We start from the raw sequence: 288,358 nt of genomic DNA on the forward strand, positions 1-288,358 counted from the left end.
CATATTTACTCACTTTCTAATTTTTTTCTGGCCTTCCACGAATATTTCAAGACTAAAATGAACCAGATCGGTTTGGCCGTTCTCGTTTTTTTGCGGGACAAATGAACAGCAATTAATTTTTATATTATATTATTATCAAGCGATAATTTTTTTAATTCCACACACGGCCATTCAGTAAGGAGCCGACCGCGCGAGTGATCTTAACCCCCTCCCGTGCCAACGTGCCCGAGTGACGAATACAACTCTACAACGCATAGTTAGCCGCCGAGCGGATATTTTTTTAACTCGTGATATCTTTTCAATGGAATGTCAGAATCTAATAATTCAAAGGGTTATATAAAGGTTTTGAAGCGATCTTAAATAATAAATCATTTATCGATAAGGATTAATACTAAGGTACAAATAAAGAGCCTTTTCAAGTAGTGGTATTTTAATTAATTTTTTTAAATATAAAATCGCTTATTGTGACAAAACTATAATAGTTAGAGATATGATTTCGACGTTTTTTGTAGATAATGATAAGTTCTACAAAATTTTAGTGCATCACTTCGTTATATCTTCAATCGTTTTCGCAGCATTCGCGATTAAAGAAAGTTTTTTGGTATTTTTTTACATTACCGGAGTTTTGGTAAGGAACCCTATTTTTTTAACTAAATATAGCCTATGTCACTCAGGGATAGTATAGCTTTCCAACGGTGAAAGAATTTTTCAAATCGGTACAGTAGTTTCGGAGCCTATTCGAGACAAACAAACAAAAAATCAAACCTTTCCTCTTTATAATATTAGTATAGAAGTATATATAACCCCATATCTAACTCTTTTATTTCTGGGTGATACAAACAACCGTTATGTGAACAAAACTATAATACTCTTGTGCCTTCATGCTGCGAGAGTATAAAAATATTTATATAGTACTTTTCGCTTAATTGCACATCAAACTTTCGTTCAATTAACCGGAGAATCAATTAACAGATACTCGCTTAATTGAACAATTTGTTCAATCAAAAGAATCTCGTTTAAATGAACAGTTTGTTCAATTACAGGAATCACGCTTATTTGAACCACCTCGTGAATTAAGGGATTAGGGATTCAAAATTTGAAATTTTCTTGTCTTATTAAATAGTACAATATTTAAATATTATCCAAAATTATGAAATATATACGATTAAAATTTCAAGAGATAGAAGGAAAATCCTACCATCAGACCACGTCAGTATGAATGTTAAACTTTAATCGGGTTTATCTCAAATTTTGAAGTCAGTGGACATGGTTTCTTGAAAAGTTAAGAAGCGATTCTGTTGAAAAATTTCCAAACATCTTTATTACAACTATTTTTTGAGTCAGTATATGGCTCCCCCCCCGCAAAACTAATACGGCTGTGTAAGTTGACGTTGAGCAACACCAAAAGCTCCGTCAGGATCGGGAAGGACCTCTCCGAGCCGTTCGATACCAAACGAGGTTTCAGACAAGGTGACTCGCTATCGTGCGACTTCTTTAACTTGATGCTGGAGAAAATTATAAGAGCTGCAGAGCTAAATAGAGAAGGTACAATCTTCTACAAGAGTGTACAGCTCCTGGCGTACGCCGATGATATTGATATCATCGGAAACAACATCCGCGCCGTTAGTTCTGCTTTTTCCCGCCTGGATAAGGAAGCGAAGCGAATGGGTCTGGTGGTGAACGAGGACAAGACGAAATATCTCCTGTCATCAAACAAACAGTCAGCGCATTCGCGTCTTGGCTCCTACGTCACTGTTGACAGTCATAACTTTGAAGTTGTAGATAATTTCGTATACCTAGGAACCAACATTAACACCGATAATAATGTCAGCCTTGAAATCCAACGCAGAATCACTCTTGCCAACAGGTGCTACTATGGACTGAGTAGGCAATTGAAAAGTAAAGTCCTCTCTCGACGAACAAAAACTAAACTCTACAAGTCCCTCATCATTCCCGTCCTACTTTATGGTGCAGAAGCGTGGACGGTGTCAACATCCGATGAGACGGCACTAGGAGTTTTCGAGAGAAAGGTTTTGCGGAAGATTTACGGTCCCTTAAACATTGGCAACGGCGAATACCGCAGAAGATGGAATGATGAGCTGTATGTGTTGTTCGACGACATAGACATAGTCCAGCGAATAAAAAGACAGCGGCTACGCTGGCTGGGTCATGTTGTTCGAATGGATGAAAGTGCCCCAGCTCTGAAAGTTTTCGATGCAGTACCCGCTGGTGGAAGCCGAGGAAGAGGGAGACCTCCACTCCGGTGGAAGGACCAGGTGGAGAAGGACCTGTCTTCACTTGGTATTACAAATTGGCGCCAAACCGCCAAAAGGAGAGATGCGTGGCGCACTGTTGTGGACTCGGCTATAACCGCGTAAGCGGTTTCTAAGCCAGTTAAGAAGAAGATATGGCTCAAATTTGGCCACAAAAGTTAAATCTATCAAATTAAAAAGAAATATTTTTGGTTTGTTGATTTGGAGGAATTGAATGAGTTATGATGTCCACGGCAAGACCCTATTTTTGGCCACTTCATGGAAGATGAGGTACCAACGGCTGAGCTTTCGGAATTTGTAAATATAAATTTCACAACATGTACATATGTATCTTTAATAAGCTGAATAAAATATTAGGTTGCATCTCCCTGTATTTGACAACCTAATATATGATATATACATTAAAATTTACAAAAAATTGTAAATATACTCATGTTTTCAACCTCTGAAGCCCACCTAACCCCTTAAAGTTTTTCAAATATTTCAATATTTTTTATCCTTAAAGGAAAAAATTCAATAACTATATTATGTACTATGTAATCAATTATCTATTAATGTACATGCATATATACATATATTCGTTTTTCAAATTTATTATTAAATAATTATACAGCCTTGTTAGAAGATTAATTTTTCAACAATATTATTTGTTTATTTATTTACATGTGCTTTCATATGCTATATTTTTTGCCCGATAACACCGTTCTATTACACGGGGAAACCAATTAACCATAGGATCAATTAAACGAAAAGTACTGTATAAAGAATTGACATATTATTTTGAGTAATCTTTAATATATCCAAATAATTTTAATTCTTTTTCAAAGTTAAAATGTCAATATTTTTAAACAAAAGCTTTCACACACTTCAGGCGCTGCAACACTTTTATCGCAGTCACACTTTACTTTTTATAAATTAATTCAAAAGCAAAGCTATAATAAAAGCTGTCATCGATTGGCTATGCGTTATAGAGAAGCCAATAGAACGCACTATTCCGTAATTCAAGCAGACAGGCAGCATTAATGGTGCAAGCCTGCGCTAAATGTCCTTTTATTCATGCGCAATAATGCTGAAGCATTTTCTTAAGTGAAGAAATACTTAAGTCTGCGTAAAAATATTTTTTCCCTTTGCTAAATAATCAATTAAATTTAATTTATTTCAAAGTAAAAAGAACAAAAATATATACATATGTATTTATACAAGCATTTAGTTGAATTGATTGTTAACTGATTGCATTAAATTATTATTAACAGGTCATACAAGTTTAAAATTTATTAATTCAAAAATAATTAAACTAAATTATATGAAAAATATGTAAATACATAATAAAAAGAGAAAGTTTTCGAGTTGGTGAGGAAAAATTCCAGAAAGCGTTTAAAAATATGAAAACTAGTGTATAAGACTAAATATTAAATTAAAACAAGTAAGGAAAGGCTAAGTTCGGGTGCAACCGATGATTTTATACTCTCGCAATTTATTGCTATATTTTTATTAAGATAACACACAATTTGACCCATATATTCGGTATAAAGTCCAATAGAAAAACGAAAATCATCATACAAGGTATATGGACTGAAGTAATTCCTGAGCAGATTAAACTCATTTTCAGCACCAACATACATTATATCAAAGATTATATGCTCATTTAATTTGGCTAAGAAATTTCATATATTACCCGATTTATAAGCTATTAAGCTCATCGTATTTTTGAAAATCCTATAATTAGCTATATGAGAGCTAGGGGAAGTTATGACCTGATTTTAACCATTTCTGGTACAGAGACACAATATTAGAAGAAAAAGATTTCCTCTGAATTAAATTAAGATATCTGAGAGATTTGCCAATATTTTCGGTGAAAAATTACCTTAAGGCATTGAAAAGTTATAGTCCGATTTCGACAATTTTTAACAAGTGATGCCACGGATCATATACAGTATTTGTGTAAACTTTTATTTCGCTATCTTCATTGGTTCCTAATGTATATCTTATAAAGTGAAGGAATCAGATGTAATTCAAAATTGAGTTATATGGGAAGTTGTCGTAGTGCCAAGAAAATATTATATACCGAATTTCATTGAAATCGGTCGAGTAGTTCCTGAGATATGTTTTTTGACCCATAAATGGGCGATGCCACACCCATTTTCCATTTTGTAAAATTATCTGAGTGCAGCTTCCTTCTGTAATTTCTCCTGTAAAACTTAGTATTTCTGACGTGTTTCGTTAGTGAGTTAACGCACTTTTCAAAATAACCTTTGTATGGGAAGTGGGCGTGGTTATTGTCCGATTTCTTTCATTTTTGGACTGTATTAAGAAGTGGCTGCTGAAAATTTGGTTTATATAGCTTTATTGGTTTGCGCGATATGTACAAAAAACCTATTTGGGGGCGGCGCCACGCCCACATGAAAAAAATTCACTCCTAAATATGCCCCTCCCTAATGTGACCCTCTGTTCCAAATTTTACTTCCGTGACTTTATTTATGGTTTAGTTATGACACTTTATGTGTTTTCGGTTTTCGCCATTTTGTGGGCGTGGCAGTGGTCCGATTTTGCCCAACCTTCCAATGGTGCCAAGAAATAAGTGTGCCAAGTTTCATCAAGATATCTTAATTTTTACTAAAGTTACAGCTTGCACAGACGGACGAATATTTATTGTTGCGTAGTACGCTATTCAAGTCATATGTATGTGATTGGGTTGAAACCAGTTGGGTCCTAAGTGTAAGGTCGCTCTCCATCTGGTCCCTCCAACAGAGTGGAGACCTTCCCCTTCCTCGGCTACCTCCGGCGGGTACTGCATCGAACACTTTCAGAGCTGGACTATATGACCTAGCCAGCGTAGCCGCTGTCTTTTTATTCAATGCACTATGTCAATGTAGTCGTATAACTCGTCCAGCAGTTTCTAAGTGACTTATAGAGTTTGATTTTGGTTCGTCGAGAAAGGATTTTTCTTCTCAATTGACTGTTTGCTTGATGACAGGAGATATTTCGTCTTGTCCTCATTCACCTCCAGACCAATTCGCTTCGCTTCCTTATCCAGGCGGGAAAAAGCGGAACTAACGGCGCGGTTGTTGCTTCCGATAATATCAAAATCATCGGCGTACGCCAGGAGCTGAACACTCTTATAGAAGATTGTACCTTCTCTGTTTAGCTCTGCAGCTCGTATCATTTTTACCAGCATCAAGTTAAAGAAGTCACATCATAGTGAGTCTCCTTGTCTGAAACCTCGTTTGGTATCAGACGGCTCGGAGAGTTCCTTCCCAACCATGACGGAGCTTTTGGTTTTGCTCAACGTCAACTTACACAGCCGTATTAGTTTTGCGGGGATACCAAATTCAGACATCGCGGCATAAAGGCAGCTCCTTTTCGTGCTGTCGAAAGCAGTTTTAAAATCGATAAAAAGGTGGTGTGTGTCGATTCTCTTTTCACGGGTCTTCTCCACGATTTGGCGCATGGTGAATATCTGGTCAGTTGGGTCCAATAGGTAGGCTTTAGTCATTCTCACAGTACGCTCGATAGAACTTTAAATGCGATATTTAGGAGGCTTATTTTTATGGATTGGGCAGAGCACACTGAGATTCCAACCGTCAGGCATGCTTTCCGAAGATATTCTGCAAAGAAGCTGATGCATGCACCTTATCAGTTCTACGCCGCCGTATTTGAATAGCTCGGCCGGTAATCTATCGACACCCGCCGCTTTGTTGTTCTTCAAGCGGGTAATTGCTATTCGAATTTCTTCATGGTCGGATGATGGAACATCTGTTCCATCGTCATCTCCTGGTGTTTTACTTTCACGGCCATTCAGCATGTCGGAGAAGTGTTCCCTCCACAATCCCAGTATGCCCTGGACATCGGTTACCAGATTAGCACCTTGGTCTCTACATGCGGATGCTCCGGTCTTGAAACCTTCGTTAAGTCGCTTCATTTTTTTTCATAAAATTTTCGAGATATACCTCTGTCTGCCATCTTGTCAAGCTCTTCATACTCACGCATTTCGGCCTCTTTCTTTTTTGTCTGCAAATGCGGCAGCGCTCGTAGGTGCGTACAAGGCGCTCATAGAAAGTATCTTTGGTCACATCGTCCTTCTCTTCCGTTGGGGCGTGGACGCAAATAAGCGATATGTTGAGGAACCTCGCTTTTATGCGGATTGTGGCTAGACGTTCAACCACCGGGTTGAATGCCAGGACTCGGCGACGGAGTCTCTCTCCCACCACAAATCCAACACCAAATTTGCGCTTCTTTATATGGCCGCTGTAGTAGATGTCACAAGGACCCACCTTCTTCCGTTCTCTTCCCGTCCATCGCACTTCTTGGATGGCGGTTATGTCAGCCTTTCGTCATATGATGACATCAACCAGCTGGGCAGTGGCACTTTCCCAATTAAGGGTCCGGACATTCCAAGTGCATGCCCTTAAATCATTATCCTTAAAACGTTTGCAGGGGTCGTCATCAAAAGGGGGGTTTCTCATCCGTGGCTTTCGTCGATTTTTCATTAGTACTTCGTTTTTATGAGGTGGGTTCCAAACCCTACGAAAACGGCTTTATTTAGAACACACTATTGTTTATTCAACGCATACCACTTGTGTGGTAAGAGTACAGTACGATTGTTTTTTTTTGTTTTTTTTCTCAGCCACGTGAAAAAACAAATAACAACAAAAGCTTGCTATTAATTGCATGGCTTGCTTTTATTTTTAAAACTATAGGTTTTTGAGTACAATTTAATAAGAATGACCTCAAAATCTAAAGTCGCTCTGCGTGAACTGGGAATTAATTTTAGTCCCATGGTTTCTTGGCAAAACTTTCTTAGAATTTTCTGTACTTTTCGATTTTGCTATTATTGTTGGTTTTTTTTCACCCATATAAATCGACCCGGCCTACTACTCATTCTTTTCTTATATACCGCGGATAAACGGTGAGTTCTATATTGTTCCAGAAACAAAAGGAATTACCCAACCGTGACCGGGAGCATCCACTCCACATTTCTAAAAGAGATCTGCCAACATATGCAGTAAAATTGTACACCATAGTAATATTAAAAGTAAATTTAATTCTCAATTATATAGCCCAGCAGCTCTTTAAAGGGAGTTTCCTATATCCTATCCTCATACACGAAACCAACCAAACTCTATGAATGCAAATGCAAATAATAATTAAATATAAATTGTTAAATGAAACGCACATTGTGTGCAAAGGAAAATAACCGAAACACGGCAATATAAAACAAGTAAGGAGGGGCTAAGTTCGGGTGTAACCGAACATTTTATACTCTCGCAATTTATTGATGTAATTTTATAAAGACAACACAATTCGACCCATATATTCGGCATAAAGTTCAATAGAATAACGAAAATCATCATAAATAGTATATGGGGACTGAGGTAATTCCTAAACCGATTTCACTCGTTTTCACCACCAAGATACAATGTATCGAAGACTATACGATCACTTAATTTAATATTACTTATAATTAGGTATATAGGATCTGGGGGAAGTTATGACCCGATTTTTACCATTTCAGGTACAGAGAGAAACTGTTATAAGAAAAAAATTCAGAAGGAATGAATTACATTAAAATATCTGATTGATTTACCTATATTTTCGGTGAAAAATTAACCTTAGGCACTGAGTTCTTCATGTTTGATATCAGGGGCCTTGAAAAGTCATGGTCCGATTTTGACAATTTTTACACTAGTGATGTCACAGCTCAAATACAGTATTTGTGTAAAGTTTTATTCCGCTAGCTTCATTGGTTCCTTATGAATACATTATAAAGTGAACGAATCAGATGGAATTCAAAATTGGGTTATATGGGAAGTAGACGTAGTTGTGAACCGATTTCGCCCATATTCCACCCGTGTCATCAGGGTGTCAAGAAAGTGTTATATATTTCATTGAAATCGGTCGAATAGTTCTTGAGATATGGTTTTTGACCCATAAGTGGGCGACGCCACGCCCATTTTCCATTTTGTAAAAAAATCTCAGTGCAGCTTTCTTCTGCCATTTCTTATGTAAAATTTGGTGTTTCTGGCGTTTTTCGTTAGGGAGTTAACCCACTTTTCGTAATTTTCAACCTAACTTTTGTATGGGAGGTGGGCGTGGTTATTATCCGATTTCTTTCATTTTTGGACTGTATAAGGAAATGGCTAAAAGAAACGACTGCAGAAAGTTTGGCTTATATAGCTTTATTGATTTGCGAGTTATATACAAAAAAACTTATTTGAGGGCGGGGTCACGCCCACTTTTCCAAAAAAATTACATCCAAATGTGCCCCTCCCTAATGGGATTCTATGTTCCAAATTTCATTTTCATAACTTTATTTATGGCTTAGTTATGACACTGTATAGGTTTTCGGTTTCCTCCATTTTGTGGGCGTTGCAGTGGACCGATTTTGCCCATTTTCGAAAGCAACCTCCTCAGGGTGCCAAGGAACATGTGTTCCAAGTTTCATTAAGATATCTTAATTTTTACTCAAGTTATCGCTTGCACGGACAGACAGACAGACGGACGGACAGACATCCGGATTTCAAATATACTCGTCATCCTGATCATTTATGTATATATAACCCCATATCTAACTCTTATATTTCTTGGTGACACAAACAACCGTTATGTGAACAAAACTATGATACTCTGTGCAACAGGTTGCGAGAGTATAAAAAGAGTAAAACAAGTAAGGAAGGGCTAAGTTCGGGTGTAACCGAACATTCTATACTCTCCCAAGTTATTTAGTTAATTTTATTAAAATAACACACAATTCGACCCATATATTCGGGATATTTATGGTAAAATCCATTGACATTTTGAAAACCTTAATATTAGGTATATTTGGCGGAAGTTATGGCTCGATTTAACACATCTTTGGCACAGGGACATATTATTAAAATAAAAATCTTTCATCCGAATCCGCTGTACAAAATATTTATATTAGGTCCTCATTATCGATATATGGGGCCTTGAAAACTTATGGTTCGATTTCGGCGATTTTTAGAAGTGCAATGCCACACTATAAATGCAGCATTTGTGCAAAATTCTGTTCCGATATCTGCACTAGTGCTAACTTTATATATTGTAAATTAAACGATTCAGATCAACTTCAAAGTTCTTTTATATGGGAAGTAAGCGTTGTTGTAAACCGATTTGGCATATTTTCATGACATGTCATTAAGATGCTACGAAAATATTACGAACCGAATTTCATTGAAATTGGTCGAGTAGTTTCGGAGATATGGTTTTTGACCCATAAATGGGCAGAACTATGCCATTTAAAATTTGGTATACCAATTTGAGTGCAGGCCTTCTGTACAATCTTTATAATGAAATTTAAGGTTTCTGGTGTTTTTCCTTACTGAATTAAAGCATTTTTAGTAAATTTCAACATAACCTTTGTATGGGAGGTGGGCGTGGTTATAATCCGATTTCCTACATTTTTGGACTGTATAAGGAAGTACCTAAAAGAAACGACTCTAGAAAGCTTGGTTGATATAGCTTACAAAATACTTTGTAGGGAGCGGGACCACGCCCACTTTCCCAAAATGCTTACATCCAAATATGCCCTTTTCTAGTGCGAACATTCTTACCAAATTTTTCTTTTGTTGCGTTATTTATAGATAAAATTCAGCAAAAAATAGTACATTGCTAAGTACTTACTAAATTCGCATACATTCAATATTTAATGTGTCAAGAAAGTGTTTTGTGAAACAAAGCCAGTGCAAACTGTATTTCATTGGAACTAGTATACCGTATGAAACGCTCAGGCGTACAATTCAACGAATTTTACAACTTCTTTTCTATTTATTTTTTATTAATATGCTATCAGTTACAGACGAAATTGTGATTCGAACCGGTGTGTGTTGAAAAATTAAAATGGCAATCAGTTAGTGTAATATAATTACCAGATCGGTAAAAATTTCGAAAAGTTATCATTCATGTTTTGTTTAAGTATACAAACAATTTATTATATTTTCAAAAGTGCAAACAAGGAAGGTTTGCTAGTAGTTGCCGGCCGCGTAAAATATCTGATCGGGCGGAGGCAATGCTTTTAAGAAAAATAAAAAATTGGAAAATTCAACTAGAGCCCTTGCAACACATCTCCAGAATGAATGTGTTGTCACAGTTTCCCATGATACTGTAAGACAGCTTCTTAACCGGAATGAGTTTACATCATGAGTTGCAAGGAAGAAGCCACTGCTATCCGTTAAGAATATTGGAAGTCGGTTATCCTTCGATACGCTATATTTTGAAAGGCCAGTTACCTTTTGGGATGATGTCATATTCTCTGACGAGATGATGCTATACTATAATGAAGGACCAAATAAAGTATGCAAAAAGCCTTTAAAAGGGTTGGAAAATCGAAACATTACTCCAACTGTTAAGTGTGGTCATGGTAAGGGGTTGTATTTCACGCAAAAGGGTTTGCGATTTGGCTTTCATCCACGATACCATGGATGCAATTAAATGCTTAAGGGTCTATACCAGTGTAACCCATTAAAAATTAGGACATTTTCGTGAATTTTTTAAAAGAAAGTACCTGACCGAATGTTTCGAAAGTTTTTGGACATAATAAGGTAGATTTTGAGCTATATTTTAAGTTTCTTTTTAACAAAAATATTGAAAAATAACGGAGTTATGAGTTGCCTTCGGAGGTGCCAAAAAAAAAGTTCCTCAATTGCTGACATGATTCCGGCCAAATGAGTAGCTGAATCAAAATGGTTATTAAAGTTGAATATATTTCCGATACAATAACCTAAGATTATTGAAAAATATCAAAAATTAACAAAATGGCGTAGTTTTCAAACAAAATACCGTTTTTTCGTATCGAAAATCAAATTTCAAATTTGAAGTCGATCGGTCAATTTTTCCTTGAGTTTTGATGTCAGCAGTTTTGTGAAATGTCCTTTCGAGAAAAACGCATTAAAATTTTCGACTATAGCGGCTTATACGTGCGTGCGGTCACTCTTTAGAACGCTGCCATTCCAAAACTATTGAAGATACAACTTTACCGTTTTCAGGGGATATTTTGGAAAGTATTAACTATCGAATTAGCAAAAAATAAAAAAATCGATTTTTGAAAATGTCACACCGGTATAGCCCCTTAAGGATTTTAAAAACCTATTTGTTAAGCAGTGCTCACAAGTTTAGTTTAACTGAAGACAACAAGCCGAAATTTCAATTTTGCTAGGATAATGACCCAAAACATAACGCTCATTCTGTGAAGATTTAGATGCTCTATAATTGTGGGAAAGTTATGGAAACTCCAGCCCAGAGTCCAGACATGAAAATTTATGAGTTTTTTTTAAGAAAAAAGTATCTAAACGGAGTCCGAAACATCGAAGAGAGCTGAAAACCATAATATCGGAAGAGGGGCACAGAATACTCAGAAACTACGACGCATAAAATCTAATTTACTCTGGAATCTCGACTATAGGCTGTTTATGCTGTAAAGGGAAACCATACAAAACATTAATTTGAAGTTTTTGTTTCTTGTTCCACTATTTATTTTGTTTAAGTGCAATGTCAAAACACTTTTTTGACACATTAAATATTGAATGTTTTTGAATTTTGTGTTTAAAATGCGCTATTTATGCTGAATTTTACCAATTTCTTTTTGCATATCCTTTTAAAAATCCTATATAACTATACAAAAAAACTTAAAAATATTAAAAATATTCGAATCAGAATATGGCATTTACTTGCAAAAGAATTGCGAAAACTATAAATTTCTCTTGTTAAAACACTTTCTTGACATAATGTAAATAACATTGTAATAAATATTGAATTTGATGAAATTTTGGTAATTAATAATGTAATACTACGTTCGGGCCGACATTGAAAAAATGGTTTTTCGTTCGAAAACTTGTGTTTTCATCCATGCAAAATCTGTCAAACGAAATCACAGTTTTCGCTGAAAACTTACATTCCACTTATTATAATCGATGTCTGCTCTAGTTTAGTCGATATTATTGGAAGACATATTTTGCCAGCTCTAAATTGTCATTTGATATTGTAAACAAATTCCACTACTTTCTCAAAATAATGGAGAAACAGAAATAAAAATAAGAAAGGAAGGGCTAAGTTCGCGTGAGTTAATACTTTAACCTTTAACCACAACCTTATGTTTCAGTAAACATTAAAGAAAAATCATAAAAACAACTTAATCGTAGAACAATAGAAGCGCACTATCAGTACAACAAAAAATAACAACTCAAATAGTTTTTTACTAGTAAACAACCAGCATACAATAGCCTCCACGTCACTTTACCATTATCGACTGCCGAGTAACAAGTTACCACTTGTACAGTTAAGTGTAATATATACAATATTGAAGTACATGTGTATGCGGTGAAATATTATACAAATTAAGGATTAGTCAGAAAAAATCTCATTGGCTGACTTAAAAGGATATATTTATTTTATTCCTAACGGGTAAATAATTTAACTGGCGCCCAACGTGGGGCAGCAACAAAAAAGGATCATCAATAATATCCCTTGTCAGTCTGCCTGAAAGGGAAGAACCTAGTCCCTGGAAACAAAAAAATATTCATTTAAACCATCCAAGAAGTTAACCAGTGCATCATCCCACACAACGTCAATCCAAAGGGATTCACTTAAAAATCCTAATATGACAACAAATTCAAAGTAAATTATCAATATACCATCCTTGGCAAACAACACGATTTCATAGCAGCGCTCCAAGAATACAACTGGAGACCGAATTTTAGTAAAATAAATCAACAAATACACCAGCAAGATTACAGAATAAGCTAATTTAATTGCATTAACCAACGCAGTCGCCGATCTGCAACGACAGTTATCCGAACTACAATTAGGAAGAAGTGCAACTATTCCACAACGAACAGAACATAATCTGAATATGTTTAAATCACCAACACAATTTCATAGTGATTACAACGAATACAGGAATTGGAGGAAAGTAGCAACCACATTAATGGAAGACATACGACAATTCGAAGGTCATAATATACATATATGTCCAAGCATTAATAATGATCAGAGGAAAAATTACTGGCAAAGCAGCACATATCTTGATCAACCACAACGTAAAGAGAAACTTTCAAGTCATCATCGATTGGCTAGACGATTCCTATACCGACAAACGACCAATATAAGTTCTGGACGAAATGTACAACGTACGAAAATACAACAAAAAGAACTACTACTGCATGTATATTATGACAATCTGAACCAAGCAATGAATATAGTGCTATCTGACCACCTTCGGTCGAATACGCCGAGTTCAATCGAACCCGCTAGTTTAGCGATTTCACTAAAAGATGGAGCTACGCCCGTTCGCGTCCTTTTTCCGAGAGAGGATTCTCCCTCCTGCGATCTTTGCCGCTTGACGGTTTTCGCTCCTGTGGAAGCTCCCATGAGTCTAGCAGAGGTTCCTTTGCTTGTGCTGGCGATTTCGACAGACAACTCAGCCATGTTGTGGTCAGTAATCGGCAGGACACCGCCGACACCCCCCGTCCGTCCGTCAGTTGTTTTTCCGGAGACAGAGGTCGCGCTATTCTTGTTGGGCAATCTTCGGGAGGGACGATTTCGGCACCCCAGGTGCCAAGGTCCCACCCGAGACCGGGATGGATCCAGGTGTCGGTTCCGACGAGGCCCTTATGAGGCTATGCGTTCAGAGCCGACCAGCGTAAAGAGGGAGTCTTCTCAACCAACACCTACCACACCAACTGAATGGTGACGAGGGGGAACGTACTCCGAGGCCTTCCATGGTTTTAACGGGATGGAGACGGTTCCTGTCATCAAACAAACAGTCAGCGCATTTGCGTCTTGGCTCCCACGTCACTGTTGACAGTCATAACTTTGAAGTTGTAGATAATTTCGTATACCCAGGCACCAGCATCAACACCGATAATAATGTCAGAGTTGAAATCCAGCGCAGAATCCCTCTTGCCAACAGTTGCTAATATGGACTGAGTAAACTCTACAAGTCCCTCATCATTCCCGTCCTACTTTATGGTGCAGAAGCGTGGACGGTGTCAACATCCGATTGGCGCCAAACTGCCAACAGGAGAGATGCGTGGGGTGCTGTTGTGGACGATGCTGTAACCGCGTAAGCGGTGTCTACGCCAGTCAAGAAGAAGAAGATACCTTACAAGATTTCGATTTCTTGATAGGAATTAAAGGATTAAAGCAAATGAAAGCAATGATAGATACAGAAAGAAATGTATTAATTATGAAAAAGAATAAAGTACATGATAGGAGAAGAAATGAATGAAAAATAAATAAATGAAATGCAAATGAATGAAATAAAAAATTATTAGATAATGAAATAATGAAGTAATACAGCCAAGCAAAATCCCGTACAATTCACCCATATGGACAGTTTCTAAAAAAGGGAATGACGAGCAAGGCAACCCAAAAAGACGCATGGTTATTGTCTTCCAGAAGTTAAATGCGCAAACAATCGCTGATAGATTTCCCATTCCGGACATCACCATGATGCTCCAAAACTTAGGAGATGCACATTACTTCACGACGTTAGATTTGGAATCAGGGTTTCATCAAATTAAAATAAAAAAGAAGACAGGGAAACAACAACATTTTCAATAAATAATACCAAATATGAATTTCTACTACTACCATTTGGACTGAAAAACGCACCGTCGGTCCTTCAAAGATGCGTTGACGACATCCTTAGACCATTCATAGCAGTATATGCATACGTGTATATAGATAATGTCCTAATATATTCAGCTAACCCTGAACAACATAGGAAAGATATCACCAATATAATACACACTTTACACGCAGCCAACATGAAAATCTCGGATGAAAAATCAAATTTTTTTCAAAGACAGACACAATTTTTAGAACATATAATTAAAAACGGTAGAATTACAGTAGATCCTGGAAAAATAGAAGCTATAGATAGGTGCAAAACCCCTACAAAATTGAAAGACTTAAGATCTTTCTTGGGAATGACCTCATATTATAGAAAATTTATAAAAGGATTTGCATCCATAACGAAACCACTTAAAGCAGTTGAACCACTAAAAAATAAACTAAAAGAACAAATAGAATTATTCCAGATTTTGGAAAAGGATTTGATTTAACTACAGACGCAAGTAATCATGCCATTGGAGAAGTATTGTTACAAGGCAAGAAACCTATAGCATTCATTTCACGTACATTAACGCGAACTAAACAAAATTACTCAACAAACGAAAAAGAAATGTTAGCAATCGTTTGGGCACTCAAGAAACTTAGGAATTATCTGTATGGTCTCACTAGTAATACTACTATTTACACTGATCATCAATCCCTAATATAATAAATATCACAGGACAACCCAAATTCAAAATTAAAACGATGGAAAAATTTTATAGAAGAATACGGAGCAAAAATTAAATATATTATAGGAGATTTAAATGTAGTAGCCGACGCTCTCAGCCGTCAAGTAAACGTAACTACGAACGACTCAATACACTCGCAGGAATCATCCTCGTCAATCAGCGCTCCACTGAACCAAATTGTGATAAAAAAAAATTTGAACAAAATGCATTAGAAAGAGCAAGAATTTTTCAAACCACGAGAGATTTTATGTTAATTACGTCACACCACAAGACTTGATAGATACACTAACGAAAATTATCAAACCTAATATCACGACCGGTCGACAAAAATCCTCTTAGCTATATCCTCCGCGCGGGTGTCGACTGGGCAATGGGTGGCGCTGCTTGCACTGTCGTGGACTCAAGCTGCCGCTTGGTTGGCTAAGGCATGACAGTGGTGGCAGGCGCCATCCAGCGAAGGCTGGATTCATTTCCCTGAGGTGGACTGCTTTTAACGCTTCCCCGGAGGGAGATGGATGGGGGAAGATGCCGGCCATTGCTATTGAGGTGCCTGGCGGTAGGTATAAAACGCTAGGGGTAGGGGACCCCGAACTCAAAAAACTCACAATGGAGAGCAAAATAAAGGATGAGAAGCGGGCTGGGATATCAGCCCAAACGTCGGTGGGAGATGAGGCTGCTACCACCGGCGGGCACAGCGAGAGCTGTGTCGCCAGCGGCCACACCTCCACTGCAACGGGATCAGGTTGCAGTGGTTGTAGTACTAATGCCAAACCAACTTTACAGCGCACTGGTGCCACAGTCCTCGAAGACTCGGACCAAGAAAGCGCTGTAAGCATCAACGCGGAAAAGGAGGAAGAGCTTCTTCGTTCTCCTGAGCTGTCGACCGTGGGTACCAACTCTGGTAACAAGAGAGGGCCGCGGAAGAAGCCTAACAAGAAGGGGATGAAAGCTAAGGCCAGATACAAGGCGGCGGTCGGAATATGTAACCGACTCGAGGGCGAGTCCAACCTGAAGGAAGATGAGGTGCAACGGTTGGCTTGGGCCAGGTAGGAGGTGAATACCGGCCGTGCTCATTTCGCAACACGGAACTGGTGCAATGCCTCGGATCCAGTATTTGCTAATCGGATTGAGGAGAAAATAGCTGAAAAGAGGCAGCGTTCGACGGAGAGCGAACCAAAGGCACCAGCGAAAAAGAGGAAGTGCAAGGACGCTGCTGAAAAGCAGCAAGTCAGGCACGCAGATGACAGACCAACGACATCCAAAGCAGTGGCGGCGGCCAGTGAGATTGCGAAACGACATCTGATCGTGGCACTCATTGACCGTAGTAACCCGCTGGGGCAGATGTCACAGGAGCGGTGGAAAATAGTGGAAATGAAGCTATTGGAAGCCCTCTTCGCGAGGATGGATGCTCAGCCAAGCGCCTCCATGCCCACATTTGATGGAGCTGGGTGGCTAAGCGGATATAAATTCCTGAAGTGTAAGGATGACCCGTCGCTTACATGGGTAAAGGAAGCCGTAAGAACGCTTCCTAGCCTATGGGAGAATGGGAGACTGGAGGTGGTGGACCGCAATGATATTCCATCGGTTCCCAAGGCGTAGGTAATTATACCTCGCGTGGTGGACCCGGAATATGCTTTGCGGCTGCTACAACTGCAGAATCCGGACGTGCCGACTAGCGACTGGAGGGTGTTGAGCGTGGCAAAATCTTCAAATGAAGATGGAGGCCAAAGCTACATCCTCCAGATCAATAAGGCGGCGGACGATATTTTGTACGCAAGGTTCGGGAAGATGGCGTGGGGCGTTGGGAGCGTGTTCCTTCGCCTCAAGAAGCGCCACCCCGCAGACAGCAACGTAAACACGCTCGAGAAAGGTGAAATGGAGAAGGATCTCGGTCTAGAAGAGATCCTGGCGACTTCACTGAACCTACAGGAGGTGGAGAAGGCACCGACCCAGCACTCTGGATATGCAGAACCGAGAGCTGAGGGTAATACAGGTGAACCTCCACAAAAGTAGGATCGCCTCCGGCGAGCTGCTTCTCAACTTAGAGAAGGGCGGCTACGATGTGGCTTTAGTCCAAGAACCATGGATTGCATCGGGTAACGTGGTCGCTGGACTAAAGTCACAAAACTTCACCACATACACCCCGAGCGTTATTAACAAGGTAAGAACAACCATATTAGTGAACAAAAATTTGTATTCCCATATTGATCTTAACCTCTCCACAGACGATCTGACTGTTGTGACGGTAAAGGATGTCAAGGATGAGCCTATACTCCTTGCATCCTGTTACCTGCCACATGATGACGAGGCACCCACGGCGGAGGTCCATAGGCTTGTAGCGGCATCCAGAGGAAGGATGCAGGCGCTAGTAGTAGGAGCCGATGCCAACGCCCATCACACGATCTGGGGCAGCACCGACATTAACCAAAGAGGTGAGTCCCTACTCAACTTCATTTTACAAAGTAGTCTAGTGATAGCTAACCGAGGAGAGGAGCCTACATATATAGGACCCACCTCAAAAAACGTCTTAGACATAACACTCAATACCGGTAGATGTGCAATGGTAGAGAATTGGAGAGTGCTAAGTACACGGTCCTTCTCTGACCACAGGTACATCTACTTCTCTATAACATCTGAACCGAAAATTAAGGTAGATGTTAGGAGAAATCCCAGAAATACAAACTGGGATCTCTATGTTCAAATACTAGAGCACAAAAGACTAAGACCTTGCGTGTTCAATTCTAATGAAGAAGTAGAGGCAGGCGTGAATCTATTCACAAATGCTCTTAATAAAGCATTTAATTCCGCGTGTCCGACTATACGAGTAAAGCGCAAAATGAAGCCTCCTTGGTGGGACCTCTCCACAGACGATCTGACTGTTGTGACGGTAAAGGATGTCAAGGATGAGCCTATACTCCTTGCATCCTGTTACCTGCCACATGATGACGAGGCACCCACGGCGGAGGTCCATAGGCTGGTAGCGGCATCCAGAGGAAGGATGCAGGCGCTAGTAGTAGGAGCCGATGCCAACGCCCATCACACGATCTGGGGCAGCACCGACATTAACCAAAGAGGTGAGTCCCTACTCAACTTCATTTTACAAAGTAGTCTAGTGATAGCTAACCGAGGAGAGGAGCCTACATATATAGGACCCACCTCAAAAAACGTCTTAGACATAACACTCAATACCGGTAGATGTGCAATGGTAGAGAATTGAAGAGTGCTAAGTACACGGTCCTTCTCTGACCACAGGTACATCTACTTCTCTATAACATCTGAACCGAAAATTAAGGTAGATGTTAGGAGAAATCCCAGAAATACAAACTGGGATCTCTATGTTCAAATACTAGAGCACAAAAGACTAAGACCTTGCGTGTTCAATTCTAATGAAGAAGTAGAGGCAGGCGTGAATCTATTCACAAATGCTCTCAATAAAGCATTTAATTCCGCGTGTCCGACTATACGAGTAAAGCGCAAAATGAAGCCTCCTTGGTGGGACAATGGGCTCGGATTGCATAGACGAATGGTACGTGATATGTTCCACTGGGCCAAACTAGCAGAAAGTGAGGACTGTTGGAACGAGTACAAGGATCTTTAAGGGACTAAAAGGATAAACTTCCTGGATAAACTTTTGTAGCAGCTTGGAAAAGACCAACGAGGTAGCGAGGCTCAGGAAGCTACTATCCAAAAGCCCTGCCCCGTTTGGTCTAATTCGCAAAGAGGACGGAGAGTGGACGGATAACTGTAAGGATTCATTAGAAGACCTGTTCAATGTGCACTTCCGGGCTGCAAGAACACGGCTAGTCCCATTAACGAAGGGAACAGGGCTGTAAGTGTACCCGAAAATATTATAACAGAACGGAGGGTAGAATGGGCAATCCAGTCCTTCGACGCATTTAAATCACCCGGTACGGATGGAATTATTCCTGCCATGCTGCAAAAGCTCAATGGTTGGTTGTGCCGTGGTTAAAAACGATTTTTAGAGGATGCCTAAGGTTCGGGTATGCACCGCACTCGTGGAGAGAGGCTAGGGTAGTGTTCATTCCAAAGGCAGGTAAGAACAACCCAACCTACTCAAAGGAGTTTAGGCCCATAAACTTAACCTCTTTCCTTCTGAAAACATCAGAGAAAATCATATAAGGGCGCCCCCTGGCAGCCTGTCCAAGGCACAGCATGCGTATAATAAAGGCAGATCTGTAGAGACTGCACTCCTTTCACTAGTATTTAACATCGAAAAGGCCCTGGGATATAAAGAGTATGCTCTCGGAGCTTTTCTGGACATTTCCGGTGCATTAAACAACGTTTCAACGGAAGCCATTCTGAATGGTATCGAGTCTATAGGGGTTGAACCGCTCCTTTGGACACTGGTCGTGAATAATCTGTAAAGCTCCCAAGATAATAGCATATGCGGACGACATAGCCATAGTAATAACAGGAAAGTGTCTGCATACTATTAGCAACATTATGACCAGCACACTCAATACTGTCCAAAATTGGGCAACACAACAGGCCTAGTGTTGAATGCGAAAAACCCGATTTGCTTGTGTTTACAAGGAAATACAAAATCCCTCAATGGAGGTTCCCCTCGCTAAACGGAACAGAACTATCACCAAAGGATCGCACTAAGTACCTAGGAGTCGTCTTGGACAGTAAGTTACTGTGGAAGCATAATGTGAAAGAAAGGGTAAGAAAGGCTAGTAATGCTCTTTATGCATGCAGGCAGCTGCTCGGCACTACCTGGGGGCTTTCTCCCTCTCTCATGCACTGGTGCTATACAGCGATAGTGAGACCAATCCTGCTCTATGGGGCTATTGTGTGGTGGACAGGCTTAAAGAAGTCAACTTACCGAAAGCCAATGGAAAGGGTTCAGCGACTTGCAGCGCTCTGTATAACGGGAGCTCTAAGAACCACCCCTACGGCAGCTCTTGAACGGATACTTAACCTGCCGCCGGTAGATCTCCTTGCCGAAACTTATGCGGCAAAATCTGCGGGGCGACTACTGGCGGGAGGAGAATTTACGCATAGAACTTTTGAGCACAGCTCGGTGGGTTGGGGCGGTTTGGCAAGTACCGACTACTTGACCCCACTCATGAACTGGGAAAGAAGATTCCGGGTGAACCTGGAAAAAGACGGCTGGCGTAAGGGAATGATAACCTCACGCAGCACATTGAATATTTACACGGAACGCTCGAAAATGGAGGACGGGGTAGGTGCTGGAATATACTGTCAGGTGTTAGGCGTAAAGCAGCCTTTTAAACTTCCGAACCACTGCAGTATTTTTCAAGCGGAGGTATTTGCTATTGGGAAAGCCACAGAGCTAGCCCTCAATTCAGCAGCCGGCTACTCCAAAGTCAATAGCTACGTAGACAGTCAAGCAGCAATCAAGGCAACAACCTCGGTTTGCATTTCGGCCAAAAATGTTTTGGATACCAGGATGGCAGTGGTGAGAGTTGCTAGGAACACGTGTCTTCACTTCTACTGGGTGCCAGGACATAAAGGCATTGAAGGCAACGATATTGTGGACGAAATAGCCAAGAATGGTGTAAAACTGTCTTCCGGAAACGCGACTAACATTGGCAAACCCATGCACTGTCTGTTCGATCATCTGGACAGGGGCATGAAAAGAAAAATCCTAACACGTTGGACAAATATACCGGGGTGTAAAACCGTAGACCAGAAGTACACCAAACTCATTCTGTCACTCGATAGAAGGGACTGTAGGAGTTTGGTGGGAATACTCACAAGTCACTGTCTGGTGGCGGCAATTGCTTACAAAATGCGACTTACAAATCGAGATAACTGCAGGAAATGTCAAGAGCAAGGTGCAATAGGAACATTGAAGCATCTTCTGTGCACCTGCCCTGCATTGTCAAGGCAGCGACTTCGCTACTTGGGGGCCTCACAATATGAGAATCTGGAAGAGGTATCGAAAGTGAAGCCACAAATGCTTTTAAAATTCGCGTCAAGCGCAGGCATCCTAAAGGATGACTACTCCTCGTGGACAACGTGACGGCACTCCATCTGGTATCGCAAAGGACATAAATAGGTCTATGTGTGGCGTATTGGCCTACCAGTTTAACCTAACCTAACTCGCAACTTTTTGTGTGCTAAATTATAAGGGAACATCGAAAACTCGCCACTTCGAAAGAAAAATAGTACACCACAGCATGAGAGAACTGAGAACACCACAGCATGAGAGCACATTCAAAAAGGTAATGCTGCATGTGTATAATGTTGAAGTATAAAAAGTCACCATTCCAGAAAAGAAAAGAAAACGCGCTTAATAACATTAAACAAATAAATTGCGAGAGTATAAAATGTTCGGTCACACGCGAACTTAGCCCTTCCTTACTTATTATACTCTCGCAACAAAAGTTGCTAAGAAAGTATTATAGTTTTGTTCACATAACGGTTGTTTGTAACACCTAAAACTAAAAGAGTGAGATATAGAGTCATATATACCAAAGTGATCAGGGTGACCCTTAATTGGGAAGGTGCCTCTGCCCAGCTGGTTGATGTCCTCGTAAGAGTAAAGGCTGACATCACCGCAATCCAAGAAATGCGATGGACGGGACAAGGACGGAAGAAGGTGGGTCCTTGAGCGCAAATTCGGTGTGGGATTCGTGGTGGGAGAGAGACTTCATCGTCGAGCCCAGGCATTCACTCCGGTGGATGAACGTCTAGCCATAATCCGCATCAAAGCGAGGTTCTTCAACATATCGCTGATTTGCGCCCACGCCCCGACGGAAGAGAAGGACGAAGTGATCAAAGATACCTTCTATGAGCGCCTAGAACGTACCTATGAGCGCTGCCCCCGCCACGATGTCAAAATCGTGCTTGGCGATTTCAACGCTAGAGAGGGTAAAGAAGGTGTCTTTGGCACAACAGTCGGAAAATTCAGCCTCCATGACGAAACATCACCAAACGGTCTGAGGCTGATCGACTTCGCCGGGGCCCGAAATATGGTCGTCTGTAGTACTAGATTCCAGCATAAGAAAATCCATCAAGCTACTTGGCTGTCCCCGGATCGAATCACTCGCAACCAGATCGATTATGTTGTGATAGATGGACGACATGTCTCCAGTGTTTTTGATGTGCGTACGCTTCGTGGTACCAACATCGACTCGGACCACTACCTTGTAGCTAAAATACGCACCCGCCTCTGTGTAGAAAAGCGCACACGTCAACAAACACAAGGAAGGTTCGACATCGAGAAGCTGCAATCACAACCGACAGCCGAACGATTTTCTACTCGACTTGCACTCCTGCTCTCTGAGAGCACTCATCAGCATCTCGGTATAAGGAAGCTGTGGGACAGCATATCAAACTCCTTACGTACAGCTGCAACCGAAACCATTGGTTTTCGGAAAAGTCAAAAAAACAGCTGGTATGATAAGGATTGTCGTCTCGCAGTGGAGAGAAAACAGACTGCCTACCTCGCAATGTTGCGATCGACCGCAACACGAGCGGGATGGGAAAGATACCGAGTGCTGAAGAGGGAAGCGAGACGCATTTGCAGACAAAAAAAGAAAGAGGCCGAAATGCGTGAAAAATGAAGAGCTTGACAAGCTGGCCGACAGGGGTAATGCTCGAAAATTTTACGAAAAGATCCGGCGACTAACTGAAGGTTTCAAGACCGGAGCACACTCCTGTAGGACCTCCAGAGGTGATCTAGTTATTGATGACCAGAGTATACTGAGTTTGTGGAGGGAACACTTCTCTTGCCTGCTGAATGGCAGTGAAAGTACAACACCAGGAGATGGCGAACCCGATTCCCCGATCGACGACGATGGAGCAGATGTTCCATTGCCCGACCGTGAAGAAATTCGAATAGCAATTACCCGCTTGAAGAACAATAAGGCGGCGGGGGCCGATGGATTACCGGCCGAGCTATTCAAATACGGCGGCGAAGAGCTGATAAGGTGCTTGCATCAGCTTCTTTGCAGAATATGGTCGGAAGAAAGCATGCCTGACGATTGGAATCTCAGTGTACTCTGCCCAATACACAAAAAGGGAGACCCCACAATTTGCGCCAATTACCGTGGGATAAGCCTCCTCAACATCGCGTATAAGGTTCTGTCGAGCATATTGTGTGAAAGACTAAAGCCCACCGTCAACAAACTGATTGGACCTTATCAGTGTGGCTTTAGACCTGGAAAATCAACAACAGACCAGATATTCACCATGCGCCAAATTTTGGAGAAGACCCGTGAAAATAGGATCGACACACACCATCTCTTTGTCGACTTTAAAGCTGCTTTCGACAGCACGAAAAGGAGTTGCCTTTATGCCGCGATGTCTGAATTTGGTACCCCCGCAAAACTAATACGGCTGTGTAAGCTGACGTTGAGCAACACCAACACGTCAGGATCGGGAAGGACCTCTCCGAGCCGTTCGATACCAGACGAGGTTTCAGACAAGGTGACCATCGTGCGACTTCTTTAACTTGATGCTGGAGAAAATTATAAGAGCTGCAGAGCTAAATAGAGAAGGTACAATCTTCCATAAGAGTGTACAGCTACTGGCGTACGCCGATGATATCGATATCATTGGAAACAACACCCGCGCCGTTAGTCCTGCTTTCTCCAGACTGGATAAGGAAGCGAAGCGTATGGGTCTGGTGGTGAACGACAAGACGAAATATCTCCTGTCGTCAAACAAACAGTCAGCGCATTCGCGTCTTGGCTCCCACGTCACTGTTGACAGTCATAACTTTGAAGTTGCAGATAATTTCGTCTACCTGGAACCAGCATTAACAGCAATAACAATGTCAGCCTGGAAATCCAACGCAGAATCACTCTTGCCAACAGGTGCTACTATGGACTAAGTAGGCAATTGAAAAGTAAAGTCCTCTCTCGACGAACAAAAACCAAACTCTACAAGTCTCTCATCATTCCCGTCCTACTTTACGGTGCAGAAGCGTGGACGATGTCAACATCCGATGAGACGGCACTAGGAGTTTTCGAGAGAAACTATTGGGCACAAAGTCCACTGGAAAACAAAAATCATTATATGAAAGATGGTGTATTTCCTGAAGTTTCATTAATATATCACAAGTTTTACTCAAGTAAAAGCTTGCACGGACAGACGGATTTTAACTCTTCTCGTCATCCTGATCATTTTGGTTTTTATAACCCCATATCGTTTAGTTTTATGACTTACAAACAACATGAGAACAAAATTTTGATACTTTCTTAGCAACACGTTGCGGGAGAATTGTCAATGAAAACGCATCGTAAACACAGAATGTCGGTCAGAACGACTTTGGTTCCACAATCCAAAAATTTTGTTTTCAAGAGGTTTTCAATGTCGGTCTGAACGTAGTATAAAATATGACATTCGAAAACCATGTACAAGTTTATAACGAAATGTTTATATGCAGTCGCCCAAGTCTACATACCCTCCCGAAAATTGCAATTGTGAGTCATCTATGCACAATGGAAAAACAAAATACATACCAAACGAACTCTTATTAAGAGCAATAAGATATTTTGACATTTTTTTTTTAATTTTTCTATATATTAAAAAAATATTTCATAAAAATTGTTTTCCAAACACAGAAAAGTCTACATACGGCAACACGAAAATGTGGATAAAATGCAACCCTGTATACCAGCAGTGCTGCGAATTATCTCAAGCGTCTTTATAGTGTACCGTTATTTGTAAATAAGCAAATTTCCATACTTTTAATATTTTCAAGGTGGTATTATTTCAAAATGAATAAAGAAATTAGTGTTGAAGTACGACAACTAGTTATAAATTATCATAAAGACAAAAAATCTTTACGTGAGATAGGAAAACTAGTAGGACGTCCAAAGTCAACCATTCAAACAATAATTCAGAATTATAATATAACGAAAAGTGTACAAAGCAAGCCGAGGAGTGGTCGCCCGCCTTAGCTTTCAAAGCAAAGCAAAGCGTAAAATTGTGGTAGAAGTTCAAGAAAATCCGAGAATTTCGGCAATAGAAATTGCGAAAACCTTGGAAAACTCGGCTATTGCTTCAGTGCATCCCGAAACTGTACGAAAGTGTTTAAGAGTTAGCGGATTTCATAGTCGTGTACCCAGGAAAAAACCGTTTATTAGTACAATTAATAAACAAAATCGTGTTTATTTTGCTACAAAATATATTGAAGCAGATGAATGTTTTTGGGCCAATGTCTTATTTAGCGATGAAAGCAAGTTCAACTTGTTTGGTTGTGATAGGAAACAAAAAATTTGGCCCAAAAACAAAGAAGCGTTATTATCCAAAAATTTGCTTCCTACAGTCAAATACGGAGGCGGTTCCGTAATGGTGTGGGGTTGCTTGTCAGCGGCTGGGGTGGGTAATTTAGTGTTTATTGAAACAACAATGGATCGTATGGTGTATCTGAACTTATTAAAAGATAATCTGAGGCAATCCGCAGATAAAATTGGTCTTGAAGAGGGTTGGTACTTCCAGCAAGATAATGACTCAAAGCATACTGCACGTATTGTTAAAGAATGGCTGCTATATAATGTACCTCATCAACTTCATTCTTCTCCCCAGTCGCCTGATTTGAACCCCATAGAGCATTTATGGGATGAATTAGAACGTCGTATCAGAAAAAGAATGATAAAAAACAAACAGGACCTAAAAAACGCACTACTAGAGGAATGGGATCTTATTTCAACAGACTATACAAAAAAAATTGTTTTTTCAATGAAAAACCGATTAAACGCTGTTCTGCAGATCCGACTAAATATTGAATTAAATATTATTATTACTCTTTTTTTTGTTGAAAATACGTTTTGGTTAGGAGTATGTAGACTTTTCTGTGTTTGGAAAACAATTTTTATGAAATATTTTTTTAAAATATAGAAAAATTAAAAAAATGTTTGTCAAAATATATTATTGCTTAATAAGTGGTATGTATTTTGTTTTTCCATTGTGCATAGATGACTCAGAATTGCAATTTTCGGGGGGGGGGGGGGGGGGGGGGTATGTATGTCGGCTATAACCGCGTAAGCGGTTTCTACGCCAGTTAAGAAGGGGGGTATGTAGACTTTATTGGGCGACTGTATAATATAACAGGATTAACTCGATAAACTCAAGAAACGATAAATTTACACCTAGACTACACATATCCAACATGTAAGGAATACAACCAAGAGTAACCGTCCTAAACAACTAAAATGTTACAATGCAACAATAATGACCGTTTGAAGCCATACCTCCAGCTCAGCAGTTAAAACCAGAAGGGGAAAAACAAACAGAATTGTTATCCTAAAGGTTTAACAAGAACTTATTTCCAAGTTGAAATTTTCAACAATACCAAGCGATGAGATTTCCTGGAAAACAACACATTCCATTGGAGCACGTCTTACTGATAAAAGGATTACACAGGCCAACACTCAATTTGCTTCTATGAATTTAACTGATTCTAGTTAATTTTCAAATCTGTAATCAGTTTGTCTCTATCAGCTCTAGTTTTCATGATATAGCTTTTTTATACCCTCCACTTAACTTATGACCTGACTTAAGAAAGAACGACATATTTTAGTTAGAACGATATTTGTGAAAAGGGAATTAAATTTTTCATGTTGACTTATGACACTGAAATTTATTTATATTTTTCACAAATAACGACACAATTCAAAAGGGGTCATGTTTATGCCACTCTTTTAAGCCCACTTATGCTCAGCATTCTATTTAATATATTACATGCCACTAGTTTATTCATTAAACATATGACGTTTTTCTATGTTTGCTAAATAAGAGTCATTTGAAAACTTAAACCCCTCTCCGAAAAAATCGAATTTTTTGAGTTGTGACACTATTGATGTAAATGAGCGATATGCCCTGCCAGCCAAGCCGAACCACTTTCCCCATAGGTTTCAACACATTTACACATTTTTTTTGAAGTACCAACACCAAGGCACATATATACGGAATTTTTTTAAACTTATTTTGAATTTCCCAAACACAACTAAACTAGTTATCTCATTTCTTGTTCTTATTGAATGAGTACGAATGAGAAAACACGTTTGTCATTAGTGACAAAAGAAAATCCCAAAATAGGAAATAAAAAAACTATTTAAAAAATGTCATTTGCGGTTATAAAACAAAAAAAGGTAAGTCGAATTTTTTTAATTATGATTTATATTTAAATAATCCTTTTATTAACATTATTCTGCAGCATTGGTACAGAATCAATTTCGAGCAATTTGCAGTCGAAAATAATCAGGTTTCCGATGAACTATTGGAAGGTTTGTGGGCGAAAGGCGAATACGGTGAGGCTGTGCGTTTGGCGACGCAACTACATCAACACATCTGTGAATTCAGCTCATTCGCGAAATTCAACAAACGCACGTTAGATAGTGGGCCGACCTTCGCGTGAAGCTTTGAAGACCATCGCTTCAAAGCTCACTTATGGCGTCAGTATCGGATCGTCATTGTCATGGTCTATCGAGGTGCAATGTATTTACTAAAAAGTTTTGACCCACGCACGAAAGATACATCGGTGTCGTTGCAAAGTGCTTCCGAAAGAGATTGCATACAGCGGTTGTTGGTTGTGATCACTCAACGCATATGATACCGAGGTTTTTTCAAGTCTTACTAATATTTTTATTTTTTTATATATTATTACTATTTTTTATTTCTATTAAATTTATAACTAAAATTCATTTTATTATTTATAATAGTCTTCAAATATATATCAAATATTATTTTTTGAAGTGAAAACTTCTTATGGCGCGTTAGGCACTTTTGTGGGTGAGCATTTTCAGCCGTTTTCGCGACAGTGTATATTTTACACAGATATACACCAGATTGAGTACTAATGAAATTAGTGCACTAACTCATGAGCCAAACAAATTGGTTCAAATGAGTACTAATATTAATATCAGAAATGACTAAGACTCATTTCCACGAAACCAAAAAAACTCATAGTATTTCTACACTTATATGTGCCGTCAATTTAAGACTCAAACGAGTGTATAGTAACAATTTGATTTTACTCATTTATTCATCGGTCACGATGAAAATGAACTTGCACTGATCGGAACGAATGGAATTGTGACTTCGTAGCTGAGCACGAAAGTTAAGATACCCAGTTAGAATTTTTTCAAATTAAATTTTTCATTATTTCATTGAATATGCATTTTAGTGCATCTTTATTCATTTTCAATATATTAATATTAAAATAAATATATTAGAACCTAAAAGTATTAACTTTACTGTCATTAAATAACTTAAAACATTAAATGTAATACACAATATCAACGAACAAAACACATCGTTAGTCAATTCACACTGGCCACATTTGCCTAGCGGCGGCACAGACTTCGTCAGTTTTTTGGTGTTTGGCTCATTTTGGTTTAGCTTGACTGAATTATTGTCTCATGAGACAATTGAGCACTTCAACGAAACGTATCAAGAGAAACTTACTCATTATCCATACTCTCGCTTTGTGTGCTGTGCGTAAATGTGTTTTAGTGGATATTAGTTTTTGATGAGTTTTGACTTATATGCACTAATACTAATTTTTATGTTACTCAACCAATGACTCAAAAAATGGAATAAATGCAGTTCTCTGATCTACACCGCGTGTATTCTTATAATATATGTATACTATACGCAGTCTTTGCATGGGAATTCGTTCGGGCCCTCGCGACAGACAAGATTGAGAGTTTTTTATATTTATTTTGTAAATGAATATTAAATGGAAAATTTATTTATTTAAATATTTCATTTGACATTTATTGATTTAATTTCTACAAAAAAGGGTTATCTATTTTTTCATTCAATTGTCAAAGCTTACGACGACATGTACATGACCTATCAGTTGATGAAATGAGTTGAGAAAATGAGTGTGTTAATATTAATATCAGAAACTCATGTGAGTAACGAAGAAACCATTGTCATTCCAAATTTCAACTTTATAGGAAGTTTCAAAAGAGACAATCGTCCAGCAGGTGGGGTGGCTATTTATCATCGGTCCGATGGTACTATGGCCACATTTTCTACAAGTCATATAGAAGTGCATGCGAGATATACCAGTATGTTTAGCACTAATGTTTCGAATATTGGTTATATATGTACAAACAATAATAATGGCTGCCGTTTATCTTTCACCAAAACAGTCTTTACAATCAATACGAGAGTTCTTGTATTCAAATTTATTCATTTATTCTAAAGCTGCTTCCGCACTATTTATGATGAAAATTAATAGAAGATTTGATCATTATCCTATGATTTTGAGTGGAGATTCCAACATAAACTTTGCAGATGTCAAAAATCAATCATTAATTGAATTTTTATATGAAGAATTTGATTTAACGATGTCCAATGATAGCAATCTTAGCCCAACAAAATACAAAACTACTATTGATGCAGTATTAACAAGATATATAAATAGATTTAAATCAAAATTGTTCATTTCATACTTTAGTTACCATAGACCTATTGTTTCAGTTTTAGAATTTGATGAAAATCCTGATAATAATGATGAAAATGCTGATAATGATGATGTAAGAGTTGTTGAAATTATGGATGAGAATTGATAAATTTTGTATTTACTATTTACTAATATTTAATCATTTAAATAAAACCACTTCCTTCGAATATAGTTTATACATTATTATACTTCATGTCCATTCAAAAAGTGCCCACATTGCTTTGATAAACTTGATTTTTTATGTACGATTTCTCATGTCGCGTGCGCACCTAAAAATGCTCACCCAAAAAAGTCCCCAACGTGCCATAAGTTCAAGTTTTCACTTCTGCCTGCACTCCCGGAATGCAACCCCACTCGGTTTATTTAATTAATATATTTTTCACGTATTATTAATCTATTTTTTTTTTCAGATATATAACATATTTTACGTGATCTATTAATATTTATATATTAAATATACATTTTTTATAAAAGAATTGTAAATATGTATATGAATGTATAAATAAATTAAGTTTAAATAAATAATTTTAAAACCAAAATTTTTTTTTTAATTTTAAGAAAATTTAAAAATAGGGATAAAAAATACAAACCTGCATCAGCTGACGATTAGGGATATTAGAGCAGTTCAGCTATTTTTGTCTGTATATAATATAACACTGATGAGCGCAACAGAGACATCACATGTATACGTACGTGTGAGGGGAATAGTGGTTAAAAAATGCACAAGCAGCTATGTTGCCCTATGGCAAACTCATCACTTTTTTACGACTTAAGTGGGTTTGAAAAGCTTCGGTTGAACCAGTTTTTCAGCACCTTTTTTCTGGCAGGGATTTTTAAAATAATATGTAGAATGTTTTGTATATATGGGAGTGTGTTTTCACAATATGTGGTGTTTATTTGTTTTGCTTTGTGTTGTGTTGGGTTCTTGTTCTTTGGTTGGATTTTGCGGTATATGTTAATTCCTCCTTTGGTTGGTATTTGAAGCAGCGTTTGAAAAACTACGCTACTCTCGTAGCATTTCATTTTACTCTTGCTACCGCTCTCACTTTGTCGAGAGCCACAGCATAGCCTTAGCATAACAATGTAAAAGTATGTGCTCTACTCTGGTCCGAGTTTTGTTAGGTAAAAAACTATAGCTATATGCTCTGGCGTAGCGGTAGCAAAAAATTGAGAGCGGTAGCACAGCAGAGCTAATGAAAATGTTCATGTGCTACAATGAACAGTAAAGTCCTCTCTCGACGAACCAAAATCAAGCTCTACAAGTCACTTATCATTCCCATCCTACTTTACGGTGCAGAAGCGTGGACGATGTCAACATCCGATGAGACGGCACTAGGAGTTTTCGAGAGAAAGGTTTTGCAGAAGATTTATGGTCCCTTAAGAATTGGCAACGGCGAATACCGCAGACGATGGAACGATTAGCTGTATGTGTTATTCGACGACATAGACATAGTCCAGCGAATAAAAAAACAGCGGCTACGATGGCTAGGTCATGTTGTTCGAATGGATGAAGGTGCTCCAGCTCTGAAAGTATTCGATGCAGTACCCGCTGGTGGAAGCAGAGGAAGAGGGAGACCTCCACTGCGATGGAAGGACCAGGTGGAGAGGGACCTGGCTTCGCTTGGAATAACCAATTGGCGCCAAACTGCCAGAAGGAGAGATGCGTGGCGCGCTGTTTTGGACTCGGCTATAACCGCGTAAGCGGTGTCTACGCCAGTCAAGAAGAAGAAGAATGTTATTAAGCGCGTTTAAAGAACAAAAAAAATGTCACCCTATTATGCTGGTCATCTCTCACTACAATTTGATAACTAGAGTACAGGGCAGAATAAATTCAAAAATTTTTTGAGAAAAAAGCGCTTTAAAATTACATGCAACTCGACTCATGTATTGGGCACAAAGTCCACTGGAAAACAAAAATCATTATATGAAAGATGGTGTATTTCCTGAAGTTTCATTAATATATCACAAGTTTTACTCAAGTAAAAGCTTGCACGGACAGACGGATTTTAACTCTTCTCGTCATCCTGATCATTTTGGTTTTTATAACCCCATATCGTTTATTTTTATGACTTACAAACAACATGAGAACAAAATTTTGATACTTTCTTAGCAACACGTTGCGGGAGAATTGTCAATGAAAACGCATCGAAAACACAGAATGTCGGTCAGAACGACTTTGGTTCCACAATCCAAAAATTTTGTTTTCAAGAGGTTTTCAATGTCGGTCCGAACGTAGTATAATATATGACATTCGAAAACCATGTACAAGTTTATAACGAAATGTTTATATACAGTCGCCCAAGTCTACATACCCCCCCCGAAAATTGCAATTGTGAGTCATCTATGCACAATGGAAAAACAAAAACAATAAGATATTTTGACATTTTTTTTTTAATTTTTCTATATATTAAAAAAATATTTCATAAAAATTGTTTTCCAAACACAGAGAAGTCTACATACGGCAACACGAAAATGTGGATAAAATGCAACCCTGTATACCAGCAGTGCTGCGAATTATCTCAATCGTCTTTATAGTGTACCGTTATTTGTAAATAAGCAAATTTCCATACTTTTAATATTTTCAAGGTGGTATTATTTCAAAATGAATAAAGAAATTAGTGTTGAAGTACGACAACTAGTTATAAATTATCATAAAGACAAAAAATCTTTACGTGAGATAGGAAAACTAGTAGGACGTCCAAAGTCAACCATTCAAACAATAATTCAGAATTATAATATAACGAAAAGTGTACAAAGCAAGCCGAGGAGTGGTCGCCCGCCTTAGCTTTCATCACGAGCAAAGCGTAAAATTGTGGTAGAAGTTCAAGAAAATCCGAGAATTTCGGCAATAGCGAAAACCTTGGAAAACTCGGCTATTGCTTCAGTGCATCCCGAAACTGTACGAAAGTGTTTAAGAGATAGCGGATTTCATAGTCGTGTACCCAGGAAAAAACCGTTTATTAGTGCAATTAATAAACAAAATCGTGTTGATTTTGCTACAAAATATATTGAAGCAGATGAATGTTTTTGGGCCAATGTCTTATTTAGCGATGAAAGCAAGTTCAACTTGTTTGGTTGTGATAGGAAACAAAAAATTTGGCGCAAAAACAAAGAAGCGTTATTATCCAAAAATTTGCTTCCTACAGTCAAATACGGAGGCGGTTCCGTAATGGTGTGGGGTTGCTTGTCAGCGGCTGGGGTGGGTAATTTAGTGTTTATTGAAACAACAATGGATCGTATGGTGTATCTGAACTTATTAAAAGATAATCTGAGGCAATCCGCAGATAAAATTGGTCTTGAAGAGGGTTGGTACTTCCAGCAAGATAATGACTCAAAGCATACTGCACGTATTGTTAAAGAATGGCTGCTATATAATGTACCTCATCAACTTCATTCTTCTCCCCAGTCGCCTGATTTGAACCCCATAGAGCATTTATGGGATGAATTAGAACGTCGTATCAGAAAAAGAATGATAAAAAACAAACAGGACCTAAAAAACGCACTACTAGAGGAATGGGATCTTATTTCAACAGACTATACAAAAAAAATTGTTTTTTCAATGAAAAACCGATTAAACGCTGTTCTGCAGATCCGACTAAATATTGAATTAAATATTATTATTACTCTTTTTTTTGTTGAAAATACGTTTTGGTTAGGAGTATGTAGACTTTTCTGTGTTTGGAAAACAATTTTTATGAAATATTTTTTTAAAATATAGAAAAATTAAAAAAATATTTGTCAAAATATATTATTGCTTAATAAGTGGTATGTATTTTGTTTTTCCATTGTGCATAGATGACTCAGAATTGCAATTTTCGGGGGGGGTATGTAGACTTTATTGGGCGACTGTATAATATAACAGGATTAACTCGATAAACTCAAGAAACGATAAATTTACACCTAGACTACACAAATCCAACATGTAAGGAATACAACCAAGAGTAACCGTCCTAAACAACTAAAATGTTACAATGCAACAATAATGACCGTTTGAAGCCATACCTCCAGCTCAGCAGTTAAAACCAGAAGGGGAAAAACAAACAGAATTGTTATCCTAAAGGTTTAACAAGAACTTATTTCCAAGTTGAAATTTTCAACAATACCAAGCGATGAGATTTCCTGGAAAACAACACATTCCATTGGAGCACGTCTTACTGATAAAAGGATTACACAGGCCAACACTCAATTTGCTTCTATGAATTTAACTGATTCTAGTTAATTTTCAAATCTGTAATCAGTTTGTCTCTATCAGCTCTAGTTTTCATGATATAGCTTTTTTATACCCTCCACTTAACTTATGACCTGACTTAAGAAAGAACGACATATTTTAGTTAGAACGATATTTGTGAAAAGGGAATTAAATTTTTCATGTTGACTTATGACACTGAAATTTATTTATATTTTTCACAAATAACGACACAATTCAAAAGGGGTCATGTTTATGCCACTCTTTTAAGCCCACTTATGCTCAGCATTCTATTTAATATATTACATGCCACTAGTTTATTCATTAAACATATGACGTTTTTCTATGTTTGCTAAATAAGAGTCATTTGAAAACTTAAACCCCTCTCCGAAAAAATCGAATTTTTTGAGTTGTGACACTATTGATGTAAATGAGCGATATGCCCTGCCAGCCAAGCCGAACCACTTTCCCCATAGGTTTCAACACATTTACACATTTTTTTTGAAGTACCAACACCAAGGCACATATATACGGAATTTTTTTAAACTTATTTTGAATTTCCCAAACACAACTAAACTAGTTATCTCATTTCTTGTTCTTATTGAATGAGTACGAATGAGAAAACACGTTTGTCATTAGTGACAAAAGAAAATCCCAAAATAGGAAATAAAAAAACTATTTAAAAAATGTCATTTGCGGTTATAAAACAAAAAAAGGTAAGTCGAATTTTTTTAATTATGATTTATATTTAAATAATCCTTTTATTAACATTATTCTGCAGCATTGGTACAGAATCAATTTCGAGCAATTTGCAGTCGAAAATAATCAGGTTTCCGATGAACTATTGGAAGGTTTGTGGGCGAAAGGCGAATACGGTGAGGCTGTGCGTTTGGCGACGCAACTACATCAACACATCTGTGAATTCAGCTCATTCGCGAAATTCAACAAACGCACGTTAGATAGTGGGCCGACCTTCGCGTGAAGCTTTGAAGACCATCGCTTCAAAGCTCACTTATGGCGTCAGTATCGGATCGCCATTGTCATGGTCTATCGAGGTGCAATGTATTTACTAAAAAGTTTTGACCCACGCACGAAAGATACATCGGTGTCGTTGCAAAGTGCTTCCGAAAGAGATTGCATACAGCGGTTGTTGGTTGTGATCACTCAACGCATATGATACCGAGGTTTTTTCAAGTCTTACTAATATTTTTATTTTTTATATATTATTACTATTTTTTATTTCTATTAAATTAATAACTAAAATTCATTTTATTATTTATAATAGTCTTCAAATATATATCAAATATTATTTTTTGAAGTGAAAACTTCTTATGGCGCGTTAGGCACTTTTGTGGGTGAGCATTTTCAGCCGTTTTCGCGACAGTGTATATTTTACACAGATATACACCAGATTGAGTACTAATGAAATTAGTGCACTAACTCATGAGCCAAACAAATTAGTTCAAATGAGTACTAATATTAATATCAAAAATGACTAAGACTCATTTCCACGAAACCAAAAAAACTCATAGTATTTCTACACTTATATGTGCCGTCAATTTAAGACTCAAACGAGTGTAAAGTAACAATTTGATTTTACTCATTTATTCATTGGTCACGATGAAAATGAACTTGAATGAGTTCGGTGCACTGATCGGAACGAATGGAATTGTGACTTCGTAGCTGAGCACGAAAGTTAAGATACCCAGTTAGAATTTTTTTAAATTAAATTTTTCATTATTTCATTGAATATGCATTTTAGTGCATCTTTATTAATTTTCAATATATTAATATTAAAATAAATATATTAGAACCTAAAAGTATTAACTTTACTGTCATTAAATAACTTAAAACATTAAATGTAATACACAATATCAACGAACAAAACACATCGTTAGTCAATTCACACTGGCCACATTTGCCTAGCGGCGGCACAGACTTCGTCAGTTTTTTGGTGTTTGGCTCATTTTGGTTTAGCTTGACTGAATTATTGTCTCATGAGACAATTGAGCACTTCAACGAAACGTATCAAGAGAAACTTACTCATTATTCATACTCTCGCTTTGTGTGCTGTGCGTAAATGTGTTTTAGTGGATATTAGTTTTTGATGAGTTTTGACTTATATGCACTAATACTAATTTTTATGTTACTCAACCAATGACTCAAAAAATGGAATAAATGCAGTTCTCTGATATACACCGCGTGTATTCTTATAATATATGTATACTACACGTAGTCTTTGCATGGGAATTCGTTCGGGCCCTCGCGACAGACAAGATTGAGAGTTTTTTTATATATATTTTGTAAATGAATATTAAATGGAAAATTTATTTATTTAAATATTTCATTTGACATTTATTGATTTAATTTCTACAAAAAAGGGTTATCTATTTTTTCATTCAATTGTCAAAGCTTACGACGACATGTACATGACCTATCAGTTGATGAAATGAGTTGAGAAAATGAGTGTGTTAATATTAATATCAGAAACTCATGTGAGTAACGAAGAAACCATTGTCATTCCAAATTTCAACTTTATAGGAAGTTTCAAAAGAGACAATCGTTCAGCAGGTGGGGTGGCTATTTATCATCGGTCCGATGGTACTATGGCCACATTTTCTACAAGTCATATAGAAGTGCATGCGAGATATACCAGTATGTTTAGCACTAATGTTTCGAATATTGGTTATATATGTACAAACAATAATAATGGCTGCCGTTTATCTTTCACCAAAACAGTCTTTACAATCAATACGAGAGTTCTTGTATTCAAATTTATTCATTTATTCTCAAGCTGCTTCCGCACTATTTATGATGAAAATTAATAGAAGATTTGATCATTATCCTATGATTTTGAGTGGAGATTCCAACATAAACTTTGCAGATGTCAAAAATCAATAATTAATTGAATTTTTATATGAAGAATTTGATTTAACGATGTCCAATGATAGCAATCTTAGCACAACAAAATACAAAACTACTATTGATGCAGTATGAACAAGATATATAAATAGATTTAAATCAAAATTGTTCATTTCATACTTTAGTTACCATAGACCTATTGTTTCAGTTTTAGAATTTGATGAAAATCCTGATAATAATGATGAAAATGCTGATAATGATGATGTAAGAGTTGTTGAAATTATGGATGAGAATTGATAAATTTTGTATTTACTATTTACTAATATTTAATCATTTAAATAAAACCACTTCCTTCGAATATAGTTTATATATTATTATACTTCATGTCCATTCAAAAAGTGCCCACATTGCTTTGATAAACTTGATTTTTTATGTACGATTTCTCATGTCGCGTGCGCACCTAAAAATGCTCACCCAAAAAAGTCCCCAACGTGCCATAAGTTCAAGTTTTCACTTCTGCCTGCACTCCCGGAATGCAACCCCACTCGGTTTATTTAATTAATATATTTTTCAGGTATTATTAATCTTTTTTTTTCAGATATATAACATATTTTACGTGATCTATTAATATTTATATATTAAATATACATTTTTTATAAAAGAATTGTAAATATGTACATGAATGTATAAATAAATTAAGTTTAAATAAATAATTTTAAAACCAAATTTTTTTTTTTAATTTTAAGAAAATTTAAAAATAGGGATAAAAAAATACAAACCTGCATCAGCTGACGATTAGGGATATTAGAGCAGTTCAGCTATTTTTGTCTGTATATAATATAACACTGATGAGCGCAACAGAGACATCACATGTATACGTACGTGTGAGGGGAATAGTGGTTAAAAAATGCACAAGCAGCTATGTTGGCCTATGGCAAACTCATCACTTTTTTACGACTTTTGTGGGTTTGAAAAGCTTCGGTTGAACCAGTTTTTTCAGCACCTTTTTTCTGGCAGGGATTTTTAAAATGATATGTAGAATGTTTTGTATATATGGGAGTGTGTTTTCACAATATGTGGTGTTTATTTGTTTTGCTTTGTGTTGTGTTGGGTTCTTGTTCTTTGGTTGGATTTTGCGGTATATGTTAATTCCTCCTTTGGTTGGTATTTGAAGCAGCGTTTGAAAAACTACGCTACTCTCGTAGCATTTCATTTTACTCTTGCTACCGCTCTCACTTTGTCGAGAGCCACAGCATAGCCTTAGCATAACAATGTAAAAGTATGTGCTCTACTCTGGTCCGAGTTTTGTTAGGTAAAAAACTATAGCTATATGCTCTGGCGTAGCGGTAGCAAAAAATTGAGAGCGGTAGCACAGCAGAGCTAATGAAAATATTCATGTGCTACAATGAACAGTAAAGTCCTCTCTCGACGAACCAAAATCAAGCTCTACAAGTCGCTTATCATTCCCGTCCTGCTTTACGGTGCAGAAGCTTGGACGATGTCAACATCCGAGACGACACTAGGAGTTTTCGAGAGGAAAATTTTGCGTAAGATTTATGGTCCTCAGAACATTGGCAACGGCGAATACCGCAGACGATGGAACGATGAGCTGTACGAGTTATACGACGTCATTGACATAGTTCAGCGAATAAAAAGACAGCGGCTACGCTGGCTAGGTCATGTTGTCCGAATTCCCCGTGAGGCCTGGAAGTATAGGAGGACGCATATCATGTCAGGACTTTTTGGTTGCTTTGGGAGTGTTTGTAGGATCTGTTCTTTCATTAATTTCACTAGTACATAATTCATCCAATTTCTGGGAGGAGAGTTTCTATAAAATATAAAGTAAAATTTAAATTTTTACAACATAAATGCTCATAATAATTACCTTATACTTCAGGAATCCTAAATCTAGCACATGCAATGTTCTAGTCTTAACATCATGCTCTTGCTGTAGTATTTCGATAAAACAACGTTACGATTCTTCAATACAAGATAAAAATGAATCCAAAACGACCTCCTAATTAAACATACAAGAAGTTTTTAAATTTTCACGATCACAAACATTCACTTAAATTTACCCTCTGATTTCTGTGTTTTAGTTGCTAATGGTACGGCTAACTGAGGTGCCGGTAAGTCCAAAAATACTGCATCTGCTTTGCCCTCTAGCTCATTGACAAAACCCAGTTGACACACGTAGCGATGATAAACGGTTATAAAATCACCTAAACCATGTCGTTCCAATTCTGCACGTGCTTGTTGCAGTCGCGCTTCGTGGAAGTCAAATGTATGTAAATGGCCAAATGGTTTAATTTCACATAAAATATGTGACAACTCGGTTCAACTACATATAACTGAACCAGGACGAATTTCAAGTTGAAAGAGTATCATACTAATATCTGGTGTGTAAATGATTTTTGTCCGATTTACCAGCGTTTGCGTCCATAATTCTGGATTTGCTTGCAGCACATATTTCCATCGCTTCGAGAATTCTACGCGGCTACCATAAGTGCCACCACTTAGGTTGTGTACTTTTAACGCGCCGTAAGATGTTTGAAATATCTGTATGGAAAATTAATTAGAATTTAAGGCAAGATAATATTATTCTATTCAACAATCACAATTACATATTACAACGTATTCAATGGCTTCGCTCTTTTTGTTGACCATTGTTGGTGTAGCTTCTATATTTTGCGTTTTACTTATTTAAAAATGCGTGGTTCAATAATTTAAACTTTAATTAGGCAGCAGATCACTGATTTAATTAAAACACTCAAAATAATGCTCTACAAGCAGTATATCATGGCTGCTCAAAACTAAACTTGTTCAAACTCACGAGAACTTTGATTGTTTCCCTCATTCAGGGTGCTGTACGAGAGAAGAGTTGAGGAAAATGTGTATGCACTTTTTGCCCTTTTTTATAGTAGGGGGAAGCATCGAAAGCCGGAGTGCGGAACTTTAATCCGCTAAACCTAACCTACTCCCAACACAGGACTCTCCCACGGAACCACCGGATTAAGAATTACTTCGTGGGAGTGACTAGACTTTTAAGTCTCCTCTATAGCACGGACTGCCTAATCTGTTGCCAATGTCTCAATTCTGTCATAATAAAAGCTGTCGCTTCGCTAACAGCTTTCCAATTATCGGAGGACTGACACATAAGTACAGTCAAATTTTCCACCGTCAAACTCCCACCCATGGTTGTTTTCAACTTTTCCCTTATGTCTAAGAAGCGAGGGCAATAGAATAATACGTGCTCAGGGTCTTCTACGAACTCTGCACACACCGGACAATACGGACTAACGTCATGACGGGATTTATATAGGTAACTTCAAGGTCCCCATGATTTCTCAGGTATCAGTCTGTCACCGTCCTTTGGTAGAGTTTTCCCACCGTTGCTGCCACATTGTGAAGCCCACTTTTCTCTTCTCTAGCTTTTCTGTATTTGTATGAGGCGCTGGTAATTTATGCAGTCGCGAAAATTCACTTCCCTGGATGTCTATGGGCGGCATACCAGCTAGTACTTCGGCTGCTTCGCTAGATATAGTTCGGAAAGCACTTATTACTCTTATAGCTGTGAGTCTATGTATAGTGATATCGGCCTGGCATGCGCTTTTATGTCTAGCGCCTGGATCTATATTAGCACCACATACATGATTACGGAGCTCATTGCCTTTGCAATTAACAATCTCCTACTGGAACGAACGCAGCCTCTATTTGCCATCATTCTCGATAAGGAGCTGTACACCTTGTTTGCTTTACTTGAAGTGTACGATAGGTGCTGTTTAAATTTTAGTTTGGAATCCAATATTACCCCTAGGTACGTCAGCTGTGGCTGTGAGGTAATCTCACACTCCCCTATAGTGAGGGTTATTTTTTCTTAAATTTTTCTAGTTCTTATGAACAATACCTCTGTTTTGTGCTCTGCCAGTTCCAAACTCATGGAAGAGAACCATTGGCGTAGACCACTTATGCATTCATTGCATTTGATTCAGAGGCCATCTAGGTGCTTAGCCACTGCTACTACTATTAGTCTGCATATGCTATTAATTTGACAGTATTATGTTGAGGTATTTTTAGTACCCCGTCATACATAAGGTTCCAAAGTAGGGGGCCTAACACTGATCCTTGTGGTACTCCACTTGAAATATAGTGGCTCTTTGTGCCTTCGTCCGTGTCGAATATTAGCTTTCTGTTTTCAAAGTAACTCATTAAAATCTTTATGAGGTATTGAGGGACTCGTAAATCGTAAAGGGCTGTGATTATGTTTGCCCATTTCGCTGAGTTAAAGGCATTCTTCACATCCAGGGTTATCAGCGCGCAGTACTATTTTGTGCCACCTTTCCATCGTTTTCCACTTACTGCGCTCCTTGCAGTGTCAACGACTTCCTTTAGTGCGTCGATAGTGGATCTCCGTTTTATGAAGCCGCTTCTCTGAGGCTGTTTTCGTGATCGCCACCCTGGTTGCGCTGTAGGCGACGCCTGGATGATTGGCAAAGCTTTCTGAGCGTGGCTATTTCCTCAGTCCACCAATATACTGGCCTTCGTTTGGTGTGGTGTGTTGTCCTGCGCATAGTTGCGTCGCATGCTGCGACCAATTCTTTACGAACCGCGTATACCAGTTTGGCTGCGTCTTCGTATGCCCTTGGTTGCATATGTATGTATGTTGGTGGTGTTATTAAAACTTCTTTGAATGTGTTGCGAGTTTCAGTACCCATGACTTCCTGCGTAACGTTCTCTAACTCTAGCACTCTTTCTTAAATTGAGGTTTCGATAACTTTTCTGGTGTCTTGAACACGCATAAATAATAATCGCCGCTTTTCCAGAGCTGTAATAAAGAATGCGGTGTTTTGAGAGGCACCGGAATCGTGACCTCAAAACACCAAAGGCTCTCTCAATGGTATTGCGTGCTTTGACGTGCAACTTATTGTAATGCACTTTCCTTGCATTTGAAGATTCATCGACTGGCGTTAACAGCCATGGCTACATGATCTCGGTCACCTTGGTCGCAGACCCTTCAGAATTTTCCTCCTGCTCCTCAATAATAGGCGCACATACAAAGGACAGTTCCTCCATGCTAGTTATAACACTCAAATGTTTGTAAACTTATTTTCAAATACGGATGTAAAAAAAACACAGATGTTTTTGTATTGTGATGGCTGCTTTCACACCTCACAGACGTTTGAGGAAATTGTGAGCATTCTAGCTTTTCAATTTTCGCCAGCATAAGGTAATCATCAAAAATCGCAATAGTGTGGTTATTTGAAATTTTGTACTGATTTATAAATGTTGTTCTGCACCTCAATGCAGATTGTGAGGGCATGTGAAATTTGAATTCCTCTGCGCAGAGCCAATGCTATCAACATTAAAATATTTTTATTTTTGAACAATATCTGACAGCATATTTAAGTGCGCTCCGCTGTTCAGAAACAAAAGTTCTGTATCTCTATTGCTAGCTAGTGACAGTTGGGTAAGTTTCTGATTTTTTTAACCCAATACTATATTGATTAATTTTTAAGATGCAATAGTATGTCCCAAAATAGCACTCGGATGTTTCCTTGCTAAGTGCTACTATTTTTCCATTTCTTCGTAAAAGTAACTTGTCAATGGCACTCTTCCTCTTTCTGACTCTTACTGATAACCAGCAGTTAAGAAACACTCTTATAACCAAATCAAGTGCTGAACCCAAAGACGACGACACGACACGACGTAGCGACTGCTGCTCACAAATGTCGCTTTGAAGCCAGCGTCTTGAACATTTTGAAGTCGGCAGCGACATATCAAACAGCAATTTCATTGTTGCCGTACTAAAATCTTTCACTTCAATAAAATTTACATATTTAGTTGAAAGTGAATTTATTTGTGCAATTTGGTTTATTTGTTTCAAATAATCGATTGTTTTTATAAAATATATATCAAAGTTGTTGTATAGATATTGAATTAACAAGCAGTGAGCAGATAACTATTTACATGAGTTCCAAAAAAGTAAAACCTCTGGTTGCAGAGATAATTTAAAAATTTTTCCTTATGAATAAAATTACTGTGTTGACAGCATGAGGAAAACCCGAAGACCCTATTCAGCAAATGATTTTATTCAACTACAATGACAATTGATTAACACTATTACGGCGTATCTAGAAAAATATTTTATCGTATCAAATTGTTATACACATTTGTTCACATAACGGTTGTTTGTAACACCCAAAACTAAACGAGTTAGATATAGAGTTATATATACCAAAGTGATCAGGGTGACGATCAGGGAAGTATTTGGAAGTAATATTTGTTTGTAAGTGGGATCTGAATCGTTTACTTTACAATAGCTGCCATCGATTGGTCACTTCTCTACTCGCTATCTTTGGGCGCTGCTCGCCTGTAAAAAATTTTACATGTGAAAGCAAAAACAAAGTTATCTAGTTGAATTCGTGCAGGAGAGTATGCGAATACCTCATTAAACATTATTTCGGCGATTGCTGAGTGCTACCAAGTTTTGTTTTACACATTTTTGAACCATTTTACTATTGTGAACGGCTCAAAGGACAAATTACTGACAAAATAATAAAAATTGTTGTACACAAATTTGAAATTGAAAATGGCAGGCGAAGATAAATCGTAAGTATTTTTGTATTGAATTTATTGAATAAAAAACTTTAATAAAAATTAAATTTGTTGTAGAAAACGTAAGACACTGACGGTGATAGAAGAGTTCAGTGAGTCCGAGTATAGACAATTCGATTTCAGTGCTGCCAGTTCGTATGAAAATTTGGAAAGTTTGTTCGATTGGCTTGTCTATAACAGTTAGCCAATCGATGACAGCTAATATATAAAATAAGCACTAGTGAAGATACCGGAGCAAAACTTTGCAGAAATACTGCATTTATAGTGTGGCATCTGCCTTCTAAGTTTCTAAGGCCTCTAACATGAGGACCTCAGTGCTTCTAATACATTTTTTATGGAAATATAAGTAAGTCGCTTAGATATTTTGAAGAAATCAATAGGAAATATTTTTCTTTTAATAATAGTGGTACTCATTTATCAGACATCCTAAATGATGATTACTCGTTATTAACTACATGACGGCACTCCATCTGGTATCGCAAAGGACCAAAATAGGTATATGTGTGGTTTTCTGGCCTATCAGATTAACCTAACTTAGGATGCAATGAATTATCAAATATTGGGATCGGTAACAATTGTAACAATGTCGGTAACATATGCACGATACCGTCGGCTGATGCGTTCGTTTAATGTTTTCATGTTTGTTTTTGGAAATTTGTATTTTAGCGAAGCTAGATTCTAAATAAAAATTCTAACAATTTGTAGAGGACTGGTTAATAGTAATAGTAATATAATTTCGTATATATGTTCATAGTTAATATTTTAATTAAAATTTGGAATTTTTCCGAAAAATGTATGTTTTAAAATAGTAGTCGTTGGAATAATTAATAATTATTATGCAGATTTTTTATTCTCTTTGATTGTTTGAACGATTCAAGATCATGAAGAACGTCATTTCGCTATTGATTTTTATCAAGATAACAAAGTCATACATTTAATTCTAGATGTTCCGAACTGTAATTGTAATAGATTGACAGTTCGTATTCAATATTTTTTCATTGGCCTACCACCCATCTTTGATGTATTCTGACCATATTTGTTATCGATTTTCCTATTTAAGAGAAATGTTGTATTATCACCAACAATTTATATATTAGTTTATGTTGTGGTTTATTGATCGTGTTAATTGCTCCAATAGTTGTTTATATATATTACCTGAATAAATCGTACTGATAGTGATGTTGTCTTTATTACAAGAAAAGAGACCTTTAAAGAGGGCACGATTGGGTCCTCCTGATGTATATCCTCAAGAAGCAAAACAAAGGGAAGATGAATTAACGCCGACCAATGTGAAACATGGCTTTGCTACTACGCCCCCATTGGCCGATGAGTTTGGAACTGCTCATAACTCAAATATGAACGCTAGCAAAGTTGGTTCGTTTATTAATTCTATTTTATCTAAAAAGGAAGAACTTATGACCCTTCAAGATACTATGCGAAAGAAGCAACAAATTAATTGCAAAGACAATTTCTGGCCTGTGTCGCCGAGAACAAAAACAGCGTTGGATGCCTGGTTTAAAGACCTTGCTGGCAATAAACCCCTTTTAAGTTTAGCGAAAAAGGCACCCTCATTTAATAAAAAGGAAGAAATTTTAATAGTTCTCTGTGATAATCAAGTAAATATGCAACGCGCCGTATGGTTTATTAAATTAAGTGCAGCATACACATTGAGTTTCTCTGAATCAAAAAATAAGAAACGTAGTATTTATGACCCTGCTGTAGAATGGACGGGCAATATAATAAAATTTATGAGAGAACTCTTGCCAAAACTTCATGATTATTTTCAACGTAAGTATATTGGTATATACACAAATTGAAAATAAATTAATATTTACATTTACAGTTGGAACTGATAAAAATATGCAGGGATGTAATAATTTTGGTTCGGGAATGAATTTAGCTCATATGATCTCAACTCCTTCCGTCAGTAGTCCTGCAACTGCTCATAGTCCCTTAACATCGAATACATTGTCATCATCAAGTTGTCCCACGTACACAACAAATGCTACAGCAAACACATCTGGAAGTATAGTGTGTAGTGGATCAGGATCACCAATATCCGGCATTGGTAGCAACTTCGAGGATTGCCGAAACGCTTTGAAATATTGGAAGTACTGTACACGTCTTTGTAAATATATGCACGAAGAATCTCTGCTTGATCGTCAAGAGTTCCTCAACTGGATTTTGGAATTAATCGAAAAAATACGTTCACAAATATCCTTTGATATGTCTTTAAAAAAGTTAATACTTGTATTTGCTTTGCAATACATGCCCGACTTTATACAATCAGAACGATTAAGTAGAAAACTGGCAGTTTTGGCTGCAAAAAATTTGGCCTTACTTTTGGAATTAGGGCCGGAAACTAATTCACCAACAAAGCTTCCAGACGTAAGCGCATCAAACATGGAAGTATCGAATTCAGAGGAAAAAACTTCAACAAATAGTTTAGAACTACCCCTAAGTGACTGTAATAATTGCCCTCATCATCGTGATATAATAGTATACTTCAGTACTATACTTCAAACTATTACTTTAGAATGTCCCACCTCTTTAATATGGAATGGAATCAATGAAAGTCGGGCATTATCTTCATTTTGTGGTAGTCCACTCGATTTCATTTCTCTCGTTCCTTCTCAACTTCCGATGCCGTTCAAGTGCAAAAATTCGAATGAAAATATAAAGCGGCAACTACAAATCGCAGAAGCAGAAATTGCATTGCGGTCTAAACATGCCGAAAATCGTTGGTTTGCTGAAAAATGGCGTAGTTCTAAAGTAAATTGTTTTACACACATACTGGATATTCTTGACTATTTGGATACTCACTGTTTTGATCGCAGAGATAAGGATAATAATATAGACTTTCTCTACTCAAAAATATTTCCGCCGTATGATTTAAAGTATGAAGACACTGAATATAGACGAAAAAAAAATACATATAATCCTGACAAAGACGCTGCCACTGTTAAAATACTATGTGAATGGGCAGTTTCTAATCAGAGGTAAATTGTATAAATATTGCTAACATATAATAAAGTTAAAATAATTTTAGATGGGGTGAACATCGGGCAATAGCCGTTGCTCTGTTGCTGGATAAACGACAAATTGAAGTTACTTCAGTTGTAGATACTGATAACCAACAAAATTCAAATGGGCCAGATGAAAAGGATTCTATAAGTTCAGGAATTGGATTGATTAGTGGACTTCCAGTATTTCAAACCATTTTAATGGATTTTCTTGATCACGATGCTCCAGTTCTGGAAGAGAATGGAACAATTCAAAACCGCATCCAATTTATAAATCTTGTACATCTTTTCTGCTCACTAATTCGTTATGACGTGTTTTCACATAATGCATATATGCATACTTTGATATCACGAGGCGATCTTCTAAGAGAAAATTGCATTCCAGAATTAGAGCATGTAAATAGAAATGAAACATCTTCGGTATGTGGGTTAGAGTCGGTTGACAATAAAGCTTCTCCTTCTCATCATTTCGATGATGAATTTAGTTCTGCAATTGATTTTAAACATAGCGAATTTGATGACTCGAATGTCGATGATGATTTGGGCAAACTATTACAAAATATTAAAGAGAAAGGACAACAGAGTGCATTAGAAACACCAGATAGTCCGAAAATAGCTGATCACTCCCACATGACTTTAAATGGATACCTTATTTCACGTCACTACATCTATACCAAACATTTTCCCATACCTCAGGAGGAAGCGTGTATTTCTTATAGCAATGAATGTAATCAGAGATATATATTACTATTTGGTGTAGGAAAGGAACGTGATGAAAAAAAGCACGCAGTGAAGAAAATGTCAAAGGAGATTTGTAAGCTCTTCTCAAAAAAGTTCAGTATAGACATTTCCGAAGGTGGCAAAGTTAAGAAGCATTCTCGAAATGAATTTAATTTCGAGTCGACCACCAGCAAATGTAAAAGTATGTCCTATTTTGAACAACATGTTGTTACATCTCAGTGTGCGATTGCTGTTTTGGAACAACTCAATGGCTTTGCAACTGGTAATAATAATTATTTGCCGGTTCAAGAGCACGTTGCTTTTTTGTTTGATCTTATGGAAATGGCTCTGAATATACATAGCTTGCTAGATTTTTGTGATCACATTCTAAAGGAATTGACTGAGATTGAAAATCAGTTACAAGCTAAGAAGTCTATTTTAGTTAGAATATATACAACTTCTTTAGCTCTTTATATCGTTGGTATACTACGTCGATATCATTCATGCCTCTTGCTCAGTACAGAGGAAACTGTATCAGTATTCGAAGGGTTATGCAAAACAATTAAACACGTAAACAATCCAAAAGAATGTAGCTCAGCGGAACGATGTATTCTCGCGTATTTGTCCGATTTGTATGAGATGTGCGATTTACTTAAATCTGATGAAAATGAGACGGAATATTTTGCAATAATTGGAATAATGAAAGCATTTAAAGAAATCTACAATTCCCCAGAACAATTAAGGTAAAACAATATTCATAATAATTTGAAAAAAATCTAATGAAATACAAATAATAAAAAATATTTTCAGTGCCGCACCTCAGTCATATAATCCGCATTTTTTACAAGAATTGTTTATTTCTCCAAAACGTGGTGGTAGAATAGAATATCACTGTATTCGTCAATTGCAAGAGTCAACAGCCAACGTTTACAGTTTTGTATCAAACGCTATTCTGGCTGTTTGTCAAGAAACTGATAATGACCATTTAAATGAAATTGCCATTTTATGTGCAGAGTTAACGGCATCATGTAACAGCCTTTCAGAAGAATGGATTGCTGCTCTTCAAAGTATTTGCAATGCCTCGAAAAAACTTCGATATCCTCACCTTTTTGAACAAGTGGACATACATGACAATAAAATTCACAACTCATTAGCTGTTTTCATTTGCATTTTGGTAGCAAGACACTGCTTCTCATTGGCCGATTTTGTGCTTAAATTCGCACTTCCAACATTAGCATATGCATATCCAGAAGCCGGTGAATTCACCACTGATGCTGAAGCTGGCGCACGTCTTACTTGTCATTTGGTCTTGAAATTATTTAAAACAATCGAGATACCACAACCAAGAATGTATTCAGTGAGTACTTCTCCGAATCCTGTAAATGTTGAAGATTCTTTCAGCATAAAGCTAAGCTGTGATCGTCACTTATTAGTGGGCGCACACAAAAACATACCAATACAAGCAGTTTTGGCTGTCATTAAGGCTATATTAATTATTGTTGATCTGAAAATACCAACAATATCAAGCAATAATTCTGTTGCTACAAGTAATGGAAAGCGGAGTGGTGTTAATACACCTGTGCATCCAGGGAGCACTCCAAAGAATACCGACAGGCCAGCGGATTTGAGCCAAATACTTGGTACTAGTGACTTGTCTAATGTTAGTAATGGAGCTGATCAGGATGTTAATAAACCAAGTTCTGGAAGTAGTAGTGCAAAATCTTTGGAGCAAATATCTCTGCTTGAATTTGCGAATCACGTTTTGAAACAAATATGCTCACAAGAACATGTATTGGAACGCTGTTTGAAACACGCTGATAATTTATGTGAAATGATTATAGACGATATGCTCTCTACAAAACAAGTTCAGCGCGTATTATATATGATTTGTTATCCTGAAGCTGAGTATAATATTATTTCCGAAATGGATCAGAGGTCAATGATTATTCGGATTTTGGAAAATCTTGAACAATGGACTCTTCGAATATCATGGTTAGATTTAGAATTAATGCACCGACAAATTATGAACAACCAAACTGAACTTAATAATTGGTTAGACACTGTTGCTAAGGCTGCAATTGACGTTTTTCAAAAAGATGCTCTATCTTCTGAAGGCAAAGAAACATATAGTGAAAACCAATCTACGTGGTTAATAGTTCCTTTAATTTCAAAACTTACTCCAGCAGTAAAAGGGCGAATTCTACGAGTTGCGGGCCGTGCACTCGAAAGTATGAATTTTTGTGCAAAAATACTGAAATCTGATAATAATTGCAATAGCAATGGAGAAGAAAGAGATCGAATTAGTAGCTCAATAAATTGCTCTCTAAGTGGATTCAACACTTCTACTGGTTTCAAAAAGTTCTCGTTAAACTATCAACCTTTCTTAGGATTAATTTTGTCTTGTTTAAATGGTCAGGACGAATACAAGGAAAACCTATTGAGCTCATTATACTCACAACTTTCTCATTGCCTGCAGTCTTTTACTGAGGTATGTACATATATATATATTTTTATTCTTTAAAAGATGAACTTGATATACACAATTTTAAGATATGACATCTAAAACTAATTAAACATAACTTGGCGCGCGATAACTAAAAGATCGTAGAATAGGCCAGACAAAAGTAAAAAATTGGTAATACTTGTAAAATTATATTCAGAAATGTCATTATGTTTCATTTGTCGAAGTCTTGGGCAAATTTGAGCAATTCTTGCAAGTACTTCAAACAGTGTTAATTTAAATAACCTATCGTAATATAAATTCTTGTTTGAGTAGTCTGGGTAATTATACTATATAATATTTTAGTATCCTTACAAAATTGGGGTGTAAATAAATAAATGGAGAGTATGAAATGTTCGGTTATACATGTACTTATCCCTTCCTTATTTGTTTATTGAAACTTTTTAAAACTAAATTTTCACACTCATTTTATATCCATTGAAATAGTATAATCAATAACATAAATCTTATCAATGTGTAAAACATGATGTAAAATTTTTACAAATATGATAATTTAAATTTCGAGTACTATTAATTAACTTTAATAATTTGTTTTCCCCTAATGTTAGTATGATTCATCAAACGGATTTAACGATCTTCAGGAACGAGAAGAAATGTTAGATGCTCTTCAATTACGTTTTTCCTTGGTAGGTGGAATGTTTGATACAATACAGAAAAATGGAAACTCGACTACGGACTGGGCTATTTTACTAGCGCAGTTGGTCTGTCAGGGTGTAATAGACGCAAGTTCGAATCGGTGAGTAAATATACATTCTATGTACATAAACTAATTCGCATTAATACACATATGTATCGTATAGAGCAAATAAGATCCATTAATTAAAACAACAAATTGTTATTTTATTTCATTTTCATATAAACACTTTGAGTAGTTCTGTTGTAGTTCTGTTTATGTGATATATTATTTAATTTCAACATTAGTTTACCATACTTTTTAATTTGATGATCTGGATAAGAGCTATTCTAAGTGCTATTTGCAATTCTAGCTTATAGTATTCACGTTAGATACTTACTGTTTTGCCGGGTATATATTAATAAACATTGGTTTGACTAAAAACTACTAGAGTGTACATATATAGAAATTGAAATTGAAATGTACATATCGCTCATTTACATGAATAGTGTCACAACTCAAAAAAGTCGATTTTTCAGGAGAGCGATTTAAAGTTTTTAATTGTCTCTTATTTAGCAAATATAGAAAAATGCCATCAGTTTATTGACAAATCTAGTGGCGTGTAATATATTAAATACAACATTAAGCATAAATGGACCAAATAGAGTGTACTAATGGCTTTTCTTGGGCATAAACGTGACCCATTTTGAATTATGTCGTTATTTGTGAAAAATATAAATCAATTTCGCCGTCATAAGTCAAATGTGTCGTTTTTGCTGAAAAAATTAATAAGAAAGATTTAATTAATTTGCCACCAATATCGTTGTAATACAAAATGTGTCGTTTTTTCTGAAAAGAAAATCAAATTCACCTTTTCACAATATGTGTTGAAACACAAAATATGTCGTTATTTCGTAAAAAAAAATTATAACTAATTCTGGCACAACTGAGAAGTGTCATTATTGCGGTTAAAAACTAATGCAACATAACAAGTTTAAGAACGGCACATTCTTATATCACGGTTTATTTTCCTACACATCGGAATGAAATTTTTATGCAATATGGACTATGAAATTGCGCACATTTCTGCATTCTCAACTCAAAAATCGTGTTTTTTGAGTTATGACACTATTCAAGTAAATGAGCGATATTTAAGTTATTTATTTCAAATTATTAAATTGTCATATCTAAATATCATTTCAGAGAACTATTTACTACGGTGGTGGATATGTTAGTTACTCTTGTTCATTCGACATTATTAACTGACAACCATTCTGAACGAGATGAAAATAAAAAACTGTACCTTAACCTAATGAAAAAGTTGAAAAAAGAAATTGGTGAGAAAAATAATGCTTCAATAAAAGTTATTCGTCAGTTATTGCCACTTTACAAGCAAACAACCGAGGTATGTTAGTAGATTTAATCACATAAATATATGTTATAAATAAAAACAATAATTGATATCCTTAAATGAAATTGATATCCTTGTAAAAAAACTTTCGATGTGTAAATAATTTTGAATACCTCTGTATATTGACGAAACTAGGTACACATGTTCCTTGTAACTCTGGACCCACAAAAACATACAACGCACATATCTATTCTTAATGTCTAGAAACATCCATAAAAAATTCGCGGCTGCTATAAATCATTTAAATTCGATAAACCCAACTCAAAAGCATTTTCAGCTTGTAAAACTTAAAATAGAAGTTGCTGATGAGCTTTTGCATTGTACTAGCAATGTTTCCTTCGAAAACAATATAGGCCAACCATCCCTTTAGAAAGGGACCCCTCTAACAGGTATTCATATCAATCAAAAGTGTATGAATGTCCGAATGTGTTAAATGACGCACTTGTCAATAACAACAAAAATTTTTCTTCATCTCAAAATCAATGAAAATACATTTTTGTATACCACTATGGCCCAAGATTGCTCACAATCAACTTCCGCTAGCGTCCAAAACGGGTGGGCGTGGCGTCTCAAAATTGTGTATAATACTTCTTAAATAAATTAAAAAAATGTATACGTTAAAAAAATACATTCCAATGGAATAGTTGGGGTCGAAGGGGTTAAAAAAAATACATCATATTTCAAGAGATTGAATTTAGTCATAAAATAATAAATTAAAATGAACAAATTTGAGTTTATATAGGCCATGTAGAATATAACCGAGTATAAATGAAGCATAAACGTAGTAATATACTGGGTGAATGATGCATCAACGAAATTAAAAAGCGGTTATGTAAAAATTATGTTTATATTACGAAATTAAAATTTTTTACTAATTTTTATACTCTCGCAACAAAAGTTGCTAAGAGAGTATTGTAGTTTTGTTTACATAACGGTGTCATAAAACTAAACGAGTTAGATGTAAGGTTATATATATCAAAATGATCAGGGTGACGAGACGAGTCAAAATCCGAATGTCTGTCTGTCCGTCCGTCTTATCTTAATGAAACACATGTTCCTTGGGACTGTGAGAGGGTTGCTTTCGAAAATGACACATAAAGTGTCATAACTAAGCCATAAATAAAGGCATAAAATAAGGGACATATTTGGATGTAATTTTTCTGGGAAGTGGGCGTGGCACGCCCCCAAATAGTTTTTTTGTATATTTCTCGTAAAGCAATAAAGCTATATAAAATTTCTGCAGTTTTTCACCATGAAAATTGCTGAAATCGGATAATAACCAAGGTTAGGTTGAAAATTACTAGAAGTGCGTTAACTCACTAATGAAAAACATCAGAAACACTAAATTTTACAGAAGGAATAGCAGAAAGAAGCTGCACTGAGATTTTTTACAAAATGGGCTTGGCATCGCCCACTTATGGGTCAAAAACCATATCTCAGGAAGTATTCGACAGATTTCAATGAAATTCGGTATATAATATTTTCTTGACACCCTGATGACACCTATGGAAAATGTATGAAATCGGTTCACAACCACGACAACTTTCCATATAACTATTTTTTTAATTCCATCTTATTCCTTCACTTTATAATATATACATAAGGAACCAATGAAGATAGCGAAACAAAACTTTAGACAAATACTGTATATGATCTGTGGCATCACTTGTGAAAAAAATTGTCGAAATCGGACTATAACTTTTCAATGCCCCGGATATCGAATATGAAGAACTCACTGCCCCATGGTAATTTTTCACCGAAAATTTCGGTAAATCTCTCAGGTATCTTAATTTAATTCAGAGGGAATATTTTTCTTCTAATAGTGTGTCTCTGTGCCAGAAATGGTTAAAATCGGGTTATAATTTCCCTTATATATGAATATATTAGAATACCTAATATAGTATTTTCAAAAATACGATGAGCTTAATAGCCTTTAAATCGGTTAATATGTGAAATATCTTATAATCTTAGATATAATGTATGTTGGTGATTTTCATGTGAAATCGGTTAAAGAATTACCTCAGCCTATATACTAAATGTGATGATTTTCGTTTTCCTATTGAACTTTATGTCGAATATTTGGGTCAAATGGTGTGTTAACTTAATAAAAATATATCAATAAATTGCGAGAGTATAAAATGTTCAGTTTCACCCGAACTTAGCCTTTCCTTACTGGTTTGATTTGGTACATATGAATGTGTTAAATCTTGCAAATAAAAAAAATTACAAAATTATTTCTTGTTTGCAAATGTAAAGTAAAAACATATTCATGTACCGAAATACAAGCTCACAGCCAATATGATGCACAAATGTTTACCATTAGCGTCGACAGCTTAGTGGCGATTTTCGAATGCACAATAAATAACGTTATAAATATGAGCTTTTCTGGGATAATATTTGATAGTTTTGAAATTTTAATATTGTCATTTGTGAAGTTTAGTTCAAAATGGTTTGCCAAACAAGTATTGAATCTTAAAGAATTATAAATATGGATAAAGTCAACGTAAAATCGCGGAAAGCGTGAAACTGAATCAAGGAACTGTTCAGTATATCATTGAACGTTATGTCCGTGAAAATCGTGTCGCAAATAAAAAGAAATCGGCTCATAATAAAATATTTAATGAAAGTGATTCTCGTTGGATTGTACGGAAAATACGGGAAGATCCCCATTTAAGTGCTCCAGTTTAATGCAGCGAAGTGGAAAAATATTTGGGGAAAAAAAGTCATAAGAAGAGTGCTCAGAGAAGCTGATTTCAATAAATAAGCCATCCATCAATGCTAAAAATCGAAGTGCTATATTGAGTTTCAAAAGAACATATGTATATAATATTAGAGTGAAAGCTTCTGAGATACCGTAATTTTTGCAGATGAAAGTAAATTCAACCTATTTAGATAGGATGGAAAGAGTTATGCATGGAGAAAAGCAAAAGGAGAGCTACAACCGCACAATCTACGTAGCACCGTAAAACATGTAAAAAATTGAAAATTTATTCAGATTTTTATCAAGATTTTGGTATTATGTGACAAGTTTGATAAAATAAAAAGCTTCAGTACGCATAGATTTTCCCCGCACGTATGGGAAACAAAATAATGTAAACAGAAACAGCTGATTTCTGATCAAATTATATTCGAATTGCATTGAAAAATTTTATTAAATACTAAATAACATAAGTTTTCAAATAGTTAATAATTTAGCTTTAATCCTTTGCTCCTGTTCTAGACGTAGGTTTTCTGAAAGTGCGCAAATATTCCATGCTCCGAATCTGGCCTTATTTTTCATGATAAAAATCGTTGAGTGTTTGTTTTCACCGAGCCTTTTTTTATTGTGTCTTCGTAGATAAGTTTGGTTTAAGATTGATCGGTTATCAGTTTATCTAACCAATTCTTATTATCTACCCGCCTTTACTCGTTCGCCAGAGCCTCGTTTGCTAACCACACAGAAGGTGCCGGCCATAGATGAGGTTGATAATCGGATGGCAGAGGCTATGTATTCGCTTTTCGATCTCACATCCCCTGGAGTCTTTTGCTCCACCGCGGAGCCATAGTGTATATAATATAATACTTATACATAAGACCTACCTATACATAATCCTTGAGTCTTTAGATTTCAAAATAATTGGAATGCAATTTTATTTTAGTTGGTTGTTATGCTTAGCTTCAGAAAAGTTCCTTGGGAACTTGCCAAAATTTGCTAAATTGTAATAGTATGCAATATATGGAAAACTATTTCGACAAAGTTACCTTCATTTATTTTATACAAAAAAGGAAAAAGAAATATCTTAATATAAAATCTTCTGAATAACGCGGACCATCACCGTGTTCACAATTTTAACAACAATTAACAACAAAAGTAAAATATCCATTGCAAAAAATCACACATCCAGATATTTTATTTGTAAAGAACACTGTTAAGAGCATTTCTTAACAATTTATCAAGAAAAGAGCTTTTTATTTTAGATACAGATTTTGTGGTATTTCACTAAACACAGCTAAAAATAGCTAAGAAACCTAGGAAAGAGCTTATATACAAAAGCTTTGCAAAATATTTTGCCAAAAAATAAGAAAATAAGACATTTTTCACAATTTTTTTTTGAAAAACGCCAGGGACATGTATCGCGTATTTCTATGGTCGTACGTGACTGGCTTTTAAGATAAATTTAAATTACCTCTGTTTGTTATGGCGAAAATACATATTGTTGCCTTTTTTTTATAAATTTAAAAATTACTTTCTCATTACATATATGTAAATATTTATTGTTTCCATTTTTTTCTGATGTCTATGAAAAAATCTGGTATTTGAGTTTACTACAATTCAATGTGTGTCATAGTACGTAGTAAACACAATACCATAATACTTTTATCATGGTATTTTACCACATATGTGTTTCGAGTATATTTACATATATTTTTGGAAAATTTATTTAGTTTTCAGGTAACACTTGCTTTAATATTTCTTATACGGTTGCATCACTTCGGCTGTGAGCCACTGTATGTACATAAATATAATGTATCAATGCATTAAAGCCTTAATAGCGTCGTCACATAAGCCCATTATATTTCCAACGTTGTTCCAACCCTGAGTTCTTATGGTAGTATACATATTATATAAAGAGAAGCATTGTAATTTAGTTTATGGATAAAAAAATGAACATTTTTGACGACTTATAAACATAAAACCACAAAAATTTTTGCTTGTTGCACTGGTTACAATTCCATATTTATAAATCGTATTCAGTATACATACATACATGCATACATATGTGCAGATCAAAAGTAAAAAGTCAAACATATGCAAATCTATTCAGACCACGACATTTAAAACAGTGGTCGGCACGAGAGGAATTGTGACTGTATAGGTGAGCATGAAGTAATGAATACCCAGTGAGAACTCTGTAGCCTAACATTTTAAGAATGTTTTTAATTTTTTCATAAAACATGAATTTTTGTGATCATTTATTCATTTTGGTTATTTTATTATTTAAACAAATATATTAGAACACAAAAGCATTAACTTTTCTGTCTTTAAATAGCTTAAAACCATAAATATAATACATAACATAAAACGACATTCATCAAAGTAGGCATTTCGCGCAGGGCACTTATGCAAAGTGCCATAGCTATGCGCGATGTTTACTCGTTGCTGGTTCGACAACGACTGAATGATAGAGCGTAAGCGTACGTGTGACTTGAGTCGGCACAATTGTGGTATGGAGTGCCGACCACTGATTTAAAACAACACAAATGATGTATGTACATTAGGGTGGCCCTTATTTTCCAAAGTATTCCGATTCTTGATCGCACCCCCTAGAAATATGCGAATAGCCCAAAAACTAGTATATACAAAGTTTTGGGTCAATCAAAAAAGGTTTAGAGGTTGCGCAAGGAGCTTGAAATCCTGAAAAATTAAGAATTTTTGCCATTTTTATGTCTCCATATTTCAAAGCCACACTATCTGGTTTCCATACCGTAATAAGATCTGCATTTTATTATCTTTCCAAAATTACCACAACCTTAAAATCGGTCGATTGATGATAGAGTTACAGAAATACAAATATGAAAGTAAATTTAATGTGGTGCATTCTCAAGCGTCGCATGCTCGTGATATACCGTTATAACGGTTCTAATGTTATTCTTATTATCTTATTACGGTATGGAAAACCAGTAAGGGATAGTGTGACTTTGCAATATGCAAGTCTGAGACATAAAAATGGCAAAAATTCTTATTTTTTCAGGATTTCAAGCTCCTTGCGCAACCTCTAAACCTTTTTTGATTGACCCAAAACTTTGTATATACTAGTTTTTGGGCTATTCGCATATTTCTAGGGGGTGAGATCGAGAATCCTAAAACTTTTTTTATCCTCCATACAACTAAGGGTCACCCTAATGTACATATGTAGATTTATGCTCTTATTGCTCCATTTTTAGTGAACTAATCAAAATCAGAAGTCTCGCTAAGTTTCATTTCGTTATATTGAATTGGCTATATCAGATCAGAATTTATGTATATATGTATTCTCTAGATATGCCTTTCGATTTATAATTTTTATTTTATAAAATTTGTTCATGATTCAATTATAAAAGGTTTGGTAAGTAAACAGAGTGTATTCAACTAAGTGAAGTAAGTATATGACATTTCAGTTTTCTTTACCCGAATTTGACATGTGTGTTGCCATTGATTTAACCCTCACATTGATTCAAAAATTCAAATTTTGAAATTCAAAAGTAAACAAACCAAAGAAAATATTTTTTAAATGAATAAAAGAAAATGACGAATACTTTCTGCTTGTGCAAAACAACTCATGTAAGCAATTTACTAATGTTTTGTGCTTCAACTGACAAATTGCAAAAAATTTTATCAATGTGTATTATATTGTTCAAGATAAAAAAGATGGGTTAATGTAAACAAATACATGAATTGTTTACTATTTTATTGTCAAACAAGGGTATGTCAAATACTTAGTTCACTTTGTTGAATATACTCACGCAACCAAGTTGCTAAAGAGAGAATTATAGTTTTGTTCACATAAAGGTTGTTTGTAACACCCAAAACTAAATGAGTTAGATATAGGGTTATATATACCAAAGTGACCAAGATGAAGTGCTGAACACAAAGACGACGACACGACACGACGTAGCGACGGCTGACCACAAATGTCGCTTCGAAGCCAGCGTCTTGAACATTTTGAAGACGGCAGCGACATATCACACAGCATTTTCATTGTTGCCGTACTAACATCTTTCACTTCAATAAAATTTACATATTTAGTTTAAAGTGAAATTATTTACGCAAAAAAATTTTAAAATGGTCGATTTATTTGTTTTAAATAATCGATTGTTATTATAAATGATATATCAAAGTTATTTTACGTTTCTGCAGACAAAATAACGTCATACTTGTTAGAACTTTGAATAATTTTACATTTCACATATTAGTGGCAGCTTTACAGCGGCCATTGTCGTCGGCAAAATTAGAAACATTTCTAATTTGGCGACAGCGAAGACTTCAACCCTTTTGTCGTGAAGTCGTGCTGTTGTCAAAAAATCTGTGCCCATATGAACGCGTGTATTTTAATATTTGACAGATGTCGCTCGTCGCTTGTCGTCTTCTATGTGTTCAACACATGAAAAGTGAAGTTCAAATCCGGATGTCAAGCTGTAACTTGAGTAAAAATTGAGATATCTTGATGAAACTTGGTGCACGTGTTTCTTGGCACCATAGGAAGGTAGCTTTCGGACCACTGTCACGCCCACAAAATGGCGAAATCCGAAAACACGAAGTGCCATAACTAAGCTATAAATAATAAAATATAAATATAAATAAAGCTATTGAAGTAAAATTTGGTATGAAGGATCGCACTATGAAGGGGGATGTAATCTTTTTTGGGAAGTGGGCGTGGCCCCGCCACTTACTAAGTTTTTTGTACATATCTCGTAAACTACTCAAGCTATATCAACGAAATTTTCAGGAGTCGTTTTTTACAGGCATTTCCTTATACAGTCCAAAAATGGTGGAAATCGGATTATAACCACGCCCACCTCCTATACAAAGGTTATGTTGAAAACTCCTAAAAATGCTTTAATTCAGTAAGGGAAAACACGAGGAACTTTAAATTTCACTATAAAGAACGTACAGAAGGGCTCCGCCCACTTATGGGTCAAGAACCATATCTCCGAAACTACTCGACCAATTTAAATGAATATTGGTTTCACAACCACGCCTACTTCCTATATTCCAGAACTTTGAAGTCGACCTGAATAGTTTACAATGTATAAAGTAAGCACTAGTGAACATATTGGAACAGAACTTTGCATAAATACTGCATTTATAGTGTGGCTGCCCCTTTCTAAAGATCGCCGAAATCGGACCATAGGTTTTCAAGTCCCCATATATCGAACATGAGAACTTCGATGCTTCTAACCTAATATTAGGGTTTCCAACTTTCAATGGACTTTATACCATATATATGACGAATATGTGGGTCAAATAGTCTATTATATAATATAAATAAATAAATTGCGAGAGTATAAACTTAGCCCTTCCTTACTTGTTAATATTAAAACCATAGCTGCTTTGTTTATTTACATAAACGGTAACTGTGGATAAGGTACATGTATGTTAAATTCTATTCTGGTTAACTATTAGATAAAGTGAAATTATTCAGGGAGCAACTAATTATTTAAAAATATAGACAAAAATGGTATAACAGTTGCTGTATTTTGAAGTTAATGTTGTCAACATTGAACTCAAGCTGCCAATGTATCTTTTTGTACTTTAATCTCAATTAATTGATTTTTGTCGTGAACAATAGGTCATAAATTGTCTGGTTTGTCTGGCATTTGGAAATATATATATTAGTATTTGGTTGCAGTTCTATTCCACCGCTCCCAATAATAATATTTGTGTTGAGGAATCAATTTGAAGTTGTATCATGCGTTATTCTCATTGTTAAAAGTACATAAGGATGTCAAAATAATATGCATAGAATTTATATCAAAACGGTCAAAGAGTAATGTAGGTAGTGTATACTTTACTTTTACTTTTTGGATATTGCTAATTGTAACGTGTATGAACTTTTATTAATATATCTAGATTTCACTTCAAATTATCGCTGGATGGACGGATGGACATTGCGACTAAAATTTTAAATATAAACTATTATGTATATCTTTCAAGTTGGACCAAACTGCAGACTTGTGCAAAATTTCCTTAAAATCGGTTCAGTAGTTTAGACGCCAATTCCGGACAAACAACGTGATATGAAATTATAAATTAAATATATATAGATGTATATAGTGAAAATAAAATTAAATGTTTGTTTCATGGAGAAAAATTTTAAATATGACTATTAATATTGACTGACCATATTTCCATGCTATTTATTAATTTTGGTTCGAGAATAGTAATATATTTTATACTACTTAGAATATATTTTTAACTGCGTTCACAAGAAAAGCGAATACATTTTTCGCTTTTTTCTTTCCTTCACAAATACAACCAACATTACATACCAAACCTTTTATAACTGAATCATTGAATTTGTTGATGTAATTGACATATTTTTTAGATATGCAATTCTATTTTGGACTCTTCTGAAATATTTACAATGTAATAGAATTTTTTTATTCGTACATAAGTATATGTACAGTGGAGTCTGGATATAGTGAACTAATTTCTGCAAGGCCTGTTCGCAGTATCGAGGTTGTTCACTATATTAAGGTTAACTTTTTTTTTTTAACTTTGTTTATTAGCTTTAAATTCATGTTTGTTTATGTAAACAAAACAGGTTATATGTATAAAGTAATTTTTTGAAAAATACATACATATTATTGAAAGAATTTACGAATAGATGTTTGCTTTTGGATTTCGGAAATTGACTTTTGGACCGCTTTTTCGCGTAGACTTTTCAGTACTAGTATGCCAGCATAGTCAGTGGTGTTAGCTTCAGCCCATGCGATAGCTATATCGAAGCTTTCAATATCTTGTTCAGTGTAGATTTCCTAAAACAAATAATGTTCACATAAAAACTTAATTAACAGGTGCTTGTCAAGAGGGTGAATAAAATTACCTCGGGTAATACAACTTGCAGCAGGCTCTGTATATCATGAACTTCTTTCCATTTTTCCTGCAATATTTTTTGACGAAGTAAGCTCAAAGGAATATCATCGTATTCATCCTCGCTTTCATTTGCTTCTGTAGTATTAAGCATTCTAATAAAGGCTTCCAACATTTTACTATTACATTTGCCTGCAGCTGATTCCAAGCAAGCATTAAAAATGATACAGCATCCTTTAAAGTTAAATGTTTTACAAATTGTGTGATGTCATCCTTTCCTACAGTTAAGCGAATCACATTTTGATCCATAGGCTGAATTAAAGGCGTTACATTTGGAGGCATATAAATCACGAATATGGATCCATCAGCAGTTTTAAGTTCATCTTCTGGAGGATGGCAAGGGGGGTAACTGGACAATTTTTGTTTCGTTGAGCTATAAACCACTTGTATAACATCTTCTCCATGCGGGGATACTCGACTTTTCTAAGAGTCTTCCGCTTAGATGCTCCGACTGCCTGGTGGGATATAATACTACGAGCATTTTTTTTTATTCCCGAAACTGTTGATTTGGCCACACCATAAATCTTTGCTAAGGATGAAACACTAGCACCTTTCTCGAGTTTTTGAGCAATTTCAAGTTTTTGCTTTAATGGAAGGAATTTCCTCACAGGCATGATAACATTTAATTTATTAGCACATAAACACTTTTAAAAATACATACAACAGTACACATTCACTCAGAAGCGCTTTGCACCCGACAAGAGACAAATAAAGACTGGCACCAAATACATAGCAGCAGCTTTTCCAATAAAAAACATAAAATGAGCAATTTCGGGGAATACCCGACTTAATTTCTGTTTAAGTTTTTTTTAACAGTTTATGCTTGCCATTGCGTTTAAAACTCTGTTCACTATTTCGAGTTTTCGATAGTTCACTATTTAGAGTACTCAATGTAAATTTTTAGGCGTTCACTATATCGAGGTGTTCATTACACCGGGGGTTCACTATACACAGACTCCACTGTATTTGTATAAACATTGTAACATAATAACACATTCATGTATATTGCAGGTAATATCATGCGAGCCGGCCGGTATCGACATGAAAGGAAACAAAATATGTGATATGGACAAGAAACAACTTCGTATTTCAGACAAACAACGTATAAGTGTTTGGGATATATTGGAAGGTCATAAGAACCCAGCGCCATTATCATGGGTTTGGTTTGGTGCAGTCAAATCTGAAAGAAAATGTTTAGCGTATGAAGAAACTCATCGCAGTCTTAAATATCACGCACATAGTTTAGTTAAACCTATTAGTTATTTTTATGAATCCCTACCGCTACCTCCAGAAGACATAGAGCCTGTACCGGAAAAGATCTGCATTGTAACGAAAATTTAATTTGTATAGTTGTTGCAGTTGTTAATTTTCTATGCATCATAGAAAGACGAGATGAAACCGGATACTCCTTCATCAATAGATCAATCACCTAGTGCAGTAACTACTGGAAGAACACGAGGAAAGGGTACTACCCGCAAGCGTAAGCCGAAAGTTTCGAAAACTTCTCCCACAAATATCCCAACGCATACCCAGGTGGCTCAGCAATCCCAACAACCTCAAGTTCAATCGCAGACACCACAGCAGATGAACGCTCAAGGTCAAATTAATCACATGCAAATGAATACACAGGTAAGAGTCCTCTTTCTTAAATATACTTAGATATATTTTGATTGTTACTGTAGATTTCTATCTTCAATTCATCGGTACTCATATTTATATCTTATATTATAACAAATATTAAAATATAAATTTGTACTTTTTGAATAATAATAATCGGTTTGCATTATTCGGATAGTCGTCAGTCATCGATATCGACTCATGCATGCACCTTATCAGTTCTTCGCCGCCGTATTTGAATAGCTCAGCCGGTAATCTATCGGCCCCTGCCGCTTTGTTGTTCTTCAGGCGGGTAATTGCTATTCGAATTTCTTCATGGTCGGGTAATGGAACATCTATTCCATCGTCATCGATTGGGGAATCGGGTTCGCCAACTCCTGGTGTTGTACTTTCACTGCCATTCAGCAGGTCGGAGAAGTGTTCCCTCCATAATCCCAGTATGCCCTGGACATCGGTTACTAGATTACCATCTTGGTCTCTACATAAGGATGCTCCGGTTTTGAAACCTTCGTCAAGTCGCTTCATTTTTTCATAAAATTTTCGAGCATTCCCTCTGTCTGCCAGCTTCTCAAGCCCTTCGTACTCACGCATTTCGGCCTCTTTCTTTTTTTGTCTGCAGATGCGTCTCGCTTCCCTCTTCAGCTCTCGGTATCTATCCCATCCCGCACGTGTTGTGGTCGTATTCAACGTGGCGAGGTAGGCAGTCTGTTTTCTCTCCGCTGCGAGACGGCATTCCTCATCGTACCAGCTGTTTTTTTGTCCGCCTTACCGGACATTAATATAACAGAAAATGTGTGGATATCATAGATGGAGATAGTTTACGAGTCTCGCATTCAGTATTCCACAATAATAACACATTCAAAGCAATAAAATCCATTGGGCCTTAATTTCCTAAAATTATATTTGAAAATTGTACCAATCGGTACAAGAACTTTTTTAGATCCAATAATATGATCGTTTATAAAACATTTAAACGTGAAATATATCAATATTTGTCTAATAATTTTTAAATGCATTTTAGGCTAATGTTCCACAATTTAATTCCAATCAACTTCTACAACAAAATTCTGCTGTAATGATGCCACAACAAATGCAAGGTAATTTGCAGCAACTCGGCACCTCGCAAAATACACAAATTGGTTTTATGGGAAACGTGCCCCAGGGAGTAACACAATTAACTGGTCAAAATCAACAACAATGGATAGGACAAAATCAATACCACCAGATCCAGCAACAACCACAATTTTATCCGCACCAAGGTATATAAACATTTTTAACTTATATTGTTATTATTTCTTAAATAATAAACATTATTATTGAACAGCAAACCGTTTTGAGCGTCCGCAACATAATCAATCTAAGCAGGCTTTATGTAATATGCTTCGGCAGCGTCAGCCAAACTTTAATCAAAATAATTCAACATCATTTAACGCTCTCCAGCAGCACCAACAAATACGACAAACACAAGGCCTACAAACGCAAAGTGCTGGTAGTTCCGTTCAACAACAATTCGTTAGAGGTGGAATGCGTGGAATAACAGCAAATCAGAACCAGCTAACGAGTAATATATCTCAGGGATTGAATGCAAACGGTATTCTGGCTGGACAACAGAGCACCCAGAATGTAAACTCTCAAGCTAGTAATCAAACAATGCCAATGGCTGCAAATACAGGTATCATAAATACCACTTCAAATAATCAAAACAGCTTGATGAATGTTCAATCTGCATCTGGATTGGTAGGGTCAGGAAATGTTTTACAGCAAAACGTTAACATAGGTGCTGGAAATTCGAATCAAAACGTCATTAATCAACCAACGTTTCACAATTTTAATCAATATCAGCAATCTGGAATTATGAATAATGGCGCAAATGGTCAGGTTCCACCCTCTAACATGGTAGGCTCCTATAATCAATTGAACCAGAGGGGTTCCTCCTCAGATTATCTCCAACAACGCGGAAATAATTCTGTAACTAATAATCGTGGTCAGTTTGTCAATCCGACTCCTAATGTAACTATGGGAAATATTATAGTACAGAATACTATGCAGCCTTATTCAAGGCAACAATGTACGGGTGGGAAACCGAGTGTAGTTTCGACGCAGCAACAATTTCAGCAGCAGAGATTACATCACCAAATGATGCAAATTCAAGGTAAGCTAAACTTATTGTACTACATTTTATTTCCTACCACTCTATTCTTGTTAACTTAAAAAAAAAAGTTCCCCAACGATCCGTAAAATGAGAGTATAGGTAGGAAGGTAAAGTGGATATAGTACGGCGCATTGTGACACCACTCCTTTGAACCATCATATGGCGTTGATAAAGTTATCCAATTCAACATGTTTTATATAAGGAACTTCAGGCCAGTCTGCTTGTTGAGCAAGTCAAGTATATTTCCTTTTTATCAGAATTTAGTTGTAAGGCGGAGCCTAGTCGCCTTCGCTGCTAGTTGCTTACATGCCTTACGTGGCGTTGTTATGTAAGCTTCACTAATTTATATTGCGTCTGCCCCCATTTACGTCCCTTCATCCTTTACAGGTATAAAGGTATAAAACAAGGGTGTCTGGGAATTTACCTTTCACCGAAATAGACACATCATCAGCGTAGGCCACAACATGTACTCCCCTTTTTCTAGATCTAACAACATCTTAATCATTGCTGGGATCCAGAGAAGTGTGAAATTATGTCCCTGCTCAGAAACATCTGGTCTATAAATTCAACAAGAGAATAAGTGCATTCACTATGACTGTGGGTTGAATATTCTTGAAAGCTCCTTCTATGTCCAGGAAAGCTATGATAGCGTACTCCTTTACTTCCAGGGATTTCAGAGCTGTTTCCACGGATTTTCTTATATAATACGAGGGTTGCGAAACCACCATTTTTTCTAGTGACAATTTGTTTCTTATGTGTATTTCTATGATTCTTTCTTGTGTCTTCAGAATAAATGGAGATATGCTAATTGGTCTATAATCATTTGGTTTGATATGAGTGCTTTATCCCGTTTTTGAGACATATGATACCTTGATATTTCTCCATAATATCCATAATATTTTAATTGCAACGAACTTTAAAAACGATAATCAATTAGTCCAATATGTGGTTCAAGGTCCCGGAGATTTGTAAGGTTTGAAACTATTTATTGCCCTACATACCTTGTTTCCTGATGCTATATCTGCCCTCGCTTCTTTATATAGTGCATACTCAACAGCATGGTTCTATGAGCTGCCTGGGAAGTAAGTATCCCTTAGTAGACCAAAGTATTAATCACTGGATACTGATGATTTGGCTGCTGAAGCTACCCAATGTTATGTGTAGACTTTCACAGTATTTTAACGTAGTTTCGATATCATTTCAAAAAGATTTCCAAGAATTCCTTTTGAATTTTCTTATCTCTATTTTTTATATGACCTATCACAGTCTCACTCAATTCCCATTCCATTTCGACATTTCGAAAGTCCATAACGGATAGTAACATGAAAGTAACTTCACAATAGTTGTGCATTTCATTTAATACATTTTTGTGGTAATTCTGCGTTAACCATAGTAGAAAAGACATCTGACTCTGCCATCTGGATTTATTTTATTCTGGATAGATCTACTACGAGTTTGGGGAATTTAGGTCCGTGACAACATTTTGAAATTTGTACAAAATGTTTTTTAGAAGTTATATATATTTGCTGAAAAATATCCAATCGGATATTTTATTTTTTCTGTATTACTCTACGATAAACTAGGCCAGGTTTGTTTTTTTCGAATTTTCATTTCTGATGCAGATGCTACTTTTGTTTTTTTCGAACAGGTTGCATTAATCATACTGTGCAGTTTGCATTACCGCAACGTGTTGCTAAGAAAGTATCAAAGTTTTATTTTCATGTTGTTTGTAAGTCATAAAACTAAACGATATAGGGATATATGAATCGAGTTGCATGTAATTTTAAAGCGATTTTTCTCTCAAAAAATTTTTGAATTTATTCTGCCCTGTAGTCTAGTTATCAAATTATCAGTGAGAGATGACCAGCATAATAGGGTGACATTTTTTTTGTTCTTTAATCATATAAAAAATGGAGCACATTCAAAAAGGTAATGCAGCATGTGTATAATGTTGAAATATAAAAAGTCATATAAAATATTCGGTCACACGCGAACTTAGCCCTTCCTTTCTTATTATACTCACGCAACAAAAGTTGCTAAGAGAGTATTATAGTTTTGTTCACATAACGGTTGTTTGGGTGTATTTTTTTTTTTTTTTTTTGGAAGTGGGCGTAGCCCCGCCCACAAATATGTTATTTGTATTTAACTCGCAAACCACTAAAGCTATTTAAACCAAACTTTCTGCAGTCGGTTCTCTTACGTACACCACCACACACCATGAAAATAGTTGAAATCGGATAATAACCACGCCCACCTTCCATACAAAGGTTAGGTTGAAAATGACTAAAAGTGGGTTAACTAACGAAAAACGTCAGAAACATAAAATTTTACAGAACGAATAGCAGAAGGATGCTGCACTCAGATTTTTTTTTTTTTTTTTGTGATCATTCAAAGAGTACGGACGTGTTTTAATGCGCTCCGTGATTTAATTGAATTCATTAAAAGCAAATAAAATTAAATAACAAAACAACAACAACAAAGTACTGTGGAAAGTCAAAAGCTAAACATAAAAAAAAATAATACTAAAATAAAAAAGTTTACAAACAATAAAAATAAATAATAATACAATTCGAGTGAGCAAAACAAACAAAGAAGAACAAACATTAGCGCTCTGAATGCCTACTTCAGCTTTATTGAGCCTATACAATCTGCTCCAACAAATAAACGATCCAACGGTGAGAAAGATGAGTCATCGAAGCGCTCTGCCGATCAGCAGAAGGCATCAACAAAAACTAAGTGAAATTGTAGGTACTAACAATTTTCATATAGTGCCTTTGAAAAAAGGCAATATAGATGAAACTAAAATACAGTCATACACTGAGAAAAGTTTTATGGATATAGTGAAATTTTTGTCAAATAACAATAAAAACTATTATTCTTATTCTGAAGAGCTCAAAAGGCTTAGTTGTTGTTGTAAAAGGCATAGAGTCTTCGGTAGAATCTAATGATGTCAAAGAAGCCCTTGAAGAATGCGGCTTTGGAATTAAAAATGTGGTAAATATCTTCAATAGAAATAAGGTACCATAACCAATGTTTAAAATCGAATTGTTGCCAAACTCTAACAAAATTAAAATGAATGAAACCCATCAATTATACAACTTAAAATATTTGTTACATCGTAGAATTACCGTTGAAGAACCTCATAAAAGAAATGGTCCGGTACAATGTACCAACTGCTAAGAGTATGGGCACACCAAGTCTTATTGCACTCTACGCAGTGTTTGTGTGCTATGTGGTGATTTACACCCAACATCAAAATGTGCTCTTAAAAAAGAGGATACAAATAAAAAATGCAGTAATTGTGGAGGAAATCACACTGCTAACTACAGAGGCTGTCCAGTATATAAAGACTTGAAATCAAAATTGTCACTGGGAATTCAATCTCGTCGTAACCAAATTATGAATATCCCCCGTAATGAAAATGTAGAAATTGCAGACCAGAGTTCGAAACCTGGTAATTCTAAGAACATCCTTGTTCAGGGAAGCTATGCAACTGTGGTAGAAGGCAACACTGTGCAAATGCAACAACAGCAAAGTCCACCAAATTTAGGTATTGAAAATATGATTCTAAATCTTACTCAATGTATGACACAATTTATGTCTACCATGAAAAACATGATCCAAGATTTGATCAAATCTCAAAACGAAGTTTTACAAACCTTATTATCTAAAAAATGAGTATGCTAAATATTTGCATATGGAATGCCAACGGTGTAAATCAACACAAACTGGAGTTATTACGATCTCTGACTGAAAAAAGCATAGATGTTATGCTACTGTCAGAAACTCATTTAACAAATAAAAACAATTTCTTTATACCGGGATATAGACTTTATGTTACAAATCATCCAGATGGAAAGGAGCACGGTGTAACGGCAGTATTGGTTAGAAATCGGCTAAACCACCATGCTTTAGAACGGCATGCTACAGCGCAGTTACAAGCTACAACAATATTTTTGAAAAATCGGTGTTCTGACCTCAATCTAACTGCTATATATTGTGCACCTCGCTTTAAAATTACAGATTGCGAATTTAAAGACTTTTTTGGAACGCTAGGTCCAAGATTTCTAGCAAGTGGAGATTACAATGCAAAACACATGTACTGGGGCTCACGTCTTATTAATCCGAAAGGACGGCAGCTGTACTACACTATTATAAATAAGCACAATAACCTTGATATAATATCTCCTGGTAATCCGACATACTGGCCCAGTGATAGAAACAAAATACCAGACTTAATAGATTTAGTTGTAGTCAAAAATATAGATAGATCGCTAATAACAGCAGATACATGTACTGACTTATCTTCTGATCATTCTCCTGTACTAATAAAGTTATGCGAACAGCCCATGATAGTTGAGCCGAAAGTTTCTCTAACAACTCATAAAACAAACTGGTTGAAATATAGAAAATATATCAGCAGCCAAATTAACATAGATTTAAAAATAAATACAGGAAGAGATATTGATAACAGTATAGAAGAATTTAATGATGTAGTAACTAATGCAGCTGTCTTGGCAACACCAAAAAGAAACATTAAGGTTTTTAGAAAAATCACTAATAATGAAATAGAAAAGCTTGTGAACGAAAAAAGGCGAGCTAGACGCGAATGGCAGATACATCGCTCTCCTTCTACTCAGCTTCAACTGAAATCTGCTGTACGTAAGTTAAAATAAGCGCTTAAACGCGAGGAAGAATACAGCACTGAAAATTATATAAAGAAACTGTGTTTGGTTTCTAGCAAGCAAAACTCTCATTGGAAAGCCCAAAAGTCTTTTAAGCCACCGGTAGATTCCAACAAACCTATAAGACAGTCAAATGGAAATTGGGCACGAAGTGACGAAGATAAGACAAATTGTTTTGCAAATCACCTAGAAAAGGTATTTCAATCTAATTGCCCAAAGAACAATTTTAAGTTGCCAATCATCCACAATACCGCAAACGAGTCGCTTGGGTCTATTAAGACTTCAACTACTGAAATTGTTAGTATCATAAAAGACCTTAACCCCAAAAAATCGTCAGGCCATATATAATAATAATATTACTCCAAAAATGCTAATTGAGTTACCAAATATTGCTTTAACAGTGCTCTCCTTGCTCGTTAATGCAATTTTTATTTTCGGATACTATCCTATTTCATGGAAAAAGTAGCAGATAATCATGATAGATAAACCTGGGAAAGACTAGACACAGCCTTCTTACAGACCAATCAGTCTTCTACCCTGTCTTTCTAAAATATTTGAAAAAGTGTTACTATCAAAGATGTCTCCTTGCATGGCACTGTAGAGCAAGTAAATAGAATTACTAACGAAATTAGGAAGGCATTCGAACATAGAGAGTACTGTTCTGCTATATTTCTAGATGTGGCTCAGGTGTTTGATAAAGTGTGGCTTGAAGGACTTTTGTATAAGATTAAAAAACGTTTACCTTTCCAATTGCATAAAACCTTGTCCTATTTAAAAAATAGAAAATTTGCAGTAAAAGTATGTGATTTAATATCTGATGAACGTTCAATAAAGGCTGGAGTGTTTTAGACCCAACTCTATATATCATATAAACAGCTGATCTTCCAACTGCTAATAATGCTAACAATATTCTAGTGCCTCAAGGGAATGAAGTTACCTATCTTGGTATTCACCTAGATAGAAGGCTTACGTGGAGAAAACATATATCCAGTAAAATAACGTGCATGAAGATAAGAGCTGCAAATTTAAATTGGCTTTTAAATAAAAACTCTAAACTTAGCTTAGACAACAAAGTGCTTTATACTATGCGGTCATAAAGCCGATTTGGATGTATGGCATTCAACTGAGGGGTACGACCTGTGCAACTAATATTGATATAATACAAAGGTTCCAATCGAAATTGCTTAGATCAGTCACGTGCTCACCATGGTACATGCGCAATGAAAATATCCATAAAGATCTTGGTATCCATATGGTAAAGAAAGAAGTAGAGGACAGCAGATTGAAATATATATCTAAACTCCGTGATCACCCAAACCCATTGGCTACTGCTTTAGTACATTCCAGCGATCAAACACGCCTAAAAAGAAGGGATATGCCTGCGTACTAAAGAGCAACGTTTCACCAATACAGCTCAATCACTTGGTTGAGCTTGTCTAGTTTTTAAATATATTTAAGATTTTATAACATGTTGTTAGGCTTAAAAACAAGCATATTCAATAAATAAGGAAATATTGAAAAAAATTTACAAAATGGAAAATGGGCCCACTTATGGGTCAAAAACCATATCTCAGGAACTACTCGACAGATTTCAATGAAATTCGGTATATAATATTTTCTTAACACCCTGATAACACGGTTCACAACCACGACTACATTCCTTACAACTCAATTTTTAATTCAATCTTATTCCTTCACTTTATAATATAAACATGAGGAATCAATGAAGATAGCGAACATGTTGAAATCAGCACCTAAGGATAAATTTTAACCGAAAATATGGGTAAATCTCTCAGATAATTTAATGTAATTCAGAAGAAAATGTTTTCTTTTAAAAGTGTGTCTCTGTCCCAAAAATTATTAAAATTGGGTCATAACATATCCTAGCTCCCATATACCTAATTATAGGTTTTTCAAAAATACGGAGGGCTTTATTCCGCATATATGTATTGGTTAATATGTGAGATATTTTAGCCAAATTAATTGAGCTTATAGTCTTGGACATAGTGTACCTTGCTGGTGAAAATGAATGAAATCGGTTCAGGAATTACCTCAGCCCTCATATACTCTATATGACGATTTTCGTTATTATATTAAACTTTATGCCGAATTTATGGGTTAATTTGTATGTTATCTTAATAAAATTTCTTCAATAAATTGCGAGAGTATAAAATGTTCGGTTGCACCCGAACTTAGCCTTTCCTTACTTGATTTTATTTCTGTTTCTCCATTACTTTGACAAAGTAGTGGAATTTGTTTACAATATCAAATGACAATTTAGAGCTGGCAAAATATGTCTTCCAATAATATCGACTAAACTAGAGCAGACATCGATTATAATGAGTGGAATGTAAGTTTTCAAGAACTTTTCAGCGAAACTGTGATTTCGTTTGACAGATTTTGCATGGATGAAAAACACAAGTCTTCGAAAGAAAACCCATTATTTCAATGAAAACACGTTTTCAATGTCGGCCCGAACGTAGTATTAGTAGTTTTCACCGTAACCTTAGGGGAAGGCGTGGCTATAATCCGATTTCATCCATTTCCATTTTAATGCTGTATAATAGGTGCTTAAAGGAACGTTTGATTGATTTAGCTTTAGTATTTTATGTGATATACAGCTATGGACAGAAATTTAGCTCAGCTTATGATAGTGAAATGTTATTATTTCACTAAAACTGTAAACTGTTGATTATTTCACTAAATATAGATAATATAGATAATATAGATTCATCGTATTCCTTTTTATATTAAGATATGAAAAATTATCAGTATTCCATTCTGTCTTAGTAGTCCAATACCACACCTTGAAAATGACACCTTTGGTATATCTCGAATTGACTATTGGATTTTCTCTCGATGTAAATATGTTCTTCCAAAATCAGGATCAATGCGAATTTATTTATTTTCATCCATAAAAATCCATAAAATGTGTACTATTTCATTTAGACGTACTAATTAAAACCAAAGCAGTTCGCATTTGCGATATGTTCATGTTTTCGAAAACCCAAAAATATAAGGTAATTACAAATTTAAATGCAGGGTTTCTTTCAACAATAAAGTACTCTTATTTCCCACACGAATAAACAAACGATAAATATATTTTTAAATTTTGAGCAGCTATGTTTTTCATTACTGGCTTACTTCATCATACAGCTTATCATTTATTTGTTTAGTATTGAAATTGTGCAACTATTTCACTGGCTTTCAAACCTAAAATTTTTATTTTTTCGTTAAAACATAATTTGGAATTCATTTAAATATATTAACAGCAATGTATTTTTAGTAGGTAGGATTGAGTTTCAATTATTTGAATATTTAGTCGAATATATGTACATACAGTGACTCACACAAAAATTGTCCACCTGAAATCAAACATTTTTAACTGCGAAAATATGTGTAAAAGTAATATTAATGCAAAAAATGAGTTCATAAATGAGTTTCATAAGTTCACTTTATTCACAATATAAATATAAAAAAATGTATTTAATTCAATTGAATTTTTCTTAAAAATAAGCATTTATCAAAATAGGCGAAAAATTTATGTCACAGTAAAAATGGTCCACTGCAAAAACTATTAAATTAAGTAATAATACTTATTATACTCTCGCAACAAAAGTTGCTAAGTCGTCTGTCCGTGCAACGGATAACTTGAGTAAAAATTATGATACCTTAAAGAAACTTGGTTGGGCGAAATCGGACTATTGCCACGCGCACAAAATGGCGAAAAACAAAAACCTATAATGTGTCATAATTAAGCCATAAATAAAGCTATAAAAGTCAAATTTGGTACAATGGATCGCACCAGGAAGGGGCATATTTGGATCTAATGTTTTGTGGAAAGTGGGCGTGGCTCCGCCCCCAAATATGTTTTTTATTATATATCAGTCGTTTTTCATTTAATAGTTGAATTTCCCCATAATAGTTGAAATCGGATAATAACCACGCCCACCTCCTATGCAAAAGTTAGGTTGAATTACTTAAAGTGAGTTAACTCACTAATGGAAAACGACGAAACACTTAATTTTACAGAAGAATGAAAATGGACGTGGCGTCGTCCACTTATTGGTTGCGAAAACATGCGAAAGATATGTAGCTCATCTCATAAGAACATGTGTATTCAACTCAACTGTCAAACGTTCGCATTCGTATTCGCGAGTTATGTAGTTTCATAAAACTAAAGGAATTAGATATAGGGTTATATATACATATCTATATGATCAGGTTGACGAGACGAGTTGAAATCCGGTTGTTTGCTGTCCGTCTCTCCATGCAACGGAAAACTTGAGTAAAAATTATGATACCTTGACGAAACTTGGTTGGTCGAAATCGGATTGCCACGCGCACAAAATGGCGAAAACCGAAAACCTATAAAGTGTCACAATTAACCCATAAATAAAGCTATAAAATTTGGTACAATGGATCGCGCTAGGAATGGGCATATTTGGATCTACTTTTTTGTGAAAGTGGGCGTGGCCTCGCTCCCAAATATGTTTTTTGTAGATGTTGGTCGTTTCTCTTACGTACCCCGTACTAGTTGAAATCGGATAATAACCACGCCAACCTCCCTTACAAAGCTTAGGTTGAAAATTACTAAAAGTGAGATAACTAACTGATGGAAAATATCAGAAAGGCTTAATTTTACAGAAGAAATGGCAGAGATAGCTGCACTCAGATTAAAAAAATGGAAAATGGGCCTGCCGTCGCCCACTTATGGGTCAAAAACCAACTCAGTGCCTAAGGGTAATTTTTCACCAATAATGGCAATTTTTTTCTTCTAATAGTGTGTCTCTGTTCCTAAAATTATTAAACTCGGGTCATAACTTCCCCTAGCATCCATATAACCATATATAATTAAACATAGGTTTTTCGAAAACACTGTGGTCTTTATACATTATCAATCGGTTAATATGTGAAATATCTTTGCCTAATTAAGTTAGCGTATAGTCTGAGATATAGTGTACATTGGTGGTGAAAATGAGTGAAATCGGTTCAGGAATTACTTGGGCTCTCATACACTATATATGATGATTTCTATCGTTATTCTACTGGACTTTATGCCAAATTGTGTTTTCTTAATAAAATTACGTATATAAATAAATTGCGAGATTATAAAAAAGGTCGACTACACTCGAATTTAGCCGTTCCTTACTTGTTGATATTATTTTGGGAAAATAGCCTCCCTTAGACAGGATAAATTCCACTAAATTTTTTGTATATTTCGGACTTATTTTATCCTATTCATACGAAAAACCTTTTTAAGCTATTTGTTTCTTCAATTTTCGATTTATGCAACAAATTTTTAATTATGTTCATATCTGGTGATTGGAGAGGCATTTTGGTCATCCTGGGGAAATGATATAGCAGCCATTCTCCCACGATTCCAGTCTTATGCTTGAGATAATTATCTTGGTAGGAATGATAAGTATCCTTACCAATTTGTACAATATTATTTTTAAAAATATTTGAATATTGATATTTCAGCATAATTCCATCGACAAAGTGCAATTTGGTTATACTAGCAAACAACTACATATATTTTCGCAGTTCAAAGTATTCGATTTCAGGTGGACCATTTTCACTGTGAGCCACTGTATGTATAAACGTATTACGATAATATGTTTTAAAATGAAACATACCTGTATTGACGTATGGAGTTTTGAACCAAACCGTTTAAAATGATAATTATGAGGTGTACAAAAACGTCGTGTACATACATAACCCTATATCTAAACTTTATGTGAACCGAACTATAATATCTTAGCAACTTTGTTGCGAGAGTTTAAATATCAGAATGGAGATGATAACGTTTTTTTTTTTTTGTTATTCTATTTTATATATAATATATACATAATTTCCTTTAACTCCTGTTGGAGCGTAGGGCCAGATTATTCTATTAAAGAGGTGTTGTTGTAGTAATGATGTAATAAAAAAAATATTAATGTGAATATAGCTCTTTTAAAAGTAACAGCAATATTTCTCATTGCAAAAGCAAGTGCGCTAAATCCTTGTTCATAGCTGTATACAAAACACTCAATAATAATTATGTTTTCATAATTTTATATATGGCTTGATTTTCGGTTATCCCCAATTTATAAGCGTTTTAGTAGTTCGATTTTGCCATCTATAATACTAACCTTCTTATGGTGCCAAGGAAAACGTACACCAAGTTTCGTCTATTATGTGCGTGGGCACCGTTGCCTCCGTTGTCCACCTGGACAATCGTCTTCTATACGTGACCCAATCAGCACATTCATTGGAATTTTATGCGCCATGAAGCGTAGAGCTCATATAGTTCATGGTTTCATGTTCTTCGATATACCTCGCTCAGGCGGACGACTCCAAAGGTCTTGTGGAGAATAGTTCTGTGGAATTCTTTCTCATCGCTGTTTGTCATCGTCCATATTTCTGAGCCGTATAATAGATCGGGAATCATGAAAAACTTAAAAAGCTTTATACTAAAGTAACACCTGTTGACAGGAGATATTCTGCGTTTCATCTCCAGACTTAGATTATTGGTGGTAATTATGTTGTTTCCGATATAGACCAAATTCCTTCACTTTTTCCAATTTATAGTTGCCAAACAGTGACGTCGTTCCCAAGACTGTGGAATATTTGTGCGTGCCCTTCAAGAACTTTGTTTTGCCCTCGATCACCACAATACCAACTTCTTTCGCTTCTTTTCCCTACAAATTTCGAGCATACTCTGGGTATTTGTTACGAAGTTTCAATTTCTGTCTTTGCAGAAGCTGGGTCGGGTTTGAAATCATTTGTTTGGTGCCTTAATTTCTGATAAAAATTTTCAGGCCGAGTTCCTGCTAACCATCTTCTCAAGTCCTCTCACGCCTTTATTCTCTCTTTTCATTTTTTGAAAAAAAAAAAGCTAGACCTTATCAACCCTTTTCTCATTGTTTCGTTGTTTCAAGGTCCACATAACAATCGCAGTAGTGATGAATTAACTAATACAAGAAAATATCATTATTTACCTACATAGACAGTGCTTAAGCGATTATAGCAGAGTTATCAACAGCGCCAACTGGAGATATTAGGTGCAGACAGGTCCTTCTCCCCCTGGCCTTTACAACGGAGTGGAAACATTCCCCTGCTTCCACCAGCGGATACTGCATCGAACACTCATCGATTTTAACCCCTTTTCCCCTTACACGTGCGTATACATCTCTGTTGATTACATTCAACAGTGTCATATAGAGAAATATAACTGAACTGCTCTAATTTCCTAATCGTCAGCTGATGCATGTTGGCATTATTTTATTCCTATTTTAAAATATTCATAGCGCTTTTTATACTCTCGCAACCTGTTGCACAGAGTATAATAGTTTTGTTCACATAACGGTTGTTTGTGTCACCAAGAAATATAAGTGTTAGATATGGGGTTATGTATATATAAACGATCAGGATGACGAGTGGATTTGAAATTCGGATGTCTGTCCGTCCGTCTGTCCGTGCAAGCGATAACTTGAGTAAAAATTAAGATATCTTAATGAAACTTGGAAAAGTGGGCGTGACCCCGCCCCCAAATAGGTTTTTTGTATATAATTCGCAAACCAATAAAGCTATATAAACCAAACTTTCTGCAGTCGTTTATTTTAGCCATTTCCTTATACAGTCCAAAAATGAAAGAAATCGGATAATAACCACGCCCACCTCCCATACAAAGGTTAGGTTGAAAATTACTAAAAGTGTGTTAACTCACTAACGAAAAACGTCAGAAACACCAAATTTTACATAAGAAATGGCGGAAGGAAGCTGCACTGAGATTTTTTTACAAAATGGAAAATGGGCGTGGCGTCGCCCACTTATGGGTCAAAAACCATATCTCAAGAACTATTCGATTGATTTCAATGAAATTCGATATAACACTTTCTTGACACCCTGATGACACGGGTGGAATATGGGCGAAATCGGTTCACAACTACGTCTACTTCCCATATAACTCAATTTTAAATTCTTTTGATTCGTTCACTTTATAATACATATATACATTAGGAACAAATAAAGATAGCGGAATAAAACATTACACAAATGCTGTATTTGAGGTGTGACATCACTTGTGAGAAATTTGTCAAAATCGAACCATGACTTTTCAAGGCCCCTGATATCGAACATGAAGAACTCAGTGCCTAAAGGTAATTTTTCACCGAAAATATAGGTAAATGCCTCAGATATTTTAATGTAATTCATTCCCTCTGAATTTTTTTTATAACAGTTTCTCTCTGTACCTGAAATGGTAAAAATCGGGTCATAACTTCACCCAGATCCCATATACCTTATTATAAGTAATATTAAATTAAGTGAGCGTATAGTCTTCGATACATTGTATCTTGGTGGTGAAAACTAGTGAAATCGGTTTAGGAATTACCTCAGTCCCCATATACTATTTATGATGATTTTCGTTATTCTATTGAACTTTATACCGAATATATGGGTCGAATTGTGTTATCTTTATAAAATTACATCAATAAATTGCGAGAGTAAAAAATGTTCGGTTACACCCGAACTTAGCCCTTCCTTACTTGTTTATTATTAATATATAACTAATTTGAGGATGGGGTTATATGTTCACCCTAGTGAGGAAAGTTTCTGACTGCCATTCACTTGGGAGTGGCCAGGAACGATTTTTTTGCATATGACTCAAGCAGCTCACGAGTTCAGGTTTTTGACCAATTATCCTCTTTGTAGCCAACAAACATCCGTTTGGAGGCGAGCGAAAGTGAGAAGGCGAAGCACGCTTCTGCGGTTGTTCGTAGAGTTTTGGACCCACCACATAAAAAAAATTCCCCAATGAAAGACCAAACAGAGCCTCGGATGAGAAACCCCACTATTGATGACGACCCCTGCAAATGTTTTAACGATCACGATTTAAGGGCATGCACCTGGAATATCCGGACCCTTAACTGGGAAGGTGCCTCTGCCCAGCTGGTTGATGTCCTCATACAACTAAAGTCTGACGTCAACGCTGTGTGACATCTACTACAGCGGCCATATAAAGGAGCGCAAATTTGGTGCCGCCGAGTCCCCCGATCATGAATGTCTAGCCACAATCCGCATCAAAGCGAGGTTCATCAACATATCGCTGATTTGCGCCAACGCCTCAACCCTAGAGAAGGCGATGTGACCAAAGATGCTTTCTATGAGCGCCTAGAACGCACCTATGAGCGCTGCCCTCATCACGATGTCAAAATCGTGCTTGGCGATTTTACAGTCGGAAAATTCGGCCTCCATGACGAAACATCGCCAAACGGCCTGAGGCTGATCGACTTCGTTGGGGCCCGAAATATGGTTTTCTGTAGCACCAGATTCCAGCACAAGAAAATTAATCAAGCTACGTGGCTGTCTCCTGATCGAAACACGCGCAATCAAATCGATCATGTTATGATAGACGGAAGACATGTTTTCTGTGTTTTAGACGTGCGTACGCTCCGAGGACCAAATATTGACCGGACCATTATCTGGTATCAGCGAAGAAACGCACTCGCCTCTGTGTAGGAAATAACGCCCGCCAACAAACACAAGGATCAGCATCTTGATATAAGGGAACTGTGGAACGGCATCTCAAACTCACTGCGTTCCGCTGCAGCCGAAACAATTGGAAACGGCTGTTTTTTGCCTACCCAGAGGATACTTGGTCTAATACCGGAACTCGTGAGCTGCATGAACCATGTTCATTTTTCTGAAAATTTGTGATAATTTACAACCAACTTGAGCAAAGATAAAATAATTTTCAATTTCCTCTATTAGTCCTCCAAGTGTTTCTCAATTTTCTGTCGTCGCCGTTGAAAAATGCAAATGATTGGCATAAAAATATGAAATACAATTTTTTCTGAATAATTATTTTAATTAAATTGTTTGGTATTTTCTTTTGGCACAAATGACAAGCATGTTTTCCATTCCCGTTCAAGCAATAAGAACAATAGATAGATAGTTAGTTTAGATAAATAGATATTTTTTTTTGTTTGGAAATTCGAATTCAGGTTTAAAAAATAACGTATACAGTGGCGAGCAATAATGGATGAATGTTTGTCACTTTTACACTTAACTTTTCATAAGTTTATAGCAATAGAATTGTTCCATTTAATTTTTTATTTCTATTTTTTCTATTAGTTGAATAAATAATGCATTAAATAAAAAAAGTTTGGTTCAAATTGCTTCATTAGAACGGATTTTATGAGCAGTTAAGTGTAAAAGTGACAAACATTCATCCATTATTGCTCGGCACTGTACGTGTGCGTTGGCGCTGGCAGTCGTGTTTTTCGTAAACATTAAGTGTACGTGTATCAGATCAGATACCGAATTTATATAGATAAATTTAATTATTTTTAATTAAATACAATTTAACGTATAATCTTTCTCAGTATATGAAATTTAAAAATGTCGTAACTGTTTTATGAAATCTACCTCATTTTAGGTGGTATGGTGCAATCTCAGAATCAAACTATAAACCAACAACAAACACCAAATTTGGTCGCTCAACTCCAAAGGCAATTACCAAATCAACAAAATATGCCTGTACAACAATATCAACATCACCAAGCTCCATATTAAGCTAATATTGAATTAAACTTCAAAAAGTCCTGTATAGAGCATCTATCTATGGAACTATATTTTCCATAACGTTTTTTTGTATAACTCACTACATTTTAAACCGCAAAAAATAAATTTGTGCTAAATAAATATGTGTTTGCTGGACTTCTTACTTTATATCGAAAAAGTAAGTATTTTTTATTTAATAAAACAGTACCAAATCGACACAAAAATATAGTTATTAAGACGTTCCAAACGATAAATAAGTTTTCTCAGAAATATTTAATGTTTTCATTTATGTTTACTATATTTTGCATATTTATACTCTCGCAACATGTTGCACAGAGTATTATTATAGTTTTGTTCACATAACGGTTGTTTGTGTCACCAAGAAAAAAAAGAGTTAGATATGGGGTTATATATATATAAATGATCAGGATGACGAGTAGATTAGAAATCCGGATGTCTGTCCGTCTTGGAACACATATTCCTTGGCACCCTGAGGAGGTTGCTTTCGAAAATGGACAACATCGGTCCACTGCCACGCCCACAAAATGGCGAAAACCAAAAACACAAAAAGTGTCATAACAAGGAGGGGCACATTCGGATGTAGTTTTTTTTAAGTGGGCGTGACCCCGCCCCCAAAAAAGTTGTTTGTATATATCTCGCAAACCAATAAAGCTATATAAACCAAACTTTCTGCAGTCGGTTCTCCTTAGTACCCCACCACACACCATGAAATTAGTTGAAATCGGATAATAACCACGCCCACCTCCCATACAAAGGTTAGGTTGAAAATTACTAAAAGTGGGTTATCTCACTAACGAAAAACGTCAGAAATACTAAATTTTACAGAAGAAATACCATTGGGAAGCTGCACTCTGATTTTTTTACAAAATGGAAAATGGGCGTGCATCGCCCACTTATGGGTCAAAAACCATATCTCAGGAACTACCCGACCGATTCGAAAGAAATTCGGGATATAATATTTTCTTGACACCTACACCTCGGTTCACAACCACGGCAACTTCCCATGTAAATCCATCTAATTCCTTCACTTAATAATATATACATAAGGAAACAATGAAGATAGCGAAATAAAACTTTACACAAATACTGTATATGATCTGTGGCATCACTTGTGAAACAAATTGTCGAAATCGGACTATAACTTTTCAAAGCCTCGAATATCGAATATGAAGAATTCAGTGCCCCATGATAATTTTTCATGTTGTTGTTGTTGTAACGGTTATCCGTCCCTGCCTGAAAAGAGAAGCTTAAGTCTAGTTGTCGTCGAAATCATCTAACGGGAGGCCCAGGAAACGTGCTGTTTCGACAGGGTTGGACCAAAGGGAGAGGGGTGTTAGATGAGTAGGGTTCATTGGGCATACAAAGAGGTGGTTAGAGTCATGCGGGGACTTGTTGCATGCGGGACATGTATTTTGAATGTCGGGGTTCAGTCTGGATAAGTAGGAGTTTAACCTGCTACAATATCCAGATCGAAGCTGCGCAAGGGTCACTCTGGTTTCACGTGGCAACTCGAGCTCTTCGTCTGCTATAGGTGGTAGCTCCACTGTGAATGGCGTTTAGGGCGTGTCTAAAACTGTTTGCGTCCGCCGTTTGGTCGGTATAGGGGTTGAGTTCGTCGACGTATTGAAGGAGCGATCTCTTGATGCACCTGGGGGGCGGTTCTGCTTCCAGCAAGTGACTACAAGGGTGATTTCTACGAAAACACCCGAGTAGGAACTGCTTGGTAAGCAGTTCATTATGCTCCTTAATAGGCAGCATAATGGCCTCACTATGTAAGTGTGTCATTGGTGACATCAAGAGACATCCTGTTGCTGTTTGTTTGCTGTTGCGGAGTGCAGTGTTCTGGCACGCCTGTAGCTTCTTCTGCTGCGTGTCACTGCATCCAGGCGACCATACCGGTGCTGCGAGATTTACGACCGGCCGGCCGATAGCCTTGTAAGTGGCCAGCAACGTTTCTTTGTCTTTTCCCCAAGTGCTACCGGCTAGCGGATTGAGGGTATTGTTGCGGCTCTGTACTTTAGTGACTATCGAAATTTTCGGTTTTTTTTTTCATCGAAAATTTCGGTTAATCTCTCAGGTATCTTAATTTAATTTAGAAGACATATTTTTCTTTTAATAGTGTAACTTCCTCTAGCTATCATATACCTAATTATAGGATTTTCAAATTGGGTCAAATTGTGTGTTATCTTAATAAAAATATATCAATAAATTGCGAGAGTATAAAATGTTCGGTTGCACCCGAACTTAGCCTTTTCTTACTTGTTTAAAATAGTTTTGAAAGATATTTGGGTATATGAAACAAAGCATTTTCAAACTTGGTGGCCGTATTTTAAATACATCAACCGATCAACTGTTGCCTTTTCAATTTTGAAGAATTGCGCAGCACTACGATTCTTTGCGGAAGGTGCCTATCAGAAAGACCAAGGGAATGACTACGGAATTGCACAACTTAAATACAATGTTAGCGATTCTTATAGAAGTGTCCACATTTATGCAACAGAAAATAAGCACAAAACATATAAAATTGAACATAAGTGTATATACTACTAAAATAATAAATAATAAGCAAACAAACAGAATTTCCTGTTGTAATCCAATGTACATATGAATGGAACACATGTGCACATTTCAGCACCTAAAAATTAACTGCAACATCTAAAAATATAGTATTATTAAAATATTAACCTCTGCAATTCTTTTCCAGTCCTATGTGGTGACCTGTATCTATTTATTTCGGTTGTAAAGCCATTTCATTGTACCACCGGATGGTTTTGCATTTATTTTAAACACATTTAAAAATTATATATTAATGTATATCCGTTTTTTATTTGTATTTACAATTTCTTCGCCATCTCAATACATATACTGCTTTATTCAAAACTACAATCAATAATGAAGAAAGTGTTCTGGATCCTTTTTTTACATGTTTGGATATTATAAGGGTTGATAGTAATGGATCATATGCAAAAAAATGGCGACTGACGATTCGCCAGTAGCTTCTCTTAATGTATTTTTCGGGCTACGGAAGCCTGAAGACGATTGGACTCAGGCTATTATAGATACATAATATGGGTAAATATTTAGTGTGTCCAACTTAGTATTTTATCAATTTGGTTCTTTTAAAAAATTGTTAAAAGATGTTTTGCTATATACTTTACCCAATTTGATATAAATCTGTAAATACAGTAGAACTTCTCTAACTCGAATCACCATAATCTGCTAAAAAACTTCGAGTTAGAGAGATTTTGAGATATAGAAGGTTTCATTAAAACATACAATTTTTCAAAAAGCTGTAAAATATAGATTTATACCCAGTTTTATTTATTTACTTCGCATAATGTTTTATGTACATACGTTAAAACAATTTTGTTTTATGCATTTTGCTATTGTTTGGTTTCGTTCCTAAATTCGTTTTCTTGAAGTATATCGGAATGTCATACCAAAGAACGTATAAAAAGAAGGAGCATCAGGGAACTGAACAATGATACAAACAGACGCAAATGATCTCAATAAAACACTGACTAAGGCGCGCGCTTTTCCATTTTCCCTATAGCGCAGATTGTAAGCGCGAAGAAGTTAACGAAATGCGGTCCCTAGCATTTACGTTCGAATTCTGTAATGCTGAAACTTTTTTAATAATCTTTTTTTAAAAGAGTTTTTGCAGATTTACGTTCTTATAGTCATTTCAATAGTATAATTTCTTTATTTTAATAATTGCATACAATGCAATAATGCACACATTTAACGGGTGATTTTTTTGAGGTTAGGATTTTCATGCATTAGTATTTGACAGATCACGTGGGATTTCAGACATGGTGTCAAAGAGAAAGATGCTCAGTATGCTTTGACATTTCATCATGAATAGACTTACTAACGAGCAACGCTTGCAAATCATTGAATTTTATTACCAAAATCAGTGTTCGGTTCGAAATGTGAAATCCGCTTTTTTATCGACAAATTTTGTTCAGCGATGAGGCTCATTTCTGGTTGAATGGCTACGTAAATAAGCAAAATTGCCGCATTTGGGGTGAAGAGCAACCAGAAGCCGTTCAAGAACTACCCATGCATCCCGAAAAATGCACTGTTTGGTGTGGTTTGTACGCTGGTGGAATCATTGGACCGTATTTTTTCAAAGATGCTGTTGGACGCAACGTTACGGTGAATGGCGATCGCTATCGTTCGATGCTAACAAACTTTTTGTTGCCAAAAATGGAAGAACTGAACTTGGTTGACATGTGGTTTCAACAAGATGGCGCTACATGCCACACAGCTCGCGATTCTATGGCCATTTTGAGGGAAAACTTCGGAGAACAATTCATCTCAAGAAATGGACCCGTAAGTTGGCCACCAAGATCATGCGATTTAACGCCTTTAGACTATTTTTTGTGGGGCTACGTCAAGTCTAAAGTCTACAGAAATAAGCCAGCAACTATTCCAGCTTTGGAAGACAACATTTCCGAAGAAATTCGGGCTATTCCGGCCGAAATGCTCGAAAAAGTTGCCCAAAATTGGACTTTCCGAATGGACCACCTAAGACGCAGCCGCGGTCAACATTTAAAGCTCTTAAAAAATCACCCTTTATTAATACACATACGCTAGTCGACACTTTTGCTTTTACGCGAGTACAATTGAAAGAAGTAGGATTGAGTAAAATAGGCTAAATCGAAAACAATGGATAAGGGACATGCATTCATCTGAACATTGATTTGCAAGCCTCTACAAAATTGACTGAAGAATCTTTTGTCCTTATGCATGAAATTGTTTTTGTTGTAGCATGAAACATTTAAATGTTTTAATTAGAATACATATGTAGCGCAAGCGCAAATAATGACCAATCAGGAAGCTCTTGCGCATACGATTGGTTGTTGTTTGTGTATCGTTAGAAGGAATTGTGAGGAATATATGTGTTTTTTTTATGGATACACCAAAGGTGGGTGTAAATCTTCAAAAGATATTGATGGCCCGTAACATCAATTATGCACGATTCACTGTACAAAGCTTTTACAGCGCATACGTACTAAAGCACCCCTAGATCACGTGCCTGTACTTCCCCGCGGAACTACCTTTCGGCTTTGCTTCGCAGGGCAAGTATTATAAATGATAATGCACAGTAAAGGATTACGACGTCATAAACTTGTCTTGCAGTTTATCGGGGCTGCACTCTCGGTCTTACATGCAATCTGGGACGATAACATAAAACTTTCAATGTCCGCGTCATATATAGGTAAGGGATTTCCTAATTTCTCGGACAGAATTCGCCTTTCATTTCGAAAACGGACACAGTCCACCACCAGATGATTCGCTGTTGTCCTCGGAAGCAACCGTGGCCGGATAAAAACTGGGTATGGTAATAATTCACATCGCCATGATCTCGCATTATAAACTCTCTACTATTGGGTACCAGAGGTATTCCCTTAATTGAGGTATTCCACATTTGCTGCCATTGACAGAGGCATTTCTCATCGACTTTTGTCATTTCTTTTTGCTCCTTTGTTTTTGCCTTGAGTTTAAGCAGGAGTTCACCCTTAGCTGTTCTCCTTGTTTTACCCAAGCTATCGCCATGATCTTGGAGTCTTGGGTCGGATTTCATTTTTTTAAGCATGTCCCCATATGACGTGTTCCTGGTTTTTGAGATTACCAGCGCTTCCGTGCGCTTCAGCGTCCATTTTGGAATATTTTGTTTTTTTTTTGGTAGTGAATTCGTCACTTACCACTTGGTCCTCTTTCCCACAACACTAATGTATTTTATTTTCAATGTATAACAATTTTTATATTTTATTTTCAATTTATAACAATTTTTATTTTAAATAATTTTGAGTTTCACAATATAATGGAATTTCGATATTAAAAGGGTAATCACGACGAAGTCTGCGACGATGCTGCCTTGTACGATCTCGATAGCAAAAGCTGTTTTTTTCTAATGGTTGATCCCTTGTGTTAACGTTCTTGTGTAAAAAGTCTCCAGTGTGATGTTCTCTTGGTGTGCGTTTGTGTGTGTTGAGGTGTGAAGTTCTCGTGAGAGATTTTTGCGTGTGTGTTAATGTGGATGGTAGGTGATGCTATGGTGAGTATGGTGATGGTGAAGTGTCAGTGATGCGTATTGGAGCGTGTTAAATGATGTGTGTGTGGTATGTATTGCTGAATGGTATGTATTGCTGAATGGTATGTGTCCGGGGTAACCAGTAGTGTGGTGTGTGGGAGACGAGGCCGATGCTCATTTATACATCCTGCCCCCCTAGGCGAATATTTAGCCTAGTAGTCGTTGAAGTTGTTGCAACGTGGCAACTACGCTGCTGAGGCCGGTTGAACGGCGGGAATTAGATCGCGCCTGGCGGTGTCGGGGTGATGATCGCCTGGACTCTGGGGTTGTTGATCGACGTGACCGTGGCGTTTTGTTTGTCCGCGGTCGTTGGCGTGCATTGCGACTGCGTTGGGCAGGTAGTCGCCTGACGATGGATCGCATACATTCCATGCACCTATTGTTAGATGTACAGTCCTGCGTTGCATGGGTGCGCGTAAGGCAGTTTAGGCAATGGCCATGGGCCTGGGCGACCTGCTGACGTTGCTGAGGCGGCATCCCCTTAAAGATGGTACGATGTTGCAACCGGTGCGGGCGGCAACATAGGGGACATCGCATGCGATGAGGTCCAATCGGCGGTGTTGGCGACGTCGATGGTGGCAGCGTGTCAGTTCGAGGGACCATTGGTGTGGTTAGTGCCCGTGTTCGGGCTGCTGCAGCTGCAACGGTGGTTCGTGGCGTTGCGACTGGGGTAATCCCAGATCGTGGTACAGCAACTGTCGAACGCACGGTTGGCGTTGGTGGGGATATCATATCCGCGTCCATATTGCTGTGTATGGAAAACAATTACATTATATTCAATTTAATGATTATAGATCTATCTGAACATGGCGCCACGTGGGGTGGCAAGAGTGTTTCGTCATTTAGTCGTTCTTAGATAGGCAGGTTTTGGGTTTTTTTAGTTTTCTTATTTACGGTTCTTTATCGCTTCGTTGGTAGGTATATTTTTTATTTTATATATATATTCGATAGGCTGGTTTACGTTTCGGTATTATCAGCGGTTGGTAAAAAACATAGTTTAACGAGCGGTCTGGTTAGAATTCCGGCTTGCGTACGGAGATCGACTACGCGTATATAACCGTCGGAGCCGTAATAAAGTTTCTTTATGCGACCAAGTCGCCATTCCGTAGGGGGTAGACAGTTATCGTGAATAAGGACACAGTCTCCAAGCTTTGGCGCCTTTTGTGGTGTTTTCCAGCGGTACCTCTTGTGGGGGTCCTTTATATAATCTTCTTTCCATCGGCGGCTGAAATTGTGATGGATAATTTTAATTCTTTCCCATCAATTTAGTAAAGATAGCGACGCCACGCTTGGCTCAGGTGTGGCCAAGAGGGGTGCTCCTTTAAGAAAATGCCCTGGAGTTAGGGCTGTGAGATCGGAGGGATCTTGCGAGAGTGCAGTAAGAGGCCGTGAATTGAGAACGGCTTCAATTTTAGTTAGTAATGTTGCAAATTCTTCATAGTTTAAATTATAGTTGCCAGCTATTGTTTTGAAGTGGGATTTAAAGCTTTTTACAGCGGATTCCCATAAACCTCCCATGTGTGGAGCGCTTGGGGGAATGACTGAATTGATGCCTTGGGGAGCATACTTCTGTACAATTTCAGGTGAGACTTGTTGTATAAATTCCACAAATTGTCTTTCAGTGGCTCTTTGAGCCCCAATAAACGTTTTGCCATTATCGCTCATGATTTTGGAGGGATAACTCTACGTCCGACAAAGCGAGCAAATGACGCGAGAAAAGCCTCTGTCGTCAGATTCTTGCATAGCTCAAGGTGTACTGCTTTCGTCGTAAAACAGACAAAATGTGCAAATCTTGCACATGAAAATGCATTTCTTTATTTTTGGCTTAAGACGGGGAATATAGTACCCTTGACGGACTATCTGTTGCATGAGGCGGTGTTCGGCGTGTAGCATTAGTATGTGGATATAATGAAGAAAGAGTGTGGTAAATGGAGACCTCTCTGGTATGATTATCGGGTGGCGTTCATTGTATGTTAGGCTTGAGTTTGCAAGCCGACCATTCGCTCTAAGAAGACCTTTCGTGTCTAGGAATGGATTTAGAACTAAGAGTGATCTTTCTCGATCAATGGGATTTGATTCTCTCAATAGTGTTATTTCGCGGTTGAAGTAGCGCATTTGAGTCAATGCGATAAGAGCAACCTTTGCTTTTTGTAAGTCAAAGTGCGTCAATGTTCCGCATTGAGGGTATGTTGCTCCTTTAGTTCTAAGTTTGAGCCGTTCTACGAATTTGAACATATAGGCGACTACTCTGAGTGCCCTTGGGAACGATGAGAACCGTTCAAGGATGTCATTATCATCCAGTGTGGTATGATAAGTGGCGATTTTGCGACCTTCTGGGGCAAGTATGTTGCGCATAGGCGATTGTGGCCAAGAATCGGAAGATTCTGTTAACCATCGGGGGCCATTCCACCAGAGGGTGGTGGTGGCGAGATGCAGAGGTTTGCATCCTCTTGTCCCTAGATCAGCAGGATTGTCAGCACTAGCTACGTGTCGCCAAGTGGCTGATCCTACTAGGTCAAGTATTTGAGACGTTCTGTTAGAAATATACGTTTTCCACGCATAGGGTGGTTTTTCTAACCAAGCTAGAACTATTTCGGAATCGGACCAGAGATATAATTTATTTATTGCCATGTTTAAATGGGTATGTACCACGGATACTAGTTTGGCTAGTAGCAGTGCGCCACAGAGTTCTAGTCGTGGTAGACTTAGTGTTTTTAGAGGAGCAACTTTCGCTTTTGCTACTAGTAGGTGACTTGTAGTTGCTATATCGCTTTGTGTGCGCACATAGATAGTGGCACAATATGCCTTTTCAGAGGCGTCGCAAAAACCGTGTAGTTCTACTTTGTATTCGGGGGAATAGTTTACCCACCGAGGAATTTTTATCTGAGAAATGTCGTTCAGATTAGTAGCAAACTGGGACTATTTTTCTAAACGAAGAGGCTTTACTTGTTCGTCCCAATCTGTTCCGTCTAGCCACAATTCTTGGATTAGGATTTTCGCTTGTATCATAATTGGCGAAAGCCATCCTGCGGGGTCGAAAAGTTTTGCCACAGAGGACAAAATTTGTCTTTTTGTTATGGCGGATAATGCGGAAATTGACTCTGTAGTATATGAAAACTTATCAGATATCGCATTCCATTGGATGCCTAGTGTTTTTCTTGTACTTTCCTTTTCGAATACAAGGAAATTAGTATCCAACAAATGATCTTTTGGAATATTGTTTACTATATTTGGGTGATTAGCTGTGATCTTTTTTAGAGGAAACCCTGCGGTGCTGAGAGCACTTCTTACTTGTGATAAGGACTCGTATGCCTGTGGAATGCTGTGGCTTCCAGACAGGATATCGTCCACATATGTCTGAGTTTTTAACACTTGTGTTGCCAGAGGAAATTCTGACTTTGTGTCTTCTGCCAATTCGTGTAGTGTACGAATGGCTAGGTATGGGGCACAGTTAACGCCAAAGGTAACTGTTTTTAATTTAAAATCGCGTAGTGGACTATTGGGAGATTTTCGGAAAATAATTCGCTGAAAATCTTGATCATCTTTATGTATGACTATTTCTCGATACATTTTTCCGACATCCCCATTGAATACGTATTTGAATATATGCCAATTTAGTATGAGGAGCATTAAATCTGGTTGGAGTGTGGGTCCCGTAAATAGAATATCATTTTGGGAATTCCCCGAGCTAGTGGTTCTTGAGGCATTGAAAACAACTCTGACTTTTGTGGTTTTTTCTCAGGCTTTACTACTGCATGATGTGGCAAGTAGAATGAGTAATACTTGCCTTTTATGATTTTTTCGCATGGGCTTATTTCCTCCATGTGGTCTAAATGGAAGTATTCTTCTAAGACCCCATCATATTCTTGTTTAAGCTCACCTTTTCTAAGTAGGGTTTTTTTCATGCTTAGAAACTGCTGTATGGCAGAGGTGCGGGAGTGACCCAAGGCGAGTGTGTCAGGAAATTGTTGTTTTAGTGGTAGTCGTACGACGTACCGACCATTTTCTGATCTAGTGGTTGTGGCTTTGTAAAAGTCTTCACAATACTGATCTTCTGGTGTTGTAATCGATATGGGAGGGAGTTCTTCTAACTCCCAAAATTTCCTTAATTGTGTATTAAGGGATTCATTGGATATTTCCTCAACTTCAGGTGTCAAAGTGTTAACTGTTTCAGTAACTGGTCCACTTAGTATCCAACCGAATATAGTATTTTGAGCTAGAATGGTGTTTGATATTTTTTCAACACCTTCTAGTATAATTTGTAGTAGAAGGTCGCTGCCTAATAAAATATCTATTGGAGCTGGGGTGTTGCAGTTGGGATCTGCTAGATTCAGTTGTGAAACCTTGTCCAAATGCTTGCTATTTATTTGGTAGCTAGGAAGCATGTTTGTCAGTTGTGGTAAGACTATAGCTTCTGCTAGAATGCGCTTATTCGCTTGGGTGGATATTGGGGTAATGGGGCAGATTTTATTAGAGTTCTGTATAACTCTTCCACCCATTCCCGTAATTTCAAATTTTGCTTTTTTCGTTGGCAGTTTAAGTTTATTTTGTGCTTTAGACGCTAGGAAGGATCGTTGTAATCCTTGGTCTATTAAGGCCCTAAGTTTGAACAGTTCTCCTCGGTGTTCGATGGAGACGACTGCTGTGGGTAGTAATACCATACTTTGAATTTCGCTATCTAATGCATGGGTCTTTGATGCCTTTGAGCAACATGGTGCCTCTTGGCCATTTTCGGGGTATTGTGTTTCGGGAGTTGCTGTTGCAACTAATCCCGTTGTTCTTTTTGTGCTAATGTAAGCATTATTTTGGGGTGGCATAAGAGGTTGTCATCAAAAGGGGGGTTTCTCTTCCGAGGCTCTGATTGTTTTTTCATTGGGGACGTTTTTTATGTGGTGGGTCCCAAACCCTACGCACAACCGCAGAAGCGGGCTTCGCCTTCTCACTTTAGCTCGCCTTCAAACGGATGTCGGTTGGCTACCCAGGGGATACTTGGTCTAAAACCGGAAGTCGTGAGCTGCTTGAGTCATATGTAAAAGAATCGTTCCTGGCCACTCCCAAGTGAATGGCAATCAGAAACTTTCCTCACTTGCGTGAACTTCTACATATGACCCCATTCCGTCTGAATTTGGTATCCCTGCAAAACTAATACGGCTATGTAAACTGAAGTTGAGCAACACCAATAGCTCCGTCAGGATCGGGAAGGACCTCTCCGAGCCGTTCGATACCAAACGAGGCTTCAGACAGGGTGACTCACTATCGTGCGACTTCTTCAATCTATTACTGGAAAAAATAATATGAGCTGCAGAGCTAAATAGAGAAGGTACTATCTTCTACAAGAGTGTACAGCTGCTGGCGTATGCCGATGATATTGATATCATCGGAAGCAACAACCGCGCCGTTTGTTCAGCTTTTTCCAGACTAGATAAAGAAGCGAAGCGTATGGGTCTGGTGGTGAATGAGGTGTCTTGGCTCCCACGTCACTGTTGACAGTCATAACTTTGAAGTTGTAGATAATTTCGTTTATCTGGGAACCAGCATTAACAACACCAACAATGTCAGCCTTAAAATCCAATGCAGAATCACTCTTGCCAACAGGTGCTTCTTTGGACTGAGTAGGCAATTGAAAAGTAAAGTCCTCTCTCGACGAACCAAAATCAAACTCTATAAGTCGCTCATTATTCCCGTCCTGATGTATGGCGCTGAAGCGTGGACGATGACAACATCCGTTGAGACGACTCTTGGGGTTTTCGAGAGAAAGGTTTTGCGCAAGATTTATGGTCCTCTAAACATTGGCAACGGCGAATACCGCAGACGATAGTTCAGCGAATAAAAAGACAGCGGCTATGCTGGCTAGGTCATGTTGTACGGATGGAAGAAAACTCTCCAGCTCTGAAAGTATTCGATGCAGTACCCGCTGGAGGAAGCCGCGGAAGAGGACGACCTCCACTCCGGTGGAAAGACCAAGTGCAAAGTGACCTGGCTTCACTTGGTGTTTCCAGTTGGCGCCAAAAAGCAAAAAGGAGAAACGAGTGGCGCGCTCTGGTGGATTCGGCTACTATCGCTTAAGCGGTTTCTGCGCCAAATATATATATATATATAAGAGGTTTGTTAAAATGCAACATTGAGTGGTGTCTTTTTTGACAATAAACGCAGTTGAATTTGCTTTCGCAATATGACCCCCCTTACACATTTCACATACTGATTGCCATTTGTTGGCTTGGTTTGACACGAAGGAGTGACTTTTATTAACGTGTGTATTGTATCGGATATGTTTGCTGGCTTGAGGTTTAAGCAAGTTTTTACTTGACTCATTTTTATGACTTGATAGATTTATATTTTGGTTGTCCATTCGGCTATCTCGTACTGAGCAGCGAGGAATGTTTTCATTTGCTCCCATGTGGGCATTACTCTTCTATCGTCTAGTGACTGTTCCCATCGTAGTAACGCAGCCTCAGGGAGTTTTTCTGCGCAAATAGTTACTATCATATGGTCCCAATATTCTACGGGAGCATTTTGTGTTTGTAATACTGACAGGCAATTAGTCACTGTCGAGTAAAACTTTTGAAATTCATGGCTGGTTTCTTGTTTAATTTTAGGGTAATGTAGTATAGTTTTAATCGGATTTTCTATCATTACTCTTTTATTTTCATATCTTTGGACTTGTACTTGCCAAGCCAGCTTAAAACTTTCGCCATTTAAGCCGAATTGCTTGACGATCATGCCTGCTTCCCCTTGTGTTTTGTACCTTAGGTGGTATAGCTTTTGTGCATCTGCGAGTTTAGGATGATTTATAAAAAGGGCTGTGAACATGTCCCGGAAGGCCGGCCATTGATCATAACATCCGTGAAATATTTCTGTATCGCATGCTGGCACTTGGAGATAAATGTCTGAATTATTTTCTTGGGGTTTTATTTGTGCCAGCTCTACTCTCGATTGGGGAGTAGGCGCGATTGACTTCAAAAGTTTTAATTGATCTGAGATCATAAATTGTGTGTCTACATACTCGTCTAAACAGTTTTCAAATTTGGCGTAATCCGAAGATTTAAAATTTTCTGGTAGATCTGAATCATCAGTGTCTACTATTAAGTCATACACAGCTTGGAGACATGTCCAAACATTTTCAATTGTTTGACCTTTTATTTCAAGTCCCGATTCAGAGTTGTTTTGCATCGGCGAAGATGTAAATCGAGTGCAGTATCTTATTAGACAGTCACTCTCAGAAATGAATTTAGAGTACAACATGTCTTTCCCCCTTTTCGGTTTTGTAGCACCTTGCTTTGAGCGTGTAGCTTCTGCAGGTGTGCATGGACTCTTATCGTCTGTAATCATCTTAGGAATTTTTAAACTCTGAGTTGATTTAGAGTCTTTTGAATCTATGTTCATTTAGACTTTTAAATTGATTAATTGTTTAAGATTAATAACTTTCTATATTAAAATTAGCGAACCGAAAACTCTTTTTACGCAAATAAGAGTTTTTTTTCGTCTTTTGAATCTATGTTCATTTAGACTTTTAAATTGATTAATTGTTTAAGATTAATAACTTTCTATATTAAAATTAGCGAACCGAAAACTCTTTTTACGCAAATAAGAGTTTTTTTTCGTCTTTTGAATCTATGTTCATTTAGACTTTTAAATTGATTAATTGTTTAAGATTAATAACTTTCTATATTAAAATTAGCGAACCGAAAACTCTTTTTACGTAAATAAGAGTTTTTTTTCGTTATAATTATAAAATAAGCTTTTTTCGTTTTTATTGATTATGCGTTTGTATTTAAATGCGTTTGGAATCTTGTTATATTATTAGCTACGGACTTATTCGAATGTCCTTGTTTATATGATCGCGCGTAAGAGGTAAATATCCTTTGTACATATGAGTGCACGTTATGTGCTTGTTTGTGTGCATGTAATATTCGTTAACTATGTTGGCTACAAACCAGCTTGTTTTTGTTGTACAAAGAACAAGGGGTATGTAAGAGAATAATTGCCTTTGCGGGCCGTGATTATAAGTAAATGTACAAATTGTATAATATAAACCGATCGTGTTTTTATGATACTTTAATTGTTCAAATTTACCCTAGTTAGTTGGATATCTAATCATTGGCAGCACAATTACAATACGTATGCGTATGTACGTTTGTTTGCGCGGTAAGAATACTGTGGTAAGAGAGAATTGGATGATGTGCGGGTCTTTGACCTCAGCACTTATAATTTTGTATGCGTGTAGATGTATTATAATAATGTAATGTACCAACATGCAAATGTGGGACGTATGATTTTGGAAGTGGAAGGAACGAGAGAATTGAATTGTTCAAGAACCGGTTTTTAAATAGAAATATGTTGTATATGTATGTAAGTATGTAATATGTTAAATACAAATATATTATATCGAGCCTTTACCGCCATTTTAGGGTAAGCGACAAAAACCAAACTTTACAGGAGAAGGTTTTTTTTAAATCCTTTTAACCATTAATGTGGTAGTAATTTAATTTTTTTTTTTCAATTATGTATGTAAATGTCTGAAAAGCATTAATGTATGAGAAATTTTAAATTACTACCACATTAATGGTTAAAAGTATTTAAAAAAAACCTTCTCCTGTAAAGTTTGGTTTTTGTCGCTTACGATAAAATGGCGGTAAAGGCCCGATATGTTGTAAATCAATATGCAAATATGTATGTTCTTTTAAATCTTTTTTTCTTTATTTGATTTCTTTATGTCGTATGCTTATTTATTTAATGCAATCCTGCTTGCTGTTTCTTGAAACAGAGGGGGAACTGCCGGAAATTTTTGCAAGTAGATGCTTGAATATTTTTTTTTTTATACATATTTCTTTATTTATTGAATCTGCTTTGTTTAAAGCCTAACAATAAGTAATAAAATCTTAAATCTATTTACAACTAAAAAAGCTCAGGAATGTGGTTGAGCTGTTTTGGTAGAACGGTGCTCTCTAATAGGCTGGTAGATCTCTCCTTTTTAAACGTGTTTGATTGCAGGAATGTACCAAAGCATTAGCCAAAGAGTTTGGATGTTCACGAAGTTTAGAAATATATTTCTTTCTACTGCCCTCTATTTCCTTCTTTACCATAGGAATATCAAGATCTTTATGAATATTTTCGTTACGCATGTACCATGGTGAACCCAAGGTTGGTTGCACAGGTCGTACCCCACAGTTGAATACCATACATCTAAATCGGTTTTATGATTACATTGTATAACAGGACTTTGTTGTCTAGGCTAAGTTTAGAATTTTTGTTTAAAAGCCAATTTAAATTGGCTGCTCTTAACTTTATGTATGTTATTTTACTCGCTATATGTTTCCTCCACGTGAGCCTTCGATCCAGGTGAATCCCAAGATAAGTTACTTCAAACGCTTGGGGAACTAACACATTGTTTATTTTAACTGTCCGGCATGTTTCCGATCTTAGCGAGAATGTAACATGCTTTATTTATTATTCTTTTGCTAGCCATTCTTCGACACAAGTTAAGTGCTCCTCTAATACTCTTCAAGCTCTTATGGGGCATTTGTTACGGCTTATTAGGGCTGTGTCATCCGCAAAAGTTGATGTTATTAGCTATTGGAATGTCTGCTGTATATATTATGTACAGAGTAGGGCCTAATACTCAGGTACACCGGCCCTTATTTCTCGTTCTTCCGATATGAAATCTACTACTTTAACTGTAAATTTCCTATTTCTTAAATAAGACTCCAATGTTTTAAGCAAATCGTGAGGTAAAACGTTTTTTATTTTCCATAAAAGGCCTTCATGCCAGACCTTATCGAACGCCTGAGCTACATCGAGAAAAATAGCTGAACAGTACTCTCTGTGCTCGAATGCCTTCTTGATTTCGTTTGTAATTCTATTCACTTGCTCTACTGTGCCATGTTTAGCACGAAACCCGAATTGGTGGGTTGGTATTACAATATTTTCATGAAGGAAAGGAGACATCTTTGATAGTAACACTTTTTCAAATATTTTAGAAAGACAGGGTAGAAGACTGATTGGTCTGTATGAAGGCTGTGTCTAGTCTTTCCCAGGTTTATCTATTATAATGATCTGCGACTTTTTCCACGAAATATAGCAATACTTGGCAACTCAATTAACATTTTTGGAGTAATGTTATCGTGTCCTGAAGACTTTTTCGGATTTAGCTCTTTTAGGATCTTGGCAATTTCATAAGTAGACGTCCTAATAGACACGCTTGACTCGTTTGCGATATTGGGCAAAGTTGGCAACTTAAAATCGTTTTTTGGACCATTGGGTTGAAATACCTTTTCTAGGTGATTTGCAAAGCAATTTGCCTTTTCCTCATTACTACGCGCCCAATTACCATTCAAATGTCTTATAGGCATGTTGGAATCTACTGGTGGCTTAAAAGACTTTTGGGCTTTCCAAAGAAAGTTTTTCTTGCTTGAATTTGGACACAGGTGCTTTACATAATTTGCAGTATTGTATTCTTAATCGTGTTTAAGTGCTTTTTTTAACTTACGTACAGCCGATTTCAGTTGACGCAGAGTTGAAGGGGAACGACTTAACTGCCATTCACGTCTCGCTTGCCTTTTCTCATTTACAAGCTTTTCTACTTCAATATTAGAGATGTTTCTAAAAACCTTAACGTTTCTTTTAGGTGTTACCAAGACAGCTGCATTAGTTATTACTTCATTGAATTCCATTATGCTTTCATCAATATCTCTTCCTGTACTTATTTTTAAATTGATATTAATGTGGCTACTGATATATTTTCTATATTTCAACCAGTTAGTTTTAAAAGATGTTAGAGATACTTTTGGCTCAAATATCATGGGCTGTTCGCATAACTTTATAAGTACAGGAGAATGATCGGAACTTTGCTACTTTTATTAGCGATCTATCTATATTTTTGACTACAGCAAAATCTATTAAGTCTGGTATTTTGTTTCTATCACTGGGCCAGTATGTCGGCTTACCAGGAGATATTATATCAAGGTTATTGTGCTTATTTATAATAGTGTAGTACAGCTGCCGTCCTTTCGGATTAATAAGACGTGAGCCCCAGTACATGTGTTTTGCATTGTAATCTCCACTTGCTAGAAATCTTGGACCTAGCGTTCCAAAAAAGTCTTTAAATTCGCAATCTGTAATTTTAAAGCGAGGTGCACAATATATAGCAGTTAGATTGAGGTCAGAACACCGATTTTTCAAAGATATTGTTGTAGCTTGTAACTGCGCTGTAGCATGCCGTTCTAAAGCATGGTGGTTTAGCCGATTTCTAACCAATACTGCCGTTACACCGTGCTCCTTTCCATCTGGATGATTTGTAACATAAAGTCTATATCCCGGTATAAAGAAATTGTTTTTATTTGTTAAATGAGTTTCTGACAGTAGCATAACATCTATGCTTTTTTCAGTCAGAAATCGTAATAACTCCAGTTTGTGTTGATTTACACCGTTGGCATTCCATATGCAAATATTTAGCATACTCATTTTTTAGATAATAAGGTTTGTAAAACTTCGTTTTGAGATTTGATCAAATCTTGGATCATGTTTTTCATGGTAGACATAAATTGTGTCATACATTGAGTAAGATTTAGAATCATATTTTCAATACCTCCATTTGGTGGACTTTGCTGTTGTTGCATTTGCACAGTGTTGCCTTCTACCACAGTTGCATAGCTTCCCTGAACAAGGATGTTCTTAGAATTACCAGGTTTCGAACTCTGGTCTGCAATTTCTACATTTTCATTACGGGGGATATTCATCATTTGGTTACGACGAGATTGAATTCCCAGTGACAATTTTGATTTCAAGACTTTATATACAGGCAGCCCCTATAGTTAGCAGTGTGATTTCCTCCACAATTACTGCATTTTTTATTTGTATCCTCTTTTTTAAGAGCACATTTTGAAGTTGGGTGTAAATCACCACATACCACACAAACACTGCGTAGAGTGCAATAAGATTTGGTATGCCCATATGCAGTTAGTGGATTGTACCGGACCATTTCTTTTATGAGTTTCTTCAACGGTAATTCTACGATGGAGTAAATATTTTAAGTTATATATTGGGTGTGTTTCATTCTTTTTTAATGGATTAGAGTTTGGCAACAATTCGATTTTAAACATTGGTTGTGGTACTTTATTTCTATTGAAGATATTTACATTTTTAATGCCAAAGCCGCATTCTTCAAGGGCTTCTTTGATATCATGAGATTCTACCGAAGGCTCAATGCCTTTTACAACAACAACTAGGTCGTTAGAGCTCTTCAGTTGATAAGAATAATAATTTTTGTTGTTATTTGATAAAAATCTCACTAAATCCATAAAACTTTTCTCAGTGTATGACTATATTTTAGTTTCATCTATATTGCCTTTTTTCAAAGGCACTATATGAAAATTATTAGTACCTACAACTTCACTTAATTTAGCAACAAGTGCATTCGAGCTGCTCTCACGCAAATATATTGGCGGCGGTTTGGCATTCACGACTGTGGTTGTACCCTTCGCATCGTCTTCCAAACCATTGCTTAGTAACGCAAATCTGTTGCCATTTAAATTTCCAGGCTTGTTTGTATTAAGCGAGGCGGGTTGAAATTTTTTGGAATTTACCGCTGTCTTGATAGGACTTAATTTTCTTTTTATGTTGACGTAGCGGTCAATTCCAATCTGGACAGATGGTCCTTTTCTTTGTAGTACATGCTCACCTCGCTTTGTGTTTTCCTTCGGTGTAACATTTGCTGGTACCTGCTTGCTAGTTGGTGTTTGCAGATTTGTTGTTGTGCACTTGTTTGTTTTTTCTCCTTCTGCTGTTCGGCTGAGCGCTTCGATGACTCATCAGCATAACCGTTGGCTCGTTTATTTGTTGGAGCAGATTTCGCAGGCTCAACAAAGCTGAAGTAGGCATTCAAAGAATGCCTACGACCTTGTTGTTGAGGCTGCGCAGCGCTCATGTTTGTTTTGCTAACTTTTTTAGTAATTTGTTTATTGTTTTTAAACTCTTGTTTTAATTTTTTGTTTATGTTTTGATTTTGATTTTCCGCGAAAGTTTTTTAGTTGTTTTGCTTATTTAATGTTATTTGTTTTAGTTTAGATAAATCAAATAAATTATAATAAATAAACAAATTGATTATGTGTGTTTGTTTACACAAATAAAAGCTCGATTAGGCATGAGACAATGTAATTATGTGATGTATATATCTATATATATGTATATACATACATAACAAAAAATTTTTATTTTTATTTTGTTTTCTCTACCGTTTTAAAAAGGATACATGTGTACATTCGAACTAATAATATGGATGGATACACTCACTCTAGTCCGCCTCAAGGGGTATTAGGGTGATACTTAAAAATGTGCGTGTATGTAGTTTGTAATTCCTGATTTGACGTCCAGCAGATTGTAGGTAGATTCCTGTTGTCCTGTCGTGTCCTCTCATGTATGTTGGTGTAGATTTTTTTATACTCTCGCAACAAAAGTTGCTAAAGAGAGTATTATAGTTAGATATAGGGTTATATATACCAAAGTGATCAGGGTGACGAGTAAAGTTCAAATCCGGATGTCTGTCTGTCCGTCCGTGCAAGCTGTAACTTGAGTAAAAATTGAGATATCTTAATGAAACTTGGAACACGTATTCCTTGGCACCATAAGAAGATTAAGTTCGAAAATGGGCGGAATCGGACCACTGTCACGCCCACAAAATGGAGATAACCAAAAACACATAAAGAGCTATAACTAAGCCATAAATAAAGTTATGAAAATAAAATTTGGAACATAGGATCGCATTCGAGAGGGGCACAGCTTAATGTAATATTTCTGGGGAGGTGGGCGTGGCCCCGCCCTCAAATAGGTTTTTTGTATATATCTTGCAAACCAAGAAAGCTATATAAACCAAACTTTCTGCAGTCGTTTCTTTTAGCCGTTTCCTTATACAGTCCAAAAATGAAAGAAATCGGACAATAACTACGCCCACCTCCCATACAAATGTTAGGTTGAAAATTACTAAAAGTGCGTTAACTCACTAACGAGAAACGTCAGAATCACCAAATTTTACATAAGAAATGGCACAAGGATGCTGCACTGAGATTTTTTTACAAAATGGAAAATGGGCGTGGCGTCGCCCACTTATGAGTCAAAAACCATATCTCAAGAACTACTCTACCGATTTCAATGAAATTCGGTATATAACACGTTCTTGACACCCTGATGCCACAGGTGGTCCCATATAACTCAATTTTAAATCTTTCTGATTCTTTCACTTTATAATGTATACATAAGGAGCCGATAAATATAGCGAAATAAAACTTTACACAAATATTGTATTTGAGCTGTGACATCACTTGTGGAAAAATTGTCAAAATCGGACCATGACTTTTCAAGGCCCTTGATATAAAACATGAAGAACTCAGTGCCTAAGGGAAATTTTTCACCGAAAATATAGGTAAATATCTAAATAAATTGCGAGAGTATAAAATGTTCGGTTGCACCCGAACTTAGCCTTTCCTTACTTTTTTTTTTAACTGAACAAGTGCCTTTCTAAAGGCTCGAAGGACCATATAAAGAATTCGTCACTTACCACTTGGTCCTCTTTTCCACAACACTAATGTATTTTATTTTCAATTTATAACAATTTTTATATTTTATTTTCAATTTATAACAATTTTTATTTTAAATAATTTTGAGTTTCACAATATAATGGAATTTCGATATTAAAAGGGTAATCACGACGAAGTCTGCGACGATGCTGCCTTGTACGATCTCGATAGCAAAAAGCTGTTTTTTTTCTAATGGTTGATCCCTTTTGTTAACGTTATTGTGTAAAAAGTCTCCAGTGTGATGTCCTCTTGGTGTGCGTTTGTGTGTTGAGGTGTGAAATTCTCGTGAGAGATTTATGCATGTGTGTTAATGTGGATGGTAGGTGATGCAATGGTGAGTATGGTGATGGTGAAGTGTCAGTGATGCGTATTGGAGCGTGTTAAATGATGTGTGTGTGGTATGTATTGCTGAATGGTATGTGTCCGGGGTAACTAGTAGTGTGGTTTGTGGGAGACAGGGCGGATGCTCATTTATACACTTTGTTTTTATTGATTAACAGTATCCATTCGGGTGGCTGTCCTTTCAGGCGAGTGTTTTCTTCTGCTTCTCGAAGTACTCCGCTTTAGGAACACAAATTGGGTTCTATATTGCAGGAAGCTTCGTTCAGCTCTTCCGGCCGCGCCCCCCACGAGACTCAGTTCTCTCGGCCAACGCGATTGATGAGTGTGTCGAAGTTATCAGCTCTGGGTGCAGGATTCCTCTTGAAAGTTCCTGTCCTCTGAGATCTCAGAAATGCAAAGGGAAACCTCTTTGGTGGACGTCGGAGCTTTCGGAGCTCAGATCTTCAAGTCGAAGGTTTTTCAATAATGCCCGTAGAAGTGGTCTAGTTAACGACTGGGCTTTGTATAAGGTCGGACTTGCCATTTTTAAGTCCGAAATAAAGAAGGCCAAACGGTCTTCTTGGAGAGCCTACTGCGAAAGCGTGGAGGGCTGCCAGGAGTCCTCGAGATTTAGGCGTATTCTGTCCAAGAGCCCAATATCTGTGGGTTACTTGAGGAATGGTGCTGGTGAGTGGACTTCGAGGTGTGAGGAGTCACTAAAGCTACTTTTGGATGCTCATTTCCTAAAAAACCAACCAGCGGAAAGAGCTTCCCTCGGAGAGCTTCAAGGGGGGCCTTCGAAAACCTTCTGGATGATCGCCACCTAACCTGGTCGTTGCGCGGCCAAGGTATCATGCAGCTGGCTGCCCCCGATCTACGCGAACTGCGTTAGACTGGGTCATATTCCGGAGGCTTGGAGGCAGGTGTCCCAAAAGCTGGTAAAAGCTCTCATGTTACTGCAAAAGATTTCAGGACTATTAGCCTCTCCTCGTTCCTCTTGAAGACGAAGCCCTCTTAAATAATGATTACGCGGTAGGTACCTTCCTCGATATCGAGGGGGCCTTTCACAATGTAAGACCGGAAGCGGTCATTGGTGCATTAGACGATTTTGGGGTAGAAGCGAACCTTAAGCATCTCATCTACAGTCTGCTCAGCGACAGAATTGTCTTTGCAGATGCGCTTCGGGCTGTTAATAGGGGTACCCCGCAAGGTGGCGTTCTTTCCCCTTTGCTCTGACATTGTTGGTGTTGTTGATACTGGTTCCCAAGTATACGAAATTATCTACGACTTCGAAGTTATGACTGTCAACAGTGACGTGGGAGCCAAGACGCGAGTGCGCCGACTGTTTGCTTGATGACAGGAGATATTTCGTCTTGTCCTCATTCACCTCCAGACCCATTCGCTTCGCCTCCTTATCCATGCGGGAAAAGGCAGAACAAACGGAACGGTTGTAGCTTCCGATGATATCAATATCATCGGCGTACGCCAGGAGCTGTACACTCTTGTAGAAGATTGTACCTTCTCTATTTAGCTCTGCAGCTTGTATTATTTTTTCCAACATTAAGTTAAAGAAGTCGCACGATGGTGAGTCACCTTGTCTGAAACCTCGTTTGGTATCGAACGGCTCGAAGAGGTCCTTCCCAATCATGACGGAGCTTTTGGTGTTGCTCAACATCAACTTACACAGATGTATTAGTTTTGCGGGGATACCAAATTCAGACATCCCGGCATAAAGGCAGCTCCTATTCGTGCTGTCGAAAGCAGCTTTAAAATCGACAAAAAGGTGGTGTGTGTCGATCCTATTTTCACGGGTCTTCTCCAAGATTTGGCGCATGGTGAATATCTGGTCCATGGTGGATTTTCCAGGTCTAAAGCCACACTGATAAGGTCCAATCAGTTTGTTGACGGTGGGCTTAAGTCTTTCACACAGTACGCTCGATAGAACCTTATAGGCGATATTTAGGAGGCTTATCCCACGGTAATTGGCACAGTTTGTGGGATCTCCCTTTTTATGGATTGGGCAGCGCACACTGAGATTCCAATCGTCAGTATTTCCGACCGTATTCTACAAAGAAGCTGATGCATCCACCTTATCAGTTCTTCGGCGTCGTATTTGAATAGTATTGATCATGTAAAATATAATATCAGAGAATTGCACTACACTTTTCAATAATCATAATCACTTGCTTGTCCAAGCCAATTGTTTAATTACAAAAGCAAAGCGAACCAAATGTTGAAACTGCGTTATTTTGAATTATTTATTATTTATTTTTAGTGAAATAATCAACAGTTTTGTATAACATAACGGGTCCACTTATATATCGCATAAAATACTAAAGCTAAATCAATCAAGCACCTATTATACAGCATTAAAATGGAATTGGATGAAATCGGATTATAGCCACGCCTTCCCCTAAGGTTAAGTTGAAAACTACTAATACTACGTTCGGACCGACATTGAAAACGTGTTTTCATTGAAAAAATGGGGGTTCGTTCGAAAACTTGTGTTTTTCATCCATGCAAAATCTGTCAAACGAAATCACAGTTTTCGCTGAAAACTTCTTGAAAACTTACATTCCACTCATTATAATCGATGTCTGCTCTAGTTTAGTCGATATTATTGGAAGACATATTTTGCCAGCTCTAAATTGTCATTTGATATTGTAAACAAATTCCACTACTTTGTCAAAGTAATGGAGAAACAGAAATAAAAACAAGTAAGAAAAGGCAAAGTGCGGGTGCAACCGAACATTTTATACTTTTGCAATTTATTGAAGAAATTTTATTAACATACAAATTTAAATTCGGCATAAAGTTTAATAGAATAACGAAAATCGTCATATAGAGTATATGAGAGCTGAGGTAATTCCTGAACCGATTTCATTCATTTTCACCAGCAAGGTACACTATGTCCAAGACTATAAGCTCAATTAATTTGGCTAAAATATCTCACATATTAACCAATACAAATATGCGTTATAAAGCCCACCGTATTTTTGAAAAACTTATAATTAGGTATATGGAAGCTGGGAAAGTTATGACCCGATTTTAATAATTTTTGGAACAGAGACACACTTTTAGAAGAAAACATTTTCCTCTGAATTACATTAAATTATCTGGGAGATTTTCCCATAGTTTCGGTTAAAATTTATCCTTAGGTGCTGATTTCAACATGGGCCTTGAAAAGTTATAGTCCGCTTTCGACAATTTTTTCACAAGTGAAGCCAGAGATGATATGCACTATTTGTGTAAAGTTTTATTCCGCTATCTTCATTGGTTCCTTATGTTTATATTATAAAGTGAAGGAATAAGTTTGAATTAAAAATTGAGTTATAAAGAATGTAGTCGTGGTTGTGGACCGATTTCGCCCATTTTTTATCCGCGTTATCAGGGTGTCAAAAAAATATTATATACCGAATTTCATTGAAATCTGTCGAGTAGTTCCTGGGATATGGTTTTTGACCCATAAATGGGCGATGCCACGCCCATTTTCCATTTTGTGATCAATGTTTCTGACGTTTTTCGTTAGTGAGTTAACCCACTTTTAGTCATTTTCAACCTAACCTTTGTATGGGAGGTGGGCGTGGTTATTATCCGATTTCAACTATTTTCATGGTGTGTGGTGGTGTACATAAGAGAACCGACTGCAGAAAGTTTGGTTTATATAGCTTTAGTGGTTTGCGAGTTAAATACAAATAACTTATTTGTGGGCGGGGCTACACCCAAATATGCCCCTTCCTAGTGCGATCCTTTATTCAAAATTTTACTTTTATAACTTTATTTATGACTTAATTATGACACTTTATGTGTTTTTGGTTTTCGCCATTTTGTGGGCGTGGCAATGGTGTGATTCCGTTCATTTTCGAAAGCAACCCTCTCTCGGTCCCAAGGAATATTTGTGAAGAGTCTCGTCAAGATATCTTAATTTTTACTCATGTTACAGCTTGCACAGACGGACAGACGGACGACCGGACAGACATCCGGATTTCAAATCTACTCGTCACCCTGATCTTCTTCTTCTTCTTGACTGGCGTAGACACCGCTTACGCGGTTATAGCCGAGTCTAAAACAGCGCGCCACGTATCCCTCCTTCTGGCAGTTTGGCGCCAATTGGTTATTCCAAGCGAAGCCAGGTCCCTCTCCACCTGGTCCTTCCATCTGAGTGGAGGTCTCCCTCTTCCTCGGCTTCCACCAGCGGGTACTGCATCGAATACTTTCAGAGCTGGAGCACTTTCATCCATTCGAACAACATGACCTAGCCATCGTAGCCGCTGTTTTTTTATTCGCTGGACTATGTCTATGTCGTCGAATAACACATACAGCTAATCGTTCCATCGTCTGCGGTATTCGCCGTTGCCAATTCTTAAGGGACCATAAATCTTCTGCAAAACCTTTCTCTCGAAAACTCCTAGTGCCGTCTCATCGGATGTTGACATCGTCCACGCTTCTGCACCGTTAAGTAGGACGGGAATGATGAGAGACTTGTAGAGTTTGGTTTTTGTTCGTCGAGAGAGGACTTTACTTTTCAATTGCCTACTTAGTCCATAGTAGCATCTGTTGGCAAGAGTGATTCTGCGTTGGATTTCCAGGCTGACATTGTTATTGCTGTTAATGCTGGTTCCCAGGTAGACGAAATTATCTACAACTTCAAAGTTATGACTGTCAACAGTGACGTGGGAGCCAAGACGCGAATGCGCTGACTGTTTGTTTGACGACAGGAGATATTTCGTCTTGTCCTCGTTCACCACCAGACCCATACGCTTCGCTTCCTTATCCAGTCTGGAGAAAGCAGGACTAACGGCGCGGGTGTTGTTTCCAATGATATCGATATCATCGGCGTACGCCAGTAGCTGTACACTCTTATAGAAGATTGTATCTTCTCTATTTAGCTCTGCAGCTCTTATAATTTTCTCCAGCATCAAGTTAAAGAAGTCGCACGATGGTCACCTTGTCTGAAACCTCGTCTGGTATCGAACGGCTCGGAGAGGTTCTTCCCGATCCTGACGTGTTGGTGTTGCTCAACGTCAGCTTACACAGCCGTATTAGTTTTGTGGGGATACCAAATTCAGACATCGCGGCATAAAGGCAACTCCTTTTCGTGCTGTCGAAAGCAGCTTTAAAGTCGACAAAGAGATGGTGTGTGTCGATCCTATTTTCACGGGTCTTCTCCAAAATTTGGCGCATGGTGAATATCTGGTCTGTTGTTGATTTTCCAGGTCTAAAGCCACACTGATAAGGTCCAATCAGTTTGTTGACGGTGGGCTTTAGTCTTTCACACAATACGCTCGACAGAACCTTATACGCGATGTTGAGGAGGCTTATCCCACGGTAATTGGCGCAAATTGTGGGGTCTCCCTGAGTACACTGAGATTCCAATCGTCAGGCATGCTTTCTACCGACCATATTCTGCAAAGAAGCTGATGCAAGCACCTTATCAGCTCTTCGCCGCCGTATTTGAATAGCTCGGCCGGTAATCCATCGGCCCCCGCCGCCTTATTGTTCTTCAAGCGGGTAATTGCTATTCGAATTTCTTCACGGTCGGGCAATGGAACATCTGCTCCATCGTCGTCGATCGGGGAATCGGGTTCGCCATCTCCTGGTGTTGTACTTTCACTGCCATTCAGCAGGCAAGAGAACTGTTCCCTCCACAAACTCAGTATACTCTGGTCATCAATAACTAGATCACCTCTGGGGGTCCTACAGGAGTGTGCTCCGGTCTTGAAACCTTCAGTTAGTCGCCGAATCTTTTCGTAAAATTTTCGAGCATTACCCCTGTCGGCCAGCTTGTCAAGCTCTTCATACTCACGCATTTCGGCCTCTTTCTTTTTTTGTCTGCAAATGCGTCTCGCTTCCCTCTTCAGCACTCGGTATCTTTCCCATCCCGCTCGTGTTGCGGTCGATCGCAACATTGCGAGGTAGGCAGTCTGTTTTCTATCCACTGCGAGACGACAATCCTCATCATACCAGCTGTTTTTTTGACTTTTCCGAAAACCAATGGTTTCGGTTGCAGCTGTACGTAAGGAGTTTGATATGCTGTCCCACAGCTTCCTTATACCGAGATGCTGATGAGTGCTCTCAGAGAGCAGGAGTGCAAGTCGAGTAGAAAATCGTTCGGCTGTCGGTTGTGATTGCAGCTTCTCGATGTCGAACCTTCCTTGTGTTAGTTGACGTGTGCGCTTTTCTACACAGAGGCGGGTGCGTATCTTAGCTGCTACAAGATAGTGGTCCGAGTCGATGTTGGGACCACGAAGCGTACGCACATCAAAAACACTGGAGACATGTCGTCCATCTATCACAACATAATCGATCTGGTTGCGAGTGATTCGATCCGGGGACAGCCAAGTAGCTTGATGGATTTTCTTATGCTGGAATCTAGTACTACAGACGACCATATTTCGGGCCCCGGCGAAGTCGATCAGCCTCAGACCGTTTGGTGATGTTTCGTCATGGAGGCTGAATTTTCCGACTGTTGTGCCAAAGACACCTTCTTTACCCTCTCTAGCGTTGAAATCGCCAAGCACGATTTTGACATCGTGGCGGGGGCAGCGCTCATAGGTACGTTCTAGGCGCTCATAGAAGGTATCTTTGATCACTTCGTCCTTCTCTTCCGTCGGGGCGTGGGCGCAAATCAGCGATATGTTGAAGAACCTCGCTTTGATGCGGATTATGGCTAGACGTTCATCCACCGGAGTGAATGCCTGGGCTCGACGATGAAGTCTCTCTCCCACCACGAATCCCACACCGAATTTGCGCTCAAGGACCCACCTTCTTCCGTCCTTGTCCCGTCCATCGCATTTCTTGGATTGCGGTGATGTCAGCCTTTACTCTTACGAGGACATCAACCAGCTGGGCAGAGGCACCTTCCCAATTAAGGGTCACCCTGATCACTTTGGTATATATGACTCTATATCTCACTCTTTTAGTTTTAGGTGTTACAAACAACCGTTATGTGAACAAAACTATAATACTTTCTTAGCAACTTTTGTTGCGAGAGTATAATAAGTAAGGAAGGGCTAAGTTCGCGTGTGACCGAACATTTTATACTCTCGCAATTTATTTGTTTAATGTTATTAAGCGCGTTTTCTTTTCTTTTCTGGAATGGTGACTTTTTATACTTCAACATTATACACATGCAGCATTACCTTTTTGAATGTGCTCTCATGCTGTGGTGTTCTCAGTTCTCTCATGCTGTGGTGTACTATTTTTCTTTCGAAGTGGCGAGTTTTCGATGTTCCCTTATAATTTAGCACACAAAAAGTTGCGAGTTAGGTTAGGTTAAACTGGTAGGCCAATACGCCACACATAGACCTATTTATGTCCTTTGCGATACCAGATGGAGTGCCGTCACGTTGTCCACGAGGAGTAGTCATCCTTTAGGATGCCTGCGCTTGACGCGAATTTTAAAAGCATTTGTGGCTTCACTTTCGATACCTCTTCCAGATTCTCATATTGTGAGGCCCCCAAGTAGCGAAGTCGCTGCCTTGACAATGCAGGGCAGGTGCACAGAAGATGCTTCAATGTTCCTATTGCACCTTGCTCTTGACATTTCCTGCAGTTATCTCGATTTGTAAGTCGCATTTTGTAAGCAATTGCCGCCACCAGACAGTGACTTGTGAGTATTCCCACCAAACTCCTACAGTCCCTTCTATCGAGTGACAGAATGAGTTTGGTGTACTTCTGGTCTACGGTTTTACACCCCGGTATATTTGTCCAACGTGTTAGGATTTTTCTTTTCATGCCCCTGTCCAGATGATCGAACAGACAGTGCATGGGTTTGCCAATGTTAGTCGCGTTTCCGGAAGACAGTTTTACACCATTCTTGGCTATTTCGTCCACAATATCGTTGCCTTCAATGCCTTTATGTCCTGGCACCCAGTAGAAGTGAAGACACGTGTTCCTAGCAACTCTCACCACTGCCATCCTGGTATCCAAAACATTTTTGGCCGAAATGCAAACCGAGGTTGTTGCCTTGATTGCTGCTTGACTGTCTACGTAGCTATTGACTTTGGAGTAGCCGGCTGCTGAATTGAGGGCTAGCTCTGTGGCTTTCCCAATAGCAAATACCTCCGCTTGAAAAATACTGCAGTGGTTCGGAAGTTTAAAAGGCTGCTTTACGCCTAACACCTGACAGTATATTCCAGCACCTACCCCGTCCTCCATTTTCGAGCGTTCCGTGTAAATATTCAATGTGCTGCGTGAGGTTATCATTCCCTTACGCCAGCCGTCTTTTTCCAGGTTCACCCGGAATCTTCTTTCCCAGTTCATGAGTGGGGTCAAGTAGTCGGTACTTGCCAAACCGCCCCAACCCACCGAGCTGTGCTCAAAAGTTCTATGCGTAAATTCTCCTCCCGCCAGTAGTCGCCCCGCAGATTTTGCCGCATAAGTTTCGGCAAGGAGATCTACCGGCGGCAGGTTAAGTATCCGTTCAAGAGCTGCCGTAGGGGTGGTTCTTAGAGCTCCCGTTATACAGAGCGCTGCAAGTCGCTGAACCCTTTCCATTGGCTTTCGGTAAGTTGACTTCTTTAAGCCTGTCCACCACACAATAGCCCCATAGAGCAGGATTGGTCTCACTATCGCTGTGTAGCACCAGTGCATGAGAGAGGGAGAAAGCCCCCAGGTAGTGCCGAGCAGCTGCCTGCATGCATAAAGAGCATTACTAGCCTTTCTTACCCTTTCTTTCACATTATGCTTCCACAGTAACTTACTGTCCAAGACGACTCCTAGGTACTTAGTGCGATCCTTTGGTGATAGTTCTGTTCCGTTTAGCGAGGGGAACCTCCATTGAGGGATTTTGTATTTCCTTGTAAACACAAGCAAATCGGGTTTTTCGCATTCAACACTAGGCCTGTTGTGTTGCCCAATTTTGGACAGTATTGAGTGTGCTGGTCATAATGTTGCTAATAGTATGCAGACACTTTCCTGTTATTACTATGGCTATGTCGTCCGCATATGCTATTATCTCGATACCATTCAGAATGGCTTCCGTTGAAACGTTGTTTAATGCACCGGAAATGTCCAGAAAAGCTCCGAGAGCATACTCTTTATATCCCAGGGCCTTTTCGATGTTAAATACTAGTGAAAGGAGTGCAGTCTCTACAGATCTGCCTTTATTATACGCATGCTGTGCCTTGGACAGGCTGCCAGGGGGCGCCCTTATATGATTTTCTCTGATGTTTTCAGAAGGAAAGAGGTTAAGTTTATGGGCCTAAACTCCTTTGAGTAGGTTGGGTTGTTCTTACCTGCCTTTGGAATGAACACTACCCTAGCCTCTCTCCACGAGTGCGGTGCATACCCGAACCTTAGGCATCCTCTAAAAATCGTTTTTAACCACGGCACAACCAACCGTGGTATATTTTGTAGCATGGCTGGGATGATTCTATCCTTACCTGGGGATTTGAATGGGCTAAACGAGCGAATTGCCCATTCAATCTTGTCATCCGTGATAATTTGTTCAAGAAAGTTCCTAGGACATTCCTCTACACACTCAGGAGTGACCGTATTCTTACAGCCTGGGAAGTGCACGCTGACAAGGTCCTCTAATGAGTCCTCACAGTTGTGCGTCCATTCCCCGTCAATTTTGCGAATCAGACCAGGTGGAGCGGGACTCTTGGATAACAGCTTCCTGAGCCTTGCCACCTCATTGATCTTTTCAAACTTGCCGCAAAAGCTTTTCCAGGACTGACGTTTGGTCCTACGCAATAGCTTTTTGTAGTCTCGTAGAAGATCTTTATATTCGCCCCAGTGTTCACCATTCTCTGCTATTTTGGCCCAGTTGAACATCGTACCTTGCGTCTGCAGAACCCGAGTTCCTTGTTCCACAAGGGGGGCTTTGTGTTTTGCCTCAGCTGTAATTGAGGACACGCGGATTGGAATGACTTGTTGAGGGCATTTGTAAATAGGTTTACGCCCTCCTCTAGTTCTTTGTAAGAATTAGGTCTGTAAGGTCTGAGTCTCTTACACAATAATATCCGTCTGTAGAGGTCCCAATTTGCCCTTCTGGGATCCCTTCTACCTATACCTCTTATTTTAGCTTTCGATCGAATGGAGAAGTAGATGTACCTATGATCAGAGAATGATGGTGTACCTAACACCTTCGAGTTCTCCACCAATACACTTCTACTTGTAAATAGAGTAATGTCTAAACCGTTTTTTGATGTGGGTCCTATATAAGTAGGTTCCTCACCTCGATTGGCGAGCGCTAAACTACTTTGAATGATAAAGTTGAATAGTGACTCACCTCTTTGGTTTGTGTCTGGGCTTCCCCAGATCGTATGATGGGCGTTGGCTTCGGCGCCCACCACCAGCGCCTGCCTCCTATTACTGGCTGTAGCTCCGCCGTTGGTGCCTCGCTATCATGTGGCATATAGCAGGATGCAAGGAGTATGAGCTTATCCTTGACACCCTTTACACTCACCACCGTTAGGTCATCTGTGGAAAGATTGAGATCAACATGAGAATACAGTTTTTTGCTCACCAGTATTGCCGTTGAGAAGGAGCTCGGCTGAGGCGATTTACTCTTGTGGAGGTTCACCTGAAGTACCCTCAGCTCCTGATTTTGCGCCATCAGATTGCTGGGTAGGTGCCCTCTCCACCTTCTGTGAGACCGGTGAAGTCGCCATGATCTCTTCAATGCCGAGATCCTTCTCCACTTCACCTTTTTCGAGAGTGTTCTCGTTGCCGTCCGCGGGGTGGCGCTTTTTGAGGCGAAGGTACACGCTACCAACGACCCATGTCATCTTCCCGAACCTCGCATAGAGTATGTCATCCGCCGTTTTATTAATCTGGAGGATATAGCTTTGGCCTCCGTCTTCGTTTGAAGATTTCGTTACGCTTAGTACCCTCCAGTCGCTAGTCGGCAGTTTTTGTCCTTGCAGCAACCGCAGAGCATGATTCGGGTCTACCACTCTAGGTATAATAACCTTCGCTTTGGGCACCAAAGGAATGCTGCTACGGTCCACCACCTCCAATTTGGCGTTTTCCCATAGGTTCGGAAGCGTTTTTACAGCCTCTTTCACCCATGTCAACGACGGGTCGTCCTTACATTTCAGGATCTTGACCCCCCCAAGCCACCCCGCTCCATCGAAAGTTGGCATGGGTGCGCTTGAATCGGAGTCCATCCGTGCGAAGAGGGCTTCCAACAGCTTCATCTCCACTGCTTTCCACCGCTCTTGTGTCCCAACGGGTTGCTGCGATCGATGAGCGCAACGATCAGGTGTCGCTTCGCAATCTCATTGACCGCCGCCGCTGCTTGGACGTTGTCGGTTTCTCGTCCGTATGCCTGACGTCTAGCTTCTCGGTTGCGTTTTTGCATCTCCTCCTTTTCGTTGGTGCCTTCGTTTCACCTTCCATAGAGCGCTGCCTCTTCTTCGCAATATGCTCCTCAATACGATTCGCAAACGCTGGGTTTGAAACATTGCACCAAGTACGAGTGGCGAAGTGAGCTCGGCCGTTCTTCACCTCCTCTCTGGCCCAAGCCAACCTTTTCTCTTCATCCTCCTTCAGGTTAGGCCTGCCTTCGAGTCGGTTGCAAATCCCGACCGCCGCTTTATAACGCGCCTTTGCCTTCTACCCCTCCTTGCTTGGCTTCTTCCGGGGCCCTCTTTTGTTGCCAGAGTTGGAACCCTCGGTCGATAGCTCCGGAGAGCGAAGAAGTTCATCCTCCTTTTATGTGCATATACTTACGGCGCTTTCCTGGTCCGAGTCTTCATGGACTGCGGCACCGGTGCGACGTAGAATTGGTTTGGCAGTAACAGTACAACCACTGCAACCTGCTCCCGCTGCAGTTGAGGTGCGGCCGCTGGCGACACAGCTCGAAATCTCGCTGTGCCCGCCGGTGGTAGCAGCCACTCCTCCCACCGACGTTTGGGCTAATATCCTAGCCCGCTCTTTCTCGTTTGCTTTGTCCTTCATGTTGAGTTTTAGAAATTCGGGGGACTCTACCCCTAGCGTTTTATACCTATCGTCAGGTACCTCATTAGCAAGGGCCAATGTAGACCCTCATCCACCCCCTCATGAGGTTGCATGTGGAGCTGACCACCATGACGAGGTGGATGAGGGATTACACCAGCCTTAGCTAGGTGACGCCTGCCTGCAACGCAGCGGCTTAGCCTGTCCACAGACAGCTTGAGACCACCACCGTGCAAGCAACGCCACCCATTGCCCAGTCGACACCCGCGCGGAGAGTATAGCTAAGAGGAATTCCGTTGCGAGTTAACATTTGCTCCTTCTTATTATTATATGTTCTTTGGCAATAGCAGTTCGAAAAGTAGCAATCACTGTTCAGTAGCTATCACAGTTCAGGATCACAGTAACAATTTTGAAATACTAGAAATTGCGGTGATAGGTGTGATGTCGATAATTTTGAGTGCGGAGATTACAAAAGCAGTTAAATGTACCCAAAATGTAGTAATTAGTTAATTGTAATTACAAAAGCAGATAAATTGTTGATATTGTTAAAATTAATAATTATCAAAATGTAAATCATTAAAAAAAATGTGAAGTACAAATTCTCATAAAATCACAGTGATTTAAAAATAGTGTAACGGAAATGGCACCAGAACAAACTAGAATTGACTATCGAAATCGATAACTTGCCAGATGTATCTAGACATCGATACTCGTAGTTGCCAGAATGTTCGAGTGGCGATGTATCGCCAACAATCGACTATATAAGGGCTGTCGGACTGGCAGCAAGAGACAGTTCTAAGGAGAGAGTTGTCGAGTAAAGTGTAAACAAGCTTTAAGTTAGAGTTGTAAAGTAGAGTAATAAGTGATAAAGTGTTACGTTATAAGGTATTATAAATAAAGTTTAGTGTATAGCCATTAAAGTGTGACTTTTATTTGACAATCCAGTGATCGAACTCAGGGAAGAGCTTTAGAGTAAGCGACAGATTTTGGAAATCCGTTACAATTGGTGTCAGAAGTGGGATTGACAAATAAAACAACGTCGGAGATAATGGCTAAGTTAAACGAATTAAGGATACCACAACTCAGAAGGGAGTTGGAACAACGAGGGTTAGCAATGAATGGGTTGAAAGCTGAGTTACAAGCCCGGTTGCGGGAGGCCTTGAATGAAGAAAACATCAACGTTGAGGAATATGATTTCGAATCGGTGTTGGAGTCATCAACAACGAAGATAGAAGAGAGGGAAGAAACCCAATGTTCATCAAAGAATACGGACATAAGCACAATGATAGCACAAATTTTAGCAGAGCAGTCGCAGTTGTCAACACAATTGTCCTTACAAACAACAGAGCTGTCATCACTGATATCAGCTCAGGTGTCATCACAGTTAAAAGAACAGGAAGCACGCATATCGACGAAGGTGACCTCAAATACCGCTCAGGTGCCAACACAGCTGGAAACGCAAGAGGAGAATTTGTCTTCACAGTTCGAAGAGGAGGAGGAGGAGCCAATGGATGTGACTTCAAAAGGAGCAGACGTGTTAACACAGCTGGAAGCGCACGAGGAAGCGAATGAGGCGCGTATGTCAAGACCTTTGGAAGCTCATGGGGAGATTTTGTTATCACAATTGGTAGTGAATGGGGTGTCCTCACAGCTGAAAGAGGAGGAGTCGATGTAGGTGACCTTTGAGAACAACAGTACAGTTTGAGAAAAATGTGCTAACCGAGAACCACTGAACAAATCAGGGGTCGGCTTTTTTTCCGCTGTCGGTGAGGGCATTTAAGATTCTATAAGTTTTGGGGTAGAGAGTTAGTGAATCGGAAGAAGAACGTCCCAAGACAGGCAGCGAAGCTGTAGTTACCACAAGAGCAGAAAACCCACTACATGTTTCCGGAACTAAAGAAAAAGATAGAAAGGTGTTTAGAAACAAAATAAGAAATAACACATATCATCGTCGCATTTATGCTGAAAAAATCTTTTCTGTAAAAAAATGTTTGTTTACAAATCATTTTACTGTAACTTCATCCTATCACTCCTGGTATTCCAAATTTTTGACCAAAACGAAATTGACGTTGTGCTTTTCTGGAATCCAGTTCAGAGATTTGAAGCTTAATCTACTTCGGACACAAAATATTTTCTATTGATTAATGTTTAAATTAATCATATCGGCTACAATTTTAGAAATTGTGTTTCTTCCTATAGCAATATCGATACTTTCCAATTGAACGTTGAACCTTCAGCGAAACCCTAAGACTTGCCACCAATTTCATTAAATTAGGTATGGATAATTCTCTTCCAAAAAAGTATTTCTGAAAATGCATCTGGAAACTAACCTGAAACAAAAAGAAATCATTGGAATCTGGTGCCGGTAGCGGATTAGAATGGTCTCTCAAATGCCGTCTTTCGATTCTACCTAGATAATATCGTTCACAACAAATTAATGGCCATAAAAACATTGTTTCTTTAATAAAAACTGTTTAATTTCAAAATATTTAAAAGAAATCAACGTATATATCGAGCAACTCCATAAATGCGCTTTTGAATGCGTTGACAGCTGTATACAAGGTGATACACATACACACTTTTTATTTGCGAGTTTGAAATCGACCTAAATAATATGGACGGCGATTTTAAATTTTTATTGATTTTTATAATCAGTGTACATAGAAAACCTCGAATTAAGCAACGGAAGGAAAATTTAAACTGTCTACCTTGTTTATTAAAACTTTATCACCCCTAATCTTTAAAAATTAATTTAAATATTTGATAAATTTATTATTAATAAATTAATAAATATTATATTTTCCAAAATACTTATATTGTGTCGAAGAAAACGAGCTTAAATAATTAAAACATACAAGATTGTAAGTAACATAATGTTGGTTGCTATTCTTAAGAATGTGAATGTTGCTGTGTTAGCGCATGAAAGTTGAAAATTTTCAACTTCTGTGCGTCTTCGAATCCAAGTACGAATTTCGGAGCGTTGGTTGCGAAAAAATGCGAAAGCTATGTAGCTCATCTCATAAGAACATGTGTATTCAACTCAACTGTCAAACGTTCGCATTCGCATTCGCGAGCATTGTAGTAGCTGCTTAAAACCAAATCGTACGAATTGTAATTTCGGTTCTGAATTGAAATCGCGCGGTTTCCAGAACATGAGTGGAAAACACACAAAAAAGAAATAGTGAAATCGGTCCAGCCGTTTAGGAGGAGTTCAATGACTACAACACGTAGAGAAGATTTATATATATGTAATAAAGATAAATTTATATTTTTCAATCTTTCTGAGAGATTTTCTTAATATTTTTTTCCGTAAGAACCTTGTACAGAGTATTAGAAAACTACAAAAAATAAATCAGCCAAATCGGTCAAGCCGTTTTCATGCTATGTCGTGACAACGGAAAACGGGTTTCATTTTTATATATATAGATTCTGTAAAAAAAAAGAGTATTTCGCACCAAAATCGAACTAAATATGGTTTAAAAAATATTCGATTTCATAAAGCCTTTTCGCCTTTTTGAAATTTCTGGATATTATAAGGGTTGAAAGTGCTAAATCAGTCATATTCGTAGATAATTTCTCGTAATGTATTTTTTGGCCTACGATTGTTTGCCTACGAGTATATAATATGCAGATATAAGGAATAACAAAGATAAAAAATATACGCCTACACTTTCAATAATACGCATTCTGAACATACTACATATGTTTAAATGGTGGATAATTTGGCTTGTTGAATTTTTATTCTATACAAATAGTTTAGGTTTTTTGCATCGAAAAATCACTTTACTTTTACACTTTTACAATATTTTTACGACATTGTCGAAGGATAAGTTGTAAATACTAAATATTGCTATTACTAAATATTGTATTACCGCACACTGTTATTAAAAACGGATGTTATTTGTTTCCAAATACAATTTAAATTATTTAGAAGCATATCCATTAGGGTTATTGCTCTGCCAACGCCAAGTATCTTCACACATTTCTACAATGCCGCGTTTAGCTTTCCATCCGAGAGAAACTTCAGCTAGCGTAGCATTAGCAAAACAAGTTGCTACATCTCCAGATCGTCGATCAGTTATGTCATAATTAATTTTTCGATTACTAGCCTTTTCAAAGGCATGCACCATTTCTAGAACAGAATACCCAACGCCAGTTCCAAGATTATAAGCAAAAAATCCTGTTTCCGCTACATTTCTTAATTTTTCCAAAGCTTTTAGGTGCCCTTCTGCGAGATCTACAATATGTATATAATCGCGAACGCCTGTTCCATCTTTGGTTGGAAAATCAGAACCATAAATTTTCAAAACATCCCGACGACCGACGGCCACTTGAGCAATAAATGGCATTAAGTTATTAGGTTCTCCGTTGGGATCTTCGCCAATGCATCCACTTGGATGAGCACCAACTGGATTAAAGTATCGCAACGACACAACTGCCCAGCGCTAAAAAACATATGACTTAGTAAAGATATTCAAAATAAAAGTATCACCTACCTTATCTGATTTACATAGATCCTTTAATATTTCTTCCGTAAAGTACTTTGTTTTTCCATAGGGACTTGTACAATTACCGGTTGGATGATCTTCAGGTACAGGCAAGAATTTGGGTTCACCATAAACGGTGGCACTGGAGCTATACACAAATTTAAACACATTGTTATCCGCCATGGCTTCCAAGAGAACATTGGTGCCCGTCAAATTGTTATGATAGTATTGAAGAGGTATACGACAGGATTCTCCAACTGCTTTAAGAGCAGCAAAATGAGCCACCATATCAATTTTATGCTGAAAGTCAATACATAAACATATATTGCACAAAGAAAAAGCAGAAAACAAAAGAGAAAATATATCTATGATAATTCATCTATTAAATTATGATGATAAAAATTGACTTGGATATGCTGTCTATACGCTGCGGAAAACCGAAAACATTCTTAACCCTTAAACGCCTGGCGGTTCCTCCAGAAACCATTCCCTGTTTCTGTGAATTTTTCAAGTATAAACATACATTTTTATATATTACATTAATGACCTTTTGCTTTGATATATCCGTTATCTTTTAGGTAAATGTGACTTGAGTAAGAGTGCATCAAAAAAATAATTTCATGAACAATTTTGTATTTTCTAGTGACTAACAATGATGGCGAATGTCATGGTTTTAGTAGATCGAGCACGATGACCACATATCAATAAAATGTGGATTTTTGTAAAAATATATATTTACAATGTATTTCTGCAATGAGCACCTAGTGGTTCCTCAAATGATTTCCCAATAAAATACCCTGTAAAATCTAAAATAATAATTTTTAAGAAAAATCGTAGAACAAATGTTGCTTGTAACCGATAAATATGTTTTCTTAAATTATATAAGTGGTCTGTTAAAAAATTAATGAAATTTTCCTTCTATGAAAAAAATATTTATTCATTCGTCCATATTATTGTTGTCGCCTTTAAAAAATTCATGATTTGATATTATGCACTTATGCCAGCGCTTCTTCCGATCGTCGAAACACTTTCCAAACTCGATTTTTGGGATAACCTTTGGCTCTTTCAGCGATTTCTCATTTGCTTATAAAACGACGCCTACTTTATTTTTGGAAATAAAAAAATGTCACCCGGAGTTATGTCTGGCGAATATGGAGAATCGCTACAGTATTATTTTTGGTCAAAAATTCACGAAAAATCAACAAAGTGTTTAACCTTTTCATATTTATTAATTTTAACAATATACAAAATTTACTTGCTTTTGTAATCACAATTAACTAATTAAAAAATTTTAGACTGCTTTCACCGTACCCAAAATTATCGAAATCGCAACTGAAATTGCTACTGAAGTGCTTACTATTGCTACTGTGATCGAATTAGAATCACTGAACTGCTATTGCTATAGTGATCGAACTAGACTTACCGAAAATTGATCACAGTTTCTATATGCGATTTTTCAATCACTGTGAAAAATTCACCGGTAGTGAAATATCGCTCATCACTACAATGAACATAGCTGAATGTAATCGTACTTCAGGGGAATGAAGTTCAACAAAATAAAAAAAAACGTTTAACACATAGACTCTAAAAACTTGGGTTCGCCAACAACTGGTAGCACTCTCAACAATCGTTCAGCAGGTTGGAGAAATGTTCTATCTCTAAACCCAGTATGCCCTGGACATCAGTGACCAGATTACCACCTGTGGAGAATGCTCCGGTAAGCCACCTTTTTTTCATAACATTTTCGAGCATTACCCATGTGGGCCAGCTTCTCAAGCTCTTCATATTTGCGGACTCTTTCTTTTTAGGTCCCTTTCCACGTGTTTGGTCGACCGCAACATTGCGTGGTAGGCAGTCTGCTTTCACTCCACTGCGAAACTCAATCCTCCTCGTACCTGCTCGTTTGTTTTGGCCTTGCCGAAGTCCAAATGTTTTGTCTGCAGCGGTAGGCAGTGAGTTTTGGATGTCGTTCCACAGTTCCCATATATCGAGATGGAATCTTCCTTACGTTTGTTGACCGGCGTTCTTTGCTGCACAGAGGCAAGTGTGAACCTTTGCGTACTCCTCGGAGCGTACGCAAACATGTATTATAGAATAACAACATGATCGATTTGGTTGCTAAATTTTTGATCAGAGGACAGCCATTTAGCTTGATGAATTTTCTTGTGCCGCATTCTGTTATTACAAAAAATTATGTTTTGGACCACAGCGAACTCCTTAACGAAAAAAAAATAACTCGCGATGATCGAAATGCATCCTAAACATGCTTTCATGCCAAGGATTGGAACTAACACTTTTAATTTTCATATATTGTAAATAGTTTACCAATTATCTTAATAATAATATAAAAAATTAAACTTGCCTCTTGAAAAACAGAACGCACTTGATCTCGATCAGTAATATCAATGCAATAGTAAATTAATGTTTTCCCAGTTAGCTTTTGAACTCTATTCAATGATTCAGGTAACTTAGACGATCCTGAACTGTACGCATTACTCAAGTTATCTATGCAAACCACGTTGTAACCTGCATTCATCATTTCCAAGACTGTATGGGAGCCTATATATCCCGCTCCTCCGGTTACTAATACATTTGGAGGAGACATTGTAGATTCTATAAAGGGATAAATATGCAAATAGGTTAGTTAACAAAGTGGGGAAAAAAATAATGACAGTAGTGATATATTAATGTAAACACCACAAAACATAAATTTTCTTAGATTTCCAAAGTCTTTTGGGATGCAATCACAAATCCAACAATATTTTGAAAAATGTTATTGTACGTGTATTGTCTTAAATAAACGTGGAAATTTTGAATAAAAACATCGTACGAATATATAACCAGAAGCTGTCAGATTTGGCCAATAATACAGTAATCCCCGCTTAAGTGCCCGTTCTTAACATGCAAGACTTTTAGGACACTTAAGCAGGAAAGGCACTTAAATAAATTCGGCTTAAGTGCCTCAGGGTACTTACCAAGCTTTTTCTCAAATACTTCGATCTAATATTTTTTCTTTTATAATGAAAGTCGCATTTATTTCTTATTAAGAACAAAAATGATTCACGTAGCGGGGATCACTGTATTTGCATCGTGTGATGCTCTGGGAGCAAATAAATCGACCTATTTAGCAATTTTTTGAAAAAATAATTCACTTTGAACAAAATATGTAAATTTTGTTGAAGTGAAAGGTGTCAACGGCAAAAATAAAATTGTTGGGGAGATTTTAGTTAGTAGGGTGCCAAAATTTGAGGACTGTTTCATGTTAATTATACGAAAATAAAACCTTTTTAAGGAATAAAAAAATTATATCTTGCATTGTTCGCGAGATATTCGCACATGAATATCAGATTATATAGGTTACTTATTTGAAGCACGATCGAAGGCCGCCAATGCAGAAAATAGTTCTACGCGAAAGAACTTTCCATTACCACCAGGTATTGGATAGACCAGGGTTATTTTTTTTTTAGCCCGGCCGAAAGCCGCTAATGTAGAAAGTAGTTCTACGCGAAAGAAATTTTCATTTAAATCTCTTTGATGACCCCCGGTTATGACACGACTAGGGTTATTTTTTTGAAGCGCGGCCGAAGACCGCCAATGCAGAAAGTAGTTCTTCGCGAAAGAACTTGTCAGTTCCAATCACATAACACATGCATCAATTCATAAGTGCACGCATCGGCTGCTGTTAACACACAACTTTATATTTTTTCCTCAAAGTGTTTATTTTGGGCTAATTTACATGAAAATGATGTCTTCAAAATGTTCAAGACGCTGGTTTCAAAGCGAAATTTGTAGCCAGCCGTCGCTACGTCGTGTCGTGTAGTCATCTTTGTGTTCAGAGCATTAAGCAGCCATCTTACCCGGATGTTACACGTTGAAGAAATTGCTTTCAAGTTGTCACACACTCCAATCAGGATCTACAATACCGTTTAGATGCTCCATCTTCCTATTCGTTTAGCTTTTGTCATATTTATATATAAATCTCAAGGCCAAACAACGGTCATTTGCTTTTTAGAGTTTAGAAAATCTTAATTTGCTCAAATGCTCACATGTGGGAAGCCCCATGAATCTATTGGTGTTAACTGGATATATTTTCGTAATTTGCAAGGCTCATTGGTGGGAAATTATTCTTAGTTGTGGTAAAGCTTTGTATTTTAACAGTTTGGAAAGGATTTCAATTCGTTTCGACGAAAATGTGAATGAATTGCATTTATATCAGATATTCACACATCTAACTAACACAAATCATACATTTCTTCTCTGGTTGGAGTGTAACATTTTGAGAAACGAACAATCGAACGTAAGAAATGTTGAGAGAAGAACATGTGAATTTGATTTAAGCCCGATAATAAGCAAATATAAAAGTAAATTTTTTTTGTGAAAAAAGAAAAGGATATTATTCTCACTTAATTATATGGAGATATTTTCTTCTCAGATAAATGTTTATTTAATGCTCCTTGGTACGTAAGATTTGCACACCTCCAACTCTTCTTGGCGTGAACTCAGTGCTAAATGAATGTCCAAAATTGCAAAGTCTCATGAGCTGAAGCTCAGACAGCATGTTAATCAGGAGTTTCCCAAACTCATCGAACAAACCGGCTGAAACGCAAAACCCTTCCAAACTAGTAATAGAACAGTAGTACCAAATGTATATTTCTGACATTTACCTTTTACATATTTTTGAATTTCATTGTTAGTATTTTGTCTTTGTATGCTGAATTAGAAAATATTATATGTAGTATATGCAAAGGGGACAAAATTTAGTATGGAAATATGCAACCAGATGTCCGAGTATCATTATACAAGCTTCATTCATATATGGTTATACAGTTTATATAATATTAGTTAGCCAATAACTTAAAATATTTCTGCTACACTGTTCCTCTCAAATTATAAGCATCAAAATATATAATAATACCTTCTATTTTTTTAATATATTTATATCGGCCCTATTCCCGTTGTCGTTGTCGTTCCTAAATTCATATCAGGGATAAAGGGATGTCCAACTTATTCCAGTGTGAGAGCACCTCAAAATTTGCGTTTTTTATAACATTTTGCAATATTGCCAGATCAGACAAAATACTAATTTTTGGGCATTTAAATAAAAATACAAACATTTATTATGGTTAAAAATTATTATATACTGAATGTTTAATATAAAATAACTTATTTCAATTTCATTTAGCGATAAAATGGTATATTAAAATAGCCGGTTTTCGAAGTTTCAGTAATAAATATGGTCAATTATTAAGTGTCAACTGAAAATAAATCAATTTCTTTTATAATTTTCCATGAAAAATTAGTTTCTCGATGCTGCAATTCACAAAAATATTCTTTAACCACTTTTAAATTACGCGTTATCATTGATATTTATTGTTTTAAGTTCTTATTAGTGATCTTGCAAGGCGGCTAAAAATGTCTCCATCGCATTATTTTTTTGGCAACATTTCAATCTGGCCTTTCCAGTTTCCCAATTGCGAAACGTCAAAACCTCCTCATCTCGACAAACTGTCAAAGTTTAGGTGGTTTTGACGTTTACAATTGCGCTCTCACTTCCAGTGATATGAGAGTTGTACATCTCTTTATCTCTGATTCATATTCTTGAAGTATTGTCTTTTGCTGTCGCCCATTGCGTTCACACGAGCAATTCTTGTTCGACAACTCTATCCGTGTCTTTCTCTAATTCTATTTCATATAATTTTCTCAACTTCTTGTACGCATTGTTTCCAAACAAAAAAATAGATTTCATTAACTAATTTTTATCGTTATTCTCCATTTTCTAACATATTTTAATTATATTATGCAAATTTCTATATGTATTTGCAAATTAATTTTAATTACTAAAAATTTTATAATAACAAATAGATCAATTTTTACGTCTAAAATCGTCATTTTGGCTTGAAAATGGTACCAAAAATTGAAAAATTAAAAAAAAAGCTCGACGACAATTGAAAGATAAACTAATAAACTAAAGAAAGTATTTTGATTTTTTGGTTTCGGATGATCCAGTGATGCTGTAGGCTGCTCACCGCACAAAAACTTCTTTTCGAGGTGTCTGCAGAGATCGACGATAAATCCGTTATTCCTCGCTATTTTTCGATAAAACTTTTTTTAAGTATCCTTCAAATTTTGTACTTTCATATAATAATAAGTAAAATAAACCTACAGCAATAATTTTTTCTAAAAAAATTCATGAAAAAAGGTCTTTTTTCGACGAAACAAACTTTAACCAACCAACCCCCGCCCCCCCTTAAAGTGAAATTATTTGTGCAAAAAATGTAAAAATTGGCGATTTATTTGTTTTAAATAATTGATTGTTATTATAAATGATATATCAAAGCTATTTTACGTTTCTGCTGGCAAAATAACGTCATATTTGTTATAACTTTTAATAATTTTACATTTTACATAGTAGTGGCAACTCTACAGCTGCCCATTGTCGTATGAACAACGGTAGAATGGCGTGACATAAAGAATAGAACCGCAACAAGATTTTTATACCGATAGTCGATAGTGGAAAATACAAAGAACGTTATTGGCAACATAATCTGTTTGGCTTTGTGTGAATATTTGGTAATTACACATTTTGAATATTAAATTTCAGTGTTTGTTTTAACCGAGCCTTCTTCATTGTGGCTTCGTTGATAAGTTTGGCTTATGATTGACCGGTTATCAGCATATCTATCCGATTCTGATTCGAGATATCGACTGAAGCCTCCCAGACATGTTGCAAAATATTTAGTTTGGTTTTACGACCCCATTTCCTCTATATAGATGATAAGGTTATACCGTCTTTAAGAGTTGGGGAAAAATACAAAAAATATTAAAACCACAAAAGTAACCATGAGGAAGCGAGAAGAGTGTTGAAACTTCCCCAGTACTCGTCCTATGTAGCCAGGAAAAAGCCACCTATATATATATATATACAGCCTATTCTGTGCACTTTACAGAAATTCAACAGATTTGTAAAAATTTTAAATTTATTTCGTATTCTTTGACTAAAATAAAAAGATTTTTCTTTATAAATTGAATGTATATATTAGGGCTCTTAAAATTATTCGATTAACCTGAAAACCGATTATTCAAATATCCGGTTTGTAACCGTTCGTACTAATATTAACCGGTTAGTACTATTCGATTAATCGCAATGTTACGACTATTCGAATAGTCGTTCAACTGCGGTTATTCGAATAGTTATGCAGTCACTATTCGAATAAATGAAAATTGTTTGAAATCCAAACAGCTTTTGATTTTTTAAAGTTTACGCATTCCAGCCACTTTAACAGAATCAGGGAGGACGTTCTCCATTGCTGGAAACATTGTAGCTCCACGTAGAAGCTGCTTGCAACCAACAAATGTTAACCTTTTAACTTTCTTATATCAAAATAGACTTTTTATGAAAAATACTGATTTAATACATTCATCCAGTTGAAATGGTTAAAAACTATTATGTCATTACTTAATGGTTCCCGTAAAATCATTGTTATTTTTTACATTTTAAAGCAAGTTAATCGTTAGTTTTAATGTTTCCCTTTTTTTCAATACAAATAAGAAAATTAATGAACTTGCACTATTCGAATAGTCGACAACGAAGGGTTAACCGAATAGTCGAAAATGAGCGGTTAATCGAATAGTCGATGACTGACGACTATCCGAATAGTGTAAACCAAATATTATTATTCGAATAATGCCCTATTCGGTTAATTCGGTTAGTCGAATACCAAGAGCTCTAGTATATATATATTAAATTACAGTGAAATTATTCTCATGCCCACACAATTTGTTTGGGGCATACCGAAATAACGCGACGGCGACTCTTAACTACATAGCTCGCGTATGCGAATGCGAAAGCGTAAAAGTGCACTTGACTGCGTATATTTCGAGCAGCTGAATAAATGCGCTATTGAATGCGTTGACAGCTGTATACAAGGTGATACACATACACACTTTTTATTTGCGAGTTTGAAATCGACCTAAATAATATGGACGGCGATTTTAAATTTTTATTGATTTTTATAATCAGTGTACATAGAAAACCTCGAATTAAGCAACGGAAGGAAAATTTAAACTGTCTACCTTGTTTATTAAAACTTTATCACCCCTAATCTTTAAAAATTAATTTAAATATTTGATAAATTTATTATTAATAAATTAATAAATATTATATTTTCCAAAATACTTATATTGTGTCGAAGAAAACGAGCTTAAATAATTAAAACATACAAGATTGTAAGTAACATAATGTTGGTTGCTATTCTTAAGAATGTGAATGTTGCTGTGTTAGCGCATGAAAGTTGAAAATTTTCAACTTCTGTGCGTCTTCGAATCCAAGTACGAATTTCGGAGCGTTGGTTGCGAAAAAATGCGAAAGCTATGTAGCTCATCTCATAAGAACATGTGTATTCAACTCAACTGTCAAACGTTCGCATTCGCATTCGCGAGCATTGTAGTAGCTGCTTAAAACCAAATCGTACGAATTGTAATTTCGGTTCTGAATTGAAATCGCGCGGTTTCCAGAACATGAGTGGAAAACACACAAAAAAGAAATAGTGAAATCGGTCCAGCCGTTTAGGAGGAGTTCAATGACTACAACACGTAGAGAAGATTTATATATATGTAATAAAGATAAATTTATATTTTTCAATCTTTCTGAGAGATTTTCTTAATATTTTTTTCCGTAAGAACCTTGTACAGAGTATTAGAAAACTACAAAAAATAAATCAGCCAAATCGGTCAAGCCGTTTTCATGCTATGTCGTGACAACGGAAAACGGGTTTCATTTTTATATATATAGATTCTGTAAAAAAAAAGAGTATTTCGCACCAAAATCGAACTAAATATCGAATAAAAAATATTCGATTTCATAAAGCCTTTTCGCCTTTTTGAAATTTCTGGATATTATAAGGGTTGAAAGTGCTAAATCAGTCATATTCGTAGATAATTTCTCGTAATGTATTTTTTGGCCTACGATTGTTTGCCTACGAGTATATAATATGCAGATATAAGGAATAACAAAGATAAAAAATATACGCCTACACTTTCAATAATACGCATTCTGAACATACTACATATGTTTAAATGGTGGATAATTTGGCTTGTTGAATTTTTATTCTATACAAATAGTTTAGGTTTTTTGCATCGAAAAATCACTTTACTTTTACACTTTTACAATATTTTTACGACATTGTCGAAGGATAAGTTGTAAATACTAAATATTGCTATTACTAAATATTGTATTACCGCACACTGTTATTAAAAACGGATGTTATTTGTTTCCAAATACAATTTAAATTATTTAGAAGCATATCCATTAGGGTTATTGCTCTGCCAACGCCAAGTATCTTCACACATTTCTACAATGCCGCGTTTAGCTTTCCATCCGAGAGAAACTTCAGCTAGCGTAGCATTAGCAAAACAAGTTGCTACATCTCCAGATCGTCGATCAGTTATGTCATAATTAATTTTTCGATTACTAGCCTTTTCAAAGGCATGCACCATTTCTAGAACAGAATACCCAACGCCAGTTCCAAGATTATAAGCAAAAAATCCTGTTTCCGCTACATTTCTTAATTTTTCCAAAGCTTTTAGGTGCCCTTCTGCGAGATCTACAATATGTATATAATCGCGAACGCCTGTTCCATCTTTGGTTGGAAAATCAGAACCATAAATTTTCAAAACATCCCGACGACCGACGGCCACTTGAGCAATAAATGGCATTAAGTTATTAGGTTCTCCGTTGGGATCTTCGCCAATGCATCCACTTGGATGAGCACCAACTGGATTAAAGTATCGCAACGACACAACTGCCCAGCGCTAAAAAACATATGACTTAGTAAAGATATTCAAAATAAAAGTATCACCTACCTTATCTGATTTACATAGATCCTTTAATATTTCTTCCGTAAAGTACTTTGTTTTTCCATAGGGACTTGTACAATTACCGGTTGGATGATCTTCAGGTACAGGCAAGAATTTGGGTTCACCATAAACGGTGGCACTGGAGCTATACACAAATTTAAACACATTGTTATCCGCCATGGCTTCCAAGAGAACATTGGTGCCCGTCAAATTGTTATGATAGTATTGAAGAGGTATACGACAGGATTCTCCAACTGCTTTAAGAGCAGCAAAATGAGCCACCATATCAATTTTATGCTGAAAGTCAATACATAAACATATATTGCACAAAGAAAAAGCAGAAAACAAAAGAGAAAATATATCTATGATAATTCATCTATTAAATTATGATGATAAAAATTGACTTGGATATGCTGTCTATACGCTGCGGAAAACCGAAAACATTCTTAACCCTTAAACGCCTGGCGGTTCCTCCAGAAACCATTCCCTGTTTCTGTGAATTTTTCAAGTATAAACATACATTTTTATATATTACATTAATGACCTTTTGCTTTGATATATCCGTTATCTTTTAGGTAAATGTGACTTGAGTAAGAGTGCATCAAAAAAATAATTTCATGAACAATTTTGTATTTTCTAGTGACTAACAATGATGGCGAATGTCATGGTTTTAGTAGATCGAGCACGATGACCACATATCAATAAAATGTGGATTTTTGTAAAAATATATATTTACAATGTATTTCTGCAATGAGCACCTAGTGGTTCCTCAAATGATTTCCCAATAAAATACCCTGTAAAATCTAAAATAATAATTTTTAAGAAAAATCGTAGAACAAATGTTGCTTGTAACCGATAAATATGTTTTCTTAAATTATATAAGTGGTCTGTTAAAAAATTAATGAAATTTTCCTTCTATGAAAAAAATATTTATTCATTCGTCCATATTATTGTTGTCGCCTTTAAAAAATTCATGATTTGATATTATGCACTTATGCCTGCGCTTCTTCCGATCGTCGAAACACTTTCCAAACTCGATTTTTGGGATAACCTTTGGCTCTTTCAGCGATTTCTCATTTGCTTATAAAACGACGCCTACTTTATTTTTGGAAATAAAAAAATGTCACCCGGAGTTATGTCTGGCGAATATGGAGAATCGCTACAGTATTATTTTTGGTCAAAAATTCACGAAAAATCAACAAAGTGTTTAACCTTTTCATATTTATTAATTTTAACAATATACAAAATTTACTTGCTTTTGTAATCACAATTAACTAATTAAAAAATTTTAGACTGCTTTCACCGTACCCAAAATTATCGAAATCGCAACTGAAATTGCTACTGAAGTGCTTACTATTGCTACTGTGATCGAATTAGAATCACTGAACTGCTATTGCTATAGTGATCGAACTAGACTTACCGAAAATTGATCACAGTTTCTATATGCGATTTTTCAATCACTGTGAAAAATTCACCGGTAGTGAAATATCGCTCATCACTACAATGAACATAGCTGAATGTAATCGTACTTCAGGGGAATGAAGTTCAACAAAATAAAAAAAAAACGTTTAACACATAGACTCTAAAAACTTGGGTTCGCCAACAACTGGTAGCACTCTCAACAATCGTTCAGCAGGTTGGAGAAATGTTCTATCTCTAAACCCAGTATGCCCTGGACATCAGTGACCAGATTACCACCTGTGGAGAATGCTCCGGTAAGCCACCTTTTTTTCATAACATTTTCGAGCATTACCCATGTGGGCCAGCTTCTCAAGCTCTTCATATTTGCGGACTCTTTCTTTTTAGGTCCCTTTCCACGTGTTTGGTCGACCGCAACATTGCGTGGTAGGCAGTCTGCTTTCACTCCACTGCGAAACTCAATCCTCCTCGTACCTGCTCGTTTGTTTTGGCCTTGCCGAAGTCCAAATGTTTTGTCTGCAGCGGTAGGCAGTGAGTTTTGGATGTCGTTCCACAGTTCCCATATATCGAGATGGAATCTTCCTTACGTTTGTTGACCGGCGTTCTTTGCTGCACAGAGGCAAGTGTGAACCTTTGCGTACTCCTCGGAGCGTACGCAAACATGTATTATAGAATAACAACATGATCGATTTGGTTGCTAAATTTTTTATCAGAGGACAGCCATTTAGCTTGATGAATTTTCTTGTGCCGCATTCTGTTATTACAAAAAATTATGTTTTGGACCACAGCGAACTCCTTAACGAAAAAAAAATAACTCGCGATGATCGAAATGCATCCTAAACATGCTTTCATGCCAAGGATTGGAACTAACACTTTTAATTTTCATATATTGTAAATAGTTTACCAATTATCTTAATAATAATATAAAAAATTAAACTTGCCTCTTGAAAAACAGAACGCACTTGATCTCGATCAGTAATATCAATGCAATAGTAAATTAATGTTTTCCCAGTTAGCTTTTGAACTCTATTCAATGATTCAGGTAACTTAGACGATCCTGAACTGTACGCATTACTCAAGTTATCTATGCAAACCACGTTGTAACCTGCATTCATCATTTCCAAGACTGTATGGGAGCCTATATATCCCGCTCCTCCGGTTACTAATACATTTGGAGGAGACATTGTAGATTCTATAAAGGGATAAATATGCAAATAGGTTAGTTAACAAAGTGGGGAAAAAAATAATGACAGTAGTGATATATTAATGTAAACACCACAAAACATAAATTTTCTTAGATTTCCAAAGTCTTTTGGGATGCAATCACAAATCCAACAATATTTTGAAAAATGTTATTGTACGTGTATTGTCTTAAATAAACGTGGAAATTTTGAATAAAAACATCGTACGAATATATAACCAGAAGCTGTCAGATTTGGCCAATAATACAGTAATCCCCGCTTAAGTGCCCGTTCTTAACATGCAAGACTTTTAGGACACTTAAGCAGGAAAGGCACTTAAATAAATTCGGCTTAAGTGCCTCAGGGTACTTACCAAGCTTTTTCTCAAATACTTCGATCTAATATTTTTTCTTTTATAATGAAAGTCGCATTTATTTCTTATTAAGAACAAAAATGATTCACGTAGCGGGGATCACTGTATTTGCATCGTGTGATGCTCTGGGAGCAAATAAATCGACCTATTTAGCAATTTTTTGAAAAAATAATTCACTTTGAACAAAATATGTAAATTTTGTTGAAGTGAAAGGTGTCAACGGCAAAAATAAAATTGTTGGGGAGATTTTAGTTAGTAGGGTGCCAAAATTTGAGGACTGTTTCATGTTAATTATACGAAAATAAAACCTTTTTAAGGAATAAAAAAATTATATCTTGCATTGTTCGCGAGATATTCGCACATGAATATCAGATTATATAGGTTACTTTTTTGAAGCACGATCGAAGGCCGCCAATGCAGAAAATAGTTCTACGCGAAAGAACTTTCCATTACCACCAGGTATTGGATAGACCAGGGTTATTTTTTTTTTAGCCCGGCCGAAAGCCGCTAATGTAGAAAGTAGTTCTACGCGAAAGAAATTTTCATTTAAATCTCTTTGATGACCCCCGGTTATGACACGACTAGGGTTATTTTTTTGAAGCGCGGCCGAAGACCGCCAATGCAGAAAGTAGTTCTTCGCGAAAGAACTTGTCAGTTCCAATCACATAACACATGCATCAATTCATAAGTGCACGCATCGGCTGCTGTTAACACACAACTTTATATTTTTTCCTCAAAGTGTTTATTTTGGGCTAATTTACATGAAAATGATGTCTTCAAAATGTTCAAGACGCTGGTTTCAAAGCGAAATTTGTAGCCAGCCGTCGCTACGTCGTGTCGTGTAGTCATCTTTGTGTTCAGAGCATTAAGCAGCCATCTTACCCGGATGTTACACGTTGAAGAAATTGCTTTCAAGTTGTCACACACTCCAATCAGGATCTACAATACCGTTTAGATGCTCCATCTTCCTATTCGTTTAGCTTTTGTCATATTTATATATAAATCTCAAGGCCAAACAACGGTCATTTGCTTTTTAGAGTTTAGAAAATCTTAATTTGCTCAAATGCTCACATGTGGGAAGCCCCATGAATCTATTGGTGTTAACTGGATATATTTTCGTAATTTGCAAGGCTCATTGGTGGGAAATTATTCTTAGTTGTGGTAAAGCTTTGTATTTTAACAGTTTGGAAAGGATTTCAATTCGTTTCGACGAAAATGTGAATGAATTGCATTTATATCAGATATTCACACATCTAACTAACACAAATCATACATTTCTTCTCTGGTTGGAGTGTAACATTTTGAGAAACGAACAATCGAACGTAAGAAATGTTGAGAGAAGAACATGTGAATTTGATTTAAGCCCGATAATAAGCAAATATAAAAGTAAATTTTTTTTGTGAAAAAAGAAAAGGATATTATTCTCACTTAATTATATGGAGATATTTTCTTCTCAGATAAATGTTTATTTAATGCTCCTTGGTACGTAAGATTTGCACACCTCCAACTCTTCTTGGCGTGAACTCAGTGCTAAATGAATGTCCAAAATTGCAAAGTCTCATGAGCTGAAGCTCAGACAGCATGTTAATCAGGAGTTTCCCAAACTCATCGAACAAACCGGCTGAAACGCAAAACCCTTCCAAACTAGTAATAGAACAGTAGTACCAAATGTATATTTCTGACATTTACCTTTTACATATTTTTGAATTTCATTGTTAGTATTTTGTCTTTGTATGCTGAATTAGAAAATATTATATGTAGTATATGCAAAGGGGACAAAATTTAGTATGGAAATATGCAACCAGATGTCCGAGTATCATTATACAAGCTTCATTCATATATGGTTATACAGTTTATATAATATTAGTTAGCCAATAACTTAAAATATTTCTGCTACACTGTTCCTCTCAAATTATAAGCATCAAAATATATAATAATACCTTCTATTTTTTTAATATATTTATATCGGCCCTATTCCCGTTGTCGTTGTCGTTCCTAAATTCATATCAGGGATAAAGGGATGTCCAACTTATTCCAGTGTGAGAGCACCTCAAAATTTGCGTTTTTTATAACATTTTGCAATATTGCCAGATCAGACAAAATACTAATTTTTGGGCATTTAAATAAAAATACAAACATTTATTATGGTTAAAAATTATTATATACTGAATGTTTAATATAAAATAACTTATTTCAATTTCATTTAGCGATAAAATGGTATATTAAAATAGCCGGTTTTCGAAGTTTCAGTAATAAATATGGTCAATTATTAAGTGTCAACTGAAAATAAATCAATTTCTTTTATAATTTTCCATGAAAAATTAGTTTCTCGATGCTGCAATTCACAAAAATATTCTTTAACCACTTTTAAATTACGCGTTATCATTGATATTTATTGTTTTAAGTTCTTATTAGTGATCTTGCAAGGCGGCTAAAAATGTCTCCATCGCATTATTTTTTTGGCAACATTTCAATCTGGCCTTTCCAGTTTCCCAATTGCGAAACGTCAAAACCTCCTCATCTCGACAAACTGTCAAAGTTTAGGTGGTTTTGACGTTTACAATTGCGCTCTCACTTCCAGTGATATGAGAGTTGTACATCTCTTTATCTCTGATTCATATTCTTGAAGTATTGTCTTTTGCTGTCGCCCATTGCGTTCACACGAGCAATTCTTGTTCGACAACTCTATCCGTGTCTTTCTCTAATTCTATTTCATATAATTTTCTCAACTTCTTGTACGCATTGTTTCCAAACAAAAAAATAGATTTCATTAACTAATTTTTATCGTTATTCTCCATTTTCTAACATATTTTAATTATATTATGCAAATTTCTATATGTATTTGCAAATTAATTTTAATTACTAAAAATTTTATAATAACAAATAGATCAATTTTTACGTCTAAAATCGTCATTTTGGCTTGAAAATGGTACCAAAAATTGAAAAATTAAAAAAAAAGCTCGACGACAATTGAAAGATAAACTAATAAACTAAAGAAAGTATTTTGATTTTTTGGTTTCGGATGATCCAGTGATGCTGTAGGCTGCTCACCGCACAAAAACTTCTTTTCGAGGTGTCTGCAGAGATCGACGATAAATCCGTTATTCCTCGCTATTTTTCGATAAAACTTTTTTTAAGTATCCTTCAAATTTTGTACTTTCATATAATAATAAGTAAAATAAACCTACAGCAATAATTTTTTCTAAAAAAATTCATGAAAAAAGGTCTTTTTTCGACGAAACAAACTTTAACCAACCAACCCCCGCCCCCCCTTAAAGTGAAATTATTTGTGCAAAAAATGTAAAAATTGGCGATTTATTTGTTTTAAATAATTGATTGTTATTATAAATGATATATCAAAGCTATTTTACGTTTCTGCTGGCAAAATAACGTCATATTTGTTATAACTTTTAATAATTTTACATTTTACATAGTAGTGGCAACTCTACAGCTGCCCATTGTCGTATGAACAACGGTAGAATGGCGTGACATAAAGAATAGAACCGCAACAAGATTTTTATACCGATAGTCGATAGTGGAAAATACAAAGAACGTTATTGGCAACATAATCTGTTTGGCTTTGTGTGAATATTTGGTAATTACACATTTTGAATATTAAATTTCAGTGTTTGTTTTAACCGAGCCTTCTTCATTGTGGCTTCGTTGATAAGTTTGGCTTATGATTGACCGGTTATCAGCATATCTATCCGATTCTGATTCGAGATATCGACTGAAGCCTCCCAGACATGTTGCAAAATATTTAGTTTGGTTTTACGACCCCATTTCCTCTATATAGATGATAAGGTTATACCGTCTTTAAGAGTTGGGGAAAAATACAAAAAATATTAAAACCACAAAAGTAACCATGAGGAAGCGAGAAGAGTGTTGAAACTTCCCCAGTACTCGTCCTATGTAGCCAGGAAAAAGCCACCTATATATATATATATACAGCCTATTCTGTGCACTTTACAGAAATTCAACAGATTTGTAAAAATTTTAAATTTATTTCGTATTCTTTGACTAAAATAAAAAGATTTTTCTTTATAAATTGAATGTATATATTAGGGCTCTTAAAATTATTCGATTAACCTGAAAACCGATTATTCAAATATCCGGTTTGTAACCGTTCGTACTAATATTAACCGGTTAGTACTATTCGATTAATCGCAATGTTACGACTATTCGAATAGTCGTTCAACTGCGGTTATTCGAATAGTTATGCAGTCACTATTCGAATAAATGAAAATTGTTTGAAATCCAAACAGCTTTTGATTTTTTAAAGTTTACGCATTCCAGCCACTTTAACAGAATCAGGGAGGACGTTCTCCATTGCTGGAAACATTGTAGCTCCACGTAGAAGCTGCTTGCAACCAACAAATGTTAACCTTTTAACTTTCTTATATCAAAATAGACTTTTTATGAAAAATACTGATTTAATACATTCATCCAGTTGAAATGGTTAAAAACTATTATGTCATTACTTAATGGTTCCCGTAAAATCATTGTTATTTTTTACATTTTAAAGCAAGTTAATCGTTAGTTTTAATGTTTCCCTTTTTTTCAATACAAATAAGAAAATTAATGAACTTGCACTATTCGAATAGTCGACAACGAAGGGTTAACCGAATAGTCGAAAATGAGCGGTTAATCGAATAGTCGATGACTGACGACTATCCGAATAGTGTAAACCAAATATTATTATTCGAATAATGCCCTATTCGGTTAATTCGGTTAGTCGAATACCAAGAGCTCTAGTATATATATATTAAATTACAGTGAAATTATTCTCATGCCCACACAATTTGTTTGGGGCATACCGAAATAACGCGACGGCGACTCTTAACTACATAGCTCGCGTATGCGAATGCGAAAGCGTAAAAGTGCACTTGACTGCGTATATTTCGAGCAGCTGAATAAATGCGCTATTGAATGCGTTGACAGCTGTATACAAGGTGATACACATACACACTTTTTATTTGCGAGTTTGAAATCGACCTAAATAATATGGACGGCGATTTTAAATTTTTATTGATTTTTATAATCAGTGTACATAGAAAAACCTCGAATTAAGCAACGGAAGGAAAATTTAAACTGTCTACCTTGTTTATTAAAACTTTATCACCCCTAATCTTTAAAAATTAATTTAAATATTTGATAAATTTATTATTAATAAATATTATATTTTCCAAAATACTTATATTGTGTCGAAGAAAACGAGCTTAAATAATTAAAACATACAAGATTGTAAGTAACATAATGTTGGTTGCTATTCTTAAGAATGTGAATGTTGCTGTGTTAGCGCATGAAAGTTGAAAATTTTCAACTTCTGTGCGTCTTCGAATCCAAGTACGAATTTCGGAGCGTTGGTTGCGAAAAAATGCGAAAGCTATGTAGCTCATCTCATAAGAACATGTGTATTCAACTCAACTGTCAAACGTTCGCATTCGCATTCGCGAGCATTGTAGTAGCTGCTTAAAACCAAATCGTACGAATTGTAATTTCGGTTCTGAATTGAAATCGCGCGGTTTCCAGAACATGAGTGGAAAACACACAAAAAAGAAATAGTGAAATCGGTCCAGCCGTTTAGGAGGAGTTCAATGACTAAAACACGTAGAGAAGATTTATATATATGTAATAAAGATAAATTTATATTTTTCAATCTTTCTGAGAGATTTTCTTAATATTTTTTTCCGTAAGAACCTTGTACAGAGTATTAGAAAACTACAAAAAATAAATCAGCCAAATCGGTCAAGCCGTTTTCATGCTATGTCGTGACAACGGAAAACGGGTTTCATTTTTATATATATAGATTCTGTAAAAAAAAAGAGTATTTCGCACCAAAATCGAACTAAATATGGTTTAAAAAATATTCGATTTCATAAAGCCTTTTCGCCTTTTTGAAATTTCTGGATATTATAAGGGTTGAAAGTGCTAAATCAGTCATATTCGTAGATAATTTCTCGCAATGTATTTTTTGGCCTACGATTGTTTGCCTACGAGTATATAATATGCAGATATAAGGAATAACAAAGATAAAAAATATACGCCTACACTTTCAATAATACGCATTCTGAACATTTGGCTTGTTGAATTTTTATTCTATACAAATAGTTTAGGTTTTTTGCATCGAAAAATCACTTTACTTTTACACTTTTACAATATTTTTACGACATTGTCGAAGGATAAGTTGTAAATACTAAATATTGCTATTACTAAATATTGTATTACCGCACACTGTTATTAAAAACGGATGTTATTTGTTTCCAAATACAATTTAAATTATTTAGAAGCATATCCATTAGGGTTATTGCTCTGCCAACGCCAAGTATCTTCACACATTTCTACAATGCCGCGTTTAGCTTTCCATCCGAGAGAAACTTCAGCTAGCGTAGCATTAGCAAAACAAGTTGCTACATCTCCAGATCGTCGATCAGTTATGTCATAATTAATTTTTCGATTACTAGCCTTTTCAAAGGCATGCACCATTTCTAGAACAGAATACCCAACGCCAGTTCCAAGATTATAAGCAAAAAATCCTGTTTCCGCTACATTTCTTAATTTTTCCAAAGCTTTTAGGTGCCCTTCTGCGAGATCTACAATATGTATATAATCGCGAACGCCTGTTCCATCTTTGGTTGGAAAATCAGAACCATAAATTTTCAAAACATCCCGACGACCGACGGCCACTTGAGCAATAAATGGCATTAAGTTATTAGGTTCTCCGTTGGGATCTTCGCCAATGCATCCACTTGGATGAGCACCAACTGGATTAAAGTATCGCAACGACACAACTGCCCAGCGCTAAAAAACATATGACTTAGTAAAGATATTCAAAATAAAAGTATCACCTACCTTATCTGATTTACATAGATCCTTTAATATTTCTTCCGTAAAGTACTTTGTTTTTCCATAGGGACTTGTACAATTACCGGTTGGATGATCTTCAGTTACAGGCAAGAATTTGGGTTCACCATAAACGGTGGCACTGGAGCTATACACAAATTTAAACACATTGTTATCCGCCATGGCTTCCAAGAGAACATTGGTGCCCGTCAAATTGTTATGATAGTATTGAAGAGGTATACGACAGGATTCTCCAACTGCTTTAAGAGCAGCAAAATGAGCCACCATATCAATTTTATGCTGAAAGTCAATACATAAACATATATTGCACAAAGAAAAAGCAGAAAACAAAAGAGAAAATATATCTATGATAATTCATCTATTAAATTATGATGATAAAAATTGACTTGGATATGCTGTCTATACGCTGCGGAAAACCGAAAACATTCTTAACCCTTAAACGCCTGGCGGTTCCTCCAGAAACCATTCCCTGTTTCTGTGAATTTTTCAAGTATAAACATACATTTTTATATATTACATTAATGACCTTTTGCTTTGATATATCCGTTATCTTTTAGGTAAATGTGACTTGAGTAAGAGTGCATCAAAAAAATAATTTCATGAACAATTTTGTATTTTCTAGTGACTAACAATGATGGCGAATGTCATGGTTTTAGTAGATCGAGCACGATGACCACATATCAATAAAATGTGGATTTTTGTAAAAATATATATTTACAATGTATTTCTGCAATGAGCACCTAGTGGTTCCTCAAATGATTTCCCAATAAAATACCCTGTAAAATCTAAAATAATAATTTTTAAGAAAAATCGTAGAACAAATGTTGCTTGTAACCGATAAATATGTTTTCTTAAATTATATAAGTGGTCTGTTAAAAAATTAATGAAATTTTCCTTCTATGAAAAAAATATTTATTCATTCGTCCATATTATTGTTGTCGCCTTTAAAAAATTCATGATTTGATATTATGCACTTATGCCAGCGCTTCTTCCGATCGTCGAAACACTTTCCAAACTCGATTTTTGGGATAACCTTTGGCTCTTTCAGCGATTTCTCATTTGCTTATAAAACGACGCCTACTTTATTTTTGGAAATAGAAAAATGTCACCCGGAGTTATGTCTGGCGAATATGGAGAATCGCTACAGTATTATTTTTGGTCAAAAATTCACGAAAAATCAACAAAGTGTTTAACCTTTTCATATTTATTAATTTTAACAATATACAAAATTTACTTGCTTTTGTAATCACAATTAACTAATTAAAAAATTTTAGACTGCTTTCACCGTACCCAAAATTATCGAAATCGCAACTGAAATTGCTACTGAAGTGCTTACTATTGCTACTGTGATCGAATTAGAATCACTGAACTGCTATTGCTATAGTGATCGAACTAGACTTACCGAAAATTGATCACAGTTTCTATATGCGATTTTTCAATCACTGTGAAAAATTCACCGGTAGTGAAATATCGCTCATCACTACAATGAACATAGCTGAATGTAATCGTACTTCAGGGGAATGAAGTTCAACAAAATAAAAAAAAACGTTTAACACATAGACTCTAAAAACTTGGGTTCGCCAACAACTGGTAGCACTCTCAACAATCGTTCAGCAGGTTGGAGAAATGTTCTATCTCTAAACCCAGTATGCCCTGGACATCAGTGACCAGATTACCACCTGTGGAGAATGCTTCGGTAAGCCACCTTTTTTTCATAACATTTTCGAGCATTACCCATGTGGGCCAGCTTCTCAAGCTCTTCATATTTGCGGACTCTTTCTTTTTAGGTCCCTTTCCACGTGTTTGGTCGACCGCAACATTGCGTGGTAGGCAGTCTGCTTTCACTCCACTGCGAAACTCAATCCTCCTCGTACCTGCTCGTTTGTTTTGGCCTTGCCGAAGTCCAAATGTTTTGTCTGCAGCGGTAGGCAGTGAGTTTTGGATGTCGTTCCACAGTTCCCATATATCGAGATGGAATCTTCCTTACGTTTGTTGACCGGCGTTCTTTGCTACACAGAGGCAAGTGTGAACCTTTGCGTACTCCTCGGAGCGTACGCAAACATGTATTATAGAATAACAACATGATCGATTTGGTTGCTAAATTTTTTATCAGAGGACAGCCATTTAGCTTGATGAATTTTCTTGTGCCGCATTCTGTTATTACAAAAAATTATGTTTTGGACCACAGCGAACTCCTTAACGAAAAAAAAATAACTCGCGATGATCGAAATGCATCCTAAACATGCTTTCATGCCAAGGATTGGAACTAACACTTTTAATTTTCATATATTGTAAATAGTTTACCAATTATCTTAATAATAATATAAAAAATTAAACTTGCCTCTTGAAAAACAGAACGCACTTGATCTCGATCAGTAATATCAATGCAATAGTAAATTAATGTTTTCCCAGTTAGCTTTTGAACTCTATTCAATGATTCAGGTAACTTAGACGATCCTGAACTGTACGCATTACTCAAGTTATCTATGCAAACCACGTTGTAACCTGCATTCATCATTTCCAAGACTGTATGGGAGCCTATATATCCCGCTCCTCCGGTTACTAATACATTTGGAGGAGACATTGTAGATTCTATAAAGGGATAAATATGCAAATAGGTTAGTTAACAAAGTGGGGAAAAAAATAATGACAGTAGTGATATATTAATGTAAACACCACAAAACATAAATTTTCTTAGATTTCCAAAGTCTTTTGGGATGCAATCACAAATCCAACAATATTTTGAAAAATGTTATTGTACGTGTATTGTCTTAAATAAACGTGGAAATTTTGAATAAAAACATCGTACGAATATATAACCAGAAGCTGTCAGATTTGGCCAATAATACAGTAATCCCCGCTTAAGTGCCCGTTCTTAACATGCAAGACTTTTAGGACACTTAAGCAGGAAAGGCACTTAAATAAATTCGGCTTAAGTGCCTCAGGGTACTTACCAAGCTTTTTCTCAAATACTTCGATCTAATATTTTTTCTTTTATAATGAAAGTCGCATTTATTTCTTATTAAGAACAAAAATGATTCACGTAGCGGGGATCACTGTATTTGCATCGTGTGATGCTCTGGGAGCAAATAAATCGACCTATTTAGCAATTTTTTGAAAAAATAATTCACTTTGAACAAAATATGTAAATTTTGTTGAAGTGAAAGGTGTCAACGGCAAAAATAAAATTGTTGGGGAGATTTTAGTTAGTAGGGTGCCAAAATTTGAGGACTGTTTCATGTTAATTATACGAAAATAAAACCTTTTTAAGGAATAAAAAAATTATATCTTGCATTGTTCGCGAGATATTCGCACATGAATATCAGATTATATAGGTTACTTTTTTGAAGCACGATCGAAGGCCGCCAATGCAGAAAATAGTTCTACGCGAAAGAACTTTCCATTACCACCAGGTATTGGATAGACCAGGGTTATTTTTTTTTTAGCCCGGCCGAAAGCCGCTAATGTAGAAAGTAGTTCTACGCGAAAGAAATTTTCATTTAAATCTCTTTGATGACCCCCGGTTATGACACGACTAGGGTTATTTTTTTGAAGCGCGGCCGAAGACCGCCAATGCAGAAAGTAGTTCTTCGCGAAAGAACTTGTCAGTTCCAATCACATAACACATGCATCAATTCATAAGTGCACGCATCGGCTGCTGTTAACACACAACTTTATATTTTTTCCTCAAAGTGTTTATTTTGGGCTAATTTACATGAAAATGATGTCTTCAAAATGTTCAAGACGCTGGTTTCAAAGCGAAATTTGTAGCCAGCCGTCGCTACGTCGTGTCGTGTAGTCATCTTTGTGCTCAGAGCATTAAGCAGCCATCTTACCCGGATGTTACACGTTGAAGAAATTGCTTTCAAGTTGTCACACACTCCAATCAGGATCTACAATACCGTTTAGATGCTCCATCTTCCTATTCGTTTAGCTTTTGTCATATTTATATATAAATCTCAAGGCCAAACAACGGTCATTTGCTTTTTAGAGTTTAGAAAATCTTAATTTGCTCAAATGCTCACATGTGGGAAGCCCCATGAATCTATTGGTGTTAACTGGATATATTTTCGTAATTTGCAAGGCTCATTGGTGGGAAATTATTCTTAGTTGTGGTAAAGCTTTGTATTTTAACAGTTTGGAAAGGATTTCAATTCGTTTCGACGAAAATGTGAATGAATTGCATTTATATCAGATATTCACACATCTAACTAACACAAATCATACATTTCTTCTCTGGTTGGAGTGTAACATTTTGAGAAACGAACAATCGAACGTAAGAAATGTTGAGAGAAGAACATGTGAATTTGATTTAAGCCCGATAATAAGCAAATATAAAAGTAAATTTTTTTTGTGAAAAAAGAAAAGGATATTATTCTCACTTAATTATATGGAGATATTTTCTTCTCAGATAAATGTTTATTTAATGCTCCTTGGTACGTAAGATTTGCACACCTCCAACTCTTCTTGGCGTGAACTCAGTGCTAAATGAATGTCCAAAATTGCAAAGTCTCATGAGCTGAAGCTCAGACAGCATGTTAATCAGGAGTTTCCCAAACTCATCGAACAAACCGGCTGAAACGCAAAACCCTTCCAAACTAGTAATAGAACAGTAGTACCAAATGTATATTTCTGACATTTACCTTTTACATATTTTTGAATTTCATTGTTAGTATTTTGTCTTTGTATGCTGAATTAGAAAATATTATATGTAGTATATGCAAAGGGGACAAAATTTAGTATGGAAATATGCAACCAGATGTCCGAGTATCATTATACAAGCTTCATTCATATATGGTTATACAGTTTATATAATATTAGTTAGCCAATAACTTAAAATATTTCTGCTACACTGTTCCTCTCAAATTATAAGCATCAAAATATATAATAATACCTTCTATTTTTTTAATATATTTATATCGGCCCTATTCCCGTTGTCGTTGTCGTTCCTAAATTCATATCAGGGATAAAGGGATGTCCAACTTATTCCAGTGTGAGAGCACCTCAAAATTTGCGTTTTTTATAACATTTTGCAATATTGCCAGATCAGACAAAATACTAATTTTTGGGCATTTAAATAAAAATACAAACATTTATTATGGTTAAAAATTATTATATACTGAATGTTTAATATAAAATAACTTATTTCAATTTCATTTAGCGATAAAATGGTATATTAAAATAGCCGGTTTTCGAAGTTTCAGTAATAAATATGGTCAATTATTAAGTGTCAACTGAAAATAAATCAATTTCTTTTATAATTTTCCATGAAAAATTAGTTTCTCGATGCTGCAATTCACAAAAATATTCTTTAACCACTTTTAAATTACGCGTTATCATTGATATTTATTGTTTTAAGTTCTTATTAGTGATCTTGCAAGGCGGCTAAAAATGTCTCCATCGCATTATTTTTTTGGCAACATTTCAATCTGGCCTTTCCAGTTTCCCAATTGCGAAACGTCAAAACCTCCTCATCTCGACAAACTGTCAAAGTTTAGGTGGTTTTGACGTTTACAATTGCGCTCTCACTTCCAGTGATATGAGAGTTGTACATCTCTTTATCTCTGATTCATATTCTTGAAGTATTGTCTTTTGCTGTCGCCCATTGCGTTCACACGAGCAATTCTTGTTCGACAACTCTATCCGTGTCTTTCTCTAATTCTATTTCATATAATTTTCTCAACTTCTTGTACGCATTGTTTCCAAACAAAAAAATAGATTTCATTAACTAATTTTTATCGTTATTCTCCATTTTCTAACATATTTTAATTATATTATGCAAATTTCTATATGTATTTGCAAATTAATTTTAATTACTAAAAATTTTATAATAACAAATAGATCAATTTTTACGTCTAAAATCGTCATTTTGGCTTGAAAATGGTACCAAAAATTGAAAAATTAAAAAAAAAGCTCGACGACAATTGAAAGATAAACTAATAAACTAAAGAAAGTATTTTGATTTTTTGGTTTCGGATGATCCAGTGATGCTGTAGGCTGCTCACCGCACAAAAACTTCTTTTCGAGGTGTCTGCAGAGATCGACGATAAATCCGTTATTCCTCGCTATTTTTCGATAAAACTTTTTTTAAGTATCCTTCAAATTTTGTACTTTCATATAATAATAAGTAAAATAAACCTACAGCAATAATTTTTTCTAAAAAAATTCATGAAAAAAGGTCTTTTTTCGACGAAACAAACTTTAACCAACAAGTCCCCGCCCCCCCTTAAAGTGAAATTATTTGTGCAAAAAATGTAAAAATTGGCGATTTATTTGTTTTAAATAATTGATTGTTATTATAAATGATATATCAAAGCTATTTTACGTTTCTGCTGGCAAAATAACGTCATATTTGTTATAACTTTTAATAATTTTACATTTTACATAGTAGTGGCAACTCTACAGCTGCCCATTGTCGTATGAACAACGGTAGAATGGCGTGACATAAAGAATAGAACCGCAACAAGATTTTTATACCGATAGTCGATAGTGGAAAATACAAAGAACGTTATTGGCAACATAATCTGTTTGGCTTTGTGTGAATATTTGGTAATTACACATTTTGAATATTAAATTTCAGTGTTTGTTTTAACCGAGCCTTCTTCATTGTGGCTTCGTTGATAAGTTTGGCTTATGATTGACCGGTTATCAGCATATCTATCCGATTCTGATTCGAGATATCGACTGAAGCCTCCCAGACATGTTGCAAAATATTTAGTTTGGTTTTACGACCCCATTTCCTCTATATAGATGATAAGGTTATACCGTCTTTAAGAGTTGGGGAAAAATACAAAAAATATTAAAACCACAAAAGTAACCATGAGGAAGCGAGAAGAGTGTTGAAACTTCCCTAGTACTCGTCCTATGTAGCCAGGAAAAAGCCACCTATATATATATATATACAGCCTATTCTGTGCACTTTACAGAAATTCAACAGATTTGTAAAAATTTTAAATTTATTTCGTATTCTTTGACTAAAATAAAAAGATTTTTCTTTATAAATTGAATGTATATATTAGGGCTCTTAAAATTATTCGATTAACCTGAAAACCGATTATTCAAATATCCGGTTTGTAACCGTTCGTACTAATATTAACCGGTTAGTACTATTCGATTAATCGCAATGTTACGACTATTCGAATAGTCGTTCAACTGCGGTTATTCGAATAGTTATGCAGTCACTATTCGAATAAATGAAAATTGTTTGAAATCCAAACAGCTTTTGATTTTTTAAAGTTTACGCATTCCAGCCACTTTATCAGAATCAGGGAGGACGTTCTCCATTGCTGGAAACATTGTAGCTCCACGTAGAAGCTGCTTGCAACCAACAAATGTTAACCTTTTAACTTTCTTATATCAAAATAGACTTTTTATGAAAAATACTGATTTAATACATTCATCCAGTTGAAATGGTTAAAAACTATTATGTCATTACTTAATGGTTCCCGTAAAATCATTGTTATTTTTTACATTTTAAAGCAAGTTAATCGTTAGTTTTAATGTTTCCCTTTTTTCAATACAAATAAGAAAATTAATGAACTTGCACTATTCGAATAGTCGACAACGAAGGGTTAACCGAATAGTCGAAAATGAGCGGTTAATCGAATAGTCGATGACTGACGACTATCCGAATAGTGTAAACCAAATATTATTATTCGAATAATGCCCTATTCGGTTAATTCGGTTAGTCGAATACCAAGAGCTCTAGTATATATATATTAAATTACAGTGAAATTATTCTCATGCCCACACAATTTGTTTGGGGCATACCGAAATAACGCGACGGCGACTCTTAACTACATAGCTCGCGTATGCGAATGCGAAAGCGTAAAAGTGCACTTGACTGCGTATATTTCGAGCAGCTGAATAAATGCGCTATTGAATGCGTTGACAGCTGTGTACAAGGTGATACACATACACACATTTTCTTTGTGATTTTGAAAACGACCTAAATAATATGGACGTCGATTTTAAATTCTTATTGATTTTTATAAGCAATATACATATAAAACTTCGAATTAAGAAACGGAAGGAAAATTTAAACTACCTACTTTGTTTATTAAAACTTCATCACCCCTAATCTTTAAAAATTATTTTAAATATTTGATAAATATATTATTAATAAATTAATAAATATTATATTTCACAAAAATACTTAAATAATTAAAACACACAAGATTGTAAGGAACATTATGTTGGTTGCTATTCTTAAGAATGTGAAGGTTGCTGCATGTGCATGAAAGTTGAAAACATTCAACTTCTGTGAGTCGTCGAATCCGAGCTATGTAGTTTCAGCTTAAGAAGTAAAGTTGGCTGCGAAAAACGAAGTTTCTCTGTACAATAAAATTTCACAACAACAATTCAAGTAACAATTTTGATATTTGACGTAAAGCTGTCGCTTTTATTTAGGGATCCGCATCACCGTTAACTCTGAAAGTGGCCATACACGATACCAGAGATAAATTTATCCCTGCACGATACACATGTATGATTTACTCGTATATGGGCTTGTGTGCATACCAATCCATGTTCGCGAAAATGTTTGCTTTTTACGATCGGTGTACACACATGTTTATAATGTATGGGGCTGTGTGCACACAAATTGTGATTTGGGGAAGAAAAAAACGAGGGTGAATTAAAAAAAAATGATTTTGTTCAAATATGTATTGTATAAATATCGACAAATACATACAATCGCTAATATAACAAATATACAGTGGCTCACACCCAAAGTGATGCAGCCGTACAAGACATAATAAAGCAAGTATTACTTGAAAACTAAATACATTTTCCAATATGCTTTTAAAAACCACATTTTATAGTTATTTTATTTATCTATTATACAACAAAAATAAAAAAGTATAAAATTGCACCTCACAGCGACACGATTCAGTAACAAAAAAAAAAACAAATATATTTTGCAATTTTTTAAGGACACAACTAAATTTTTATGTGTGATGCCCCTTACTATCAATAATTGCTTTCACACGTTTCAGCATGGATTCTACCAATTTCTTTGTATAGTTTGGAGAAATTTTATTTGGTTCTGTTTGCAGCGCGTTTTTCAAGTCGACTTTATTTCAAATTTGGTATTATCGAATATCTCGTTCCAAAACTGACCACATATTTTCAATTGTATTCATTTCCTCGTATTTTCCGAGCAATCCAACGGGAGTCACTTTCGTTAAATGTTTTCTTTTATTTGCGACACGATTTTCAAAAACATAACATTAAATGATATGCCGAATAGTTCCATGACTTACGTTTCACCATTTACGCGACGTTGCGTTGACATTTTCCGTTTTTATAGGACTAACTCGCACACTTCAATACTGGTTTGGCAGCCCATTTTAAAATATACTTTACGAATCGTAATACTAAATTGACAAAACTTATAAATATCATTTTAGGATAGCTCACATTTATAACAGATTTTACTTTGCATTCGAAAATCGGTGCCAAGCTGTCACCGCTAACGGAAAACATTTACGCATCATTTTGGCTGTGTTTTTGTTTTTATTATATATGTACCTAATCAATAAGTTAGTAAAAGTTCATAATTTTGAAATATAAACATAATTTTTTACTAAGCGATTTCTCATTTCGTTGCTGCATCATTTTGGCTGTGAGCCACTGTACATCTTAATTACAAGAAATGTTATTACATTATCCGCTTGTTCTCACCATGTTTATTCCTTGAAGAACGAGCAAAAAAATCGATTTGTATGTAGTGTATGGCGAAATGATTTCATACTGATCGAACATACATGTGTAATCATGAGTGGCTACTATATGCGGTAAAAAACGTTCCGCCAAAGCTTTTATTTAGGGACGGCAGTTATGAATATAACACACAATTTGACCCATACATTCGACATGAAGACCACTAGAATTACGAAAATTATTATATATAGTATGTGAGTGCTTGGGTAATCCAAGGACCGATTATACACATTTTCGAAAGAGGATGCTCTCCAGAGCAGGAATATATATAAATATTATTGATTGGACTTATAGTTTTTGAAATATTAATGTTTAAAAGTCCAATTCTTTCTATAAGTAACACATGGTATTTCACACAATTTAACACTATTTTTTTTACATTTTTCACTTCACATATTGAAAATTACACTATTAACATTCAATTTAATTCAAAATATAGATTTATTTAAGGTTTTTTAATCAAAAATTACTTATTTAAAAAATCACTTAGCACACTAACAGCCGGTCAAGAAATTTTTTAATTGAAAATTAAGTTCGGGGAAACTTTAATATAGTATCCCCCGATTTCAAGGATGAAATGGGTATGGTTGGAAAGAGGACGATCTCCAGATATACGAATATATATAATAGTTGCCGCAGGAGACTTATAGTTTTCGAGATATTCGCATTTTTAGTTGTAAATTTTATGTGGCGATTTTTCGATTATTAGTTAACTTTTTATTATACACTTACACTTCATTAAATTGTTTCTACATATTTATTTTATACAATTCGTTTAATATTTTCTTTAAATAAGCATTTTAATTTTTGCACAATTTTGTTTATATGCACAATAACTTTGATAATCCCCGGTGTTCGCTCGACCAGGGTTATTTTTTTGAAGCGCGTCCGAAGTCCGCCTCTGCAGAAAGTAGTTCTACGCGGAAGAACTTGTTATTCCACCGGTGTTGGGAGGTGTTTACTTAATAACTATTTATAGGATATTTGTTTTCTTCATTTTGGGGATTTTATTCATTTTGATTATTTTTATTCGATTGCATGTGGCAACACCTATGTTCTGTCATCTTGCAACACTTTTGTTATTGTACAAATAAACAGAGTTTTGCATAAAGTTAAATGTTTATTTACAGCAATTTTTGATATAATTTGTTAAAAATAAGTATGTAAAAACAAATTAGTGAAGCGTAAATATATTTAAAGTGCAAAATATATGTGATAAATTCAATATACAGTGAGAAATAACGTGTTGAAAATTGTTAATTTTAAATATTTAATTGCAAATATCTCAGAAATATTGCGGCGGCAATAATTATATATATTCTTAATCTGGGGATCCTCCTCTATCCGCCCATATTCATTTTAACCCCGAAATCGTGGGACGGTATACTAAAGTTTTCCCCTTTCTTCTGCATCAAGTATGTATGTATATAAAAAATCTTTCCAGGGATGTCCAAAGTTTTTTTCGCGTAGAACACGTTTTTGCACTTCCTTCGGCCGCGCTTAAAAAAAATAACCCTGGTCGAGCCAAAACCAGGGTGTCCAAAGTTTTTTTTCGCGTAGAACCCCTTTCTGCACTGGTGGCTTCGGCCGCGCTTCAAAAAAATTACCCTGGTCGAACCAAAACCAGGTGTGTTCAAAGTTTTTTTCCCGTAGAACACCTTTCTGGTCAAGCCAACACAAGTGTTAGCAAAATAAGAGACTATCCTCGATATGATTTTTAAAAATTTATTTTGTTAAATAACAGAGGAATTTTTGGCAAAAAAAAGAGGAATTTTCGCAAAAAGAGGAATTTATGGATGAATTTATATATGGTATCTACAATGTGGCAGCGCTCTTAAATAAATGTAAAATTTTTATTTTATTGAATGTTAGTAATGTAACTTCAAATATTTGAAGTGAAAAAAGGCGTAAAATGTGTTAAAGTGTGTAAAACTGCTAGTTGGAAATTTTGATTTTAAAGCGGAATATCTTGTAAACTAGGCGTCTGCTGTACCTATAAACCTATAACCGGCGCCATTGTAATCGGAATTGTGGCTCAATCGGGGTTAAAATTGGTATGGCCGAATATTGAAGGTTATCCAGATTAAGAATATATAACCGCAGTAAGCATTTATTTTTTGATATATGCACATTTAACATAATTTCCTAATTTCGGTTAATAGAATAATTAATTTGTAAAGGGATCAAAAATAAATGTTATTTTTATTATACACATTACAACACGATTCTTAATTTTTTAATGAAACTAATCCTTTCGCTTTTTTAATATGTAGTAGTGTTATTTTCTTCCCCATTATAAAATGAATGAAAAATTTGCAATTATTATCAATTTTCATGCCTAGCATAAGAGTATCAGAGGGCAAGTGTTATCACTCAACATCCATTAATTATCTACAAAATAGCGTAAGCAAAGCATTTCCTTTACCGAACAGAAGAGTCTCATTGCAAAATATTTTTTGTATTTTTTTTACACAAGAATATAACAATAAATTTTACGAACAATGTTACCCCAAAATTGCATAACAAAATTAGATGTTTACATAAATAAAGTAATACAAATAATTTGTAACCTGAATAAAAAGTTTCACCTGGTTAAACAAAGCACGTAGTTAAATAATATAGCTCTAAACGCTGCCACGTTCTATCCGGTACTAAATTTGTATACAAAAAGAGTAAATTTTTTTGAACAGAGTTCAGTCTGCCACGTTCTGTTTAATACAAAGAGAAACTTATTAAAGTTATAGTATCTACCGTATTTGTTATCACTTGAGTTCATTAAGACTACGTTATCACATTTTCTCAATTGCATTATTATCAATACATATGTACGTATATAGCAGTTGGTAAATAGAACTAAATGGTGAGGTTCTGCCAGCACAATTTATTTATTAATGGTCGAAAAGGTTGACAATACTTTATAAAACCACAGCTCACTAAAAAAAGGGCACACATTTGTACTATGTAATATAACATGCCAAAACTTAGTATATTCATCAAAACTATAATTGCTATACATTTTTTTAAATATTGTAAATAATAAATTGTTATTGCAAAATCTTCTAAGCATTTGCTTATCCGCCGATCACACTGCATAATTTTATTTTGCGTACTCTCCCAGATTACAATGTGCTCACGTTAGATAATTATTTCATTCTCAACATAAATTAAAAATAGCTGTCATCGATTGGTTAACCGTTATAGAGAAGCCAATAAGCACACTATCAAGTAATTCAAATGACCAGGCAGCACTTTTAGGTCAACCCTGCGCTAAAATGTCCTTTTAAGCATGCCCAATAGTAGCTGCCATCGATTGGTTACTTCTCTTCTCGTTATCTTTGGGCGCTGCTAGGCTGTCAAAAATTTTACATGTGAAAGCAACAACAAAGATATCTAGTTGAATTCGTGCAGGAGAGTATGCGAATACCTCATTAAAATTTCAATCGCCACTTGCTGAGTGCTACCAAGTTTTGTTTTACACATTTTGGAGCCATTTTACTATTGTGAACGGCTCAATGGACAAATTACTGTCAAAATGATAAAATTTGTTATACTCAAATGAAATGGCAGGCGAAGATAAATCGTAAAAATTTTTGTATTGAATTTATTGAATAAAAATTTAATTTGTTGCAGAAAATGTATGTCATGGACGGTGGTAGAAGAATTTAGTGCGACCAAGTATAGACAATTCGATTTCAGTGCTGCCAGTTCGTATGAAAAATTGGAAATTTTGTTCGATTGGATTAGCAGTTAGCCAATATTAAATATATATTTACATGTATTTTCCTTTTTGTCAATAATTTGTCCTTTGAGTTGGTTTTACCATTGCAAATAGAATAAATGTGAAAACAAAATTTGTTGGTATCACTAACGCAAACGGCGATAGAATTTTTAATGAGGATACTCTCTCACATACTCTCTTGCACGAATTCGACTGGAATACTTTGTTGTTGCCAGTTTGGCGCCAATGTGTATTACCAAGTGAAGACAGGTCCTTCTCCCACTGGTCCTTCCATCGGAGTGGAGGCCTCCCTCTTCCTCGGCTTACACCAGTGGGTACTGCATCGAACACTTTCAGTGCTGGAACATTTTCCATTCGAACAACATGACCTAGCCAGCGTAGCCGCTGTCTTTTTATTCGCTGGACTATGTCGTGGAATAACACATACAGCTCATCATTCCATCGTCTGCGTCAACTCTTATATGCTTTTTAAATTACAAAGACTGCGGGATATCGCATCAGCAGTTCCATGACTACTAGCTTTGTGATGTTCTGTAGTATCTCAATCTATCTCCTGCATTCCTGAATTGCAGAAGCCATTATAATTCTGCGTTACTCGGAATAGCTGGCCGTATAGGTATATACTTATGAAAATGTTTGATGGACTTCACCAACTCTAGTAGCCTACACAGAACCTCATGGTACCATCTTTCTTCTTCACAAGTACTAGAGGACTCGATGATGGTTCACTTACGCCGCTATTGCTCATTTTACGCATGGAACGCTACGATGAGACTTAGTTTTGCATATCCGGTGTTAGAGAAATGCTTCAAATTTTTTTCCTCCTAATTTGGATACATCTTTATCATATATGGTGCAGTATTTGAGAGAAAGTTGTTTAGCTAGTTGTTTAATTGGACAGTATGATTGGTGACTTAAATTCATTAAGGACTCGTACTGGAGCTCGTTTGTCTTGTTGTGTCGAAGCCAGAGTTTTTCCTATAAGTTTATGCCCTCAACAACCCACAACGTGTTTGTCTCATATTCTTTTTCGATTTCTGCCCAAAAACCTACTTTTGATTTTGGTGGCATCTTCTGGTTTCTTGTTATTAACACTCGTCCTACATTGCATTTGTTATCAGAACCATAAGAAACACTTCCATATTATAATAGGCATGTTTTATTTGACCACCACAAGGGGCCATCCATAAATTACGTCACACGAATTTAAGGACTTTTTAACCCCTCCCCCCCTCCTTGTCACAAGTTGTCACATTTTGAACTCACCCTCCCCTCTGACGTGACGTCACCCATTTCCCAATTTTATGGATTTATCATAAAATAAAAAAAAGGTTATTCTATTTATTCTTATATTTATACAGAGACAACGAATGACTAGTCAAGAAATAATAGATACTTAATTATGCTAATAAATAATACTTCAGAATACTACGACTTAGAAATTTAAGACTGTTACACGGCAGAAGACAATTGTCTCGTAAACAATGGGAACGAATAGAAGTCACTGCGCCGGCGTGAAGCATGTGCGACAGTCAGTCTTGCAAACAACAACAAGCATGCATACGCAGCGGTAAACCACGCCACCGCCGGCAGAAGTAGCCGCGCGTGATCGGCGTGGTACAGAGCAGCCAGTCGTCTAGCACCCAGGAGCGCAGCAGAGCGGGAAACGATATTGCCCTAAATGTTGAAATGTGATGTCACAAAGCTTTTGACAAAATCTATTTCTACAATCATTATTAGATCCGGGATGGTCGAAAATAAATATGGATAAAGTTCGATAGAATTTAAAATTTTGGTTTGTTATATATGTCAAAATGGGGTTTCTCGCTATTGCCAACTACTTTTTTGGAAGAAACCAAACTATTGTGAATGAAAAAAGCGATGAACTGACAATGCCTTTAGTTCAATATAAAATTGCTGGTCAAATAAAACACGCCTAATAAGCCATAATTCGGTTTTCCATGTCAATTTTGATTCCTTTACCAGATAGAAAGTCAATTCTGAATTCGTCAACGGGATCTGCCACTATAAAGTTATGTCACACGGTTATCTTACCGATTACAAATTCGCATTTTACTTTCCCGAGAACTTGAGTGTCATCTCCAGTTGCAGTACGTAACTTTTCCTCAGCAAGTGTTTTTACTTCTTCGGATCGAATTATGGGGGGCCCGCCACTTTCGATTGGCTCGCTTTAGTTAAAGGACTGGTTTGCGTTTACGTTAGCGTCTTGCTAGATTATTGGATCTGTTAGTGGAAGTATTTAATCAAGCCATAATTTTTCTTACGCGTTTCGGTATATTTTTCCAACATTTTAGTTATATTTTCAAATAATTTCTTCATCCAGGTATATTCTTCCGTATATAGACTATGAGCTTCAAATGTTCTATCTATAATATAAAAATGAATCGCAAAATGTGTTGCTAAGCGCATAACTTGAGAACCGCTGAACCGATTTCGCTGAAAATTAGAAAAATTGCCTGAAAAATACTTAAATCCACAATTTTCTAATCACCCTTACAAACAATTTGTGTCGTTAGTCTCGAAAAAAGTCGAGAAGGCCCAAACCGATCTGGCTAATTTTAGTTTTGAAATATTTATGGAAGGCCAGGATAGGATTAGAAAGTAAGTATATATCGAAAAATTGTGGGGAAGATAACAAGAAGATGATTTTATTTGAATTGACAACAAAATTATAAAAAAAAATACAAAACAAAAAATAATAATATTTTGAAAGTTGTCATTGTTGCTTTGTTAAAATATTTTTATCACTGTTCAATTGTATAAGGCTATGCCGATAGCCCAAAACAATTTGTAACAAGTAGGCAAAGGCAACCGAACATTTTATATATATATATATTTGGCGTAGGAACCGCTTTAAGCGATTATAGCCGAATCCACCAGAGCGCGCCACTCATTCCTCCTTTTTGCTTTTTGGCGCCAACTGGAAACACCAAGTGAAGCCAGGTCACTTTGCACTTGGTCTTTCCACCGGAGTGGAGGTCGTCCTCTTCCGCGGCTTCCTCCAGCGGGTACTGCATCGAATACTTTCAGAGCTGGAGTGTTTTCTTCCATCCGTACAACATGACCTAGCCAGCGTAGCCGCTGTCTTTTTATTCGCTGAACTATGTCAATGTCGTCGTATAAATCGTACAGCTCATCGTTCCATCGTCTGCGGTATTCGCCGTTGCCAATGTTTAGAGGACCATAAATCTTGCGCAAAACCTTTCTCTCGAAAACCCCGAGAGTCGTCTCATCGGATGTTGTCATCGTCCACGCTTCAGCGCCATACATCAGGACGGGAATAATGAGCGACTTATAGAGTTTGATTTTGGTTCGTCGAGAGAGGACTTTACTTTTCAATTGCCTACTCAGTCCAAAGTAGCACCTGTTGGCAAGAGTGATTCTGCGTTGGATTTCAAGGCTGACATTGTTGGTGTTGTTAATGCTGGTTCCCAGATAAACGAAATTATCTACAACTTCAAAGTTATGACTGTCAACAGTGACGTGGGAGCCAAGACGCGAGTGCGCTGACTGTTTGTTTGATGACAGGAGATATTTCGTCTTGTCCTCATTCACCACCAGACCCATACGCTTCGCTTCTTTATCTAGTCTGGAAAACGCAGAACAAACGGCGCGGTTGTTGCTTCCGATGATATCAATATCATCGGCATACGCCAGGAGCTGTACACTCTTGTAGAAGATTGTACCCTCTCTATTTAGTTCTGCAGCTCGTATTATTTTTTCCAGCAATAGATTGAAGAAGTCGCACGATAGTAAGTCACCCTGTCTGAAGCCTCGTTTGGTATCGAACGGCTCGGAGAGATCCTTCCCGATCCTGACGGAGCTTTTGGTGTTGCTCAACGTCAGCTTACATAGCCGTATTAGTTTTGCAGGGATACCAAATTCAGACATCGCGGCATAAAGGCAGCTCCTTTTCGTGCTATCGAAGGCAGCTTTAAAATCGATAAAAAGATGGTGGGTATCGATTCTTCTCTCTCGGGTCTTTTCCAAGATTTGGCGCATGGTGAATATCTGGTCCATTGTAGATTTTCCAGGTCTAAAGCCACACTGATAAGGTCCAATCAGTTCGTTGACGGTGGGCTTCAGTCTTTCACACAATACGCTCGACAAAACCTTATATGCGATATTGAGGAGACTTATACCACGGTAGTTGGCGCAGATTGTGGGGTCTCCCTTCTTATGGATTGGGCAGAGCACACTAAGATTCCAATCGTCAGGCATGCTTTCTTCCGACCATATTCTACAAAGAAGCTGATGCATGCACCTTATCAGTTCTTCGCCGCCGTATTTGAATAGCTCGGCCGGTAATCCATCGGCCCCCGCCGCTTTGTTGTTCTTCAAGCGGGTAATTGCTATTCGAATTTCTTCATGGTCGGGTAATGGAACATCTATTCCATCGTCATCGATTGGGGAATCGGGTTCGCCATCTCCTGGTGTTGTACTTTCACTGCCATTGAGCAGGTCGGAGAAGTGTTCCCTCCATAATCCCAGTGTGCTCTGGACATCAGTTACCAGATTACCTTCTCGGTCCCTACATGATAATGCTCCGGTCTTGAAACCTTCTGTTAATCGCCTCATCTTTTCATAAAATTTTCGAGCATTACCCATGTCGGCCAGCTTTTCAAGCTTTTCATACTCACGCATTTCGGCCTCTTTCTTTTTACGTCTGCAAATGCGTCTCGCTTCCCTCTTCAGTTCTCGATATCTATCCCACCCCGAACGTGTTGTGGTCGATCGCAACGTTGCGAGGTAGGCAGTCTGTTTTCTCTCCACTGCGGAACGACAATTCTCATCGTACCAACTGGTTTTTTGGCGTTGCCGGAGACCAATTGTTTCGGCTGCAGCGGTATGCAATGAGTTTGAGATGCCGTTCCACAGCTCCCTTATATCGAGATGCTGATGAGTGCTCTCCGAGAGCAGGAGTGCAAGTCGAGTAGAAAATCGTTCGGCTGTCGGTTGTGATTGCAGCTTTTCGACGTCGAACCTTCCTTGTGTTTGTTGACGGGCGTTCTTTGCTGCACAGAGGCGAGTGCGTATCTTTGCTGCTACTAGATAATGGTCCGAGTCAATGTTTGGTCCTCGGAGCGTACGCACGTCTAAAACACTGGAGACATGTCTTCCGTCTATCACAACGTGATCGATTTGATTGCGCGTGTTTCGATCAGGGGACAGCCACGTTGCTTGATGAATTTTTTTATGCTGGAATCTGGTACTACAGACAACCATATTTCGGGCCCCAGCGAAGTCGATCAGCCTCAGGCCGTTTGGCGATGTTTCGTCATGGAGGCTGAATTTTCCGACTGTTGTGCCAAAGACACCTTCTTTACCCACCCTGGCGTTAAAATCGCCAAGCACGATTTTGACATCGTGGCGGGGGCAGCGCTCATAGATGCGTTCTAGGCGCTCATAGAAAGCATCTTTGGTCGCATCGTCCTTCTCTTCCGTTGGGGCGTGGGCGCAAATCAGCGATATGTTGAAGAACCTCGCTTTGATGCGGATTGTGGCAAGACGTTCATCCACCGGGGTGAATGCCAGGACTCGGCGACGTAGTCTCTCTCCCACCACAAATCCAACACCGAATTTGCGCTCCTTTATATGGCCGCTGTAGTAGATGTCACAAGGACCCACCTTCTTCCGTCCTTGTCCCGTCCATCGCACTTCTTGGACGGTGGTGATGTCAGCCTTTAGTTGTATGAGGACATCAACCAGCTGGGCAGAGGCACCTTCCCAATTAAGAGTCCGGACATTCCAGGTGCATGCCCTCAAATCATAGTCCTTTATACGTTTGCCGTGGTCGTCATCAAAAGGGGGGTTTCTCATCCGAGGCCTGTGTTTCTTATTCACTGGTTATTCGTTTTTATGTGGTGGGTCCCAAGCCCTACGCACAACCGCACAAGCGGGCTTCGCCTTCTCACTTTAGCTCGCCTCCAAACGGATGTCTGTTAGCTACCCAGGGGATACTTGGTCTAAAACCGGAAGTCGTGAGCTGCTTGAGTCATATGCAAAAGAATCGTTCCTGGCCACTCCCAAGTGAATGGCAATCAGAAACTTTCCTCACTTGCGTGAACTTCTACATATGACCCCATCCCCCAACATTTTATACTCTCGCAATTTATTGATGTAATTTTTTTACACACAATTTGAAATAAAGTCCAATAGAATAACGAAAATCAGCATATATAGTACATGAGGGTTGAGGTAATTCCTGAACCGATTTCACTCATTTTCAACGCCCAGTTATAATGGGAATAGGGGCATCTTGACACCTGTTAGTAGGCAGACAAACGGCAATTCGGCCTTGAAATTATTCCTAAATTGCAAATCAACGAAACATCAGTCTGGAAAATCGCCAAAAAAATCTTCAAAAAAAGAAGATTTTTCAGATATTCAAGTCGGTGGAGGTACTGCACAGGACTTTAAAAGATTTACGCGACAACGAAAATATTTTTGGTGAAGCCATGATTCTGTTGGCAGGTGATTTCCGCCAGACTTCCTAAAATCATCTCATTTATGGCGACAAATTATTATTATTGTGGGGAATAATATAAAAATGAATCGCAAAATGTGTTGCTAAGCGCATAACCCGAGAACCGCTGAACCGATTCTTACGGAGAGAAAAATTAGAAAAATTGCCTGAAAAAGACTTAAATCCACAATTTTCTAATCACCCATACAAACATTTGTGTCGTAAGTCTCGAAAAAAGTCGAGAAGGGCCAAACCGATCTGGCTAATTTTAGTTTTGAAATATTTATGGAAGGCCAAGGAAGGATTAGAAAGTAAGTATATATCGAAAAATTGTGGGGAAGATAACAAGAAGATGATTTTATTTGAATTAACAACAAAATTATAAAAAAATACAAAACAAAAAATAATATTTTGAAAGTTGTCAAAAAAAAAATCTTTTTTTTTGAAATTTTTTTTTGTTTTAAATTTAAACTTTTTCTGGAGCAAAATTTGGAAAAAGCTAGGAAAAACGATTTTTTTTTTTCATTTTTAAAAATTATGAGCTTTTAAGAGCAAAAAACGTTATCCTTTAATTATTTCAAAAATTCGATCGAGTGAAACAAAAAAACGGCTGGCTGGATTAATTTGATTTTTTTTGTAGGATTTTTGTGGACAATATTTTCGATCTAGCCCTCGATTTTCCAAAAAACCACCAAAACCCCCTTTTCTTGCATTTGCAAATTCATGTGACAATAAGAAAAAAAAGCAATGGCTAGTCGTTAAGGAGAATTCATTCAAGTTCTTGAAACCCACCTTTAACTTTCTGTGCGATCATTGGTTGCTGAGATATCGATAATCAAAGACAAAATTATCCTTTTCCATTTGAAGACCGATATCTCGGCGAGAAGTGGACGTATATAGGTGTTCAAAAAACCAAATTTAAGCCAATTGAACAAAGTATCCGATGCGTATAGTGGTTAAGCTAAAAAGATTTTTTCACGCCCGTAGACAAAAAAAACTAAAAAATTTTGAAAATTTTTTTTGTTGCTGGTTTATCTACGATTACTCAAAAACCGCAGAGTTTAAAAAATTTTATAGTTCTAATCCAAAAACTAGACACTTGGAGCTATAATTTCCTTCTTAATCGATTTCTTGTACGACCATTTCTTTCGAAGTTACGGCCTGTTGAAGTTTGCCCAAAAATTTGGAATTTTTTTTTTATCCCTTAATTTTTTCCAGTAGTTTATTATTATTATTTTTTATTGTTGGCAAACTTATTTGTTTTAGTTGCTTATTTTTTTTGTTTTGATATTGATTTTCCGCGAGAGTTTTAGTATAAAAACATCGATGCATCGAAAAAGCAGTGATAAAGGGATGTCCAATTTATTCCAGTGTGAGAGCGCCTCAAAATTTTCGGTTTTTATAACATTTTGCTTTGTTACCAGATCAGTCTAAATATTAATTATTGGGCATTTAAATTAAAATACCCAACATTTTTTATGGTTAAAAATTATTATATACTGAATGTTTAACGATCTATTTAATTTTATTAAGATAACTCACAATTTGATTAATTTATTCGACATATAGTGCATTAGAACAATTAAATTATATACATAGTATATGAGGACTGGGTTAGTTCCTCGAGCAATTTCACTTATTTTCGTCATCAAGTTATACAATATCCAATATCCCTCACTTAAGAATACGGTACCGATTTTACCCACTTTTGTCGAAAAATATTCTCTTTGAATTCCTATTCAATAAATGTAGGATTTACGAATATTTATTAATAGAGTATTATAGTTTTGTTCACATAACGGTTGTTTGTAAGTCATAAAACGAAACGAGTTACATATAGGCTTATATGATATAATTATTAGGGCGACGAGACGAGTCGAAATCTGAATGTCTGTCTGTTCGTCCGTCCGTCCGTGCAACGGATAACTTGAGTAAAAAGAGATATCCTGATGACACGTGTGGAAAATGGATGAAATCGGTTCACAACCACGACAACTTCCCATATAACTCAATTTTTAAGACCATCTGATTCCTTCTCTTTATAAGATACACATAAGGAACCAATGAAGATAGCGAAATAAAACTTTACACAAATACTGTATATGATCCGTGGCATCACTGTGAAAAAATTTTCGAAATCGGACTATAACTTTTCAATATATACGAATATGAAGAGTGTCTTATGGTAATTTTTCACCGAAAATATCGGCAAATCTCTCAGATATCTCAATTTAATTCAGAGGAAATAGTTTTCTTCTAATAGTGTGTCTCTGTACCAAAAATGGTTAAAATCGGGTCATAACTTCCACTAGCTCTCATATAGGATTTTCAAAAATATATTCAACAAGTAAGGAAAGGCTAAGTTAGGGTGCAACCGAACATTTTATACTCTCGCAATTTATTGAAGAAATTTAACCAATACATATATGCGGAATAAAGATCACCGTATTTTTGAAAAACCTATAATTATGTATATGGGAGCTAGGAGAAGATACTTTTGAAAAACCTACAATGAGGTATATGGAAATGTTGTGACCCGATTTTAATAATTTTTGGAACAGAGACACACTATTAGAAGAAAACAATTTCCTCTGAATTAAATTAAGATATCTGAGAGATTTTCCCATATTTTCGGTTAAAATTTATCCTTAGGCGCTGAGTTCAACATGTTCGATATCTGGGGCCTTGAAAAGTTATGGTCCGTTTTCGACAATTTTCTCACAAGTGAAGCCAGAGATGATATGCACTAATTGTGTAAAGTTTTATTCCGTTATCTTCATTGGTTCCTTATGTTTACATTATAAAGTGAAGGAATAAGATGGATTTCAAAATTGAGTTATGAGGAAAGTAGTAGTGGTTGTGAACCGATTTCGCCAATTTTTTGTCCTTGTTATCAGGGTGTCAAGAAAATATTATATACCGAATTCCATTCGAATCGGTCGAGTAGTTCCTGAGATATGGTTTTTGACCCATAAGTGGGCGATGCCACGCCCATTTTCCATTTTGTAAAAAAATCTGAGTACAGCTCCCTTCTGATATTTCTTCTGCAAAATTTAGTCGTTTTGACGTTTTTCGTTAGTGAGTTAACCCACTTTTAGTAATTTTCAACCTAACCTTTGTATGGGGGGTGGGCGTGGTTATAATCCGATTTCAACTATTTTCATGGTGTGTGGTGGGGTATGTAAGAGAACCGACTGCAGAAAGTTTGATTTATATAGCTTTATTAGTTTGCGAGTTAAATACAAATAACCGATTTGTGGGCGGGGCCACGCCCACTTCCCCAAAAAAATTACATCCAAATATGCCCCCTCCTAGTGCGATCCTTTATTCCAAATTTTACTTTTATATCTTCATTTATGGCTTAGTTATGACACTTTATGTGTTTTTGGTTTTCGCCATTTTGTGGGCGTGGCAATGGTCCGATTCTGCCCATTTTCGAGCTTGATCTTCTTATGGTGCCAAGGAATATTTGTGCCAAGTTTCATCAAGATATCTTAATTTTTACTCAAGTTACAGCTTGCACAGACGGACAGACGGACGGACGGACAGACATCCGGATTTCAAATCTACTCGTCACCCTGATCACTTTGGTATATATGACTCTATATCTAACTCTTTTAGTTTTAGGTGTTACAAACAACCGTTATGTGAACAAAACTATAATACTCTCTTTAGCAACTTTTGTTGCGAGAGTATAAAAATAGTTTATAAATCGGTTAATATGTGAAATATCTTAGCCAAATTAAGTGAGCATGTACTCTTAGATATAATGTGTATTGGTGATGAATATATGGTGTGATCTTAATAAAAATATAGCAATAAATTGCGAGAGTATAAAATGTTTGGTTGCACCCGAACTTAGCCTTTCCTTACTTGTTTCGAATATCAATCGCACATTCTACCAACGAATTCCCTGTATTTTAATTGTATTTAAAGCTTTGCCAGGGTCACATAGCGTTTCCAAATAGAGGGTTTCAGGGTAATACGAGAAAAAGTTTAATGAATGTGGGAAGTAAAGTTTGAATAAAAAACATGGATACATAGTTTGCAACCCTACTTAGGAAATACACAACCTATTTCAACGAAATGTAGTTCATAACAGTTTTTTGGCATCCCAATGCCATGGTTTGAAAATGGGCGAAATCGGTTTACAAGAATACCTACTTTCCTTATTATGCAATTTTGAAATTAATCTGATTCGTTCACTTTACAATATATAAATTAAGGACCACTAAAGATATCGCAACAAAACTTTGCACAAATACTACATTCATAGTGTAAGATCGTCCGTCCAAAATTCGAAATTAAGCTTGTGGTTAATTTATCAAAAATATGGGTAAATCACTCAGATGATCTAAAGAAGTTTAAAGGATGTGTTCTTTAAAAAAGAGTGCCTCTTAGCCAAAAATGGACAATGGCCCCATGTCCCCATGTATGTACATACCTCAAATACGGATTTTCAAACAGCTCTTGGCTTTGTACCGCATATATCGGTTAATTTGTGAGATATCAAAGCAAATATAAATGAACGTATACTCACAATTGGAGTTGGCGAAATTCTACTGAAATTTCATTCGCTTCGCCAGTGACAATACCAGAAATTGTAATGTTCTGTTTGCAAAAGCTCCTTAATTTTGATAGGAGTCCGCTATGGCAAACTTTATCAAAAACTTTCGAGTGATTCTATGCATTTGGTCAATAGTGGAGTGATTTTATCAAAATCCGAACTGATGCAGCGGTATCATCTTCTTCTCTTCTATTATGTTGCTAAGACGAAGAGCAAACAATTCTTCCATAAGCTTTGAAAGTATTGCCAGGAGAGATATGGGCCGATACGAAGATATGTGCATCATGTGCTCACTTTCCAGGTTTGTTGAACATAATCACTTTTGCGGTTCCTGTAAATAGAAACGTATTGTTGTAAAATTCATTATGCAGTAATTTTACTTACATATAATATTTTGAGGAAGTTGTTTTCATATTTCATTTTGAGGAAGTTGTTTTCGTGGTTTATGCTGAATTACTGGTCGCGAAGAGTTTTTTGTACTCTTTCAGATAAAAGTTAGAGTTATATTTACACTCTCGCAACAAAAGCTGCTAAAGAGAGTATTATTAGAGTGGTTGTAAGTCCTAAAACTTAACGAGTTAGAAATAGAGTTATATATATCAAAATTATTAGGGTGACGAGTAAAGTTCAAATCCGGTTTGTCCATCCGTCCGTGCATGCTGCAACTTGAGTTGAAAATGATAGATCGAACAATCTCTACTGATAGATGGCTGATTAAATAAAAAACTACAACAGAGGGCGGAAAGACATATGAAGGATTTGCACCAAAATCAATGAGAGAGAGCGAGCAAGATTATCACCGCGACATTCCATAAAAGAGGAGAAATTGTAACTTTCTCTGCTGCTGCTAGAACAAGAGAGACCAATAAAATAATACACGCTTTTTTTACTGGTAACCAATACACCATTAGATAAGTAACTCTACTCGTCTTGTAGGGAACAACTTTAAGTTGCTAATCATCTCCAATACTGCTAACGAGTAGCTTGGGTCTATTCAATCGTCATCTTTTGAAATTATTAAATGCATAAAAGAGCTGATTCCAAAGAGTTACCAAATATTGCTTTAACAGTGCTCTCCTTGCTCTTTAACGCTATTTTCAGTTTCGGATACTATCCAATTTAGTGGCAAAAGTCGCAGATCATCATGATAGACAAACCAGGGAAAGACTTGACATAGCCGTTTGCATACAGACCAATCAGTCTGCTACCCTGTCTTTCTAAAATATTTGAAAAGATGTTATTATCAAAGATGTCTTTCTTCCACGAAAATAGTATAATACCAACGCACCAATTCTGTTTTCGTGCAAAACATGACCCTGTAGAATAAGTAAATAGAATTACTAACGAAAATAATGTTCTGCTATATTTCTAGATATGGCTCAGGCGCTTAAATAAAGTGTGGCATCACGGACTTTTATATAAGATTAACCCTTCTGCACAAATTGGGTCAAAATGACCCAAATTTAAGAAACAAACGCGTATTACCATGCCTTAGGATGGCTAATTGCTTATAAAACCATTTTGATATCCTCAGTCTGAGTCTTATGATGAGTTGTACGTACACATTTTTTTGCCAGGACGAGCCAGTTTTTTTACATATTTTTTTAAAAACTTTTCGTACGCGTATACAATTTGTGGGTCATTTTGACCACCAAGAAAATGTATGCTCAAATGTGACTAAACAGAAAAAGCGTGCTAGTGCTTCATCATTCGGCAGAGACTAGGGATCATCAGAAAAATAAACCAGAAATAATACATCACTATAATGCGACTAAAGCAGGTGTTGATGCGCTGGACCAATTAGTAGCAACGTACCCATGTAAACGCCAAACGAAACGATGGCCAGTTGCATTCTTTTTCAATATGGTCGATGTTTCGGGATATAACGCATATGTTATATGGACCGAACTTAATCCCGAAAGGAAAAGAACTAAAAACTTTAAACGGTGATTATTTTTTGTAGACTTGGCCACATCTTTGGTAACCCCGCACATTGCACGCAGAAAGCGAATGCCCTATGGTCCTTCTGCAAAAAGAGTTGTGAAAAACAACCAGGAAGCAGTCGCAGCAGACACTCCCAGTTTATCCACGGTCGTGCAGCCTCAAGATTCTCCTTTATGCTTCTTGGGTAAGAGACAAAGGTGTTTTTATTGTCCACATACTAAAAACTCCAACAAGCATTCAGTTCGTTGCGATAAATGCTTGAAATTTATATGCAAACAACATAGTGTAAAGACAGTTATGTGTATAAATTGTCAGAATTGATGTATTTTTTACTGACTCCTATTGAAAATAATTTAGAATTTGTTAATTTTATGTTTGAATAATAAAAAAATGAGTTTGCCATTATAATTTTATCATACTGACGTGTTTTTGCTATTGGGTCATATTGACCCACAAATTGTTTATGAGGGGTACAATCTCAATTTGTGCAGAAGGGTTAAAAAAAGCTTACCTCTCGAAATGCACAAAACCTTGGAGTCTTATTTAAAAAATAGAAAATTTGCTGTCAAAGTAGGAGACCTCATATCTGAAGAACGACCAATAAGAGCTGGTGTACTGCAGGGCAGTGTTTTAGGGCCAACTCTATACATAATATATACAGCAGACCTTCCAACAGCTAGTAATATTTTGACATCAACTATTGCGGATGAGCTTTAGTGAGCCGAAACAAATACCCAATTGTAGCATCAAGTGTATTAGAAGAGCGTTTGATTTTTGTCGAAGAATGGCTAGCCAACTGTCGTATAAATGTAAATGAAGAAAAGTGCAGCATATTACATTTTCCCTAAAACAACACAAACTGGAGTTAATATGATTTCTGACTGAAAAAAGCATAGATGTTATGCTGCTGTCAGAAACTGATTTAACAAATAAAAACAATTTCTTTATACCGGGATATAGACTTCATGTTACAAATCATCCAGATGTAAAAGCGCACGGTGGTACGGCAGTATTGGTTAGAAATCGGCCAAACCACCATGCTTTAGAACCGCATGCTACAGCGCATTTACAAGCTACAACAATATCATTGAAAAATCGAGATTCTGGCCTCAATCTGACGGCTATATACTGTCCACCTGTCCACCAGACTTTTTTGGAACGCTAGGTCCAAGATTTCTAGCAGGTGGAGATTACATTGCAAAACACATGTACTGGGGCTCACGTCTTATTAATCCTAAAGGATGACAGCTGTACTACACTATTCTAAATAAGCACAAAAACCTTGATATAATATCTCCTGGTAAGCCGACATACTGGCCCAGTGATAGAAACAAAATACCAGACTTGATAGATTTTGCTATAGTCAAAAATATAAATTGATCGCTTATAACAGTAGATACATGTATTGACTTAAGTTCTGATCATTGTCCTGTACTTATAAAGTTATGCGAACAGCTCATGATAGTTGAACATCTTTTAAAACTAACTAGTTGAAATATAGAAAATATATCAGTAGCCACATTAATATCGATTTAACAATAAATACAGGAAGAGATATTGATGAAAGCATAATGGAATTCAGCTGTCTTGGCAACACCTAAAAGAAACATTAAGGTTTTTAGAAAAATCACTAATAATGAAATAGAAAAGCTTTTAAATGAGAAAAGGCAAACGAGACGTGAATAGCAGTTGAGTCGTTCTCCTTCAACTCTGCGTCAACTGAAATTGGCTGTACGTAAGTTAAAAAAAGCACTTAAACGCTATGAAGAGTACAATACTGAAAATTATATAAAGCACCTGTGTCCAAATTCAAGCAAGAAAAACTCCCTTTGGAAAGCCTAAAAGTCTTTTAAGCCACCAGTAGATTCCAACATGCCTATAAGACAGTCGAATGGTAATTGGGCGCGTAGTAATGAGGAAAAGGAAAATTGCTTTGCAAATCCCCTAGAAAAGGTATTTCAACCCAATGGCCCAAAAAACAACTTTAAGTTGCCAACTTTGCCCAATATTGCAAACGAGTCAAGCGTGTCTATTAGGACGTCTACTTATGAAATTACCAAGATCCTAAAAGAGCTAAATCCGAAAAAGTCTTCAGGACACGATAATATTACTCCAAAAATATTAATTGAGTTGCCAAATATTGCTATATCAGTGCTCTCTTTGCTCTTTAATGTATTCTTGGTTTCGGGTACTATCCAATTTCGTGGAAAAAGTCGCAGATCATCATGATAGATAAACCTGGAAAAGACTTAACACAACCGTCTTCCTACAGACCAATAAGTCTCTTACAATGTCTTTCCAAAATATTCGAAAAAGTTTTACTATCAAAAATGTCTAATTTCCTCCACGAAAATAATATAATACCAACCCACCAATTCGGGTTTCGTGCTAAACAGTAGAGCAAATGAATAGAATTACAAACGAAATCAGGAAAGCATTCGAGCACAGAGAGTACTGTTCAGCTATTTTTCTCGATGTAGCTCAGGCGTTCAATAAGGTCTGGCATGAAGGCCTTTTATGGAAAATCAAAAACGGTTTACCTTACGAATTGCATAAAACATTGGAGTCATTTTTAAGAAATAGGAAATTTACAGTTAAAGTAGCAGATTTCATATCAGAAGAACGAGCAATAAGGGCTGGGCTAATAACTTCAACTTTTGCGGATAACACAGCCCTAGTAAGCCGTAACAAATGCCCCATAAGTGCATCAAGAGTATTAGAGGAGCACTTAACTTGTGTCGAAGAATGGCTAGCCAACTGGCGTATAAATGTAAATGAACAAAAGTGCAAGCATGTTACATTTTCCCTAAGACCAAAAACGTGCCCGGCAGTTAAAATGAACAATATTTTAGTACCCTAAGCGACTGAAGTACCATATCTTCGTATTCACTTTGATAGAAGCCTCACGTGGAGAAAACACGTATCGAGCAAAATAACCTGCATGAAGATAAGAGCAGCAAATTTAAATTGGTTTTTAAACAAAAATTCAAAACTTAGCCTAGACAACAAAGTTCTGTTATATAAACGGTCATAAATCCGATTTGGATGTATGGCATTCGACTGTAAGGTACAAACTGTGCAACCAATATCGATTCCAATCAAAAATGCTAAGAACAATCACGTGCTCACCATGGTACATACGAAATGAAAATATCCATAAAGATCTTGTTATTCTCATGGTAATGCTTTTAACGTTTAAAAAAAAGAGATATGCCTGCACACTAAAGACCAACGTTTCACTAAAACAACTCAATCACTTTTTCACCCCTTAGTCACAGGAAGTGGTCATGTCACAGCCTCGTCAGTAAAATTTGTTTCAGTAGTCAACTCGTTCATGCTACGTTTCGTTTAGAAATAAAAAATAAGTTTATACATATATTTTATTTTTATTGTATGAGGTATTTTCATTTATAAATTAGTATGGTATGATATGATATGATATAAGGGAACTGTTGGACGTTATATCAAGCTCCTTAGCTACAGCTGCAACCTAAACTATTGGCTATCGGAAATGTAAAAAAAAACAGCTGGTATGATGAGGATTGTCGTCTCGCAGTGGATAGAAAACAGACTGCCTACTTCGCAATGTTGCGATCGACCGCAACACGTGTGGGATGGGATAGATACCGGGAGCTGAAGAAGGAAGCGAGACGCATTTACAGACAAAAATAGAAAGAGGCCGAAATGCGTGAGTATGAAGAGCTTGAAAGCTGGCCGACAGGGGTAATGCTCGATCATTTTACGAAATAAATCGACGACGATGGAACAGATGTTCCATTGCCCGACCGTGAAGAAATTAGATAGCAATTGCTCGTGGAATATGGTAGGAAGAAAGCATGTCCTACGATTGGAGTCTCAGTGTACTCTGCCCAATCCACAAAAAGGGTGACCTCACAATTTGCGTCAATTACCGTGGGATAAGCCTCCTTAACATCGCCTATAAAGTTCTATCGAGCATTCTGTGTGAAAGACTAAAGCCCACCGTCAACAAACTGATTGGACCTTATCAGTGTGGCCTGAGACCTGGAAAATCCACAACTGACAAGATATTCACCATGCGCCAAATCTTGGAGAAGACCCGTGGAAAGAAGATCGACACACACACCTTTTTGTCGATTTTAAAGCTGCTTTCGACAGCACGCAAAGGAGCTACCTTTATGCCACGATGTCTGAATTTGGTATCCCCGCAAAACTAATACTGTTGTGTAAGGTACGTTGAGCAACACCAATAGCTCCGTCATGATTAGGAAGGACCTCTGCGACCAGGTGACTCACTATCGTGTGACCTCTTTATATATATATATATATATAACTTGAAAAAATTATACGAGCTGCACAGCTAAGTAGAGAAGGTACAATCTTCTATAAGAGTGGATAGCTGCTGCAGTACGCCGATGATATTGATATCATCGGAAGCACCAACCGCGCCGTTTGTTCTGCTTTTTCCCGCATGGATAAGGAGGCGAAGCGAATGGGTCTGGAGGTGAATGAGGACAAGACGAAATATCTCCTGTCATCAAGCAAACAGTCGGCGCATTCGCGTCTTGGCTCCCACGTCACTGTTGACAGTCATAACTTCGAAGTCGTAGATAATTTCGTATACCTGGGAACCAGCATCAACAACACCAACAATGTCAGTCGCGAAATCCAGCGCTGAAAAACTCTTGCCAACAGGTGCTACTTTGGACTGAGTAGGCAATTGAACAGTAAAGTCCTCTCTCGACGAACCAAAATCAAGCTCTACAAGTCGCATATCATTCCCGTCTTGCTCTACGGTGCAGAAGCTTGGACGATGTCAACATCAGATGAGACGACACTAAGAGTTTTCGAGAGGAAAATTTTGCGGAAGATTTATGGTCCCTTAAGAATTGGCAACGGCGAATACCGCAGACGATGGAACGATGAGCTGTATGTGTTATTCGACGACATAGACATAGTCCACCGAATAAAAAAACAGCGGCTACGCTGACTAGGTCATGTTGTTCGAATGGATGAAAGTGCTCCAGCTCTGAAAGTATTCGATGCCCGCTGGTGGAAGCCGAGGAAGAGGGAGACCTCCACTCCGATGGAAGGACCAGGTGGAGAGGGACCTGGCTTCGCTTGGTATAACCAATTGGCGCCAAACTGCCAGAAGGAGGAATAAGTGGCGCGCTGTTTTGGACTCGGTTATGACCGCGTAAGCGGTGTCTACGCCAGTCAAGAACAATAATGTATGAGCATGCAATCATATCGACATAAATTTTTGCGAGCCTCAGAATTTTTGCCGAAAAATATTTTATATCGACTCAAGGGCTATGTTGCCACTTTTATCCCTAGGTTCTTGCGGCGTTGCAACTTTTCCTTCTGGAGGGAACATTAAAAAAATCTTCAATTTATGATTTTTGTCATCGTCGCGATTTGTTGGCATGGCATGCGCGGAGAGATGTGTATGGCTCTGCTTTTATGAATGAAGCAACTTTGCTTTGAATGTGCGCCTGCGGTCATGAATGAAAATGTTTTTGTTGTGTTTACTACAACATATGGCTACGTCGATTGGCTGCCATATTGACTTGTGATACTGCTTATGCGTCTTGAGACTTTTGTTGTTTTTGTAGAACAATGATTTTGATTGTTGTTGTTGTAGCGGAAAAGCATAAATCTAGTTGTCGTCGAGATCATCTAACGGGAGGTTGGACCAAAGGGAAAGGGGTGTTAGATGAGTAGGGTTCGTTGGGCATGCAAAAAGGTGGTTAGTGTCATGCGGGGACTCATTGCATGCAGGACATGTATTTTGTATGTCGGGGTTCAGTCTGGATAAGTAGGAGTTTAACCTGCTACAATATCCAGATCGAAGTTGCACAAGGGTCACTCTGGTTTCACGTGGCAACTCGAGATCTTCGTCTGCTATAGGTGGTGGTTTGGTTCCAAGGACGCCATTCACTGGAAGGGCGTCAATGAAGGTGTTGATAGCTCCACTGTGAATGGCGTTTAGAGCGTGTCTAAAATTGTCTGCGTCCGCAGTTTGTCAGTATATGAATTAAGTGCGTCGACGTGTTGTAGGAATGATCTCTTGATGCACCTGGGGGGCGGTTCTGCTTCCAGGAAGTAACTACATGGGTGATTTCTACGAAAACACATTGGAAACTGCTTGGTAAGCAGTTCGTTATGAATGTGTCATTGGTGAGATCAAGAGACATCCTGAAGCTGTTCGGAGTGCGGTGTTTTGACACGTCTGTACCTTCTTCTGTTGCGTGTCACTGCATCCAAGCGACCATAGCGGTGTTGCATAATTTACGACCGGCTGGCCGATACCCTTGTAAGTGGCCAGCAACGTTTCTTTGTCCTTTCCCCAAGTGCCATCGACGGGAATATTAAGACTTAGTCAGTACTCCTTCGTCCAGTTGGTAAAAAGAGTCGCCGTGGATTTAGTGGGTGCGAGTGCCAGGCTCCTCGCAGAGAAGAAGCGAGAAAGTTCAGGGAGGTAGCTGTTCACTTTCGAACACATGTCATCGGTACCAGTGCCCGACGTCATTATGGTGCAGTCATCTGCGTAGGAGGTAACTGAAATTCCCTCTGGTGGTTGAGGGAGTTTGGATATATTAAAATTAAATAGTAACGGGGAGAGGACACCGCTCTGTGGAACACCCTGTTTAATTTTATTGAGTTTCGATGTTTTACCTCGAAATAATACAGATGATTGTCGACCGCTCAGGTAGTTCATAATCCATCCCTTCAGCACCGGAGAAAGTGTTGTTTGCTCGATGTCTTCTAGTAGCGTTGTTAAGTTGACCGTGTCGAAAGCTTTTGACAGGTCCAACGCCACTAGGACGGTTCTCTTACAGGGTGGATTTTGATTAAGATCATGAACTATCTGGGTGTTTATGACGCTAAGTGCTCGGGTGGTGCTGTGCACTTTACGGAAACAATGTTGATGTTCTGCTAGGATCAGGTGGTTTCGTGAATGTCGGGAGCAATAAGGCCTCAAGTGTCTTCATTACTGGGGAAAGGAGAGTTATCGGGCGATAAGACTCCCCTTGGTTGGCGGATTTCCCAGGTTTCAGTAGTGGAACCACTCTTCCGATTGTCCACATATCGGGTATTTTAAGAATGGTTAGCGAAAATTAAGTACCTTGGCGAGATATTCTACTCCCGTTGAACCTAGGTGTTTTAACATTATATAATTGATTTCGTCAGGGCCGATGGCTTTGGAGGACTTTCTTCTTCCTGATGACCTCCCCACTGGTGAAAACAAGTGGTGCGCCGTTGTTTCGCATTTTGCGCAGCCGTCTGGTGACACGTCTTTTAGCCTTGTCAACCGGGGGGTTCAGTATATATTGTCGGCTAAAATAGCTCGCGCACCTCTCCGGGTCCGAGAAGGCATGGCTACTGAATTGAATTTCAACCCGGCCGTCATGCCTCTTCGGGTTTGACAGGGAGTTGACGGTAAACCAGAGCTTGCTCACACCAGTGGAAAGATTACAGGACTTCAAGTGCTCCACCCATTTCGTCCGCTTATAGCTGTTCACCAGTTGTCGAATCTCCGAATTGAGATCCCTTATGCGGGGATCACAGGGATTGACCTGGCGTTAGAGTCACGCTCATTTGCTAAAACTGCCGTCTTTGTCTGGTCAGACTGGGAGTCATGCTCTCTAATTGAACCCCTGGAGGCAACAGTGTCAACAGTGACGTGGGAGCAAGACGCGAATGCTTCAATATCATCGTCGAATGGTAGCAGCAGTTTTGCGGGGATACCAAATTCAGACATCGCGGCATAAAGGCCGTTCCTTTTCGTGCTGTCGAAAGCAGCTATAAAATTGACAAGAAGGTGGTGTATGTCGATCCTCTTTTCACGGGTCTTCTCTAAGATTTGGCGCATGGTGAATATCTTTTCAGTTGTGGATTTTCCAGATATCAAGCCACACTGATATTGTCCAATAGAACCTTATAGGCGATATTTAGGAGGCTTATCCCACGGTAATTGGCACAAATTGTGGGATCTCCCTTTTTATGGATTGGGCAGAGCACACTAAGACTCCAATCGTCAAGCATGCTTTCTTCCGACCATATTCTGCAAAGAAGCATGCACCCTATCAGTTCTTCGCCGCCGTATAATCTATCGGCCCCGCCACTATGTTGTTCTTCAGGCATAATTGCAATTCGAATTTCTTCATGGTCGGGTAATGGAACAGGTCGGAGAAGTGTTCCCTCCATAATTTCGAGCATTACCTCTGTTGGCCAGCTTCTCAAGCTCTTCGTACTCACGCATTTCGGCCTTTTCTTTTTTGTCTGCAAATGCGTCTAACTTCCCCCTTTAGCTCTAGGTATCTATCTCACCCGCACGTGTTGTGGTCGTTTGCAACGTTGCGAGGTAGGCAGTCTGTTTTCTCTCCGCTGCGAGACGGCAATGCTCATCGTACCGAAATCCAATTGTGGCGGCTGCAGCGGTACGCAGTGAGTTTGAGATGCCGTTCCACAGTTCCCTTATATCGATATGCTGATGAGTGCTCTAAGAGAGCAAGTCGAGTAGAGTATTTTTTTTGGCTGTCTGTTGTGATTACAGCTTTTCGATGTCGAACCTTCCTTGTGTTTGTTGACGAGCGTTCTTTGCTGCACAGAAGCGGGTGAGTATATCCGCTCATATAATAGTCCGAGTCTATATTTGGTCCTCAGAGCGTACGAACGTCTAAAACACTGGAGACATGTCTTTCGTCTATCAGAACATGATCGATTTGGTACTACAAACGACCATATTTCGAGCCCCAACGAAGTCGATGAGCCTCAGGCAGGCGATGTTTCGTCATGGAGGCTGAATTTTTGAGAGAGATTTTATGTTTAGTATATATGTACATATATAAGATTTCTATTTTTGGTTTTGCACGTTTGCACCAGATATGAGTTGCAGCTCGCTTTGCCTTCCAAGAACCATTTTCTGCAATTATAGTGGCAAATATTCAGCAGAATTGCGGTAGTGCTGTAATTATTACGTAGCTCGAATGCACTCATTGCTTTTGCCTTAAATGTGGTGGAATCTTGCATTAGAAGGAATGCTATTCATATTTATTATGTTAAATGTATAATTTTACTCAGCATTGAATTTGGGTTCATGATACGTTTTTTCGAGCTTCTCATGGCAATAGCTAATATCATATTCAAGATATTTTTCAATGCATTTGTCGATGATGCGCTGCTAATTGCGTATTTCCAACATAGATTTTGCCGGCTGTTTAAGATCTTCTATCTTTACTTAAACTCGGTAAATAAAAGTAACACTTTTTATATAAACTGTGTTGAATCCCCAAATCCTTTAAATAATATAAACAAAGGTCACGAAGTGTACAGTTCAACTTCTTTATTATAAATTAGCAAATAATTTCCAAAGAAATTTAAACTAAATTTTATTATATCGGATAAAAAGGTTCCATCGCATAAATATCAAAAGTAACAGATGAATTTTTTTGAATTAAAATAAAATTACGTGTATATTTTGTCTTATTTGTTAAAATATTTTGATTTACTTGAATTCATAATTATCTCAAAAATATAAATCTTCAATGCCATACCAGAGGAAAGAGTTTGAATTTTCTATACAATTTTCTTTTTGAACCAGATTATACAGACGTGTTATTAATTCTGCAAGCACTTTTATCTGATTCCTATAAGAAGAAATTAATTCCGACCACTTCAAAAGTAGTACAAGTACTTTATTATCTTTTGACAAAAGCAACTGCTGAAAATATGCACTTAGTAATATATCAAACCAATAAAATATTTTCATTTCTAATTTCATGCTGCAGAATTGATAAGACGTGGATTGCTCGGTTAGTTGCGTATAAAAATATTCAAGAAGAAATAGCAGGTCAAAGGAAATTAAATCACTTCGATAATCATTGATTTTTGTAATTTGTTGTAATGGTTGAACACCTATTTCAAGACCACATGTTTTTAACATACCTGCCGTAAAATTTTCATACGAAGAGTTTGAACACCTTTCCATAAGGATAGAAAAAAAAACTTTAGCAAATACCGATAAAGGTGCACTCGACAACCGACTTAATAAACTCGTGATTTTAGACGAATCATTGCTTTTTACTAACAAAATAAGAAGTTTTGCTGACACTTCTTGTTTAGTGATTCCATAATTTTCTAAATGATGAATAAAAAACTCAAACAGTGTTCTGTTAATTAGATGTGTTTCTAATGTCGATTCCAGCACAGCAACTGTATTATTCAGAAACCATTCTCCTTGGTCAACTTTTATGAATGACCAACTTTTATCTGTTAAGCAGAAGTTCTTATATGTGTTATTATAATTTGAAAGATTATTGCTATTATCCTGAAAATTGTTTATGCACTTATAATTAGATGGGTACGCTTTAAATATATTTCCTTTATATGAACAGATAGATTGAAGATAATCCTCTTCATTTATAAGATCACCTTCAATTCGTATGAAATTTTCACAATTATACGTTCCAAGTAAATCAACCAAAAGTTCTTGAGATATGCGATATGTTACCACTGATAAGTTTTGACCCATAGTTATCAGAATATTGTCGTCAATGATCCAAATGCGAGAAGAATTGAAAAACACTTTGAAATACTGTTGTGCTTTAACTACTTTGAATTGTGTGTTGTATAACAGCAACGAAGCCCCTTCTTGATTATTGTTTGAACCATAAATTGCCACGCAATTCTTAGCTATTCCTAAAATAGATAGGGGGTTATCAACGTTAAGTGTCGAAATAACAGACACAAAACTTCCGGGAGAATTTTCCGATTCCATGCATTCATCTAGGTTAAGCAAAAACAGCCTGTGATCTGACCCTGAAAAGTTTTTGATATTGAACAGTTTTTTTATACTTGTGATATGGTACTTACAAATTGTTAGTAACAAAGAATTGTTGTCCCCTTCAACGATTGCATAACCAGCTAAAGTGACTGACATGTCTTTTCGCCCAATTTTTAAACTTTTTCTTTTACCACCAAGTTTCAATGGAATGATAACAAGTTCTATTTCGTTATTGTCTTCAGCTTGTACAAAATACGTTAATACTTGTTCTCCATTAATTAAGAAACTTGCATTTACGTCCTTAATGTTACCACATTTCAAATGTGTTCCCAATGAATCAAGAATAAGAGAATCATCTCTTTTTAAGGAAAGAGCCTCCGAAAGTAGATCCCAATTGCCATCATAATACAGAATTATTGGTTCGCTTTTGGTAGGAATGATATCCACAACAGAATTCTGTAACTGTTTTAAAATAATCAGTATTTTTTATGACCATGCGGAGTTATAATGTGCAGACCTTAATTTTTTTAATCGAATTTAAATCAGTGGTAGAGGCGTCCCAACAACGAATATACCTATTTCCGAAGATTCCTACATACTTGTTACATGTACAGTCAAAAATAACTTTTGAAGAGAATTTCTCTTGCGTCGACCAACTACAAATTTGCTGTTGTGAAGAAATCTGAGAATAAAAGAAATACATTTTAAACTTTATGAGTATTATTGAAGCTTAGTACGTCAATATAAGGGTACCTAAAAATATATACTTGAGCATAGCTATATAAATACCTAAATAATATGAATAAAAAGAGGTAAATAAGTACATATACATATAGTATAACAAAAAAATTAATCAAAAAAACACAGTTTGTTTTATTTTAAACTATACATGGAGTTGTGAAGAGCAACTGTATTGAAAACAATTAGCAATTAACATTTTCTTTATTTCAACAATTCTCCGAAAAACTTCGAACCTGAAAATGCGAGAATCTTTAAATTTTTAATTCTTTTGTCCAATGCATTTGCTGTACTACTAAGTCGCCAATAGTCTTTTGTTGCAAAGCATTTATTATTATATTAAAAATCAGGGTACTATTAATAATCAGTTACACATGGTAGATATTTTGCAAGTTTTGGATATTGAATTCGTTGACTATATATATATGAATATATATATTTTTTATTATTTTTATTACAATTGTACCTAGTATTCAATGATTAAATGCTAACAACAATTCAATACTAATAAGTTAAAAATAATAATTAAAAGCTAAATGCTAGAGGAATTCATTTGCTGCTACAGTTGCCTAGCTAAGTCTGAAAGGCCTCTTATGTTTCAGTCGGTTTTCTCGTTCAGCAGTTTCGATGAGTCTGGATGCCTCTTCATTTACATGCTGTCCAAGCCTGATTTCGTGAGTCTTTGCAAGTTTGGTTATTTCGTTTACTACTGAATTCACATCAAGATCGCGGTACCTTATCTTGGAAGCGCTAAATGCAGGCAATATAGTTTTGACTTGAGCAACCACAGTTGAGCTCCATAGGCCCAAATTGGCTTTAGAAGTACCATTTTATAAATGGGATGGTATGATGTTTTTTTTAAGTAAAGTCTATGTGCATTGTTTTGGAATAGTTTAATTTAATGCGCCACTTGGAAGCCAATTTAGTAATTGCATTGACTGCTGTTTGCACTCGAGGGGTAGATACTAAGGTTAACTCTCCTGCTGCTAACAGGACTGTGTCATCCGCACATGTCGCTGTCACATAACTTGAGTCAGTGGGGATATCACTTGTAAAGAAGCAAGCTTCTATAGGTTGAAGTTTGAGTATGCATCCTCTTGTTTTATGCGAAAGTATCTGTCTTTTAGGGAGGAAGTAATTATTTCGTAATATTGTTTGGGTAACATGCATTTCAATTTCAGCAGTAGACCCGAATGCCAAACACTATCAAAACCCTGAGTCACATCTAATAATGCCGCCGAACAGACGTCCTTTTTATCCATAGTATTTTCAACGAAATTAACGATTTGGTGAACCTGGTCAATTGTTGAATGGTGATCACGAAAGCCGAACTGATGTACTGGTATAAAGCGTTTTCGATCTATTATTGATTTGAGCCTCTTTATATGAGAACATTCTCGAAGACTTTCGATAGAGCTGGCAGCAGCGATATTGGCCTGTTTACAATGTTTACAATTTTTTTATACAATTCTTTAGTAGATTGCGTAATATTTCTCCGGTTATTAAGCTACAGGAGCTTTTTTGAGCCTTGCGTTCCTGATAAAACTTTTTATTTCTTAAAAAAATAAGTTTGGCCCAATACCCTGAAAAAAGTCGATTTTGCCGTAAAATGTAATAATAGTGCCTAAACTATGCTTTCTTATAGTTTATTGTAATTAATTTTCAAGGATAATATGAAATACAAATTGTATGGGCATGAGGATTTTTTGACAGTTTTTGCCGCTTCTATTTAGGGAAGGCAGCTACTTTGCAGAAAAATTCCGCTCTTCATTACATATTAATATATGTATAAAAACAAAATGACGAAAACTAATGAATCAAAAATTTGATTTTTACATTCTGCAGTGGATACTCCATACACGACCGTCGAAATAATCTTTGCAGTAATCTTGACCACTGTTTGTCACTGACCACTTCTAACTATCTGAGAAAACGACACGATTCCGATTATTTTGACGGTGACGTGTGAGAATAAATTCTGGTAGTATGGTATGTGTACAAGTAACACAATTTTCTCACAATGTTCACTTTAGATATTCGTAATTACACTGTAAACATTTAAATAACTTCACATATTCTTTCATTTTACATTCTAGAAACCGTATATGAATGATATTGCAACTACTGCGTTTTCATTGTTTGGCAATCTTTATTCCTTCGTTTAGAACTTTTTTAGCATTGGCTGTTCGTTCGTGTATTAAAAAAGTAAACCTGGTTTGGCCAACACGTGTCTCATGATAATCTTCTTCAGATAGTGCAGAATCAATCAGATTATGAATAGTCATTAGCATTTTTTATTGCAAGAATATTATTATTATAATATATTATTGCCAAATAATGTTAGAGGAAATTCTTATAGTGTTTCTAGAATGTGGCAGCGAACGTTTTTTCGCATAATTGTAAAGATTCTATAATAAACAATTTATAAGAACCCCCTCTGACCAACCATACCTTCATATCGTGTCGGCAAAGAAATCGGAATTGTGCCGAGGAAACTGTGGCTGGAGACATTAAACGTGATACACACCGGAGCTATCACATATCAACGCGCAATAAAGTTCAGTAAAACGATTATATAGGCTTCATACATACCAATTATCAGATGACATGGATATAATAGCTTTTGTTAGAATGTAACTTATAAGATCTTGTGAAAAAATAAATTCAGAAATTTGTTTTATATAAAGTCAATCATCCAATAAAATCGATTTAGTATAGCATCCCATGATTTCGGGGATAAAGTGGGTATGGTTAACAAAATAACCCTGATGGAGCCAAAACCGGAGATTATCAAAGAGATGAAAATTACAAGTTCTTTTGCGTAGGACTACTTTCTGCAATGGAGGCCTCCGGCCGCGCTTCTGAAAAATAACCCGAGGTTTATCAATATTAATATTGAAATATTTTTCATTACCATCATTAGTATCATGAGCTATAATACCTCCTTTTTTATTTTGATTCAATTTAAAAATTTTCAGACATGGCAATGCTTATTTTCTGTCAGCATGCAACCCTTTTGTTATTGTGTGAATTGATAGTATTGAATAAAAATTAAAATGCTTATTTAAAACAAATTTCTAAATAGTTAATAGGAAATAAGTATGTAGAAAGAATGTATAGAAGTGTGAGTGTATAAGTGCAAAAATATATGGAAAATTAACTAAATAGCGAGAAATTACTTGTTAAAATTTACCAATTTTGAAACTTTAAAAGCGAATATCTCCAGAACTATAAGTCTCCTGCAGCTATAATTATATATATTCTTAATCTGGAGGATATCTTCACTTAATTCCCGAAATCGTGGGATGCTATACTACATATTGGGGAAACTTTAGTATAGTATCCCCCGATTTTAGGGTTGAAATGGGTATGGTTGAAAATAGAGGATCTCCAGATAACAATTGTGCTATGCAGTGCCGACCATGTGTGAATTTTTTTTTTTTTAAGTAGAACTCTTTTCATAATAGCTTCAAAAAAATTACCCTGGTCGAGCAAAAACCATGGGAGTCCCAAGTTTTTTCGCGTAGAACTCCTTTCAGATAGCTTAGAGTGAAAAGTGGTTTTTAAAATAAGTATTTTTTGCTTAAATACATGTAAAATTTTAATTTTATTGAATGTTAGTAATGTAATTTCAAATATTTGAGTGAAAAAAGAGCACAAAATGTGTGAAATTTTTGATTTTTTGATCTTTAACAGGTTCCCTGTCCAATGTATCACATGTGATACAAAATTATTTTCTTGTACCATGTGTACAGCGTCCATGTATCATATATGAACAAATTTTTGGTTGATTTTGAGTGACACGTTCCTGTATCATAGCTGATATAATTTTTTTACCGTTATATCGCTGTCAAGATGTGTGGGATAGTTCAAAAATACATCGATAACCTCTGAAAAGGCCTTCAGCAATATAATTTCAAAAATAAGTGTTGGACGTGTTCCGTTAAAAATTAATTTGTGTATGGGGATAGGGAACATGTTAAAGCCGAATATCTCGAAAACTAGGCGGGAGGACGTCCTCTTTCCAACGGTGCCCTCAGATCGTGAAGCCATAGAAATCGGAATTGTGCCGTTAAAAGATTTAGAAAAAAAAATGAAATTGAGCGGTGACATGACGAAATGAAAATCATCTAGGTTTTTCAACTTCCAAGTTCCCTTTCTACAGGGAGACATTTTGTTGAGTAAGGGTTATCCGCTTCAGTGAATTATACGTGATCTGAACTCTTATGAAACTCATCAAAACTAAAATAATTGTTTGTTTATATAGATTTTTTGTAAAACACACTGAAATACTCACCTTAACAACACTAACAATATTCCTACTTAACGTTATTATTACGCTTCCACTAATACCGCCCGGAGATATGCCCAGAAAATCTCTGGAATCATTAATCCTTGATAAATTGGCAAATTTCAAAAACTGCGTCATACTCATTTTCGGAATACGTATCTCAATAGTAAATAAAATAAAACACGCTGAATTCAAGTTTCGGTCTGTGAAAGCATTTTTTCTAATATCGATATTTCAAAAATATCGAAATAATTCATCATAAGACAAGGTTTACACGCAGGAACTACTCATTGACATCCCACCAGAAATTATTCTTTAGCAACTCGGTAAGGTTTCTTTTATATAGACGTCATACCCCTTCATACAACCTTATATCACTGACAGACGAGCAAAATTAATTCGCATTTAGATATACTACTAATGCGAATTTAAATATTAGGGCAATTCAGGGGGAAGCTTTAGTATACTATCCCAGGCTTTCGGGGGTATAGTGGGCATGGTTGAAAAGATGAGGTTCTCTAGATTAGGAATATATATGCACATATACTGCAGCTGAATTATACGTTTCGAGATATTCGCACTTGAAGTTGGAAAATGCATAACTTGTATCTTGAATTTTCACTATATATATTCAATATTTTATAAATAGTATGCACTTATTATATACTTACACGTTACCTCATTGTTCCTGCATATTTATTTTATAAAAATATATCAGGAAAATAGCTATAAATAAATATTTAATATTTTACACAAATCTCTTAATTTCAACAATAACAAAAAGGGTTGCAGGTTGACAAGTAATAAGTGCTGCCATATCAGATTTAACTGATTAAGAAATTTGCCTATTTATTATAATACAAAAAATTATGTATGCAAACATAGGATGCATAGGCCGATATAATGACTCGTATATATTTAGGAGTAGTTCACTTCAGCATTTTCATAAGCGCACTGGTTATTTTTTTCCATTGTAACTGGTTAATATAATACAGACTAACGAACAATTTGTTTTGCTTATTGTACAAATAAATTAAGGATGCACCGCGTGTCTGGCTACTGCACAGGGTGGTGCGGCTTTTTGCGCTTCAGTATTCATACGGTGTGAAAGTCTTTCCATGTGAGATTTTGCATATCTATGGATTGGTGCGGCAACTGAATCAATTCCGAGATCCCGTTCAAGATCTTGGCTGCGAATATACCATGGTGCATTGACGGCGCATTTTAGAATTTATTTTGAAATTGCTGGATTTGTACGGCAGTGCTTGGGCTTGAGCAGCCACAAAGTTGAATACCATTTGTTTAAACTGGTTTGAGTATTTGCCTTTAAAATAGCACTTTGTTAAACGTGAATAGCATAAAGTTTCTACCCAATATCCAATATATGTTTCTGTATCTCCGACCTGCTGAATGGCAGTGAAAGTACAACACCAGGAGCTGGCGAACCCGATTCCCCAATCGATGACGATGGAATAGATGTTCCATTACCCGATCATGACGAAATTCGAATAGCAATTACCCGCCTGAAGAACACCAAAGCGGCAGGGGCCGATAGATTACCTTCTGAGCTATTCAAATACGGCGGCGAAGAACTGATAAGGTGCATGCATCAGCTTATTTGCAAAATATGGTCGGAAGAAAGCATGCCTGACGATTGGAATCTCAGTGTGCTCTGCCCAATCCATAAAAAGGGAGGTCACACAAACTGTGACAATTACCGTGGGATAAGCCTCTTAAATATCGCCTATAAGGTTCTATTGGACATTATCAGTGTGGCTTGAGATCTGGAAAATCCACAACTGAAAAGATATTCACCATGCGCCAAATCTTAGAGAAGACCCGTGAAAAGAGGATCGACACACACCACCTTTTGGTCGATTTTAAAGCTGCTTTCGACAGCACGAAAAGGAGCTGCCTTTATGCCGCGATGTCTGAATTTGGTATCCCTGCAAAACTAATACGGCTATGTAAGCTGACGTTGAGCAACACCAAAAGCTCCGTCAGGATCGGGAAGGACCTCTCCGAGCCGTTCGATACCAAACGAGGCTTCAGACAGGGTGACTCACTATCGTGCGACTTCTTCAATCTATTGCTAGAAAAAATAATACGAGCTGCAGAGCTAAATAGAGAAGGTACAATTTTCTACAAGAGTGTACAGCTGCTGGCGTACGCCGATGATATTGATATCATCGGAAGCAACAAACGCGACGTTTGCTCTGCTTTTTCCCGCATGGACAAGGAGGCGAAGCTAATGGGTCTGGAGGTGAATGAGGACAAGACGAAATATCTCCTGTCATCAAGCAAACAGTCGGCGCACTCGCGTCTTGGCTTCCACGTCACTGTTGACAGTCATAACTTCGAAGTTGTAGATAATTTCGTATACCTGGGAACCAGTATCAACAACACCAACAATGTCAGCCTCGAAATCCAGCGCAGAATCACTCTTGCCAACAGGTGCTACTTTGGACTGAGTAGGCAATTGAACAGTGAAGTCCTCTCTCGACGAACCAAAATAAAACTCTACAAGTCGCTCATCATTCCCGTCCTGCTTTATGGTGCAGAAGCTTGGACGATGTCAACATCAGATGCCAACGGCGAATACCGCAGACGATGGAACGATGAGCTGTATGTGTTATATTATTATTATTGGATCTCCAACTGGCGCGGAACTGCGAAGGAAAGAGAAGAGTGGCGCGCTCTCATCGATTCGGCTATAACCGGCTAAACGGTTGAACGCCAATCACATACATTTTATATATGAATCCTTCTTTTTAATTTTTTTAAAGCGCGGCCGAAGGCCGCCACTTCCGAAATGAACACACTGTTCCCTGGTCGCACACACCTAGTTTTGGTTTGGCCAGGGTTATTTTATTAAAGCGCGGCCGAAAGCCGCCAATGCTGAAAGGAGTTCTACGCAAAAAAAAATTAGACATTCCTGGAAAGATTTTTTATATACATACTTGATGCAGGAGAACTATGATGTGTAAATAAATAAAACGCAGTGTTGCAAAATCCTCTCCATATAGGTTCTAAGATGTGGCAATGCTCGGTTTCCACATAATTGTAAACACAGAAACCTTTTCAGCTATTAGTGTGCTAAGTGATTTTTTAAATAAGTAATTTTTGCTTAAAAGACCTTAAATAAATCTAAAATTTGAATTAAATTGAATGTTAATGGTGTAACTTTTAATATGTGAAGTGAAAAATGTGAGAAAATTGCGTTACAGCCGCCATTCATTGATGATTTATAAGTGCGTATTAATAATTTGTTACTGATATTATTTTATATTTATAGTAAATTTTCTTTTTACAGAGCGGCACTATGTTTGACTGGGTGCTGCAGCGTATTTTGAAAGAATATAATTGCCGAAAATGGTCTTGGAAGGCAAAGCTATCTGCAACGCACATCTGGTGCAAACATGCAAAACCAAAAATAGAAGCAGATCACGGATTATACCACTGGAGACAGATGGGTGAGCTGATAATATCAAACCTTATATATGTACATACACATTTTGTTAGAATATACGATAGTACAACAATAATGACCCCAGGCAGAGGACCCATAGAGACAGATTAGATTGCATTAATAAACACCAACATTGCAATAATAACAACGTAATGGTTGCTAATAGATGGACGGGACAAGGACGGAAGAAAATAGGACCTTGTGACATCTACTACAGCGGTCATATAAAAGAGCGCAAATTTGGTGCTAGATTTGTGGTGTGGCTCTCTGAGAGCACTCATTAGCTTCTCGGTATAAGGGAACTGTGGAACGGTATCTAAAACTCACTGGATGCTCAATGCCAGTGAAAGTACAAGACCAGGAGATGGCTAACCGGATTACCTAATCGATGACGATGGAACAAATGTTCCATTACCCGACCATGAAGAAATTCGAATAGCAATTACCCGCCTGAAGAACAACAGAGCGGCGGGGGCCGCTCGATTACCGCCGAAATACGGCGGCGAAGAACTGATACGGCCTGCATCAGCTTCTTTGCAGAATATGTTCGGAAGAAAGCATGCTTGACGATTGGAGTCTTAGTGTGCTCTGCCCAATCCATAAAAATGGAAATCCCACAATCTGTGTCAATTACCGTGGGATAAGCCCCCTATATATCGCCTATAAGGTTCTATCGAGCGTACTGTGTGAAAGAGTAAAGCCCACCGACAACAAACTAATTGGACCTTATCAATGTGGCTTTAGACCTGGACAATCAACAACTGACAAGATATTCACCTTGCGCCAAATCTTGGAGTAGACCCGTGAAAAAAAGATCGACACACACACCTTTTTGTCGATTTTAAAGCTGCTTTCGACAGCACGCAAAGGAGCTACCTTTATGCCGGGATGTCTGAATTTGGTATCCCCGCAAAACTAATACTGTTTTGTAAGGTACGTTGAGCAACACCAAAAGCTCCGACATGATTAGGAAGGACCTCTCCGACCAGGTGACTCACTATCGTGTGACCTCTTTAACTTGAAAAAATTATACGAGCTGCACAGCTAAATAGAGAAAAGCTTTTGCAGTACGCCGATTATATTGATATCATCAGAAGCAACAACCGCGCCGTCAGTTCTTTTTTTCTCGCCTGCATAAAGAAGCGAACCGAAGAGGTCTGGAGATGAATGAGGACAAGACAGTCATAACTTGTAGGCAATTTCGTATACCTGGGCACCAGCATCAACACCGATAATAATGTGAGCCTTGAAATCCAACGCAGAATCACTCTTGCTAACAGGTGCTACTATGGACTGAGTAGGCAATTGAAAAGTAAAGTCCTCTCTCGACAAAAAAAAAAACTAAACTCTACAAGTCCCTCATCATTCCCGTCCTACTTTATGGTGCAGAAGTGTGGACGGTGTCAACTACCGATGAGACGGCACTATGAGTTTTCGAGAGAAAAGTTTTGCGGAAGATTTATGGTCCCTTAAACATTGGCATTTCGAATACCGCAGAAGATGGAATGATGAGCTGTATGTGTTATTCGATGGCATAGACATAGTCCAGCGAATAAAAAGACAGCGGCTACGCTGGCTAGGTCATGTTGTTCGAATGGACGAAAGTGCTCCAGCTCTGAAAGTGTTCGATGCAGTACCCCCTGGTGGAAGCCGAGGAAGAGGGAGACTTCCACTCCGATGGAAGGACCAGGCGGAGAAGGACCTGTCTTCACTTGGTATTACCAATTGACGCCAAACTGCCAAAAGGAGAGAAGCGTGGCGCGCTGTTGCGGGGAATCCTACCAGCAGTTCTTCAACCCATACAACGGCAATCGCTCATCTATCGTACAATATAAATTCGAACTAGAATTCGCCGTATGGTGGAAGAAGCACATATGGTCCTTTGTGTCAGAAAGTAACAAAAATCAATAAATTGCAAAACTAAAACAAAACAATAATTTTGATGCTCTTATTATTTAACAGAGTTGGTATTGATACTTCCCATGCTAATAATAAATAATGGTGGATAATCGCCAAATAGTGTAACATGCGTATTCCTTCAACCAGCAAGTAATCGCTACTCAGACAATAACACCATTTCGAAAATTCACAATAGTACTAAATTTATTAATTAAAATGTAAAATATTGTTCAATTAGCATCTATATACAAATGTACAAAATGTACGAAAATGTGTACCGATCGTAATAGTATTGAAATTGAATTTGTATTCTATGGATATTGTATAACAACACAAAAAATCAATGCTCAAAACTTTTTGAGAAATTGTAAATTATAAAATATAATTAATACTAACTTTATATGTAAAATATGTACATTTTGTCAATGTATAAATGATACCCGCAAAACCGTTTGAAAAAGTGAAAGTTTACTTTGTCCTGAAATGCTAATATTTAAAAATTAACCTATAATAATTATTAAAAATGTAAAATGCCAATTTAAAATAAAAAAATAAATAAAAATAAATAAAAATTGTAAAAAACTAATTTATGTAAATACCTCATACAATTAAATAAATAAAAATAAAACAACAATTTGCGGAAAGACATATGCAGGATTTGCACCAAAATCAATGAGAGAGAGCGAGCAACACTGCTGTCGCGATTGCGATTGCATATCTCAGACACTATAAAATTTCGACAAAATTTTATAGATACATATACATTATATATGTAATAACTAGCAGACCCGGCCAAACGTTTTTGTGGCTAAGGTATATATTAAATTAATAAACTTTTCAATATGGTGAAAACCTTCTTACGCATAAAGACGAAAACGTTATAGCCGGTAAATTTGAAAATTATTGATATATGTACCCATGAAAGACGGATAATTTTTAGCTAACATGTTACCGCTATACTCTAAACATTAGCAAAAATTAATTTGTCTGTTACTTTTGTTCGAAATGTGGGAGAGAAGTAACACAATGCCATTACTCGTTCAATGGTCTTCTCGCTCTATCCAATTACATTTTGTGTAAGTCGATAACACGTACATTTGCCTACTGGTCAAGTTTTGACAACTAACTGTCTAAAACATATGTTAGCACATATGTTACTCAGAACAAATGTTACCGTACGGTATATTGTTTTGGTTAGCAGCTTGTTTCCCATATCTGTTATCTCTTTCCGCTAAATGTTAAAAACAATTCATTTTTTTTTATTTTATTTCATTACATTTTAAGCCATTACAAATTTAAATTTATTTTAGATTTTAAATTTAGTACAATCGTATCAATTACTGCAATATCTATTGATGGCAACAATTGCTGATTAATGCATGATTTTGAGGCGCTTTTTTACCAGGATTTGCGTTAGATCATTGCGATGCCTAAAAAAGCTTCAGAAATGTCGGATATAATTCCTATAAGAAAAACGAGTTGTAGTTTAAATTGTTTTTTTTTTCAATAATATTAATGTATGTACTTACCATTTGATGTAAAAAATAGTCTGTCTCAACACATTTAATCAGCGACTGTAGTTGTGGGAAACTCGAACAAAAGGCAAATCTGTCTGACGCTTTCAGACCAACACACCAAACACGTAAAAACTCTCCAATTTGACTACGGTACATCTTCTTTAAAGTCAAGTACCAATTCCGATTGAGTAAAGGTTATGGTTGTAGCACCCGTCCCGCATTCTTGCCAATAAATAAATAAACATATTTCAATGCCCGTATTAAATTATATGTTATTATAAACACAAACGATTAAACCCAACCGACGCGTGGGGCGTAATCCGCAAACGAGCAGAATTTGCCGAGTCATGAAAGGCAAGAGTTTTTAAGCGTCGAGATCTCAAACAGCTCAGCTACAGAAAGAAAAATTTCAACAGCTAAGATTTAAAATTTACAAAAACAAAAGGTTAAAATTTTTTATGTTATTATAAGACAAAATAGTTTTTTTTAATGCTAAAGATCGAATCAGACAGGTTGAATGTGCTGGAATGAGAATTAAAATCATAACATATTTGGCGGAATGGTTCATTTATCTCAAAATTTGTTCTCGAAGATTTTAAAAGTAATGGTCTAAACTGCATAGATGAACGAAATGGGATATTAAACTTGATATCAGACAAAATGAAAGAGCTACAAACAGAACCATTCAGAAGTTTTACTAGAAATATTATACCTAGCATTTCCCTACGACTAGTGAGTGTAGGTAGATTTATAAGTTTTAAGCGACTAGTATACGGAAGAAGATTCAATCTTGAATCCCAGTATAAGTGACCTAAAGCAAAAAGTAAAAATTGTTTTTGAACGGACTCTAACTTATCAGAATGGGTATTGTAACTAGGATTCCATACCACAGAACCATACTCCAATATTGGTCTTACCAATGTTGTAAAAAGAGTTTTAGTAATATACGGATCACTGAATTCTTTAGACCAACGTTTAACCAAGCTAAGAAAACCTTTAGCTTTTAAAACTATTGAATTTACATGAGAATTAAAATTTAGTTTAGGGTCCATAGTAACTCCTAAATCAACAAAGCTAGATACTTGCTCTAAACTGAAATTATTTATTACGTAGGGAGAAGGATCAACAGATCTACGGAAAAAGCACATCGTTTTACATTTTTTAAGATATCATATCATTTATGTGACACCAAGTAACTAAATTATTTAAGTCCGATTGTAACTCAGTTCTATCATTATATGAAGTATATGATTTAAAAAGTTTTACATCATCCGCATATAATAAAATGTTTGAAAACTTAACTACGGAAGGTATATCATTAATAAACAATAAGAACAGAATCGGACCGAGATGACTACCTTGTGGAACGCCTGAAGGGACCATAATTGAATCGGATAAAGTGTTATTAAATATAACTTGTTGTTTTCTATTATTAAGATATGAAGATGCCCAATTAAGAAGTCTTGGTTGAAAACCAAGATAATCCAATTTTTGCAATAGAATAGAGTGGTTTACTCTATCGAATGCTTTACTAAAGTCTGAATAAATAACATCGGTACTCTTATTGTCTCTAAAACCCATTAACACATGGTTTACGAATTCAAGCAAGTTTGTTGCTGTAGATTTCCCTTTACAGAATCCATGCTGAGGAAATAAAATTAATGGAGAAATCGAGAATGTAATTTGTTCAGTGATAACAGCTTCAAAAAGTTTGGGTATAGCTGACATTTTTGCTATCCCCCTATAGTTTTCAACAGATGATCTAACTCCACTTTTATGCAAAGGTAATATAAAAGAGTTTTTCCACATTGACGGAAAAATACCTTGTTTAAGAGATAGGTTAAAAAGCTTAGTTAAGGGCAGATAGATATATTTTGCACAATTTTTAAGAAAGCTTGAGGGAATCATATCAGGGCCATATTTAAACGAACTTTTTAATGTATCTAAATGATTTAAGACATCTAATTCAGAAATGATTGGTGCATTAATAACGGTACTCGGACAAGACACATGCATATATGTTACTAACCTTCATTACATATTTGGGGTCCGCTCGATATAGTTTTCCCGCAAATATATTCATTTTAATTATAAATTATTATTTATTTACCTTTACAAACCCTTTCCGTTGTATTGCTTCTATAAAAAAGAAAATTTAGTAAATTTCTATAACACAAAGTTTCAAAATGTAATCTTACCTCTTAACACGCCAATCACAAAATGGCTAATTACTGCTACAATGAAAAATCTTTTTGAAAAAAGTGTCTTATTTCTTCCTCTTATATCATGTTATTATATCAATAAGCTTAGAGAAGCGATAATTTTTTCTCGTTCTAACTTAAGGCTTCTCCCATTCAATTGGGATTTGTAAACAAATGTAAATGTTGTAATTGTATAGGTAAAAAGCTGAAAAAGTTTGATTGTGTTTGTGCAGTTTGTTACCTCCGTCTTGCAGGAACATTATTGTAGATCTGCATTAAGCGCAAATCAACACAATTGGTTACACTTTGTATTTTAAATTCTTATATAATATACAACAAATGAGTAAGTTACAAAGGTAATTAGCTTCATCACATCCAATATTGCTCCTCTGCAAAGTCGAGGTTGATATATGTTATACAGGATAACGACGAGTGGTGTTATTTTTAATTGCAAATTAAGTGGTGATTGCGCAGGCAATTCAAATGATTATAAAAACTGTTTGGGATAGTTGTAGCTATGTCAGTTTGCTTGGAACGAAATTCTAAATTGTCCCATTAACGTCTATCACATTTTTGTTTTTTTGCCACCAATATTGGTCGTTCACTCAGCCTATTATATTGTTGATTTATGTATTGTTGTAAATAAGCTCCTCTTTCGAGTTTGAGGAGTGACAGAAATCTGTTGGATATGTTATTAATCCATCTGCCTTACCATTTCCAATATCTAGAAACTGCTTCTACAATCGCAGTCTGATCTTGTTGCAAAAACACTCCTATGTTAGTCGTTAGTTAGCGATTCTTCAACTGCCTACATAAATTAGATGATTTTAGACATGCGATTAGTTCATCAGCAAAATTTGATCGAGGAATAACAGAAAGAGTCTGGCGTAAATCACCTGCAAACAGAATTATGTCTCCATCATGGTTGTCGTGTAAATCTTTTAAAGTCCTGTGCAGTGTCTCCAGCGACTTCTTGTGGACCATTGTGCGTTCGTCCCAAATTATCAACTTGCAAATTTGGAGAATCTTCGCTATTGCGCTCTATTTGGCAATTTTGCAGACTGGTGATTCATTGATTTGCAATTTAGAAGTAAATTCTATGCCCAATATGCCTATTCCCCTTACACCTTGGAGATGAAAATGGGTAGAATCATTCAGAAATTACCTCCGCCCTCAAGTACTATATATGATGATTTTCGTTATTCTATTGGACTTTTGGACGAGTATATTGGTCAAATTGTGGGTTAACTTAATAAATTTCATCAATAAATGGCGAGAGTATAAAATGTTGGGTTGCACCCGAACTTAGCCTTTCATTACTTGTTAGAAATTGTGTTGGGCTATCGGCATGATTCAATTATAAAAGGTTTAGTAAGTAATGACAGCAAAGTTTTGACACTGCGTTACAAAAGGTTGTATTTGCGAAGGAAAGAAAAGTGGGGAGAATTTATTCGCTTTTTGTGAAATGTAGTTAAATTATTTTTAGTAGAGAGACAGCCTATCGTTTCTCAGTAGTTTTGTCATTAATATGATCTCACATATCTAAGTTAACTGGAGTTCATTTAGCTCTATCACTAAGCAAGCTCTTGCAATAAAAATGTCTGTACATTTGTTTTCAAATCGTGGCAGACAAATAAATCTTCTTATCCATTTCTCCACTTGCTGCTTTCTGTTATGAACTCTGTTCTTCTGAGTCGCAATATCGGTATCCAATTCTGTAAATTTTGGTATAGTTTATAAGCCCTTTTGGCAATCGACTCTTTTAGTAGTTCTTCAATCACACATTACCGAAATCAAATAAAGATATGTATATAAACGAAACGGTTATGTTGGATTTGCTTTAAAATGAAATTCAATGGAACAATTTATTTTAATTTATGCAATATAAAATTCAAATGTCAATAAAATGAAACTTGTCTACCCCTTGAATTGGTGAATATCTATTACTATTTACAACTTTTTGAACAATATTAAAAATTAAAAACATGATTATTTGCTAACGAAGAAGGTTTGTCAAAAAAGAGTGAGAAAGCTGTTTATTTACCAAACTTTTTACAACTGCAGCCTGGGCTATCGACACAATTTTTACATTTGAACAATGACAAAAATATCTTATCAGAGCAACTTTCAAAATATTTTTATTTTTCTTTTAGTTTTTTGTTGTCACCTCATATAAAATTTTCTTATTATTCTTATCTTCCTCGCCATTTTTACATAGTTACTTACTTTCTAAACCTTCCATGGCCTTCCACAAATATTTCTAAAATTAGCCAAATAGGTGTGTCCGTTTTCGACGTTTTTGCGAGACTAACGAACAACATTTCATTTTTATGCCAATAGATTAGAAAATGTGGATTTTAAGACTTTATCAGGCATTTTTTTTAATTTTTCTCTAAAGAACCATACTTGAACTTCAAGAAATATTCTAAAAAAGAATTAGCGAAATCGGTTCAGCTGTTTTCGCGCTTAGCAACATATTTATTTAGCGATTCATTTTTATATTATAGATGGGTTTTTTTGGTAATGCAAAATTTTTTGATAACTTTTTTTTTGAAACTTATTCGAAACTGCGTTTGCGTATGCGCTCGACTGTGTAAAATCCAAAAACCTCTATGGTGCACGTTTTGATGCGTTGACAGATGTAATACACATACAATTTTTCTTTGTTATCTCGTTTATTAAAACTTCATCTCACATAAATTACAATACAGTACTTTCGTTTAATTGACCCTATGGTTAATTGGTTTTCCCGTTTAATTGAACGGTGTTATCGGACAAAATATATAGCATATGAAAGCACGGTTAATTTCTCCAAATAATATTGTTGAAAAAATTAATATGTATAATTGTTTAATAATAAATTTGAATAATAAATATATATATGTAAATACATAAATATATTCGTAGATACCTATGTTAGTACATAAAATTGTTATTGCATTTTTTCCTATAATGGTAAAAAGTATTGAAATATTTGAAAAACTTTATGTGCACATATGTACGTACGCAGCTTCTTTTAAGGGATTAGGTGGGTTTAAGAGGTTGAAAGCATGAGTATATTTAACATTTTTTTTTAATGTATACAATCATATATTTCATTCAGCGTATTAAAGATACATATTTAAACAGTATTTTGTGAAATTTCCGAAAGCTTAGCCGTTGGTACCTCATCAAGTTCATCCAAATCAATAAATTAAAAATATTTATTGTTAATGAAGGAAGGAAAAAAGAAAAGATTACAAATTTAATTTTGGATAGATTTTGAACAAAAAAACGAACTTTTGTGGTCAAATTTTCGCGATATACTGACTCTAAAAAATAGTTGTAATAAAGATGTGTGGAAATTTTTCGACAAAACAGCTTCAAAACTTTTGAATAAATCGTGTCCACTGACTTCAAAATTCGAGTTTTGAGATAAACCCGCATAATGTTTTAGATTCTTGAAATTTTAATCATACCAATTTCATACTTTTGGATAATATATTAATATTGTAATATTTAATAAGACAAAAAACTTTCAAATTTTAATTTAACCCGGATTTTGATGTGCAGTACTTTATACAGTACAGTAGATTTATACATTGTTTTATTTATTTACTTCTCATAAAGTTTTAGGTATATTCGTTAAACCATGTGTTCTGTAATTTTGGTAATTTTGTTAGTTGCATTTTACTCTGACTCTTTGACTCTTGACGTCTGTGTTCCATGCCTTTGTTACATTATTTATGCAATCCATAAGGGTAATATCATATTTTTGTCCGCCTCCATACGATATAGGAACTCTTTTAAAATTCTGCCTCGGTAGTAAAATTATAAATTTTGTAATATGCCCTGGTCGAAAATTTCGATTTTAAGAAATAAATTTGTACGAAATTCAACTCCTAAAATTATAGAAGTTCGAGTTAAGGAAGTTCTGTATTATATTTCACATAATCTTTAATCGCTTAATTAAATTATATTATTTTTTACCTAACTATTTCATGAAGTGAAATTATTTATTTTTATTTACATGAAAATATAGACAAAAATGTCATATCCGGATTAAATTTGTCATCAAAATTTTTATTGAACTAATTATTATCAAAGTAATTATTTTATAAGTTGGAGAATATACCTCAATTAATTACTTTTTTTTCGTGAACAATCGATCCGAAATTGTCTTCCAGTTAAATGCATTACGCACACGTATTTGGTCGCAGTTCTGTATAATAATATTTATATAAAATTCACCTCTTTCGAAATTTTTCGTCAGCTTTAGTGGTTTACGATATACATACATATACAAAAATCTCTTTTGACCCCTCCAATATACGTGGCAATTAACCGCAGATTCCAATGTTCCAAATTTTAAAGCTTAATTTGTAGCTTTATTATATGGCTTTTTTGTTTAACTAAATTTTATAGTCGTTGAAGAAGTCCAATTTTGACCACCTACAATACTAACATTCTTATAGTATGAAGGGTTAATTGTACCAACTCATATTACGATATCTAGATCAAGTTATCGCTTGACCAACTGCGATTTCAATTCTACTTCTTTTGAGTTGTGCCAATTGGAAATACCTAGAGAAACCAGGTCGCTTACCATTCGAACAACATGATATAGACAGCGTAGCCGCTGTCTTTTTATTCACTGAACTATGTCTATATCGTATAACTCGTACAGCTCAATGATCCAACGTCTGCGGTATTCCCAATATCCAACATAGCGGCAAAGAGGCAGCTCCTTTTCGAGCACGTGTTGTGATCGAATGTAATGTTGCTAAGTAGGCAGTTTGCTATCTCTCCGCAACGATACGACAGTCCTCATCATATCAACTCATTTTTTGGCGTTTCCGAAATTCAATACGCAGTGAGTTTGAGGTGCCGTTCCACAGTTCCATTATATCGAGATGCTGACGAATGCCATCACAGAAGCTCAGCAGCAAAGGCAGAGGACAGCAACAAAGGGAACAGTGGCGTTATTCCATCAGTTCGAAGATAACCCCATAAACCAAAGTGCAAGTGAATTATAATTGGATTTAAATAAAGAGTGACTAAGCACATATCAATCTTTGTTTGCATTGGGGCGATTACCCAGCAAGCACTTTGAAAATAAATTTGCACGAAACTTATTTGCTTGTTACTGCACTAACCTAATTTGTGATAGTGTATATACAGTGGAACTTCTCTAACTCGAATCACCATAATCCTCAAAAAAACTTCGAGTTAGAGAGACTTCGAGTTATAGAATTTTCATTAAAGCATACAATTTTTCAAAAAGCTGTAAAATATGGATCAATACACAGTTTAATTTATTTACTTCGCATAAAGTTTTATGAACATACGTTAAAACGAATATTCTGTAATTCTGTTTGATGCAGTTTGCTTCTGTTGGCTCTTGACGTCTGTATCGCATGTCTTTGTTACATGATTTATGTAATCCAAAAGTGTAATATCATATTTTTTGTTCGCCACCATACGATAGAGAGGGCCTCTTTTAAAATTTTGCCTTGATAGTAAAATTTTAAATTTTGTATTATGCACTGGTCGAAAAGTTCGAATTATGGAAGCAAATTTGTATGCAATTTTACTTCTATTGCCAATTCAAGAGTTCGAGTTATGGAGAACTTCGAGTTAAAGAAATTTGAGTTATGGAAGGATATTTGTTAGAAATTTGATTTCTACTAAAGCCCAAGTTCAAATTCAACAGTGATTCAACCTGAACGGTTACAACAAACGGCAGAACCCGTGAGGTATTCCCTCAACTTACCACCATGTGATACAGAAATATTTCGATGTAAATTTATTGCGATGTGTTGCAATGGCCCTCATTTAGGGCCATTTACAATTAAAACATTTGTTAATTTTCTTAGAGTAATTATTACTTTATTGAATCAAATAATATGACTGAGTTAGTTTACAAAAGTTCTTAATTTTAAATACGAAATTAGAATTTTGGTTACAAATATTGTCAATGCAATTTCAACTATTTTATAAACAAATGAAATTCGATATAATTATACAACAAAAACAACAAAAGAACTTAGTTTATTTCAATTTATGTATTAATGGCGTAAGTATGTAAACTAAATAAAAAGTGTTAAGTGAACATGTATGTAAACATACATACATACATCATGTATGTTTATATTAATATTTTGTGTGATGGTGAAGTGAATATCATAACTGTTATCCCCAGTCGAAAAGTTATTTCACCTTAATCAAAAAACCCGTGGTGAGACGAAAGCGCCTCTGACGAATGATGGATTCGCATTGGCATGGAATAATTTGTTGTGTAGATAAGAAAACAAGCGAGTGCTTGTCAACACTTCCGCACATTTCAACTGAATCTGAGGACGAACACAGAAATTTACAGCGGGAGATGAATAGCTGCATTTCAGCTTTACAACTACATGGCATCAATATAGAAACACACTCAAAGTCGAGTCGAGCACTCAACCCAAGATTAAGTCGGCTGATGGTGAAGGTAGGATACCAACCTTGCAATCAAGGATCGGGTCCAAACCCATAAATTCCCATTAATTGTTCTAAATGCAAAAAGATACAGATTCATCACTCTATGATTCACCGGGATCAGAGTGAGGAAATAGCTCTGCCACCCGCCAGCACAGACCCTACTGAGATTTCCACTAAATCTCATGTGGCCAATGTCATGTCCATTAAGGCCAATGTATCAAATGTACCTACCAGTCGAAGCATGGTCTTAGGTACAGCAATGGTGACTATATGTCACAACGAGAACATCTTCTTTGTCAGAGCCCTGAACGATTCGGGATCTGAAGAAACCTTCATTACCAACAGTCTTCAAAAACGCTTAAATCTGACAAGCAGGAAGGTCAGCGCACGAGTTTCGGGATTGAATAATACCGTGTCGGGACGAGTTCAAACGGTATGCTCAATCACCATTGGCTCGCACCGTAACAAAGGTTTAAAACTAGAAGCGGAAGAAACTAGAAAACTAGAAGCGGAAGCGTTGGTACTACCAAAACTGACTGGACTCATTCCATCCAGATGAATCAACCCTTCAATTTTTAAAATATTACCCAATATCCCCTTAGCGGATAATAATTTCCATACGAGTCAAAAAGTTGACTTGTTGATCGGAGGGGATATCTACCCGAAAATCATACTAAACGGGGCAAAATCTTCGAAGAAACGAATAAACCGACTTACGTCACCTATTTCAACTAGGTATCTTTAGATAATCAGCGTTCCAAATTCTGGGAGCTAGAAGAAATACCTAAAAAACAAAAAACAACCATTAGAAACTGTGAAGGGCGTTACATTGTTTCACTCCCATTCAAAGTTGTTCCAGCAGAAACTACTTTTGGAGAAATCATCATATTGCACTGGAACAATACTTGTGAAGTGAGACATCTCTCGATAAACAACCTGTTGTTAAGGAAGAATACAGCAAAGTCTTGAGGGAGTACATAGACTTAGGTCATATTAGGTCAAAACGGCAGAAAATCCGCATAAATGTTACTATCTCCCTCACCACGCCGTTTACAAACCTGAAAGTATATCCTCTAAACTTAGAGTCGTTTTCAATTCTTCATGTCCCACATCCAATGGTGTAAGTTTAAATGAAATTTTGTACACCGGTCCAGCACTCCAAGCTGATCTCACTGTTATGATCACCAAATGGAGACTTTTTAGATTTGTGTTCAATGCTGATATTGAAAAAATGTATCGTCAAATTTTGGTCAACCCCAAACATACATCTTATCAAAGAATCCTCTTTAGAGATTCTTTGGGCGGAGAGATCAATGAGTTTTAATTAAATAGAGTCACTTTCGGGATCAATTGTGCCCCGTATCTAGCAATCCGAACTCTGATGCAACTAGCTGAAGACACAAAATCAGAATTCCCTTTAGCTGCGAAGTTAATAAAGCTAATACATACGAAGACGACGTCTTATCGTCTCATGAAATCTCCACCGCAATAGATTCAAGAGACCAGCTGATTAAACTATTAGCCTCAGCCGGCTTCCCATTAAGAAAGTGGACAACGCTTCCTTTTCCACTAAACCTTTGAACAACAAAGACTCTTTCACTAAAAGAGAAGTTTTCTCTACGATAGCCAAATTGTTCGACCCAGCCGGATGGTTAAGTCGAGTATTCCTAACATTTTAATGCAGGACATTTGGTTAGAAAAAACCGATTTGGACGAAACTTTGACCTCCAAATCTTTCAATCAGTGGAAGACATTCTTTAAAAACTACCCATATATAAGCACTATCAGGATCCCGCGATGGGTATTTTACACACCGACCTGTCAAGTACAGTTCCATGGATCCTGCGATGCCTCAGAAAAGCGTACGGCGCAACGATCTATTTGCGCGTGCAGGTGAACGATTGCGAGATTAAAACCGGTTTGCTTTTAACAAAAACAAAGGTAGCTCCTGTTAAAACCATCTCAATACCCAGATTAGAACTATCTGGTGCTCTTCTGTTAGGTAAATGGTCGAATATCTTCAACGCAAACTGGATATTGTATATCAGGGAATATATTTATGGACTGACTCCACCATCGTTCTCGCATAGCTACGCAAGCCGCCATGTTCTTGGTCGACATTCGTTGCGAATCGAATATCAAAAATTTGCTAGCATACACAAATTGAGAACTGGAGGCATGTCAACTGAGAAGATAATCCCGCCGACCTGGCTAGCAGAGGAATCTCTCCTCAAGATTTGCAACCGAACGATCTTTGGTGGTGTGGTCCTAAGTGGTTAAAACTTCAACCATCCAAGTGGCCAAAACAAAATCCTGCAGAAGAAGTTGAGACCACCCTGGAAGCCAAAAGCATTCGTGTGCATCAAGCATCTGTTATTGAGACCGAAGACGTTTTGGAACGTTTTTCCGAATTTTCAAGAGCACTCCGTGTAATTTCTCGAATCTTTAGATTCTACAACAGAAGTCATCCAAATTGCAAGACCCCTTCACCGTCTTCAACGCTCACTTCTGATGAAGTTAAATTTGTCAAACACAGACTTATTCAGTTAACTCAGAAGGCACATTTTGCTTCTGAGTACTCAGATTTAACTAAAAATGTACCTATTAATAAAAAATCTTCCATTCTATCATTAAATCCCTTTGTTGATGATAACGGAATCATAAGAGTAGGAGGACGTTTAACCAACGCTCCCTCCCTCAGCTTCGATGAGCAGCACCCAATTATACTGCCTTATAACTGTCAATTTTCAAAGTTATTGGTAAAATTTATTCATATTACTTCCCTTCACGGAGGTAATCAACTAGTTCTGCGGCTTTTACGTATGCAATTTTGGATCCTAAGGGCAAAGAATCTAATTCGCACAGTGATACATAATTGTAAGATCTGCGTTTTATATAAAAAACGAGAGCAAACACAATTTATAGCATCACTTCCCGCGCCACGAAAAAATCTCACAAGGCCCTTTGAGTATACCAGAGTAGATTTGACTGGTCCATTCGACTTCAAAAACTATACAGGCCGAGCTTGCCTGATAACAAAGGGATATGTATGCGTTTTTGTTTGCTTTTCAACAAGGGCTATCCATCTTGAGGCCACTAGTAATTTATCTACGGCCGCATTCATGAGTGCTCCCACAAGATTTATATCACGTCGAAGCTGTCCAAGACACATTTATTCGGACAATGGCACTAATTTCGTTGGAGCATCGAAAGAAATTAAGAAAGATTTCAAAGCCTTGAAATGCTATGAAGTACACATTCGAGGAACTTTCTATGCTGTTAGCTCGAATAGAAGCCTGTCTAAACTCTCGGCTTATGAGTTCTATGACGGATGACATCAACGACGTGACTCCATTAACACCAGGTCATTTCCTGGCCTTACTAGCAAAGACAGCACCAGAAATCACTGATCATTAGTAAACCGATGGCAAAAATTAAAGGCCCTAAGTCAGCACTTTTGTCAGAGATGGAAGACCGAATACTTAAAGGAATTTCAGAAACGAAAGAAATGGAAACATCCCCAACAGAACGTCCAAGCAAACGACCTAAGGGTAGTTCGTGATGAAAATTTACTCCAAATGAATGGAGATTAGGCAGGATAACCAAAATATATCCAGGGTTGGACCGACCATTTCAACCGACGTCATCAGTCATGCAACCGAGGAAAAACTTGACCAACGATGCCTCTCCCCCATACCACACGCCCAGGGTCGAGCCAGACTCGATTCGTCTCGCCGACTTCAACATGCTGGTAACTTCTATTCGGATTGTCGGCATGGTAACGATCGTCTGTTACTCGATTCGTCTCAGCGACCTTGCCTCGACTCAGCGGAACGCAATGCATCCCACTGGCCACCCCATCCAAAAAGAAGATGTGGACGAGGCACTCGACGTCGAGCAGATGCGGTCCGTATCTTCAAGGAAAGGCTCGCAACACTGCCTTGGCAGCAAAAAATAGCGCTGTCACCAACCGCCTTAATAGAAATACGCACTGCAACCAGGTTCATCACATTGCGTGCTATGATTGTCCCGGTCAGTCCATCCACTGTCATCGTCGCCTCCACGATTTCACGATTGCGACTCCGCACTCAAGCATGGGGAGACAGCCGAGTGTGTGATCTGTTGTTTCGGGACAACCATGGTGGACTATCAGAAATCTCCGACATCCATTACCACCAACGCTAGTAAGGTCTCTGAAAGACCACACGCTTCAACACTTCCAGAACCTCAAACTAGCAGACAACGATTTCTACAAGTCAGCACCAGTCGAGGTGATTTTGAGAGCGGACGTTTACTCCCGGCACATACCGCCAGGGACTCGATTCGTCTCAGCAGCATTTCCCGGATCGAACCCGACTCGATTCGTCTCGTCGGACACCCCATCTGCAAGAAACAATGCACCGCTTGCCAGAGGAAGTACAGGAGCCAGTCGCTCGTTAGTCTTAAGTAATTAATTGTAAACTGCATTTGCAGTAATACTGCAAGGCGTGCGGAATGTAGACGCCACCCCGTCTAATTCCACTGCCACGTCTGTGTCGGAAGAGCGTCACTTCTTCGAAGCTTTTTTCGAAGTCTTAATTCGAACGCAATCAAATCTTTGAAAAAGTTGCCCGCTTTTTTTTGCGACATCTAATCCGATCCAGACGTGGTAAGTGCAATTCCAAATTTTAAAATAAAATTATAAAAAATATTCGTTCTTTTATTTATTGCATTATGTGGAATCATTTGCGCCCTCCATTTCCCCACGGCCAACCACAACCACGAAACGAGTCACACCGTACACTACCATCTGAGCTAACAATAAGTGGGACTCTCGAAATAAAAATTGTAATGCGATATGGTACTAAAAGTTAGCAGTATGTAATTTAAACAGTATTATAATTGAATTATTTTGAAGTATTTATAGTCAAAATTGGGCCTGGAAATTACAATTTATACATAATTAAATATGCTTGTGTATATTCTTATGTATTTGTCTGTATTGTATGGCAACTTTATGGCAGCAGACCTACATAGGGAGTTAAGGTTTTATTTTAATTGTGCAAAAATTATTTTCCAAGTTACTGCATCCAAATATAGAAATATTTGTTCAAAATGCAGAACAATTGCAATTTATGAGATAGGTTGTACCTTCCCAATATCTTTTTAAACAGCTGACAAATTAAAGATAAAACTATATTTTCATGTTAGTACAATACACAATATTAAATTAAATTCGGTTCATTGTGCCCTTTTTCATAATTAATACGTATGTTCTGACTTTTATATCTCGTTCGATTTATTCTTTTGCCACCCTATCCTAATAAAACTTTAATTATAAGAAGCAAAAACAACAACTAGAGGAACTGTCAAATAACTTACATGATTGCTCAATTCTTGCTACCATAGTACTGTAGTGAATAATTATGCAACCACATTCAATAAAAAGTAACCCAATGGTGTTGCAACAATTAGGGAAAAGAGGACCACTTTTTTATCGAAAAAAAATAAATAATCAGTATTTTTTGTACAACTTTTCAATGAATTTCGCAAAAATTCTACAATGCAACCATTTTCCGGTAAAAGGTCAGCCATTTTGGATGCCAAAAGAAACTCGGCACCGGGGACTACTTGACAGTTCTCCATGACCCCCTCTCAGCTGTGGATTGTTTACGTTTTAACAGCTGATAGTTTCTCTACTTCTTTATACAATGGTTTTAGAACGAAGACCCAAAAGCGTATTTAATTTCCATAAATAAAAGTATGAAACATATGTCTAAAATACAGTACTTTTCTCTTAATTGCACATCAAATTTTCGTTCAATTAACCGGATAATAAATTAACAGATACTCGCTTAATTTAACAATTTATTCAATTAAAAGAATCTCGTTTAAATGAACAGTTTGTTCAATTACAGGAATCACGCTGATTTGGATTACCTGGTGAATTAAGGGATTAGGGATTCAAAATTTGAAATTTTCTTGCCTTATTAAATAGTACAATATTAAAATATTATCCAAAATTAGAAAATAGATACGATTAAAATTTCAAGAGATAGAAGGAAAATCCTCAGACCACGTCAATATGAATGTAAAACTTTAATCGGGTTTATCTCAAATTTTGAAGTCAGTGGACATGATTTCTTGAAAAGTTAAGAAGCGATTCTGTTGAAAAATTTCCAAACATCTTTATTACAACTATTTTTTGAGTCAGTATATGGCTCAAATTTGCCACAAAAGTTATAGCTATCAAATTGCAATTTTTAATATCTTCTTTTTTCCTTCGTTCATTAACAAGAAATATTTTTGGTTTGTTGATTTGAAGGAATTGAATGAGTTACGATATCCACGGCAAGACCCTATTTTTGGCCACTTCATGGAAGATGAGGTACCAACGGCTGAGCTTTCGGAATTTGTAAATAAAAATTTCACAACATCTACATATCTTTAATATGCTGAATAAAATATTATGTTGTATCTCCCTGTATTTGACAACCTAATATATGATTATATACATTAACAAAAATTTTTAAATATACTCATGTTTTCAACCTCTGAAGCCCACCTAACCCCTTAAAGTTTTGCACTTAAAGTTTTTCAAATATTTCAATATTTTTTATCCTTAAAGAAAAAAATTCAATAACTATATTATGTGCTATGTAATCTATTTTCTATTAATGTACAGTATGTCAAGAAACAGTTTACACATAGAAAATAAATACACTTTTTCACTTTCCGCAGCCAAATTTTTTACTTTTTACTTCAGTTCAACATATTTTTTGAATCAGGAATTGTTACTTACAGTATTTCAAGAGATGTGATGCAAAAAAAGCTGCCAAAGCAATGCAAAAACCAACCAAGAACAACAACAAACAAAAATCATTCAATTTTGTTAGTGTCAAGAAAAACTTTACACACTTCGATTATTTTACTTGTTAAGCACGTGTTATACAGTTAACCGTACTTCACCGTTACCTATTCTTCGTAAAGGCATTTACAATGTTTTGTCGCGCAATTTCATGAGAAATCTGAATATTGTACTCTTCCTAGAACTCTTTCGTAAGAACACTGATCGAAATTTTTGGAATTTGGTCAAGTTTTCGAGACATTAAGCACTGTACATGACCACTTATTTATAATTTAGGGCTTTTTTCTGGCATTGGTACTTGTATTTCCATATTTTCCGATAAATTTTAGCCATTTTACACTATTTAGAGGGTTAAAGAAAACATTGCTGTTAGATCTCAAACGTTTTTACCCCATTGGGGATTATGGGGCAATAGTTGGACCTCTTCAAACTAAACCCTTTGCAATATTAAAAAGACAATAATGGGTAATTCAGATATGAAAAAAAAAAACAAAAATTAATCACCAACTAATTGACAAATTCATTGTAAATGCCTTTACGAAGAATAGGTAACGGTGAAGTACGGTTAACTGTATAACACGTGCTTGACACTAACAAAATTGAATGATTTTTGTTTGTTGTTGTTCTTGGTTGGTTTTTGCAATGCTTTCGCTGCTTTTTTTGCATCACATCTCTTGAAATACTGTAAGTAATAATCCCTGATTCAAAAAATATGTTGAACTTAAGTAAAAAGTAAAAAATTTTGCTGTGGAAAGTGAAAAAGTGTATTTATTTTCTATGTGTAAACTGTTTCTTGACATACTGTGCATACTTATATATATTTGTTTTTCAAATTTATTATTAAAAAATTATACAGCCTTGTTAGAAGATTAGTTTTTTTCAACAATATTATTTGGTGGAATTAACTGGGGAAATTTAAAAGGATATTTATTTTCGATGACATATAAATATTTTGAACCTAGTTGGCGGGAAAATCAATTAACCGAGTCCAATTATCCGCGAAAATTTACATGTGCTTTCATATGCTATATTTTTTGCCCGATAACACCGTTCTATTACACGGTGAAACCAATTATCCATAGGGTCAATTAAACGAAAAGTACTGTACGATAATAACATAATCACGATTTTTAACCTAAAATACACATATGTTTCGTTAATTATTAATTCGTTGTCAGCATATATTAAGAATTATTTTTAATTTTTTAGTTGGATGTGGTTTAAAAGGGTGTTTTTAGTTTTTATACTCTCGCAACAAAGTTGCTACGAGAGTATTATAGTTTTGTCCACATAACTGTTGGTTGTAAGTCCTAAAACTAAACGAGTTAGATATAGGGTTATATATATTAAAATGATCAGGCTGAAATCCGGATGTCTGTCTGTTCGCCCGTCTGTCCGTCCGTCCGTGCAAGCTTTAACTTGAGTAAAAATTGAGATATCTTGATGAAACGGACCACTACCACGCCCACAAAATGTCGACAACCGAAACCACTTAAAGTGCCATAACTAAGCTGTAAATAAAGCTATGGAATAAAATTTGGTATGAAGGATCGCACTATGAAGGGGCACATGTGGATGTAATTTTTTTTGGGGAAGTGGGCGTGGCCCCGCCCCTACTAAGCTTTTTGTACATATTTGCTATATCAAGGAAACTTTCTAGAGCTGTTTCTTTTAGGTACTACTTTATACATTCCAAAAATGGAGTAAATCGGATTATAACCACGCCCACCTCCCATACAAAGGTTATGTTGAAAACTACTAAAAGTGGGTTCACTCACTAACGAAAAACATTAAATTTCACATAAGAAATGGCAGATGGAAGCTGCACTCAGATTTTTTTACAAAATGGAAAATGGGCGTGGCATCGCCCACTTATGGGTTAAAAACCATATCTCAGGAACTACTCGACCGATTTCCATGAAACTTGTTTTGTAATAGTTCCCAATGATATGTTGTGAAAATAGTCCAAATCGCTTTACAACCACACGTACTTCCTATATACCAGAACTTTAAAGACGATCTGCTTCGTTTACTTTACAATATATAAAGTAAGCACTAGTGAAGATATCGGTGCATAACTTTGCACAAATGCTATGTTTATAGTGTGGCAGCCCCATTCTAAAAATCGCCGAAATCGGACGATAGGTTTTCAAGGACCCATATATCGAACATGAGGACCTCGGTGCTTCTAACCTAATATTATGGTTTCCAACTTTCAATGGACTTTATACAATATTTATGACGAATATGTGGGTCAAATTGTGTATTATATAATATTAATAAAGTTAAATAAATAAATTGCGAGAGTATAAAATGTTCGGTTACACCCGAACTTAGCCCTTCTTTACTTGTTTTAAACTATATTTATTTGCTACAAAAAATTTCTTCAATGTCGATTCGAACATGTTGAGTACGGTTGAATTCAGGGTGCTATAAAGTAACCCTATATCCATAACTATTGTCATAACCGTAACAATATTTACTTTACTCGATTATTGGTTTTTTAGCTATCACAGAATTTTCATGGCTACAATGAAAATGTCCCTGCAAGACGGGTAGAGTTACTTATCTTATGGAATATTGGTCACCGGTGAAGAAAGCTTGTATTATTATTTTGGTCTCTTTTGTTCTAGCAGCAGGAAAAAAGTTGCCATTTCTCCTCTTTTACGGCATGTCGGTGTGATTATCTTGCTCTGCTCTAATTTTTATTTGTTTTGGAAAGGCATATGTCACTCTGTGGTCAGCAGAGCCCCCTGTAGTAGTTTTTTTTTAATCAGCCATCTATCAGTGGAGACTGTTCGATTTATCATTTTCAGGGTAATCCTTTAATCACTGGTATTGGTCATTTGTTGGGTCACCGTTTCGTTACTTAAATTTGGTTCATTGGTCACCATTGGTCTTCATTATATAGGTCACCTACTTTTCCGTTTAAAAATGAAAAATTGAAATTTTTTGTTTTTATTTTTTTATTTTTATTTATTTATTATAATTGTATGATATAATTACATTTATAAATTAGTATTGTATAATATTTTAAATTTTTAATAATCATTATAGATTAATTTTTAAATATTAGCATTTCAGTACAAAGTGAACTTTTCACATACGTTTTTGCAGCTATTTATACATTGATTTTTTACAAACGTTTTTGCATTGAATTTTTATACATTTTTATTTATACATTAACAAAATTTACAAAGTTAGTATTAATTATTAAATTTTTACTTTTTACATATTTCATATATAAATTTAGTATTAAGTATTACACTATTTTTTGTAGTTGTTGTTATACAATTCAAATAAAATGTTATTAGTATTCGAACATTCATTTGTATAATTTAATAATATTTTACATCTAAATTATGAATTAGCAAATGAATAAATTAATACTAAACGCGAACGATTTCCTTGTAACTATCCTGTAAGGATCCAACGAAACTAATGAATGTCAATTCCATACAATCCTATCCCACATGTACATCACAAAAAGGTTCAGCTCTTCGGAAAGAAGTTGTGCAACTGCTAATCTAAATGTCCGATGGGATTTTGTTGTTGTCTTGTTTATCATGCCTGAAAAATATTAGAAATAGAAATTGTTGTTAACGATTAGAAAATATGAATATATTTGTATTCGTAGTACAAACCTAAGAAAAGTAGTAGCTATTGTAATCCACCTGTATTTGTGTTTATGGTCTGAGTAGGCAATTGAAAAGTAAAGTCCTCTCTAGATGAGCAAAAACTAAACTCTTCTGCGAATACCGCAGCAGATGAAATGATGAGCTGTATGTGTTGTTAGACGACATAGACATAGTCCAACGAAAAAAGACAGCGGCTACGCGGCCTTGGTCATGTTGTTCGAATGGACTCGGTGGAAGCCGAGGAAGAGGGAGACCTCCACTCCGATGGAAGGACCAATTGACGCCTAACGCCTTTGTGTTTTCAATATCTGAAATGGATAATGAAAATATAAGTAATGCTAAAAACAAACGTATATATATATATATATATCAACAGAGCTTAATGCTTGTAATAACTAAACAAATAAACAACTTTTTAACATCAATATAAAAATTATTCTAAATAAATATTTTGGACACAATGCAACAGATTCATTTTTGTAAATACATACATATGTATGTACATCCGAATACGCACTAACTCAACATGTACATATACGCATTTATATTTACCATATTATTATCCCTTGTTTCTGCGTTGTTGTTATACTATCAGCCCTATTCTCATGACCTCACAAAAATCACCACACTCACTATTGTGAGGTTTTTGGATTTTGTGATGATTACCTTATGCTGGAGAAAATTCAAAAGCTCAAATGCTCACAATTTTCTCAAATATCTGTGACGTGTGAAAGCAGCCTTCACAATACAAAAATATTTCTGTTTGTTTTGGTTTTTAGCAATATTTGTAAACAAATGTGTAAATATTTGCGTGCTATAACGAGCATGGAGGAATTGTTCTTTGAAAAAAATGGCCTCTATAAAAGTTCAGTTATCGAATAATTGTGTTTAACCGAATCTGGAGCAATACGGACGTACCTTGCATTTTCATTTGTTGAGCGATTTGCTGCCAACCACATCTACGATCCGATAAGGACGCATTATTTTTGTAAAGCAAAGGACACTGATGCACAGCCTCTACAGACGATGATTTACACCCTGGTTATTTTTATACTCTCGCAACAAAGTTGCTACGAGAGTATTATAGTTTTGTCCACATAACGGTTGTTTGTAAGTCCCAAAACTAAACGAGTTAGATATAAGATTATTATATATACCAAAGTGATCAGGGTGACGAGTAAAGTTCAAATCCGGATGTCTGTCTGTCCGTCCGTCCGTCTGTCCGTCCGTGCAAGCCGTATCTTGAGTAAAATAGAGATATCTTGATGAAACTTGGAAGACGTATTTCTTGGCACCATAAGAAGGTTAAGTTCGAAAATGTGCGTAATCGGACCACTGCCACGCCCACAAAATGGCGATAACCGAAAATTTGGTACAAAGGATTGTTCTAGGAAGGGGCATATTTGGATGTAATTTTTTTGGGGAATTGGGCGTGGCCCCGCCCACTACTAAGTTTTTTGTACATATCTCGCAAACTAATTAAGCTATATAAAGGAAACTTTCTAGAGTCGTTTCTTTTAGGTACTACCTTATACCGACCAAAAATGAAGGAAATCGGGTCATAATCACGCCCACCTCCCATACAAAGGTTATATTGAAAATTACTAAAAATTCAGTAAGTTCAGTAAAGAAAACCACCAGAAACCTTAAATTTCATTGTGAAGATGGTTCAGAAGAGCTGCTCTCAAAATGGTATACAAAATTGTAAAGGGGCGTGGTTCCGCCCACTTATGGGTCAAAAACCATATCTTCCTTACTTGTTTTATAATTCTTTTGTTTTTTAACTTTCGACTGTAAATACGCAATTTCATTTGCTTCATTTGTTTACAAATTTTACATCAATTTGTATTTATTTTGAATTTATTTCTTTTGAAACAACTGTTTGACAGCAAAATGCTTTTCACCTCAATTGGTGACTTTTCTAAGCTTTTTTCTTATGAGGTTCGAGCCAGAATAGACTCACAAAATATACGTCACAAGAAAACTCACAAATTTTTCCTCACAACTCAGTTATGAGGTTTTTTCAGAATAGGGCTGTATATTGCACCAGTGCTAAATCCAAAAACCTGAAATTATTTAAAATAATTAATTTGTATTATTTATTAAAAATATATGAAACATACCTCCACCAATTCCAACGTCACCTCCTTGCTCTTCCTTTCCTGTGCAAACACGTATAACTGGAATGAAATTATTTTAATTATAAAAACTAATAACAAAAACAACAAAATAATGCATTTATAAGATGGATAAATATCCAAAAACACTTAACAAAATAAAAGAAATATTTAAAACGCACTTACATCCATTCACTTAAAATTGTATTTTCAAATGAACAGCGGCCATGGCGGCGATTTTTGAACGGTTCATTGTATCTCTCTCTTACACATACAAAAATTAGGGTTAATGAATTTTGCTACTCTAACTACCGAGATTGCCACTTAACTACAAAATGTTAGCAATGTGTCTGTATTGGTAAAAGCTGAAAAAATTGGCATGTGTAGTGGTGTATGAGTTAGCTTCGTGTTGTAGGGGTAAACGAAATTGATAGTTGTGGTTATGGTTATGGGCATGTTGTTATGGTAACTCACCACTAATTGGAAATACCCTTAAATTTGGTTCAATCAGCTGTTTTATATGGATATAGGTATGGCACCTATAATTGAACGTTTATAGCAACAGGCAATATCAAATGCTAGAAAAGTGTTAAACCAAAATAATAAGTGCCAAATAAATTACTTCAAAATATACCAAAAAAAACTTTTTATGGTTACAATGAAAATCTAAACTGAATTGATAGTTGTGGTTATGGTTATGGGAATGTTGTTATGGTATCGCTCCTCTAATTGGAAACATTGTTGCCCGTAATTCTGATTCAATCAGCTGTTTTATATGGATATGGGTATGGCACCTATAATTCAACTTTTACAGGCAATATCAAAAGCTAGAAAAGTGTTATGCCAAAATAATTTGCCTGTCGAGGTACTCCGTAATTTCGCCGATTCCTTCCTTGTAAAATAAAACATGCAAAAAGAAATTATCGAAAGGAACTTTTGTTTGATGTGGTTTTAAATAAATTCTCTATAGTAATGTTTGGAATAGTAAATATTATTGCAAATAGTAAAAAGTGTGCCGAAAATTTAAAAATTGGTAGATTGTTAAGCCAACAGACTGGAAAAGCTATTCATAGCCATATTCCCAACAACCTCGAGAAACGTTTTTTGGTATGGAGTGGAAAATATAAGTCTCTTGACCAAGTACCATCGCATGTTAGGTAACAATACAATTGAATTGAAATTGAGCACTTAAAATGTAATTCTTAGACATTATAAGTTAGCGGATATTTGTTCCAATAAAAAATATATAAATTATAACAATTACATAAGAAATAAGTGCACAGTTTATGGGATCATATCAAGAATAATGAAAAATAGGATCGGCTTTAATATAGTGTCCCATGATTTCAGGGTTGAAATGAATATGGTTGGAAAGAGGAAGGTCTCCAGATTACGAATATACCGCCGCATTACGAATGTTGCCGCCGGCAAACTTTTTGAGATATTCGCATTTTATGTTGAAAATTTCACAAATTTTATGTGGCGATTTTTTAATTATTAGTTAATTTTTAATTTATTTAATGTACTGCCTGGGATTGGGGAAACTTTAGTATATTGTCCCAGGCTTTCGGTAATAAAATGGGTATCGTTGGAAAGAGGAGGTTCTCCAGATTAAGAATATATATACATGTAGCTGCAGCTGACTTATAGTTTTCGAGATATTCGCAATTAAAGTTGAAAAAAGTGCTACCTTTATCTTGAATTTTCACAATATATACTGAATGTTTTATTAATATTATGCACTTATTTTACACTTACACTTCACCACATTGTTTCTGCATATTTGTTTTATAAAATTTATCACGAAAATAGTTGTAAATAAGTATTTAACATTTTACACAAATCTCTTAATTTCAACAATAACAAAAAGGGTTGCAGCTTGACAATTAATAAGTGTTGCCATATCAGATATTTTGCAAACGAATGAGAAGAACCAAAATAAATAAATACCCCAAATGCAGAAAACAAATGCCCTATAAAAAGATTATATAAAGATAATATAAGGAAAGTTTATGATATTCACTCTATGTACTATAAGTAAGGGAAATTGAAAGTTCTTTCGTGTAGAAATACTATCCACATTGGCGGCCTTCGGCCGCGCTTCAAAAAAATAACCCTGGTCGAGCCAACACCGGGTGTTCTCAAAGAGGGGGAAATGAAAAGTTTTTTCTTGTAGAACTACTTTCCGCATTGGCGGCCTTCGGCAGCGCTTCAAAAAAATAACCCTGGTCGATCCAACACCAGGAGTTATTAAAGAGGGGGAAATTAAAAGTTCTTTCGCAAAGAACTACTTTCCGCATTGGCGGCCTTCGGCCGCGCTTCAAAAAAATAGACCTGGTCGAGCCAACACCGGGAGTTATCAAAGAGGGGGAAATGAAAAAGTTTTTTCTTGTAGAACTACTTTCCGCATTGGCGGCCTTCGGCCGCGCTTCAAGAAAATAACCCTGGTCGGGCCATCACCGGGGGTTATCAAAGAAAAGGTAATACCGAGATTTTGCATTAGTCATAACACCATTATGGTTTATATATTTGGTGTATAATCCTTCATTTTTCTGTTTATTTTTATTCTTTTAATTTTTGCAAAATGTTTGATATGGCAACACTCATTACTTGTTAACCTGCAACCATTTTACTATTTTTTAGACGAAGATTTGTTTAAAATGTTAAATCTTTATTTACAGCTATTTTCGTCATAATTTTTTTAAAATAAATATGCAGAAACAATGTGATGAAGTGTATGTGTAAAATAAGTGCATAATATTAATAAAATATTCTGTATATATTGTGAAAATTTGAGATAAAAGTTGTACTTGTTTCATCTTTAAGTGCGAATATCTCGAAAACTATAAGTCAACTGCAGCTATATATATATATATTCTTAATCTGGAGAACCTCCTCTTTCCAACGATACCCATTATTATACCGAAAGCCTGGGATAGTATACTAAATCCGACCCCTAGTATAGCGTAGTTTTAGTTTTCGAGATATCCGCGTTTAAAGTTTAAAAATTGTCTAATTTTAACACGTAATTTCTCGCTTTTCATTTATATTTTGCACTTATTATACACTTACACTTCACTACTTTCTTACCATATATTTATTTTATATTAATTAATTTGAAATTTGCTTTAAATAAGCATTTTAATTTTTATTCAATTTTATCAATTCACACAATAAGAAAAGGGTTGCATGCTGACGAAAAATAAGCAATGCACTTATTATACACTAACAATTCACTAAATTGTTTCCACATATTTATTTTTATACTCTCGCAACAAATGTTGCTAAAGAGAGTATTATAGTTTTGTTCACATAACGGTTGTTTGTAACACCCAAAACTAAACGAGTTAGATATAGGGTTATATATACCAAAGTGATCAGGGTGAAGAGTGGAGTTCAAATCCGAATGTCTGTCTGTCCGTCCGTCCGTCCGTCTGTGCAAGCTGTAACTTGAGTAAAAATTAAGATATCTTGATGAAACTTGGCACACTTATTTCTTGGCACCATAGGAAGGTTGCTTTCGAAAATGAGCCACCACTGCCACGCCCACAAAATGGCGAAAACCGAAAACACGTAAAGTGCCATAACTAAGCCATAAATAAAGCTATGGAAATAAAATTTGGTATGAAGGATCGCACTATGAAGGGGCATATTTAGATGTAATTTTTTTGGGGAAGTGGGCGTGGCCCCGCCCCCTACTAAGTTTTTTGTACATATCTCGCAAATCAATAGAGCTATATAAACCAAACTTTCTGCAGTCGTTTTTTTTAGCCACTTCCTAATACAGTCCAAAAATGAAAGAAATCGGATCATAACCACGCCCACCTCCCATACAAAAGCTAGGTTGAAAATTACTAAAAGTGGGTTAACTCACTAACGAAAAACGTCAGAAACACTAAATTTCACATAAGAAATGGCAGATGAAAGGTGCATTCAGATTTTTATACAAAATGGAAAATGGGCGTGGCGTCGCCCACTTATGGGTTAAAAACCATGTCTCAGGAACTACTCGACCGATTTCCATGAAACTTGGTTTGTAATAGTTTAATTACATCCCAATGATATGTTGTGAAAATAGGCCAAATCGCTTCACATCCACGCCTACTTCCTATATACCAGAACTTTGAAGTGGATCTGAATCGTTTACTTTACAATATATAAAGTAAGTACTAGTGAAGATATCGGTGCAGAACTTTGCACAAATACTATGTTAAGAGTGTGGCAGCCCCATTCTAAAAATCGCCGAAATCGGACCATAGGTTTTAAGGCCCCATATATCGAACACGAGGACCTCGGTGCTTCTAACCTAATATTATGGTTTCCAACTTTCAACGTACTTTATACAATATATATGACGAATATGTGGGTCAAATTGTGTATTATATAATATAAATAAAGTTAAATAAATAAATTGCGAGAGTATAAAATGTTCGGTTACACCTGAACTTAGCCCTTCCTTACTTGTTTATCAGTTAGTTTAATATTTGCTTTAAATAAGCATTTTAATTTTTACACAATTTTGTTTATATGCACAATAACCATGTTGACAGATATCAATTATATAAATTCGTAATCTGGAGATCCTCTTTCCAACCTACCTATTTTAACCTTGAAATCGGGGAGATACTTTTTCCAGGCTTTCGGGGATAAAATGGATATGATTGGAAAGAGGAGGATCTCCAGATTAAGAATATATATAATTATAGCTCCAGCTGACATACACGTTATTTTCCCTGTATATTGAATTTGTCACATGTATTTTGCACTATACATATATTTTCACATCACCAATTTGTTTCTACGTATTTATTTAAAATTATTTATTTCGAAATTTGCTTTAAATAAGCACTTATTAAATTTTATCACTATCACAATAACAAAAGAGTTGCATTGTGACAAAAAATAAGTATGAGAACACTGTTTTACAGAAGAATCAAACTAAATAAAGAAAAAGGATGTTTACTCAAAATCTCTTGCCATTTCCTTTTCTTTGATAATCCCCGCTGTTCGCTAGACAAGAGTTATTTTTTTTGAATCGCGGCCGAAGGCTGCCAATGTAGAAAGTGGTTTTACGTGAGTGTTACTGGGGGATTTGAGGACATTTTAAGTTAATTAGCTCAAAATAAACACTTTTTACTAATTAAATGGTTATTATGCATATATCTTAATCGTAATCTAGAGATCCTCCTCTTTCCAACCATACCCATTTCACCCTGAAAACATGGGATAGTATACTAAAGTTTCCCCGTAGTTTTAGATGTATATTGTCCGCGCTTGTCAACTGTTAAAATTTGCTGCGGTAGCGTTAATACCAGACAAACATACTCTTTCAAGGTTATTTAGTAAAAATTATTCAAATTGTTTAATAGTAATATTAAATTTCAATAAATAACACTTAATACCAACATTAAATTTAATAAATATGCGTAATAATTTAAAATAATTCCAATAATAATGAAAAAAAATATTTTATTTAATAATTATTTAAGTACTGTTCATCGGACTTTAAAAGTTTTGTGAAGATTAAATGCTAGCACAACACCCTAATTACCACAATTGTAGCAAAAAAAGCGTAGCACACAACCCAAGTACGCCTCGGTGGTGTGTTAAAAGTTGAAAAGTAATGTAAACAAACAAAGGTTTTCTACTGTATATACTGAGGTATAGACTACTTACTCAACATATCGTGGGACGGTAAACTAAAGTCGACCCCGGATTACTTTGTCGGTCGAAGTTTGACAACAAGTTCCGGCATAAATGGGATATCGGATGAGGAGAAGGCTCTCCAGAAAAGGAATATATATAAATATAGTTGATTGGACTAGCTGGACTGGATATTGGACTAGTCAGTTTTGAAATATTTGTATCTAAATGTCCAATTTTTTCCATAAATATCACATGGCATTTCACACATTTTAACGCAATTTTCTCACATTTTTCAATTCTTATATTGATAATTACACTGTTAACATTCAATTTAATTCAAATTTTACATATATTTAAGGTTTATAAAGTAAAATTTTCTTATTTTAAAAATCAAGTAGCTCACTAATAGTTGGAAAGGTTTCAGTGTTTACAATTATGTGGAAACCGACCGTTGCCACATCTTAGAAACTATATGTGAAGGATTTTGCAACACTGCGTTTTATTTAATAGCATATCATAGTTTTTTGTCGTAGAACTTTTTTCTCCTTTCGCGTAGAACTCCTTTCTGCATTGGAAAAGGAAAACGGTACTTGTAATTCAAACAACAGGTAGCACTTATGGTACAAGCCTGCGCTAAAATGTCCTTTTAATCATGCGCAATAGTGTTGCACCATTTTCTTAGGTGGAGAAATATTTAAATCTGCACAAAAATATATTTTTATCCCTTTGTTTCGAGCTATGTCTCACGTTTTATTTAATCAATTAAAATGTGTTTCAAAGTAAAAAACAAAAAAATATATATATTTGTATTGGCATTTTTGTCTATAATTTGTGCTTGGAGTCGTCTTTACCTTTGTGAATAGTCTACATATGTAAAACAAAATTTGCCAACACTGGGCAAGCGATACAATTTTTAATGAGGTATCCGCATACTCTTCTATACGAATTGAACTAGATAACTTTGTTGTTGCTTTCACATGTAAAATTTTTGACAGGCGAGCAGCGCCCAAAGATAGCGAGCAGAGAAGTGACCAATCGATTGTATTGCATGTATACAATTATGAGGAGAATTAGTGTTGGAGGAGTTTCTTACAAAGATAAAAGGGGGATTCTCTTACATATATATTTTATAGCAATTCATTATCGTTATGTTTTCTTAAAATAAGAAGCATTTTAATTTTTACACAATTTTGTTTAAATGTACAATAACCATTTTATCAAGGTCTGAATAAAAAGGGGATTATACCTTAAATACTTGAGTTATAATAATTTCATTCCTTTCTCTTACTAAACCACGATATTGGATCGACTATGGTTATTTTTTCGAAGCGCGACCGAAGGCCGTCAATGCAGAAAGAAGTAATGCGCGAAAGTACTAAGGACCACACCGATGTTGGATCGACCAGGGTTATTTTTTTATTTTGAAGCGTGGCCAAGGCCGCCAATGCGCGAAAGTTGTATGTTATTTTTAATATTTTAGACATACTTCCAGAACCAAACGTTTAGCAGCATTTCTTCCTTTAATCTTCTAGGACACTGTTGTCCTCCTTACCATTTCTTTCTCCATTGGCATAAATCATAAACTTTAAATCAATCAGTAACCAGAAATTATCCTCGCAGTCTTCTACGCCGTTTTTTCCTGGACAGCAGGCCGATAAGCCAGGAACATGGATATATGGACATCCTGTGTACCTGTGGAGATACCTGTCCACCAGCTTTCCAAAAATGCCCCTCCAAATTTCGGATTAAGCGTTCCACCATGATATCGAATCGTGGATGTGATGTAGCTTCAAATAATTTCCGGACATATAGCTTCTGGCACATCTCCCAACTTTTGATGTCCACGTCCACCATCTCGTCAGTCTCTTTACCATGAATTGGGCACACCTCTGTCCTGACCAACAAAACACTCCTGTTTCCTGATTTACTGCTTCATCTGACCATGACTCTTGGAACTTGACACTTTTGTTGCAATGCACTTTCTTGTTTATTGACCACAACCAACCTTGATTCTTAAATTTTTCCAAGGCTTTCCTGATTCTCAAGTATCCTTGATTTGGACCTTTGTGCAACTCGTTGCGAACTTTAGGTAATCTTTTATTCCGAACAATCATATGAGATCGGAAGCTTTGTCCTTGTTTTGCTTTTCCACACTCGATATAAGCAACCAGCCACCAACTTAAAACTGTTCCACTTGGTTTTTGCGACTAGAGGCTCTGCAGCCATTTCTTCTTCCTTTGGACGTTTGTTCCGTTCTACTACTCCATGCATTTCACAACTGGAGCTTCTTGTTGAGATTCTTGTTGTTCCTTCGGATTACAATCTTTTGTCCATGACACTTCTGCCTTCTCTGGGGTCACCTGCGTCAATATATGTGCCTCCTGCTCTCAATTGTGTAGCCACTTGTGCTGAAACCTGCGATGGCATACACTCTTCATGCACATCCAGCTGTGTTAACACCTCTGCTCTATTTAAGGTCACCTCCATAGACTCGTCCTCCTTCAACTGTGAGGACACCCATTCGATTCCAACTGTGTTGACAAAATCTCTCCAAAAATAGTCCCCAAACGCTTCTATCATCTGTGACATTAGGAACAGAAACGTGTTCGTGTCTAAAGCTTCTGAGGCATCTTGTGTTCTTTTCATTTCTTCTATTTCCATTATCCATTCCGCCCACGTTGATTTGAAAACATATTTGTCCACGTTTTTTTCTTCCATTGCCTCTCTTAACCGGGCTTGCAATTCGGATTTCAAACCATTCGTTGCTAACCCTGTTGTTCCAACTCCTTTTTGATTTGTGGTATCCTTAATTCGTTTAACTTAGCCATTATCATCATCATCATCATCCCTTTCTTGCACATTACATTCATCATTTAACAATTTATATATTCCTCTTGCACAATTCTGAGAATGATCTTGGTATAATCATGGATGAAAGACCCAAAACTGCGAACCAAAACTATATGTGCACTTGCAGTACTGTTCTTGGTACTATTACGGATGAAATACCCAAAACTGCGAACCAAAACTCCACGTGCACTTTTAGTACTGCGACTCACAAAAGCCCTGAAACTATACCCGCTATTTTCGGATAGTTCTACCAAAATCCCAAATGAGAATTTGATAACAAAATCATTAACTATATTTCGTATTTATTTAAAATATCATGCCATTTAGGTGTTTATTATTATATTTACTTTACAAATGTATTATCGTACTACACTATATACATATGTAAAACGTATTGAATAGCTGAACAATCAATTCAATCTGACAAAGGCTGGAGGAAGAGTGGCAAATGTCAAATATCCCGAGCGGCCTGGAAGTGTAATCTGCGCACATTATGTGAGGACTCTTTTGGTTTCTTTAGGAGTTTTTGTAAGATCTGTTCTTTCATTAATTTCACTAGTACTAGATTCATCCAATTTCTGGGAGGAGGGTTTCTATAAAATATAAAGTAAAATTTGAATTTTTACAACATTAAAGTTGGTAATAATTACTTTATGTTTCAGGAATTCTAAATATAGCACGGGCAACGTTCTAGTCATAACATCCATACTCTTGCTGTAGTATTTTCATTGATCTAATTTCGGTGAATCCATGTCCTTGTAAAGCGATACAACAACGTTATGATTGCTCAATACAAGGTGAAAATGAATCAAAAAAGTCCTAATTGAACATGCAAGAAGTTTTTAAATTTCTATGATCACAAACATTCACTTAAATTTAACCTTTAATTTCTGAGTTTTAGCTGCTAATGGCACGGCCAACTGAGGGGCCGGTAATTCTAAAAATACTGCAACTGCTTTGCCCACTAGCTCATTGGCAAAACAAAGTTTACACTCGTCGCAATGATAAACGGTTATAATCTGTAATTAGGAAACGAGATTTCCCATACAAAATTCCTCTCTGGATAATCCGAGATTATAAAATTATCTCGTTATATACAACTCGCTTATCATTCCCGTCCTGCTTTACGGTGCAGAAGCTTGGACGATGTCAACATCAGATGAGACGACACTAGGAGTTTTCGAGAGGAAAATTTTGCGCAAGATTTATGGTCCTCAGAACATTGGCAACGGCGAATACCGCAGACGATGGAACGATGAGCTGTACGAGTTATACGACGACATTGACATAGTTCAGCGAATAAAAAGACAGCGGCTACGCTGGCTAGGTCAAGTTGTACGGATGGAAGAAAACACTCCAGCTCTGAAAGTATTCGATGCAGTACCCGCCGGAGGAAGCCGAACTGCGAAGGAGAGAGAGAGGTGGCGCACTATCGTCGATTCGGCTATAACCGGCTAAACGGTTGCAACGCCAATTACATACATACATATACAACTAGATTTTCGGTGTTATTCCTGGGCTTATCGATAATTTTGCGAAGAAAAGGAGAAATGTCAAATGAAAATGAAAATGTAAACAACAATGGCCGACAGCGAGAGAAATATGTGTAATACAACAACAAATGCAACACATTTGTCAATTGATAATCTCATTTGGCTATATGTAAACGGTTAGATTATTGAACGAGCTTAGAACGAGATTATTTTCATATGTAAACATACTATAAACCTATTATCTGGTGTGTAAATGGTTTGTGTTCGATGTAGCAGCGTTTGCATCCATAGTTCTGGATTTGCTTGCAGCACATATTCCATCGATTCGAAAGTTCTACGCTGCTACCATAAGTGACACCAATTAGGTTGCGTACCTTTAACGCGCCGTTTGAGTTTTGAAATATCTGTATGGAAAATTTTAGAATTTAAGGCAAGATAATATTATTATATTCCACAATTATTTACGTATTCAATGGTTTCGCCCTTGATGTTGACCATTGCTGGCGTAGCTTCTATTACGTGCTTCGAATTGACAATGCAATGAAGTATTACTGTATCACCCTCTTCAATTCCATATTTTGGCTTTAGAAAACTTTTATTTTACGTTTTTAAAATGCGTGCTTCAATAATTTAAACTTTAATTAGGCTGCAGAAAGCTCAAAACAAAACTTGTTTAAACGCGAGAACTTTGGTTGTTACTTTCTATCATTCAGGGTGCTGTACGAAAGAAGAGTTGAGGTAAATGTTTATGCACATTTCGCCTTTTGTTGCACATGTGTGTATGTAGTGGTGTTATTAAAATTTTTTTGAATGTGTTGGAGTTTCAGTACCCATGACTTGCTGGGCACACTCGAACATTCTGGCAACTGGGAATATCGATGTCGGGATAAATCTGGCAAGCTATCAATTTCGATTGTTAATTCTAGTTTGTTCTGGTACCATTTTCGTTACAATATTTTAAAGCAATAATGGGTCTAATCAATGAATCCGTTTCGATCGAAAAATTTGTCCATATCCTTTCCTTATTGATTCCCTTCGGAATGAAAAAAAGCGGATGGGTTGAGATTTTACGAACCATATGCGAAGAATATTCCAATGCAGAAAGTAGTTGTACTTGAAAGAACTAATGCCCGGATTCACAGTTCGTACTTATGTTGTGCCCAAATAAAATCTTAGCTAACCATTGTTGTTGACTGAGTAGTCATTTGCGTTTCACAGTCGTTGCTTATTTTCTATAAAATTGTATTATGATATATGGCAGCACAATGAAAAACATTTGTATTTGTAAATACCATCTGACAAATTGAAATTATTGTTGATGAAAAATAACTTTGCGACGAATAAATTTAGAATCTAGGAAGTGGTTGGAAACAATAAATTGACACCTAATTTCACCGCAACCGAGTGGGGGCACCTATTGCAACTCGCAGGAAAGCATATAAGCGTCATTGAATGCAAGAAATTTCAAAAATTTTTTCAACAAATAATTTTTATTTTATTTTTTGACAAATAAGTCAATATTCAAAACAAAAATCAGCTGTTACTTAAACACTGCTTAAGTCTCCCATTTTCAGTACTTAAGTATGAACTGTAAAACGCAATATTTCTATTTTATCTTAAGCACAACCTAAGCACTGACTGTGAAACCGGGCATAAATTGACACCTAATTTCACCGCAACCGAGTGGGGGCACCTATTGCAACTCGCAGGAAAGCATATAAGCGTCATTGAATGCAAGAAATTTCAAAAAATGTTTCAACAAATAATTTTTATTTTATTTTTTGACAAATAAGTCAATATTCAAAACAAAAATCAGCTGTTACTTAAGCACTGCTTAAGTCTTTGCAGTACTTAAGTATGAACTGTAAAACGCAATATTTCTATTTTATCTTAAGCACAACCTAAGCACTGACTGTGAAACCGGGCATAAGATTACCAAATAAAGAAAACGCAATTTTATGATAGCAGCTGTAACTTCTGGAAACTGGCGCCAAGGTATCACTTTTTTTCGTCTTGTCCACCTAAGAGTCGGAAGAGGCACGATCATCGAATTGGATTCCAAACCGGTCATAGTCCAAAATTTGCTTGAATCAGCGAATGGGTTGCAAGAATTCAGGTGCTATCCATTCTATCCATTTCCTGTCCTTACGCTGAGTTTTCTAGCGAAATGAGTCAGAAGCAGTAACTTTGATATGGTACAGAAAGGATGCGCTTAGATTGTTATAAAAACTGGAAAAAAGGACTGTCATAACCCACTTTTGAGTTAGAAATTAGCGATTAATTTTCGAAGTAACTGTAACTGTAACTTTTACCGAAAAGTAGTCCATCATTGCCTGTGGCTAATTTTTAACGAAAATATCGGTAAAAATCTCATATATATTTGAAGGTTTATGCAACATTTTTAAAAATTGTTAAAATAGGTCAAGACTGCCCCTAACTCATACATACTTAGTATTAGAATTTTCAAGGTACAGGTGGATTTTATATGGTATATGTAACGACTAGCATCACTCCTAATTGTAGTAGATTAATTAAATAACTATTCTTAATATTGTAATTAACTCCTTTTTGGTAACACTGTATTGTATTCTGTATTTGTATTCTGCAAAGAAAATATTTAGTCCCGTTACAATATTAATCATCTCATATTCATTTCTCTTTTTCGCCCTATTCCTTTTGATCATCCGACGAATCCACACGTGTTCTACTGCGTTTAACTTTAAATATATTCGTACTATATATATTAACAAATAATATATTTAGACAATTCACAAGCTTTGTTGTATGTCTTATGTCATATTTTAATATTCTTAAAAAATATGACACTTGTGAGCACCCTTTACTGTTGTATGTCATATTTCTACACTTAATCAGCTGATAGTGAAAAATTAAGAAGACAGAAATGCTATATATCCGCGATAAAAAATCATCAATATATATATGCGATCATCAGATTTTGGCCTTAGCAAAAAAAAAACAGCGATGTTTGCTGAGGCCAAAACCAGATATATGTCCATATTTTCCCGATATATGCAATGTGCAGTATAAATCGGTTGAGAAGTGTTCGGGCAGAAGGGCACGAGCAAAACTAACCACTGACCGACCCAAAAAAACCGGTTCTTCACAGAAAACCGTCTACCCACTCGTCGAAGTTTTGACCCACCCACCGACCGCCCACAATGCCACGAGTGTGTCCCAAAAAAAACCGGTTCCAAAAAGTAACCGGTTATTGCAGTACTAGGCATATGCCGCAAAAAACCGGCAGCAAGTGGGTAGGGGTATAGAATAGCGAACTCTAGAAATATACCACGCAGTGTTGTATCAGTCATATTTTAATTTTGCATGTGAAACAACAACAGTGTTGGTATGACAGTCATAAAAAAATATGACAATATGACACCTTGTGAATACCCTAATTACATTTGTAAATGGGATTTACTCGTGTGTGAATAAAGTTTATTTAAATAAGTAAGTGGTTAAATAGTGTTTCATTTAATAACACCATAACCACCAAATATACATATATCGGCTAACATGCGAGATATCATAGCGAAATTAAGGGACTACATATATAATCTTGGATATACAGTGGCTCTCAGCTTATTTCGTGTAAGCAACAATTTTGATAATACTGATATGAAATTAATATTTTTTGCTCTGAAGTAAATGAACGATTGATGCAATTATATTGATAATTTAGTTTTAAATACAAAACATGTAAAAAAATTTACAAAAGTATTCAAATTCAATATTTTATTAAACAAAAACCAAAAACACTCATAATTCATGGGTCACAGCTTATTTCGTGTGTTGATTTTCGTTCATGTGATACATGGAAATAACGGATGCAGAAAACTGACGGTGAATCAAAGTGTGAACTATGAATACTTAAGAAGCAGTTTATGTTCTAAAAACAATGCAGATCAGTTGCAATTACGCGGTATATCAACATGGGTCCACGCACTTCAATTGAAAAACGCGAATTAGTTATTAAACATTTTCAAAGTGGAAAAACGCAAAAACAAATTGCTGAAATGGTTGATTTAAGTTAATCTACAGTTCAATATATAATTCAGCGCTTTGTACGTGAAAATCGCGTGCATAACAAGGGTCGAAAGGCTCCTAATAAAATTTTGGTGGATTTTAAAAAAGATTAAAAAAGAACCAATGACCAAATGGGCGAACAGCACGGAATAAGCCTTTTATAAATAAGAAAAATAAAAATGCCCGTTTACAGTTAGCAAAAGACCATTTAAACAAGGACAATGCTTTTTGGAATACGGTTATTTTCGCCAATGAGAGCAAGTTTAATCTTTTTGCGTCAGATGGTAATGCATACATATGGCGGAAACCAAATACTGAGCTCCAAACAAAAAATTTACGCGCAACAGTAAAACATGGTGGCGGTCATGTAATGGTTTGGGGTGTATGTCATCTGCAGGCGTTGGTCGATTGGAGTTTATAGACTCCACTATGAATAAAGAAGTGTACCTAGACTTACTGAAGCAAAATTTGCTTCAAAGTGCGGAAGACCTGGGTATAAGTGACACTTTTCGCTTCTACCAGGACAACGACCCTAAACATAAATCTGGTCTTGTACAAACTTGGCTCATTTGGAATTGTCCACACCTCGTCCAAACACCTGCACAGTCACCAGATTTGAACGTTATTGAAAATGTATGGCACATTCTGGAAATTAATATTAGAAAACACCACATTTCTAGCGTCCAAACTCTAAAAGCGGCTTTGAAGGAAGAGTGAGGTAAAATATTGCCAGATTATACAAAAAAATTGGTGGAATCAATGCAAAACCGCATGAAAGCTGTAATCGAGCAAAAAGGCTTTTCCACAAACTATTGAAGTTTTATTTTGGTTTACTTTTTATAACTTTTTAGTAAGAATTTTTATACCACACGAAATAAGCTGTTACCCATGAATTATGAGTGTTTTTGGTTTTTGTTTAATAAAATATTGAATTTGAATACTTTTGTAAATTTTTTTACATGTTTTGTTTTTAAAACTAAATTATCAATATAATTGCATCATTCGTAAATTTAGTTCAGAGCAAAAAATATTAATTTCATATCAGTATTATCAAAAATGTTGCTTACACGAAATAAGCTGTGAGCCACTGTACATATGTATACTAGTACACTTCACATCTTCACAGTTTTTCTCATGTTAATCCGAACCCCTATTCGAAAGTCTTTTGTCACACTGGCTTTAGTTTTATTGTAAAATAATTATAATTCGTTATTGGAATGTACGCTTGTAAAATAGTGATTTGTCATTAAAAGTGTGTTTCCGGAGTTGTTAAAAAATGCTTTTTAATATTTACAAATTGTGGCCACTTCACTTGTTTTCTAAAGGCAAAGTAACGTATCATATGTATGTATGTGATTGGCGTTGCAACCGTTTAGCCGGTTATAGCCGAATCGACGATAGTGCGCCACCTCTCTCTCTCCTTCGCAGTTCGGCACCAGTTGGAGATCCCAAGTGGAACCAGGTCGCTCTCCACCTGGTCCCTCCAACGGAGTGGAGGCCTTCCCCTTCCTCGGCTTCCTCCGGCGGGTACTGCATCGAACACTTTCAGGGCTGGAGTGTTTTTGTCCATTCGGACAACATGACCTAACCAGCGTAGCCGCTGTCTTTTTATTCGCTGAACTATGTCAATGTCGTCGTATAACTCGTACAGCTCATCGTTCCATCGTCTGCGGTATTCGCCGTTGCCAATGTTCTGAGGACCATAAATCTTGCGCAAAATTTTCCTCTCGAAAACTCCTAGTGTCTCATCTGATGTTGACATCGTCCAAGCTTCTGCACCGTAAAGCAGGACGGGAATGATAAGCGACTTAGAGAGCTTGATTTTGGTTCGTCGAGAGAGGACTTTACTGTTCAATTGCCTACTCAGTCCAAAGTAGCACCTGTTGGCAAGAGTTATTCTGCGCTGGATTTCGAGGCTGACATTGTTCGTGTTGTTGATGCTGGTTCCCAGGTATACGAAATTATCTACGACCTCGAAGTTATGACTGTCAACAGTGACGTGGGAGCCAAGACGCGAGTGCGCCGACTGTTTGTTTGATGACAGGAGATATTTCGTCTTGTCCTCATTCACCTCCAGATCCATTCGCTTCGCCTCCTTATCCATGCGGGAAAAAGCAGAACAAGCGGCGCGGTTGTTGCTTCCGATGATATCAATATCATCGGCGTACGCCAGAAGCTTTACACTCTTGTAGAAGATTGTACCTTCTCTGTTGAGCTCTGCAGCTCTTATAATTTTTTCCAGCATCAGGTTAAAGAAGTCGCACGAGAGTGAGTCACCTTGTCTGAAACCTCGTTCGGTATCGAACGGCTCGGAGAGGTCCTTCCCAATCATGACGGAGCTTTTGGTGTTGCTTAACGTCAATTTACACAGCCGTATTAGTTTTGTTTTTGGTATCCCCAATTCAGGCATCGCGGCGTAAAGGCAGCTCCTTTTCGTGGTGTCGAAAGCAGCTTTAAAATCCACAAAAAGGTGGTGTGTGTCGATCCTCTTTTCACGGGTCTTCTCCAAAATTTGGCGCATGGTGAATATCTGGTCCGTTGTCGATTTTCCAGGTCTAAAGCTACACTGATAAGATCCAATCAGTTTGTTGAGGGTGGGCTTTAGTCTTTCACACAGTACGCTCGATAAAACCTTGTATGCGATATTTAGGAGGCTGATCCCACGGTAATTGACGCAGATTGTGGGATCTCCCTTTTTTATGAATTGGGCAGAGCACACTGAGATTCCAATCGTCAGGCATGCTTTCTTCCGACCATATTCTGCAAAGAAGCTGATGCATGCTTCCTATCAGCTCCTCGCCGCCGTATTTGAATAGCTCTGCCGGTAATCTATTGGCCCCCGTTGTTCTTCAAGCGTGTAATTGCTATTCGAATTTCTTCATGGTCGGGTAATGGAACATCTATTCCACCGTCATCGATTGGGGGATCAGGTTCGCCCTCTCCTGGTGTTGTACTCTCACTGCCATTCAGCAGGTCGGAGAAGTGTTCCCTCCATAATCCCAGTATTCCCTGGACATCGGTTACCACATTACCATCTTGGTCTCTACATGAGGATGCTCCGGTCTTGGAACCTTCGTTAAGTCGCTTCATTTTTTCATAAAATTTTCGAGCATTCCCTCTGTCTGCCAGCTTCTCAAGCTCTTCGTACTCACGCATTTCGGCCTCTTTCTTTTTTTGTCTGCAGATGCGTCTCGATTCCCTCTTCAACTCTCGGTATCTATCCCATCCCGCACGTGTTGTGGTCATTTGCAACGTTGCGAGGTAGGCAGTCTGTTTTCTCTCCGCTGCGAGACGGCACTCCTCATCGTACCAGCTTGTTTTTTGTCGTTGCCGAAAACCAATTGTTTCGGCTGCAGCGGTACGCAGTGAGTTTGAGATGCCGTTCCACAGTTTCCTTATACCGAGATGCTGATGAGTGCTCTCAGAGAGCAGGAGTGCAAGTCGAGTAGAGTATTTCGTGGATGTCTGTTGCGATTGCAGCTTTTCGACGTTGAACCTTCCTTGTGTTTGGGCATTCTTTGCTGCACAGAGGCGGGTGCGTATCTTCGCTGCGACCAGATAATGGTCCGAGTCTATATTTGGTCCTCGGAGCGTACGCACGTCTAAAACACATGAGACATGTCTTCCGTCTATCACAACGTGATCGATTTGGTTCCGCGTGTTTCGATCAGGAGACAGCCAAGTAGCTTGATGTATTTTCTTATGCTGGAATCAGTCGATCAGCCTCAGGCCGTTTGGCGATGTTTCGTCATGGAGGCTGAATTTTCCGACTGTTGTGCCAAAGATACCTTCTTTACCCACCCTGGCGTTAAAATCTCCAAGCACGACTTTTACATCGTGGCGGGGGCAGCGCTCATAAGTGCGTTCTAGGCGCTCATAGAAAGCATCTTTGGTCACATCGTCCTTCTCTTACGTTGGGGCGTGGGCGCAAATCAGCGATATGTTGAAGAACCTCGCTTTGATGCGGATTGTGGCAAGACGTTCATCCACCGGGGTGAATGCCAGGACTCGGCGACGTAGTCTCTCTCCCACCACAAATCCAACACCAAATTTGCGCTCCTTTATATGGCCGCTGTGGTAGATGTCACAAGGACCCACCTTCTTCCGTCCTTGTCCCGTATCATATAGAAGGTTGAATTAAATGTGCTATAACGTAACCCTATATCCATAACTATTGTCATAACCGTAACTATATTTACTATACTCTATTATTGGTTTCATAGCCATTTACTGCTAGAGAAAGAGTGTCATTTACAAGTTAAGTGCTGAACACATAGCAGACGAAAAGCGACGAGCGAAATCTGTGAAATATTAATACACTCGTTCTTATGGACACAGCTTTTTTGACTACAACACGACTGCGCGACTGCGTTGTCGCTGTTGAACTGCCACTAATATGTGAAATGTCAAATTATTCAAAGTTCTAACAAGTATGACGTTATTTTGCCTGCAGAAGCGTAACCAACCGTCGTGTTGTCGTCTTTTAATTCAGAGCATTACTTTTGCAAAGAACGAAAGTAAAGAAACGGAAAAATAGGAGCATTTAATAAGAAAACATCTGAGTGCTATTTTCGGCCTCTACATCCAATTGTATCTTAAAAATTAATGAATGTAATTATGGGTTAAAAAAGCAGAAACTTTCCTAAATGTCGATAAAAAACTGCAGTCGAAGTAGCAATATTTGTGCTTTTTGCAGCTTCGACTGTCGTCGACTTTTTACAGTTACTTACTGCGACTTCGATTTTTTTCTGAAGCAGAAGTCGAAGCAAAAGCAAATGAAATGAAATTGCCGGTAGTTTTTTAAACACTGACAATAACCCAGATTTCATCGTTTGACGCTATCTTTCTTTTGACTAGGGATAAGTTCAAGCCCATTTTTTCTCCAGATACATACGTTTGTATCTTCATTTATCAACTCTATAGAATTATTTGTTTATAAATATTTTTTTATTTACAGTCATGATGTAATGGAGCGTTGCCGTAATAGGATCAGAATACGAGTGGCAAATATAATGATTGCGCTTACGGTGTTGGGTTGCTGTATTATGGTTTACAGTGGCAAACAAGCCGCAAAAAGTGGCGATTCTGTGGTCAAACAAAATCTGGATTGGCATAAAAAATATAATGAGGAATCAAAAAAGGAATAGGCTTCCTATAACATTATTGTATAATATATGATTTTCTTGTTTGCTGTACTTTGTATATAAAGTGATTTTTATTACTGATTAATATAATTTTTTTCTTGTATTGGAGTAATTTAGATTACGACTGGTTTGGTAAGTAAAATCTAACAAAAAATATTAATTTTCATTACTCAGGAGCATCCCAAACTCTTTTATTAGCTGAACAATTGTTTAGAGTTCTGGAATATACTCCGGTGTTAAAATAATTTTCATTTTCCGGGTACCAGGTGGAGTTATTACCAATTTCTAAGGCTACTGCAAGACAGTCGCCAATGTAGTTGCTCTGGCTACTGAAACAAGATACAAACGATAGGCTCAGTATCCTAGAATACGCAGATAACGACCCTGAGTTTACATTTTTGACATTTTTTTTTAATCTTAACAGCATTGTTCAAATGAAAGTGGGTCAGTTAAAAATACAAATACGTGAACAAAAATAAAACAATATCCTCTTTTATTTAACTCCCCGTCCTATGCCCGAAACCATTTATCTCGGTTGCAATTTCATTGTTTTCAACCAGTTGGTTAGTTTTTTAAATTTGGATAAAATAATCATATACAAAGAATAAAAATACAAAATTAATACAAATTCGTGAAAAATATATAGACTCTGATTGGCTCATTGATTTAATTAATAAACTAATAATTATAATTAAATTAATGCCATCATCGACCTCATCAATGGCGACAATATTATCAGCGGATTTTGATTACAATTTTGTGTGTTGGTCTCGCAAATACAATGTCTGTTAATGTGCTGTTACTGCTTCTTTGGAATTTGTTCTCGCGATTGACAAACTCACCTTGGTCTCCGTAGAAAACTTTATAAAAAACGCGATTGAACATGTTATTTCATATGTTATTTACAATGTTAAAATTTGATTACATTTATAATTCTTATTGTTTTATTATATAACTTTTTTACAAAAGATAGTATACACCAATCGGCGAATAATCGAATACGGATGGACGTAGAAACGAGATGGTGCGTTAAGCGAGCGCACATGTCCTTTGAGTCTTGACTCGTAAGAAGACAAAATCGAAGTGGGTGCGGATCGTATTGTCCGCCTCTTTTGCTAAAGTTGTTGTGCTCTGGTTTGTGGTGTGGTGTCCTCATGTGTGTTATCGCCAATATGGGGCGTTGAAATGTTGTGTGGTGTTATGCTGAAGTTCATTTAGACATCCCGGCCCCCTAGGCAAGTAATTAATCTAGTCTTGTTGTAATTGTTGCAATGTGGCCACCACGTTACTAAGCCCAGTGGGTTGGCGAGACCGCTGCCTAGTTTGACGGCGCCACGTGGGTGTATTACGTTGTTGGCGTCATAGTTTAACGAGCGGCGTAGTTAGTGTTCCGGTTTGCGTACGGAGATCGACTACGCGATTATGACCATCGGAGCCGTAGTAGAGATTCTCTATGCGGTGGGGGGACAATCGTCATTAATCAAGACACAATCTAAAAGCTTAGGCGCATTTTATGGTGCTTTCCACCGGTACCTTCTGTGAAGTTCCTTTAAATAATCTTCTTTCCATTGAAGACTGAACTCGTGATGGAGAATTTTAAATATTCCCTGGAGTGAGGACTGTAAAGTCTGATGGATATTGCGAGAGGGCAGCGAGAGCCCGTGAGTTGAAAACGGTTTCAGTTCGAGTTTGCAATGTCGTCAATTCTTCATAATTAAATTTGTAAGTGCCAGCTAGCTTCTTGAAATGAGATTTGAAGCTTTTTACAGCGGATTCCCATAGGCCATTGATGTCTTGTGGAGTACACAAATATACAATGTCTGGGGAGATTTTTTTTATGAAATCCCCAAATTGTTTTTCTGGGCCCCGTCTTCCGACGAAGTGAGCAAATGCCTGGAGAAAAGCCTCCTTTGTCCGATTGGTATATAGTTAAAGGGGCACTGCTTTTGTCGTAAAATAGACAAAGACAGTTATATAGCCTTTCATGAGGGTGGGAGAATTTAGCATAGACGCCTTTATTTGAAAAGGCCCAAAACTGTAGTGGTGAAAGCTAGAGCGAAATTGCAGCGTTCAGGTGGAAGTGCTGCATTTTTCCTTCAATATTTCTTAATTTATTGAATCTGCTTTGTTTAAAGCCTAACAATAAGTATTAAAATCTTAAATCTATTTACAACTCAAGAATGTGGTTGAGCTGTTTTGGTAAAACGTTGCTCTTTAGTAGGCAGGTAGATCTCTTCTTTTTAAACGTGTTTGATTGCAGGAATGTACCAAGGCATTTGCCAATGGGTTTGGATGTTCACGAAGTTTAGAAATATATTTCTTTCTGCTGTCCTCGATCTCCTTTACCATGGGAATTACAAGATTCTTATGGATATCTTTGTTACGCATGTACCGTGGTGAACCCGTTATTGTTCTAAGCATTTTAGATAGGAATCTCTGAATTATATCAATGTTGGTTGCACAGGTTGAATACCGTACATCCAATTCGGTTTTTGATATGATTGCGTTATATAATAGGACTTTGTTGTCTATGCTAAATTTAGAATTTTTGTTTAAAAGTCAATTTAAATTTGCTGCTCTTAAGTTCATGAAAGTTACTTTACTCGCTATATGCTTCCGCCACGTAAGCCTTCGATCCAGATGAATCCCAAGATAAGTTACTTCATTCGCTTGGGGTACTAGCACATTGTTTATTTTAACTGTCCGACATGTTTCTGGTCTTAGAGGAAATGTAACATGCTTGCATTTTTTCTCATTAATATTTATACTCTTGATGCTCTGATGGGGCATTTATTACAGCTTACTAGAGCTGTGTCATCCGCAAAAGTAGACGTTGATACATTATTAGATATTGGATTCTATTCTTATGTACAGAGTAGGGCCTAATACACGGCCCTGAGGTACACCTGCCCTTATTGATCGTTCTTCTGATATGAAATCTGCTACTTTAACTGTAAATTTCCTATTTCTTAAATATGATTCCAATGCTTTATGCAATTCGTAAAGTAAAACATCGAAAAAAATAGCTGAACAGTTCTCTCTTTTCTCGAATGCTTTTCTGATTTCCTTAGTAATTCTATTCACTTGCTCTACAGTGCCATGTTTAGCATTTTTGATAGTAAAACTTTTTCGAATATTTAGGAAAGACAGGGTAAGGGACTTATTGACTTTTTCGGATTTAGCCCTTTTAGGATCCTAGTAATTTCATAAGTAGACGTCCTAATAGACACGCTTGACTCCTTTGCCTTATTGGGCAAAGTTGTCAACTTAAAATTGTTTTTTTTTGGCCATTGGGTTGAAATACCTTTTCTAGGTGATTTGCAAAGCAATTTGTCTTTCCCGCATTACTACGAGCCCAATTACCATTCGACTGTCTTATAGGAATGTTGGAATCTACTAGTGGCTTAAAAAACTTTAGGGCTTTCCAAAGGGAGTTTTGCTTGCTTTTTAGACACAGGTGCTTTATATAATTTTCAGAGTTGTATTCTTCATCGCGTTTAAGTGCCTTTTTTAACTTACGTACAGCCAATTTCAGTTGACGCTGAGTTGAAGGGAAACGACTTAACTGTCATTCACGTCTCGCTTGCCTTTTCTCATTTAAAAGCTTTTCTATTTCATTATTAGTGATTTTTCTAAAAACCTTAATGTTTCTTTTTGGTGTTGCCAAGACAGCTGCATTAGTTAGTACATCATTGAATTCTATTATGCTTTCATGAATATCTCTTCCCGTATTTATTTTTAAATCGATGTTAATATGGCTATTAATGTCATAATTTGCGTTCGCATTTTTTGCTTGTGCATAGTGCAGATCTTGCACGTGAAAATGCATTTCTTGATTTGGGGCTTAAGACAGGGAACAGTACTTTTGACGGACCATCTGTTGCATAAGGCGATGTTCGGCGTGACGCATGAGTATGTGGATACAACTCCCACTGCAGCCTATTCTACGTTACTGGATCTGACTCCCAGTCTGACCAAGGACCTCAAGGCAACTCCTAGTCCCTTGCACAGTCTGTTCCGTGTACCAGACCGTAATACGTCGGAGCGTGACCCCAGTCAAATGCAATTCCTGTGTTTTCTGGCCTGCGCACCACACGTGAGTGGAGTGAGTCGTACGTTGCCCCCAACTATACAATGTGCGACAATTTCCCACACACAGCTGCAACAACCTCCACCTGTAAGTCAGTCCCTCACCACCAGGGTCACGACAACAATACCACGATATATCCGACTCTTTAACTAATCCGACAATTTAATTGCAACGGACTCCAGTGCAAGATCAATGAGATAGCTGATTTTATGAGTCGTGAAGGCGTATCAATAGCTGCGTTCCAAAAACCAAGTTAAACAGCTACTCAGACCTTCTGAGGTTTGCAGGTTTCAACATTTTACATAAAGATCACGAGCCAGATAGTGATTGAGTCCCGCACAAAACCGTGCAATATAGTTTTATCGAAGGTGCCATCGACCGCAGGGACACTATCCTAGAATGTCAAGGTATAGCTGTCCGGTCAGGTGATGTCGAGCTCGAAATATTTAATATATTCTTCATCAAGTTACAAGTTCCCCAACAGGATATCACCCGAATATTAGTGCGCTACTTCGTTCTTAAAACCGATTGGTACTTGGCGACTTTAACGCGCACCACGATCTTTGGAATTCTTGCCAGTCAAACGATCGGAGAGGATACACATACAGATAGACGATACGAGATTCTGCACAATGAATGACGAAACCCGCACCAAAATTATGAGCACTTGCAGCAGTTCGCCGGACATCACCATTGCTAGCGTTGATCTGATAAACTGCATAACCTGGCGACTTATGCTAACATAATTATCTCGATTGAAAAACCTCCCGAATTTATTTCTACGGACAACCAACCGCATCTATGTTAACTTTAATAAAGCTATCTGGGACGGCTTCACAGAATTCACTGAGAATGCCTTCACCGCCCTACCTACTCCTACGCACGGAATCGTTGGCGAACTTCAATTAGTATATGGGTATAGTACTTGAAGTTCTGTAAGCTCTCCACTGGTGTGAGCAAGCTCTGGTCAACCGTCAAATCCTTGTTAATCCCGAGGAGACATGACGACCGGGAGAGTTGCGCGAGCTATTTTAGCCGACAATTCATACTGCACCCTCCGGTTGATAAGCCATTGGCCCAGACGGAATCAATTCTTTGATGTTAAAACACCTAGGTCCAACAGGAGTAGAATATCTCACCAAGGTACTCAATTTGTCACTAACCTCTTAAAATAGATGTGTAAAATCGGAAGTGTGGTTCCACTACCCGCCAACCAATTGGAGTCTTATCGTACAATAACTCTCCTTTCCCCAGTAGTGAAGACACTTGAGGCCTTGCTTCTCCCGACACTCACATGCCGTCTGAACCTAGCGCAACGCCAACCTGGTTTCCGTAAAGTGTACAGCACCACCACAGCACTTAGCGTCATAAATGCTCGGATAGTTCATGGTCTTAACCAAAAACCACCCTGTAAGAGAACCGTCCTAGTGGCGTTGGACCTGTCAAAAGCCTTTGACACAGTCAACTTAACAACGCTACTAGAAGACATTGACCAAACAACACTTTCTCAGGGGATCATGAACTACCTGAGCGGTCGGCACTTATCCGCATTATTTCGAGGTAAAACATCTTAAACAGGGGATTCCACAGGACGGTGTCCTCTCCTCTTTACTGTTTAATTTCTACATCTCCAAACTCCCTCAACCACCAGAGGGAATTTAAGTTACTCTCCTATTACATTCCTATTTATCCAGACTGAACCCCGACATACAAAACACTTGTCGGGCATGTAACGAGTCCCCGCATGACACTAACCACCTATTTACATGCCCAACGCATCTAACACCCCTTCCCCTTTGGTCCGACCCCATTGAAACAGCATGTTTCCTGGACCTCTCGTTAGATAATCGCTACTACAAAAACAACAACAACAAGTATGTGGATATAATTAATCAATAATGTGGCAAGTGGGACTTTCTCTGGTATTATTATGGGATGGAGTTCGTTATATGTAAAGTTTGAAATTTGAGCATATAGGCGACTACTCTGAGTGATCGGGGGGAACGATGAAAATCAATCAAGGATGTCAGTATCAGCCAGTGTTGTATGATAAGCGGCGATTTCTCGACTTTCAGGGGCAATTATGTTGCGATCGTTAACCATCGGGGGCCATTCCACCAGAGGGTGGTGGTGGCGAGATGAAGGGGTTTGCATCCTCTTGTACCTAGATCGGCAAGATAGTCTGCACTGGCTACTTATCGCCAAGTGGCTGATCCTACTAGGTCAAGTATTTGGGATGTTTTCCAAGCGAGAGGTGGTTTTTTAACCAGGCTGGAACTATTTCGGAATTGGGCGAGAGATATAATTTGTATCTAGCCATGTTTAAGTGGGTCTGCATCAGATAACTGCAACGATAATAAATGTTTGTGTTTACTTAAGTACTGATACGTTACTCTGTCTGATTCTGTTACTTCGGTTCATGTACACGAAGCGTACCGTTTGTCTTCAAATCAGCGATAGAGAACAAATTTAAATCACTAACGATCAGCTTATGCCAGATTTGTTTATGAATGTTCGCATCAGCAGCAAATACCCTAAGTGATACAAACTAATGCTTCAATGATTGAAATGATCGACAGCGTTCGGTTTGTATATCATCCCCTAAACAATGATTTATTCAAGTGTTCTGATGGCAAGTATGTATGTACGTATGTATGTACGCACTCGATGGAATTTCCATTGTTTACGCAGCCGAAAATTGTTGTTGGTTGCTGTACTTATAGATTTACCCATAGATTTACTCGTAGATTTACTTATAGTTTACCCAAAATTTCACTTCAATTCAAACAATCGTCGCAACGCTATGAACTGACATGATACGATTGCAACCGAGGCCAGCCGTACCGTTTACACGATCGAGATTGCCGAAGAACAGATTGTTCGTGTTGCAACAGATCAGTAGACGTTGGCGGCTACTCGAATTGATTAACAATGTTGTCTATGCTGAACTGAATTGATTTGATTGTGTTTTTGGCACGACTGTTCTGATTTTATCATACTCGTTGCAGCTCTCTGGTCTGCACCAAAGAAACTTATTAGCAAACTGGGACCATTTTTTGGTATATTTTTTAAGATTTTTGGATGATTTGCGGTTATTTTCTTTAATGGAAACCCTGCGGTGTTGAGGGACTCGTGTTCTGCTGGAAGACTATGGCTTCCAGTCAGAATATCGTCTACACATGTATGTTTTTGTAACACTTGTGTTGCCAGAGGAAATTCTGACTTTGTGTCTTCTGCCAATTCGTGAAGTGTTCGAATGGCTAAATATGGAGCACAGTTGACGCCAAAGGTAACTGTTTTTAATTTAAAGTCGCGAAGTGGACTACTGGGAGATTTTCAGAAAATAATTCGCCGAAAATCTTGATCATCTTTATGTACGACTATTTGTCGATAAATTTTTCTATCTCATAAAAATATATATTATTTTTCTAAATTTTTATTCTACCTTTGCATATTTTATTCATGCTTAATTTTTTTGTTAGATGTTAGTAAGTAGTATTTATTGAAACAAAAACTTATACAATATATTATATATGTATATATAAAAGAAAAAGTAACCAAATTAGTAAAACTTGATTTTATACATTTTATAGATTTTATAGAAAATCGCTATTTGTGCAAAATTCAAATAATTAGTTAAGTATTAACTTTTAAATAGGTAAACAATGTGAAAGAAATGGTTTCGATTTATTAATTTGAAATTGAGCCCCCATTCTTATTTTTCAAAGGTTTTGGCCAATTTGTTAAATAATTGGCCAACTTTTACAGTACTGAAACGTTTATCTTCGCCCATTCCTCCTCAATGGCTTGTTTTAGCTGTCATACTGCTTTGTTCAGCTAAAAAATGTTGCGGAAAGTATGTCCCATAAATTCTCTATTGAATTCAGATCTAGACTTAATGACGGACACCGAGGTAGGTGAATACTACGCGACTCAAAAAAGGCTTTGCGCGTTATCCTGCTGGAATACCCAGTTGTCGTCATGATATGCCTTAGCAAACGTGATAAGTTCACTGTCCAGTTATTCCATATATATTTTGCTTTCATACGACTTGGGATAAGGCAAATGGGAGACTTCTCTTTGGCGCTAAGAGCAGCCCACATCATTAGAGATCCACCGCCATGTTTGGTGAGGGTGCCGTAGATCCCTCCAATACTCATGATCCATCAAAATTTAATGTTTTCTCATCACAAAATATCAAATTTTGAAAAATATACTTTTAAGAATTTGTATTTTTCGAAAGAGGAGGCTTGTGCTTTTAAGGCTATCTTCTTCAGCTGCTTGGACTATATGTGCTTTACCAGATGTAATCGGTTCTATAGACTGCACTCATATCCGTATAAAAGTTCCTAGAGAAAATAAAGAAAATGCTAGTGTCTCAAACAGAATGTCTTCATGACAGCAGAGTTCTTCATAGATCGCATATTTTTGCACTAACGCAGACAGATTCAGAAAGGCTGTTTCCAAATGAGGCTATCATTTTGGACGATTCAGCCTACCCCGCTACTAAATGGTTGGTACCACGTTTTAAAGACTATGGAAACTTGACCGCATCGCAACGAAATTTCAACAAATTACACTCATCTGTACGTATAGCTGTAAAAAATGCTTTTGGTTTATAAAAACAAGATTTAGAAGAATATTACATTTTACCGAACAAACAAATATTTGCTTTGTGGTGAATATAATTGTTAGTGCTTGTGTTCTCCATAATATATGTATAACTCGCGATGATTTAAGTATTGAAAATGACCAAAGTGATTATTTAGAAAATAGATGAGACCCATGAAGTTCATCAACAAGCAAATAGTAATAGCCGAGATGAATTATTTCAATATTTGCAACACCATAATTTAATATAAATAAGAACATGAAATTTAAATAAAACAAATTCTTATTATTCCTAATTGCTTTATTAAATTCACTATATGAATGAAGCACAATAAAAAGTTCAGGAAATCATTACCTTAAAATTATAAAAACTTATCAAAAATGCATTTAAGTTCTATATATATTTATAAAAGTATCCCAAATTCCTTCAAATTGCTATATCCACATAAAAACTATAAAAAGTAACAAAGATTGATTCAAATTGCTATATAAACATAAAAACTATAAAATGTAAAAAATTCATATAAATTGCTATATACACATAAACAAGTAACAAAAATTTATTTAAATTGCTATATACACATAAAAAAGTAAAAACGAATCATTTAAATTGCTAAATACACATACAAAATATTAAAAAATATCACAATTCCTTTAAATTTAAAAGTAATTAAAATTAAAAATTATCAACAATTCATTTATGTTATATATACACAAGTATAAATAACTAAAACCAATTACCTATGCAAGGATCTTTTTAAAATCACCAATTTTTCATTTTCTATATCTTTTATGGTTTGGAGTATAGAGTTGTTAAACTTTCTTTTTTTCATTTTAATTTTTTTTCCTTGATTTTAATTTTGTTAGCGGGAGATGTATTCGGAACGGGAGATTTAGTGGAGTCATGAGATATAACACTGTCTCCGAAAATTGTCATGTGTTTTATCGTATTTGAGTGTGTTGGTGTTAGGTGTTATGATATGAAAGGTAGTTGTGCCATGTCAGTGTTTTGCGTTTGGGATGATTATTTCTGCCAATGTGGGATGTTAAAATGTTGTGTGATTCCGTTTTGCTGAGAGAGGCTGAGGCTCATTGAGACATCCCGGCCCCCTTGGCAAGTAATAAGTCTAGTAGCCGTTATAATTGTTGCAATGTGGCCACCACATTACTAAGCAAAGTGGATTGGCGAGACCGCGCCCTAGTTTGACGGCGACGAGTGGGTGTATTACGTTGTTGACTTCGTATGAAATACGTGGTTTTAGTGGTCGTGCTGCAGGGTTCGCCTCAGATCGTCTGTTTATACCACGGTCATGTGGTTGTCTGCCATCTTTGGCACGCATAGCTGGACGGATATTCTAGCGTGGAGTGGATAGTCGCTCAACAATTCAGGCAATAACCATGTGCATGGCCGAACTGCTGGCGTAGCGGTGGCAGCATCCTCTTGAATATGCCGCAGTGTGGCTACCTGTGTGGGCGACGGCAAAGCGGGCATCGGAGTCGGGTTTGCGCGTGTTGCATTTTGTGAACCGGTTGGTTACGCTGTTGCCGTGGGATTTCGAGGGGCTGCTATAGGCCCCGTGGGCCCCCGAACATTTTATACTCTCGCAATTTATTTATTTAATTTTATTAATATAACAAACAATTTGACCCACATATTCGGCATAAAGTCCATTGAAAGTTGGAAACCCTTATATTAGTTATATGGGATATACGGAAGTTATGACCGGATTTTACTAACTTTTGGCACGGAGACCTGTTATTAGAAGAAAAATATTATTTCTGAATTTCTTCAAAATATCTGAGAGATTTACCTATATTTTCGGTAAAAAATTTGTTAGAAGTACTGAAGTCCTCATATTCGATATATTGGGTCTTGAAAACTTATGCACCAATTTCGATGATTTTAAGAAGGGCGATGCCACTCTTTAAATACGCTATTTGTGCAAAGTTCTGTTCCGATATCTTCACTAGTACTAACGTTATATATTGTAAAGTAAACTATTCAGACCGACCTCAAAGTTCTGGTATATAGGAAGTAGGCGTGGTTGTGAACCGATTTGAACTATTTTCACAACATATCATTGGGAAGATATTATGAACCGAATTTCATTGAAATTGTTCGATCAGTTTCGGAGATATTTTTTTGTTTTCGACACATAAGGGGAACCACGCCCATTTAAAATTTTGTATACCATTTTGAGCTCTTCTGTACCATCTTTATAATGAGAGGTTTCTGGTGGTTTTCCTTACTGAATTTATGCATTTCTAGTAGTTTTCAACATAACCTTTGTATGGGAGGTAGGCTTGTTTGTAATCCAACTTCCTCCATAAGGTAGTACCTAAAATAAAATACTATAGAAAGTTTCCTTGATATAGCTTTAGTAGTTTGCAAGATATGTACAAAAAACTTAGTAGGGGGCGGGGTCATGCCCACTTCCCCAAAAAAATTGCATCCCCCTTCATAATGCGTTCGTTCATACCAAATTTTACTTCAATAGCTTAATATATGGCTGAGTTATAGCTTTTTATATGTTTTCGGTTATTGCTATATTGTGGGCGTGGCGGTGGTCCGATTACGCCCATCTTCCAACTTAACCTTCTTATGGTGCCAAGAAATACGTCTTCCAAGTTTCATCAAGATATCTCAGTTACAGCTTACACGGACGGACGTACAGACAGACAACCGGATTTTAACTTTACTCGTCACCCTGATCACTTTGATATATATAAGCTTATGTCTAACTCGATTAAGGACTTACAAACAACCGTTATGTGGACAAAATTATTATACTCTCTTTAGCAACTTTTGTTTGATGTTGTAAGATACTTATCAAATAATAATAAGAATTACTACTCCTACGAACTGAAGATCTCTAAAGGCCTAGTGGTAGTCATGAAAGGTATAGAGTCTTCGGTAGGCTCTAACGATGTTAAAGAAGCCCTGGAAAAAGGTGGTTTTAGTATTAAATCAGTAGTAAATATTTTTAACAGAAACAAAGTCCCACAACCAATGTTCAAAATAGAAATTACAATCTACAACAATCGAATTGGTGCCAAATAATAAGCAACTAAAGAAAAATGAAACACACCCAATTTACATTTTAAAATATCTGCTCCATCGCAGAATTACCGTCGAGGAACCACATAAAAGAAATGGTCCGGTACAATGCACCAACTGCCAAGAGTACGGTCACACGAAAGCAGAGATAAAGAGATGTACAACTCTCACCTCACTGGAAGAGAGAGCGCAATATCAAACGTCAAAACCACCTAAACTTTGGCAGTTTGTCGAGATGAGGAGGTTTTGACTTTTCGCAATTGGAAAAGAGGGACGGCCAGATTGAAATGTTGCCAAAAAATAATGCGACGGAGACATTTATAACCGCCGTGCAAGTTCACTTACAAGAACTAAAACAATAAATATAAATGGAAACGCGAAATTTTAAAGTATTTGAACAAATGTTTTGTAATCTGCAGCAGAGAAATTTTAGTTTTCCATGAAAAAAAAAATGAAATTAAAATTGATACAATGATTTTAAACCTTACCCATTGTATGACTCAATTTATGTCTACAATGCAAAATATGATTGAAGAGGTAATCAAAGCACAAAACCAATTGTTGCAAACTTTTTTAATTAAAAAAATTAGCGTGCTTAGCATATGTATATGGAATGCTAACGGTATTAACCAATATAAATTGGAACTTATTAGATTTCTGGATGAAAATAATATAGATGTAATGCTATTGTCAGAAACTCATCTTACGAATAAAAACAACTTCTTTATACCGGGATTTAGACTCTATGTCACAAATCACCCAGATGGAAAGGCACATGGTGAAACTGCAGTGTTCGTTAGAAAACGACTAAACCACCACGCATTAGAATCTCATTCTACAGCGCAGTTACAATCTACAACAATATCTATAAAAATTCGTTGTGGGGACTTAAACTATATATGTATATATCCATATATATGTATATGTCCACCTCGTTTTAAAATTACGGATAGCGAATTCGAAGACTTTTTTGTAACGCTAGGCCATAGATAGAAATCTAGCAGGTGGAGATTACAATGCAAAACATATGTATTGGGACTCACGACTAATTAATCCGAAAGGACGACAGCTGTATCACACTATTATAAATAGGCACAATAACCTTGACATAATATCTCCTCGTAAGCCGACATATTGAAATATAGATAAATGATAAATCGCACATAACAGTTGACACATGTACTGACCTATATTCTGATCACTCTGCTGTACTAATAAAGCTATGTGAACAACCCATATTCGTTGATCCAAAAGTGGGTGAAACGTCCTATTAAACGAACTAGTTAAAATATAAAAAATTCGTGAGAAGCCACATTAATATTGAGTACAAAATAAATACAGGAAAAGATATTGACGAAAGCATAAGAGAACTCAGTGATATAATAACTAACGCAGCAGTCTTAGCAACACCAAACAAAAACTATAAGCCACTCGGTCTCTCGGAAAAATCCCTTACAAAAAAATAGAAAAACTTGTAAATGAAAAAAAGCGTGCTAGACGAAAATGGCTGAATCGCTCCCCTTCCACTCAGCTTCAATTGAAATCTGTCGTACGTGAATTGAAAAAAAAAAACGTTTAAACGCGAGGAAGAATTTAACAATGAAATATATATAAAGAAGTTATGTCTAAACTCAAGCAAGCAAAATTCACTATAGAAAGCAAATTGTTTTTCAAAACACCTAGAAAAGATATTTTAATCTAATTGCCCAAAGTTTTAGTTATCAAACTTACCTAACACAGCAAATGATTCGCTCGAGACCTTTAAGACTTCATCTTCTGAAATTACGAGCATCATAAAAGAACTTAATCCGAAAAAGTCACCAGGACATGATAATATCACTCCAAAAATGGTAATTGAGCTACCAAATATTGCTGTAGAGGTGCTCTCTTTGCTCTTCAATGCAATACTTAGTTTTGGATACTATCCAATTTCATGAAAAAAGTCGCAGATTATCCTGGGAAAGACCTAACACAGCCGTCTTCATACAGACCAATCAGTCTTGTACCCTGTATTTCAAAAATATTTTATGGATACCATCTAAGATTACTTTTGTGAAAGATTCAACTTTACAATCTAAGTCAGCATCTGCCGATATGTGCTTTAGCTTAAAATATGTCGAGATGACATTGCATCCAATAACTTGTATAGCTTTCAGTAGTTCTCGACCTTTGGTTGTAGTTTAACATGATCCCCAATGAGTGTGTTTTGCATTAAAGTCACCACCCATGATCTACCTTCCGTCATATTTTTTTAATAAACTCGTATAAGTATCAGTTTTGATATTATGCCTGGGCGGACTATATAGAACAATTAATATAAAGACTGACTGCGCATTTTTACTGAAATTGCTGTAGCTTGAATTTCTTCAGTCTTAATCTGAGCTTCTTCGGAATATTTAATAATACTTTTGATTAAACCGCGCTTCCTCCTGTTACTGTTCATCAATAAATTGTATATGGTATTCAAGAGCGCTGAGCCGCTCATTTATGGACTTAAATAATTTTTCTTGTTCGTTTAGTTTATTCTGAATTTGGGATAACGGACTACTTTTTTGAACTGTATTTGTCTGACCTTGCTTAGCCATTTATGCAAATGTAAGTTTAGAAGTTGATGGGAGGGGTCTTACTTCCTTCCTTCCTTTGTCTGCAACGATGGTTTTCGCCTGAGCATTGACATTATCCTCAACTGTATTATCATTCTTTTTGTCTCTAATTTTTTGTAGTTCTTTTGCAACGACACAACCACGGTAGCATGGAGGATGGGAATCGCCGCAGTTGCAACATTTGGCAGAATCTTTTTCGGCTTTGGTGCAATCAGTTGTAGGATGTTTGCCTCCACATTTCATACAACTTCATGGCCTACCGCAGAAGTTTTTTGTATGTTCAAAAGCTTGACAGCTTTTGCACTGGGGGATTAGTTTAGAGGCTGTGATAGGCTCAACCTTAATAACGGTATTGAGAATTCTTTTGATCTGATAAACTTTCTTAATATCCTCGGTAGCATCGAATACTACTAAAACATATCTAGCGGTTCTTTAGTCTTTCACATAAGAGTATTAAATGAGTGGTGTAAATTTTTTATCATTACCTTTATTGGCGGCGAAGAACTGATAAGGTACATGCATCAGCTTTTTTGCAGAATATGGTCGGATAAAGCATGCCTGACGATTGGAATCTCAGTGTGCTCTACCCAATCCATAAAAAGGGAGATCCCACAATCTCTGGGATAAGCCTCCTAAATATCGCATACAAGGTTCTATCGAGCGTACTGTGTGAAAGACTTAAGCCCACCGTCAACAAACTGATTGGACCTTATCAGTGTGGCTTTAGACCTGGAAAATCTACAACTGACCAGATATTCACCATGCGCCAAATCTTGGAGAAGACCCGTGAAAAGAGGATCGACACACACCACCTTTTTGTCGATTTTAAAGCTGCCTTCAACAGCACGAAAAGGAGCTGCCTTTACGCCGCGATATCTGAATTTGGTATCCCCGCAAATCTAATACGGCTGTGCAAGTTGACGCTGAGCAACACCAAAAGCTCCGTCATGATTTGGAAGGACCTCTCCGAGCCGTTCGATACCAAACGAGGTTTCAGACAAGGTGACTCACTAGCGACTTCTTTAACTTGATACTGGAAAAGATAATACGAGCTTCCGAGCTAAATAGAGAAGGTACAATCTTCTATAAGAGTGTTCAGCTCCTGGCGTACGCCGATGATGTTGATATCATCGGAAGCATCAACCGCGCCGTTTGTTCTGCTTTTTCCCGCATATGGTTAAGGAGGCGAAGCGAATAGGTCTGGAGGTGAATGAGGACAAGACGAAATATCTTCTTTCATTAAGCAAACAGTCGGCGCATTCGCGTCTTGGCGCCCACGTCACTTTTGACAGTCATAACTTCGAAGACGTAGATAATTTCGTATACCTGGGAACCAGTATCAACAACACCAACAATGTCAGCCTCGAAATCCAGCGCAGAATCACTCTTGCCAACAGGTGCTACTTTGGGCTGAATAGGCAAATGAAAAGTAAAGTCCTCTCTCGAAAATCAAACTCTACAAGTCGCTTATCATTCCCGATCTGCTTTATGGTGCAGAAGCTTGGACGATGTCAACATCAGATGAGACGACACTAGGAGTTTTCGAGAGGAAAATTTTGCGCAAGATTTTTGGTCCTCAGAACATTGGCAACGGCGAATGCCGCAGACGATGGAACGATGAGCTGTACGAGCTATACGACGACATTGACATAGTTCAGCGGCTACGCTGGCTAGGTCATGTTGTCCGAATGGAAGAAAACACTCCAGCTCTGAAAGTGTTCGATGCAGTACCCGCCGGAGGAAGCCGAGGAAGGGGAAGGCCTCCACTCCCTGGAGGGACCAGGTGGAGAGCGACCTGGTTACACTTGGGATCTCCAACTGGCGCCGAACTGCGAAGGAAAGAGACGAGTGGCGCGCTCTCATCGATTCGGCTATAACGCCAAGCACGATTTTGACATCGTGGGGGAGGCAGCGCTCATAGGTGCGTTCTAGGCGCTCATAGAAAGTATCTTTGGTCATATGGTCCTTCTCTTCCGTCGGTGCGTGGGCGCAAATAAGCGATATGTTGCAGAAACTCACTTTGATGCGGGTTGTGGCTAGACGTTCATCCACCGGGGTGAATGCCAGGACTCTGCGACGGAGTCTCTCCCCCACCACAAATCCAACACCAAATTTGTGCTCCTTTATATGGCCGCTGTAGTAGATGTCACAAGGACCCACCTTCTTCCGTCCTTGACCCGCCCATCGCATTTCTTGAATGGCGGTGATGTCAGCCTTTACCCTTACGAGGACATGAACCAGCTAGGCAGAGGGTCCGGATATTCTAGGTGCATGAATCGAATCGTTCCTGGCCACTCCCAAGTGAATCACAGTCAGATATTTCAAATAATGTAAAGAATAAATATTTACATCTGTGTACGTTTTTAATATTTCAAAAAAATGACAAAAATATGTCTTTTCTGCACAAAAAACAGAAGTACTTGAAATGTATCTTAAAAGCCCCTCACATGCGGCCATCAAAATACGGCGATACATGACCCTGGCGTTTAAAAAAAAAATTGGAAAACAAATTATTTTCAATTTTATTTATTTATTATTGAAAACTCATATTGTCAAAATATTTTAAAAAACTTTTGAATATAAGCTCTCACCTACTTGTCTTACCTATTGTAAGCTGTGTTCAGTGAAATTCCACAAAAAAATGCTAATATTGCTATGCCTAAGACAGACATATGGTTTCCGTACTACAATGTGTACGACAATAAAAGCTCAAGAAACCATATACCAGAATGGTGGCACAAATGTAGTATTGCACTATGTTTAGATCCATCAGAAATTGATTCTAACTTAATTATAACATCAAGCAATCTCAAAATGCTCAGACCGAATGAAAAAACTAACACATTTCAGTTTTTTGTATCATGAATTTTTATTTCCACACGGAACAAAATTTCGTGTTGATTTGATTTTTTTTATTAGCGAAGCTTTCAAACTATACGGACGTGTTCTTGATTCGCTCCGTGAAAACTTTCGGAATAACAAAAAACAATATAAACAAATAACATAAAATGTGCATCTTCAAGGCATTCTCTGAATGCCTACTTTAGCTTTGTCGAGCCTGCAAAACTCATCACAGAGACCAACTGAGCCTAAGCAGAGCTTACAAACAGCAAAGTCAGCAGAGAACGGCAGTCAACAAGGGCCAGCATCAGGTACCAGCAAATGAGCAGACAGCGAAGAAAAACATAGCGCAGATTGGCATTGACCGCTACATCAATGTAAAAAGAAAGTTAAGTCCTTCAAAGTTAGCGGTCAATCCTAAAAAAAATTCAAGGCGTCACGCCAATTAAAAACAAACCTGAGGTATTAAATGGCAACAGATTTGCCTTATTAAGCAAAGGTTCGGACGACGATGCGAAGGATACCACCACAGTCGCGAATGCTAAACCGCCGCCAATATATTTGCATATATCAAATGCACTTGCTGTTAAATTGAGTGAAATTGTAGGTACTAATACCTTTGAAAAGGCAATATAGATGAAACTAAAATACAGTCGTACACTGAGAAAAGTTTCATGGACATAGTTAAATATTTGTTAAACAAAAATATGAACTATTATTCTTATCAACTGAAGAGTTCTAAAAGCCTAGTTATTGTAATTAAAGGTATAAAGTCTTCCGTAGATTCTAGCGAAGTCAAAGAAGCTCTTGAAGAATGTGGCTTTGGAGTTAAAACTATTGTAAACATCTTTAACAGAAATAAAGTACCACAAGTACCATGTTTAGAATTGAACTGATGCCGAATTCTAACCAGCTTAGAATTAACGAAGTGCATCCAATATACAATTTAAAATATTTGCTGCAACGTAGAGTAACCGTTGAAGAACCACACAAAACAAATGGTCCGGTTCAATGCACCAATTGCCAAGAATATGGGCATACCAAATCCTATTGCACTGTACGCAGTGCTTGTGTGGTATGTGGAGATTTACATCCCACCTCCAAATGCACCATTAAGAAAGATAATTTAAATAAAAAATGCAGCAATTGTGGAGGAAATCACACTGTCAACTACAGGGGTTGTCCTATTTATAAATATTTAAAATTGAAGCTGTCACAGGGAATTCAAGCACGTCGTAACCAAATGTTACATACTCCTCGTAATGACATTATAGATATCACAGACCATATTCCAAAACCTAGTAATATTAAAAATAATACTGTACAAGGGAGCTATGCCAATGTTGTAAAAGGCAACAATGTACAAATGCAACCACCGCAAAATCCCCCAAATGGTGGTATTGAAACCATGATTTTAAATATTACGCAATGTATGACGCAATTTATATCTACTATGCAAAATATGATACAAGATTTAATAAAATCGCAAAACCAAATGCTGCAAACTTTATTAAGTAAAAAATGAGCGTACTAAATATCTGTATATGGAATGCTAACGGCTTAACCAACATAAACTAGAGATGATTAGATTTATAGATGTAATGCTAATATCAGGAACTCATCTGACAAACAAAAATAACTTCAATATACCCGGATTTAGACACTATGTTACAAATCACCCGGCGCACGGTGGAACGGCAGTATTGGTTAGAAATCGGCTTAAGGGGCACATCTAGTGTAATGGCTTAAAAAAAGGTGATTTTTGGGAATTTTTATTAAAAAAAAATACTTTGTCAATTATTTAAAAATGTTAAGAATATATTTATAAATTTTTCAAGAATATACAGTGAAATTTTTAAAGAAAAAAATTAAATATATTTTAAGTTATAGTCGATCTCCAACGGCGCGAAAAAAAGGTCCTTCACTGCTGCAGTGATTCCGGCCTTCTCCGTGGATGAAATAAAAAAAAAAATTATCCTTAAACCAGATAATATTGTCTGTACAATGACCTACGATAAAAAAAATCAAAAATGGACAATATTTGATTTTGAGTAATCACAGCAGCAAATTCGGAAAATGCCGTTTCGAGAAAAACGCGTTTAAAGATAAAATGATCGTTTTCACTGTCACCGAGCGGCTGCTCTTTAAATTGCTATAACTCAAAATCGATATCGATTTGAAATTTTAATATGTTATTTTCTTCCGAAATATGACACACAAAAAAATAATTTTTTTGAAATTTCACACTAGGTGTGCCCCTTAACCACTATGCTCTAGAATATCATGCTACAGCCCAGTTACAAGCTACAACAATATATTTAAAAAATCGGGGTTGTGATTTAAATCTAACGGCTATATATTGTCCACCTCGTTTTAAAATTACAGATGGTGAATTTAAAGACTTTTTTGGAACGCTATGTCATAGATTCCTAGCTGGTGGAGATTACAATGCAAAACACATGTACTGGGGCTCACGTCTAGTTAACCCTAAAGGAAGACAGCTGTACAACACAATTATGAATAAGCGCAATAATCTTAATATAATATCTCCTAGCAAGCCGACATATTGGCCCAGTGATCGTAAGTGAGTACAAAATAAATACAGGAAGAGATATTGACGAAAGTATAAGAGAACTCAATGATATAATAACTAACGCGTCTTAGCAACACCAAACAGAAACTATAAGCCACTTGGTCTCCGAAAAACCACTAATAGAGAAATAGAAAAGCTTGTAAATGAAAAAAGGCGTGCTAGACGAGAACGGCAGATAAATCGCACCCCTTCCAATTGAAATCTGCTGTACGAAAATTATAGAATTCAACAATGAAATGTATATAAAGAAGCTATGTCCAAATTAAGAAAGCAAAATTTCCTGTGGAAAGCCCAAAAGACCATGAAGCCTCCAGTCGACTCCAACATGCCTTTATGAGATTTGGGTAGAAATTAGGCTCGAAGTGACGAGTAAAGGCCAATTGTTTTGCAAATCACCTGGAAAAGGTATTTCAACCTAATTGCCCAAAGAACAATTTTAAGTTATCAATCTTACCTAACACAGCAAATGAGTCGCTGGAGTCTTTTAAGAATTCTCCTTTTGAAATTAATTGCATCATTTTTTTTTTTTTTGGATACTATCCGATTTCATCGAAAAAGTCCGCAGATTATCCTGATAGATAAACCTGACACAGCCGTCTTCATATAGACCAATCAGTCTTCTACCCTGTATTTCTAAAATATGTGAAAAGGTGTTACTATCAAAGATGTCTCCTTTCCTCCACGAAAATAATGTAATACCAGAGCACCAATTCGGGTTTCGTGCAAAACATAGCACGATAGAGCAAGAAAAAGGAATAACTAACGAAATAAGAAAAGCATTTGAGCACAGAGAGTACTGTTCAGCTATATTTCTAGTCGTTGCTCAGGCATTTGATAAGGTGTGGCATGAAGGGCTTTTATATAAGATTAAAAACATTCTACTTTTAGAATTATTTAAAATATTGGAGTCTTATTTAAATAATAGACAATTTATGGTTAAAGTAGGAGACTTCATATCTGATGAACGACAAATAAGGGCTGGTGTACCACAAGGCAGTGTTTTAGGGCCAACTCTGTACATCATATATACTGCTGATCTTCCAACAGCTAATAATGTTTTGACATCAACTTTCGCGGATTGCACAGCTTTAGTGAGCCGTAACAAATGCCACATTACAGCATCAAGAATATTAGCGGAGCACTTAAGATCTGTCGAAGAATGGCTAGCCAACTGGCGTATATACATATATATATATATATATATATATATATATATATGGCGTAGGAACCGCTTTAAGCGATTATAGCCGAATCCACCAGAGCGCGCCACTCATTCCCCCTTTTTGCTTTTTGGCGCCAACTGGAAACACCAAGTGAAGCCAGGTCACTTTGCACTTGGTCTCTCCACCGGAGTGGAGGTCGTCCTCTTCCGCGGCTTCCTCCAGCGGGTGCTGCATCGAATACTTTCAGAGCTGGAGTGTTTTCTTCCATCCGTACAACATGACCTAGCCAGCGTAGCCGCTGTCTTTTTATTCGCTGAACTATGTCAATGTCGTCGTATAAATCGTACAGCTCATCGTTCCATCGTCTGCGGTATTCGCCGTTGCCAATGTTTAGATGACCATAAATCTTGCGCAAAACCTTTCTCTCGAAAACCCCAAGAGTCGTCTCAACGGATATTGTCATCGTCCACGCTTCAGCGCCATACATCAGGACGGGAATAATGAGCGACTTATAGAGTTTGATTTTGGTTCGTCGAGAGAGGACTTTACTTTTCAGATGCCTACTCAGTCCAAAGTAGCACCTGTTGGCAAGAGTGATTCTGCGTTGGATTTTAAGGCTGACATTGTTGGTGTTGTTAATGCTGGTTCCCAGATAAACGAAATTATCTACAACTTCAAAGTTATGACTGTCAACAGTGACGTGGGAGCCAAGACGCGAGTGCGCTGACTGTTTGTTTGATGACAGGAGATATTTCGTCTTGTCCTCATTCACCACCAGACCCATACGCTTTGCTTCTTTATCTAGTCTGGAAAACGCAGAACAAACGGTATCAATATCATCGGCATACGCCAGGAGCTGTACACTCTTGTAGAAGATTGTACCTTCTCTATTTAGCTCTGCAGCTCGTATTAGGCTTTAGTCTTTCACACAATACGCTCGACAAAACCTTATATGCGATATTGAGGAGACTTATACCACAGTAGTTGGCGCAGATTGTGGGGTCTCCCTTCTTATGGATTGGGCAGAGCACACTAAGATTCCAATCGACAGGCAAGCTTTCTTCCGACCATATTCTACAAAGAAGCTGATGCATGCACCTTATCAGATCTTCGCCGCCGTATTTGAATAGCTCGGCCGGTAATCCATCGGCCCCCGCCGCTTTGTTGTTCTTCAAGCGGGTAATTGCTATTCGAATTTCTTCATGCTCGGGTAATGGAACATCTATTCCATCGTCATCGATTGGAGAATCGGGTTCGCCTGGTGTTGTACTTTCACTGCCATTGAGCAGGTCGGAGAAGTGTTCCCTCCATAATCCCAGTATGCTCTGGACATTCGTTACCATATTACCTCCTCGGTCCCTACATGATAATGCTCCGGTCTTGAAACCTTCTGTAAATCGCCTCATCTTTTTCAAGCTTTTCATACTCACGCATTTCGGCCTCTTTCTTTTTACGTCTGCAAATGCGTCTCGCTTCCCTCTTCAGTTCTCGATATCTATCCCACCCCGAACGTGTTGTGGTAGATCGCAACGTTGCGAGGTAGGCAGTCTGTTTTCTCTCCACTGCGGAACGACAATTCTCATCGTACCAACTGGTTTTTTGGCGTTGCCGGAGACCAATTGTTTCGGCTGCAGCGGTATGCAATGAGTTTGAGATGCCGTTCCACAGCTCCCTTATATCGAGATGCTGATGAGTGCTCTCAGAGAGCAGGAGTGCAAGTCGAGTAGAAAATCGTTCGGCTGTCGGTTGTGATTGCAGCTTTTCGACGTCGAACCTTCCTTGTGTTTGTTGACGGGCGTTCTTTGCTGCACAGAGGCGAGTGCGTATCTTTGCTGCTACTAGATGATGGTCCGAGTCAATGTTTGGTCCTCGGAGCGTACGCACGTCTAAAACACTGGAGACATGTCTTCCGTCTATCACAACGTGATCGATTTGATTGCGCATGTTTCGATCAGGGAACAGCCACGTTGCTTGATGAATTTTTTTATGCTGGAATCTGGTACTACAGACAACCATATTTCGGGCCACAGCAAAGTCGATCAGCCTCAGGCCGTTTGGCGATGTTTCGTCATGGAGGCTGAATTTTCCGACTGTTGTGCCAAAGACACCTTCTTTACCCACCCTGGCGTTAAAATCGCCAAGAACGATTTTGACATCGTGGCGGGGGCAGCGCTCATAGGTGCATTCTAGGCGCTAATAGAAAGCATCTTTGGTCACATCGTCCTTCTCTACCGTTGGGGCGTGGGCGCAAATCAGCGATATGTTGAAGAACCTCGCTTTGATGCGGATTGTGGCAAGACGTTCATCCACCGGGGTGAATCCCAGAACTCTGCGACGTAGTCTCTCTCCCACCACAAATCCAACACCAAATTTGCGCTCTTTTATATGGCCGCTCTAGTAGATGTCACAAGGACCCACCTTCTGCCGTCCTTGTCCCGTCCATCGCACTTCTTGGACGGTGGTGATGTCAGCCTTTAGTTGTATGAGGACATCAACCAGCTGGGCAGAGGCACCTTCCCAATTAAGGGTCCGGACATTCCAGGTGCATGCCCTTAAATCATTATCCTTAAAACGTTTGCTTTAGCTCGCCTCCAAACGAATGTCTGTTGACTACCCAGGGGATACTTGGTCTAAAACCGGAAGTCGTGAGCTGCTTGAGTCATACGCAAAAGAATCGTTCCTGGCCACTCCCAAGTGAATGGCAATCAGAAACTTTCCTCACTTGCGTGAACTTCTACATATGACCCCATCCACCCAACTGGCGTATAAATGTGAATAAACAAAAGTGTCAGCACGTTACATGTTCTCTAAGGCCAAAAATGTGTCCGCCAGTAAAAACGAACAATATTTTGGTGCCCCAAGCGAATGAAGTTACCTATCTTGGTATTCACCTAGATAGAAGGCTTACGTTGAGAAAACATATATCTAGTAAAATAATTTGCATGAGATAAGAGCTGCAAATTTAAATTGGCTTTTAAATAAAAACTCTAAACTTAGCTTAGACAACAAAGTGCTTTATACTATGCGGTCATAAAGCCGATTTGGATGTACGGTATTCAACTGTGGGGTACGACCTGTGCAACTAATATCGATATAATACAAAGGTTCCAATCGAAAATGCTTAGATCAATCACCTGCTCACCATGGTACATGCGCATGAAAATATCCATAAAGATCTTGGTATCCCTATGTTAAAGATAGAAGTTGAGGACAGCAGATTGAAATATATATCTAAACTCCGTGATCACCCAAACCCATTGGCTAATGCTATAATACAATCCTGTAATCAATCACGCCTAAAAAGAAGAGATATGCCTGCATACTAAAGAGCAACGTTTCACCAAAACAACTCAATCACCTGGTTGAGCTTGTCTAGTTTTAATTAGTTTTAAGATTTTCTAACTTATTGTTAGGCTTTAAAGAGCAGATTCAGTAAATAAATGTATATTGAAAACAGGCAAGCAGCGTTCAAAGATAGCGAGCAGAGAAGTGACCAATCGAAGACAGCTAATAACTTGAACGGACGCACATTGGGTAACAGCTTAACAATCTCGTTCTATTCTGCAATCCATTTCAGTGGTGGCCCCATAATATCCAGGGAATCATATTACTATTCCAAAATGCCTGCACTTTCTCCTTATTTTCTACAAATCTGCATATGTTTTTTACTTCTAAATTCGATAATTCACAAGAATGTTCAAAAAAGTGAGACCACCGGAATTTTAGTCTCGATATCCCTAAGGCGTGGCATTCCAGAAGGAAGTGTTGAGATGATTCCAACTCGTCTTCTTATAGGAAACATCAGCAGCAAGCACCCGATATAATTTTTAATGGGTCAAAACCAAAGGAAAAATAAAAATAAAGTAATAAAACAGAAAGCAACAAAACAACATATAGGAAACAAATAAGAAAACTGGAATAACAACTATCATCGAAAAGGAGGAAAACTAAACACAGGAACATAGAAGGCGACAGAAATCAAAAAATAGGCAAAAACAACAAAACCCAAAATACATATAGATCAAAAAAAAAAACCTTAAAAATCCCCTTGAGGCCAGTTTAAGTAAGTCGTTTCCATTTACTTATTATTACATAACATACATAAATTGAAAATTGCCTTCTGTTTATCGTTGTGTACATACATACACACATAAACTAAACTAAAAAAAAAAAAAAAATCCAAGTATCCACTTGCAATATTTATCCAGCAATACCCCTTCGGTCTCTCTGAGCACCACGCAGGATTGCATAAAGCACATAAACAAAAGGCATATCAAAAATAAAGAGACAAAGCAACTCCCGAAACACAAAACCCCGAAATTGGCCAAGAGGCACCATGTTGCTCAAGGACATCAAAGACCAATGCATTACATAGCGAAATTCAAAGTATGGTATTACTACCAACAGCAGTTGCCTCCATCGAACACAGAGGAGAACTGTTTAAACTTAGAGCCTTAATAGACCAAGGATCACAACCATCATTCATAGCGTCTAAGGCACAAAATAAACTAAAACTGCCAACTAAGCAAGCTAAATTTGAAATTACGGGAATTGGCGGAAGAGTAATACAAAGCTCTAATAAAATATGCCCTATTAACCTAATTTCGCCCCAAGCGGATAAGCACATTCAAGCAGATGCTATTGTCTTACCGCAATTAACAAACATGCTTCCAAGCTATCAAATAAATAGCAAGCATTGGGATAAGGTTTCACACCTAACTCTAGCAGACCCCAACTACAACACCCCAGCTCAAATAGACATTCTACTAGGCAGCGACATTATACTAGAAGGTGTTGAAAAAATCTCAAACACCCTTCTAGCTCAAAATACCATCTTCGGTTGGATACTAAGTGGACTAGTTACTGAAATAGTTTCCACCATGACAACTGAAGTTGAAGAAATATCCAACGAATGTCTTAATTCACAATTAAGGAAATTTTGGGAGCTAGAAGAGCTCCCCCCCATTTCGGTTACAACACCAGAAGATCAGTATTGTGAAGACTTTTACAAAGCCATAACTACTTCATCAGATAATGGTCGGTATGTCGTACGACTACCATTAAAACAACAATTTCCAGACACACTCGCCTTAGGTCACTCTCGCACCTCTGCAATACAGCAGAGTCTAAGTATGGAAAAAAACCTACTCAGAAAAGGTGAACTCAAACAAGAGTACGATAGTGTCTTAGAAGAATAAGATCACATGGAGGAAATAAGCCCATGCGAAAAAATCATAAAAAGCAAATATCACTCATTCTACTTGCCACATCACGCAGTAGTAAAGCCTGATAAAAAAACAACAAAAGTTAGAGTTGTATTTAATGCATCAAGATCCACTAGCTCGGGGAATTCCCTAAATGATATTTTATTTACGGGACCGACACTCCAACCAGATTTAATGCTCCTCATACTAAATTGGCGTATATTCAAATACGTTTTCAATGGGGATGTCGAAAAAATGTATCGACACATAGCCGTACATAAAGATGATCAAGATTTTCAGCGAATTATTTTTCGGAAATCTGACAATAGTCCACTACGAGACTTCAAATTAAAAACAGTCACCTTTGGCGTAAAGTGTGCTCCATACTTAGCCATTCGTACTCTCCACGAACTGGCAGAAGACACAAAGTCAGAATTCCCGCTGGCAACACAAGTGTTAAAAACACAAACATATGTAGACGATATCCTGTCTGGAAGCCACAGTCTTCCATTAGCATATGAGTCCTTATCACAGGTAATAAATGCCCTCAACACCGCAGGATTTCCGTTAAAAAAGATTACAGCCAACCACCCAAATATCTTAAAAATTATTTCGAAAGATCATTTGTTGGATACTAATTTCCTTGTATTCGAAAAGGAAAGTACCACAAAAACACTAGGCATCCAATGGAATGCGATATCTGGTAAGTTTTCATATACTACAGAGTCAATTTCCGCATTATCAGCCATAATAAAGAGACACATTTTATCTTCTGTGGCAAAACTTTTCGACCCCGCAGGATGGCTTTCGCCAATTATCATACAAGCGAAAATCCTTATCCAAGAATTATGGCTAGACGGAACTGACTGGGACGAACAAGTAAAGCCTCTTCGTTTAGAAAAATGGTCCCAGTTTGCTACTAATCTGAACGACATTTCTCAGATAAAAATTCCTCGGTGGGTAAACTATTCCCCCGAATACAAAGTAGAACTACACGGTTTTTGCGACTCCTCTGAAAAGGCATATTGTGCCACTATCTATGTGCGCACACAAAGCGATACAGCAACAACAAGTCACCTACTAGTAGCAAATGCTAAAGTTGCTCCTTTAAAAACGCTAAGTCTACCACGGCTTGAACTCTGCGGCGCACTGCTACTAGCCAAGCTAGTATCTATGGTGCAAACCCATTTAAACATGGTAAGATACAAATTATATCTTTGGTCCGATTCCGAAATAGTTCTAGCATGGTTAGAAAAACCACCACATGCGTGGAAAACATATATTTCTAATCGAACGTCTCAAATATTGGACCTAGTCGGATCAGCCACTTGGCGACACGTAGCCAGTGCTGACAATCCTGCCGATCTAGGTACAAGAGGATGCAGACCGCTTCATGTCGCAACCACCACTCTCTGGTGGAATGGCCCCCGATGGTTAACAGAATCTCACGATTCTTGGCCACAATCGCCAATGCACAACATAATTGCCCATGAAAGTCGAAAAATCGCCACTTATCACACTACACTGGATGATGTCGACATCCTTGAACGATTTTCATCGTTCCCCTGAGCACTCAGAGTAGTCGCCTATGTGCTCAAATTCATAGAGCTACTGAAGCTTAAGGTAAAGGGATCAACTTGTCCCCCATGCTATACACTGACGCACCAAGACTTACAAAAGGCAAAGGTCGCTCTTATCGCGTCAACCCAAACGCGCTACTTCTGCCGCGACATATCACTACTAAGAGAATCGAAGCCGATTGATAAAAGAAGCTCACTCTTAGTATTAAATCCATTCATAGACAAGAAAGGTCTGCTTCGTGCGAATGGTCGGCTTGATAATTCAAGCCTTACATATAACGAACGCCATCCCATAATAATACCAGAGAAATCCCCTTTTGCCACATTATTAATTAATTACATCCACATACTCATGCTTCATGCCGAACAGCGCCTCATGCAACAGATGGTTCGTCAAGAGTACTATGTTCCCCGCCTTAAGCCCCAAATCAAGAAGTGCATTTTCATGTGCAAGATCTGCACTATGCACAAGCAGAAAATGCGAACGCAGATTATGGCGGCACTTCCACCTGAATGCTGCAACTTCGCTCTGCCTTTCACCACTACAGGTGTCGACTTTGCTGGACCTTTTCAAATAAAGGCGTCTATGCTAAGGCCTCCCACTCTCATGAAAGGCTATGTGGCTGTCTTTGTCTGTTTTACGACAAAAGCAGTTCACCTTGAGCTATGTACCAATCTGACGAAGGAGGCTTTTCTCGCGGCATTTGCTCGCTTCGTCGGAAGACGTGGCTTTCCATCAAAAATCATGAGCGATAATAGTAAAACTTTCATTAGGGCTCAAAGAGCCACAGAAAAACAGTTTGTGGATTTCATAAAACAAGTCTCACCTGACATTGTACAAAAATATGCTCCCCAAGGCATCAATTGGCAGTTTATCCCCCCAAGCGCTCCACACATGGGTGGCCTATGGGAAGCAGCCGTAAAAAGCTTCAAATCCCATTTCAAGAAGCTAGCTGGCACTTACAAATTTAATTATGAAGAGTTTACGACATTGTTAACAAGAATTGAAGCCGTCCTCAACTCACGGCCTCTCGCTATCCTCTCGCAAGATCCATCCTACTTCAGAGCCTTAACCCCAGGGCATTTTCTTAAAGGAGCGCCCATACTGGCCACACCTGAGCCAGACGTGGCGTCGCTTTCCTTACTAAACAGATGGGAAAGAATTAAAATTATCCATCATGAATTCAGTCTACGATGGAAAGAAGATTACTTAAAGGACCTCCACAGAAGGTACCGGTGGAAAACACCAGAAAAGGCGCCTCAGCTTGGAGATTGCGTTTTAATTAATGATGATTGTCTCCCCCCAACCGAATGGCGGCTTGGCCGCATAGAAAAGCTTTACCACGGCTCCGACGGTCATATTCGCGTAGTCGATCTTCGTACGCAAAACGGAACACTAACTAGGCCGCTCGTTAAACTATGCTTTCTGCCGACAGCCGATAAAATAATAATCTAAAACGAAAACAATAAACCGATAAAACGATAATTAATGAAACTATGAAAACAAATTATAAATGGTCGATTCACTTGACGACCAACGCATACTATATAACGTAGCAGCAACTAACATATCGATATCTACAACACGCATATAATATTAGTACTATTTTGACAGGTAAATATGGATAGCGATATGCCCACAACACCAACGAAAGCCGTTCGGTCAACGACCCAGTGACACGCCCGGGGCCCGCTCCAGCTCCTCGAACCCCTGCGGCCATAGCGCCACCAACCGCTGCCCGTGCATCACACGCGAACCCGATGCCGGTGCCAGCAGCTCCGCAGCGCACCCGATGCCCACTTTGTTGGCGCCCACACCGATTGCCACACTGCAGCATCTTCAAGAAGATGCTACCGCCGCTACGACAACAGATCGTCCAGGCACATGGCCACTGCCTGAATTGCTTGGCGACTACCCACTCCACGCCGGAGTGTACTTCCAGCTATGGGTGCCAAATATGCATGCGCCCGCATCACACCCTCCTACATCGGGCCACCTGCCACCTGCCCCCCGCAACCGTGGTACGAACCTACGCCCGCAGTCGAACCATGTTGCACGAAGGCAACCACGGCACTCACATAATCGACGCCCACACTATGGCACATTCACACGCCGCCGTCCACACAGGTCGCCGTCCCGCTTGTCCACTGGGCTCAGCAATGTGGTGGCAACTTTACAACAACTGCAACGACTACTAGGCTAATTACTCGCCTAGGGGGGCCGGGATGTCTAAATGAGTCTTAGCACCCTCAACCCAACACACCAATACACCATCACACCACATTTTCACTCAACCACACAACACTGACACGGCACATTCACCACACTCCCCACATCATCACATCACCACTTAACTTCCACATCAATATACCACGCCTACACCACACATAAGAACACCACCCCAAAAGGAACAAAAAGAAGGAGGAGCGATCGCGCTGATTGCCCTTTTTGCCTTGCTAGGTCAAGGCCAGACCGCTCACACACCAGTCTGTCGCCGAGTTCAGTCAAAGACACATCGTGCCGTCCGTGGTCGCTGCATACGCTTTGAGTTTTCATACGTACTCGTTTACAATTTCATATACTTACCTATTATAAACCGAATTTGTAAACTTTAAAATTACTATTTATATACTTACCTATTTTTATATACTTATCACCGTGAAATAAACCGAATTTGTAATATTATAACTTATAATTCGTTATTAATCTTTTTTTGGTATTTTCGGTTAGTAATCACAAGGTGAGTAGGGTGACAGTAAATACAAACATAATATGTATATTGTTGCTGGAAAATTATAAAAGAATTAGCTGATTCATATATGTAATTAATTATCTCCATCGTATTACCCAAATTTCTATACGTTGCGTATAAATATTATGGCCTCCAAAGTAGCATCCAAGCATCCAGGCAAATAAATTGAAAAACGAAATGAAGAATGAATATATGGAAAATAATACACTACACAATAAAAAATAATTCAGTAATAATAAAAGGTTAATTTAAATTTATATTATATAAAATATATAAAAATGAAATTTATAATATGTAATGTAATATATTGAATTTAATAATATATTTAAATATTTAAATTAAAACTAATATATACAACTTATAACTAATATAAACAAATAACAAGAAACGAAAGGCTAAGTTCGGGTGCAACCGAACATTTTATACTCTCGCAATTTATTGATATATTTTAATTAAGATAACACACAATTTGCCCCAATTTGAAAATCATATAATGAGGTATATGAGAGCTAGGGGAAGTTATGACCCGATTTTAACCATCTCTGGTACAGAGACACACCACTATTGGGGCACTGAATTCTTCATTCCGCTATCTTATTGGTTCCTTATGTATATATTATAAAGTGTAAATTGAGTTACATGGGAAGTTTTCGTGGTTGTTAACCGATTTCATCCATTTTCCACACGTGTCATCAGGGTGTCAAGAAAATAGTATATACCGAATTTCATTGAAATCGGTCGAGTAGTTCCTGAGATATGGTTTTTAACCCATAAGTGGGCGATGCAACGCCCATTTTCCATTTTGTAAAAAAATCTGATTGCAGCTTCCTTCTGCAATTTCTTCTATAAAATTTAGTGTTTCTGACGTTTTTCGTTAGTGAGTTAACCCACTTTTAGTAAATTTCAACCCAACCTTTGTATGGGAGGTGGGCGTGGTTATTATCCGATTTCAACTATTTTCATGGTGTGTGGTGGGGTACGTAAGAGAACCGACTGCAGAATGTTTGGTTTATATGGCTTCATTGGTTTGCGAGATATATACAAAAAGCCGATTTTGGGGCGGGGCCACGCCCACTTCCCCAAAAAAATTACATCCAAATATGCCCCTTCCTGGTGCTATCCCTTGTTCCAAATTTTATAACTTTTATAACTTTATTTATGGCTTAGTTATGACACTTTATGTGTTTTCTGTTTTCGCCGTTTTGTGGGCGTGGCAGTGGTCCGATTTTGCAACCCTCTCACGGTCCCAAGGAGTGTTCCAGGTTTCATTAAGATATCTAAATCTTTACTCAAGTTATCCGTTGCACGGACAGACAGACATTCGGATTTTGACTTGTCTCGTCACCCTGATCATTTTGATATATATAACCCTATATCTAACTCGTTTAGTTTTATGACTTACAAACCACCGATATGTGAACAAAACTATAATACTCTCTTAGCAACTTTTGTTGCGAGAGTATAAATATTAAAATTAAAAATAAAATATATATGTCGGAGCGCTAGTACAAATATTATGTAGATCGGTGTATGTGCGTATGTGAGAACGCTAGTGGATATCTGTGGCAACTAATCATAACAGCTTATGTCTAAAAAGTGAGTTTTGAGATAATATTGAATTGAGATAATTTTTAGCCACAGATAAAGATACACATTTATTTAGAACAAAACAGTTAATAATAAAAAAAAACGGGTTTATTATTAAATATTCGATGTTTTGTACTTAAGATATTATGAACAAATTCATTGGCTGAAAAATATAAACCTAACTTAACTAAGCTACTACAGTATACTCTCGAAAAGTAAATTCTCAGAAAGTAAATAATCGCGGAAAAGTTAATCACCTTTAAGATTACACATGCACCCCGAAAAAGTAAATTTTTTAATTTACTTTTCAGAGAATGTGATAAAAAATTCGAAACGAAGCAAGCAGCGTTTTTTACAAAAACACTTACTCTCTTGTTTATCGCGTCTTTTTAGTAAATAAACTCTCCTACTTGATCCATTGGTTTAAAAATGAAAACGATGCAAATCAGGTGTCAGACTTTTTGAATTGTCGTACAAAAATTGTCAGAAAATGTATTGCAAAAGAAAAAAACAAAAGAATATTCAAGATTTTTTCTCTTCACAGTAAATACATATGTATGTATGTAAATGTAAATATGTTTTTCATGTAAATCCATATGTTTTATTGTTTTATTGAAGCAAATAAATGAATGAATTTTTTAAGTTTAAAAATGCATTTAATATTAAAAAAACAGATAATTTATGTATATATTTGGAAAAGTAAATTATTCGAAAAAGTAAATTACCCAAAATACCAATCGATTTACTTTTCGAGAGTATACTGTATATTGAAACGAAAAATAATTGGTACTGACAGTAAGTCCAAATAAGTGCTTTAGGTTGAATTAAAAATGCGGTAGACATGTGATAAGATGATTTTTAAGCTTTATTAGAAATATAAGAATCAAACAAAAAAATAATCCATAAAAAACACAGTTTTTATAATATAATAAGTTAAATTAAAATTAATCCACACATATACATAATTATTATTAATTATTAATAATTATATTACCATATATAAGAAATTACTCATCATTTTCATCGTTTTCAGTTAGATCAGGGTGAAACTCTAGCGATTTCACTGTACTTAAATTTATATTGAACTCTCTAAATATTTGATCAACTAACGGTAGCATATCTAATAAGTATTTTTTTTTTTTGTTTTCGTTAATTAGTATTGGGGACTCATAACACAGTTTTAAATCTTTAATATTCACCCTATTGGTGCCCCGCTTTACTATATTTATAAAATGGAATGGTTCTTCTTCATTGAGCGATTTTTTAAAATAAACTTTCCCAAAGTCTTTTGTAAATCTAAACCACTTGATCTCATTCCAATTATATTTTTTGCCGACATCGTCAATTTTCCGCCAAGTAAATAACTGTTTAGCAGCGTTTCCAAAATCATAAATATTGCTTTGCTGCATTTCGATAACTAAAAACGGGTTTTTCCATCCAACGGATCGAACAAATTGAAACCAATCACGATGATGGTGTATTTTTAATAATGTTTTTTTCTTCTTTTCTTCGATTAGTGCATGGTCGCTATCACACTCCATGTGAGTGTGACCAGGCACTAAGAATTTGTGATCTATAGTAGTTATATTGCTGTCCATTTGTGCAAAAATTTCAAACATTGTTGCAACGTAACTATTTTTATTTTGACCTGGACAGCAATCACTATAAAAAACTACGTGTTTTGTATTAGAGTCCATATTTTGAAGATGGTTTAAAACACAGGAAGCTATCTCATTTCCTCCTCTTTTTGCCAGAGCTCCATGCCACATTGCTTGATTGGCCTCAAGATCATGAACAGTTAAATTGAATGTCCATAATGGTCGTTTGTAAAAAGACAAGGAAGTCCTCAACATTGGTGTTGGCAGGCATTGCTGAAGATCAAAACAAAACAACTTAAGTGAAGCATCATTCATAGCTTTTGCCTTATCAACTTTCTTCGCGTCATATGCTTGTTGTGCTTCACTAAGATGATGTGCTTGTTCTGCTTTTAGAGAATCAACCTCTTCAGGTGTAGCAACTGTTACCTTATGTTCAAGTAAGTCGCATTTGTGGCAAGTATCAAGCTTGGGTTTTTTAAATTTCAATCCCATTTGATTAAACAGCCTCGAAAATTTTGTTAACGCCACAGAATGGTCGTATTTCTCGCAATATAAGCGATGCATTGCTGCCACCGATAGACCACTTGGAAGGTAACGTAATGATGCATTGCTGAAGATCAAAACAAAACAACTTAAGTGAAGCATCATTCATAGCTTTTGCCGCCGGTCCACTGGGCTCAGCAATGTGGTGGCAACTTTACAACAACTGCAACGACTACTAGGCTAATTACTCGCCTAGGGGGGCCGGGATGTCTAAATGAGTCTTAGCACCCTCAACCCAACACACCAATACACCATCACACCACATTTTCACTCAACCACACAACACTGACACGGCACATTCACCACACTCCCCACATCATCACATCACCACTTAACTTCCACATCAATATACCACGCCTACACCACACATAAGAACACCACCCCAAAAGGAACAAAAAGAAGGAGGAGCGATCGCGCTGATTGCCCTTTTTGCCTTGCTAGGTCAAGGCCAGACCGCTCACACACCAGTCTGTCGCCGAGTTCAGTCAAAGACACATCGTGCCGTCCGTGGTCGCTGCATACGCTTTGAGTTTTCATACGTACTCGTTTACAATTTCATATACTTACCTATTATAAACCGAATTTGTAAACTTTAAAATTACTATTTATATACTTACCTATTTTTATATACTTATCACCGTGAAATAAACCGAATTTGTAATATTATAACTTATAATTCGTTATTAATCTTTTTTTGGTATTTTCGGTTAGTAATCACAAGGTGAGTAGGGTGACAGTAAATACAAACATAATATGTATATTGTTGCTGGAAAATTATAAAAGAATTAGCTGATTCATATATGTAATTAATTATCTCCATCGTATTACCCAAATTTCTATACGTTGCGTATAAATATTATGGCCTCCAAAGTAGCATCCAAGCATCCAGGCAAATAAATTGAAAAACGAAATGAAGAATGAATATATGGAAAATAATACACTACACAATAAAAAATAATTCAGTAATAATAAAAGGTTAATTTAAATTTATATTATATAAAATATATAAAAATGAAATTTATAATATGTAATGTAATATATTGAATTTAATAATATATTTAAATATTTAAATTAAAACTAATATATACAACTTATAACTAATATAAACAAATAACAAGAAACGAAAGGCTAAGTTCGGGTGCAACCGAACATTTTATACTCTCGCAATTTATTGATATATTTTAATTAAGATAACACACAATTTGCCCCAATTTGAAAATCATATAATGAGGTATATGAGAGCTAGGGGAAGTTATGACCCGATTTTAACCATCTCTGGTACAGAGACACACCACTATTGGGGCACTGAATTCTTCATTCCGCTATCTTATTGGTTCCTTATGTATATATTATAAAGTGTAAATTGAGTTACATGGGAAGTTTTCGTGGTTGTTAACCGATTTCATCCATTTTCCACACGTGTCATCAGGGTGTCAAGAAAATAGTATATACCGAATTTCATTGAAATCGGTCGAGTAGTTCCTGAGATATGGTTTTTAACCCATAAGTGGGCGATGCAACGCCCATTTTCCATTTTGTAAAAAAATCTGATTGCAGCTTCCTTCTGCAATTTCTTCTATAAAATTTAGTGTTTCTGACGTTTTTCGTTAGTGAGTTAACCCACTTTTAGTAAATTTCAACCCAACCTTTGTATGGGAGGTGGGCGTGGTTATTATCCGATTTCAACTATTTTCATGGTGTGTGGTGGGGTACGTAAGAGAACCGACTGCAGAATGTTTGGTTTATATGGCTTCATTGGTTTGCGAGATATATACAAAAAGCCGATTTTGGGGCGGGGCCACGCCCACTTCCCCAAAAAAATTACATCCAAATATGCCCCTTCCTGGTGCTATCCCTTGTTCCAAATTTTATAACTTTTATAACTTTATTTATGGCTTAGTTATGACACTTTATGTGTTTTCTGTTTTCGCCGTTTTGTGGGCGTGGCAGTGGTCCGATTTTGCATCCCTCTCACGGTCCCAAGGAGTGTTCCAGGTTTCATTAAGATATCTAAATCTTTACTCAAGTTATCCGTTGCACGGACAGACAGACATTCGGATTTTGACTTGTCTCGTCACCCTGATCATTTTGATATATATAACCCTATATCTAACTCGTTTAGTTTTATGACTTACAAACCACCGATATGTGAACAAAACTATAATACTCTCTTAGCAACTTTTGTTGCGAGAGTATAAATATTAAAATTAAAAATAAAATATATATGTCGGAGCGCTAGTACAAATATTATGTAGATCGGTGTATGTGCGTATGTGAGAACGCTAGTGGATATCTGTGGCAACTAATCATAACAGCTTATGTCTAAAAAGTGAGTTTTGAGATAATATTGAATTGAGATAATTTTTAGCCACAGATAAAGATACACATTTATTTAGAACAAAACAGTTAATAATAAAAAAAAACGGGTTTATTATTAAATATTCGATGTTTTGTACTTAAGATATTATGAACAAATTCATTGGCTGAAAAATATAAACCTAACTTAACTAAGCTACTACAGTATACTCTCGAAAAGTAAATTCTCAGAAAGTAAATAATCGCGGAAAAGTTAATCACCTTTAAGATTACACATGCACCCCGAAAAAGTAAATTTTTTAATTTACTTTTCAGAGAATGTGATAAAAAATTCGAAACGAAGCAAGCAGCGTTTTTTACAAAAACACTTACTCTCTTGTTTATCGCGTCTTTTTAGTAAATAAACTCTCCTACTTGATCCATTGGTTTAAAAATGAATACGATGCAAATCAGGTGTCAGACTTTTTGAATTGTCGTACAAAAATTGTCAGAAAATGTATTGCAAAAGAAAAAAACAAAAGAATATTCAAGATTTTTTCTCTTCACAGTAAATACATATGTATGTATGTAAATGTAAATATGTTTTTCATGTAAATCCATATGTTTTATTGTTTTATTGAAGCAAATAAATGAATGAATTTTTTAAGTTTAAAAATGCATTTAATATTAAAAAAACAGATAATTTATGTATATATTTGGAAAAGTAAATTATTCGAAAAAGTAAATTACCCAAAATACCAATCGATTTACTTTTCGAGAGTATACTGTATATTGAAACGAAAAATAATTGGTACTGACAGTAAGTCCAAATAAGTGCTTTAGGTTGAATTAAAAATGCGGTAGACATGTGATAAGATGATTTTTAAGCTTTATTAGAAATATAAGAATCAAACAAAAAAATAATCCATAAAAAACACAGTTTTTATAATATAATAAGTTAAATTAAAATTAATCCACACATATACATAATTATTATTAATTATTAATAATTATATTACCATATATAAGAAATTACTCATAATTTTCATCGTTTTCAGTTAGATCAGGGTGAAACTCTAGCGATTTCACTGTACTTAAATTTATATTGAACTCTCTAAATATTTGATCAACTAACGGTAGCATATCTAATAAGTATTTTTTTTTTTTGTTTTCGTTAATTAGTATTGGGGACTCATAACACAGTTTTAAATCTTTAATATTCACCCTATTGGTGCCCCGCTTTACTATATTTATAAAATGGAATGGTTCTTCTTCATTGAGCGATTTTTTAAAATAAACTTTCCCAAAGTCTTTTGTAAATCTAAACCACTTGATCTCATTCCAATTATATTTTTTGCCGACATCGTCAATTTTCCGCCAAGTAAATAACTGTTTAGCAGCGTTTCCAAAATCATAAATATTGCTTTGCTGCATTTCGATAACTAAAAACGGGTTTTTCCATCCAACGGATCGAACAAATTGAAACCAATCACGATGATGGTGTATTTTTAATAATGTTTTTTTCTTCTTTTCTTCGATTAGTGCATGGTCGCTATCACACTCCATGTGAGTGTGACCAGGCACTAAGAATTTGTGATCTATAGTAGTTATATTGCTGTCCATTTGTGCAAAAATTTCAAACATTGTTGCAACGTAACTATTTTTATTTTGACCTGGACAGCAATCACTATAAAAAACTACGTGTTTTGTATTAGAGTCCATATTTTGAAGATGGTTTAAAACACAGGAAGCTATCTCATTTCCTCCTCTTTTTGCCAGAGCTCCATGCCACATTGCTTGATTGGTCTCAAGATCATGAACAGTTAAATTGAATGTCCATAATGGTCGTTTGTAAAAAGACAAGGAAGTCCTCAACATTGGTGTTGGCAGGCATTGCTGAAGATCAAAACAAAACAACTTAAGTGAAGCATCATTCATAGCTTTTGCCTTATCAACTTTCTTCGCGTCATATGCTTGTTGTGCTTCACTAAGATGATGTGCTTGTTCTGCTTTTAGAGAATCAACCTCTTCAGGTGTAGCAACTGTTACCTTATGTTCAAGTAAGTCGCATTTGTGGCAAGTATCAAGCTTGGGTTTTTTAAATTTCAATCCCATTTGATTAAACAGCCTCGAAAATTTTGTTAACGCCACAGAATGGTCGTATTTCTCGCAATATAAGCGATGCATTGCTGCCACCGATAGACCACTTGGAAGGTAACGTAATGATGTATCACGACGACTATAGTGCGACTCGTATGATGGAAATTGTTAATGAATTCAATAATTTCGTTTTGCTTATTAGATGATAATTTTCTGGCATTTTTGTGTCTCCCACGCATATCTGTAAATCCAGTTCCCTCAATTTTTGCTTTAACAACTGATTTTATGAACTGTTCTGACTCGCACAAAGTAAATCTAAAGTATTTTTGGCACACTGATATTTTTTCAGTATTCACTTTTAAAAAATAGGTGTAAGAATAATCTCTTCTTCTTGGATTTACAGCAGACTTAAACCGCTTAATAGTTTTAGTAGTCTGCAGTTCAATCAACGCAGCAACAGCTGCTCTGCGCAAACGATATGACCCGTGTGTCCAATAAGCCTTATGTATTTCTTTTTGCTGGTCATAAGATATTTTAGATACCCGCGCGGAAATTAATTTGTCGGACTTGGAAATGTAAGATTTTCCCTCGTTTCTCAGCTGCTTTGGAAGTTTCCTTGACGATACTGTATTATTCGCAACGCTTGATGTGTTTTCCTAAATTTAAATTTTTAATACATAATTTCAAGCAATAAATGTATAAGATCACAAAACTACAATATCATGGTTAGTATCACTTAAAATATAATTCTGATCAACATAATCTTCATCTGCCGTATAATCAATATCGTCTTCATCTGCCGTATAATCAACATCATCTTCATCTACGGTGTTATCAGCAACTACTTCATTTTCACAAGAATTAGCAACTGCTGCATTTGCCGTATTATTAGTATTGAGCTCGATACTCGTATTATTGTTAGTACATAAAGTATCAATAAATACAGCTTGTATTTCAGCCGATGGATTACCGGGCGAGCTATTCAAATACGGCGGCGAAGAACTGATAAGGTGCATGCATCAGCTCCTTTGTAGAATATGGTCGGAAGAAAGCATGCCTGACGATTGGAATCTTAGTGTGCTCTGCCCAATCCATAAGAAGGGAGACCCCACAATCTGCGCCAACTACCGTGGTATAAGTCTCCTCAATATCGCATATAAGGTTTTGTCGAGCGTATTGTGTGAAAGACTAAAGCCCACCGTCAACGAACTGATTGGACCTTATCAGTGTGGCTTTAGACCTGGAAAATCCACAATGGACCAGATATTCACCATGCGCCAAATCTTGGAAAAGACCCAAGAGAGAAGAATCGATACTCACCATCTTTTTATCGATTTTAAAGCTGCCTTCGATAGCACGAAAAGGAGCTGCCTTTATGCCGCGATGTCTGAATTTGGTATCCCTGCCAAACTAATACGGCTATGTAAGCTGACGTTGAGCAACACCAAAAGCTCCATCAGGATCGGGAAGGACCTCTCCGAGCCGTTCGATACCAAACGAGGCTTCAGACAGGGTGACTCACTATCGTGCGACTTTTTCAATCTATTGCTGGAAAAAATAATACGAGCTGCAGAACTAAATAGAGAGGGTACAATCTTCTACAAGAGTGTACAGCTCCTGGCGTATGCCGATGATATTGATATTCGTGAATGAGGACAAGACGAAATATCTCCTGTCATCAAACAAACAGTCAGCGCACTCGCGTCTTGGCTCCCACGTCACTGTTGACAGTCATAACTTTGAAGTTGTAGATAATTTCGTTTATCTGGGAACCAGCATTAACAACACCAACAATGTCAGCCTTGAAATCCAACGCAGAATCACTCTTGCCAACAGGTGCTACTTTGGACTGAGCAGGCAATTGAAAAGTAAAGTCCTCTCTCGACGAACCAAAATCAAACTCTATAAGTCGCTCATTATTCCCGTCCTGATGTATGGCGCTGAAGCGTGGACGATGACAACATCCGATGAGACGACTCTTGGGGTTTTCGAGAGAAAGGTTTTGCGCAAGATTTATGGTCCTCTAAACATTGGCAACGGCGAATACCGCAGACGATGGAACGATGAGCTGTACGATTTATACGACGACATTGACATAGTTCAGCGAATAAAAAGACAGCGGCTACGCTGGCTAGGTCATGTTGTACGGATGGAAGAAAACACTCCAGCTCTGAAAGTATTCGATGCAGTACCCGCTGGAGGAAGCCGCGGAAGAGGACGACCTCCACTCCGGTGGAAAGACCAAGTGCAAAGTGACCTGGCTTCACTTGGTGTTTCCAGTTGGCGCCAAAAAGCAAAAAGGAGGAATGAGTGGCGCGCTCTGGTGGATTCGGCTATAATCGCTTAAAGCGGTTCCTACGCCAAATATATATATATATATAATTTCCACGTTAACTTTTTCTCTAGTTGTACCTAACAAAGTTTTAGCTGATAATGGCAACCCATTTACACCTACATTATTTAAAGTTTGAAGTATGTCAGTAAGAGCATTTTGTGAAATATTATTCCTAATTGACCACGCCTTTAATTCTACCGCTTTATCAAATTGTGATTGGGCCTCAATTTCCTCTGCACTGTCAAAATCTTCTTCAAAAAAATATCTATTATCGGTATCATATAATGCATCAAGCCTATTAGCAGCTGCTCTGCTGGTACTAGGAATATCATCATTATTTGCTAAATCACTCCTATCAAAGTCATTTGAAACCTCTTGCACAGATTCATTTAATTTACGAAATTTTGCAATAGTAGCTTCGAATTTCGATTTTTCTTTGCTCAAGAGGTTTGCAAGAGTTTCTTTATTCATTATAACTTTTTTTTTTAACTAGAACTTATCTGTTAAAGAGGAGCCGAATATCCACAAACTAAAAAAAAAATTAAGTGATAATTAAATAAATTAGTTGAATTAAAAAAATATTATAAAAAAATCTGTAAAAAACTTAATTATTATCAAAAAATTTAAATTATACATTGTTGCTTTACAAAAGACCTTGTATTTTTAGTAAAAATTAAATTGTAGATTAAATAAGAATATATCTATTAGGGAAAGCTTGAAAAAATAGATATGTAGAATAATTTTACTTTATGCCGAAGATAAACTGAAGAGGAATGTTAGTAAAAATGGTCGATCTATTTGTTTTAAATAATCGATTGTTATTATAAGTAATATATCAAAGCTACCCTACAAGACGGAGCTAACTCATACACCACTACACATGCAAATTTTTTCAGCTTTTACCAATACAGACTCATTGCTAACATTTTGTAGTTAAGTGGCAATCTCGGTAGTTAGAGTAGCAAAATTCATTAATCCTAATTTTAAGAGAGAGATACAATGACCCGTTCAAAAATCGCCGCCATGGCCGCTGTTCATTCGAAAAGAAAATTTTAGGTGAATGGATGTAAGTGCGTTTCAAATATTTCTTTTATTTTGTTAAGTGTTTTTGGATATTTATCCATTATTTGTGTTACTTTTGTTATTTGTTTTTATAATTAAAATTTCATTTCATTGTAGTTATACGTGTGTGCACAGCAAAGGAGGAGCAAGGAGGTGACGGTGAAATTGGGGGAGGTATGTTTCATATATTTTTAATACATAATACAAGTCAGTAGTTTTAAATAATTTCAGGCAAATAACATGGTAAATATAAATGCGAATATGTGCATGTTGAGTTAGTGCGTATTAAGATGTACATCATATGTATGTATGTACAAGAATGCATCTGTTGCATTGTGTCTAAAATATTTATAGAATAATTTTTATTTTGATGTTTATTTTTTGTTTAGTTATTACAAGCATTAAGCTCTGTAGATATATATATATATACGTTTGTTTTTTAGCATTACTTATATTTTCATTATCCATTTCAGATATTGAAAACACAAATCTTCTTCTGCCTACGCGGTTATAGCCGAGTCCACAACAGCGCGCCACGCATCTCTCCTTTTGTTAGTTAGGCGTCAATTGGAAATACCAAGTCAAGACAGGTCCTTCTCCACATGGTCCTTCCATCGGAGTGGAGGTCTCCCTCTTCCTCGGCTTCCACCAGCGGGTACCGCATCGAAAACTTTCAGAGCTGAGGCACTTTCGTCCATTCGAACAACATGACCAAGCCCGCGTAGCCGCTGTCTTTTTATTCGCTGGACTATGCCTATGTCGTCAAACAACACATACAGCTTATCATTTCATCTTCTGCGGTATTCGCCGTTGCCAATGTTTAAGGGACCATAAATCTTCCGCAAAACCTTTCTCTCGAAAACTCCTAGTACCGTCTCATCGGATGTTGACATCGTCCACGCTTCTGCACCGTAAAGTAGGTCGGGAATGATGAGGGACTTGTAGAGTTTAGTTTTTGCTCATCGAGAGAGGACTTAACTTTTCAATTGCCTACTCAGACCATAAACACAAATACTTTGCACAAATGGAGGATTACAATAGCTACAACTTCATAATTTAGATGTAAAATATTATTAAATTATACAAATGAATGTTCGAATACTAATAACATTCGTAATAGTAATGGAATTTTATTTGAATTGTATAACAACAACTACAAAAAAGAAAAATGTAATAATTAATACTAAATTTATATATGAAATATGTAAAAAGTAAAAATTTAATAATTTATACTAACTTTTTTTTAAATATGTATATTTTGTCAATGTATAAATAAAAATGTATAAAAATTCAATGTATAAATAGCTGCAAAAACGTTTGTAAAAAGTTCACTTTGTACTGATATGCTAATATTTAAAAATTAATCTATACCCAGCAAGTCATGGGTACTGAAACTCCAACACATTCAAAGAAATTTTAATAACACCACTACATACACACATACACAACAAAGGGTAAAATGTGCATAAACATTTAACTCAACTCTTCTCTCATACAGCACCCTGAATGATAGAAAGAAACAACCAAAGTTCTCGTGTTTGAACAAGTTTTGTTTTGAGCTATATCATGGCTGCTTGTGAAGTATTATTTTGCGTGTTTTATTTAATTCAGTGATCTGCAGCCTAATTAAAGTATAAATTATTGAAGCACGCATTTTTAAATAACTAAAACGTAAAATAAAAGTTTTCTAAGGCCAAAATATGGAATTGAAGAGGGTAATACAGTAATACTTCATTGCACTATTAATTCGAAGCACGCAATAGAAGCCAACAATGGTCAACATCAATGGCGAAACCATTGAATACGTAAATAATTGTTGAATATAATAATATTATCTTGCATAAATTCTAATTAATTTTCCACACAGATATTTCAAACCTCATATGGCGCGTTAAAGGTACGCAAACTTATTGGTGTCACTTATTGTAGCAGCGTAGAACTTTCGAAGCGATGGAATATGTGCTGCAAGCAAATCCAAAACTATGGACGCAAACGCTGCTACATGGAACACAAATCATTCACACACCAGATATTACGTTTAATGTCACTTTTTTGCGTGCAATTAAACCTTTTGGTCAACACAAGCACGAGAATTGGAACAACATGGTTTAGGTGCTTTTGAAACCGTTTATTATCACGACGTGTGTCAACTGGATTTTGCCAATGAGCTAGAGGGCAAAGCAGTTTCAGTATCTTTGAGCTTACCGGCACTTGGCCGTGCCATTAGCAGCTAAAACACAGAAATTAAAGGGTAAATTTAAGTGAATGTTTGTGCTCATAGAAATTTAAAAACTTTTTGTATGTTTAATTAGGAGGACTTTTTTGATTCATTTTCACCTTGTATTGAGGAATCATAACGTTGTTGTATCGCTTTACAAGTACATAAATTCACCGAAATTAGTTCAATGGAAATTCTGCAGCAAGAGCACGGATGTTAAAACTAGAACATCATGCCGTGCTAGATTTAGAATTCTTGAAATATAAGGTAATTATTACTAACATTTATTACAAACTTTATAAAAATTCAAATTTTACTTTATATTTTAAAGAAATCCTCCTCCCAGATGAATCTAGTACTAGTGAAATTAATGAAAGAACAGATCTTATAAAAAGAAACCAAAAGAGTCCTCACATAATGTGCGCAGCTTACACTCCCAGGCCGCACGGGGTATTTGACATTTGTCAGTCTTTCTCCAGCCTTTGTCCAAAAAGCAAAAATTGTTCAACTATTCAATACGTTATAGTTACGTTATGTATATAGTGTAGTACGATAATAGATGTATAAAGTAAATATAATAATAAGAACCTAAATGGCATACAATTTTCAATAAATATGTAATGTAATTAATGATTTTGTTATTAAATTCTCATTTGGGATTTTGGTAGAACTAATCGAAAACAGAGAGTATAGTTTCTGGGCTTTTGTGGGTCGCAGTACTGAAAGTGCACGTGGAGTTTTGGTTCGCAGTATTGGGTCTTTGAAATTGTTTTATTTTTATTTTTATTTATTTATTATAATTATATGATGTATTTACATTTATAAATTAGTATTGTATAATATTTTAAATTTTTAATAATCATTACCCTGCCAGACAGGTACCGGCGAATTCTCCGGTGAAATGCCAGGGAGCGGTACCCGCAGTTTCAATGAAAGTTTCTATGCCATTCTTAAGGGCGAATTGACAAAAGTACCCGAAACTATTGTGTGCGTGTGATCGTTCATCCCTTTCTTGCACATTACATTCATCATTTAGCAATGTATAAATAAAAATGTATAAAAATTCAATGTATAAATAGCTGCAAAAACGTTTGTAAAAAGTTCACTTTGTACTGATATGCTAATATTTAAAAATTAATCTATACCCAGCAAGTCATGGGTACTGAAACTCCAACACATTCAAAGAAGTTTTAATAACACCACTACATACACACATACACAACAAAGGGTAAAATGTGCATAAACATTTAACTCAACTCTTCTCTCATACAGCACCCTGAATGATAGAAAGAAACAACCAAAGTTCTCGTGTTTGAACAAGTTTTGTTTTGAGCTATATCATGGCTGCTTGTGAAGTATTATTTTGCGTGTTTTATTTAATTCAGTGATCTGCAGCCTAATTAAAGTATAAATTATTGAAGCACGCATTTTTAAATAACTAAAACGTAAAATAAAAGTTTTCTAAGGCCAAAATATGGAATTGAAGAAGGTGATACAGTAATACTTCATTGCACTATTAATTCGAAGCACGCAATAGAAGCCAACAATGGTCAACATCAATGGCGAAACCATTGAATACGTAAATAATTGTTGAATATAATAATATTATCTTGCATAAATTCTAATTAATTTTCCACACAGATATTTCAAACCTCATATGGCGCGTTAAAGGTACGCAAACTTATTGGTGTCACTTATTGTAGCAGCGTAGAACTTTCGAAGCGATGGAATATGTGCTGCAAGCAAATCCAAAACTATGGACGCAAACGCTGCTACATGGAACACAAATCATTCACACACCAGATATTACGTTTAATGTCACTTTTTTGCGTGCAATTAAACCTTTTGGTCAACACAAGCACGAGAATTGGAACAACATGGTTTAGGTGTTTTTGAAACCGTTTATTATCACGACGTGTGTCAACTGGGTTTTGCCAATGAGCTAGAGGGCAAAGCAGTTTCAGTATCTTTGAGCTTACCGGCACTTGGCCGTGCCATTAGCAGCTAAAACACAGAAATTAAAGGGTAAATTTAAGTGAATGTTTGTGCTCATAGAAATTTAAAAACTTTTTGTATGTTTAATTAGGAGGACTTTTTTGATTCATTTTCACCTTGTATTGAGGAATCATAACGTTGTTGTATCGCTTTACAAGTACATAAATTCACCGAAATTAGTTCAATGGAAATTCTGCAGCAAGAGCACGGATGTTAAAACTAGAACATCATGCCGTGCTAGATTTAGAATTCTTGAAATATAAGGTAATTATTACTAACATTTATTACAAACTTTATAAAAATTCAAATTTTACTTTATATTTTAAAGAAATCCTCCTCCCAGATGAATCTAGTACTAGTGAAATTAATGAAAGAACAGATCTTATAAAAAGAAACCAAAAGAGTCCTCACATAATGTGCGCAGCTTACACTCCCAGGCCGCACGGGGTATTTGACATTTGTCAGTCTTTCTCCAGCCTTTGTCCAAAAAGCAAAAATTGTTCAACTATTCAATACGTTATAGTTACGTTATGTATATAGTGTAGTACGATAATAGATGTATAAAGTAAATATAATAATAAGAACCTAAATGGCATACAATTTTCAATAAATATGTAATATAATTAATGATTTTGTTATTAAATTCTCATTTGGGATTTTGGTAGAACTAATCGAAAACAGAGAGTATAGTTTCTGGGCTTTTGTGGGTCGCAGTACTGAAAGTGCACGTGGAGTTTTGGTTCGCAGTATTGGTTCTTTGAAATTGTTTTATTTTTATTTTTATTTATTTATTATAATTATATGATGTATTTACATTTATAAATTAGTATTGTATAATATTTTAAATTTTTAATAATCATTACCCTGCAAGACAGGTACCGGCGAATTCTCCGGTGAAATGCCAGGGAGCGGTACCCGCAGTTTCAATGAAAGTTTCTATGCCATTCTTAAGGGCGAATTGACAAAAGTACCCGAAACTATTGTGTGCGTGTGATCGTTCATCCCTTTCTTGCACATTACATTCATCATTTAGCAATGTTTATATACCTCTTGCACAATTTCGGGAATGGTATTGGTACAATCACGGATGAAAGACCCAATACTGCGAACGAAAACTCCACGTGCAGTTTCAGTACTGCGACCCACAAAAGCCCAGAAACTATACCCTCTGTTTTCGGTTAGTTCTACCAAAATCCCAAATGAGAATTTAATAACAAAATCATTAATTATATTACATATTTATTGAAAATTTCATGCCATTTAGTTGTTTATTATTATATTTACTTTATAGATATATTATCGTACTACACTATATACAGCTAAAACGGCCAAGTGCTAGCTCATTGGCAAAACCCAGTTGACACACGTCGTGATAATAAACCGTGCAAGACGGGTATTTTTCAGCTAACATGTTACAGCTGTGTTACTCTAAACATTAGCAAAAATTAATTTGTCTGTTACTTTTGTTCGAAGCGTGGGAAAGAAGTAACACTATGCCCCTACTCGTTCAATGGTCTTCTCACTCTATCCAATTACATTTTGCATAAGTGGTCCCGTTCTACGATAACACTTATACTTGCCTCCTATTGGTCAAGTTTTGACGACTTACCGTCTGTTAATGGCATCATATATTTTCATGTTTGGCATGTTATATATATGTTACCTCTGCTGAAGCATATGTTAGCACCTATGTTACCCCTATGTTATTCAGAACAGATGTATTTGTTACCGAACGCGTCATTGTTTTGGTTAGCAGTTTGTTACCTATATTTGTTATATCTTTCCGCTAACAGGTAAAAACAATTCATTTTTTTTTTGTTTTTTAATTTATTTTATTACATTTTCAATCATTACAAAATCAAATAAGTAGATAGTACAATCTTATAAACTTAAACAGTTTAAGCTATTATTAATTTTTTACATTTGCAAGTTATTAACATTAAAATTATATTTATATATAAATTATTATAATTATGCAATTTATGTTCTAATTTAACAATTCAAATGATATATAATCTTATTTTATTCTTAATCTACATATATGTATGTATTTTAACATTGTTGGCGAAATAAAGCCCTGTCGTCACGTGGTCCTTGCAGGAATAGCAGGAACAAATATAATATATATATTGTTGCCTGGAAAATAAGAAAAGTATTAGCTGATTTATATATGCAATTAATTATCTCCATAATATCTACATAATAAATTATCTACATAATATGCTTAATAGATTATGTGGATTATTGTATTATATTGCATAAACGAAAATATTAGTATAAAATGTTATTAAATATAACTATCAATTGTAACCATAAATATCAATTATGATATGAAGGCACACGACTGTTTTGGTTCAACTTAAAAGATGGTATAGATTATATTTCAAATTTTAGCCGCAATGGTCATCCGACTGTATATTCGGTCATGCGATAATTTGAATTGAAATCTTGATGCCCAAATAAAACTTCGTACACGCTACTATTCGCAATATCAGATTCTATTATAGATTGGCAAAACCGCACAAATACAAAAAAATAAAAAAGAAACTTAAGTAAAAAATAATACTTGCAACATTTATTCACAGCACGGAAGGACATTGGGATTTATACACTTTCAGAAGAGATTTCAAAATACATATACTTTATCTACAGGGAAGCGAAAATATAGGTAAATCTCTAAATAAATTGCGAGAGTATAAAATGTTCGGTTGCACCCCAACTTAGCCTTTCCTTACTTGTTCTTCTTATATTTAGCACTTTTCTTTTAATATTATGATTATTTAATTTAGCACTTGAATTTTTGCATATTATCATTTTATATTTAACCATTGAGGTTAATATTCAAACGCACATATTTAATGCACATATAATGAGTTGAGTACCAACCGCTTGTATATCCAATTCATTTATTTTTTTCGCTTTTTACCTACACACTTTATTTTTAAAGCTAATTAATTATGATAATATTAAAATAACTTACATTTTCTTTTGTATAAAATTAAGTCCCGGTCGTTGTCTTTGCTTTGATTTTGCCTGCAATTTTATTAAAACTTTATTAGTAAAAACACACAAATTATTAGATAAACACAAATCACACTTACCTTTTAAAATTAATTCTTTTATATATCTCCTCTATAAAAAACAAATCAATTAATATTAACAATAAAATTTAACCAAAAAGTAACCTTACCTCTCCAAGCCCAAATTTTTTATAAAATGGCCAAATTGCCGCTTCAATTTCAGTTTTTCTTTTTTTTAAATGTAATATATGTCTTCTTTTAGCATGTTATTATATCAATATGCTTACAGTGGCAATATTTTTTCTCGTTCTAACTAAAGCTTTCTCCAATTCAATTCCAATTGTAAACAAATGTAAGTGTTGTAATTGTATGTGTAAACAGCTGAAAAAGTTTGATTGTGTTTGTGCAGTTTGTTACCTCCGTCTTGCAGGGAACGGTTTCAAAAGCACCTAAACCATGTCGTTCCAATTCTCGTGCTTGTGTTGACCAAAAGGTTTAATTGCACGCAAAAAAGTGACATTAAACGTAATATCTGGTGTGTGAATGATTTGTGTTCCATGTAGCAGCGTTTGCGTCCATAGTTTTGGATTTGCTTGCAGCACATATTCCATCGCTTCGAAAGTTCTACGCTGCTACAATAAGTGACACCATGTTATTATATCAATATGCTTACAGGGCAATATTTTTTCTCGTTCTAACTAAAGCTTTCTCCAATTCAATTCCAAATTGTAAACAAATCTAAGTGTTGTAAATGCATGTGTAAACAGCTGAAAAAGTTTGATTGTGTTTGTGCAGTTTGTTCATCTTTTGTTTGTTACCTCCGTCTTGTAGTGTAGTTCTATTTTCGGCCCTATTCCCGTTGTTTATCGTTTTTAAACGAAATAAGAACGCTTATTTGACATTCCTGTTGGCGTTAGACCGATTTCACACAGGCAATTTTTGTTGCGGCAATTCTTAACTTTATAGGAGAGGGGGCGACGAAGAGAGGAGAATTTCTCTCTCTTTCGCTTCCCTTGGTCGCCCCCTCTCCTATAAAACTAAGAATTGCCGCAACAAAAATTGCCTGTGTGAAATCGGTCTTAACGACATTTGTCGAAAATAAATTGAGATTCCCCAATTTGAAACGAGTATAGAAACGACATAGAAACAATCGTTCTTTGTCGTTGCTATATTTGTTGTTTGAAGGAATATTTGAAGTGAAGATGTAAATACCAAGTCGGAAACAGTTTGAAATTTTTATTTCTGAAATGGAAAAATATCCTGCATATGCCAAAGATTATAGAAAAGGGATAAAAACTTTAAATTTCGACTTTTTTGTATATTTCCATACAACTAACTCCATTCGCGCCGCCATCTCTCGTTGGAGATGGTTGACATTAACAAAATTGCATTTTTATATCTAAAACTGTAATTAAGATATGAAAGGACTTAAAATTCAAAACGAAAAAAAAAAATGGTTCACAAAAAGGGCGTGGCTAGAGCAACAAGAGGAGCAGTTAATAAACAGATAACATTGTCTCCTTTGGGAGAAGCTGTAGCGAATTCGATGCAGTTTGGTAATTAGCTGGACAACCAGGGAGAGTAGTCGGATTAGGCGCAAGCGAGGAGCATGAGACGCTAGAAGTATAACATATTTTAGAAGAAAGTTTGGAGCAGATATCACCACTACTTCTTTTGGTATACACGCCAGCACTCATATACCTATATTTCCAACATATCTCCAATTAACAAAAAAATAAACTAAAATAAATATGGAAGACTAAAATTGTTGGGCAGATTAGCGTAAGCGCAACAAGTACAGCGATACCGTTGTTTAGAGTCAATAGAAAATAGCATAAAATTCATTAAGGACTGCTGATGTGTCTCGTTGCTTAAAAAAAACATTTATTGAAAAAAGCGCCTTAAAGTATACTATATCAAATATGTATAAACACTTCGATAACTTTTCTTTGGCGTTACGATATACTTCAAGAATATGAATCAGAGAACGTATAATATAAGAAGGTTCAGAGAACGTATAATATAGAGAAGGTTCATGGTGTGCCGATTGTCACACTGGTCCGCTTTTCGAAGGGGTACTTGTTTCTACAAGCGTGTTTCACCACATGTAGCTATAAGCGTGTTTCACCACAGTTTAACATCAGAGGCCTTTGGTCAATAATATTTTCTATAATATCACAAAATCATAAACATCATCGCATTTGTAAATACATATGTGTGCACGTAAACAAATATAAAAGAATCATTCTAATTCTGAACATATGTCAATTTGTCAACAAGCAATATATGTATGTAAATATGTGCACTCATGGCTTTGTGTAAAATCTTCGTTGCCACGGACAACGAATGGCCGTAGCTTATGATTTTATCGTTTTCATGGCATAGAGTTGTAATGATTGTGGACCGTACGCAGGCAAAGAGGCCCAGATGCCCACCATATAATTTCGTTAATTTTTATGCCTTGTTTCTTACAAAGATCAATAATAATTATTCTAAACATGACTTAATGTGTTGGTAGATATTAAAATGCATTTAAATTTATAGATAACCAATTAATACTTCAATATTTGTCTATACATATTAAGCGCAATAATTGTTACGCCGGGATCACTTGAAACGGCCCTGTAAAGCTCGCTACATCGAAAAATTGATGGTCGCCAGCGCGACGCTACATTGCGTTGTTGGTAGAAAATCGGCTTGCCGTAAATATGTATGAATATGTATGAGCATGCAAACATATTGACATACATTTTTGCCAGCCACTAGTGTTGGGGACTGTCGAATAAAAACAATCAAGTTATTCGATAGTTCAGCAATTTTCATTAATTCGATAGTTTTCAAGAAATCACTCATTACTATTTTTTCGTTCATTCGATTTTTTTCGTTCATACCAATATTTCGTTGAAAACGAATACAGTATACTCTCGAAAAGTAAATTCTCAGAAAGTAAATAATCTCGGAAAAGTTAATCACCTTTAAGATTACACATGCACCTCGAAAAAGTAAATTTTTTAATTTACTTTTCAAAGAGTGTGATAAAAAATTCGAAACGAAGCAAGCAGCGTTTTTCACGATGTTGCAAAAACACTTACTCTCTTGTTTATCGCGTCTTTTTAGTAAATAAACTATCCTACTTGATCCACTGGTTTAAAAATGAAACGATGCAAATCAGGTGTCAGACTTTTTGTATTGTCGTACAAAAATGGTTAGAAAATATATTGCAAAAGAAAAAAAAACAAAAGAATATTCAAGATTTTTTCTCTTCATAGTAAATACATATGTATGTATGTAAATGTAAATGTAAATATGTTTTTCATGGAAATTCTCTATATTTTATTGAAGCAAATAAACGAAAGAAATTTTAAGTTTAAAAATGCATTTAATATTATAAAACAGATAATTTATGTATATATTTGGAAAAGTAAATTATTCGAAAAAATAAAGTAAAATACCAATCGATTTACTTTTCGAGAGTATACTGTATTTTGTTCGATACTAACTTTTCGTTCATTACTATTTTTTCATTCATTAGTATTTTTTAGCTATTGAATGATTTTTCGAGTCATATGTATGGATGGAGTCATATGTAGAAGTTCACGTAAGTGAGGAAAGTTTCTGATTGTCATTCACCTGGGAGTGGCCAGGAACGATTCTTTTACATGTGGCTCAAGCAGCTCACGACTTCCGGTCTTAGACCAAGTATCCTCTGGGTAGCCAACAGACATCCGTTTGGAGGCGAGCTAAAGTGAGAAGGCGAAACCCGCCTATGCGGTTGTGAGTAGGGTTTGGGACCCACCACATAAAAACACCCCCCAATGAAAAAGACAAAACAGCCTCGGTTGAGAGACCCCATTTTTGATGACGACCACTGCAAACGTTTAAAGGACTATGAATTAAGGGCATGCACCTGGAATGTCCGGAACCTTAATTGGGAAGGTGGTTCTGCCCAGCTGGTTGATGTCCTCGTAAGAGTAAAGGCTGATATCACCGCAATCCAAGAAATGCGATGGACGGGACAAGGACGGAAGAAGGTGGATCCTTGTGATATCTACTACAGCGGCCATATAAAGGAGTGCAAATTCGGTGTGGGATTCATGGTGGGAGAGAGACTCCGTCGTCGAGTCCTGGCATTCACTCCGGTGGATGAACTAGCCACAATCCGCATCAAAGCGAGATTCTTCAATATATCGCTGATTTGAGTCCACGCTCCGACGGAAGAGAAGGACGAAGTGATCAAAGATACCTTCTATGAGCGCATAGAACGTACCTATGAGCGCTGCCCCCGCCACGATGTCAAAATCGTGCTTGGCGATTTCAACGCTAGGGTGGGTAAAGAAGGTGTCTTTGGCACAACAGTCGGAAAATTCTGCCTCCATGACGAAACATCACCAAACGGTCTGAGGCTGATCGACTTCGCCGGGGCCCGAAATATGGTCGTCTGTAGTACTAGATTCCAGCATAAGAAAATCCATCAAGCTACTTGGCTGTCCCCGGATCGAATCACTCGCAACCAGATCGATCATGTTGTGATAGATGGGTGACATGTCTCCAGTGTTCTTGATGTGCGTACGCTTCGTGTTCCCAACATCGACTCGGACCACTATCTTGTAGCAGCTAAGATACGCACCCGCCTCTGTGTAGAAAAGCGCACACGTCAAAAAACACAAGGAAGGTTCGACATCGAGAAGCTGCAATCACAACCGACAGCCGAACGATTTTCTACTCGACTTGCACTCCTGCTCTCTGAGAGCACTCATCAGCATCTCTGTATAAGGGAGCTGTGGGACGGCATATCAAACTCCTTACGTACAGCTGCAACCGAAACCATTGGTTTTCGGAAAAGTCAAAAAAACAGCTGGTATGATGAGGATTGTCGTCTCGCAGTGGAGAGAAAACAGACTGCCTACCTCGCAATGTTGCGATCGACCGCAACACGAGCGGGATGGGAAAGATACCGAGTGCTGAAGAGGGAAGCGAGACGCATTTGCAGACAAAAAAAGAAAGAGGCCGAAATGCGTGAGTATGAAGAGCTTGACAAGCTGGCCGACAGGGGTAATGCTCGAAAATTTTACGAAAAGATCCGGCGACTAACTGAAGGTTTCAAGACCGGAGCACACTCCTGTAGGATTCCCAGAGGTGATATAGTTATTGATGACCAGAGTATACTGAGTTTGTGGAGGGAACACTTCTCCAGCCTGCTGAATGGCAGTGAAAGTACAACAACAGGAGATGGCGAACCCGATTCCCCAATCGACGACGATGGAGCAGACGTTCCATTGCCCGACCGTGAAGAAATTCGAGTAGCAATTACCCGCTTGAAGAACAATAAGGCGGCGGGGGCCGATGGATTACCGGCCGAGCTATTCAAATACGGCGGCGAAGAGCTGATAAGGTGCATCAGCTTCTTTGCAGAATATGGTCGGAAGAAAGCATACCTGACGATTGGAATCTCAGTGTACTCTGCCCAATCCATAAAAAGGGAGATCCTACAATCTGCGCCAATTACCGTGGGTTCAGCCTCCTAAATATCGCATACAAGGTTCTATCGAGCGTACTGTGTGAAAGACTAAAGCCCACCGTCAACAAACTGATTGGACCTTATCAGTGTGGCTTTAGACCTGGAAAATCTACAATGGACCAGATATTCACCATGCGCCAAATCTTGGAAAAGACCCGAGAGAGAAGAATCGATACTCACCATCTTTTTATCGATTTTAAAGCTGCCTTCGATAGCACGAAAAGGAGCTGCCTTTATGCCGCGATGTCTGAAATTGGTATCCCTGCAAAACTAATACGGCTATGTAAACTGACGTTGAGCAACACCAAAAGCTCCGTCATAATCGGGAAGGACCTCTCCGAGCCGTTCGATACCAAACGAGGCTTCAGACAGGGTGACTCACTATCGTGCGACTTCTTCAATCTATTGCTGGAAAAAATAATACGAGCTGCAGAGCTAAATAGAGAAGGTACAATCTTCTACAAGAGTGTACAGCTCCTGGCGTATGCCGATGATATTGATACCGTTTGTTCTGCGTTTTCCAGACTAGATAAAGAAGCAAAGCGTATGGGTCTGGTGGTGAACGAGGACAAGACGAAATATCTTCTTTCATTAAGCAAACAGTCGGCGCATTCGCGTCTTGGCTCCCACGTCACTGTTGACAGTCATAACTTCGAGGTCGTAGATAATTTCGTATACCTGGGAACCAGCATCAACAACACGAACAATGTCAACCTCGAAATCCAGTGCAGAATAACTCTTGCCAACAGGTGCTACTATGGACTAAGTAGGCAATTGAAAAGTAAAGTCCTCTCTCAACGAACAAAAACCAAACTCTACAAGTCTCTCATCATTCCCGTCCTACTTTACGGTGCAGAAGCGTGGACGATGTCAACATCCGATGAGACGGTACTAGGAGTTTTCGAGAGAAAGGTTTTGCGGAAGATTTATGGTCCCTTAAGAATTGGCAACGGCGAATACCGCAGACGATGGAACGATGAGCTGTATGTGTTATTCGACGACATAGACATAGTCCACCGAATAAAAAAACAGCGGCTACGCTGGCTAGGTCATGTTGTTCGAATGGATGAAAGTGCTCCAGCTCTGAAAGTATTCGATGCCCGCTGGTGGAAGCCGAGGAAGAGGGAGACCTCCACTCCGATGGAAGGACCAGGTGGAGAGGGACCTGGCTTCGCTTGGAATAACCAATTGGCGCCAAACTGCCAGAAGGAGGGATACGTGGCGCGCTGTTTTGGACTCGGCTATAACCGCGTAAGCGGTGTCTACGCCAGTCAAGAAGAAGAAGAATGATTTTTCGAATGAATGATTTTATGCAAGTAGATATCTAGCAAAGACTTTTTGTACGAATTCATTTATTCCATTTCAAGTAAATGTACGAATAATGCTTAAATTGTGTGTATTTCAAAATTATGTTGAATGATTTATGTTGAATTATGTGTGATAATGGAAATTAAATTGAATGCATGTATGAGTGGTAGAAGTTAATAGATGCTTAAAATATATTTAAGTGAAAAGTATTAATAATAATAAATATAAACTTATAAAGCGATAATGTAGGAGGCATCGCCAAATTAATAAGATGACTAAAGTAGATTCATATGGCCATCGGTATTTGGCAAGTTTAAATGACAGTTTCTAGTCGGTTTGATAAAATCCAATGGCTTTGAATTAAGCAGGTTGGCAACTTGGTTATGTATTGCGATTCGAAATTGTAGCTATGTATAGATTCACTTAACCGTTTTAACTGTTGGTATTATTTGCAGCATCAATAGTCAAACATTTGAATTCGGTCGCAACTTATATAAATTTTGGTATTAGATTTTTAATTGCAGTGTTTTCTGTGGTAATATAAAATGTATTTATGTATTTTGTAAAGAAAATGCTGAAAATGTTTTTATACATATGTAATTAGTTAATACAAAAATGCGCCCTGGATTAAAGAGATCAGCCGTGTGGGAGTTTTTTACTAAAAATGATAATAACGTCAACTGCAATATTTGTAAAAAAAATTTAAAGTTTGCTGGTAACACATCAAATATGAACGATCACCTACGACGAAAGCATCCATCATCACATAGTGTGGAGGCGACTTCTTCGGCGATAGTCGAACGAGCACCTGCTGTAAGTGACTTAAATATGCCAAGCTGTTCTTCAACGCAAAGAGATGTGAACTTAACAGTGGAAACTATTGAAAGTGAGATAAGTAGTGCTTCTTTGGTAGCTCCTGTGAACGTAGAAACTACAAGCTCTTCAACAATACCCAGTAGAAATGTTTTTGGTGGTGGACCTTTAAAAAGAAGGGCAATGCAAACAAAATTATTTGTTACAAGCACGCGATCTGAGCTTTCGGAAACTGAAAAGAGAAGTATAGATGAGTCTCTTATTAAAATGGTTACAAGAGATATGCAACCACTCTCTATTGTTGAAAATGAAGGATTTCGAGAATATACAAAAAAGCTTCAGCCTTTGTATTCAATCCCAAACAGAAAACTTCTTTCCAACACAATGTTGCCTTCAAAATATAACGAGACACGGAAAAAGCTTCATGCCATTTTGCAAAAGATTTCACACCTTTCTATAACAACAGATATGTGGACTACTGACAGCCAGAAGTCTTTTTTGTCTGTAACTAGTCATTTCATTTGGGAAAGCAAAATGAACTCAGCAGTCCTGGCAACTAAAGAAGTATTCGGCTCACATACTGCTCAAAATATAGCCACAGAATTAAAAAGCATTTTTGACGAGTGGTCAATTTTTAACAAAATAGTGACGATAGTGAGTGATAACGGTGCAAATATTAAAAAAGCGATAAGGGATATACTGCAAAAACACCACCACCCATGTGTCGCTCACTCCCTAAAATTATGCGTTGTGGATGCTATAAAGACTGCTCCTCAGATTTTAGAGCTTATAACGAAATGCAGAGCTATAGTAACATATTTCCATCAAGCAGCAGAAAAACTTAAAAATATGCAAAAGCAAATGGGAGTAGCTGAACTGAGATGAAGCAAGACGTTGCTACTAGATGGAATTTTGGCCTTATAATGATGGATCGTATATGCTTGATAAAAGAACCGCTCTCTGCTGTACTAACTTCCTTACCAAGTGCACCGAACTTTCTGAATGCATCAGAATGGGAAAGGTTACGTGATTCTATCACTGTATTGAAGCCGATAGAGCATATGACAACAAAACTTTCAGCACAAAACTACCCAACGATGTCACTAGTAGTGCCTATAGTCAGGGGACTGCAATATGCAATAAGATCCCAGCAAATGAAAACTACGGAGGGAGAATGCTTGAAAAGTAGTTTGTTGGAAGTAATTTCGAGACGACTTGGCCAACTAGAGTCTGACAAGATGTGTGCCAAATCGACCTTCTTAGACCCACGGTTTAAAAAGATTGCCTTTGGAAATGAAAGTAACTCTAGTAATGCTCAAAAATGGTTGGAAGAAGAGGTATCAGCATTCATACAGCGGAACCAAAGGACAAAAACTATTTGTCACAACGCCCCTAGTGTTAATGCACATATTTCTTTGGAACAATATCTTAGACAAGATTTCGTTGAGAGACATCAAAACCCTTTATACCATTGGGACAGCAAAAAGGCAACTTTTCCAGAACTCTACGAGCTTTCCAAAAAATATTTATGTATGCTACTTCAGTTCCTCCCGAAAGGGTTTTTTCTAAAGCTGGGCAAATAATTCATGATAGAAGAAATAGACTTAAAGGTGAAAAGCTAGATCAAATAATATTTTTAAATAGCAATTTTAATATATAATTAATATTTTTTTGCGTTCTTCTGATATTTATATTTATTTTATATGATATTAAATATCTTTTCTGTGCTTTACTATTTTTATGTTTTATTAAAATATTGAATTAAATTAAACCTTTGTATTGGTTTAATTAAAAATGAAAAAAATTCCAGTACTTTTTTATTGTTTGAAGAGCACGCCTTTGCTTAGTTATTGAATTTGAATAAATAAATGAATGAATGAATGAACGAAAAAATTCATTCGATAGTCAAAATCATTCAGTCATTAACAATCGATAGTTGAAATCGCTCGATAGTTCCCAACACTACCCTTGAGTCGATTTAAAATATTTTTCAACAAAAATTCTGAGGCTCACAAAAATGTATGTCGATATGTTTGCATGCTCATACATATTCATACATATTTACGGCAAGCCGATTTTCTACCAATAACGCAATGTAGCGTCGCGCTGGCGACCATCAATTTTTCGATGTAGCGAGCTTTACAGGGCCGTTTCAAGTGATCCCGGCGTAACAATTATTGCGCTTAATATGTATAGACAAATATTGAAGTTTTAATTGGTTATCTATAAATTTAAATGCATTTTATTATCTACCAACACATTAAGTAATGTTTAGAATAATTATTATTGATCTTTGTAAGAAACAAGGCATAAAAATTAACGAAATTATATAGTGGGCATCTGGGCCTCTTTGCCTGCGTACGGTCCACAATCATTACAACTCTATGCCATAAAAACAAAAAAATCATACGCTACGGCCAATCGTTGTCCGTGGCAACGAAGATTTTACACAAAGGCATGAGTGCACATATTTACATACATATATTGCTTGTTGACAAATTGACATATGTTCAGAATTAGAATGATTCTTTTATATTTGTTTACGTGCACACATATGTATTTACAAATGCGATGATGTTTATGATTTTGTGATATTATAGAAAATATTATTGACCAAAGGCCTCTGATGTTAAACTGTGGTGAAACACGCTTATAGCTACATGTGGTGAAACACGCTTGTAGAAACAAGTACCCCTTCGAAAAGCGGACCAGTGTGACAATCGGCACACCATGAACCTTCTCTATATTATACGTACTCTGTGTGAATAGAGCATTGTTACGGCGTGTATAAGCGTGTTTCACCACAGTTTACCATTAGAAGGCTCAAAAAAACAGATTTGAGCGTTTTCAGTGTTAAATGAGACAAATTGTGTTAATTTCAATGTTAGTAAATGTACGCTTACAGATTCCCTTATATACAATGCGCAAACAACTTATTTATATTTATATATGTATGTAATTTATAGATATTTTGTTTATATTAGATATTAAAGGACATGCACACATATGTAAAAAATGTCTACCTCATTATTTATTCCATAAAAACCTTTGAAATATATAGTAAACTAAAAATATTATATACGTAAATGTAACATAATAATACATCTTAATATATGGGTGATTCTGCGATAAGAGGTTTCAATTGCATAGAGAAAACGGCCAAAGAAAAACTTTGATTTTTTTTTGTCCCTTTTATTTATCTTCTCACGTAAGGGCAAGTCACTTAATACATATTATATTACTTTTTCGACGACCAGGGTAAATACATTGGCCAGGGGAAAGACGTAAAGTTTATGGTAGATAATTATTTTACCAAAAGCAAAAAATTAATTTAAAATAGTATTACAAATTAAAGGTACTCTCTTTCCTCTTTTGAATAAACCCTAAAATTAAAATAACAAATCAATAAATTCACTCTTTATCATAAATAAACGAAAAAAATATTAAATATAAAATCTTTTTTTTTTTTCTCGAAAACTCCTAGTGCCGTCTCATCGGATGTTGACATCGTCCATGCTTCTGCACCATAAAGCAGAACGGGGATGATAAGGGATTTGTAGAGTTTGGTTTTGGTTCATCGAGAGAGGACTTTAACATTTAAATGTCCACTCAGTCCCAACTAGCATCTGTTGGTAAGAGCGATTCTGCATTGAATTGCGAGGCTAATATTTTTGGTTTTGTTGATGCTGGTGATGACTGGAGGTGGGGAAGGGGTCATGTTCAGAAGTTCACGTTCAAAAAATATATGTATTGTCCGAAAGTTAAATAAAAAGTAGCAACGGGGCAAGACAAGGGAGAGACTTTTTTAGACTTTGTAAGCAATTTCAGAAAAAATTGCGTTAATTATGCAGTAAATTGTAATGTTATTTAATACATTACATTAATACGATGTGATTCATTTAAAAAAATTGCAACATAAAGAACCAAAACAATACTTTAAGCTGATTGCCGCACAAGTTACCTCTTATCGTAGAATCACCCATATAAAAACCAAGGTCCGTGTGTATGTTCCGAATGAACTCAAAAGCGAGTCAACTGATATTCATGAAAGTTGGTTGAAAGTTATACATGTAATTTGGTCCAACTTAGATGATAGGATAGTTATTATTCAAATTAATCGTCTCCACAATTAATAATTAACATTTTGTTTTACTCCTAATTTACAGTTACATATGTACATATGTAAATATAATATAAAAATGAATTGCTGTTCGTTA

At 36.7% G+C, this 288,358-nt stretch overlaps 5 protein-coding genes, 12 long non-coding RNA genes and 1 pseudogene across 25 annotated transcripts; 8 read left to right on the forward strand and 10 right to left on the reverse strand.

Moving 5' to 3' along the window:
• Nucleotides 1-10,973: 10,973 nt before the first annotated feature.
• Nucleotides 10,974-13,626, reverse strand: LOC128921811 (uncharacterized). Its single transcript, XR_008471119.1, has 2 exons — nt 11,070-13,626; nt 10,974-11,010 (listed from the first exon to the last, which is right to left on the reverse strand). It is a non-coding gene; the product is annotated as an uncharacterized LOC128921811 (long non-coding RNA).
• Nucleotides 13,627-37,985: 24,359 nt separating this feature from the next.
• Nucleotides 37,986-39,621, reverse strand: LOC105218977 (tRNA (adenine(58)-N(1))-methyltransferase catalytic subunit TRMT61A-like; annotated as a pseudogene).
• Nucleotides 39,622-44,708: 5,087 nt separating this feature from the next.
• LOC105218976 (mediator of RNA polymerase II transcription subunit 12) lies at nt 44,709-119,388 on the forward strand. 3 transcript variants are annotated; one of them, XM_054229232.1, is made up of 12 exons: nt 44,709-45,459; nt 45,515-46,670; nt 46,721-48,157; nt 48,225-49,902; nt 50,484-50,671; nt 51,752-51,953; nt 62,584-62,898; nt 62,956-63,201; nt 64,211-64,448; nt 64,514-64,861; nt 64,931-65,341; nt 80,453-80,720. In XM_054229232.1, exons 1-12 carry the CDS (start codon nt 44,850-44,852, stop codon nt 80,587-80,589), a joined length of 6,966 nt encoding a protein of 2,321 aa, XP_054085207.1. In that variant the 5' UTR covers nt 44,709-44,849; the 3' UTR covers nt 80,590-80,720. The 3 variants fall into 3 exon arrangements, with proteins under 3 accessions (XP_054085207.1, XP_054085208.1, XP_054085206.1); XM_054229233.1 differs by lacking the exon at nt 80,453-80,720 and adding an exon at nt 119,276-119,388 and having other exon boundaries at nt 64,514-65,341; XM_054229231.1 differs by having other exon boundaries at nt 64,514-65,341.
• Nucleotides 54,273-62,064, forward strand: LOC128921476 (uncharacterized). The gene is made up of 2 exons (XR_008470916.1): nt 54,273-60,475; nt 60,550-62,064. It is a non-coding gene; the product is annotated as an uncharacterized LOC128921476 (long non-coding RNA).
• LOC105220578 (UDP-glucose 4-epimerase) lies at nt 117,195-120,585 on the reverse strand. The gene is made up of 3 exons (XM_054229235.1): nt 120,343-120,585; nt 117,990-118,280; nt 117,195-117,938 (listed from the first exon to the last, which is right to left on the reverse strand). The coding sequence occupies exons 1-3, from the start codon at nt 120,583-120,585 to the stop codon at nt 117,417-117,419; spliced, it is 1,056 nt and encodes a 351-aa protein (XP_054085210.1). The 3' UTR covers nt 117,195-117,416.
• Nucleotides 120,586-121,370: 785 nt separating this feature from the next.
• LOC128921474 (uncharacterized) lies at nt 121,371-139,059 on the forward strand. Of its 2 annotated transcripts, none has more exons than XR_008470914.1 (4): nt 121,371-126,593; nt 129,128-129,550; nt 129,642-134,403; nt 138,947-139,059. It is a non-coding gene; the product is annotated as an uncharacterized LOC128921474 (long non-coding RNA). The 2 variants fall into 2 exon arrangements; XR_008470913.1 differs by having other exon boundaries at nt 121,371-124,550.
• On the reverse strand, nt 127,047-130,438 carry LOC128921472 (UDP-glucose 4-epimerase-like). Its single transcript, XM_054229234.1, has 3 exons — nt 130,196-130,438; nt 127,842-128,132; nt 127,047-127,790 (listed from the first exon to the last, which is right to left on the reverse strand). The coding sequence occupies exons 1-3, from the start codon at nt 130,436-130,438 to the stop codon at nt 127,269-127,271; spliced, it is 1,056 nt and encodes a 351-aa protein (XP_054085209.1). The 3' UTR covers nt 127,047-127,268.
• A 4,868-nt stretch (nt 139,060-143,927) lies between the features above and the next one.
• On the reverse strand, nt 143,928-150,282 carry LOC128921475 (uncharacterized). Its single transcript, XR_008470915.1, has 3 exons — nt 150,147-150,282; nt 147,357-147,558; nt 143,928-146,259 (listed from the first exon to the last, which is right to left on the reverse strand). It is a non-coding gene; the product is annotated as an uncharacterized LOC128921475 (long non-coding RNA).
• A 23,163-nt stretch (nt 150,283-173,445) lies between these two features.
• On the reverse strand, nt 173,446-180,167 carry LOC105219795 (uncharacterized). The gene is made up of 4 exons (XM_011196103.3): nt 179,936-180,167; nt 175,418-175,582; nt 174,990-175,362; nt 173,446-174,935 (listed from the first exon to the last, which is right to left on the reverse strand). The coding sequence occupies exons 1-4, from the start codon at nt 180,071-180,073 to the stop codon at nt 173,644-173,646; spliced, it is 1,968 nt and encodes a 655-aa protein (XP_011194405.2). The 5' UTR covers nt 180,074-180,167; the 3' UTR covers nt 173,446-173,643.
• A 6,402-nt stretch (nt 180,168-186,569) lies between these two features.
• On the reverse strand, nt 186,570-190,925 carry LOC128921473 (uncharacterized). The gene is made up of 5 exons (XR_008470912.1): nt 189,912-190,925; nt 189,013-189,823; nt 188,925-188,953; nt 186,827-187,206; nt 186,570-186,760 (listed from the first exon to the last, which is right to left on the reverse strand). It is a non-coding gene; the product is annotated as an uncharacterized LOC128921473 (long non-coding RNA).
• A 14,557-nt stretch (nt 190,926-205,482) lies between these two features.
• On the reverse strand, nt 205,483-210,223 carry LOC128921373 (uncharacterized). Of its 4 annotated transcripts, XR_008470826.1 has the most exons (6): nt 209,835-210,223; nt 208,083-208,139; nt 207,949-208,025; nt 206,512-207,082; nt 205,966-206,267; nt 205,483-205,891 (listed from the first exon to the last, which is right to left on the reverse strand). It is a non-coding gene; the product is annotated as an uncharacterized LOC128921373 (long non-coding RNA). The 4 variants fall into 4 exon arrangements; XR_008470824.1 differs by having other exon boundaries at nt 206,512-208,025; XR_008470827.1 differs by lacking the exon at nt 209,835-210,223 and adding an exon at nt 208,551-208,763 and having other exon boundaries at nt 206,512-208,025.
• Nucleotides 208,916-227,343, forward strand: LOC105219794 (UPF0389 protein CG9231). Its single transcript, XM_011196102.3, has 2 exons — nt 208,916-209,233; nt 227,067-227,343. The coding sequence occupies exons 1-2, from the start codon at nt 209,049-209,051 to the stop codon at nt 227,254-227,256; spliced, it is 375 nt and encodes a 124-aa protein (XP_011194404.1). The 5' UTR covers nt 208,916-209,048; the 3' UTR covers nt 227,257-227,343.
• On the forward strand, nt 210,238-216,668 carry LOC128921375 (uncharacterized). Its single transcript, XR_008470829.1, has 2 exons — nt 210,238-214,643; nt 214,718-216,668. It is a non-coding gene; the product is annotated as an uncharacterized LOC128921375 (long non-coding RNA).
• LOC128921374 (uncharacterized) lies at nt 217,148-219,451 on the reverse strand. Its single transcript, XR_008470828.1, has 2 exons — nt 218,531-219,451; nt 217,148-218,469 (listed from the first exon to the last, which is right to left on the reverse strand). It is a non-coding gene; the product is annotated as an uncharacterized LOC128921374 (long non-coding RNA).
• A 41,661-nt stretch (nt 227,344-269,004) lies between the features above and the next one.
• On the forward strand, nt 269,005-270,418 carry LOC128921613 (uncharacterized). The gene is made up of 3 exons (XR_008471045.1): nt 269,005-269,273; nt 269,387-269,443; nt 269,743-270,418. It is a non-coding gene; the product is annotated as an uncharacterized LOC128921613 (long non-coding RNA).
• A 225-nt stretch (nt 270,419-270,643) lies between these two features.
• LOC128921636 (uncharacterized) lies at nt 270,644-272,079 on the forward strand. Of its 2 annotated transcripts, XR_008471064.1 has the most exons (4): nt 270,645-271,074; nt 271,137-271,520; nt 271,582-271,754; nt 271,819-272,079. It is a non-coding gene; the product is annotated as an uncharacterized LOC128921636 (long non-coding RNA). The 2 variants fall into 2 exon arrangements; XR_008471063.1 differs by having other exon boundaries at nt 270,644-271,074; nt 271,137-271,754.
• Nucleotides 272,080-272,595: 516 nt separating this feature from the next.
• LOC128921637 (uncharacterized) lies at nt 272,596-274,075 on the forward strand. 2 transcript variants are annotated; one of them, XR_008471066.1, is made up of 4 exons: nt 272,605-273,066; nt 273,129-273,512; nt 273,574-273,746; nt 273,811-274,074. It is a non-coding gene; the product is annotated as an uncharacterized LOC128921637 (long non-coding RNA). The 2 variants fall into 2 exon arrangements; XR_008471065.1 differs by having other exon boundaries at nt 272,596-273,066; nt 273,129-273,746; nt 273,811-274,075.
• A 1,216-nt stretch (nt 274,076-275,291) lies between these two features.
• Nucleotides 275,292-276,801, reverse strand: LOC128921609 (uncharacterized). The gene is made up of 4 exons (XR_008471040.1): nt 276,673-276,801; nt 276,584-276,614; nt 276,463-276,515; nt 275,292-275,618 (listed from the first exon to the last, which is right to left on the reverse strand). It is a non-coding gene; the product is annotated as an uncharacterized LOC128921609 (long non-coding RNA).
• Nucleotides 276,802-288,358: the final 11,557 nt, after the last annotated feature.

This window comes from Zeugodacus cucurbitae, chromosome 4, assembly GCF_028554725.1.
Source record: "Zeugodacus cucurbitae isolate PBARC_wt_2022May chromosome 4, idZeuCucr1.2, whole genome shotgun sequence".
Classification (NCBI taxonomy): domain Eukaryota; kingdom Metazoa; phylum Arthropoda; class Insecta; order Diptera; family Tephritidae; genus Zeugodacus; species Zeugodacus cucurbitae.

Excerpts from the sequence above, each read along its gene's own strand:
- LOC105218976 (XM_054229231.1), top strand. The coding sequence starts at position 44,850 with ATGTTGTCTTTATTACAAGAAAAGAGACCTTTAAAGAGGGCACGATTG. Across the intron at positions 46,671-46,720 it reads TGGGCAGTTTCTAATCAGAG|ATGGGGTGAACATCGGGCAA; the intron begins GTAAATTGTATA and ends AAATAATTTTAG. Across the intron at positions 63,202-64,210 it reads ACATGCAAATGAATACACAG|GCTAATGTTCCACAATTTAA; the intron begins GTAAGAGTCCTC and ends AATGCATTTTAG.
- LOC105220578 (XM_054229235.1), bottom strand. The coding sequence starts at position 120,585 with ATGTCTCCTCCAAATGTATTAGTAACCGGAGGAGCGGGATATATAGGC. Across the intron at positions 118,281-120,342 it reads TGCGTTCTGTTTTTCAAGAG|CATAAAATTGATATGGTGGC; the intron begins GCAAGTTTAATT and ends ATTGACTTTCAG. Across the intron at positions 117,939-117,989 it reads ATCTATGTAAATCAGATAAG|CGCTGGGCAGTTGTGTCGTT; the intron begins GTAGGTGATACT and ends TATGTTTTTTAG.
- LOC128921472 (XM_054229234.1), bottom strand. The coding sequence starts at position 130,438 with ATGTCTCCTCCAAATGTATTAGTAACCGGAGGAGCGGGATATATAGGC. Across the intron at positions 128,133-130,195 it reads TGCGTTCTGTTTTTCAAGAG|CATAAAATTGATATGGTGGC; the intron begins GCAAGTTTAATT and ends ATTGACTTTCAG. Across the intron at positions 127,791-127,841 it reads ATCTATGTAAATCAGATAAG|CGCTGGGCAGTTGTGTCGTT; the intron begins GTAGGTGATACT and ends TATGTTTTTTAG.
- LOC105219795 (XM_011196103.3), bottom strand. The coding sequence starts at position 180,073 with ATGAGTATGACGCAGTTTTTGAAATTTGCCAATTTATCAAGGATTAAT. Across the intron at positions 175,583-179,935 it reads ATATTGTTAGTGTTGTTAAG|ATTTCTTCACAACAGCAAAT; the intron begins GTGAGTATTTCA and ends TTTTATTCTCAG. Across the intron at positions 175,363-175,417 it reads ATTCGATTAAAAAAATTAAG|TTACAGAATTCTGTTGTGGA; the intron begins GTCTGCACATTA and ends ATTTTAAAACAG.
- LOC105219794 (XM_011196102.3), top strand. The coding sequence starts at position 209,049 with ATGTTTGGAATAGTAAATATTATTGCAAATAGTAAAAAGTGTGCCGAA. Across the intron at positions 209,234-227,066 it reads CAAGTACCATCGCATGTTAG|TCATGATGTAATGGAGCGTT; the intron begins GTAACAATACAA and ends TTTTATTTACAG.